At 35.2% G+C, this 288,358-nt stretch overlaps 2 protein-coding genes across 10 annotated transcripts; one reads left to right on the top strand and one right to left on the bottom strand.

Annotated features, from left to right (window-relative positions):
* Window positions 1–63,362: 63,362 nt before the first annotated feature.
* Window positions 63,363–125,848, top strand: SPATA7 (spermatogenesis associated 7). 8 transcript variants are annotated; one of them, XM_074235575.1, is made up of 14 exons: window positions 63,393–63,479; window positions 64,409–64,485; window positions 65,134–65,248; window positions 67,601–67,675; window positions 69,077–69,172; window positions 72,224–72,271; window positions 94,584–94,708; window positions 108,151–108,611; window positions 110,623–110,689; window positions 115,823–115,944; window positions 118,125–118,178; window positions 123,043–123,120; window positions 124,892–124,949; window positions 125,215–125,848. In XM_074235575.1, exons 4-14 carry the CDS (start codon window positions 67,618–67,620, stop codon window positions 125,812–125,814), a joined length of 1,767 nt encoding a protein of 588 aa, XP_074091676.1. In that variant the 5' UTR covers window positions 63,393–63,479; window positions 64,409–64,485; window positions 65,134–65,248; window positions 67,601–67,617; the 3' UTR covers window positions 125,815–125,848. The 8 variants fall into 8 exon arrangements, with proteins under 8 accessions (XP_074091675.1, XP_074091680.1, XP_074091681.1 ...); XM_074235577.1 differs by lacking the exon at window positions 65,134–65,248; XM_074235576.1 differs by lacking the exon at window positions 64,409–64,485 and having other exon boundaries at window positions 63,397–63,479.
* A 14,000-nt stretch (window positions 125,849–139,848) lies between these two features.
* On the bottom strand, window positions 139,849–264,757 carry PTPN21 (protein tyrosine phosphatase non-receptor type 21). 2 transcript variants are annotated; one of them, XM_074235572.1, is made up of 19 exons: window positions 264,475–264,756; window positions 255,815–256,193; window positions 219,859–220,028; window positions 212,733–212,830; window positions 211,051–211,118; window positions 210,038–210,108; window positions 207,701–207,788; window positions 205,907–205,995; window positions 183,084–183,171; window positions 182,226–182,305; window positions 168,784–168,844; window positions 167,378–167,462; window positions 161,633–163,098; window positions 159,152–159,289; window positions 153,191–153,412; window positions 148,415–148,543; window positions 147,994–148,228; window positions 147,385–147,545; window positions 139,851–146,495 (listed from the first exon to the last, which is right to left on the bottom strand). In XM_074235572.1, the coding sequence occupies exons 2-19, from the start codon at window positions 255,992–255,994 to the stop codon at window positions 146,367–146,369; spliced, it is 3,558 nt and encodes a 1,185-aa protein (XP_074091673.1). In that variant the 5' UTR covers window positions 255,995–256,193; window positions 264,475–264,756; the 3' UTR covers window positions 139,851–146,366. The 2 variants fall into 2 exon arrangements, with proteins under 2 accessions (XP_074091674.1, XP_074091673.1); XM_074235573.1 differs by lacking the exon at window positions 255,815–256,193 and having other exon boundaries at window positions 139,849–146,495; window positions 264,475–264,757.
* Between the last annotated feature and the right edge of the window lie 23,601 nt (window positions 264,758–288,358).

Raw genomic sequence — 288,358 nt, 5'->3', positions numbered from 1 at the left:
AAAATGATGATATAATTCATAGCTCATAATTATGTATGGTTTACAAAATCTTTTCCTTACAACTTTATAAAATATATAGTGGAAGTATTCTTACTATTCTATTTTTTTGATGAAGAAACTAAGTCATTTTCCTATGTTTATTCAGCAGATAAATAGAATAGACAGCATCATATGATCAAAAACTCATAGTTTTAGAGTTTGAAGGGACTTTGAAACCCAACTCATGCATTTTACAAATGAAGAAAACTATGGCAGGGAAGGTAAATAATTTGCCCAGGATCACCCAACTTCTAGACATTTCCTTTCAGAATTTGAATCCAGATTTTCCTGATTCCAACTTTAATGCCCTAATGATGTCTTATTACTCTTTATCATATATTCTTTTTTTTAACTATATCAAGAATTATAGATGTGAGCTGTTAATATATGTATATATATATGTATATATATATATATATATCCAAAATTCATCGACTTTCAGTGTGAAGTCAAAATACGATTATGTTTCCTTTTTCATGCAATAGCATGGAGACAGTGTGACATGACAGAAAGGATTTAGATTTGGAACCAGAACGCTTGTATTTAAATTCAGGCTCTGCTATTATTAACTGCCTGAACTTGAGCAACTAATATTACCTCTCTAGACCTTTTTCTCCTCTGTAAAATGAAAGGTATGAGCCCTCTAAGGTTCTTTCTAGCTTTAAATCTATGATGCTGTGATCATTCTAAAGAGCAAGAATAACATTTTTTCTCAATTGTATAACTTGTGCCATGATACCTAAGACAATGCTAAGCAATTCCTGATAGCCTATATGATGTTAGGAATGGAGTATTAAAATTTTTAAGCTGGAAGGGTTTTTAGAGGCTCCCTATCCCAATGAGCTCTTACATGTGATAGATGAATGAACTGAGGACCTCCAGGGGTAATTTGACTTGTCCAAAGTTACATTGTAGATAGTGCCTGAACTGGGATTAGAACTCTAATTTCTGGACTTCTAAACTGTTTTTTCCATTGCTTAATGGTGCTTCTCTTTAGATGACATGCTAAAAGTTATTATTTTAACTAAAGTACTTAATTTTGTTCACTATATTTGCTCTAGCCACTGAGTAAGCATACTCACAATTTGTAAAATTGATTTTTAGAAGCTAATGGATATTTTGCTTTTTATAAACAATAAGCAATATGAGAGTTTGGAAAAGAAAACTGATAACTTCTTAGCTGACATGCCATAAAAGAAATTCAAATCAATCCCTTCATTGATTGATTTTGATTTAAGAGAAATATATATTTTGGTGATATTTTAGAGAAATGTATTTTGATGAAAAAAATTACCCAAATTTTGCAGCAGAGCATGGAAAAGTAAAATTGGACATCAAGTTCATCCCATTTATTGTATCCTAAGTATGAATTTTTGTGTCCATTGCATTTAGAAATCTATGTTATATACTGAGTATTTATATTGATTTTTTACTATAAAATACAAGAATATGTGAAGTAGTATTTTAAATTCAATAGAATTACATTTTTACACAGATGTTTATTTGTTGTTGTTCATTCCTTTCAGTCACATCTGATATGTCATGATCCTATTTGAGGTTTTCTTGGCAAAGGTATTGGAATGGTTTGCCATTTCCTTCTCTGGCTCATTTTGCAGGTGAAGAAACTGAGGCAAGCAGGGTTAAGTGACTTATCTAGAGTCCCACAACTGGTAAATGAGTAAAATTTGGACCCAGGTGCTCTATTCACTGAGCCACATAACTTCCCAGTTGATTATACCAATTCATAAATTTCATGGATCAAATAATGTACCTCTAACCTCTCCCTTTCAATTTTTATGGTTATAAAGAGGAGACAACTAATATTGCATCTGTAAGACAGGTTATAGCCATATTTTCTAACCTTGACACTATAAGGTAATCAATTGAATAAAAAATTATTAAATGGCTTTATTTAGGGCTAAAGGTGAAGATATTTCAAAGGAAAAAATTTCTGGAAAGATGTGACTAGTAGTCTAGAGCACAAAAGATTGAAAATCACAAACTAAATAAATGTTACAATTTTATAAAAACAACTACTAGTTCATCTCATGTATGTTTGTGGCTATATGCCTATTAGGTATATATATATATATATATATATATATGACACATGTCAAAATGGCATATATGACACATGTCAAAATGGCAAGTACCAGCACCAGATCAGGCCCTCATTTCTGGGTAATACTTGAAAAACTGACTGCTCCAAGAATTATATCAGCTTTCAAACCACCTCTCCCTAATCACTAGATCCATGCGACCTAATTCTTTCTTGCCAAATTCTGCAATTCCCAGACCCTCAGTTGAGTAATTAGTTTTGTCCCCACTTGTGCTCCTTGAACTGTACTTACGTTGTTCTTCTTTTCCTGTTTCTCCTACTGAAAGGTTATTGCTTAAGCTTGATGATCATCCTATTTCTCTTTCTTCCTTTTTTTTACCTATATGTGTTGACTAATCAAGACTAACTCAATTCTGTATTTTGTATTTACTTATTTGTACATATGTCATTTACTAACAATAAAATGTATCCTTGAGGACAGAAACTGGTTTTGGTTTTGTCTTTGTATAGCTAGCAGAATATAGGGGCATATATAGGGAGTTTAATGTTTAGTAAATTCTGGTTGGATGGATGAATGGAAAAAACTGAAGGTATGAAAGAATTTGCAGTAATTTAACATAAAGAGTTGAAAGCCTAGCTCTGATACTTATAAGCTGAATAAGTTTAACCTTTCTAAGTTTCACAATTTTATCAACAAAATGGGTATAAATAATACTGTCAGGAGGAACGTACTATAAATAACTATAAATGGCCATGTAAATGTTATTTAATTACATGCAGTAACTTACATTTTTCAGTAGAACATTAATAACTGAGTTCTTCAGATGAATAATATCATTATATAGGACAGTGAATTTAGTGATTACTATATTCTTAAAACAACTCTTTCCCTGATAAAAGAGAACTAGAGATTAGGGAACAAGATAGCCATCTACAAATATATGACAGTTTGTCATATGTGAAAATTCCATTTGTTTTGTTTAAATACAGAAAGAATTAAAACTTTCTATCATTGGAAGGTTTTGAATAGAGATCGAATGAATGCATGTGAATAAACATAACCATGAGATGGGAGATCTGGTGGTAGAATAGAGATCATCAAGTCCAACCCCCTGATTTTAGAGATGAAGAACTTGTGGACAAGGGAAGTGAAGTAACTTGTTTAAGGCCACATACATTGTAAGCTCAGGAGCAGGATTTAAATCACATGGCTTGAATCCAGAGCCATTCTAGAGCCTACTAATACCATAATGCCAGCTGTGGAGAGGGATCCTGCATCAGGATAGGGTTAAACTAAATGCTCTCTAAGAGTCATTCAACATCCAAGAGCCTATGATTTGATTTTGGTTGATTTTTAATCCAGTTGAAAACATTGCTTACAATCAGCAGTAGTCCACTATCAGATTGAAAACAAGAACAATCTTCTGAGCTTGATTGCTTCTTGTTCGAGATGCTTCTTCTATATCACAATTTGTCACTAGCAATCAGATGTACAATGTCACCAGAGGGATTTGGAGTCTATATTAATGATACCAGAATTTCAGTTAAGTGAGTATAGTAACTGAAATTCTCAGGATTCTAAGATGTTTACCATTACAGGATCCATGTTTAACTATGTTGACAATGGTGGTAGGAACTGTCCAGCACAAGCAAATCATCAGTAAAGAGAACAACCTGAATAGGTCTCACAGGGCACATGCCCCCAAAAAAAGCTGAATTAGGCAAATTAAAGCAACTGTTGACCTCATATTCCATATAATTATATATCTATAGATATAAATATATAGATATATATTTCACATTAAAACTACTACATCCCTGGACAATGTCTCATCACCTTTGTATGGCTTCAGTGTTTGGACCTTATTTTGGTACTGATTCTATCTACTTCCACTCCTGAAAACTTTAGGGATTTTTTCATTCTTTGTATTTGCATCCTTAAAGTCTAGAAGAATACCTGGTATAAAGTATTTATAGAAAGCTTGTTGCTTGATTAATTCTGCTTAAACTAAGCAACTTATATTGCTGCATATGTTGCAATGAAAGATAGACAGACAAAATGGATATCAGATAGATAAATGATAGAATAGACAGATTTATTAGAGATAAATAATAAACATAGATAGATTCTATCCAGACAACACATCAGGAGAAATGCTTTTGGTTTTGGGTTCAGTACTTTATTTATTTGTTTGTTTGTTTGTTTTGGTTTTGCGTTTTAAAAATTTTTTATTGATATTTTATTTTTCCAAATACATGTTATGAAAGTTTTTTCAACATTCATCCATATGCATAGGTATATTTTCAATTTACAAAATTTCCTTCCACTCTCCCTTCCCACCACCTTCCCTTCAGCAGCGAACAATCCAGTTAACATTGTACATACATATTTTGATAAACATGTTTACAAATTAGCCATTTTTGGTATGAGGAATCAGAATTAAGGGAAAGAGATACAGAAGAGATAATTTTTATGAAGTGTTCATCAGATACCGAAGGGGTTTTTTGGGGTTTGTTTTGTTTCATTTTTCTTCCTCTGGATGGGAATAACTTGTCCAAAGCTGGTCTAATACAGTTGTCCTAGCTCTCTGTACTGCTGAGAAGAGATGCTTCCATCAAGGTTGATCATCCCACAATGTTGTTGTTAATGTGTACATTGTTCGCTTGGTTCTGCTCCCTTTGCTCATCATCAGATCCTTAACTCATTCCATGCTTCTCTAGATTCCAGGCATATATGGTTTCTTATAGAATAATAATAGAATACAGAACAATAAATATAGAACAAGTATCATAATTTGTTTAGCCATTCCCCCATTGCTAGACATCCCCTCAATTTCCAATTCTTTGCCACTACAAAAAAAGCTGTTATGAATATTTTGGAACATGTAGGACTATTCACATTTTTTATAATTTCTTCTGGATATAGGCCTAGAATTGGAATTGCTGGATCAAAGGAAATTAACACTTTATTGCTCTTTGGACATAGTTCTATATTGCTCTCAAGAATGGTTGGATTCATTCACAATTCCACCAGCAATGCATCAATGTCCCAATCCCCACACAACCTCTCCAAAATTGATCATTTTCCCTTTTTCTCATCTTAGCTAATCTGATAAGTGTGAGGTGATACCTCATAGTTGTTTTAATTTGCTTTTCCCTAAACAATAGTGATTTGGAGCATTTTTTCATATGATTGTATATGGCTTTCATTTCTTCATTTGAAAATTGTCTAGTCATATCCTTTGGCCATTTATCAATTGGGGAATGACTTATAACCTTATAAATTTGATGCAATTCTCTATACATTTTAGAAACTAGACTTTTATCAGAACTCCTAATTGAGAAGATTGTTCCTCAGCTTTCTGCTTTCCTTCTAATTTTGACAGCAATGATTTTAATAGTGCAAAAGCTTTTTAATTTAATATGGTCAAAATCATTCATTTTGCACTTTATAATGTACTCTGATTCTTGTTTGATCATAAATTTGTCCCCATTCTATGTATCTGATAGAGAATTTCTTGGCCTATGGTGTCACCATTTATGTCTAAATCCTGTTTCGATTTTGACCTTATTTTGATCCAGGGTGTGAGATGTAGGTCTATGGCTAGTTTTTGCTGTACTATTTTCCAGTTTTTCCCAACAATTTTTGTCAAATAGTGAGTCCTTATCCCAGAAACTGATGTCTTTGAGTTTGTCAAACAGTAGATTGTTGTAGTCATTTACTACAGTTTCTTTTGAATCTATCCTAATCCACTGATGCATTATTCTATTTCTTAACCAGTACCAGGGAATTTTGATGACTGCTGCTTTATAGTATAGTTTCAGGTCTGATAGAGCTAGATTACCTTCCCTTACATTTTTTTTCATCTTGCTATTCTTGACCTTTTGTTGCTCCAGATGAATTTTGTTATTATTTTTTCTACTTGGCAAAATCATTATTTGATGGTTTGATTGGCATGACACTGAATAAGAAATTTAATTTGGGTAGAATTCTCATTTTTATTATATTAGTTCAACCTGACCATAAGCAATTAACAATTTTCCAATTATTTAGATCTGACTTTATTTGGGTGAGAAGCATTATAATTGTGTTCATACAGTTTCTGGGTTTGTCTTAGGAGGTAGATTTCCAAGTATTTAATGTTGTCTATAGTTATTTTGAATGGAATTTCTCTTTCTATCTCTTGCTCTTGGGTTTTGTTGTTCATATATAAAAATGTTAATGATTTATGTGGGTTTAATTTTTAACCTGCTATTTTACTGAATGCTAATTGTTTCAAGAAGTTTATTGGGTGATTTTCTTGGGTTCTTTAATATACCACTATATCATCTGCAAAGAGTGAAAGCTTTGCTTCTCATTGCCAATTCTCATTCCTTCAATTTCTTTTTCTTCTTTCATTGCTAAAGCTAGCATTTCTAATACTGTATTAAATAGCAGTGGAGATAATGGACGTTTTTGTTTCACTCCTGATTTTCTTAGAAATGTTCCAGGTTTATACCCATTACATATATTTGTTGATGATTTTTTATAGATATTATTTATTATTTTAAGATAAATTCCATTTATTCCTAAACTTTCTAGTGTTTTTAATAGGAATAGTTGTTGTATTTTATCAAAGGCTTTTTCAGCATCTATTCTGATAATTATATGATTTCTGGTGGTTTTTCTACTAATATGTTCAATTATGCTAAGTATTTTTGTAATATTGAACCATCCCTGCCTACCTGGTATAAATCCTACCTAATCATGGTGTATTATCCCATGTTTTAATCTCAATACTAAAATTTTTTAAGATTTTTGTATCAATATTCAGTAGAGAGATTCTTCCTGGTTTAGATATTAGCACCATGTTGTTGTTATAAAAGGAGTTTGGCAGAACTCCTTCTTCTCCTATTTTTTAAATAGTTTATATAGAATAAGAATTAATTGTTCCTTAAATGTTTGGTAGAATTCACTTGTGAATCCAGCTGGTCTTGGAGACTTTTTCTTAGGGAGTTTATTGATGGTTTCTTCTATCTCTTTTTTTCTGAAATGGAGTTAAATATTTTATTTCCTCTTCTGTTAATCTGGGCAGTTTGTATTTTTGTAAATATTCATCGCTTTCACTCAGGTCATCAAATTTATTGGCATACAACTCAGTAAAGTAGCTCTGAATTATCTCTTTAATTTCCTTCTCATTGGTGGTTAGTTCACCCTTTTTATTTTTGATACTGGTAATTTGGTTATCTTCTTTCTTTTTTAAAATCAGATTGGGGGGCAGAGCCAAGATGGCCACAAGAGAGGACCCTTTCTTAGAAGCTCTCTTATAAAACTTCAAAACTAAGGACTCTAACTAAATTTTAGAGAGACAGAACCCACAGAGGGACCCAGTGAGGCAGTTCTCCTACTCAAGGTGACCTGGAAAAGAGAAGAAAGGCTCTGCTCCCCAGGCTCAAAGAGGCCGCTCGCCAGAGGGGTGGCCCGCCAGAGCGAAAGAACTTCAGCCTCCCGGAGGCAGCCCAGGGAGCTGTGAGCCTTGGCTCACAGCAACAGGGGAGTCTCCTGAGCTACGCCCCCGGAGAGCACCAGGCACAAAGTGGGGGAACAGCACGGTACCTCTGCCAGAGCGAGCACATGAAACCCAGCCCTCAAGGCACACAGCTAGCAATGTGGTCTTTCCTCAGCCCAGATCCAGGAGCATAAGCAGGGGGATCCAGTAAGCAGGAGCCCCCAGGGCATGAGCCAATTGAATCTAAGGAGGGGAGTGAAGAGAGAGATACTGCAGAGCTCTGTCCTCTGCCCCTGGAACAGGACTCTGGGGCTCTGACCACATTCAGATCCTGATCAGAGTCTAGGCCCCCCTCATAGAACAGCAGGGCCCCCCCACCTCAGCCCTGTGGCAGAGGGGGACACTTCTGGTCATTCACAGACCAGGAGAGAGGACAGAGCCTCTCACAATGAGACCCTTGTGGGAGTATCCCAAAAGCTCAGGAAGCACCACAAAAACAGGCTTAGGCTGGGAAAATGAGCAAGCAGAGAAATAAAAGGAACACCATTGAGAAATATTTTGCATATGAGCCCAAGAAGGATCAAAATACCCAGTCTGAAGATGAGGAAGCACAGGCTCCTGCATCTAAAGACTCCAAGAAAAACAGAAATTGGGCTCAGGCTATGACAGAGCTCAAATAACACTTTGAAAATTAAATGAGGGAGTTAGAAGAAAAAATGGGAAAAGAAAGCAGAGAGATTCAGGAAAAACATGAAAATGAAGCCAGCAGCTTAGTCAAGGAAATCCAAAAAAATGCTGAAGAAAATAGCATGCTAAAAAATGGCTTAGGTCAAATGGATAAAACAGTTCAAAAAGTTATTGAGGAGAAGAATGCTTTAAAAAGCAGAATTGGCCAGATGGAAAAAGAGATAAGAAAACTCTCTGAGGAGAACAAATCCTTCAGACAAAGAATAGAATTCAGGGAGATTGATGAATTTACAAGAAACCAGGATTCATTACTTCAAAACCAAAAAAAATGAAAAATTAGAAGAAAATATGAAACATCTCATGGAAAAAAACAACTGATATGGAAAACAGACTTGGGGGAAATAATTTAAAAATTATTGGAATACCTGAACATCATGATCAGAAAAAGAGCTTTTACATCATTTTCAAAGAATTACTATAGGAAAATTGCCCTGATATTCTAGAAGCAGAGGGCAAAATAGAAATGGAGAGAATCCACCGATCCCCTCAAGAAAGAGATCCCAAAAAACCAACCCCTAGGAATATTATAGCCAAGTTCCAGAACTCCCAAGTCAAAGAGAAAATATTACAAGCAGCTAGAAGGACACAATTCAAATATCGTGGAGCTGAAGTCAGGATCACACAGGACTTAGCAGCAACTACATTGGAAGCTCATAGGGCTTGGAATACAATATACCGGAAGTCAAAAGAGCTTAGAATGCAACTGAGAATCAACTACTCAGCAAGGCTGAATGTCCTCTTCCAGGGAAAAAGATGAACTTTCAATGAACCAGGGGAATTTCAAATGTTCCTGTTGGAATGGCCAGAGCTGAAGAGAAGGTTTGATCTTCAGATACAGGACTCAGGTGAAGCATGGAGATTGGAGGAGAAGGGGAAAATATGAGGGACTTAATGATGATGAACTGCATGCATTCCTATATAGAAAAATGACACTGATAATACTCATATGAACCTTCTCAGCTAATAGAGCAGGTAGAGGGAGCTTTTATAGTTGAAGCACAGGAGAAAGCTAAATTTGAAGATAAAATATAGTGTAAAAATGGAGTCGATAGAAAAAAAGGGAAATGTAATGGGAGAAAGAAAAAGGAAGGGGGGAGAATAGGCCAAGATATCTCATATAATAAGCTTTTTCTTTATTACAATGAGCTATTGCAATGATATGGAAGGGGGGAAGGCAAGGGGCAATGAGGGAATCTTCACTCTCATCAGAGGTGGCTAGGAGAGGAAACAGTATATATATATATATATATATATATATATATATATATATATATATACTCAATGGGGTCCAAACATCTGGAGTAAGAAGGAGAGAAGGGGGACAGGGGAAAGCGGGGGGGGATGTGAGTGACGGAGGAGAGGATGGACCATGGGGGGAGAGTGGTCAGATATAACACATTTTCCTTTTTACTTCTTGCCAGGGGCTGGGATTGAATGGCCTGTCTGGGACCATAGGGCCAGGTGTATGCTGGGCCTAAGGGGTGGTAGGGGGGCTCAAGGCCTCTTGGCCCCAGGACCAGGGATCTGTCTGCTGTGCCACTCAGATACTCTACAGCAGAGTCAGGGTGAAAGAGAGAGAAAATATAGTACATGGTAGTGGAGAAATAACAAAGGAGGGAGTTGTGATCAGCAATGGCAACGGTGGAAAAATATGGAAGTAACTTTTTCGATGGATTTACCATAAAGAATGTGATCAGGGTGGCTAGGTGGCATAGCAGATAAAGCACCGGCCTTGGAGTCAGGAGTACCTGGGTTCAAATCTAGTCTCACACACTTAATAATTACCTAGATGTGTGGCCTTGGGCAAGCCACTTAAACCCCTTTGCCTTGCAAAAACCTAACAAAAAAAAAAAAAAAAAGAATGTGATCTACCCACGGAAAAAAAAATAAAATAAAAATAAAAAATAAAATCAGATTGACCAAAGGTTTATCTCTTTTATTGATTTTTTTCATAAAACCAACTCTTAGTTTTATTTATGAGATCAATGGCTTTCTTGCTTTCATTTTTATTAATCTCTCCCTTGATTTTCAGAATTTCTAATTTGGTTTTTAATTGGGGATCTTTAATATGTTCTCTTTTTTTTAGCTTTTTCAGTTGCATGCCTAATTCACTGATCTCCTCTTTCTCTATTTTATTCATTTAGGCATTTAGAGATATAAAGTTTCCTTTCAAAACTGCCTTGAGTGTATTCCATAAATTTTGGTGTGATGTCTCATTTGTATCATTTTCTTAGATATAATTATTGGTTATTTCTATTATTTGCTCTTTGATCTACCCATTATTTAAGATTAAGTTATTTAGTTTCCAACTAGTTTTTGGTTTATCTTTCCATGACCCTTTATTACATATAATTTTTATTGCATCATGGTCTGAGAAGTGTGTATTTATTATTTCTGCATTTGATTATAAGGATTTTGTGCCCTAATACATGATTAAGTTCAGTATAGGTTCCATGTACTGCTGAGAAAAAAAGGATATTCTTTTCTATACCCATTAAGTTTTCTCCAGAGGTCTGTCATATCTAAGTTTTCTAAGATTTCATTCACCTTCTTAACTTCCTTCTTATTTATTTTGTGGTCAGATTTATCTAGTTCTGAGAGAGAGGGAGGTTGAGGTCCCCCATTATTAGAATTTTGTTGTCTATGTCTCCTTTGTAATTCATTCAGCTTTTCCTCTAGGAATTTGGATGCTATACTACTAGGTGCATAAATGTTATGAATGATATAGCTTCATTACCAATGGTGCCTTTTAACAAGATGTAGTTTCCTTCCTTATCCCTTTTAATGAGATTGATATTTGCTTTTACTTTATCTGAGATCAAGATCGCTACCCCTTATTTTTTTACTTCAGCTGAGTCACAATATATTTTGCTTCATCCTTTTACCTTTACCCTCTGTATATCTCTCTGCTTCAAATGTGTTTCTTGTAAACATAGGAATCTAGTTTTTAATTTATTCTGCTATCTGCTTCTGTTTTATGAGACAGTTCATCCCATTCACATATACAGTTAATATTCTTAATTCTGTCTTTCCCTCCATGCTATCTTTCTCTATTTATATTTTTCTCTTTCCTTTCCTCTTATTCCTCCTTAAAAAATTTTTACTCCTTATCCCCTTTAACTTGTCTTTTAAAATGCTCTTATTCCTTCACCTTTTCCCCTTATCTTTCCCTTTCCCCATACCCCCCCTTCCCTGTAGATTCTGATCTCTTATTCCTTCTCTGGGTCAAATCTATTGAATAGAATTTACTCAGTGTTCACACTCTCCCTCCTTTCCCTCTAAAATTATAAATCTTTGTGCTTCTTAACCTGGTGTTATTTATCCCTCAAGTACTATTAATCAAGTATTATCAATCACAGTTTATTTGATTGCTTAATAATCTCATATTGTTTTCCAAGTATCATCACAGATTGCTTAATTGTTTGATAAGCAGCATTGTCTCAAATTACATCAAATTATAATTATAATAATTTTTATTTTACCCCCTTTTCAAGTACCCTCCAAGGACACACAATCCTCCTCATGAGCCAAAATATCATCCAGAGCCAAATTATTTCTTGAACTATTTGCACCCCTCCCCTGTACCCCTCAGGCCTATTTTCACTCATACTTTACCCTCCACCCCATCCCTTGTTAAGTGAAGTAAGGATTAATTCAATTAACTACAAGAATCTTAAGGGTCTGTAGGTACTGGGAGGTTCTGAAGGTTTCACCTTGAGAACTTTAAAAATGACTGTAAGTTATGAGAGACATTGACTCAGGACCGCCAATGATACCCTCCTCAAAGTGCTAAGCTTTGTCAGCACAGCAGAATTAAAGTGAGTCAAAGGATAATGATAAACTTAAGTTTAGATTTAACACTCCTGCTTTCCATCAGAGCTTTTTGACTCAAACATAGTGATGTCATGTTGGACCTTTTCAATGGAGAGACAAAACTCAACTATACCCATATCCATAGAGACTAAGTTCAATGGATTTCTTAAATCTGAACTTAAGTTTTAAGCTGCAGTGGATTACATTGACTTGATATCCTAAATATAGTGTTTTATTTCGTAATGATGGAGGAGAGGAGAAAGAGTTGGAGAACTTATGGGATTCAAAATTACAAAAAAAATCAAGGATAAAAATTGTTTTTACATGTAATTAGGAAAAACAAAATATTCAAAATGAAAAAGAATGTAAGAAATTAAACGCTAGGTGATCAGAAGGAAACTGCTCTTAAGCAGTGTTAGCTGACGATTTTGGTTTCACAGATTCTTCCTGTTTTCTGACCCTCACCTATTCTTTAGTTAGTGATTCCAATTCCTCCCACCTAGTTTCACTAGACTCAGAATGAATATTCATTTCCTTGATTATTTGCTTATGTTCTTACTGTGCTTTCACAGTTTCTGATGAACTAATGCTATATTCCTATTTTTGCCTCCTTGGTTTGTAGATTTCCTTCCCCATAGTAACAAGAGTGTTGCTCAAAGTGGGCTACAGTAGAAAGAAGACTATCTCTGGAGAAAGAGGACCTTGACTCAAATCTCACCTTGGGGGTTTGGTAAGTCATTTAGCCTCTCTAGGCCTTTTTTCCTCATTTATAAAGTGAAGGGGATTAGGTTAGATGGCTTCAGAGATCCATTGCAGCTCTAACTCTTTTTATCCCATGATCCTTATATTTAAATGCTCTGACCATCAGGGTCACCCTCAGATGACTCTGGAATAACCTCCCAGTTTTCATCCACCTACTGTAATTTCAATTAGCTCTGTCCTGATATCACAATTCATGTCAAAATAATGTTCATGCAATGGACACATGAACATTTTAATGATAGTGACTGATGAAAACAGCAAAAACAACAAATAAGTCTTAAAATTTTAACACAGATATACAAAGGTTCTATGCAGATGGCAGTAGTTGATGAAAATGGGTAAGTATATCAAATGAAGATGCTGTAAAGGCATTATTTTTAACAAAATAAAGTATGTTTGGAGGAGAGAGAAACAGCCAGATTTTATCCTGAAATAGCTTTAGTGGGGCACTTTGCTGTAATTATACATGATCTCTTCTTTCCTATCCCTTTATAAACACATTATGGTTTTGTGGTTTGTTCATTTGTTTTAATAGTATCACTGACATGTTGATGCTACCATCTGACTTTATACTCCTTAAGTAAATTCTCAAGCACTTCATTGCTATTTGTGGTTAATGTCAGAACTCAACAATTTGAAAGGCTGAATATTTGCTTGTGCATCTGTGTGATACTAACTAACCAAGCTGTATATTGATCTAGGTCAAGTTCCATTCCTGAGAAGTATAGCCTTGCATAGTTGAACTCTCAGAGCAACTCTAATCAAGAATTATGATCTCACAGGGGCATGGTCAGAGAAGAGCAGACTGAACGTTAGTAAAGGAAGAGTTATTTGACCAAGATGGAACCTATAGTGATCCTCTTACCTAAAGTGATTTCTTGAAATTGGATTTAATATGCTTTGATGTTATGTGAAGCTATGGACAATGAGATATTCTATAGAAGCAACCCTACCATTTACACTATAGGATAATCTATTGCTAGTTGTTTCTTCAGTTGAAAGATCTAGGAATAAGAAGGAAGGGGGTTGGGAGCTTATAACAATGTTATCATGACAAAAGTTGAGATGCTATTTCCTTTATCATTCTCTAACTCCAACCTTCTTTTAGTTTTAAACCTAAGGGCACCTAAAATCCTTGTTGAATTTTTCAAATACTATGAGTCTCCTTTAAAAAATACAATCCTTTAGATACAAATTATATGCTTAAAAGTCCCTTAAAATAGTGATAATGTTATTTTAAACCCTAAAATAGCAATAATGTATATCCAGGCATAGTGTAGACATAGACTAGCTAAGTTTCAAACGAATCAGTTTATATTCCCTTTAATGTTCTTAAAAGGAATAAATAAGCTTCCCAAGCCCTATATTTCCCCCTCTGCTTTTTGGGTATTCCATTCCTCAATTTCCTTCATTGTTTTATAAGATTGCTTTGGACTGTTTAAATAGCTGCCGAATTTTAACAAGTGGTGGGTGGGTGATGTGTTTTCCCTATATTTTATAGAGTAGTTTGAGATGCACCTGGAGTGGAAAACATTATTTAAGTGTAAATCCCTGGCATTTTAGTGTATTCACAGTATTTTTCTTAGAGAAATCACATGTTTAAGGACTCACATTTAATCAGCTCATATATGTGTAAATGAAGAATATCACATATTACATATATGCCATATAATCTTGAGATACATCTCCAAAATAGAGAAGCACTAATTTTAGAAGATTATGTCACATCAGCTCCCTAAATAGATTAAGCTATTTATTGGTGCCAGTACATGAAGGCAAGAATAAAGGCATTTACATTAATGTCCTTGATTTCTGTGTAATTTTCTTTTTAAAATCTCTTTAAATAATGAATAGAATTCAAAATAACCCTATAACTTTTAAACTATTCATCAATCCTGTGTAATTAATCCATGCTGAACTTGAAGTCAGGAAGACCTGAACTATAATACAAATTCAGAAACTTATTAGCTGGGTAACCCTAGTCAAGTCACTTAACCTTTGTTTGCTTCCATTTCCTCAACTATTAATGGACATAGTAATAGAAATGACCTTAAGGAGTTGTTGGGAGGGTCAACCGAGATAATATAATCTGTAAACCACCACACACACACACACACACACACACACACACACACACACACACAAATAAATGCTAGCTGCTATTTTTAAGTCCATCAAACAAAAAGCTTTTATTAAATACTCTTTTCCAAGAACTGTGATAGTCATTAGGATAAAAGCAATACTTGACTCCAAGAGTTCACAATTTATTGGGAAGATAACATCGAAATATAGAATGTATATATATATATATACATATATGTGTGTGTGTATATATATATATAGATAGATAGATATAGATATAGATATAGATATAGATATAGATATAGATATAGATATAGATATAGATATAGATATAGATATAGATATAGATATAGATATAGATATAGATATAGATATAGATATAGATATAGATATAGATATAGATATACACATTGGGGGAAAGACATTAGCAACTGGGAAGACCAAGAAAGAATTCCAATAGAAGATAGCCCTTGAACTAAAACTTGAAGGAAGATAGGGATTCTTAGAGGCAAAGATGAGGAGACAGTTCATTTCAGGACTGGGATAGCATAGTTAATTGCCTTTCCTAAGGGTCAAAAACCAACAAAAATGTGCCATAGATGAAGACTATATATATGGTCTCCTGATTTAAGGTTCCTTGTTAATAAATGGGGGTAGCCAATGCAAAGGAAAGAAGATGTGTGAGGAATACTAAGAAAGTCAGTTTGACTGGACCATAGTAGGTAAGAAAGAGTATAATGTAAAAAAAAATGGTAGGGAGGCTGGAATTACATTGCTTCAAATACTAAACAATCAAGCAATATACATTTATTAAGGACCTAGTACATGCCAGCCTGGTAGTAAGTGCTGGGGATCCAAAGTCAAAAATAAAATAACCCCCACCCTCAAGAATTTTGCAATCTTTCAATGAAATAAAACAACTGCAGTTATTCTTTTTAAAAAAAACTCAGAAAATATTTATTGACATAAAAATAGGTTTTATCAAGAAATGCTTTTGACAGTTTAAATTTTGTCTTCATCAACATGAAAGCATAGACTTTTGCTATACTCAGGTCTATTGAGGTGTGACAAGTTCTTTATTTAGAAGAAAAAGAATTATATGTGACTAAGAAGGTAGGTCCATTATTGAGAATCAATAAGGCTAGTCATTTAAATAGCTTTCTATTATTCAGGGTAATAGAGACTCACTTGGGATGGATTACCATTATTGGAAGAAACAAAAAAATCAACAGATATGCAAATTTGGTACCAATTTTCACAAGTTATTTAATGTCTCACTTCAACAACTAGTTGAGATACATTTGCTCATTTCTAAATGGAAAAACTAAAGCATAGCAAAGTTAATTGACTTTCCTGAGGGTCAAAATGAACAAAAAAGTGCTATAGATGAAGACCATATATAGTCTCCTGATTCGGAGTTCCTTGTTAATATATCACTACATCAAAAATAAGGGAAAATATAACTATAGGTTCTCCTATCTTTTTTTGACAAAGCAAAGGGGTTAAGTGATTTGTCCATGGTCATACAGCTAGGTAATTATTAAGTGTCTGAGAACAGATTTGAACTTAGATCTTTCTTACTTCAGGGTCAGTGTTCTATCCACTGCCCCGAGGATCTCCTATCTTGAATTGTCTAAAGCAAAAATGATAATCCAAGAACTCACAATGACCCATATTTAGAAATCTCTTTCTCCTAAAATAGTCACAATTATTTTTCAAGCTAAAGCTGAATAAAATTTATTTTATGTTGAAACTTTCTAAATAATTTAGATAATTAGAAATCTCCTGAAGTATGTTCAGAATGTCTATTCTAAAACATAAAGTATTCATTTTTCCATCACTGACAAATCTATGGGTCTTTTATATTTAAGGTCATTGTAAATAATGCTTAGAACATGGTATTAAATAATATTAATAATAGAATCAGAGACAACTACTAAATGTCAAACTGCTGCTCACATCAATATGTTGTTCATAAATGGAACCAGCTGCTCAAAATATTGAATTGATAATGGTTCAGAAGACTTCACATTGAGGCTGCCATGGTAACCTAAAAGACAAATTTTACAGCTTGAAAATAAACCCTATTTCACTATATTTTCTTGCTACAAAGGATTAAAATCTTTAATCAGTCTCCCGTAAAAGCCCATAATGCTCAGTTTATTTAATTTCAATTTCCACTCCTTTGTACTTTGTACTGCAAATGTTCTCATGGTATTCAATCAATCAATAAACATTTATTGAGCATCTATGTTCAAGCATGGTAGGAAAAAAACAGTGGTCTAAGTTCAGTGTAAACCTCTAGATTTAGGGACCAAAAATAGGTTGACTGATGTCAGTCTATCAATTGACATTTATTAAGCACCTACTATGTACAGGCACTCTACTAAGCTTTGTATATACAAAGAAAGGCAAAAGACAATCCCTGCTCATGAGGAGCTCAAATAATGTTGAAGTCATGGTTCTGCCAATTGTTAGGTATGGGAACATGGACAATTTATTTCATTCCTCTAACTTTCATTCTTCAACTGAAAAATGAAGGAGGGGGTATAGTTGATAACATTTAGAGCTCAAAGGGACTTCTGAAGTTATCTCATATAAATACATCATTTTTTAAGTAAGAACAATGAGATCCAAAATATTTAAGTAACTTGCCTGGGTTCACACAGTTAACAACCCAGAAATACTCCTAGATCTTCTGACTTCCAATCTTCCATGTATCTTTTTTTACTACACAGATGAGATATAATCTATATCCATCTCATTCCAGAATTCTAAGATTATGTGAAATAAACTCCTGCCCTCAAGAATTTTACGATAAATTACAGGAGCAGTAAAATAAGTATATAAGAACATATTTCATATGTTCTCTTTTTTCTAATTAGATGGTTAAGCTCCTTGAGAGCAGAAAAAATTTCCACTTTTTAAAAATTTTCACATTATTCATGGCATCTGTATTATGCATGGAAATCCAGTAAATGTCCTTCAATTTGGGAATGGCTTAGCAAACTGTGGTATATGTATGTCATGGAACACTATTGTTCTATTAGAAACCAGGAGGGATGGGATTTCAGGGAAACCTGGAGGAATTTGCATGAACTGATGCTGAGTGAGATGAGCAGAACCAGAAAAACACTGTACACCCTAACAGCAACATGGGAGTGATGTTCAAGCTTAAAGGACTTACTCATCCCATCAGTGCAACAATCGGGAACAATTTTGGGCTGTCTGCAAAGGAGAGTGCCACCTGTATCCAGATAAGGAGCTGTGGAGTTTGAACAAAGTTCAAGGACTATTCCCTTTAATTTAGAAAAAAAACCAGATAGTTTATTGTCTGATCTTGTTACCTCTTAGACTTCTCTTTAAGGATATGATTTCTCTCTCATTACACCCAATTTGGATCAAGGTACAACATGGAAACAAAGTTAAGACTGACAGAGTGCATTCTGTGGGGGGGGGGGGAGAGGGAAACAAGATTGGGGGAAAAATGCAAAACTCAAATAATATCTTTAATAAAAATAAATTTAAATTTAAAAAATGTTCTAAAAAAAGGTTTCCTTTTTTCCAATGTTTTTAAATTAGTTCTCTTGAAGTTCTCAACCTTATGTTCCTCAGAATGAACTTCTTTTATTATTTTATCTAGTTCTATAAAATAACCCATTGGTAATATGATTAGTATGCTACTAAATTGGGCAGCTAGATGGTGCAGTGGATAGAGTGATGGGTTTGGATTCAAACCATTTCAGAATTTTTGCCAAGAAAATCCTCAAATGGGGTTATGAAGAATTAGACATGACCGGAAAAACAAATTTAAGTGGCAATGCCATATTTATTATATTAACACAAAAAAACCTGAAGTTGAGACAGTGCCTCCCAATACCCAGGTAAGCAGAGTCCAAATTCAAAGTAAAAAAAAGCTGGAAAAATGAGTAAGCAATTACAAAAAAAAAAAATAACTTAACCATACAAACTACTATGATGGCAGGGGAAATCCAGACAAAAACTCAAAAGAAGACAGCATGTAAACACACCTGCAACCAAAGCCTAAAAGATCAAGTACTAATTAAACACAAGAAAGATATGAATGGTAGAGGAAAAATTGGGAAAAGAAAGGAGAATGATACAAGAAAATTGTGAAAAAGAGAATTAACAGCTTAATAAAAGAGGAACAAAAAATAACCCATAAAACCCTTAAAAAAGAATATGTCAAATAATAAAAGCAGTACAAAAACTTTTTAAAAAAGAACTTTTTAAAAATAGATTTGGTCAAGGTGGCTAGGTGGCACAGTGGATAAAGCACCAGCCCTGGAGTCAGGAGTACCTGGGTTCAAATCTGGTCTCAGACACTTAATAATTACCTAGCTGTGTGGCCTTAGGCAAGCCACTTAACCCCATTTGCCTTGCAAAAAAAACTAAAAAAATAGATTTGGTCAAATGGGGGGAAAATGGGTATAAAATCTAACCATAGAAAATATTTTGAAAATTAGAACTGAGCAAGTGGAAGCTAAGGATTCCATGGAACATTAAGAAACAGTAAAGCAAAATTAAAAGAATGAAAAAAACGGAAGAAAATATCTCAATGGATAAAAAAACTGATCTAGAAAATAGAGCTAGGAGAGACAATTTAGTAGTTATTGGACCTCTTGAAAGTCATGATCAAAAAAAGAACTTGGGCAATAGCTTTTTTTTTAGTGGGTTTTTTTTTTTGCAAGGCAATGGGGTTAAGTGGCTTGCCCAAGGCCTCACAGCTAGGTAATTATTAAGTGTATGAGGCCAGATTTGAACTTAGGTACTCCTGACTCCAGGGCCAGTGTTCTATCCACTGTACCACCTGGCTGCCCTGGCATTATCTTTTAAGAACAAGGAAATCTACTCCGACATCCTAGAACCAGAAGACAAAATGGAAATTAAAATAATCCACCAATCTTCTAAAAGAGATACCAAAGTGAAAATCCCTAGGAATATTATGGTCAAATTCCAGAGTGCCCAGGTCAAAGAAAAATAGGTCAAGTAGATGGAAAGAGACATTTCAAATATTGTGGAGCCACAATCAGGATAACCCAGATTTAGAAGCTTCTTTATTTAAGAAGCAAATTACTTGGAATAGCATTTTCTAGAAGTCATGGTATTTAATGAAATGGAGAACTTTTAACCATTCCTGATGAAAAGACTATGGCCAAACAGAAAACTTTACTTACAAATACAAGACTCAAGAGAAGCATAAAAAGGTAAAGTATAAAGAAAAATCATTTTGGATTCAACAAGTTTAAAGTATTTATATTCCTAGATGAAAAGGTAATATTTATAACCCCCTGAGAACTTTATCATTATTAGGGAATTTGTGTACAGACCGACTACAGTGGGATGATTTCAAAAAAGAAAATTAAGTAAGAAAAAGAGATTGCACTGGGAGAAGAGAAAAAGAGGTTTTACAATGATGATGATGATGTTTTCACTTATTTCTTGAAGAAGACCATGATGCACACATGAATTGGATTTGAGTGAGGGGATGCTGTGCTAAGTTACCAGCCTCATTTTTCTCTTCCAGAGTCATCTGGTCCCATCAACCAGATATGGATCAGGTCCTGGCTGCAAGGCAATCAGGAATAAATGACTTGCCCAAAGTCACACAACTAGTGTTAAGTGTCTGAAGTGATTTGAAATAAGGTTCTCCTGACACCAGGACTGAGGTTCTATCCACTGCATCATCTAACTGTCCCTAGGGGAGGGAGGGGAGAGGTGAACAACATTTGAACTTTACTACTCTCATTAAAACAAGCTCAAAGAGGAAACAACATGAGCACTTAGTTGGCTATAGAAATATTTCATACTCTACTGGAAAGTAGAGGGGAGGGAGATGAGAGGGGGAGGAGGCTGACACAAAAGGTAGGGCAGATTGGGGAAGCAGTAATTAGAAGCAAAACATTTTTGAGGAGGGAAAGAGAAAGCAGAGAAAGAAGAAGAAACAAGAGAAAATAGAGTGGAGAGAAATACACAACTAATAGTCATAACTGGGAAAGTGAATTGGATGAAATTACCCACAAAATGGAAATTCTTAAAAGAAAAATTAAGTGAATTACAGGAAGATATAAACAGTAAAACTATTCTATTTGAGGACTCTTTCCCCTTTCAGAACCATATAGATCTAACCAAAAAATAAGCAAGCAGAAGTTAAGATGAATAGAATTTTTATAAAAGTTAAATTTGATAGACCTCTGGAGAAAACTGAAAGGAAATAGAATGGAATATATCTTTTTTCTCAGTTATGTTTAGGACTTACACAAAAACTGACTATTAAAACCTCACAACCAAAAAAGCAGAAATTTAAATGCATCCCTTTCAGATCATAATGTAATAAAAATTACATTCAATAAAGGCCCATGGAAACATAGATTCATGGCACAAATTTCACCCAGTCATAGTGTATTCTTTGTGATAGATTGCTGTAATCTATTGCTAGCTTTATTTAAATTTTCACCAATATTCATTGGGAAAATTGGTGTATACTTTCTTTCTTTAATTTCGCACTTCTCGTTTTAGATACAGGACCATTTTTGTATCATAAAAAGGAATTTGCTAGAAGTCCTTCTTTGCCTATTTTCCCAAACCATTTATTTAGTACTGGAATTAATTGTTCTTCAAATGCTTGATAGAATTCATCTATGACTTCATATTATGTTGGAGATTTTTTCCTTAAGGAGTTCATTTATGACTTGTTCAATTTCTTTTCTAGAGTTAGAATTATTCATTTCAAAGACATAATTATTTAAGTATTCCATTCTTCCCCTCTCCCATTTTATAAATATTCATCTATTTAATTTAGGTTATTAAATTTGATGGCATGTAATTGGGTAAAATAACCCCAATAGTTGTTTTAATTTCTTCTTCACTGGTGGTGAATTCACCCTTTTCATTTTTGATATTAGCAATTTGTTTTTCTTTTTTTGTGTGTATGTGGGGGATTTTTTGCAAGGCAATGGGGTTAAGTGACTTGCCCAAGGTCACACAGCTAGGTAATTATTAAGTGTCTGAGGTCAGATTTGAACTCAGGTCCTTCTGACTCCAGGATTGGTGCTCTATCCACTGCACCACCTAACTGCCCCTCTTCTTTCTTTTTAAAATCAAATGAACCAATAGTTTATCTATTTTTATTGAGTTTTTTTCATAAAATCAGCTCCTAACTTTATTACTTCAATGATTTTCTTACTTTCAATTTTATTAATCTCTCCCTTGATTTTTCAGGATTTTCAATTTGGTGATTAGTTGGAGATTTAGTTGTTCTTTTTCTAGTTTTTTTCCCTCTAGCTGATCTGCTCTTTATTTTATTAATCTAAGTATTTAGAGATATAAATTTTTCCCTAAGTATACTGCTTTGACCACATCCCATAAATTTTGGTATGTCATTGGTTGTCTTTCTCTTTAATGAAAGTATTTATAGTTCCTAGGATTTTCTTTGATTCACTCGATTTTTGTATTATAATACTTAGTTTCCACTTAATTTTCATGGACCTTTATTGGATATAAATTTTATTGCATTATGAAAAGAATGCATTTTAATATTTTGGCTTTTCTGTATTTGGTTTAAGGTTATTGTGGCTTAATGTATTACAAATTTTTGAAGAAGTACCATGTATAACTGCTTTTTTACAGTTAGTTCTGGGGTGGTTCAGGGGATGTCTATAAGTTTTCAGTTCTTCCAAGGTGGAAGATTCTAAGGAGAAATGAGGTCACATTTCTCCTGGCCTAGGTTTTGGTCATTCTGTGGGTGATGACAAGCACTCATCTCCATCCTTGAATTGGAAACAGGAACCCAACTCCCCTGTGGTCACAAGTGCTCTTACTGCTTATGATCCTGGAAATGTAATTTGAACCTCTGCAGCCACAAGCACTAGTTTTTCTTTCTGCCTTGGACCTGCAACCAGTGCCCTTGTTCTCTTGTGACTTAAGCACTGTTCTTTGTCCTGAAACTGTGATCAGTTGTCCCTGTTCCCTTACAGTGACATGTGCTAGTGGGCTAGTGTTCTTCTTTACCATAAGACTGTAACTCAGAACTTTGGCTAGGCAATGCACCCAGTTACAGCAAAAGGTCCCCTTTAATCTTCTGACCAGTTGTCTAGCTCCATTACCATCTGTGGACAGTGAGTTCTCGAAGCTGCTGCTGCTGCTTCCCAGGTCCTGATAGTTTGCTTGTGCTCAGCCTTGGAGGTAGCTACATGGACCTCCAGGCCCATCTATCTTCTGTACCATTGTTGAGAATATGATTGTAAACCTGGTTTTATTTTTTTGTTTTTGATTCATCATAATACATTCTATTCTAGTACCTTGGCTTAATTCTATATGAATATTTATGTTTTCTGTATTTAGGCTTTGTTTAGCTAAAAAAAAAATCTTGAATTCTGTTTTACAAACATTTTGTTTCATATGTTTTATGAGTGACTTTGTCCCATTCACATTCATGGCTATATTGTTTGATTTGCTTTTACTTGTATTAAATTAATTATAATGTCTCCTCCTTTGGTCCCCCAATCCCTGTCCTTTTTTTTAATCTGGAATATTTTTTAATTTTTATTAAAGATATTATTTGAGTTTTACAGTTTTCCCCCAATCTTGCTTCCTTCCCCCCACCCCCACCCCACAGATAGCACTCCAACAGTCTTTACTTTGTTTCCATGTTGTACCTCGATCCAAATTGGGTGTGATGAGAGAGAAATCATATCCTTAAAGAGAACAGAATTCTCAGAGGTAACCAGAGCAAACCATAAGACATCTGAGTTTTTTTTCCTAAATTAAAGGGAATAGTCCTTGTACTTTGTTCATACTCCACAGCTCCTTATCTGGATATAGATGGTACTCTCCTTTGCAGACAGCCCAAAATTGTTCCCAATTGTTGCGCTGATGGAATGAACAAGTCCTTCAAGGTTGAACATCACTCCCATGTTGCTGTTAGGGTGTACAGTGTTTTTCTGGTTCTGCTCATCTCACTCAGCATCAGTTCATGCAAATCCCTCCAGGTTTCCCTGAAATCCCATCCCTCCTGGTTTCTAATAGAACAATAGTGTTCCATGACATACATATACCACAGTTTGCTAAACCATTCCCCAATTGAAGGACATTTACTGGATTTCCAATTCTTTGCCATCACAAACAGGGCTGCTATAAATATTTTTGTACAAGTAATGTTTTTACCCTTTTTCCTCATCTCTTCAGGGTATAGACCCAGTAGTGGTATTGCTGGGTCAAAGGGTATGCACATTTTTTTGCCCTTTGGGCATAGTTACAAATAGCTCTCCAGAAGGGTTGGATGAGTTCACAGCTCCACCAACAGTGTAATAGTGTCCCAGATTTCCCACATCCCTTCCAACAATGATCATTATCCTTCCTGGTCATACTGGCCAATCTGAGAGGTGTGAGGTGGTACCTCAGGGAAGTTTTAATTTGCATTTCTCTAATAATTAATGATTTAGAGCATTTTTTCATATGGCTATGAATTACTTTGATCTCCTCATCTGTAAATTGCCTTTGCATATCCTTTGACCATTTGTCAATTGGGGAATGGCTTTTTGTTTTAAAAATATGACTCAGTTCTCTGTATATTTTAGAAATGAGTCCTTTGTCAGAATCATTAGTTGTAAAGATTGTTTCCCAATTTACTACTTTTCTTTTGATCTTGATTACATTGGTTTAATCTGTGCAAAAACTTTTTAATTTAATGTAATCCAAATCATCTAATTGGTTTTTAGTGATGTTCTCCAACTCTTTCTTAGTCATAAACTGCTCCCCTTTCCATAGATCTGACAGGTAGACTAGTCCTTGATATTCTAATTTGCTTATAGTATTGTTTTTTATGTCTATGTCCTGTAACCATTTGGATCTTATCTTGGTAAAGGGTGTGAGGTGTTGGTCTAATCTAAGTTTCTTCCATACTAACTTCCAATTATCCCAGCAGTTTTTATCCAAGAGGGAGTTTTTATCCCAATGGCCAGACTCTTTGGGTTTATCAAACAGCAGATTACTATAATCCTCTCCTGCTTTTACACCTAGTCTATTCCACTGGTCCACCACTCTATTTCTTAGCCAATACCAAACAGTTTTGATGACTGATGCTTTATAATATAATTTTAGATCAGGTAGTGCTAAGCCACCTTCGTTTGCATTTTTTTCATTAAGCTCCTGGTAATTCTTGACTTTTTATTTCTCCATATGAATTTACTTACAATTTTTTCTAGCTCATTAAAGTAATTTTTTGGAATTTTGATTGGTAGGGCACTAAACAGATAGTTTAGTTTTGGTAGAATTGTCATTTTTATTATATTAGCTCTACCTATCCATGAGCAGTTGATATTTGCCCAGTTATTTAAATCTGATTTAATTTGTGTGAGAAGTGTTTTATAATTGTTTTCAAAAAGATTGTGAGTCTGTCTTGGCAAATAGACTCCCAAGTATTTTACACTGTCTGAGGTTACTTTGAATGGAATTTCTCTTTCTAGCTCTTCCTGCTGTTTCTTGCTAGTCATATATAGGAAAGTTGAGGATTTATGGGGGTTTATTTTATAACCTGCAACTTTGCTAAAATTGCTAATTGTTTCCAGTAGATTTTTAGATGATTTCTTGGGATTCTCTAGGTAGACCATCATGTCATCTGTGAATAGTGAGAGTTTTGTCTCTTCCTTCCCAATTCTAATTCCTTTAATTTCTTTTTCTTCTCTAATTGCTGATGCTAACATTTCTAATACAATATTGAATAGTAGTGGTAATAATGGGCAACCTTGTTTAACCCCCGATTTTATTGGGAATGCCTCTAGCCTCTCCCCATTGAGTATAATGCTTGTTGATGGTTTCAGGTAGATACTGCTAATTATTTTAAGGAACAATCCATTTATTCCTACGCTCTCTAGTGTTTTTAATAGGAATAGATGCTGTATTTTGTCAAAAGCTTTTTTCAGCATCTATTGATATGATCATATGGTTTCTGATAGGTTTGTTATTGATATAATTGAGTATACTAACAGTTTTCCTAATATTGAACCAACCCTGCATTCCTGGAATAAATCCTACTTGATCATAACATATTATCCTAGTGATGACTTGTTGTAGTCGTTTTGCTAAGATTTTATTTAGGATTTTTGCATCTATATTCATCAGGGAAATAGGTCTATAATTTTCTTTCTCTGTTTTAACTCTTCCTGGTTTAGGTAGCAGTACCATATTGGTTTCATAGAAAGAGTTAGGCAGAGTTCCATCTTTCCCTATTTTTCCAAAGAGTTTATATAGGATTGGAACCAATTGTTCCTTAAATGTTTGGTAGAATTCACTTGTGAATCCATCAGGCCCTGGAGATTTTTGCGGGGGGAGTTTACTAATGGCTTGTTGAATTTCTTTTTCTGAGATAGGGTTGTTCAGGTATTTTGGGCAACTTATATTTTTGTAAATATTCATCCATTTTACTTAGATTATCAAATTTATTGGCATAAAGTTGGGCAAAATAATTTTGAATTATTACTTTAATTTCCTCCTCATTGGTGGTGAGTTCACCTTTTTCCATTTATAATACTAGCGATTTGGTTTTCTTCTTTCTTTTTTAATCAAATTGACCAGCGGTTTATCAATTTTATTGGTTTTTTCATAATACCAACTTTTGGTTTTATTTATTAATTCAATAGTTTTTTTGCTTTCAATTTTATTAATTTCTCCTTTGATTTTTAAAATTTCTAATTTGGTATTTGATTGGGGATTTTTGATTTGTTCTTTCTCTAATTTTTTTAGTTGCATGTTTAGTTCATTGATTTCCTCTTTCTCCAATGTATTCATATAAGCATTTAGAGCTATAATACATCCCCTGAGAGTTGCTTTGAATGAATCCCATAGGTTTTGGTATGTTGTTTCATTATTATCATTATCTAGGATAAAATGGTTAATTCTTTCTATAATTTGTTTTTTGGTCCACTCATTTTTTAAGATGAGGTTATTCAGTTTCCAATTTGCTCTGGGTCTATATCTCCTTGGCCCAGTATTGCATATGACTTTTATTGCATTGTGATCTGAGAAAGATGTATTCACTATTTCAGCCTTTCTGCAGTTGATCATTAGGTTTTTATGTCCTAGTACATGGTCAATTTTTGTATAAGTTTGCTGTCTATGTCTTCCTGTAATTCTTTCAGCTTCTCCTCTAAGAATTTGGGTGCTGTCCCACTGGGTGCATATATATATTCAATATTGAAATGACTTTATTGTCTATGTTACCTTTTAGGAGGATAAAGTTTCCTTCCTTATCTCTTTTAACGCTATCTATTTTTGCTGCTGCTTTGTCTGAGATAAGGATTGCTGCCCCTGCTTTTTTTACTTCAGCTGAAGCAAAATATATTTTGCTCCAACCTTTTACCTTTACTCTATATGTATCTCTCTGCTTCAAATGAGTTTCTTGTAAGCAGCATATTGTAGGATTCTGGTTTTTAATCCACTCTGCTATTTGCTTACGTTTTAAGGGAGAGTTCATCCCATTCACATTCAAGGTTATGGTTACTAATTCTTTATTGGCCTCTGTGCTATCTTCCCTCTGTTTGTATTTTCCCCCTTTCCTCCCCTTTTATCCATATTCCCCAGTATTTTGTTTTTGAATACCACCCCCTTCAGTGTGTTTGCCCTCCTATATCACACCCTCCCCTTTCTTTCCCCTTTCCCTGTTTCCTTCCCTTCCTTTTGTTATTTCCCCTTATTTCCTCCACTCCCCTTCCCTTTCTCTGTCTCCCGTCCCCTTTTCCCCTTTTACTTCTTGAAAGGTTAGATGTTTTATAAGTTAACTGAGTATGTGTAGGTTGACTTTAAGCCAAGCCTAATGAGAAGAAGATTCAGGTGTTTCTCCTCTACTCCCTTCTTCCCCCTCTATTACCATAGGTTTTTTTGTACCTCTTAGTGTAATGAGATTTGTCCCATTCAATCCCCTCCCACCTCCCTGTCCCCCTTTTTAGGGAGGTAGTGTATTTTTTTTAGATCATTCTATCTAAGTCATAGAAAATTCTGAGTGTCTGTCCCTTCTAGTTCAGTATATTCTGTTGAATAGAGTCCAAATTCCTGAGAGTTGTTAGAGTCTTTCTCCCCAGTGGAGTTAAAGCCAGTTACATCCCATTAGGTATCAGTCTCATGGATAGGTCATGGATGTCCATCATTTCTGGCTAAGTATATTCTCTCTGTTAAAGTTACATTTCTCAGGATTTATGAGAGTCTCTACCCCACCCCATGCTGGGATATAGCCAGTTTCAACTTGCTGGATTGCCTTTTTTTTTCCTTTTACTGCCCTCCCCCTTTTTTTTTTACCTTTTCATGTGTCTCTTGAACCTCCTGTTTGATATCCAAATTTTCTGTTTATCTCTGGTCTTTTCATCAGAAATTTTTGGAATTCTTCCATTTCGTTAAATGTCCATCTTTTTCCCTGGAAGAAAAGGCTCAGCTTTGCAGGAAAGTAGATTCTTGGCTGCATTCCAAGCTCCCATGCTCTTCGAAATATCTCGTTCCAAGCCCTTCGATCCCTTAAAGTTGATGCAGTCAGGTCCTGTGTGATCCTTACTGTGGCTCCTTGATATTTAAATTGTTTCTTTCCGGCTGCTTGCAGGATTTTCTCTTTTATCTGATAGTTCTGGAGTTTGGCCACAACATTCCTTGGTGTTTTCCTTTTAGGATCTTTTTCTGGTGGGGATTGATGTACTCTTTCAATAACTATTTTGCCCTCCGATTCCATGATGTCAGCGCAGTTTTCCATCACTAGACCCTGTAATATTAAGTCCAGGCTTTTTTTCTCTTCAATGTTTTCAGGAAGTCCTATAATTTTCAGGTTTCCCCTCCTCGATCTATTCTCGAGGTCAGTGGTTTTGTTGATGAGGTATTTCACATTTGCTTCTATTTTTTCTATTTTTTGATTTTGTTTAACTGACTCTTGCTGTCTCATGGAGTCATTAGTTTCTGTAGACTCCATTATTTTTTGGGGGTAGGAGTTTTCTTCATTAACCTTTTCCAATTGGTCAATTCTACTTTTGAAAGAGCTTTCCATTTGACCAATTGAGATTTTGAGAGAATTAATTTCTTTTTGTATTTGCTCATTTGAGGATCTGAGAGAATTGTTCTCATTTTGTAATTGTCCAATTCTACTTTCTAAGGTTTTTTCTTTTTGTTGCAAGGTATTAATTGTCTCCCCCAAATTTTCCAGTTGATTTTTAAACTCCTTCCTTATTTCTTCAAGGAAGTCTTTCTGTGCTGGAGACCAGATTGTATTCTCCTCAGATGTTCCAGGTCTTTCTGGGTTGGGGTCTTTCCCTTCCAGGAATTTTTCTATGGATCCACCTTTCCGCTGACCTTTCTTCATTATGCTAAGACCTTGAGTTGGGTGGGGCTGGTTCACCTTGGCTTGGGATCTCTAAAGGCTTTACTGAGTGCAGTTTCTCTGGCTGGCCAGTAGGAGGTGCTGGTTGCCCTCTCTGGGGTGTCTGTGACCTTGGTTGTGAGGCCTTCTCCCTTTGCTTGAGGGAGGGAATTGGAGCTATTGAATTCTTTTGCCTTCAATCAATGGTGGGCTTTACCCTGGCCTGAGGTCATTCCTCAGCTGGGCTGGTTCTTTTGCTCACACACCTGGGCCTGAGGCAGAAGTAGTTTGCATTTGTTTGGGAGGAGGCCTCAGTGCAATGGAGGCATGGGCTCAGGCTTTCTACAACAGGAGGAGCCCAGGGATGGTGTCTGCAGCTTTCCTGCACCAGACCTCTCCCCCAGCCCCAGCCCCAAGCTCCAGGGGGACAGCACCAACACCAGCGCCTCTGCTTCCCCGCAGACCCAAGCCCCCTTCGTCCAGCCCCACCACTGATCCAGCAAGTCCGGCTCTCTCAGACTCCCGGTTCTGATTCTGCTGTTGGTCTGGCTGATCTTCCCTCGGAGCTCAGACTCACCTCCCGGTACTCAGCCAAGGCTGCTGCGGGAGACAAATCCTGAGGTAGATGTTCCTTCTCCTGGCTTTTCTTTCTGGGTTTCCTGGTTCAGATTTCTTTTAAGAGGTTTGTTTCATGTGATAGATGGGGAAGAGATCAGGAGACTTTAGAACTGTGCCTGTCTTCTCTCCACCATCTTGGCTGGAAGTCCCCCCAATCCCTGTCCTTTTAGAAAAGTGGTAAACACTAGTAATCTATAATTATAGGGATATAAACCTATTCCTCTGGTCTTTTCCTCTAACAAAATGTAGGTTATTGTTTCTTGCCCTTTCTTTCTCTGCTTTATAATTCTTCCCCCTTTATAATTCATCCTCTATGGTTTATGTTTGCTTGATTATTGCCTCCTCAAGTCCAATATATTTCCTAATTTCTAATTCTTCCTTCTCCTTATCCCCATGAATTCTCCAATCTTTTCAATGTATTTCCACACTAATTTCCACACTAATAAACATCTTTGAATGTTTATGTATAGTGTGCATGCCTGTGTGCATGTGTGTGTGTGTGTGTGTGTGTGTGTGTGTGTGTGTGTGTGTGTGTGTGTGTAAATGCATGAGTATATTCAATTTTCTTTCTGCGGGTTTAAATAAAAGAGTTATGAAATGTCTACTCCCCATCCAACTCAATCCCTCCCTCCATATTTGTATGTTATTCTTCTGACATTATGAAAAATAAGTCATGCTCTCTTTTTCTCTTTTCTTTAAATCTTTAAAATCAAACATCATAAAATCCCACCAAGGACCTGAATTTGCTCCAAGTATGACTATTGAAGTCTTCAGGATTTTGAAATCACAGTGTTCTTTTTTTCCCCACTAATATGTAAACTCTTGATCATCATTTCTTCCCTTCAAAACTCTAAAATGTAACATACTTTCTAGTTTTTATTTTGGCTCTATTTCAGGATTTACTCAGTTCTGGTAAAAGTCCTCAATTATATTAAAAGTCCATTTTTCCCCTATAGAATTACATTTGGTTTTTCAAGGTATTATTCTTAGTTTAGCCTCTTTTATTTTGCTTTTTGCTCTGTCATATTTCAAAATTTCATTCATTTTTTAATAGCTGCTGCAAAATCTTGTGTAATCATAACTGTGATTTCTTAATCCTTGATCTCTGTCTTCATGAATAATTAACAGTATTTTTTTATTTGTCCTTAGATTTTTGTCTCTAGACATTTCCAGGTATATTTAATTTGCATTTTCCTTTTATTAAATGACCTGTGGACTCTTTCTATTTTTACTTTGTTTTTATCTCTAACACTTTGAAATTTATTTCTTTTATGATTATCACCTCTAATTTATATATTTGGTTATGGTTTTTAGAGAATCCAAATATTTAAATATATCCTGTAACATATTCTAACTATGGATGTTGCCTCTTCCAAGATTCTATCATCTTTTTTCAATTATTACTTTTTTAATGATTAGTTTTATCAGCTCATTACAGATTGAATCATCATCTTTAAGCAAGATATCCCCATATTTTTTATACATCTCTATTGGCTCTCCTGAGCTCAAGTTCAGGAGAACTGATCATTGAACTGATAATTATCTCAAATTCAACATGTCCAAAATTGAATTCATCTTTTCCTTAAACCCTTGTCTTTTCTAAAATTTTAAGGAAACCATCATCCTTCTAGTTACCCTGGTTTTTAATTGTTGTGCCATTATTAATTTTTCTCTTTGGTTCATCCTTCATCCAAACAGTTGACAATTTTTGTGCCATCTCATCTAAAGTAACCTTTTCTCTCTTTATTTATAAGTATGTTTTGATTTATTTATTTTGGTTCCCTCATTAGAATGTTAGCTCCTTGAGGACAATGACTGTTTTTGCTCTTTGTATCCTCAACACTCAGCATGGTGCCTGTCACGTTTAAGTACTGACTAAATATTTATTGATTATTAATAAGTCATATATTAAGTTTATTTGTAAATAAGTTGTTTGGAACTTGTCACATTTTCCATTTTAAAATGTCATAAATGTTTGTTGGTTTTCAAAGCTGACCTCTAAAAAACCTATTTATTGATTACATTGTCGAAAGGTTGTGCATTTGTAATGAAAAATTAGCAAAATCATTATTTTATTAATAAATAAAAAAGAACAAAATTGCTTTTCTATATAGAACAGACATGGGGGTATATCCTAAAATGAATATAGCTTCTAATTTCAGAAGCAACTTGAAAATTTCAATGTCCTTAGAGAAAATGGTAGAAATTCTCTGAAAGACAGAAACCAATTGATGATAAATTTGTTGAGCATTTTCAGGTGTATTTTTTGCAGGATGTCATTCAAAATTTATACCAAAATTTAATCTTTTATGATATGTAGAATTTTTATATCCCTATCTAATCTATATTTATAACCATGTAGGCCATCATTTTTATAATACAAGTGATTTGAAACAACATATATAATGTAATAAAATATATTGGTTGTTTAATATTTCATTTATCTGATTCATCTGTTTGGTACCATCTATAAAAACCATCCAACAGATGGGCAAGGGAAATATGGAGACATGATCTAAGATGATAGTATCCAAAATGGTTCATAGAAGGAGGGGATTGGGTTGAGTGAGAAAGGCTTGAATAAGGGACTTGCTCACCTGAAATTTCCTTTAAGTCTAAATAAATTAACTCTAAGTTTGTAAGAGATCCAACCAAAACCTAATTTCCCACTCTGAGGTCAGAATGTTCTTCTTGAACTCAGAAGTAATTGTGGAGAACAAGGAAGAGAAATGCGAATTTTGCTTTCTTCTTCAAAGGGTGAGCAAAGTTCTGAAAGAATTCACCTAGAGAAAAGGGGTGATTAAGTAAAACCTTTCAAGTGTCAAGCATTATGATAGCTAGAGATGCAAAGACAATAGTCCTTGACTCACATTTAACCATGAGCTTTAGATCGGAACAAGATCAGGAAGAATGGGCTCAGTTTGGAAATATTAGAGAATCACAGATTAAATCCTCGTTGCTGGTACATTTAGCACCTAAAAACAAACCTCTTCAAATTTGCAAGTTATCTTTTTGCTTATCTTAATCCCCTGAATGAAAGAGCCATAACTAGACATTTTTGTACCTGGGTCAAATAATACAACTCGTTATAATCCCTAACCCTGTCTTTCATCCTTACCTTCTATCCCTCAACTCTTTATCAAGACATCACCCTGCTCTTCCCTTCCCAATTTTGACTGTTTGATAAACATTGCCCTCTTGAGTCCTTGTTTCATTATTCTATTGCTGATATTGTCCTGCCAAGACCTAATCTTGAATTACTCCTACCATCTACTGCCTTCATTCCTATTCACATGTTGCTGAATGATGCTGGAGGAATTGAGGAAATGATGTTGACTGAGAACACTACAAATTTTATGTTATGATATCTCAACTGGGTCTTCAGAGCAGCAAGTCAATAATTGTTGGATCTTCCTAATTTAATCAATATCTTTCTCACTATAAGGGTTTTTCCTAACCTTTCTCAAATTTCCCTTGAGTCCTGCTGTCTTTCAGATGAGAACCTTGTCTTACATTTCACTGAAAAAATTTAAACCATTTATAAGAACTCCCTCTTCTCTCTTCCTCATCTCACATCTCTCAGATGTCTTCTGACACTAAATCCTCCCTCATCCCACCTTACATGAAGAAATCTTTCCTTCTTTGAAAGGCAAACTCCTCTGTACACCCAAAAGATCTCATTCTATCTTGTCTTCTCCATCAGATTTCTCCCTCTATCATATCCACTCTCTCATGAATTCTCCATTTTTCTCTTTCTGCTGGTTGCTGCCTACAAACCCACCCATATCTCTCCTATCCTCAAAGAACCCTTATTTGATCTGTCCATTCCCCCCAATAGCTCTCATTCTAAATCTCTCCTCCCTTTTGTGATTAATCACCTTGAGAAGGCCATCAGTAATTGGGACCTGCCTTTTCTTTTATTCTCATTCCCTTCTGAACTCTCTGGAGCATGATTTTCATCCTTGATAACTGAACTAAAACATCTCTCATAAAATTATCAGAAATTGATTAATTACCAAATTGATTAGTCTTTTCTCAAACTTTATACTTCATGACATTTCTACAATCTATGACATTGTCTATCATCCTCTTTTCCTTGATATTTTATTTCTAGGTTTTCATAACATTAATCTATACTGGTTTTTCTTAACTGTCTAATCACTCTTTCTTATTTTTCTTTGGTAGATTTCTATGCAGGTCATGCTTACCAATAATGATGCTCCCCAAGCTTCCATCCTGGGAACTCTTCTCCTTCTACATTATTTTATTTGATGATCTCATCATCCACAGACATCATCATTATGCTTATAATTCTAAAATATATTTGTCCATCTCTAATCTTTCTCCCAACCTCCAGTCTCTCATCTTCAACTGCCTATTGACCATTTTTGAATTAGATGTCCCATAAACAACTAAAACCATGTCCAAAGCTGAATGCATCATCTCTCTCCCCAACATCTTCCCTCTTTCTAACAAGACTACCAATATGTTGCTTATGACACAAAAAAAATGTATACCCTAAGTTTGTTTGTGTGAATTATTTATTTAAAAATCCTGAAGAAGTTTGTCACTTCACATTAGCAACAGGAAGAAAATTCAGTGATCCAAGTTTTATACTGATTTTTTTTAATCGAAAGAATATTATCTTATCAACACACTGAAATCATTTGAATTCAATTACTTTCAGGCTAACTCATTAGTGAGTGCAGTCATGAAGCCAAACCATTTTGGACTAAAAGGCTGATGAAATAATCTGTTCTCCACTGTTAGAGACCTGGTCACATGCCACTCAGCTGTCATTGCCAGAGTAGTTACTGGCACATTTGATAATTAGATAATAGGCATAAACTGAATTTTATATCACTTTGAATCCAAAATGATTAAATTAATTTATTACTTGTCACAAGCAATGAATATTAGGCTCACATTACGATAAGTCTTTGGAAAATTTAAAAATTATATCCCTATGAAGAAGGAAACAATCCTAAGTCATCAATTGATCTGACTAAAAGAAGACAATGAAGCATTGAAAAAAATTTAAATATCTTCTCAAATTAGAGCTTTATAGTTTGTACACTGTACTGGTTACACAGTTCACTTTTACTATTTTATTCAAATATTTTTATGGTTAGAAAGTATCACTATTTTCAATCTACAATTTGTTTTAATTCAGTTTAGTTCAGTGTTTAAACAGGCAATAAAAAGTAGAAAATGCAATTATCTAGAAATTGAGTAAATAAGAAAAATAGCACAAATGCTAAAGAGCCAATATGATATGTGAATAGTAAATGGAGGGTTTGGAGCTCTTAAATCAATGGAAAGGACACTAATATTTGAACACAAATATAGACTTTTCAACTGAAAAGAATGATAGTCTTAACCACTGAAAGGTCAAACAATGTTTTTCCTGAAAATTTTAATATACTACTTCTTGGCTATTTGTTTTCATTTTGTCTATAGCTGAAAATAGTACAAAATTGGGATGCTAGCATTTGGGAAGCTTAGATGGACCCCATTTTATTAACAAAACATTCATAAATCTTGTGAAAATTTGAGTGATATCTCAGGAGGAATCATATATATATTACCCACACTGATCCCTTGAAACTATATCTCTCATCTGTCTCCACCAACAATATTCTTTTAAATCTCTTTGTCTGATTAAGAGAACATTCTCTCTAAATGGAATGTAGTCATTCTATGGTTACTAGGAAACCTGTCACTATAGTTTAAAGAATATCAATTTCTCCTTTTCTACTGTTTGTCAGCTACCACAATCTATTAGAGATGGTGCTCACTAAAAGACTCGGAAGTCCCCACTGAGTGTGTCTCTTTACAAGCACCCTTAAACTTTGATTATGCCATGGGATCCTTCCTTCGTAAAAATGTTCTTTTAATTTTTATGAAGAAGCTGGGAGTCATAACTATGAACAAATTTCTGTATTTTTAATGAAGTTCTGACTAAATATACAACTGATGCATAAATACATGACACAAAAAAATAATAGTTCACATTTATATTGATTAACAAATCACTTTTTTCTACAACATCCCTTCGAGACAAATTGTACAAAACATTATATCCATTTTACTGCCAAAGAAACATGCCCAGAGGGGCCATTTGCCAAGCAAGTAAGTGTTGGAGGTGTTGCTCATATTCAGGTTCTTTGATTCCATATCCTATATTTTTTGACTTTTACTACCCTGACTCTATAGAGCAACAGAATATTGAGAATGGTTTGTGCAAACCACATGCAAAAGTCAGATTTATGATCACATCATGCTGGATACTTCTGCCACCAATGCGTATTGAAACCCATCCATATTCTCTTACTCTGTGCAATTTTTGTCTTTACATAGATTTTCCACTGAGAGGACTATCTCTCTGTCTCTGAAACTATTTCTCTGTCTCTCTCTCCCCTCTCTTCCTGTCCTCATTTCTCTCCCTCTCTGTGTGTGTATGTATGTATGTATGTATGTATATGCATATAAGTATTTATTCATATATATATATATATATATATATAGAGAGAGAGAGAGAGAGAGAGAGATAAATAAATTCAATATATATTCATTGTTGTTCAGTTGTTTCAGTTGTATCCAACTATCTGTGACTCCATTTGGAGTTTTCTTGTCAAAGATATTAGAGTGGCTTGACACTTATTTCTTGAACTAATTTTACAGATGAGGAAACTGAGGCAATCTGGGTTAAGTGATTTGCCCAGGGTCATAGAGTTAGTAAGTGTCTGAGGTGAGATTTCGACTCAGATCTTCCCGACACATACCATATGTATATATATGTATCCATAAGTATGTCCAAATACACACATGGCTAGATAGATAATGCAGTGTTTTAATTCTAAGCCATCATTTACAATTATTTTTTTAGGTTTTTTGGGGGGGCAAGGCAATGGGGTTAAGTGGCTTGCCCAAGGCCACACAGGTAGGTAATTATTAAGTGTCTGAGGTCACATTTGAACTCAGGTACTCCTGACTCCAGGGTCGGTCGGTGCTCTATCCACTGCACCACCTAGCAGCCCCCGCAATTATTTTTTAAACTTAGAAAAGATGCTACAAACTATAACATAAATTACCTGCAAAAAGTATCACTCAAATTAGTGTTTTATTCATTTATTTATTCATCTATTTATTTATTTATTACATTTTATTTTGTTTTCAGTTCCAAATTCTCTCCCTTCTCCCATACTCTCCTCCACCATTGAGAAACAAGAAAAACAAAACCCACCATAAATATGTATAGTCATGTAAAACAAATTTCAATGCTAGTCATTTCAAAAAAAAAGCAAGAAAAAGAAAAGTATGTTTGATTCTATACTCTGAGTTCTCTACCTGGAAGTGGGTAGAATGTTTCATCATGAAGCTTTTGAAGTGGTGGCTGATTATTATGTTTGATTAGAGTTACTAAATCTTTCAAAATTGAGTATCCTTTTATTATTGCTGTTATTAAATAATTTGTTCTCACTTAATTTTGAATCAGTTCATACAAGTCTTCACAGGTTTTTCTGTACCTGTACCTTTCATCATTTCTTATTGTACAATAGTACTCCCCACATTCATATTCTTTAACTTGTTCAGCTATTACAAAATTAACTGGTGTCTCATCAACTTCCAATTTTTTGCAACCACAAATCTGCTAGAAATATTTTTGTATATATGGGTCCTTTTCCTCTTCCATTGATAGGGAAGTGAGGTGCAGCCCTGGTCTAGGCAAGACTCCTTGAAAAGTCATCTTTAAGAGCACTGAAGTCCTGAGCAGAGTTCACATTTCCAATTGCAGAGGTATACAGATGATGAGCAGTGTGTCTCTATCATAGAGGCTCTCCTGAGAACATTCCAAATAGAAGAATTTCCATTAAATGGTGAAATTCCCTAGGATCTCTTGAATGCTAAAACCAAAAGATTTTAGAATTCTTTGAGGCCTCCTCAATCAAATGATTATTCAGAAGAGATTGGTTTATAAATTCACACAGAAAAGACTAAACTGTTGAAGATGCTTATTATTCCAACTATGGCATGCATTGGTTGGAAAGAATCTCAAATAAGTCCATAATTACAATAGCTGGCTTTTATGCAGCACTTTTAAGATTTGCAAAGAATTTTTCATATATTAACTCATTTGATTCTCACAACCACCCTAGGAAGTAGATACTATTTATCAAGCCTTTATAGATGAGGAAATAGGCAGACAGAAGTTAAGGGACTGATCTAGTACAGCTAGTACAAGCATCTGAGATTGGAATTGAACTCAGGTTTTTCTAACTGCAGCAGGGGTCCTTTGAAACACATAGCTGCCTCTAACGTACAGATAGAAATTATAAGTGGACAATGAATTGGTTCTAGAATACAGGAAAAAGTCAGACTGGAGTGCATTTGGTCAATTTCCAAATGATTTCAATGATTCAAGATTCCTTCTGATTCCTAATAAAAACATTTCTTTATCACTAATATTCTCCCAATGATGCCATATACAAATAAACTAGCTTGTGAATTCAATTCATTTCAACAATATTAAGTTTCTCTTTGTGTGTTTTTTTGAGAGAAACAACTTTCAGAGGAGAAATACATTTTATCAATGTGAGTCATCTCTTATTTCCTATAACATAGTTATAAGGGCAGCTAGATGCCACAGTGGGTAGAGTATCAGAACTGAAGTCAGAAGGACCTGAGTTTAAATGTGACTGAGACACTAGCTCTGTGACCTTGGGCAAGTCACTTAACCCTGATTGCCTCACAACCAGAGCTAACTCGTTATCTGGTCACTGGTTCTAAATGCCTCTGGAGGAGGAAATGAGGCTGGTGACTTAGCACATTCCCTCACTCAAATCCAATTCACTTTCTTGTCAAGGCATCACCTCCTTGATATTATGGTATTCTTTGAGAACAAAGGATAAATATTACCATCATCATCATCATCATAACAAAGTACTAGAGAGTTTCCTAGAAATACTGATATTTTAGGCAATTCGAATTCACAAGAGGTATAGCAAAATAGAGAATTGGCCTCAGAGTCAGGAAAATTTGGTTTCCATGTCCCATCTCTGTTGCAAGCTGGTTGTTTGACTCTGGGCAAATTAATTAGTATTTATTAAGTCCATGGTAGGCATTGTGCTAAGCCCTAATTGCTGGGATTCAGAGAAAGTCACTTTAGTCACTGAATTCAATTAAATTCAACAAAATGAATTTCTGTTATCTACATGTGAGGTACTGAGGGTATAAAGAAAATCTCCGTCTTCAAGCAGCTTACATTTTACTAGGGAAATATAAGCACAATGTGAGGAAAATTAAAGGAGGAATGAGCACTAACAATAAATAGTAGAAGAGGTTCAGAAAACGTTTCCCCAAGAAAATTGTTTCTGAGTTCAATCTCGAAAGAAGATCAGGTTTCTGAGAGGCAGAGATGACCCAGTGTATTCCAGACATGAGAAATAGCTTCTGAAAATTAGTGGAATCAAGAGATGAACTCTCTCTCACTCTCTTCCTTCTTCCTCCTCCTTCTTCTCCATCTTCTACTACTAACTACTCCCTACTATCTAATGAATATCTACTAGGCACTACTTCCACTACTACTACTACTTCTATTACTGCTACTGCTGCTTACTATTACTACTACTACTACTACTACTAATAATAATAATAATAATAATAATAATAGCATTTATATAGCCCTTTAAAGATTGAAAAGCATTCTACAAAAATCACCTCATTTGATCCTCACAATAACATAGCTAGCAAGTATATGAGACAAGATTTGAATTCAGGTTTCCCTGACTCCAAGTTCATCTCTCTATCCATTGTGCCACCTTGATCCCTGGGAACCAAATTCAGGGCATTTCTTGGAATCTGGTTTGGTTGGAACATATAGTTTCTGAAGGAGATGACACAAGAAAGAAAAAAAATCTCACTACAAATTAAACCTAAAGGTAAGATGACTTGCCTTGAGGGGGGGGGAGGGTATATCAAACAGAAACTCAATGACCCTTGCCAGATATGTAATGATGAGGGGATTCCTTCTTGTATGGATTGAGGTAAGTGGCCACTAATTTCTCTTCCAATTCACAGAAGGTAGAAAAGGCACTTGGCCAATTGGTGGAAATAAATGTTAAGAGTTTCTACACTTGGTTATCTGAAAATTTGTGATTTCTGGGAGCAATTTAAGAGACTGACTTTCCAAAAACAGTTTTTGTTCAAGTTGTACCCAGAAATTTCTCTCACTATTTGCCTTCTAGTGTGATCTTGCTAGTATCATTGAAAGGATTAGCCAGTATTATAGTGAAAGGACCATAGGAGTCACCTAGACTTCTGTTTTGACTGATCAATTAATTAGTTATTTAAGGATTCACAAGTTACTTAATATCCACAAGCCTCAGAAATCTGCAGATGAAAAGATAGGCAAAATTGCTTACAATTCTAGGGGGGAAGAAAGGCCATTTTTAGAAGGCAGTCTCTTCTCAATACTCTGACAAAGAAAAATGCATTTGAACTCTGACCTCTCCTCTAAAGCTGCTCTACTCAAACTGGCAAATTTAGTCTTTGTGACTTTACAGATATCTTATCTTTTGAAAATTACTAAAAAAAAGAAAAAAGAAAATTACTCCTGAACTTTAAATCATATTAATACACCATAGAGGTAGAGATTATCATTTGTTATATATAAATAAGGATAAACTGAGTGAGGACTTAGTTATTCTGCCTAGTGTTATTTTCTGGAAATAATCAGCAGAATGCTAATGAAACCTCTTATATTGACTCTTATGTTCTGGAATGCTTATTTTGGATTTTTTTGTTTGGTTTTTTGCAAGGCAATGGAGTTAAGTGACTTGCCCAAGATCACACAGCTAGGTAATTATTAAGTGTCTGAATCCAAATTTGAACTCAGGTCCTCCTGACTCTAGGGTCAGTGCTCTATCCACTATGCTAACTAGCTGCCACTGTGAAAGGCCTATTTTCACATTTTCACAGAAATTACAGAATCTATATTTTCAGTTCACCATTCAGTTCACTATTTGTTCTAACAAACTATTGACAAAAATATTAAAAGTTGTTTTTCCTAACAAGTTCATTGACAAAAAGCTTCAAACGTGACTGAAAAAATAGAATATTACTCTATTTCACTACCCTCTGAATGATAACTAGCATAAGAGGACTGGACTTGCTCCCTGAGTTCTTACATTGGATAGGAAGGAAGTTCTTCTTTCAGTGGCATCCTTGCTCTCTAATAACTGTCAGGACATGGATTGAATTTTCCAGGAGAGGAACTGTTCCTTCTCCTAGTTTAACTCCATCAGAGATTGGACTGTTCTCTGTCTACCACCCCTCATTCACTCAAATGAACTTGAATTCAAATGAATTTTAATGAATGAATGAATAAAACATTTCTCAAATGCTTATGGTGTACAAAGTACTGGGGAGACAGCAATCAATTTGGTCCAATACTCCAGCTTTACCCAACACTAATTTTTTGGGTTCAGAATTCACTCATTCTTTCATCTATGGATTCTGCCTTCATTACTCTAAAAAACTGCTTTCTCAAATCACTAAATACACCCAGTAACCATTCCTTAGGCTTTGGTGAACTTTCTGACAATTCTTCAAGTGTTGTCCTCTTTTGATTGTCTTCCATTACTCTGGTTGTAACTCTTTCCCCTTCTGACCCCTTAATATAAGTGTATTCAGGCACTTTATTTTAGAGATCTGATATTTTTTCAATTCAAAAAAACATATTAAATATCTATCATGCATGTCCAAGGCAGAATCTGAAGATATTGGGTAGGGTGGAAAGAGTCCTGGATTTGGAATGAGAACTTGAGTTTGAATCCCTCCTTTTACATTTACTGATGGTATTGTTGCTGTTTGTTGATGTTGAGTTGTGTTCAATTCTTAATGACTTCATTTGAGGTTTTCTTAGTAAAGATACTGGAGTGATTTGCCATCTCCTTCTCCAACTCAGTTTTGCAGACGAGAAAACTGAGGCAAATAGGGTTAAGTGACTCGCTCAGAGTAATAGAACTAGTAAGTATCTGAGCCTGGCTTTGAACTCAGGAAGATGAGTTTTCCTGACTTCATGCCCAGGGCTCTATCTGCTGTGCCACAGTTGTACCCATGATCCAATCATTTAACTTCTAAGTTTCAGCTTCCACTTCTGTAAATGGGGAAATAACGTTTGCAGTGGCTACTTCAAATGAGATAATGTTTGTGCAATATTTTGCAAATCATACTATATAAATGGAAATAATTAACAGAGGGGTTCCTTGTCCAAGTTTGGGTTGGACTAGAGGAATAAAGACATGGTGCCTGACTGCAAGGAATTTACAATACAATTGGGGAGGATAGGCACACAAATAGATATACTAAAAATAAAATATGACAAGCATATAGGCAAAGTACAGAGTGCTATGGAAAATCAAAAGAGAGAATAGAAACTGAAAGGATCTGGGGCGGCTAGGTGGCATAGTGGATAAAGCACCAGCCTGGAGTCAGGAGTACCTGCATTCAAATCCAGTCTCAGACACTTAATAATTACCTAGCTGTGTGGCTTTGGGCAAGCCACTTAACCCCATTTGCCTTGCAAAAACCTAAAAAAAAATTTCAAAAAACTGAAAGGATCAAGAAAAAATGGACAAGTATTTTTTCAATTACATGTAAACAAAATTTTTTTAATATTCATTTTTAAAATTTTGAGTTTCAAATTTCCTCCCTCTCTGCCCCCTCTCTCCTTGAGAAAGAAATTTGATATTGATTATAATGCAGTTATGCAAAGTACTTTTATATAATATCCATGTTATGAAAAAAGATTTAAAAAAACAAGAATAATCAAGAAAGTCTAAAAAAAAAAGTATTTTTCAATCTGCATTCAGATTCCATCAGTTCTTTCTCTGGAGATGGATAACATTTTCCATCACAAACCTTTCAAAATTGTCTTGCATCATTGTACTGCTATAGTTGATAATTTACAGTATTACTGTTACTCTCCTGATTATGTTCATTTCATTTTGTATCAGTTCATGTAAGTCATCCCAGGTTTTTCTGAAAGCATTCATATTTGATTACATCAAATTAAAAAGAGTTGCACAAACAAAACCAATGCAGCCAAGATGAAAAGGAAAACAGGAAATTGGGGGAAAATTTTTATAGCATGTTTCTTTGATAGTGACATCCTTTCTCAAATCTATAGAGAACTGAATCCAACTTATAAGAACATAGATATGGACAGATAATATTCAAAAGGAGAAATGAAAGTTGTCTATAGTCATGAAAAATACCCTAATCATTAATGATTAGAGAAATGAAAATTGAAATAACTCTGAGGTACTACCTCATACTCATAAGATTGGTTAATATGACAGAAATGGAAAATAACAAATGTTGGAGGGTATGTGAGAAAAATTGTACAGTAATATACTGTGGGTAGAGTTGTGAATTGATCTAACCATTATAGAAAGAAATTTGAAACTATGCTCAGAGAATAATACTGTGTATATACTTTGACTAGGTCTATATCTCAAACAGATTAAAGAAAATGGAAAAGGACTTAAACACATACATACACATACACACACACATAGATACATACACATGTCTAAACATAAATATTTAGAGCAACTCATTTTGTGGGGATTAAGAATTAGAAATTAAGGGGATGCCCATCAAAGTGACAAATGGCTAAACAAGTTGTAGCATTTTACTAGTAGTATATTACCATTGTGCTATAAAAAATGATGAGCAGTATGCTTTCAGAAAAACTGGGAAATACTTATATGAAATAATGAAAAGTAAAATGAGTAGAACCAAGAGAACATTGTACAGAAGAACAGCAATATTGTATGATTATCAACTGTGAATAATATAGCTATCTAAATAACTTGACAATCCAGGACAATTCTGAAGGACTTACGATAAAAAAATATTATCCATATACAGAGGAAATAACTAATTGAGTCTGAATGCAGATCAAAGTATAGTGCTTTTATTTGCTTGAAGGGTGTTTTTGACCATTTTCTTTTTTTAATATGGATATTTCTAAATATATTTCAAAATATAGAAATATAATCTATATTAAATTACTTGCCTTTTCAAAGAGGTTGGTAGGATTGAGGGAAAGGATGTGGAACGCAAAAGTTTTAAAAATGAATGCTAAAATTGTTTTTACATGTAACTGAGAAAAAAATAAATTAAAAAAGAATTTGCAGGTCAAAAACACAAAGTACAACAACAATATAGTAAAGAAACGAGGAAAACAAAAATTTTACATATATAAATGAAGCATTCATTACCAAAATACATATTTATCAATAATGAATATGAATTGCAAATAAAATAACTAAAAAACTAAATGAATATAAAAATAGAAATTCTAGACTGAAGAAAACAAGTTCTTAAAAAAATAGAATTGAGCAAATGGAAAAAATCTACTAAAGAAAACAATACTTTTAAAAGTAGAACTGGCCAAATGGAAAAAGGTAACTGAAGAAAAAATAAACAAATGGGAAAAGTAACAAAAAATAAATGAAAAAATAAATTCTTAAAAAATATAATTGTACAAGTGGAAGTTAATGAGTCTATAAAAACATGGAGAATTCATCAAACAAAATCAAAAGACTGAAAATGTAAAAGAAAATGTAAAGCAACCTATAGCAAAAACAAATGACCTGGAAAATAGATCCAGGAAAGGTAATTTAAGATTAATAAATATATGAAAGCTATAAGAGAGAGAGAGAGAGAGAGAGAGAGAGAGAGAGAGAGAGAGAGAATATCTTTCAGGAAATTACTAAGTAAAACTGCCTTAATATTCTAGAATGCAAGGGTAAAATAATCCTTGAAAAAATTCATTGATCACCTCCTGAAAAATATCTCAAAACGAAAACTCCAAGGAATATTATAGTCAAATTCCAGAATTATCACATCAAGATAAAAATACTGCAAGTAGCCAAAAAGAAACAATTCAAATACTAAGAAGCCAGAGTCAGGATCACACAGGACTTAGCAGGTTCAACATTAAAGAACTGAAGGTCCAAGAACATGACATCCAGGAAGACAAAGGAGTTTGGACTACAACCAAGAAACAACTACCCAGACAAAATGAGAATAATCTTTCAGGAGAAAAGTTGGATATTCAAAGAAATCCTAATAAAAAGACCAGAGCTGAACAGAAAATTTGATCTTCAAATACAGGATTCAAGAAATGCACAAAAAGATAAACAAGAAAGAAAAAAAATATATTATTCCATAAGTTTAAAATTTTTACATCCCTATACAGAAAGATATTTATAATGTTGAGAATTACATTTCTATTAGGATAGTTAGAAGAAGTATATTGTGGAAAATAGGTCATTTTATTTGATGATATATTATAATAGATATATATGAAGAGGTATTAATGACATATTATAATAGAGGTAAAGAAGGGAGGGAGTAAGCACTGATTGAAGCATACTCTCATTGGATTTGGCTCAAAGAGAGAGTAATATAGTCTCCCAATTGGGGGTTAGAAATTTTTCTTACCTCACAGGGAAGTAGAAGAATAAAGGGAAAGAAAAGGAAAGGAGGGGCTGATAGAAGGGAGAGCAGAAGTAGGAAGAAGAGCAGAAAAGGAAAGAAGGAAAGAAAAGAGGAGGAATAATAGAGGGGCGGATTGAAGAACGTGGTGGTCAAAAGCAAAATACTTTTGTGGAGGGATAGGGTGAAAAAAGAAAAGTATAAATGAGAAAAAACAGAATGGAAGGAAATACAGAGTTAGTAATCATAACTGTGAATGGGAATGGAATGAACTCTCCCATAAAACAGAATTAGGTAGCAGAGGAGAATTAAAAAATAGAATCCTACAATTTTTTTGTTTACAAAAAATACATTTGAAGCAAAGAGATTCACAATAGAGTAAAGATAAAAAGGTGAAACACAATATATTATGACTCAGGGGAAGTAAAAAAAATGCAGGGTTAGCAATCCTGTTCTCAGACAAAGCAAAAGCAAAATTGGACCTAATTAAAACAGAAAATCTTGCTAAAAGGTAAACAGACAATGAAGTTATACCAATATTAAGCATATATTCACCAAATGGTCTGGCATACAAATTCTTAGAGAAGTTAAATGAGTTATAGGAAGAAATAAGCAACAAAACTGTATTATTAGGAGTCTCAACCTCCCTCTCTCAAAAGTAGACAAATCAAACCACAAAATAAACAAGGAAGTGAATAGAATTTTAGTAAAGTTAGGTATGATAGACCTCTGGAGAAAGCCATATGGGAATAGAAAGCAATATACCTTTTTCTCAATGGTACTTAGCACTTATACAAAAAATAGACCATGCACTAGGGCATGAAAACCTCACAATAAAATGCAGAAAGACAGAAATATTAAATGCATATTTCTTAGATCATGAGCAATAAAAATTATATGTAATAAAGGATCATGGAAAGATAGACTAAAAATTAATTGGAAAGTAAATAACCTAATCCTAAAGAATGAGTGGGTCAAATAACAAATCAAGGAAACAATGAATAATTTTATTCAAGATAATGGTAATAATGAAACAACATATGAAAATTTATGGAATGGATTTCCAGGGTGGAGCCAAGATTGTGGTGTGAAGCTACAATGCTCCTAGAACTTTTCCCTATACAATGTTAAATGAAGCCTCCGCACAGACATTAAAGCTATAGATCATAACAAAATAAAAGAGCAAAAGAAGTTCTCAACTCTAGACAATATGAAGTGTAGAGGACCACAGGTGAGTGGAACTCTGACCCTGATGGTTGAACAGGCTGTTTCAGTGGAAGGGGCCTGCTCTCTGGCCTGGATTGATTCCCCACCCTCCTCCTAGGGAATAGGAAGCTAAGTGGTTATGATGCACATGATATGCCAAAACTAGCAACAAGGCCTGGGAACAAGGAAGTATTCCACATTCTTAGGGATCAGATAAGGAAGTAATTGTATGTTTTCTTTTTCTATATAAATTGGTGCGTGTCTCAATAAAGTAGACTCTCTTTTTTATCTCTTTAGAGTCCTGTCTCTTCATTTATTAGACAGCCTTCAGTCACATAACTCTTTCCAAGTTCCTCCGCTTTTTGGTGGGGCCCCCAACAAAGAAGGCTCTTCAGTGAAGGTCTATCTCTTTGGGGGAAAGGGGAAGTGGAGCCCAGCTAAGCAAGAGAGTAGAAAAGTCAGTGGGAGGCTTCTAGCCATAACACAGTCTAAGTTCTGGCAGCTAGATGACAGGACAGCAGGAAGGGTTCCAATCTCAGACAAAGTCTGAGCCCTGGGAACACTAAGGCAACAGATATAGAACTGAGTAGGTTACAAATCACTGCATAGGCAAGGCCCAGACATAAAGGAGGAAACATACCTCCGCATAGACAACCCCTAAACTGTACAAGCAATGCTTGGAAAGCAATAAATCAGGGACCAGATCCCAGCTCCAGCACAAAAAAACTAAGGATTATATTCCCTAGATCTCAGGAGTAGAGCTCAACTATCAAAATGATTAAAAAAAAAAAGAGCACCAACCATAGAAAGCTACGATTGAGATTGAGATGGGAAAAATGCCACCAATGAAGAAAGCAGTGACAAATTACCTAAATGAAGTCTCAAAAGAGTTTATGAATTGGACTCAAATCCAAAACTTCATAGAAGAGCTTAAAGAAGATTTTAAAAACAAAAGAAGAAAGGAAGAAGAAAAATGGAAAAGAGAAATGAGAGCCAAGAGAATTATGGAAAATTGACCAAAGAAATCAACTCCTTTAAAAGTTAAAAGTGACTAACTGGAAAGGTAAGGTAACTCATAACTAAATAAAATCAACCAACAGGAAAGGGAATGAAATTCATCAAAAAATAAAATTAACCAACTGGAAAAGGAAAACTCAAAAGATAACTGAAGAAAATAAAACCTTAAAATTTAAAATTGGACAAATAGAAACCCTTGACTCTATGAGATGCCATCAAATTAAATTAAAAAGCTGAAAAAACTGAAGAAAATATAAAGTACCTTTTATTTGTTTTTTTAGGTTTTTGCAAGGCAAATGGGGTTAAGTGACTTTCCCAAGGCCACACAGCTAGGTAATTATTAAGTGTCTGAGACCAGATTTGAACCCAGGTACTCCTGACTCCAGGGCCAGTGCTTTATCTACTATGCCACCTAGCTGCCCCAAAGTACCTTTTAAAAAAACAAACAACCTGGAAAATAGATCCAGAAGAGATAATTTATGAATTCTTTATCTACCTGAAAGCTTAGATTAAAAAAAAAAACAGGTTGGAAAATACCTTTCAGGACATTATCATGGAAAACTCTCCTAATATACTAGATCAAGATGATAAAATTGTCCCTGAAAGAATACACAGAACACCTCCAGAAAGAGACCCCAGAATAAAACCCCAGGGCATTATCATAGTCAAATTTCAGAATTCTCAACTAAAGGAAAAAATACTGCAAGCAGTCAAAAAAAAAACAATTTAAATACAAAGGAAGCACAATAAGAATTAAACAGGACTTATCAGCTTCAGCATTAAAAGATAGGAGGGCCTGGAATATTTTAGAGGACAAAGGACCTTTTAACTACCCTGTAAAATTCAGCATATTCTATCAGGGAAAAATGAATTTTAAATGAATAGAGGACATCCAAAATCATCAAATACAAGACTTAAGAGATGAATTAAAAGATAAATGGAAAGGGGGTGGAAATCACTAGTCAAGAATATTAAACTGTATACATCCCTGTAAGAGAAGTTACACTTGTAACTCTTGAGAATTATATTTCTCTTTGGATAGTTAAAGGATTGAATGTAGTTGAAGGGATTGTATTTAGAGGATATGGGTATAAATGAGACATGAAGCAATTTGATTATGAGAGTGGTATTTCATATAAAGACAGAAGGAAGGAAAATATATAAAGACTCTATACAAAATTAAATCATGAAATGACCTTATTTTATTAGATACTTTAGTTAAGGAGGGTTATAGTACAATAAAGAAAGAGAATAGGAGTGTACTTAGAAGGGTTGAACATACATGGATTAGGAAGTTATCTTGGCTTAATCTATACTTTAGTTAACAAGGGTTCTAGTACCATGGTTGGAGTGCTAAAGGGACAAAGGGAGAGAGTGTACCTGATACTTTGGTTGAAGAAGGGTTAAGGGATATGGTTGAAGTATGGGAGAGAGTGTACTTAGATGGACTGAACATGAAAAATCATGAAGTGATTTTGTTTTGCTTGATGCTTTAGCTATAATTGGAGGGAGTGTGATTGGGAGAGCAGAGAGGAGGAAAAGTTTAAATTGTCCATGAAATGATATGGCTTTACATGATGCACATGAGAATTGTGTGTGCAAGGAGGGTACTTAAAAAGAAGGGGGAGTATAAGTCAATTATAATTTGATATGATTTATGACTCTTGAGAAATGTATTTCTAATGAGATAGAAGAGGGAAGGTATTTTGTGAGGCATTTCTGCTTATCAGGAAAGCAAGCAAGCAAGCAATCAACCTTTGAGAATGGTACTTGTATCAGAACAAATAAAAGGAGTATAGTTTGACAAAGGAATTATAGGTATAAAACAAGGCAAAAACTTTAGATAAAGACATAAAAAAGAAGGACTATACTGGAAGTTTATGTATTATTAGACAAATATAGCCAGGTGAAGAGTCATAAGGATCTCTTATAGTTGAGGGAAAGAAGGGAGGGTGTGAACACTGAGTAAATCCTACTCTCAACAAATTTGTCCTATAGAAGAAATAACATACATTCTCAATTGAGTTTAAAAATATATTCTACCCCATAGGGAAGGGGGGGAAAGAGAAAGAAAGGGAAAGAAGGAATTGATAAAAAGTAAGGTAAAGGTAAAAGAAAATAAAGTTAAAATTTAAAAGAAAAGTTAAAGGGGAAAGGAAGCAAAACATTGGTGAGGAAAGGAAATAAAAAATATAAATGGGGAACAATTGCATGAAGGGAAATATAGAATTAGTAATATTCACTGTAAATGTGAATGGGATGAATTCTGTCATAAAATTTTCTCAAAAACAGATAGCAGAATGGATTGAAAACCAGAATCCTACAATATGTTATCTATAAGGGGAAAAAGATAAAAGGTTGGAACAAAATATATTATGCTTCAGTGGATAGCATCTTGACATGACTTTTTCTGATTTTTCTCATCAAAGCCTCATATCAAAATCCTATGATCCTGAGGAGACTAAGTGGTGCAGTGGATAGAGCACCGACCCTGGAGTCAGTAGTACCTGGGTTCAAATCCAACCTCAGACACTTAATAATTACCTAGCAGTGTGGCCTTTGGCAAGCCACTTAAACCCATTACCTTGAAATAAATAAATAAACAAACAAACAAATAAATAAATAAATATAATACTTGTAATAGAAAATGCCATCCACATACAGAGAAAGAACTATATGGAATCTGAATCCATACTATTTTCACTTTGAAAAAATTTTTGGTTTTTTTCTTCTTGTATTTTTCCCCTTTGTTCTGATTCTTCTTTTTCAAAATAACTAATATGGAAACATGTATAACAAAATAGTACATGTATGACCTACATCAGATTACTTGCTACCTTAGGATGGGGGAAGGAAAAGGTGGGAGGGAGAAAACTTTAAAAAAATGAATATAGAAAATTATCTTGGGACTCCAGGCCCAGTGCTCTATCCACTGTGCCACCTAGTTGCCCGCTGAAACTATTTTCTTCAGGGAGCTTATTTATCTTTGTAAGCTTATTCTGTTTTTTAAGGAGTTCTTTCAGCAAATTTTTGCTTCTCTTTTTTCATTTTTGTTTTTGTTTTTTTGCTTTTTGTAAGGCAGTGGGGTTAAGTGACTTGCCCAAGGTAACACAGTGCTCTGTCCACTGTGCCACCTCACTGCCCCCAGTTCTGTTTTTTTTAAGGTATTATTTTTTGTCAGTATTTTTGTGTCTCTTTTACCAAACTGTTCATTCTCTTTTCATAATTTTCTCATATCACTCTCATTTCTTTTCCCAATTTTTAGTCTTATATTTTATATATAACGACTTATATCTTTCTTGTGTTCAATTAGTATTTTATATTTGAGGCTTCAGTTATAGGTGTGCTTACACTGTTGTGTTCTTTTGAATTTTTGTCTGGTTTTCCCTTGCCACCAAAATAGTTTAAATATTATGTTCTTTTTTTTTTGGTGCTTTTTATTCATTTTTCCAGTCTATTTCTTGAATTTAAATTTATGTTAAAATTGGGCTCTGCTCACCTGGATGTTGGGAGGCACTAACCCAAACTTCAGGCTTTCTTGTGGCAATCAAATAAATATTAATGTTATTTAAATTAATTTATAGATTTGTTATTTATTATGTGATTATTATATTATTTATTATAGTCATGTTCCAATCTTCATGATCTCATTTTGGGGTTTTCTTGGCAAAATTCTGGAATGCTGTGAATTCAAGCCTAGAATTCTATCCACCACACCACCTAGCTGCCCAATTTAGTAACATACGAATCATATAACTAATGAATTATTTTTTAGGACTAGGCAAAATAATAAAATAAATTCATTCTGAGGAATAGAAGGTTGAGAACTTTAAGAGAACTAATGAAAAAAAGTGAGAAAGAAGGGAACCTTGTAGTAATAGATTTCAAATTATACCACAAAGCAGTAATCACCAAAACTATCTCATATTAATTGGAAACAGGAAAAATGGTGAAATGAAATGATTAAATAAGACTCAGACACAATCAAACAACATATTATAATGTTCAATAAATCTGAGAACACTAGCTACTGATATAAAGACTCTTTTTTAACACAAACTGTTGGGAAAACTGGACAGTAATCTGGCAGAAATTAGCTCTATCCTAACTATTTATACCACTATATTCTATCTATAATAAACTCCAAATCAATAAAGATCTAAATGTAAAAAGGTGATAGCATAAAAATAATTAAGGTAGAAAGGAGATATAGCTAACAACTATAGCTAGGAATGAGACTTCTTACCTAAATACTAGGAAGAGATGAGTATAAAAGTTAAAACAGACAATTTTGGTTATATAAAATTGAAAGGTTTATGCACCAGCAAAATACAATTAGAATCAGAAGGAAAACAATCAATTGGGGAAAACCTATGCAGAAAGTTGATAAAGGATTAATATGCAAGTAATGTAAATAATTTATGTGAATATGTAACAATAAGAACCATTCACCAACAGATAACTGGTTAAAGGATATGCTTAGGCAGTTCTCAAATAAGAAATATAAACTATAAGCAAATATATAAAATGCTTCAGATTACCAAAGGAAGTGAAATGGAAATTAAAATAGCTCTGAAGTTATCCATCAACTTGGTAAAGATTATCTAAGAAGAAAGCAACACTTTGCACAGGACATGTGGAAAGACAGGCACACTAATGCATTATTTGAGCTTTGTACGGTCCAATAATTTGAGGGGGGGAACGGATTTGGAACCATATCCAAAAATTCCTCAAATTATTGGTTTGTTGGTTGATTCTTGTCCTTCACTATTGAAGAGGACCAAAAAGACCTCCCTATGTTAGAGATAACTTACAATGTGTCCATCTTTGACTGATAAGATCAATAGGAGCTTAGAATGTTCTACCACAGGTTGTGCACAAATATTCCATGTGAACACCTGGGGTGGGTTCTCTAAACTTGTGCTTCTCATGTTTCCTTTGAGCTGCTTCCATTCTGCCTTGCTCATAGAGAATAGTATCCTTTCTGATGAGGGCACGCCATGCGGGGCAGTCCCGTGCCAGTGTCTCCAAGCTACACAATCAATTCCAAAGTTCTTAAGAGTGTTTTTGCTTCACTTTTTCTGACACCCCTATGAACCCTTGCCTTGTTTGAGATCTCCATAAAATTGTCTTTTAAGCAAGTGTATATATTTGTCATTCAAACCACATGTCCAGTTCATGAGTTGTGTTCTTTTGTAGTTACGTTTAAATGCTTGGCAGTTTAGCTCACTTAAAAGTCCTCGGTGTCTGTAACTTCTCCTGCCAGGTGATCTTCAGAATCTTACTAAGTCAATTTAAATGGATGTGGTTGAGTTCCTTGACATGGCTCTGGTAGACTATCCAGGTTTCAGAGGCATACAACAATGAAGTCAGCACAATGGTTCTGTAGACCAGTCTAATACCTCTTCTCTCCCATACTTTCAAAGTCTCCCAAACACTGAGCTAGCTCTGGCAATGCATGTATCAACCTCATTGTCAATGTGCACCTCCCTGTAAAGGACACTACCAAGGTAAGAGAACTTGTCCACAGTACTCAAAACTTCTCCATTTGCTCTAACTGATGCTTTCACATATGGATGATATGGTGCTGGCCAATGGAGCACCTATGTTTTGTTTTGTTTGGCCAAAATTAGCACAAGCTGCAGAGAATTGATCCATACTTTGTTGAATCTCAACTTCACAAACTGCACTGACTGCACAAGTTTTGCCTTGTAGCCTCTTCAAGTTGAATGTGCTGTGTTCATCCTCAGTGAAAGCATTTCATAACATGGCTGAAAACTTCATGCTAAAAAAAATAGGAGCAAGGACCCAGGCTTTTTTCACTCTATTGGTGACTAGGAAAGTGTGAGAGCACTATCTATTATCCAGAACCCAGGCATGCATGCCATCATGAAATTGATGTACAATACTGATGAATTTTTCCTGGCAATCAGATTTTAAGATAATTTTCCATAAGACCTCACAGCTGGACGGTATCAAAGACAATGTTTAGATCTACAAATGTTGCATACAAACTCTCTGTTCTGCTCCTAGGATTTTTCATGGAATTTTGGGGCATAAACACTATATCAATTTTTTATCTTCTTTGTTTGTTTTTGGTTTTGCAAGGAAATGGGGTCAAGTGACATACCAAAGGTCACACAGCTAGGTAATTATTGTCTGAGGACAGATTTGAACTCAGGTCCTCCTGACTCCAGGGCCAGTGTTCTATTCACTGCACCACCTAGCTGTCCCCATATCAATTTTTTAAAACACATAATTTTTTTTAAATGAAAGGGACATAAGCAGAGCTATTTTGTTACTACATATTAAACTATATATGTATATATATGTGTGTGTGTGTATACACAAATATATACATATATAAGTGTATATTTCTTTTTAAAATTATATATAGATCCAACTCATAATTGATTTTTTACTTTTTATACAATTCTTTATTTTGTTTTGTGTTATTTCTTGAAATAATTATATTTCTTGATGCTCAAGTTCATAATAAAAAGAAAAAATCACATATATTAGAATCATGTAGACCTAGGTTCAAGTCTACTACTTAGATCAATCAATAAAATGAAAATAATGATACTTGCACTATCTACATCTGAAGTTGTTTTATGAATCAAATGAAAAGTGTGTATTATAAAGTAATTTAAAAATTATAAAACATTCATAGAGGTGCTTAAAAGGGATAGAACCCTGCACCTGGTATCAAGAAAAACTGAGTTCAAATCTAGCCCCAGGCACTTACTGGTTGTACAAACCTAGGCAAGTCATTTAATTTCCATTGACCTCAGTTTCCTCAACTATAAAGTGAGGATATTAATAGCACCTACATCATCATGGTTATTGTAAAGATAAAATGAGATTATACTTGTAAATCACTTAGTACAATGCTGAGGACATAGTAGGTCCTGTATAAATGCTTCTCTTCCCTTTCTCCTATGAAAAACCTTAATTGTAACTAACTTCCTCTATTGGTCTTTGAATGAGAAACAGAAATATGATTAATAAATCATCCTCACAAGAGTAATTACATACTTCTCTGTTCAGTGAGTGATGCTGTTACATACAAAGTCAGTCAGTGAACGATCAATTAAGAATTTAGTTGAGAGGGAAGTGTGTTTGCAAGGCAATAGTGACTTGCCCAAAGTCACACAGCTAGGTAGGTAGTTATTTAGTGTCTAAGGCTGAATTTGAACTCAGGTCTCTCTTGACTACAGGGCCTATGCTCTATCCACTGAGCTACCTAGCTGCACCTCAATAAGTATTTATCATGTTCCTAACACTTGGATATAAAGAAAGGTAAAAAAGGCTTTGCTCTGAAGGACTTCACATTTTAATTGGGGAGGGGGGGAGATATGACCAATGGGATATAAATACATTATATTGCTACAAAATTAAATTAATTTAGTACAGAATGCTAATAAAATCTAATGAAAAATAGTTCTTTTGTTTTATGTCATTTGTGGAAAGGGAGGAAGAGAAGGGGGAATAGAGAGAAGAGGGACAGTATGAAGGAGGGAAAGAAGGGAAACAAAAAAGAAGTTTAGGATATATTATTCTAAAATTACATTTTCTATCTCTGATGGAGGATTTAGCCATCTATAAAAAGTATACACAGCCAATAATTATTCACACTAGTATGGAAGCAGAGAAGACAAAACCTTCCTGTCCTTCTTAGAAATATTAAGCAAGGAGTGGCTAGGTGGCTCAGCGGATAGACCACGGGCCCTAGAGTCAGGAGGACCTGAGTTCAAATTTGACCTAGACATTTAATAATTACCTAGCTGTGTGGCCTTAGGCAAGCCACTTAACCCCATTGCCTTGCAAAACTCGAAAGAAAGAAAGAAAGGAAGGAAGGAAGGAAGGAAGGAAGGAAGGAAGGAAGGAAGGAAGGAAGGAAGAAAGAAAGAAATTTTAAGCATTTTAAAAGTATCCTTGTCTGAAGCTCTTAGACAACTCTAAAATAGAAACCTTATTAACATTTTCCTTAACTATCAATTTTTGCTTGTTTGCTTTCTTCTGATAAGCCCTACAAGGATTCTCCCCTTGAAGTAATTAGGGTAGTTTCTAAAAGACAAGGACAAGGGAATTTTTGATACATCTAAGAATAATAATAATAACGTTCCAAATCCCTTGAAGGAACTAATCACCTGCCTAAGAGCAGTACACTATCTTTCCGTTTATTGTGGAGATTAGGGTATTGATCAGATGAAAAAGATTTCTGATTTCTTCAAGTCATCTATGACCAAGCTTGAGAAAATGGATCCCATAGAATTCATAGTAGAATTCACCAGAGTTTTATGATTCTTCAAGTTTAATTGACTATTATTCTAGATTAATGGAAAATATTAATTTGACCTTACTTTAATTGTGTAATTACATTTTATCAGATTGTGAATTTTTCAGTATTTAAGAACCCAACAAATGCTATTTCTAAGTTTTTTGTATTGAGTATATGTCCACAATTTGGACATTTCCCTCCATTGGAAAATGCTTTAGATTTAAAATTTTTTAAAAAGTGGGTTCTGATAGGCTTGAGTTTACAATGCAGAATACAGTGTCAATTTTTTTCTCCTTAACACTGGATTTATCTCTCAGTAGTATGCAATTTCTGCATTTGTAATCCCCAACAGTTAGTGTAAGGCATAGAGTTGTTTAGTTTGGGTGGGCGGGGTTTCAGTCATATCCAATTATTCATACTATTTGGAGTTTGCTTGACAAAATTACTTGAGTGGTTTGCCATTTCCTCTCCAGCTCATTTGACAGATTAGGAACTGAGGAAAGAGTTGAGTGAATTGCCCACAGTCATACAGTTAGAAAATGTCAATTCTTTTACCTTCAAGCTTTCCCAGCATCAGAGTCTTTTCCAATGAGTCCTATCTTCTCATTATGTAGGCAAAGGATTTAAGCTTCAGCTTCAGTATTGTTCTTTCATTAATAGAATTAATTTCTTTAAGGGTTGATTGATTACTACTTGCTGTCCAATGTCTCTCAAAAGTCTTATCCAGATTTAAAAGTCTTATCCACAAAAGCAATTTGGAGGTACTCTTGTTTCCTTATAATCCAACTCTTACAGTTGTATATTGCTACTAGAAAAACCAAAGCTTTGATTATATGGACTTCGAAGTTTCTACTTTTTAGATTTGCCCTATTTGCCATAGTTTTCCTTCCAGATGAAATGTATATGTATATTCATATATTTGTGTAGACATACATAATTCTGCAGTGCCAAAGGAAGTACCATCTGTAGTGATCTTTGAGTCCAAGAATATAAAATCTGACACTGTTTCCTTTCCTTATTGCTATTTGCCAGGAAATGGCAGCACCAGACACTATACTCTTAGTTTGTTTGCTTTTTTTAATCTATTAAGCTTCAATCTTAACTGTGCTTTTTTTAATCTATTAAACTTCAATCTTAGCTCTGCAATTTCCTAAAAGTAATCCAGCCATTCCTTTCATCCAATACTAGACCCAACTTGTGTTCTATCTTTTGGTGCTTGTTCAATAGATGAATTCTAGAGATTATCCCTTCAAATGTATATTTGTCTAATGGGACAATAGATAGCACCATGGATAGGAGGCCTTGGAGTCAGGAGGACCTGAGTTCAAATCCAGCATCAGACACTTACTAGCTGTGTGACCTTGGACAAGTCACTTAAACCTGATTGCCTCACATTTAGGGTCATCTTCAGTCATCCTGATTCATTTCTGGTCACTGAACCCAGACAGCTCCAGAGGAGAAATTGAGGCTGGTGACTTAGCATAACATCTCTTCACTCAAATCCAATTCATTTGCATGTCCCTGATGTCATGGTCTTCTTCAAGAAAAAGGGACAAACATCATCATCATCATCATCATCATCATCATCTGAGTCAGATTTAAACTCAGAAAGATGAGTTCTCCTGACTCAAAAGCTGCACTCTAATCTACTTCATCATCTAGCTGTATAATATAAGCTTCACAAATAGTAATTGATTACCTAGCCATGACAAAATTTAAAACTAGCTCAAATTTTATACAATTTCCGAAGATTAGATGGTTGGAAGAAAAGGAAGGAAGGAAGGAAGGAAGGAAGGAAGGAAGGAAGGAAGGAAGGAAGGAAATTAATATGCTTTGATATGTATTCAAATGCCATTGGTTCTTTCCTCTGAAAGCAGATAGCATTTTTCATCATGAAAAATATCCATTGTCTTACATTACTATATTTCTGAGAATGGCTAAGTCATTCAAATTTTTTCATCACTCAATATTACTATTACTATGTACATTGTTCTTCTGGTTCAACTTACTTCACTTCAAGTTTTTCTGAAAGTATCCTGCTCATCATTTCTTATATAGCACAATAATATTTCATCACAATCTTATACCACAACTTGTTCAGTCTTTCCTCAGTTTATGGGAAATTTCTCAATGCCCAATTTTTAGTCACCACAAAAAGAGCTGCTATGAATGTTTTTGTCCAAATAGATTCTTCCCCCTTTTACAAAAGTGTCTTTTGGATACAGACTTAGTAATACTATTACTGGATCACAGAGTATGCACAATTTTGTAGCCCTTTGGACATAGATCCATGTTGCTCTCCAGAATGGCTGGCTCACTTCACATCTACTTCAAGAGTACATTAGTGGGGCAGCTAGGTGGCACCGTGGATAAAGCACCGGCCCTGGAGTCAGGAGTACCTGGGTTCAAATCTGGTCTCAGACACTTAATAATTACCCAGCTGTGTGGCCTTGGGCAAGTCACTTAACCTCATTTGCCTTGCCAAAAAAAAAAAAAAGAGTACATTAGTGTCTCAGTTTTTGCACATTCCCTTCAACATTTATTAATTTCTTTTTCTGTCATATCATGCAAACTGATAGGTATGAGACATATTTCTCTAATCAATTTTGATTTAGAATATTTTTCATATGATTAGATAGCTCTGATTTGTCAGGAAACTTCCTGTTCATATCTTTTGATGATTTATCATTTGGAGAATGATTTGCATTCTTATAAATTTGACTCAGTGCTCTATATATTTGAGGAATGAGACCTTTATCAGAGACACTTGCTATAAAAAATGTTTCCCAGTTTTCTTCTTTTCTTCTAATTTTGTCTTTGTGCAAAATTTTGTAGTTTTATAATCAAAATTAACCATTTTTCATTTTGTAATGTTCTTTATATTTTGTTTGGATCTGAATTCTTATTCATAGATCTCAACGGAAAACTATTCCAAGCTTTTCTAATTTGTTTATAGTATCATTCTTTAAACCCTGATTATCTTTTTTGATCATATCTTGGTATACTATGTTGGAAACAAGGTGTCCCACTATGCCTGATCAGATCAATTCAAACTTGGAAAGCTCTATCACAGATCAGACACAAATAGTCCATATATGATTTATGCATAGTTTCTGCCCCAGTTTTCCAGTTTTCCTAGCAGCTTTTGTCAAATAGTTTTTGTACCAAAAGCTTGGATCTTGGGTTTATCCAACTCTAAATTTACTATCATCATTTACTACAATATATTGTTTACATAATCTATTCCATTGATCTACCACTCTATTTCTTAGTCAGTAGCAGATAGTTTTGATGATTACCATTTTTATAATACAGTTTGAGATATGGTACTGCTAGGTCACCTTCCTTCATATTTTGCCTTGATATTCTTGACCTTTTTAATAGAAACTAATTTTAATATTAAGCTAATTCAGGGGGGGTATCTATCAATTCAGGAATGACTGAACAAATTACATTATATAAAGATGATGGAATAGTATTGTCATAAGAAATGATGAAGGTGATGGTTTTAGAAAAATCTGGGAAAAACAAACAAATGTAAAATGAAGTGAGTAAAATTTATAAATTTTTATAATAACAATATTATAAAGATAAATAACTTTAAAAACTTAGGCATCCTGATCAACACAATGACCTATCACAAATCCTAATGATACTCATGATGAAACATGTTATCCAAATCCAGAGAACTGATGTAGTCAAGAGTACAGATTGTAGTATATTTTCTTTTTTTGGGGGGGGTGGAATGTTAAAAACAGGGATTTGTTTTGCTTGAATATGCATATTTGTAATAGTCAAAAAAACATTGACTTCTGAATGAAGAGAAGAGAGAAGAAATTAAAGAATAATACAGAACTGAAAATAAATTGAATTAAAACTATTTGCCAAGAGGGCAGTTGGTGACACAGTAGATAAAGTTACTGGAGTCAGGGGACCTGAGTTCAAATCCAACCTCAGATACTTGATACTAACCAGCTTTGTGATCTTGGGCAAGTCACTTTACCCCATTAACTCACAAAAACAACAAAAAAATTGTCAAATCATATTGTAATTAATAAATGTGTTGTGTGACATTGGACAAGTCAGTTAAAATTCTTTGAACCCTGTGAACTCATCCAACCTTTCTGGAGAGAAATTTGGAACTATGCCGAAAGGGCAATAAAAATGTGCATACCCTTTGATCCAGCAATACCACTACTGGGTCTATACCCTGAAGAGATGATGAAAAAGGGTAAAAACATCACCTGTACATCACCTGTTTGTAGTGGCAAAGAATTGGAAATTAAGTAAATGTCCTTCAATTGGGGAATGACTTAGCAAACTGTGGTATATGTATATCATGGAACACTATTGTTCCATGGAGGAAACCAGGAGGGGTGGGAATTCAGGGAAGCCTGGAGGGATTTGCATGAATTGATGCTGAGTGAGATGAGCAGAACCAGAAAAACACTGTAAACCTAGTAGCAACATGTGGGCAATGATCAACCTTGATGGACACACTTATTTCATCAGTGCAATAATTTTTGGGCTGTCTGCAATGGAGAATACCATCTGTATCCAGATAAAGAACGGTAGAGGTTGAACAAGGACTATTCCCTTTAATTTAGAAAAAAAAAACCTGCTATCTTATTGTCTGATATTGTTCTCTCTTATACTTTATGTTTCTTCTCATTATACTCAATTTGGATCAATGTATAACATGGAAACAATGTAAAGACTGACAAATTGCTTTCTGGGGGTGGGGGAGGGAAGTGAGATTGGGGAAAAATTGTAAAACTCAAAATAAAATATTTAATTAAAAAAATAAAAAAAAATTTGGATCCCCTAAAATAGACAAAATAACCCTATTTCTCTCCAACTTTAAGATCCAATGTGCATATTAATATTTGAAATATAACAATGCAATCCAAATCTATGTGTAGGATAATTTGTTGCCAGACATATATAAATTTTTGTTGTTGTTATTGAATCATTTCCAAATTTTGGTGGTGAAGGTTTGTTTGTGGGCAAAGATCCTGGAGTGGCTTACCATTTCCTTTTCCAGCTCAATTTACAGTTGAGGAAACTGAGGCAAATGGGGTTAAGTGACTTGCCCAGGGACATGCAGTCAATAAATATCTGAATCTGCTGAATTTGAATTCAGGTTTTCCTGACTCCAGGTCTAGCACTTTATCTATTACATCATATAAACATATGTGTATATATGTGAATGTATATGTATGCATTGGAGGAAGAGGGTACTACTTCCACAAAGCTGTATCTGAGAAGTTTTGTTCCTTTATTTTTCCACATTCATTCTTTCTCTTATATATTTACTTGGGAGACCAAAAGTGAGCTATCAAAATTGAGAAATAAGGATAAGAGAGTTTAGTTATCAGTGGTAGTTATCAAACTAAAGAGAAGCACTTAAAAATTATTCTGAAGGGGTACAGATTGAAAAGCAGATATTAAAGAGTTTCAAGGACTTTCTAATTTATATACAGATTTGGGACAAAAGTTTATAGCATGAGCCTCCTTATTAGAATCAAAGTTCTGAAAATAAGAGAATCCTTACTGGGGGTGAGGGGGAGAGAAAAGCAACTAGTCCAAATACGGGTTTGTGAAAAATCTACTTGCTAAACAAGCTAAAGCTTAGGACTTTGAAGGACAGATGATGGGGGCATACCTTTTCTTTTCTGAAGAAGAGGTAGCACCTCAGCTGTGGACTCCATTTGGAGGCAGATTCTGGAAGAGTAAACTCTATAATCATCTATGTCTAATATAGCAATACACCTGGCCAGTCATAGTCACAAAAGACCTACAGGGAGCAACATGTGGCAGGGACTTTGTATCACATAAGACCAGTAGTTGTTTATCCTTCATTATCAAAGATGACCATTAAAAGAGAAGATGAAAAGAATGATGGAACTTCTAGGCAAATTTCTGCTAGCTACCCTCTCTCTTTGCTTACCTGGGTAAATCCAAATAACTCTGTCTCTTGACTGGTCAAAAATAGATCCCAGGACAAGACTCACTAGGTCATAGTTTGGACCCTGATCGTCTCAGAGTGAATGTAAATAACAATTATAGTAAATATTTCTGTTTGGACCAGAAGCCCTGAAGGCCCCCTTTCCTGGATTAATTTCTTTTTTGACTATTCAAGAGAGCTCATTCCTTGCTTCCTTTCTTTTTTATCTGCTGTAATCATTGGATGGGCATTAGCTTAAAAAGGCCAAGGTCTCCCATTGCTCCAAGGGTCATCTCCAGGGATCTTGACCCATATCTGGCCATTGGACCCAAATGGTTCTGGAGGAGTGACTTAGCAAACAGCAGCCCCTCCCTTAAATCCAATTCACCTGCATGTTATGACAGCATCTCCCTGATGTCCTCTTCCAGAAGGAAGGACAAACAACAAGAAGGACCTATCAGGCCTGATGGTACAGTGATGATTTTGGCAATATTGTAATGGAAGTGAAGTTCCCCTTCATAGATGCTCTGGGAAACATATGGTCTTCTCACATGTGCCCTGGACATAGGCTCCTTTCATGAATGTTACTCCAAATCTGTGTTCCCAGGTAACTTTCCACGATGGAACAGGTATTTCTGGGAGAGTATGCCTCAGAGGTTTGGGAAGAAATATTTTATGGCTGCTTTTCTCACTATACAATTCATTAAATTTCTTTACTAAATTTGTTGCTCCCTATCTCTGAGTGGATGTACTAAGTTTAAGAACTAAGAGTAGTCTCTCCGGGGACCACTACTGTGGGATGGAGGCGACCCAGGTGCTAACTATAAGTGATTTCTTAATTATCTTTTCCATTAGCCGTGCTAATCCAAATTCCCTCTATAGGGCGCAGATCATTCATTCCAAAGTGATTATTTTCCGTTTAAATTCGGGACTTCAGTAATGAGAACATGACTAAAAAGCAAGCACGGATGTTCAAGAGGCACAATTTACATTATTGTTACAAATTTAAATTTTTTTTAAATTGCCATGATCGGCCTTTATTAGTGAGTTTTTAAATCTCCCGAGTTTTAGCTCCACGGAAGGAGAGATGCCGGAGAGGCGTTGCCGTGACTCTCCCAGGAGGCTGGGGGGGGCGGGGCTCGGCGAGACCGGGCGGCGGGACCCGCCGCCTCCCGTACTCTTTGCCCCGCCCCGCTCCGCGTGGGCCCCGCCCCCTTCCGTCTCAGTCCCGTGATCCGGCCCCTCCTAAGAGTGACAGCCCCGCCTTGGAATGGGGCCGGGCTGCGCGCAGGATGGCCCCGCCCCTTCCGCTGCGTCGTGACGTCACAATCCGGGCCGCCCAGGCACCTTGGCAACCGCGGTCGCCGGGGCGACGGAGGCTCCAGGCGGCCTGCCCCGGATCGGCTTCCATCGGCGCTGCCTCCGGCACCATCTCGGGAGGGTGGAGCAGGGCGGTGTGGGCTGTCGTGGGGGGGAGAGGGGGCCCCGCGTACTCTTGCCGCGGCAGTGAGGGGAAACTATGGGAGGAAAGAGCCAAGACTACCCCCGGAAAGGTAAAGGGGCCGCGGGGCACGCTTCTCGCGGGGCTCGGACCCCGCTCTCCCCTCCCCCCCTCGCCAGGGTGACCTCTGCCCTCCCGCGGCCGCCCCCCGCCCCTCCGAGCCTCAGTTTCCCCATCTGTTGAAAGCAAAGGCGTTGGAGAGACGATCTCCATCTGCGGCCCCCCCCTTCCTGGCCCCGAGCTGCCGTGCTGCTGCGCAGGCGCAGCTCGGGGAAGAAAGAGCCGCGGCCGCGGGCTCCGGAGGTCCGGTTTGTGATCCGGGGCCGCGGGCCGCGTTTAAATAGACTGTAGGGTTTGCAAAGTGCTTTCCTCCACCCAAACCGGCGAGGTGAGAAAAAGAGGAGAAAACCGAGCCAGAGAGAGAGAGAGGCTAGGGGGCTTCCGAGTGCAGGGTCCCAGCCAAACAAGCGTGATTTGGCCCCCTGGGCCACTCGCCTTCCTCTCTAGACTTAAGTTTCCTTCATTGTCAAAGGAGAGGGTTCAACTAGAAAAAGAGCCATTTTTGTATATCGTGGCAGTTTGCTGAAACCCATAGACCAATTTTCAGAATGTTTTTAAAATGTATAAAATGGACAGAATTACAAGGAAACAACGATATACTTTTTTTAAAAAAAAAAGTTCTTCCACCTCACTGTTAAGAATCAATAAAAGCTATTTTCCTTTAACATAGAGGAATGTGACCATACCCAAACCTCTCAGAACTATCTGCCCGTGCCCAGATAAACTGGAAAAATGCAGAACTCCAAAGTTAGGCCAGCAGATCAAAGAGGATTCTTTCCAGGACTCCAATAAGGCACTATTTAGTCCTTAAATTCAGCCTTCTGTCTTGATTTGAAAGATTATGTTTAGGTGAAAATGCTTGGTTGTACCTTGAAATCTTTTTAAAATTTTACAATGAATGATCTTTGTCCATTTTGTTAGAAAATAGCACTTAATTGGACAGTGAATTGGATGCTAAACATAGACAACCTTTCTTCTGCAACAGCCTTAAAGTGCAGGTATTTTCTTAAAAATTGTGGATACCTTTTCTTTAGGAAAAAAAGATTTTTGAGAATTTTATTCTCCCTCCCACTCTAAGAACCACGTAGGCTATTTTTATTTTGTATACTCAAGGTGTATACTGCACATAGTAGTTTTTCAGTATGTGATTACTGAATAAAAACTCATAATCTTAGATTAATGCTTTAATAATAAACAAATGAAGTTAATTTTTAATCTATTTGCAATTTGGAAAAACAGCTGATTCACTTTAACAAATATTAAGTGCATACTATGTATATTATGATAAATGCTAGGGATATGAAGGAAAAAATTAAACACACTTCCTGAATTTATAGGGATACCATAGATAACATCAGACATTGTTACTGATTTCTGAAATTTAAAATAAATTTCATAAGTATATATTCGGCATATTTGCCATGTGTCACAAATAAGCCATAAATAATAAAAGCCAAATCAACATTACTGTATAAACTAATGTATATAAATTTTTAAACTTTCCATCACAGTTTACTATGAAGGAATCTTTAAAATATTTCGGAGCATAATTAGTACTTTATCAAAATTAGTTAAAACTTTTTTTTTAAAACAATTTTGATTGCTTTTTTTTTATTCCTTTATATATGTGACCTCTCACCTTTTAGGTATTCTCTAATAGAAGAATCTTGAAGTACTAACTTGGAATACAACTTTGGCCATAAATACATTGAATAAATTTGATACTTCTCCCATTTAAGATCCTATCCTTTCCCCTGTTATGTGAGTACACATTTTCTCTCACACAATTTACAGATCTAGCATACATAATTCTACTATTCAACAATATTTCAAGAAAAAAGGAATGTGTTATTGAAATATTTCATACATACTCAACAGTTCACATTTGTCAACATACTTTGGTTGAATTTAAAGTACTAAACAAAACATCCTTTTGTTATTCCTCTTTTTTTAAGGGTTTGTTGTTTGTTTGTTTTTTTTGGCAAGGCAAAAGGGTTCTGACTTGCCCAAGATCATACAGCTAGGTAATTTTTAAATATCTAAGGCCACATTCAAACTCAGGGCCTCCTGACTCCAGGGCCTGTGCACTGTACCACCTAGCTGCCCAGTCATTCCTCTTTACTCCCTAGAATCTTCTTAGTCCTGACCAAGTTATAACTCTATTGACTTGTCTACCTCTAGTCCTAATACTAAGTCAAGCAACTGCTATTTGCAATCCTCTTTTTATTGTTTGGAGGAACCCAGGTACAAATCTTCTGGTTTTAGTAGAAACTGTGAGATTAGCATAATATTCCTAATAGCTTAGCTGGTGCTTCTTTTGTTTCCTGTCTGTAGTTTCTCTATTCTCCTTGACCTATTTCAAAGACCCTGCCCCATCTGTTAAGAGTTTTCTAGTTCTGGTCTTTTTCCCATGTTAGAATCTGATTGCCTTCAGTTTTACTCTTCTGAACTACTGTCTTGATATCAGTTTTAATTTTTTTCTCCTGTCTTTTAATTTAATATGCTTCAGATTTTCACAACTGATCCTTTGGCCTTACTGAATTAATAACATCAACATTAATACTATCATTCTATTCCCTCCCATTTCCTTTGGGACCCTGGTTTATCATTCCCTCTCATATTCATACTCTCCCTTTCTACTAGCAACATGGGGAGCATTGTGGTAAAATGGAAAGAGTGCTAGATTTGGAGTCAGTCAGAGGACCTCAGTTTAAATCTGTTCTACTTTTAACTGTGAGATCTCTTGGTTTCTTCATCCTTTCATTTAGATTTCCAAATATAATCTTTCCAGTTCTTGATTAAGTCTGTGATTCTTCCTCTGCCCTACACATATACTAAGGTAATTCATATCTTGTGATATTCCCATTCTTTTTCTCTCCTATTCCATCAGTTTTTAGGATCTTTCGGTTCTCTCTGAAATATCTTTCATACTTTATTTTCCTTTTTTAAGAATCTTCCTCAACTTTTATTCAGACTATTTGACCTCCCAGTCAGCTTTCCTTAACTCTTATCTCTCTCCCCTTCCCTACTTTACATGGCTACCAAATTAACCTTCCAAGTACACAGATCTTATCCTACTCAAAAAACCTTCCCATTTGCCTCTAGCAGAATAATTATGCAAACTCCTTAGCCTGGCTTTCAAGGTTGCTGAATCTGCCTGGTACTCACACCTCTATCTCATCACCACCCTCTGCTGCTTTGATTGGCTCCTTTGACTTTTGGGCAGGACCTCTATTTAAACAGGAGACTCACAGAGTTTTCTTTCATTTCCTACCAGCTGGGCTGCTTTTGATCTTCTTTCAAGCTCTTCATCCTCCATCCCCCACCAAGCAACTATCCTTCCCACCTAGTTATATTATTAACTCCTTGATGGCAGAAATTGCTTTTTTATTTGTATCTCTGTCATTTAATACAATTCCTAGCATCTAGTAGGATGTTTATTGATTGATTTATTGATTCAAAGATTTCTATATCTAACTCCATTATACCATTCACTGAATATATATTCCAGGCACTTTAGATTTATAGATGTTTTTCAGTCTTCATTTCCTTTCTTGAAATAAGTACCTTTAATATTTCTATTTGATGAAATCCATTTCTTTAAAATAACCTCCATGAAGATCTCCTGAACAACACTTCCCTCCACCATAGCCAGTCCCCAAACCAGAAATCTGAACATTGATCGCTTCCTCCTCCTGTTTTGTCAGTGATGTAAACTTTGATCTTAACACCTTATTCATATTGTATGCTTATTTGTGTACATAATTATATATAATGTATCTATTAGAATTCAAACTTCTTGAGAATAGGGACAATGTCAAATTTGTATATTCTCAGTACCAAGCATTGTGCTTGAAAATAAAAATTTAATAATTAAATTAAATAACATCTGTGGTAAATTTAGCATTTCACATGAAGCATATGAAGTCTTAAAATATAGTACTAAAAATAAGTGCCACAGAATTATGATTGATGATGTAATCCAAGAAAACTTATTATAGCATTAATGCAATCTTATAAAGAATACTCTATAAAACTGCAGTCTGCTATTTTAGTTAAAAATAATTTTCCATATTATATCCTTTCTTCTAATTGTCACATTTTTGTTAAAAGTCAGAACAAACCTTGCCATGCCCAGATATGGTCCATCAAGCCCATTTACAGGACACTTAAGCGTAAAAAGTAACGGTAAGTGAAAAATACTGGGTATTGAATGTTTTGTTGAAAGGTTGGACCATATTTCTGTTCATTACATGTATATTCATGTTAAACTACATGGTTTAAAAGTCATTTTATTAGTGAAGGTTACTGTGTCTACTTGGTAACTATGAAAGTAATTTTTAGATATTTACAAGAAATCTTCTGGATTTAGTGATTCAGTTTCTCAAATATTCAGTGTGTTAAAGCACAAGTTCAGCTGTATTTTGTACCTAAGGCTGGTTTGCCCCAACTTCCCTGTCTCCTGTGCTGGCTAGCTACTATTAATGCTGCCTACATATAACCTTAGTTGAGCTCATACCTTGCTTATTTAAATGGAGATTAATAGATAGCATAGAATAATTTTAATTCTGAATTAATAATTTATTAAGACCTTAACCTTGATGTAATCTGTTAGAAATATTGAAAGAAAGATTTATTTGTAAGGAAACAATGACAATAAAATAATACTCATAGATTTGTCTTGTTTATAGGATCTTTGGAACCATCCCTTTAGATGAGAAGGATATTGGGGATTTTTTTTTCCTGTAATTCTTATTTCTTGAATTACAAATGAATATGTTTGCAGTCAAATAATAGAAAATAAATTCTTTTTTACAAGCATAGGAAAGGGAAGTAGGAGGGATTGGGACTTTTCAGTTTCACCTTCAAATCTCTTGATTTTTCCTTTTTTAAGATGTATATGCCAATATAAGTTTATAATCTTTAACTTCTCTTTGGAAAGAGTCATTTTACTTAAATTCAAAATTTCAAAGGTAGACTTATATATTACATAAATATTTGCATGCATATGTTTTTATAATCATGATTATTTTTGTGCCTTTGTGAAACTTGAATGAATTTCTATTGGTATTTTTTTAAGATAGTATAGTAACTTTGGAAATAAGTCTTATTATACTGATAGATATACCAGTGGTTTTTAAATCATAGTGAGGGCAGATTCTTTGATATAGGTTGTATTAGGGTTTAATTTCTTTGTATTTTTGTTTGGGGTTCCCCCCCCCCAGACTTAAGGAATGAAGTAAAAGTCTGAAATTTTAGGGATATTATTAGTTAGAAAAATTGATATCTTTTAAGCTGATTTAGTATTGAAAATATAAAGAAAGGCAGTGTTTACAAGAAATGGAATGTGAAATGCCTGTTACCTTTTCTCAGAATTCTTCTGTACTCTCTGAAAAAGTTTGCATCTCATTGATAAACATATGAAGTCAGCCAGATTCATATCACATAGTTTACTTTCACACTATCTACTTAGAGTTCATAGTGATTTATGAGAATGATCTTGCTTATTGATAACTGTTTCTTTGCTTATCTAATCATTTTTATATTAGACTGAAATATGTAATGATCAAATGTGTTTTAATTTTATAGCTTTTTGCACTGACTCCTCCTCTCTCAGATTAAGTACCCTCTACCTGATCAAGAACCACATGGCTGTTCACTATAATAAAATCCTTTCAGCCAAAGGTAAAAATGTGCCTATATGAACCTTCTACACACAATTTTAGCGCCTTCAGTTCTCATTAGAAGAGTCCACCTGTAGCCAGAATGGATAAATTGGGTTGTAGAAAGATTCATGTGATTGGTTCAGCACTTGACTGAATATAATTTAACATATTTATGCCTTTTTCCATGAAACTGACCCTTTAATCTAAATTTAAATGGTGGTACAACCCTGATTGTCCTTTTTTCTTTCTTTTATATTTCATCTCTCTAGCATTTCATCTTTGATTTCAGTATGCCAAATATTTTCAAATTTGCTTTTTGTTTTTCATTTGGAATACTTTTTAAAATAAGTCATCAAAATTAATGTTATTTTCATTCCTCAAAATTGGAACAGTATGAATATGATGCTTTGATGACTTAGTATTATTTTCTTCAGTGTTATTTTGCTGAATGCTTGAAGTTTGCTTATTTTTTGGTCAACTGTTACACTTTTTTATTTTAAATAACCAAAATTATCCTTTGTTTTTACATCACTGACAAAAAGCTATTTTAAAAGTATTCTGTGACATTGTTAGGGCCATTGTGCATGCTTTTTTTCTGTTTCTTTTAGATAGCTGATTAGTAATTTTCTAAAATATTCTATTCTTCCACTGTTTTAATATTTCTGATGTTATACACTTTTTTATGACTTTAATGTCTATTCTCAAATGCATATTTGGAGATAAACTTCCCATAATGTGATAACTCAAAAGTCTGTCATAGTCCTGGCTTTACTAGTAGCTGATCCTGGACATGACAGAGCCTCAATTTTTCCTCATCTGCAAGATGAGGGATCTGGATTAGATCATCTCTGTTATTTGATTCATATTTCTCATGTTATTGACTTTAGGGTGAATTTTTTTCCTGACATCAAGCCATTTTCCCTTTATTTCTGGCTGATTTTCAATTTGGAATTTTGAAAATTCTAGGGCTACATTTACAAACTGTATTCTTTTAAACCCTTACCTTCTTTGCATTGTGAATACTGATCTATGGGAAATTGTTTATTTAGAAACAGCAGCAGGGAGTAGTAGAAAAAGCACTGTCTTGGACAGCAGATGCCTGATACTTACTTAGCTGCATGACCCTGGATTCTTAACTGCTCTTAACTCATCTTACTAATTTGTAAAAGGGGGATAATAATACCTATATTATCTGCCTTGCTGGTTGTTATAAGGAAAGTACTTTGTAAACTTGAAAAGTTATAGAAATTTTAATTATCAATGATATTTTCCTCTGAAATGTTAATTGTGAGATTATGAATATATCAGAAATACTTATTTTATGCACAGAATTTAAGGGGATATAAATATAGGTTTAATTTTCACTTTTTACACCAAATTTCCTTGACTTTGTTCTGTGGATTTTACATATCCCCACATTTTTGTCACCAGAATCTGGAATTCACTTAAAAGTCCCCAGATTAGTTTGGGAAACACTATTCTAGGGGTTAACAACTTCTGTGTTACTGAACATTGCCCTTTTTATTTCTTTATTAAATTTCATTCTTTGTGTCTCTTTGTTTCTTTTTATTGTACTGGAAATTGGTATAGTTGAAAAAGCTCAGGCCTCAGAATCAGGATCTAGTTTCAAATCCTATCTCTGACATTTACTATCATTGTCATCTTGGGCAAGTCACTTTTCTTCCCTGGGCTTAAATTTCTTCATCTATAGAATAAGGGAGTTGGAATAGTGGCCTTTGAGGTAACTTTCTCCTCTAGACCTCCAATTCCTGTAATGCTAATTTATTTGAAAAGGACTTAGATATTGCTGTAGGCAATCTTAAGGAATATTGAGAATGAAGATAGTCTTTTTGCCAAGGTTTATAAATTAATATTCCTGCTCTTTTGAAAGAGCATTTGTAAATAACTATATTTATTAAAAAATGACATTAAAAAATAGTACCTGAATTTGGCCTTAAGGAATGAATTGCTAGTAAAAATAATACTTATTACAATTTCTGGCCCAAAAGAGACCTTCATTGCTTATTCTATTTCTTTCCTCATTTGAAAAAATTCTCATTTTAAATTACTTGTGATGGTTCAGAAAGAAAACTCGCCTTCTTCCATAGATTAGTGTTGCATTTTAAAATATTTGAATTTTCTTCTGTCCTAACTTTATCAGAATTGATATTAATAAATCTTTGTCAAACTTCAGTTCCAGCAAAACACTTTTCTCTGGTTTATTTTCCATCCTTTCCTCTACCCAAAAGTTTTTTAGATTCAGTACTCCAAAAATTTTCATAATTCTACTTAACAGTTCTGTGTCTTTCTTTATCCTTCAAATACTGGTGTAAGGTATACTTAGTATTCTAAAGAATGGAAACCTTAGAACAGAATGTATTTTTTTCAATTCACCAACTAGGAGTTGGGAGACCTAAATTCCTGTGCCACCTGTCACTAAATAGATATGTGACCTTGTGTAAATCTCTTCCTTTCTCTGAACTACAAATGCCTCATATGTAAAATCAGAGTTGTACTAGATAATCTTAATGTCATCTAAAATTCTGTGAAATCTATATAAATTTTGAAATGTGTTGAATGTAAAACTTGAACATAAGACATTGAACCATTTAGTTGTATTATCCCCAAAGCATTAAAACATGAGTTTTTGCTTAGTTCAGTTCAGTTGTTTTTAAATCATGTCAAACTCTCCATGAACCCATTTGAGGTTAAGTGACTTGTCCAGGGACACCCAGCTAGTAAGATTCTGAGGCTGGATTTGTATTTAGGAAGCTGAGGATTAGCTTTCTTGACTCCAGGTGTAGTGCTCTATCCACTGCACTATCTAGCTACTCAAACTATAAGTTATAGGACTTTAAAAGTAAAATATGCTGAATTATAAACATTTTATGGATAAAATTCTGAGATAATTATCTGAATCCATAAAAAATTATTGATCAGAATATCTAATGAAAATATGTTATCTATAGAAAAACAATCTTTTATTTTACTAAATTTTTAAGAATATTTTTTGAGAATTTTTCTAACTTAAAGTTTAGAATTATTATCAAATCATGTTTTTCTTTTTCAGCCGTTGTAGATTGCTCAATGCCAGTAAGCATGACTTCCAGCATTAAATGTAAGTGATCTTTTTTTGCACTTCAATAAAAATACTAATAATTTTTTATATAGGACATAAATTCTATTTTTCCAATTACAAGATATGAAAGTTTTTCAACATTCATGCACTTGCATATTTAGTTTACACCTTCCTTCCCCACCTCCCTTTTCACCTCCCCTCTCCTTAGTGATGAGCAGTCTAGTAAAAGTTATACGTATACATTTGAGTTAAAAGTGTTTACATATTAGTCACTTTCTGTATGAGGAATTAGGACTAAGGGAAAAGGAAAAAATTGTGATAGGAAGGAAAAACATGAAAAGTTTTTTTTTTAAATGAATATAGTTTGAGTTTTTTGTTTGCCTCTGGATGAGGATGCCGTTCATGACAGGTATCCCAGGATTGTCCTAAATCTCTGAACTACTGAGAGGAGCTGCATCATTCATAGTTGGTCAATTCACAGTGGTGTTTTTATGCATAAGATTCTCTCATTCTCTCTCTCTCTCTCTCTCTCTCTCTCTCTCTCTCTCTCTCTCTTTTAGGTTTTTGCAAGGCAATGGGGTTAAGTAGCTTGCCCAAGGCCGCACAGCTAGGTAATTATTAAATGTCTGAGGCTAGGGCCAGTGCTCTATCCACTGCACCACCTAGCTGCCCCTAAAATACTCTTGATTTTGCTCCCTTTACTCAGCATCAGTTCCTGTAATTCTTTCTATGCTTTTCTAAAGTCCAATCGCTTAGGATTTCTTATAGAACAGTAGTACTCCATAACATTCATATACCACAACTTGTTTAGCCATTCCCCGATTGATGGGCATCCCCTTAATTTCCAACTCTTTGCCTCTGCAAAAAAGAGCTGCTATAAATATTTTTGAACATGTGGTACATTTCCCATTTTTTAAAATTTCTTTTGGATATAGGCCTAGGATATTGACCTGGGTCAAATGGTGTGATCAGTTTTATAGTTCTTTGGGCATAGTTCCATATTGCTCTCCAGAATGGTTGGATCAGTTCACAACTCCACAAATAGTGTATTAGTGTCCCAATTCTCCTACATCCCCTCCATCATTGATCATTTTCCTTTTTAGTCATTTTAGCCAATCTGACAGCCATGAGGTGGTACCTCAAAGTTGTTTTAATTTGCATTTCTCCAATCAACAATGATTTGGGCCATTTTTCATATTATATATAACTTTAATTTCTTCTGTTCATATTTTTTGACCATCTTTAATTGGGGAATCATTTGTAATTCATACATTTGATTTGGTTCTCTGTATTTTAGAAATGAGATCTTTATCAGACCCCCTAGCTGTGAAAATTGTTTCCCAGCTTTCTGTTTTCCTTCTAATCTTGCCTGCATTGGTTTTTTTTAAGTGCAAAAATCTTTTAATTTAATTGAGTTAAAATCATCCATTTTACTATTTATAATGCACTCCTATTTCTTCTTTGGTCATAAATTTCTTCCCTTTCCATAGATCTGACGGAGTATTTCTTGATCTGTTAACTGATCCCTTGATCTGTTAATTGCTCTCTGGTATCATGCTTTATTGGACATAGATTCTAAAACCAGCACTAAGTTAGAGTCAGAAGATTGGAGGCTTTGTCTTGGTCAGATTATTTTATCTCTCTGGGCTTCAATTTTATCCTGACAGTCAATATGAACATTAAACTTCTGCTGTGTGCCAAGCTGTATACTAAGCACTGGGATTACAAAAAAGAGACAAAAGAGAGTTTGTGCACACAAGGAGCTCACCATTCCACTAAAGACAAGAAGTAAACTTATATGTACAAATAAACTATATGTACATCATAAATAGGAAATAATAAAAGGAAAGGTACTAGAATCAGGGAGGGATTGGAAAAGGATTCCAGGAGTAGAAGGTAGTATTTTAGTTGGAACTTGAAAGAAGTCAGGGAAGTCAAGGGGTAGAGGAGAGAGAGCTTTCCATACTTGGAAGATAGCCAGAGAAAATGCCTGGAGCTGAGAAATGGAGTGTCTTTGTTTATGGAATAGTCAAGAGGCCAATGTCATTGGAGCCAAGAGTAAAAGGGGGGGGGATGCTCTAAGATTCCAGGTGGCCTAGGTTATGAAAGGCTTTAAACTTACAGAGGATTTGTATCTGATCCTAAAAGTGTTAGGGAGCCTCTGGAGTTTATTGAGTAGGATGGTGACATGTTCAGACCTACATTTTAGGGAAAAAATACTTTCTTGGCTGAATAGAAAATGGATTGGAGTGAGTAGACTCTTGTGGTAGGCAGATCCAGCAGCAGACTGTTGTAGTAGTCTAAGAAGTAGATAATGGTCTACACCAGGGTGGTAGCATATCAGAGGAGAGGTGTTTTATTTGAGAAATATTGCAAAGGTGAAATCAATAAGCCTTGGCCACAGATTGGATATTAAAGGGTAAGAGATAGTGAGAAGATGAGAATGTCAGCTAGGTTGCAAGCTTGAGGGAATGGGAGGGTGGTGTTAGCCTGTCAGGAATAGACAAGTTTGGAAAGGGAGAGAGTTTAGGGGAAAAGATAAATTCAGTTTTAGATAAGATGAGTTTGCTTACTAGAGGTCTAAATGGCAACTGGAGATATGAGACTGGATCTGGTTAGCTGAAAGATTAGGGCAGGTGAGGTAGATTTAAGAATCATCACAATAGAGATGATAACTAAATCTGTAGGAGCTGATTTGATTACTAAGTGAATAATATAGATTGAGAAGAGAACAGGGCCCAGGACAGAGAACTGTGGTGTACCCAAGGTTAATGGGCATGACCTGAATAAGGAGACAGAAGAAGGAGTCAGAAAGATAGGAGAAGAATCAGGAGAGAGTGGAATCCTGAAAACGTAAAGAGAAGAAAATATCAAGAATAAGATATCTATATCAAAGGCTGCAGAGAGGTTGAGAATGAGGATTGAGAAAAGATTATTGTGTTTGGCAACTAAGAGATCATTAATAACTTTGGAGACAGCAGTTTCTGTGAAGTGATGAGATCAGCAACCAGATAGAAGTTAAGGAGGGACTGAGGAGAGGAAGTGTAGGTATCTATTGTAGAAGGCCTTTTTGAGAAGTTTATCTACAAAGGGTAGAAGAAATCAAGTTAGAAGATTGATTAGTGAGGAATGGGGAGATCAAGTAAGAGTTATTTTGAGGATAAGGGAGATCTGGACTGTTTGTAGACAGTAGGGAAGGAACCAGTAGATAAGGAGAAATTGAAGATGAATAAATGAATGGAGATGACAGAGGGAACAATTTCCTGAAGGAGATAAAATGAATTGAGATTTCTGGTGCAGGTAGAGAAGTTTGCTGCGGAAGGAATAAAGACAAGATGCAAACTTCTATGTACCTCTTCAAGTGAGGTGGGAAAAATTAGCATTTTTTCCAGGTTGACTGAATTTTAACTGCCTGCATAGTTACTTTAATTTCCATTCATTCTTAATAACCTAGTTGGAAACTCAGAAGAATGTTAATAGACATGATGATTTTAAGTAATTAAAATCAGAAATTTCTACCTAATAGAATTATCTTAAGGGTGCCAGTAGATTACTATAGTTATTATGGATTCTTATAATTTAAATTTAAGCCAAGAAATTTTTTATTAAAAAAAAAAACCCAGAGGGGCAGCTAGGTGGCACAGTGGATAAAGCACCGGCCCTGGAGTCAGGAGTACCTGGGTTCAAATCCAGTCTCAGACACTTAATAAATACCTAGCTGTATGGCCTTGGGCAAGCCACTTAACCCCGTTTGCCTTGCAAAAAAACTAAAAAAAAAAAACCCCACAATTCAGGCATGTGATATGTGGTTATTTTTAATAGTGATAGTATTAAAATATTTTCCAGTTTGAAGTTCATTTTTATTGTGATCATTCTTTTTAATGTTATTTTATTTAATTTTTTTCAATTATATGAACAGATAGTTTTCAACAATCTTTTTTTCTAAGCTTTTGATTTTCACATTTTTATACCTTCCTCTGGTATAGGTTATACCTATACAATTATGATTAATATATTTCCATATTAGTCATGTTGTGAACAAAGAATCAGAACTAAAGGGAAAAAACATGATGAAAAGAAAAAAACAAAAATCAAGTTTTAAAAAGTGAAAAATAGTCTTTGATCAGCATTCAGAGTCCATAGTTTGTCTCTGGATGTGGATGGCATTTCTAACACCAAATCTTTTAGAATTGTCCTTGGTTACTGAACTGCCAATCCCATCATATCTGATCATCAGACAATGTTGCTGTTATTATCTCCTGGTTCTGCTTACTTCACTTCGCATCAGTTCATCCAAGTCTTTCCACACTTTTCTGAAGTCAGGCTGCTCATGCTTTCTTACAGAACAGTAGTACTCCATCACATTCATATACCATAATTTGTTCAACCATTCCTCAAGTGATGGGCATCCCTCATTTTCTAATTCTTTGTCACTACAAAAAGAGCCACTATAAATATTTTGTACATGTGGGTCTTTCACCCTTTTTTATGACCTCTTTGGGATATGGAACTCAGTAGTATTGCTGGATCAAAGGTATGCAGTTTTATTGTCCTTTGAGCACAGTCCAAATTGCTCTGCATGCTGGGAATCAGTTCACAAGTCTGCCAACAGTGGAGCTCTGTCTTAATTCAAGAAAGATATTCTAGGTATAGGAGATGGCCAGTGCAGAGGTTGCAGAGTGTAGAATGAGCTGGAATGGGGAGAGACTTGAGGCCATTGAATAACCCAGGTGAGAGGTGAAGAGTTCCCAATGGAAGGAGGGTGAATAGAAAGATGGGATTGGATGGTGTGGAGGTAGAAACAGCAAAATTCAAGCCTAACGTTGACTTGGTTGTGTAAAGGTTAGAAAAGCAAAACCCAGGTGAGAACAACTAAGCCAGGTAGTTATTTTAAGCACAAAAATGTATATTTTCTTAGAGATTATGCTTGCTGAGTTTTCTATTATTGGAGAATTAAATTTACTGCTTATCTTCACAGACACCTAGACATATTCAGGTAAATGCTATCTTGAATTAAAAATTAGTCTCCTAGATCTGGATTTCTCTGAGTGCATTCTACCTTTATCTAGTCTCACCTGAATATGCTGGTCTTTCAGAACTCCATTTTTACCTGTACCTTGGTCTGGGTTCCTGGGTATGCTCCTTTCCTCTTGGATAAAGGCCCCAGAGACAGACCTCTTTCCTCCCGCTTGAGCTCTAGTTCCCTTTTACCCCACGGGAAAGAAGTCTCCTGCAGGAATACTCCGTGTAATAGGACCTGATGGACTCAGCAAGCTCAGAGCCCCTCTTGTCAGTGACACTTGTCTGGTTTTTCTATCAGACATCAGCAGTTCCTTTCAACTAAGCAAACATTTATAAAGTGCTACCTGCTGAAAATAAGAAAACAAAAGTAAGGCTCTTCTTCCCTCAAGTTTACACTTTACTGGAGGGATAGAGCATGTCTGCAGATGAGGAAGACAGCACTAATGGCTGGAAGAGGGGAGGAAAGGAAGGTCAGGAGATGGTTTAGATGAGAAATCACTTATGCCCTCAAAATGGAAGTAATAAATGTCTTTACTAAGGTTGCATTATAAGATAAACCCCCCCAAAATCATCTGTATACCACAATTAAATATCAATAGATATATGTGCAGTAACTTATCAAGAAATACAAAATTAATATAAAGACAACTTAATTATTTTGACAAAAATCAAGGAATTGAATAGTTATATTCCCTCTTATTGACTAGATGGCATAAATACCTCCCAAATTAACTTTTCCCCAAAAGTTACTTTCAGATATTATAATACCAATCAGAATTCTGATAAATTATTTCATATAATTAGATAAAGCTATAAAAGATTTTATAAGGAAACTAGAACAATGGGACTGTTAACACATTATAAAACAAAAATTTTAACTTATTCAAGATTAAGAAAAAGAAAATAGAAAAGAGGAATTAGTACCATCATTTCTCAGAATTTACCATATAAATCAATATTTATAAAACTATATGGTAGAAAAATAAATAAATAAATCAAAGGACCAGAATAAATAATTCAAAATTATACCTAGTGGAGCATTTGACAAATCCACATCTAAAAAAATCCCTGGGAAAAAAATATGGTACTGAGAAATGAACAAGAGGTAACCCAACATGGCAGAAAGAAAATTAATTAGCCTGACTGGGAGTCATAAAAGCTCTTGCCTCCCCCAACCACAGGCCAGGAAACCTATGCAAACCCTTTGACTATTCCTTGTCACTGACAACTTTCTAAATCTCATGAGCTACAAATAACAATTCTGTCAGCAAGTGTTTTATTATGGGCCTGACCCTGTGCTAAGGAAATGTCCTCAGCAGAAGGGAGATGCACCAGTGAAATCATGGGTCCAGATCAAAAACAATGCAGTAAATGGTGAATATGTGAAATTCAGAGAAATACAACCAGACTCACCTAAACTAATGCAGCCCAGTGCAAGCAGAAACAGTAGAGTCACTGTGAAAGTAAACAGCCCTAAAAGATAGATTAAATGACATCACCAGGCTTGATCATAGAGAACCAAAGGCAAATCACATATGTGCTGTTAGATTGATTCTAATGATCTGTCTTATTGTACTCTTTGTTCTGAGGTATGGAGAGTAGGGGAAGTATTTGGAAAATAATAGCACAAGGGCAGCCAAGTGGTGTAGAGGATAGATCATTTGCCCTGAAGTCAGGAGGACCTAAGTTCAAATCCGGTCTTAGACATTTAATAATTACCTAGCTTTGTGACCTTGGACAAGTCATTTAACCCCATTGCTTTGCAAAAAAAGAAAAAAATTAAAAAGTAATAGCATGAAAAACAAAAAGTACTAACAGCATATTTTTTAATCTCAACATTTTATTTTTTCCAAATACATGTAAAGATATTTTCAACCTTCATTTTTGTAAAATAGACATATTCAGGTAAATGAATATTTACCCAAGATAGAAAGCAATCTTATATAAAACATTTTTAAGGAGAAAAAATACTGGGGAATTTCAATTCATTGTGACAAAATAGCTAGCATATAGCACTTTCAAGGCTTACAAATTTTTACATATATATGTATTATCTCTTTTGGTCCTCACAACTACTCTGTAAGGGTAGATATCATTATAATCCTTATTTTACATACAAAGAAACAGACTGGAAAGATGAGGTGCCTTGTCTGGAGTCACAACTATTGAGTGTCTTAGATAGGATTCAAATTGACTTTACTTCCTCTCTATTGAGCTTCATGACTAGAAAAGACGTTGAAATCCATACTTTAGACTGTATACCCCAACTGAATCAATGTTCTAAACATTTTTTAAATGAATTTGGGGGGGGAGGAATGTATTTGCCTTAATTTTGGAAAGAAAATATAATTTTAATAAAGTATTCAAATATTTGGAGGCAAAATTAATAGTTTTGATAATACAAAGATAAGATTTTATACAACAAAAATAATATCTTTAAAATTAAATGTTGGAGAAATATTTGCAATTATTTTGCCTATGAAGGTCTGTTTTATATATATATATATATATATATATATATATATATATACATATATATATATTTTACTGAACATGTACTTACAATCATTCAATCAGTAAATATTAAGTACTTGTGTAAAGACACTTGTGTAAAGCACTGGGAATACAAAGAGGCAAAAGATAGTCAGTCCTCAAGGAGCTCACAACTAACAGAAGAGATGACATAAACAAAGATATATACAAACCAGCTTTATACAAGGTAACTAGGAAATAATCAGCATAAGGAAAGTGCTAGAATTGAGAGATTGTGAAAGGCTTCCTGTAAAATAATGGAATTTTCGTTGATAAAGAAAACCAAGAAAGTCAGTTGCTGGAGATTAGGAAATTAGGAGAGTATTCCAGATCTGGAAGACAGCCAGGAACACTGCCTGAGACCTAGAGATGAATGGCTTGTTTATAGAACAACCAGGAAAGAGGCAGTGAAACTGGATCCAAAAGTACATTCTGGGAGGTAGGAAGGGACAAGGTTTTATGAAAAGTTTTGAATGCCAGAGTACTTTATATTCGATCCTAGAGGCAATGTGGAGTCATTTATTAAATAGAGTGGTGACACAGTTAGTTATGCATGTCAGAAAAATCACTGGCATCTCAGCAGAGTAGCAAAAGATTGACAAAGGCCTATGTTGGAAGGGATTTGGTTTAACAAAGACTCATCCAGTTTTGGGGAACTGAAATCTAATTAAAACATTTTGGAAAGCAATGAAAGTATATAGGAGACGTCACAAAACTAATCATTCTATTGCTAGGACTTTTTCCTAAAAAGTTCTTTACCAAAAAAGACCTATCTATACAAAATGATCATAATTTTTTGTAATAACAAAAAAAGAAACAACTTGTGTTTCTGTGAATGACTGAATAAATTATGGCATATCAGTATAAATGCAGTACTATGCCATAAAAATGATCAATTTGAAACACTTAAGGAAATAAAGTCTTGAAAAACTGAACAGAATCAGCAGAACCAGAAAGCCAATGCATACTGATTCGGTGAAGGGAAGAGAAAGGAAAAAAGACAAAATAAACTTAGAATTTAAATTTCAGACCTAAACAGACAGAGCAGTTTCTTTGCTTCTCTGTTAATTCATTCGATTCCACATAATATTTGAGGTTTTAAATATGACTGTTTCTTATTTTGTAGGTGTATTTAAGTTTTTCTTAAGTTTGGAATGAAACCTTTTTAAAAATTTGTTTTCTAAACTGATCACCTCTAGTCCATTAATTAATAACCTTTACTTGGAAGGAAGAGAGGATGATTACTAATCTGTTACTATCTAATACTATATTACTATCTGCTACCAATTTTTAGGGGCAGTTGCCAAAAAAGTAAAATCTGAATTACATAAAAACAAGATATTAATACAAATTTATATTAATAAAAAGCAAGAGCAAATTCTGAGAGAGCTCTGAGGAAAGGTGCTAAGGAAAGGAGTTAAAGAAGGCAAAACCATCTCTTAAGGAATAACTGGCTCCTGAGAAGGATTCAATTTTCCCTTGTCCCTCTTCCAGAATGCAGTGATTGGTGGGGAATTTATATTGCATTGCCTCTCCTTATTGGCAGTGGTGTCTTGCAGTGAAACAGCTTGCCCAGTAAGAGATGTTTTGCTCATAATAGAATTTATCTATTTGGAAGAGCAGGACCCCTCAGCTCAGCAGTAACTTGTCCAAGTGGAGCAGCAGTGTAAGAGCACCACAAGAAAAGGGAAGGACTCTGGGCCCCTAAAGCATGTGACATTTGAATTACCTTTACTGCTTTTATTTCCTGCCTATTGACCCTCCATTTGTTTTTGTAATATCGAAGTCTGCTCTTCCCACTGATATTGTATGGTTTTATGGAAGAATGCTCCCCAGGTTTATGGGGGAAATATAGTTTGTGTCCATGCTATATACTATTTCAGTAAATGTCTTTGCTTTAAGAAAAAAACTCTGTTCTAATTGCCTTTATTTGTCTATCCCCTATTCCTACACTAATCTATTATCTGTTTACCTATTACCTGAACAAGGAGGTATCAATTCTGAAGTTATCTGACAAAGAGGGGATAACTTCTAAGGCGTGGAAAAGTATCTCATACTTTATTAATACTCAGTAAAGGTGAAGAGAAAATCAGTAACTATAAATATATATGCCTAGATTTTACATTTACACAACATATTTGAAAATGGCCTTCACACAAATCAAGAACATCCTAAATGAGAATATTAATAGGAAACAAACAGGTTTTCACAAGTAATATTCAGTAATGGAACTTTTCTTTAACATTTCACAATTAACTGAAATATGTATAGTATGAAATCCTGCTGCTCTTATAATTTGTTTCTTATAATAAAGCATTTGATTACATGAAGCAAATGCAATCTTAAAGTTTCTTTTCCAGCAAGGTGCCTCCAACCATGTATCAAAATCATTCAAGATTCCAAGTAAAACCTTTCAAGAAAGGTATAACAACAGGAAAAAAAGACTCTTCAAAAGTCTCTTGTTTATAATTAGCAGATTATTCATAAAACATGTAGATTTAAGCATATCAAAACTAAGCACTACTGTAATGGAGATCCAGTAGAGAAAAAGAATGTCTTGTGGATTTTGAGGCCCAAGCCCCAGAAAGTTGTAGAACTTCATGAAAGAAAAGTTTGACCTAACTTCCTCTCCAAAAAGTTTGATTTATGGAGTAAGTGAATAAAAAGTTCCAGATTATGTCCATGCATTTGGATGGACAACCAGTGGAGTTTTTCCATAAGTGTATGTATTTGGGATGCAGAGTATAAATAGATAAGTGGTGAACATAATTGAACCTGGAGAGGGAGAATAGGCTGAATTACCTTTAGGAGACAGCAAAGGTCCTTTTAGTAAGGCTTATTCTGGAAACAAAGTGTCACCTTTTAAAACTAGCATTCTACTGGTATTGTACTGTATTCAGAGGACTTTGGACAAGTAATTTAATTTCCCTAGATCTTAATTTCCTCATAAGTAAAAATAAATTAATGGTGTGGGCTTGGCCTTTACCATCCCAAATTCAAATCTATAATTCTATCATTCTATGGCTTCAAAACATGGAATGCAATGGTCTCCAATGAATTGAAAATTAATGTAATATCAAAGGAGAGATACATAGTGGGTTTGAATGCTGAAATATAATTAGTGAGGAACTTAGAAGAATAGAATTGATAACATCATTGGGCAAATATCTGATAGGAGGACATGGGCTACTCATGTGATGAGGACAGAGATATATCAGTTGATGTTCTCATGTGCCGTTGCTATACTTGTGATATCAGAAAAAGTGAGTAATCCCTGCAGCATGGTTAGGAACCTGGATGAAAGCCCCCGGGATAAGCGCCTGTGAATAAGGCATAATTTGAAACTGTTGGAAGGAATTAATTGTTAAGGTCATAGATCCATTTGAATATTTGGGAATGCTCCCCAATTCTTCTAGAATTTCACTTTAGAAATAACCCAGGAGATAGAGTTGAACTTGGTTTCAGGGAGACCTGGGTTCAAATCCTACCTCACTTCTTAAGAGAGTCAAGTCAACCCCTCTTGGCTTCAATTTTTTGTCTATAAAATAGTGGCCTCTAAAGTCCCTTCCAGCTCTAAATCTATGATCCTATGAATCTCAGATTCCATTTCCTCATCTGTACAATGGGGGGGATGATAATAGCAATTAACTCATAGGATTCTGAGAATCAAATGAGACAACATATAAAAAACTTTGTAAAGGGCTGTATAAATGTTAGCTATTACTGATGCAGAGAATCATGGGTATAGGGAATATTGAAAATAATTGGAAATAAATTTTGTAAATCTTTTGTTTGCACTGTTAATATCTTGTACTCTATTGATCCTCTATCACTCTGTTAAAACATTCCACCTTGACCTCAGCTATGTTCTCATTGGTAAGGCAAGCTCGATTACCAGGTGCAGAAACATCATCTTGAGACCACCCCAGGCCAGAATCAAATTTCTCCAAAGGAGGCATTTAAGGAGATTCTGGCAAGGTGCTGAGCTATTGCCTTTTGGACTTCTGTGTTAATCTAGCAGCTGGATTGCTGAGATTAATTACCAAGCCATGTGGCACTTTAATCTCTCTCTTTAACTTCTCTATCCCTTTATCTTGTAACAACTTCTTAATAAATGTGCATTTTCTTTTTTATATCTATATTCCTGGGTCAAATCAAATAGTAATTCTTCACAGGAAACACTGAATCCCTACAACATTACTATTTATATTGTCTTTTTCTTCTCTGTACTATTTGAAAATGTTTGAACATCCCTTCTTCAAACTTTTTCCCCCTTAGTTTCCATGGCTCTACATTATTTTGGTTTTCTTTCTTCTTCTGACCTAAAAGTCCTTTCTCTTTCCTTGGTCCCTAAAATGAAAGATGATTCTTCTCAAACCTCCTCTCTTCCCTTTTTATATTCTCTGCCTTAATAGTCTCATCTAGTCTCTTAATTTTAATTAAAAATCATACCTTTGCAAATAACTGACAACATTACACTTGGATGTTTCCCCATCACATCATGCTTAACAATGTCTAAAACTAGTAATGTCATGTTTTTTCCAAAACATTTCTTCTCCTGACTTTTACAGTTCATTCAACAGCAGCTTCCAGCATTGTCAGCCAATCAGACACAAAATCTTAAATTCATGTTTTATCCTTGCCTCTTTCCTTGATGATCCATAATCAGCTTTCAAGTTCTCTTCATCTTTTGCATAATTTCTCAACCTGTCTCCTTGTCCAATCCATTGTTATTATCTAATTCAGACCATTATTGACTGATGCATAGACTCTAACAATACCTTCTACCAGGTCAGCTTACCTTCATTAGATGGGTGTAAGTAAACTTCATCCCTCTTCTATACTGCTGCCAGACTAATCCTACTTAAACCATGCTTTTATCATGTGATTTCCCTACTTAAAAACTTTCATAGTTCTCATTAATCATAAGAGTTGAAATCACAATCTGGAATTAATTTACCTTTCTAGTTCTGTCTCCCACCATTCCCCTTTAGGAAACTTAACCTCCAACCAAATTGAACTCCTTGTTACTCTAACTTTGAAAGTCTTTGTTCTCTGCCTGGAATTGTGTTTTCCTTAATCCTTATTTCTCTTTATTTAAATACTATGCTTTCTTCAAAATCCACATAAAATACTGAATAGTATTATATATGGTTATTAAGCAAGAAATTAACTTCCTATAAATTTTTTAGTATTTTTGGAACCACATTTTGGAATGTAATCTTATAGTTACATTTGTACTTTCCCTATCTCCCTTCCATGGAACTCAAAAATTTCTCTAAGTGCTTTACACCTAGCACGTGGTGAGCAAATGAATAATTTATTTATACTTATATAACACCTTTCATCTAGGGAGTTCTAAGGCTTCAGACCTGGGCAAATCACTAAACACTATTTGCCTCAACTTCCTCATTTTTAAAATGAGTTAGAGAAGGAAATGGCAAAGCATTCCAGTAGTTTACTAAGAAAACTTCAAATGGGATCATCATGAGTCAGATATGACTGAACAACAACATCTTAAAATGAGATTTTTTAACAGATAAGCTTGCTGCAAAATTGTTTCCCCCTTTTGTTTCTCTACTACTTTTAGCTATTGTTTGAAGAGAAAAAACACTTTTTAAATTGTGCATAATTAAAATTGTTGATTTTGCTTCTGTGGTCTATCTCTTTACATCTGTAGATCTAAAAAGCAATTTCTTCCTTGTTCCTCTTACTTGTTTATGATGTCATCCTTTATGGATAAATCATTTACCCATTTCCAACTTGACTTGGTACACAGTGTGAAATATCTATAAGACTGCTTTCTACAGCCATGATCTTTAGGTTTATCAAATTCTAGGGTCCTATACTCATTTATGTCTATGTGTTGTTTACACTGCTCAACCTCTCTATTTGTTACAGTACCAAATTGTTTTGATTATTTTTTTCCAGTAGGGTTTAAAAAATCTGATTCTGGTAGGCCCCCTTCTTCCCCCCTTTTTTTATATATTCATTGATATTACCATTTTGTTCTTCCAGGTAAATTTTGTTTATCTCTAGTAATCTTTTGGTTGCTTGATTGATATGGCACTGAATAAGTAAATTCATTTGCACTGTTTTTTCATTTTTTGTTATATGGACCCATGAGCAATTAATATTTTCCACTTATTTGGATCTGTCTTTACAGATTGTTAAGTGATTTTTTTTTATTGTGGTCATAAAGTTTATCCTTTCTATAGTTAATTTAAATGGAATTTCTCTTTCTCTTCCTACTGAATTTTGTCAAGAATCTAAAGAAATCCTGATTGTTTTATATCCTACTTCTTTGGTGAATCATCTTCAAAAAATGATATTTCCTTTTTGTCTATATTCCCTTATTTTCTTTTTCCTTGTCTTACTGCTTGTTAGATAGCATTTCTTTGCCCTATATTGTACACATCTTTATTTCTGATAACATATATGTGTGTGTATATATGTATATATACATATATACACACATATACATATAAAGGGGGGGAGAAAGAGAAAGGGGGGAAGGGACGGCTAGGTGGTGTAGTGGATAAAGCACTGGCCTTGGAGTCAGGAGTACCTGGGTTCAAATCCGGTCTCAAACACTTAATAATTACCTAGCTGTGTGGCCTTGGGCAAGCCACTTAACCCCATTTGCCTTGCAAAAACCTAAAAAAGGGGGGGGAAGGGGAGAAGAGAGGAGAGGAGAGATCTCTGGAAAGGCCTCAACTTTTATCCCCATTATAGATAATGTTGGTTCTTGATTTTATTATTTTTTTAATAGTTTTATTTTTAGTTTCAAATTCTCTTCCTCCCCCACCCAGAGAGGCATTAAGAAAAGTGAAACCCATTGCAAACATGTATAAATATGCAAAACAAATGTCTGAACTAGCCATGTCCACAATAAAAGAGAAAAGAAAACAGTCCATTAACTCTTTTTTAGAAGTAGGTAGTATATTTCATTATGAATCCTTTGGATATATTGTTAGACATTGTGATGATCAGAGTTACTAAGTTTTTCAAAGTTGAATAGATTATTATCATTATTCTCTGGTTCTGCTCACTTCATTTTGCATCGGTCCATTAAGGTCTTCCCAAGAGCTTTTGACACAGTCTTTTTCAGTTAAGTTGCATTCATATCCTATAACTAGTTTAGCCATTTCCTCCATCTCTTCAATTTTTTTTTTGCTATAGCAAAAAGAGTTGCTATAATTATTTTTGTACATATGGGTCGTTTTCCTCTTCCTTTGATCTTTTTGGAGTATAGACTAGTATGGGATACTACTAGTAGTATCTCTAGGTCAAAGAGCATGCACAGTTTAGTAGTTTTGGGAACATAGCTTCCAAATTGCTTTCCAGACTGGTTGGATTAGATCACAGCTCTAACTTTACATTAATGTTTAATATTTAAAATTGTTTTCTCACATCCCCCACTAACATTTGTGTTTTCTTTTTTGTCATCTTAGCCAATCTAATGGAGATGAGAGTAGTACCTCAGAGTTGTTTTAATTTTCATTTCTCTAATAAGTGAATTAGACCACTTTTTCATATTACTATTGATAGCTTCAGTTTCTTTCTCAGAAAACAGCCTTTTCATATCTTTTGACCACTTATAATTTGGGGGATGATTCTTCTTCTTCTTGTAAATGTCACTCAATTCCCTTTATGTTTTACAAATGAGACCTTAATCAGAGAAACTTCCTCCCTCCAGTGTCCTGCTTTTCTTCAAATTTCAGCTGCATTGGTTTTATTTGTGCAAAAACTTTCATTTTATACATCCATTTTACCTGAGAACTTTTTTAATCTCTCATGAACTTTTCCCTAAACAAAGATCTGACAGTTAATTTCTTTCTACTGACTTAAGATTTAGATCTAAATCTTATACCTATTTTGAGTTTATCTTGGCATATGATGTGAGTTACTGGACTGTACCTTGTTTCTAAACAATACTTTTTTCCCCAAACAGTTTTTGTCAGTTTTTTCAGCAATTTTGTCAGTTCTTGCTACAATATCTTATAATCTCTGGTTTACTGTTACAGGTTACTGTGCTCATTCATTTTTTTATTGTGTACCTATTCTTTGCCAGTGATCAATCTCTGTATTTTACCCAGTATCAAATTGTTTTACAATTAGACAATTGCAATTTGGTAGTATAAGGTTTGAGATCTGGGACTGCTAGACCCCTTCTAATTTTTTTCTTTATTTTTTAAAAATATATTTTGATTGATGTCTTTTTCTTGTTTCATCATGTTATCTCCAGTATCTTTCCCTACCACTTCCAGAAAACCCCCTTCCATATAACAAATAGTATTTTTAAGAAGAAAAAAATCAGGAAAAATCAATATATTGAAAAAGCCCTTCAATTGTGGACTTGCTCATTTCATGAATGCAACAATCAGGGACAATTTTAGTTATCTGCGATACCATCTTTATCCAAAGAAAGAATTGTGGAGTTTAAACTAAGACCAAAGACTATTACTTTTAATTTAAATTTTTTTTAAAAAAAAGTATCTTATATAATTTTTCTATATATATTTTTTCCCTTAAGGATATGATTCTCTCTCAACACATTCAATTTTGATCAATGTATAGAATAGGAAACAATGTAAAGACTATCAGATGGCCTTCTGTGGGGGGTAGTGGGGAGGGAACCTAAATTAGAGGGAAAATTGTAAAATTCAAAAGACAATAAAAAAAGAAAAAGCCCCAAAATAGATGTACTGTGTAACACTGTGGACCTTCCACCTCTAAAATAGGGTAGATTTAGAGCATCTTCTCATAGTTCTTCATTCATCTTTATGATTTTGTTAAAAAAATTTTTATTTTTACATTTTTTACCCCAGCTACATGCAAAAGCAAGTTTCAATATTTACTCCCAAAAACCTTGAGCTCCAAATTCACTTTCTTCCTCCCACCCCACTCCCCACATTGAGCAAGCCAGTTACTTGGTATGGGTTAAAAATGTGTAACAATGAAACACATTACTATAATAGTCATGTTGTAAAAGAAAACATAATTCCCCCCTCTCCCCAAAAAAAGAAACTTCAAGAAAAATAGAGTGGAAGGGGGGAAGAGTGTGCTCTAGTCTGTGTTCAGATACCATCAGTTCTTTCTTTGGGGTGGATAGCATTCTTGGTGAAAAGTCCATCAGAGAAATTACTTCAATATTTTCCCCCACAGTTGTTATATCTGGCTGATATTTCCCTCTACTGTATTCCCCCCACCTCCATTTATTCTATTCTCACTCTTTTCACTCTGTCCCTTCTTAAAAGTGTTTTATATCTGACTGTCCTCTCCCACAATCTTCCCTCTCTTCCTCCTATATCCCCCCTCCCCTACCCCTGTCCCGCTTCTCCCATCCCTTTACTCTCCTCTTTTCCTCTAGGGTAAGACATTTCTATACACAATTGAGAGTGAATGTAATTTCCTCTCAGCCATCACCTTCCATACTACTGCAAAAAATTTTTCTTGCCTCTTTTCTGTGAAATGATTTAGCCCATTCTACCTCTCCTTTCTCTTCTCCCAGTAAATTCCTTTCTTGCCCATTAATTCCATCTTTATAATATATCTTCATATTCCACTCTCTCCTGTGCCTTGTCTATAAAAGCTGCTTCTAACTGCTCAAATAAACGAGAAAGTTCATATGAGTATTATCAGTATCATATTTCCATGCAGGAATACACGCAATTCATCATCATTAAATCCCTCATAATTTACCCTTCTTATCACTCTCTCTATGCTTCACCTGAATCCTGTACTTGTAGTTCAGCTCTGATCATTTCATCAGGAAATTATGAAAGTCCCCTATTTCATCAAATGTCCATCTTTTCTCTCCTAAAAGAAGATGTTCAGTTTTACTGGGTGCTCGATTCCTCATTGCAATCCAAGCTCTTTTGTCTTCTGGAATATTAAATTCCAAGCTCCACAAGTCCTTAATTAGAAGTTATAAATGTGTGTAATCCTAACTGTAACTCCACAATATTTGAATTGTTCCTTTCTGAAACCGAATTTCAGCTAGAAATAGCAACTGTAGGGGGAAATATTGAAGCAATTTCTCTGATGAACTCCCATCAAGAATACTATCCACCCCAAAGAAAGAGCTGATAATGTCAGAATACAGACTAAAGCACACTCTTCCCTCACCCACTCTATTTTTCTTGAAATATTTTCTTCTTGATTTGTGAGTATTGGAATTTGGCTATAACATTCCTGGCAGTTTTCATTTTGGAATCTCTTTCAGGAGGTGATCAGTGGACTCTTTAAATTTCTGTTTCACTCTCTCCCAGATTTCTTGAAAAATGAAGTCTAGGCTTTTTTTTTTTGGTCATGATTTTCAGGTAGTCCAATAACTTTTAAATTATATCATCTGAATCTGTTTTCGAGTCAATTGTTTTTCCATTGAGATATTTCATATTTTCTTCTTTTGGTTTTGTTTTATTGTTTCTTCATCTCACAAAGACATCAGCTCCCCTTAGCCCCATTCTTCATTTGAAGGAATTCTTTTGTATCTTCTTTTCCATCTGGTCAATTCTGCTTTTTAAGTATTCTTCTCCTCATTGGCCTTTTGGACTGCTCTTTTCCATTAGACCCAAACTAGTTTTTAAGATATTTTCTTCAGTATTTTTTGGTAATTCCTTTACAAACTGCTGATTTGGTTTTCATAATTTTTCCACATCACTCTCATTTCTCTTCCCAATTTTTCCTTCACCTCTCTTACTTCACTTTCAAAATCTCTTTAGCTTTTCCATAGCTTGAACTCAATTCATATTTTTCTTCCATTGAGAAGCTTTGACATTGTTACATTCTAAGTGTATTTTTTGATCCTCTATAGGACCAAAGTAATTGTCTATGGTCAGATTTTTTTTTTTCCATTGTTTCTCATTTCCTAAACTCATTGTTAAGATGGGACTCTGCTTTCAGGGTGGAGGATGCACTTCCCAAGATTTTGAGGGGTTTTACAACTGTTTTTAAGGACACGACCTAGGGACCTCAATTCCTTCAACATCTTATAAGAGTCTCTGACTGCTCTCCTGCTTGTGCTCTGGTCTGTGGATGATCACAAGTATACCCCTCTGCCCTGGATCTGTGATGAGGGTCCCTGCTCCACTATGGCAGTAAAGCTCCTTTTCCTGAGACTGGGGCCTAGACTGCAACTTGAATCTGAGTATGGGCAAAGCAACACATCCTGCCTTGGGGATAGTGGAGAGACCTCTGAAATCTCCCCCAACCCCCTCTCCATCCATGACCTGAGCACTCTGGAAGCATTTGCCAGGTAGCTCCTTGCTAGGTGGTTCCTGAGGCTTACTCCTGGTTCTGGGGGCTGGATCTGAACTAAGGTCTGCACTAGAATGGACTCCCCTTTCACTTTGGTGTGGTAAAGGCTTCCTGTGAGCTTCCAAGTTGTTCTTGGTAATCCCTGGACTAAGAGGTCTGGAAACTGCTGCTACTGCCACATACTCAGGCATGCCCAGGGGCCCAGGGACCCCATGGACTGTTTCTGGATGGCTAGAGCTGGTTCTCTCTGTTGTGACTAGGGCCGTGCTGTGGGTCCTCTCTAACCCCAATGTAACAGACCTTCCCTGCAGATCTTTGAAGTTGTTTTAGGCTAGAAGTTTCTATTTGATCCTTTAGAAGAACCTCTGGATCTTAATAAGCACAGGATTGACAGAAAACCAAAAATTACTTTGTGATTTGTATGGATGATGATTTTGTGTGGAGAGGGGCCTTCATCTGAGAGACTCAGTAGGAGTCTGCTGCAATATAGACAGTTCTCTCTTTATATAAATTTGCATTTGACTTTGAGGTAGAGATGCAGGGGAAAGGGGCCATATAAAGGAGAAGGGGGGAAACAGTTCAGGTGTTTAATTCCATAAGGGAATTAGACAGTTGTTTAAGAAAAAAAAAAGATGTAACAGATATAACAAAAAAACATGAGAGTTTGGAAAAAAAATGTGTCCTTAGTTGTTTTCCAGTTTTCATGGATAAACCAAAAGTGAAACATTCAAACAAGTGAGTTATGAGATCATAAAATTAGCATAGAATTTGGAGATGGATGAGAGGGATGTGAAGGAATTGATTGAGTCTCATGGAGAATTGTTAAATGAGGATCAAATTGAGCTGCCAGCTGCAAAGATTACAAAAGAAGAAAGGGAAGTTTCAGAACCAAAAAGGTTCAAAAATAAAACCAACATTTTATCATTAGAGTGAATTTTTTTCTTGTATTGAAGATGGATCCAAATACTTTAAGATTTTTAAAAGTTCAAAGATAAGTTGAGGATATTTCTCCTCATCAGATAGATGAGGAGAAAAACAAAGTTCCTGCCCATAAAGTCATAAAAATGTTGTGCATTGATAAAGACTAGATTAGGGAATGGGGAATGAGCAACATATTGCAAATCTATGTTAACTGTGCTCTATTATTAACTTTCATAATTATGTATATTATCATGGTACAGTATTTAATATGTCTGAATTTTGTTCAATTTATATATGCCTTTGTTATGTAGGCCAAGTGAAATGGGGAGGGAGGGAAATTTTTTTGCAGAATGGTCAATAGGCAAACTCTTTAGTCTATTTGAGAGATATGATTCTTTGAGGTGGTTTGTTGAATAATTATCAAATTGATGAGAAAGAAAGATTGTATAGCTATTCTTAATTTTTTATTTTGACCCTTGATTCTTTTGTTGGGTTATTTTTTTTAGGATTTTGCAAGGCAAATTGGGTTAAGTGGCTTGCCCAAAGCCACACAGCTAGGTAATTATTAAGTGTCTGAGACCGGATTTGAACCCAGGTGCTCCTGACTCCAGGGCCGGTGCTTTATCCACTGTGCCACCTAGCCGCCCCAGACCCTTGATTCTTTATTCTTCTTTGTAAACATAAATAATTTTCTTCGGTATTCTTATGCTCTTATAGTTTTTTGTTATATCATATGAAGATAGTAAAAAAGACAGATATTTCCTCAAAATAGTTCATCTTTTTGTAGCTTCCCATAAATTATTTATGGTCACAGTTTCTGATTCAATAACCTTAGCTTATGTATTAACATGGTTCCATTTGCATGGACATGTCAAAAATGTATAGATTTTTAATGTCATTATAGAGGATTAAGTGAAAAATGTTTTTAATGATATTTTAGAAAGAACAGGGACAGGAACAGGGCCTTTGATTTCATTGGTATAGGAAAGCTCCCTATCCAAATGTAGGTCATCACCTTTTCTTCAGTTTAAAGTCTAAGTTGCTTAAAGCACTGAGAAGGTAAGTGATTTGTTCCAGGGTCATTGTTAATATATATCAAAGGTGAAACTTGAACCCAATCTTCCTGGTGTTATTTCCAGGTTATAAAATTTACCAGAATGCAGATTTATTAAATACTGTACTATGGCTCTTGCCGCGCGGCCCTGGGACCGGCTGGTCGTGCTTCTGGAAAAGACGCTGAGGCTCAGAGGGTTAAAGTGATGTAGCCAAACACAGCCATTAAGTAGTCCCCAACCCTACCTGCAGTCGAGTAAACTTTCTGCTTTATCCCAGATTTAGTGTAGCCATGGCTCATGGTCCCAATAAAAATCTGAAACGTGTAGCAGCTCCAAAGCACTGGATGCTGGATAAGTTAACAGAAGTATTTGCTCCAAGACCATCTACAGGTCCCCACAAGTTGAGAGAATGTCTCCCCCTCATCATCTTCCTGAGAAACAGGCTCAAGTATGCCCTTACTGGAGATGAAGTAAAGAAGATCTGCATGCAGGATTCATCAAGATGGATGGCAAGGTCCGCACTGATATCACATATCCTGCTGGTTTTATGGATGTCATTAGCATTGAGAAGACAGGGGAACATTTCCGTTGGGTATATGACACAAAAGGACGCTTTGCTGTTCATCGTATCACAGCTGAGGAGGCTAAATATAAGTTATGCAAAGTGAGAAAAATCTTTGTGGGTACAAAGGGTATTCCCCATCTGGTGACCATGATGCCCGTACTATCCGTTATCCAGATCCCCTCATCAAAGTGAATGATACAGTTCAGATTGATTTAGAAACTGGCAAAATCACTGATTTCATTAAGTTTGATACTGGAAACCTATGTATGGTGACCAGTGGAGCCAACTTGGGTCGAATTGGTGTGTTTACAAATAGGGAGAAACATCCTGGCTCTTTTGATGTTGTTCATGTAAAAGATGCCAGTGGCAATAGTTTTGCCACTAGGCTTTCAAACATTTTTGTTATTGCAAAGGTAATAAGCCTTGGATCTCTCTTCCCAGAGGAAAGGGTATCCGGCAGCTAAGCAGAGCAGTGGCTAAATGATTGTAAATCATGAGAGAATTTGTAGGTTTTCAATCAAATTAAGATTTTAAATTCAGTTTTTAAAATGATTATCCTACAAATACACAAATTACACCAAAAAAATAAGAATCTTAAACAGCTCATTTTTATAAAGCAATATTGAACAAGCCATAATGCTTTTCTCTTCTTTCCTTGAATTAGAGTACTTTGTGTATGACTGTTGCATAAAATGGCATGGGAGATGTACCTCTATTGGTTTTGCTTAACTTGTTACATGGGAAGTCTCAGTGATTGGAGGATGGGGAGAGGAATATTGCAAAATGGCTGATGTTAAAACAAAAGATATTAATAAAACTTAAAGAAAAAAATAAAAAATAAATAAATACTGTACTATGATAATAAACAGAATTATGAAATAAAAGTTTTTACTTGCTGCCTCACTTATATTTCAGTACTTCTCCCCCCATCCCCACAATGCAACTCTTCTGCTTTGTGCTAGTCATTTAAAAAAATTTTTATTATTCTCTTAAGATTCAGATCAACAGCGAAGAGAGAAACTTAAGAAGGAATTGGCACAGTGTGAAAAAGACTTGAAATTAGCTAGAATCACTTCACAAACAAGTAAAATGAGTACACTTTCATCTTCAAGTGTAAAGGTAAGATAACATCCTTTAAAATACCATTTGAAATATTAATATATTGTTAGCTTTTATAATAAATTACTAATATGACATTTGCCTTGTTTGTCCACAAGAATGCTACATTTAAGGGTATATTTCAGGAAGGAACCCAATTCTGGCTTGAGGGATGGAGAAAATACCAGAACTGAGTGTCACAAGCAGAACCAAACTAGTGCCAGTGACACAATGGGAGCTTATTAGAGCCAAATAGTTTTTAATCTGACGTGATAGTAGCAGAATGATGGAGGTGAACAGAGCTTAATCTTATGTGCCAGGCCCTGAGCTAAGTTCTAAGAATACAAGAAAAAAGCAACTACAATTCCCACCCTCAAGTTTTAATGCTCTGTTAGAGCATTGGGATGGGAGAACAGAAATCTAAGAGATGCACTGTCCCCTGGAGGAGACAATGTGCAGGGACTGTTACTGAGAGAGACTGACTAGGCTTAGTAGAGGCCAAATGGACAAAGATTAGGATTGAAATGAAGTATAGCTAGTTATGAAAATAATCTGCAGAGAGATGATAATTAAACCCATGGGAGCTGATGAGATCACCAGCAAGATACTATAGGACACATCCTTCAGAGAACACCCAGTAGGGAAAGAGTCTGAGAAGGCCCAGTCAGACAAGTGAGAGAGAACCAGGAGAGATCAATCAATGGTTGAAAACTTAAGAGAGAAAAGAGTTTCCAGGAGAAAGGGTATAATTAATAGTTTTGGAGAGTTCAGAGAGTATAAGTATATGAATTGAGAAAGACTATTACATTTCTCAAATAAGAGATCATTGGTTGATCATTGGTTATGGAAGCCAGATTGTAGAATTTTAGAATTGCACTGGAGGAATGAAAATGTAGACCCTGATTTTAGACATCTTAAGTTCAGTTGCAAAGGGAAGGAGAGATATGGGATGAATGACTAGCAAGGAAGATAGGATCAAGTAAAGATTTTTTTAATCATGAGGAGACATGAATATATTTATATGCAGGATAGAAGCAACCTACAAAGAAGCAGGCAGGAAGAGATTGAAAATTAAGAGTGGAGATAATGGAAGGGATAGTCTGCTAGAGAGGGAGGCAGGGTTATGGATCAAATATACATGTGGGTGATATTTGCCTTATCAGGAAAAGGGCCATCTTTTCTTAATATTTATTTTTCCAACTACATGAAAAGATAGTTTGTAGCAATTATTTTTGGTAAGGTTTTGAGTTCACATTTCTTCATAAGAGACAAGGTTAAGAAGCAGATAAAGGGGGGACAATACTGTGTAATGTATGATAAGGAGAAAGGGGAAAGTGGGAATACTCAGTGAATGATCTCATTTTTCCATTGAAGTATGTTGTGAGAATAGGGAGAAGATGAGGAAAAGGTATAAAAGATTATGATAGGGGGAAAAACCAAATTAACTTTCATGACTGAATAAGAATGGGATGAACTCACCAATAAAATGCAAAAGGATAGCAGTGCTTTAAAACAGAATCCAACAATAGGTTGTTTATAAGATTTAAGCTTGAAACATTTACACAGGGTTAAAATTAGGGGTTGAAGTAGAATTTATCATGCCACAGATTAATTCAGAAACCTTTAGCAGCAATTATGATCTCTCACAAGGCAACAGTAAAAATGATATCATTAAAAAGGACAGCAAGTGGGGTGGCTAGGTGGCACAGTGGATGGAGCAACGGCCCTGGAATCAGGAGTACCTGAGTTCAAATCCAGCCTCAGACATTTAATAATTACCTAGCTGTGTGACCTTGAGCAAGCCATTTAACCCCATTGCCTTGCAAAAACCTAAAAAGAAAAAAGGATAGCAAGAAAACCAGGTAATGTTTAATGACCAATAGATAATGAAATAATAACATTACATTGAAACTTTACCAAAATGTCATTAAACAATTCGTGATCCAGGTATAACTTACGTGAGGCATAAGATACCCCCAAAATGTCAAAGGCAGGGAGAAGAGCAAACCAAATTTACAAGAATTCTTACAGCAGCAGAGTGGATGCCCATTATTTAGTGTATGGTTGAATAAATTATGGCATATGAATAAAATGGAATATTCTTGGAACATAGAAATGAGGAAAGGAATGGATTCAGGGAAATCTGGGAAGATTATGAATTGAAGTAAAGTGAGCAGAAACAGGATAATGTGCAATGATTACAATAATGTAAAAACATTTTGAAAGACTTGATACTGGTTCAGTATAGTGGCCAGTTATGCTTCCAGACGACTAATGATGAAACATGCTTCCCACCTCTTAGCTGAGTTAATGAACTCTCAGAATGAAGCATGAATTTTCAGATACTATTTTCATGTGTGAATTTGTTTTGCTTAATTAGACTTAATTATGACAAAAGAAGGTTTATTTTTCAGAGGAATATGAGAAAGAGAGCATGTAGTGTTAACAGAAAAAAAAAGATTTTCTACTTGATCCTCACTTGTACTTAAGATAAATCACTTTGACAGGTATAGAACTTGAGTGAGGAGAATTTCGAGACAGGCAGACCAACTAGTAAACCATTACAGTAGTCCAGGCATAAGGTTTTGAGGGCCTGAACCTAAGTGGTATCAGTCAAAGAAAAGATATAGATATGTAGAGGAAGGAGCTAAAGTGACAATCTTATGAAGGTATATTTTTCAAATGATTGAACCTCTCAGGTTCCTTCCAATAATTCTATATCTACTCTCTAATTCATAATTTTGTGCTTGACTGTTAATCCACTTCACTCAGGGTCTCATTCTTAGCTCTCTGTTTTAGTTCTGCTTTAAAGAAATAAAAAACTACAATGTCATATACTGTGCTGGGTATGTCCTAAGAAAGAATCGTGGAGTATGAACAAAGACCACAAACTATTACCTTTAATTTAAAAGAAAAATGTTATCTTATTGTGTAATTCTGCTATATCTCATACTTTGTTTCTTCCTTAAGAATATGATTCCTCTCTCATCAGATTTCAGCTTAGATCAATGCATACCATGGAAGCAATGTAAAGACTTAACAAACTGCCTTCTGTGTGGGGGTGGGGGAAGGGAAGTAAGATTAGGGGAAACATTGTAAATTCAAAATAAATAAAATCTTTTAAAAAATAAAATAAGGGGGCAGCTAGGTGGTGCAGTGGATAGAGCACCGGCCTTGGAGTCAGGAGTACCTGAGTTCAAATCTGGCCTCAGATATTTAATAATTACCTAGCTGTGTGGCCTTGGGCAAACCACTTAACCCCATTGCCTTGCAAAAACTAAAATAAATAAATGAATGAATTAATAAAATGAAATGAAATGAGGGAATAAAAAAAAATAAACTAAGGTAGAAAAGCCTTGTAAGAAAGTTATTAGAGAATTCTAAATAGGTAATAATGAGGTCCTAAGATAGCAGTAGGAATAGAGAAAAAGGGATGAATTTAAGGGATGTTATTAAGTCTAAATTAAGAGGACCTAGCAAATGATTGAATACAATGCAGAGAAAAGTGTCAAAGATAACACCAAAGTTAGGAATGTAGGCATCTGGGTAAATGATAGCTCTATAAACAAAAATAGTGACATTAGAAAGAAAAGATAGTTTATTAGGCAATATAATGAACTCATTTTTGGAAATACATCATTTGCTATTTTTGTTAGACATTCAGGTGGTGATATACTGAAAATGTGAGGATTTGCTGGGGAAGGGTGAAGCAGGAAAGAAGAGACAATATTGCCAAATAAAAGAAAAAAGAAAAATATTTAAAAGATAATTGAAGGGTTTTTTAAAAAAACAAATCACAGAGGATCCTTTTGAAAATAATATGCTAAATTCATTACATGCTTTTATTTAAAAAAACACAAAATGTACTATTAGAAATTTGCATTTTTGCATATCTTTTTTGTATATGGAACTTCTTTATTGGTATTAGTGAAAACCAGAATAATTTTAAAAAATTTTTTCTCAGAAAAGGTGCTACAGCTAACTATTATGTAACTTATTAACACAGTCCTTTGGCTTTTTATATTTGAGAAGTTTTATCTGCCAAAAATCTAATCTGTATTAAAAAATGCCAACACTTCCTGCTAAGAAAAATAAGCATAATTTATAATGTGACTTTGATTTGTATTTCATTAACTAAAGTGTTGCAAACATGGACATACTATATAAATAGTTGTATATGCTCCATATGTTTTGTAGTTTAAAACAGCATGAAAATTTTGCATGTTTATACACTACTTTAGGGTTTTCCCTAAGCCACCATCAAATAAATAGTCCAAGTATTATTAATCTCTCAACAAATAAAAAACTGATATGTTAAGCAAACAGGTTAAATGAAATATAATTTTAATGACAAATTCAAGACTAGAACCAGATCTCATGTCTCTTAAGTTATTTCTTTTTCCATTATATTCTAGAATAAGGACTAATAATTAAAGAACACTAAAAGATTTGCAAAACACTTCTATTACATTATCTCATTTGATCCTCACAGCCCTGTGAGATGGGTGCTCTTGCCCAAGATCATATAGCTGTTCTATATGGGGGCATGTTTCATATTTACTTGCACCTGACTCCAATTCCAACCCTCTGTTATTCAACTTCACTAAATCTCAATAAGTTGAAAGAAAAATTTAAGAGAAAAGTATAAAGTATCAAAACCCAAAGCTATCATCTTTGCTTTACAGGTAGATTTAAATTAAGCAACAATATAGATTGTTTAAAAATATATTGCCATTAATAATATAGTTGAATGGCTCCCCTATTATTTTTAATTCAGACATTGTATATCATTTCTGAAAGTTAATTGTTCAGTAGTTAATTATGCTATGGTTCTAAAGTTAAGTTGATCATGGCTGCAGTGATATTTGAGCCCACAAATATAAAATCTGATACTGCTTCCATTTTTTTTCTTCCTCTATTTGTGAGGAAATAATGGGACCAGTTGCTATGATCTTAAGTTGTGTTGTTTTTTTTTTTAATGTTAAGCTTCAAGCAAGTTTTTACATTCTCTTCCAACCTTAACTCCAACATTTAAGTCATCCAGCCTGGCATTTTGTATGGTATTCTCTGCATATAAGTTAAATAAGATGACATTATATAACCTAACTTAGACATTATTGGTGAGTAGTACATAAGAAAACAAAGTTCATTGGAAAAGATAAAGATTACAAAGTGGAGAGACAATAGAGGAATTAATCCGGTTTGAGAAATGAAGAAAGGAAGGGATCAGAAATACTGTAGAAGGGATGACCTTGGAGCGAAGAAGAGTCACTTCATTATAAGAGACTGGAATCAGGAAATGGAAAATGAAGAAAATTCAAAAGTGGGCAGAAAAGTAGACAAGGAAATAAAATTAATTGCTTCAGTTTTCTCAGGAAAGCATAAACCCAAGCTCCTCATACAGGAATCAAGAGGAAGGCTATCCAAACTCTGCTCAAAGACTCCCCATAAAGGGAAGCCACTATAGAGAACTCATTCCATTTCTAAATAGCTCTAATTAATAGAAATTTTTTTCCGTATGTCAAATCCCAAATCTACCTCTTTTCTACTTCTTCCCTTGTTTCATTCACCCTCTAATGTCAAGAAGAACAAGTCTAATCACTTTTCCACAAGGCATGCCTTTAAATAATTGAACATTGCTATCATGTCCTTGGTAAGCATTTTGTTTTTCTAGGTTAACCATCCCTCTTTTTTCAACTGAAACTCATATACCAAGTTCTCCAGGCCTCTCATCATGATAGTTACCTTTTTTTGGGACACACTTTCCAAACTGAGGCTTGAGGCTAGAAGAACTAAGCATAGTACTCCAGAAGGGGCAGATGATAGTGGAACCACTCTCTTGGTTCTGTACAACTTCGTGACAGTGTTGACATACTAAGTTATGTGATCCATTGAAACCTAGATCAGTTACCTCAGGAACTGTTATTTAGTCCTGTTACCACTATCTGATATTGATAAAATCCCTTTTTGAACTCAGGCATAGAACTTTATTTTTATGCCTGTAAACTTCCATCTTGATAGATTTTTCCTGTCATTCCAGTTTGTCAAAACCTTTTTGGATCTGAACTGTATCCTTTGTCATATTTGTTATCATATCATCTGCAGATCTGACAAGCTTATCATTTAATCATTTTTAAAAAAAAAGACCAAAACATTGAAAAGTACAAAAGTCATAGATAGATCCCTGGGACATTTTGAGCCTTCCCTCTGTAACATTACACATTGATTATAACTCTTCATTAAGTCGACATATTCTAAATATTCTTTTGTTTTAGCCCATATCTCTCCATCTTATGCAATAAGAATAGCAAGACACTATTGAATCTTTGCTAAAATCTAAGCATATAATGTCGACAGGTATTCCTCTAACCACTCAGTTCTGTTGTCAAAATAAGCAGTTGGTTTTTTTTTTAATGAAACCATGCTGAGTCTTTGTGATGACTACTTTTTTAAGATATTTACTAACTAACCTAAGTAATTCTAGAATTTTGCTGTGAATTGATACTAAACTATCTGGTCTGTTGTTTACTGTTTCAGTTTTCATCCCTTGGGGGAATCACATCTCCCAGTCCAGTAGACCAGTAGTACTTCACTCATTCTGCAAAGTCTGTCAGAAATGGTTCAGCAGTCACATCTGCCAATTTTTCTCAGTTCCCTAGGATGTAGTCCATCTGGACCTGAAGACATTAACTCACTGAGGACAACTAGCTTTGTTGATTGTCTCCGTCACTGATCCTGGGTTTTTATTCCCACCTAATCATTTTTGTTCTCTACTTCCCAATCAAAAAAGATCTTTCTCTTTGGAAAAGAAAACAAATAATCTGTATTCCCCACAATCAAGTCTTTTTATTGTTCTTAACATTCATAACTAACTGCAACTCTTTTTTTAAGATTTAGTCCTCATATTATTCTTATAGGACCAGTCTATTCTGTTATATCCATTCTATACTTGCCCTTGTTTATATCTTTTAAACATGTCTTTTAAAAATTCAAGTTTATAAAATAAGTTCCATATGTATCACATTGTTCTCTTTACTTCTACCTCCTCCCCACCTCCACCTTTATTCTTATTTACTGGAAAAATTTCTGCTTCTGTCTTTGAAATTTTATTCTAAAGAGGTCATGTCTCTTTTCACTTGACTTCACTTTCAAAATATTAGAGCTTTGGCTTCTCCAAACCCATTCCTTATGTTCTCCAAAATTTAGGTTGCATGTATATGGTTTTCTTTAGTCTAAACTTTAGAATGGAGAAGTAATTTATCAAAGGTTCCTGTTATGTACACTTTTACAACCAATTCTTTGTGTCATAATCAATTGAATATCTTTCATCTTAATCTGATTTTAAGTATTTTTCTAATAGCAAGTCTGCTCAATAGCAACCTGCATTTCTGTTTATCCACAGGAAAATGATGGGATATATAAAAACTTTAAATGTATTTAACTATTTCTATCAGTGCATAAATATACTAGTACTTCTGTATCAGATTTTGAATCATAGGATACCATTTAGTAAGACTGGAAAATTTTAGGGGCAGCTAGGTGGTGCAGTAGATAGAGCACCAGCCCTAAAGTCAGGAGGACCTGAGTACGACAAATCTGGCCTCAAACATTTAATAATTGCCTGGCTGTGTGACCTTGGACAAGTCACTTAACCCCATTACCTTGTTTAAAAAAACCAAAAAAAGCTGGAAAATTTTAATAATTTACAAATATAAATTTGAAAGTCCCACATGTTGCTAAATGGCATTAAAGGATTATTCAGTAATACAGATGCAGTCTCTTCATTATATCAGGGCTGGACACCCTTACTTTTAAAAGTTTTATTGAAACATTAGACAGTATATTTTGATTTGACATTTTAGTGAGAACTCTGGTAGCTCAGCTTCATTTACTAAAACATTTAGCTAACCCACAGATAGGCCACATAAAACCACCATGCGGGTCACATTTTGGACAGCCATGATCTATATGAAGGGTACAGAAAAGAAATGAGCTTAAGGGGGCGGCTAGGTGGCACAGTGGATAGAGCACCGGCCCTGGAGTCAGGAGTACCTGGGTTCAAATCCAGGCTCAGACACTTCATAATTACCTAGCTGTGTGGCCTTGGGGAAGCCACTTAACCCCATTTGCCTTGCAAAAAACCTAAAAAAAAAATGAGCTTAAAATATGAAAGATTAATGTAAGGTAAGACTTTTAAATGGCTATGAGGGTTTTATAATAAAATACACAAAAGAACTTTTTTTTCAAAAAGAAATTTTAATCTGGAGTAAACTGAACTAATTGTTTTTATATTTTATATGTACATATTTTATATGATGTCTTTTCCATTAGAATATATGCTGCTTGAGAGCACAGAATGTTCTTACCTTTCTATTTCCTGGGAAGAGAAGTTAGAGAAACCACAGACTTTTTTTTTTTTTTTTTAGTTTTTGCAAGGCAGTGGGGTTAAGTGGCTTGCCCAAGGCCACACAGCTAAGTAATTATGAAGTGTCTGAGGCCAGATTTGAACCCAGGTACTCCTGACTCCAGGGCCGGTGCTCTATCCACTGCGCCACCTAGCCACCCCCCCCCCTTTTTTTTTCTTAGATATCACGTTTACACATTTTCCAAATATAACGGAAATGGAAAAAATATCAGAACAATCAATTAATTCCACAATTTGTGTTCCTTCTGTGTGCAGTATTGCTTTAATTATTAAAATAAACGTCTTAATAATTTTATTCCCTACCAAAAGAAAATCTAAAGTGGGATTCATTTATAAAGTGTGAAAGAATATAAATTTTATAATACTTTCCAAGTGTTAATTATGCCACATTATAAGAAACTACCTTCACAAACTCAGGAGACCAAAATAGGAATAAACATTGCTTGTAGAACAATTTGATCACCAAAACTCCCTCAAAATGATGAACTACTTATGATTGAGTCTTGGTAGGTCCTCTTTCACAGTAAGTGCATAATAGATGCCTATCAACTGACTTCTTCAACAGTTGATGGACTTCCCTTTTGAACCATATATTTATTCTCTAGAGTGGGTTTTTTTTTATCACAAGTTGTGGCAACAAATCAGGGAAGATTGATGGGATAGCCAGGGCTTTAATCCCTCCCCCAAGGAATTCAAGGAAAACTGATGGCAATCCTTTTCCAAAGAGTGGGACATAAGAAGTGTCACTAGAGGGCCATATTGTTATTTTTGTTTCCAAAAAGAAATTTATAATTTTTATCAATATTAAGAATAAAATTCATTATTATAATACATATTATATAGTATTTAATAGAATATATATTATATGTTTTCTATTCTATACTATTATTTTTAAAGTATCTTTTTTAGAACTATATAACTAAAAACAATTTAATGTATTATGAGCTAGTCAAATATTGGTAACCAATATTTGGATTTCTGATCATTTGAATTTTGTGATTCCGAATTTGGTATGATACATAAGTAATTCAAGTATTTGAGTGGTTGCAATGTATGCCATTACTGTTCTAGGCATATCAAATTCTTATTCTGAGAAGGTTGACCAGCCCCTGATGAAACTGATGGTCATTAGGTGCCCATAGTTTCAGGCTTGGTTTTTGGGAGTACATAGAGAAGTGTCTTGCGGGTGGAGCCAAGATGGCAGCATGAAGGCAGCATTTCCTTGGAACCCCTTCCTCTCCACAAACTCCAAAAGCCAACAAATTATGACCAGCCAAAATTTAGAGGGGCAGAACCCACAAAAAGACTGAGTGATACATTTTCCCAGTCAAATATAACTTAGAGGTTCCATGGGAAAAGTGTGTTTCACCAGGACAGGGGGTTGGAAAAAAGCTGCAACCACAGCGTGGCCCAGCCCAGAGATCACCAGCAACAGCTTGAAGGAGCAGTGAGAGAACTGTGCTACACCAAAATGAGTGTGGAGTAAGGAGCACCGGCCACAGAATCTACAGTGCGAATCTAGAGAACGCAGCCTGCACCCCAGAGACAGGGAAGTCTACAGAGATTTCTCTGCTCTCCCTCCAGGTAGGACTCTGCTGCTAGCCTACACGCATATGTTGCAGTTTGGGCTTCCATATTAAGTAACCAAGCTGGATCCCTCCTTATAGCCCCAGGGCAGAGGGAAGTAAGGGGGCCATCTACATGTCAAAGCACAGGTTAGAGAGCATTAAGACCTTGGAGGAATAAAGGTCCCAGTGGGTTCTCCCTCCCCCACCAAAAAAAGACCCAAAGCCTTGGAAGTGCTGTCTTGGGCTGAGGAAATGAGTAAACAACAGAAAAAGAATCTGACCATAGAGAATTACTTTAGTCCCATGGAAGATCAAAACACATACTCAGATGATGACAAAATCCAAGGTTTTATATCCAAAACCTCCAAGAGAAAAAGAAAATGGGTTCAAACTATGGATGAGCTCAAGAAAGACTTTGAAAAGCAATTAAGGGAGATGGAGGAAAAATTGGGAGGAGAAATGAAAGCGATGCAGAAAAATCATGAAAACCAAATCAACAGCATAGTGAAAGATATACAAAAAAATACTGAAGAAAATATGTTAAAAATCAGTTTAGGCCTAATGGAAAAAGCAAAACAAAAGGTAAATGAGAATAATGCCTTAAAAAGCAGAATTGGCCAGCTGGAAAAGGAGAAATAAAAGCTCTCTGAAGAAAAATAACTCCTTAAAATACAGAATGGAACTAAAGGAAGCTGATGACTTTGCAAGAAATCAGGAAGAAATAAAACTTTTACAAAAAAAGCCAAAAATTAGAAGAAAATGTACAATATCTCATTGGAAAAACAACCAACCTTGAAAACAGATCCAGGACAAATAATTTAAAAATTATTGGACTATCTGAAATCCATGATCAGGAGGAGTTCATTTTTCAAGAAATAATACAGCAAAATTGCCCTGGAGATCCAAGAAGCAGAAGGTAAAATAGAAATTGAGAGAATTCATCAGTCACCTCCTGAAAGATATCCCAAAAGAACAACTTGCAGGAATATTATAGCCAAATTCCAAAACTCCCAAATCAAAGAGAAAATTCTAAAAGCTGACAGAAACAATTCAAATACCGAGGCTCAATAGTCAGGATTACACAGGATCTGGCAGCATCTACATTAAGGGCTTGTAGGGATTGGAATATGATGTTCCAGAAAGCAAAAGATCGTGGTTTACAACCAAGCATCAACTACCCAGCAAAACTGAACATCCTCTTTCAGGGGACAAAATGGACTTTCAGTGAAACAGGGGACTTTTAAACTTTCCTATTGAAACAGCCAGAGCTGAACAGAAAGTTTGGTCTCCAATTACAAAGCTCTGGTGAACCATGGGGGGTGTGGGGGTGTGGAAGAGAGGGACTAACTATGAGGATTTTAATGATTGAACTGTTTGTATTCCTGTTTGGGAAGAAGATATAACTCATGAACTTTCTCATTTATAAGAGCTGTTAGAAGGAGCATAAATAGACAGGACATAGGAAGGAGCAGAATATAATGGTATAATATAGTAAAAAGATGAAATCATTGTGTGATTAAAGGAAAGTACTGGGGGAAGGGAAAGGAGAGGGAGAAGGAGCTAAGAAATTTCACCTAAGAGTCAAGAAAAAGCTTTTCTCAATGTAGTGAAAAGGGGGAAGGCAAGGCGGTATGAGTAAGCCTTCATTCTCATCAGAAATGGCTCAGAGAGGAAACAGCATACACACTTACAGTTAATAGGGTGAGGAAATCTATCTTACCCTAGAGAAAAATGAGAGGAAAGGGATGAGATAAGGGGGAATGGGGGGAATAGGTGATAGAAGAGAGGGAATTTCAAGGGAGAGGGTACTCAGATATAACACACTTTTGGACAGGACCAGAATGAAAGAGAGAGAATAGAATAAAAGAGTGGGGAGGAATGCAGTGGAGGAAAATACAGCTATTAATAGCAACTGTGGGAAAATATTGAAGCAACTTCTCTGGTGGATTTATGATAAAGAAAGCAATTCACCCCAGAGACAGAGCCATTGGAATCTGAACACAGACTGAAGTACATTTTTTTTTCTCTCTCTATTCTTGAAGTTTTTTTATCTTGGGGAGAGGTGGGGGGTTATGTTTACTCTTATAACACATTCAGTTTCGATCAATGTATAGTATGGAAACAATGTAAAGACTATCAGACAACCTTCTGTGGGGGGGGGAAGGGGGAGAATTGTAAAATTCAAAACCTTATAAAAAATGATAGGTAGATACTACTATTGTTTAAAATTGGAAAACAAAATGTTAATAAAAAAGAGAGGTGTCTTAAAGATCAGCCCTAAACCTTATGTGACATTTTATCTTGCTAAAATAATCACACAAACACAATTTATGTACCATATTTATTCAAATGTAAGCCACACTTGCTTTATCCAACCCTCTACCTACCACTTGAATAATCCCAACAATTGGTTTGATGGGGGTTTTTTTTAGATATATACTTTTATATTTTTTCTTTTCAAATTATATTTCCTTTTAGACTATGTAACCTATTTTCAGAGATATTCTGTACTTTGGCTAGCTGGCTCTCTATAATGATAAGTAATGATATAGTACATCTTAGATCCCAATAATGATCCTAATAATTTAGTGAATGTATTCCAGATTGTTATACAGGAAAGCATGATTTTATTTAACATTTCCTTCAGCTAGATTCTTTGACTCTGGACTCATGATTAGAATTGTTACTATAATTCAGAACTTTATAATTGATGGCATAGGGTTTATTTTCAATAGAACCAGTAATAAATACATTTAGATTTCATAATATCAATCTTTGTCTAATGATGTCCTAACTCCAGTTGCTTATCATCCTGTGTTCATGAATTTCCAAAGCCTATAAAGAGAACATAAACTGATATCTCCTTCACAAATTACACAAAGGGAATAAAGGCAATCATGGTGCAATAGCAGGAGTATTGGCTTTGAAGTCAGAGATCCTGGATTCAAATCTTAGCTCTGTCACTCACTACCTATGTGACTTTGGACAAGTCACAATCTCAGCATCCTCATCTAAATTTGAATTAGATTCCAAAGTTACTTGTCTGTTGGTTGAAGTCCACCCTAGCAAAGTTTGGAGAGACTCAACTCTAGAATTCTGGCCAACAGGTAATGAATTTTTTTAGCTATAGCAACTCATGAAAATCATTTTCTATGACCTTATAGGTATTGTTATATATACTGGTGGAGGAAGTGAACAAATTAATGAAATTGTACTAGAACAAGAATATTTTCCACTGTTTACTCTAGGTATGTTTATAATTCCACTGGACTCAAGTTCATAACATGGTATCTCACATCCCACATTGTGGTGAAATCAAAGCCTCCAACAAACTTACAAATGACTGTCTGCAATTTGAACAACAAATTGAAGTATCTGGAGATATAATTTTAGCCAGGCACCTTAGAGTAAGTGATGACAATATATTTTTGTGATTACAATTGCATTTTCTGAAAACTTTTTGTTTTTAGCTTTCAGAGGAATCACAAGACAAGGATGAAGAAACTGAGGAAGAAATTGGTTTTTCAGCTTTTTCAAAATTATTGAGACAAGCATCAGACAGACAATTTTCAGATTTTTCTAGTCTTGATAAAACTTTCAGAAATGAAACTCAAAGGACTTTTAGTGCTCCAAGTGGATCAAGTCCCCGAAGACAATTCTCTGCACCCGTATATAATACCTCTAGGGGTGGTGGTAAGAATATCAAAAATCCACGGAGGTTTCAGTTATTTACTTCAAAAGCACCTAGTGGAGATCTTCTAGAAAAGCATTCTGCACTCTTTACTAACAAGCACCTGCCATTCACTCCTCGCACTTTAAAAACAGAAGCAAAGTCTTTCCTTTCTCAATATCGATATTATACACCAGCTAAAAGAAAAAAGAATTCTCAGGATCAATTGATTGAGGCAGAAACCCAGACTGATTTAAGCAGGTATTAAACATGCGTAGTAGTAATTTATTTAGCTTAGGCTAAATAAAGATGATGATATTTTAATTTTTTTTAGACTGGGCATTTTTAATAGCATAAGTGTCTAAGTAGTCTTGGTTTGGGTGGGGATGATATTAGAACTTGTATATGCATCATTGAAATCTAATTAGTGTTTGACTAAATGAGAAGTGTTTATAACCAGTTGACTAGTAACTACATCACATCCTTTATAAACATTAATTGTTTAGACCATTATTTCAGGTCTAACTAGATGTAACAAAAATTCATGCATCGAAAATTTTTATGTATTTTTTTCCAAGACATTTTCTGTTGTCCTATTAATTCATTAGTTGTGAGAGCAGTAAGATGGGATGATTAAAATTTAAAGAGAACCCTAGATAATATTTTCTATCCTTCCATGATTAGTCATTTGATGAATACTTAAATTTCTCTCTACAAATCTCACTTATTCCAGCAAATTCTTGCTACATAGGGGGAAAAAACCCTTCAAGCTACATTGGATGATCAGTGACCTAAATTGTGACATTGATTTCCTAAATGATAATCTTGTTATTTAAGACAGTTGTGTACTTCTCCAGAAGTCCTTTTGAATATTCTAGAGTTAGTAAAGGATATTGAAAAGAGACCTGGAACAAGAAGTATAAGACTTGAATTCAAATCCTTGTTCTGCCAGTTACCAATGGAGGACTTTGGGTCAACTCACTCATCCTTTGTACTTCTATTTACTTATATGTAAAATGTGAGTTTAAAATAACATGACCTCAAAAAGGGTCCCATCCAACTCTTAAGTACAATACTTTGAGTTTATACAATGAAGAAATATAATTCTTTCTGTGTTTTCTTACAATTCTATTATCATCAAATAGAGTGGTACCCCTTATTCTGTTACAGAGAGTAGAATTGTTACTGTCCTAATTATAACTACATATCATGCATTTTATGTTTAAGAAAGTGAGATTGTTTTGATAAGGGATTTGTAAGAAAACTGTTGTTGAATTCAAAAAAGAAACATAGCATAAATTTAGAACTAAAAGGACCCCATAGGCAATCAAGTCCAACCCTATCATTTTTACAGAAACATAGAGCTTAAGTGACTTGCACAGGATCGCACATGAAAGAAGTGACAAGGGGGTGACTAAGTGGTACAGTGGATAGAGCATTGGCCTTGGAGTCAGGAGTACCTGGGTTCAAATCCAACCTCAGACACTTAATGGTTACCTAGCCTTGTGGCCTTGGGCAAGCCACTTAACCCCAATGCCTTGCAAAATCTAAAACAAAAAAACAAAAAAAAAAAGAAAGAAGTGACAAGCAGGATTGGATCACAGATTCTTTCTACAAAACTAGTGCTCTTTTTCCTATACCATGCTGAATTTTCTTCTGCTAAGTTTACTTGTAATCGAGGTTTTGGGGGGTTTCTTTTTTAATTAAAAGAAATTTAGAAATTTTTTAACCTTTCTATTCAGTGGTCATCTTATGTAGTACAAATAAATTTACATGAAAATTCTATTTTAAATGTATAGAAATATCATTCACATAAAATAAATGAATTATGGATTTCATGTCAGGATGAGTCTAGGAGGATAAAGATATCTTCCATTTGTATAATGCTTTCAACAATATTCACTAACTAGTGTGCCAGTCTTATTAATCTTATGAGAAGCTGGAGAAAGGAAAAGAAAAATTCTAACTATGTCTTTTCTGGAGTTTTTGATTTTCAGTAATATTGAGATTCAGAAACAGATAAAGCAAAAATGCTCAGATTAAAAATCTTAAATTCATCTGTCAGCAGTGATAGTCATGAGAAGTGAAATCTGAATCAATCTGACCAGGGATTTATTTAAACCTCAGACTAGCTATTATTCCCAAATAATATTTCATTTAAATGTACTGTCATTCATATCTTTATACTTACATGTACTATTGCTACAAAATTTTGTCTCATAATTTCTACTTTTTGACACTTCTAACAAATTTATCCTTTGAAATGTTGCAGTTTTAAATCTCATTTTGTGTCATCTGAGTTGAACAATATACTTTCAGAAGATGTTATCCTGAATGAGGTAAGTAAAAAAAGATCTTTTTAGTCTTATATTTTAGTTTTAGACACATTGCAGGAACTTGGTAAAATAGAAACTTGAAAATGTAGAGCAGTTTATAATCTGTACTTTTTTAGTAGAACCTTGAAGATTGTAATACATGTACCAATACTTATGAATCCAGTTTGCAGTAATGGAGGAATCACCTATTTTGGAAATCACAAATTCTCTCAAGTATTAACAAAGTGATGCCTAAGAGTGCATGTTATGGCCAAAATACTGAACTATTTAGGGGCGGATAGGTGGTGCAGTGGATAAAGCACCGGCCCTGGAGTCAGAAGTACCTGGGTTCAAATCCGGTCTCAGACACTTAATAATTACCTAGCTGTGTGGCCATGGGCAAGCCACTTAACCCCATTTGCCTTGAAAAAACCTAAAAAAAAAAAAATACTTGAAGGAAACTAAGGATTCTAAAGCACAAGAGGAATACTGAACTATTTGCAAATAGATGTTCCTGTGACTAGCCAATGAATACTGCAAAGTTCAGATGATAAGTAAATTAAGGCTAATCATTTAAAAACTTTTTTCTGATTTGTGGTTATGGAATATTTGTCATGTATTACATTTTATTGATATCAGTGTTTAAAATTATGTTTGCAAAGAAACCAAGTAGAATTAAGTTTATAGAGTAGCTAAGAATTTTGCCCTTAAACCATTTCATATCTTCATTGCTTTTATCACAGAATCTGAATTGGAAGGAACTCTTTATCCTAAACCATATCTGAAGGAGAATCCCTTCTCCAATACCTCCAACAAGGGATCATTCAGTCTTTGCTAGAAGACCTTTAGGTAGCAAGAATCCACAACTTCACAGCAGCCTAGTCCAGTTTTGGATAGCTGAAATCTACCTTTCTCCACTTCCATCCAATCTTCCTAATTTTTAACTCTGGCCAAATCTAATCCCTGTTCTATTATACATCCCTTCAGATACTTGAAAACACTAGATTACCTCTTAAGTTTTTTAATTCATGTTGAACATCATCAGTTCCTTCACTTGATCCTTATATGGCATTACATTACACTCCTCTTTAGCAAATTTGATAATTTTTCAATGCCTTCCTAAAGTGTGGTACCTAGAACCAAACCAAACTGGAGATGTGATCTCATCAGGAAATATTAGAACAAGACTGTCCACCTGTATTATTTGGATATTGTCCTTCTTTTAATACAGCCTAAGGTTGAATTAGTATTTTTTCTCATTTGGCATATAGGTTGTTGATTCATATTGAGCTGAAGATCAACAAAAATTTCCAATCATTTTCACAGAAACTAATCTATCCATATTTTCCCCATGCTCTATTTAATGAAATTATTTATTTTTACCCAAGTATGATTACATTTACTTCCCTGTTTCATCCTACTAGATCCAGGCAAGACTTCAAAGTTTTTGGATTTAGTTTGGAACCTGATTTGATCATCCAGTATATTAGCTAAAATTGATAAATGTTTTCCAAATTATTGATAAAAATTTAAATATCACAGAGCCAGGGTTACGTCCTTGAGAATGAAAGCACTCCTCTAGAGCTGCCTCTTTCTAAGTTGACAGTTGCATCATTATCTGCTCTTTGAATTTCACCATTCAACTAGTTCCAAATCCTTTTCCTTTTGAATAAGACACACTTCCCTTGCACTACTCAGTTCTATTTTATTGAGTCTAATTCCACCAAGTTTAAGTGCTACCTTTGAAGAAAAATTACCTCCTTTGAGGGATCTCTAGTTTATCCTGATGCATTGTGTCTTTGGCCATAGGTCTTATTGCTTTATTAGATTTTGGCATCTGAATTTCTAAACAACTCTACTTTTGTTCTATACTTTGCTTACTTTTTTTTTTAAGATTTTTCAAGGCAATGGAGTTAAGTGGCTTGCCCAATGCCACACGGCTAGGTAATTATTAAGTGTCTGAGGTTGGATTTGAATCCAAGTACTCCTGACTCCAAGGCCAGTGCTCTATTCACTGCGCCACCTAGCCACCCCCCTTTGCTTACTTTCTATGGAATCTAACTGTAGTTTTAACTCTTTTAATTTTTTAAATAATATTTAATTTTTCCCAATTATATGTCAAGACTAATTTTAGCATTCACTTTTACAAGATTTTGAGTTCCAAATTTTTCTCCCTTCCTCTTTGCCCTCCCCTCTTTTTAACATGGTAGGCAATTTGATATAATTTATATATATATGCCATTATGTGAAACATATTTCCATATTAGTCACAGTTGTGAAAGAAGAAATAGACCAGAAGGAAAGTAAAGTGAAAAGGTATGCTTTGGAACAGCTAGGTGACATAACAGACCCTGGAGCCAGGAGGCCCTAAGTTCAAATGCAGCATCAGACGCTAAATAATTACCTGTGTGACCCTGAGCAAGTCACTTAACCCCAATACCTTGCAAAAAAACAAAATAAAATAATATTTTTTTAAAATATGCTTTGATTTGAATTCAACATGCATCAATTCTTTATCTGGATGGGAATAACATTTTACATTGTGAGTCCTTTATTGGGTTATTCTTAGTTAATTATCCCACAGTGTTGCTGATAACTGTATACTGTGGTTTCCTAGTACTTTTCATTTCACTTTGCAGCCATTTGTACAAGTCTTTCCAAGTTTTTCTGAATTCTTCCTGCTCATTATTTCTTACTGTATAGTAGTATTCTATTATATTAATATACCACAGCTTGTTTAGTCATTCCCCAATTTATGGGCATCCCCTCAATTTCCAATATTTTTCCACCACAAAAAAGACTGCTATAAATATTTTTGCACATGTGAGCCTTTCCCTTTTTTTATGAGCTGTTTGGGTTATAGATCTGTTGGTATTGCTGGATCAAAGATATGCATAGTTTGGTTGCCCTTTGTCTGCCTTTCAATTTAACTTGAACAAATATTTATTAGGTTTTTGCTGCTTTCTATATTCTAGAAGCCCCTGCCCTTAAGGAGCTTATATTATAAAAGGGGAAAACAATGTGTACAAAGCTCAATATATAAATTTTTAATACCGGGTAAATGCAAATTTATTTTTAGAGAGAATACTAACAGCTTGAGATTTCAGAAGGTAGTGATAAGAAAGAAAAGCAAAAGGAAATGTCATATATAGCCTGTGCTTCAAGAGTATCCTGTTTGCAGCTATAATGGTCATGTGAGTGGAGAGAAAAGATTACCTAGGAAAGTAAAGGAGTATATTGCACCCAGATTTTGCAGGGAGAAAACATCTATATCCTTAACACCCTCAATTTCTTTTTTTTAGAAAGATTTTATTTATTTTGAGTTTTATAATTTTCCCCCATTCTTTCTTCACTTCCCCCATCCCCCACAGAAGGCATTCTGTTAGTCTTTACATTGTTTCCATGGTATACATTGATCTCAGCTGAATGTGATGAGAGAGAAATCATATCCTTAAGGAAGAAAAATAAAGTATAAGAGATAGCAAATTTATATAATAAGATAACAGGGTGTTTTTTCCTAAATTGAAGGTAATAGTCTTTGGTCTTTGTTCAAACTCCACAATTCTTTCACTGGATACAGATGGTATTCTCCATCGCAGATATCCCAAAATTGTGCCTGATTGTTGCACTGAAGGAAATTAGCAAGTCCATGAAGGTTGATCATCACCCCCATGTTGCTGTTAGGATGTATAGTGCTTTTCTGGTTCTATTCATCTCAATTCATGCAAATCCTTCTAGGCCTCCCTGAATTTCCATCCTTCCTGGTTTCTAATAGAACAACAGTGTTCCATGACCACAGTTTGTTAATCCATTCCCCAGTTGAAGGACATTCATTTAATTTCCAATTCTTTGCCACTGCAAACAGGGATGCTATGAATATTTTTGTACAAGTGATGTTTTCACCTTTTTTCATAATCTCTTCAGAGTATAGACCCAGTAGTGGTATTGCTGAATCAAAGGTTATGCACATTTTTGTTGCCCTTTGGGCATAATTCCAAATTGCTCTCCAGAAAGGTTGTATTGAATTCACAGCTACACCAGCAATGTATTAGTGTCCCAGATTTCCCACATACCTTCCAACATTGATCATTGTCCTCTCTGGTCATATTGGCCAGTCTGAGAGGTGTGAGGTGGTATTTCAGAGATGTTTTAATTTTCATTTTTCTAATAATTAGTGATTTAGACCAATATTTCATATGACTATGGATTGCTTTGATTTCCTCATCTGTAAATTGTCTTTGTATATCCTTTGACCATTTGTCAATTGGGGAATGGCTTGTTTTTTTGAAAATTTGACTCGGGTCTCTGTATATTTTAGAAATGAGTAACACCCTCAATTTCTAATATAGAATTCCATTATCTTTAGCAATGCTCTCTAATTTCTTTTGTCAATATAAATAATGCTCACACAGATCCCCCAAAATGTGTAGTAGTCATCAAGTTTGACAGGTCCTGAGTGTTTGCCATATTATGTATATTTTATGTTTTATTGCAGGTTTATTACCACTATGAATTTTCCATTTTTTCCTATCTTTATTTTCCTTATTGCCTGCTATTTTAAATTCAAACTTAAGAAAATTGATCAACTCATTAAATGAATTTAGAATTGGACAATGAATTTAGACATCCAACTACTCCCTTCTACTCACTTGGTAGCCTAAGAGGATTAGCTGTGTCATGTCTTCATTTCGTCTGGTATTTGCCTAAAAATAGTGAAGGCAAGAGGGCCAGTTTCTTTCAGTGATATCTAATAGAAAGCCCTAATATAATTGAATTGCCATAATGGTTATGTAAATGATTTCTATACTCTCATTTCAAAAGAAGAACTATTCTTTTAACTGACCTGGCCTGGTCCCCAAAGTTTTTCTGGGTTTAGGGAACAAAGAAATCCTTTCAAGTTCAAATCTGATTCTCTGCCTGTTTGAGACCTTTTCTTAATATTATTTAAAATCTTAGCTGAGCTTTCATTAAGATTGTATAATAAGAAAAAAACATCAGTCTGATTAAATTAATAATTGACATCCATCTTAATTTGTTGGAAGATGGTATTTTGAATAACCTTTATCCATTGCAAATTTCTATTAGTCTTCTTTGAGTTTTTGTGATTTTTTTATTATAAATTATTAAAACATTAAAGACTTATTCTTTTTATTATAGCCCAAGACTTCCAGTTTTAAAACATATGAAATGAAGGAAAAAATTATTCCTTCCCAGAATTATAAGAATAACTTTGCCTGGGAGAAAGTGAAAGATGATGCTCTTCAGTACCCAGTATCAAGGTAAAGTTTTCAAAATAATTTCAATTATTCTAATTTCATATTTTACCTTCTCTTAAGCTTTAAGGTGAATTAAAGATTGTCATCACATGTCATGATAAATTCCCTTGTCTAGAAGCACATTTTGACACAGTAAAATTTCATTTTAATGTACTATTTTAGTGAAAATGGTCATTTTACAGAAGTAAAATGATTGGAAAAACTTATCAGACCTCTTCATCTCTCAGTCCTTTGATGGATCCTCATCAGGTTACACCTGGATAATCCTTAGCTTTATATAAATGAAATATTTTATATAAATGAATGATAGCTTTATATTAATGAAGTATTTTATATAACCTAATTAATTAATGAAGGAAAAATTCAGCTCAACAAATATTTGTGGGAGCAAAGACTGTCTTAAATAAGGGGAACATTAGCACAATCTATTATTAAGATAGGAAAGGGATTGGATCTTTGATTTCATTGATATAGGAAACTCAGATGAGGAAATTTCATCTCCCAGTGCAGATTGACTTCTTCCCTTCAATTTATAGTCATAGAGAGATACCTAAAACCCTGAAATAAAGAGGCTTGTACTTAGATGATATCAGCAGAGTATGTAAGAAGCAAGACTTGAACCCAGGCTTGATGGCCAGCTCCTTGTTCACTATGCCATTCTATCTCTCATTCCATTATTATTCTAATAAAATAAACTCTTGGTCTATAACATTTTAGAGTCTACCAGTTTTCAGTTGCCTAAGATACACATCTTTGAAACAAATGATCTAAACACAATTTGTAAAAGTGATATTCTCCATATGATGGATTCCCCATTTCAGAAGTCATATTTATGGTTTCAAATGTAATATATATCGAGATACCCATGACTCTTTCCTCATAGAGCTTGATGACTTTTTGTTGTTATTCTCATTCTCTCTGCTTCTACCATTAATTAGTTTTAAATTAATCATATATTTCTATGTGGTCCTTAGTTACAGCATCTAAAAGAATAGCAAGTCAGGAGTTAAACTCAAAAGAAGAAAATTACATATTCCTTCAATTGCTCCCTTTCAGAATTCTGATTTTTTTTTCCTTACAAATGATAGCTCTCACTGTCACTTACCAAAATGTTCTGGCATGGAATATAAGTGACTCTGCATTCTCAAGATGCCTACTAGAATAAAGAGCACATTAAGCTAGAAAGACTTCAGGTATCCATCCAGTAATTATATAGTTGTCCATAAATTTTCACCACAAGATTGACTACCACTTGGTGTTGAGTTTTTCACATCATTTAAAACTGATGCATTTGAAGCTTCAAATGGTGTGTTCAGGGCCAGTGGTAGTATATCATATCCCACTGATTTCTCAGGTTCATGACAATACAATATTTACAGAATACTGTACTGAGATAGTCAATAATCACTTATTAAGTACTATGCCAGACACTTCCTAGATGCTGGAAATAAAAAGAAAAAACCAAAATAGTACCTGCCCTCAAAAAGCTTACTCTGTGTTAAGTGAAAAAGTGTACATGTATGAGTACACAATACATATGATAGAAATGCTAATTTATGTCATAAATACAAGGGGATGTAAAGGATATATGAGGGAGTGCTTAATTCAAGCTTTGAAGAAAGCTAGAATTTCTAAGAACTAGAAGTGAAGAAAAAGTTTATTTCAGATATGGGACATAGCCAATGCAAAAGCATGGAGATTAGATTTTTTTGTATAAATATAGGGGAAGTTTATATTCTACCTCTAATGCAAAATTTCAAAAATTAGATGTTATTTCTATATATTCTTAAAAGCATAAACATTAGATAATATTGACATAACTGAATAATCTTAATATTTTACCAGAATGACTAGCCAAAAATTCAGAATTGTACAATGAACTGAGACCATCCAACTACTCTACTCCCTTTTACTCACATTCAGGAATGTTAGAAACATTAGTTGTTTCACAGTTTCATTACTTGTGCTATTTCCTTGAAAGAAGTTAAGGCACAAAACCCCATAAGAAAAGAAAATAGCTTTTTTTATACCAATCTACTACAGTAATGACATGTTAGTGATCACTAAATATATATATTAAAATGAGTGTTGATTGGGTTTATCATAAGGAAACTTTACTGTTTATTACTATAAAAAGAATTGTATTTGTTTAAATATTTTCCATTTTTTTTGTGTGTTTACAGAGCATCCATTCCATATTACCTGCGGACTGCTCCAGTGAAAAAGATCCAGTCCGAGTATGTTCCTTTTATCCAATTATTTTGTAAGAGAAAAACTATCTTTAAATAACCTAATCATAATATGAATAACATTTTAATTAATTAAATATTAAGTAAAGAGTAAAAATTAAGTTCATTTGTAAATGAACTTCTGTAGTTCAGCCTAGAACTCATACCAAATGCAAGAAAATTTTTCAAAATATTCTGAAACAATTACCTATTTCCTAACTTTTTTCCAAAAGCTGAATTTCTATTATTGAAGATTTAGTAGCTTTGTCCACAATTCTTGGTTTGGTGATTTTAGTCCTTCTCTGAAGAAACCAAGCTTTTTTCCTGAACAGAAGTTATACTGCTATTGTGTATAATATTATACTTATTCTAATTATTATCACAGTAATGAGGAAGAGCCATAGATAAATACAGTGTTTGTGTTAATGTTAAATATATATGAAAAATTCTTATAAGAAAACTTACAGAGTGAGGAGAGGGAAGAGATGAAAAGTTCAAGGGTTTAAAAAAAAACTTGAACCAAAAAAAAATATAATTTTAATGTAAATGAAGCCCCAGTAGTTTTTAAAGTTAGTAGTTCTTTGTAGATACTGTTTTATAATTTATTAAGAGCCCTCATTTTATCAGGAAAAAAATCAGATTTCTTATTTGTGTCAGACTTATTATCTAGACTATAGTTGTTTTTTCTGTCTCTACTTTCTATAAGATAAAGGTATTACTATCTCACAAAAGGACTGCTTGTCAGTTCACTCATTCAGGTGAGATGATAAAGTACTTTGAAATGATTGAATAACATTAATGTATATGTCTGACTATTGAACTGGTAATTTTTATGAATCATGAGTTACCATTTGTATAGCAAAAGTTGCTTGTTAACAATATCTTCTTGCACTTTAGTGGAAAAAACACTGACCCAGGGACACTGTTTAACCTTGGATAAATCATTTTACATCTTTGAGCTTCAAACAATTAATAAACATTTATTAAGCACCTACCAAGGACTAGTCACTATGCTAAATACTGGGAATACAACAAGAGGCAAATAACTGTCTCTACCTTCAAGGAACTTACAATTTATTGGGGGAGACAGTTTGCAAACAAACATATACAGATGCTATGTACAAGATAAATAGGAAATAATTAACATATGGAAGACATTAGAATTGAAGGGGAAACTTCTTATAGGAAATGGGTTTTTAATTGAAATTTAAAAGAAACCAGGGAGGTCAGTAGTTGGAGCAGAGAAGGGAAAAGTATTCCGGGTAAGGGGGGAGAGATGGAGGGTTTTGTTCATGTAACAGTAAGGAGTCCAGTGTCCTTGGATCTAAGAGTACGTGTTGCAGAATAAGGTGTAAAAAGATTGCAAGGGTGGAAGTGGACTAGGTTATGAAGCTTTAAATTTGAAACAGCATTTTATATTTGTTCCTGGAGGTAATAGGGAATCATTGCAATTTATTTAGTGGATATTGGGGGATTGGTTGGGGGGATTGGTGGAGCTAAGTGTTGAGGTTTGAGGTGGCTGGACCTATACTTTAAGATAATTAATTTAGTGGATAATTGGAGGATAAATTGGAGTGAGGAGAAACTTGAGGCAGGCAGACCCATCATCAGACTAATCCAATAATCCAGGAATGCTGACAGTGTCAGGAAAGAAGGGGACATATTTGAGAGATACTGTAAAAGTGATATTGAAAGTTTGTTTCTTCATAAGTAAAATGAAGTAGTTAGACTACTGAGGTCTCTTCCAGCTCTTAACATTTTATGGATCTACTTGTTCAGTGGATTGTTTAATCAGTATTTTTGTGTTGATTCAAACTTGTTTTTTCTGCAAATTAAAGTTACATTTGCCATACTTTCCTTAAAATTTCTCCATTTGAGGCATTGATGGTTTATAAAATATAATAGTTTATAAAATACTTTCCTCATAATAACTCTGAGACATAGATAGTACAAGAATCTTTATTTTCATAGTAAAAAAACCAAGGATAAGAGACTTTCAGTGACTTGCCCATGGCCATTTCATAAATGCTTAAGCTCAGCAATGTTTTATTATTTTTGATCAATTGCTTTTTTTCCTGCTACTCTTCACTATGTCTTGACAAATTAAACCACACACACACACACACACACACACACACACACATAATACCCTAATGTATTTTATCTGTATACACTTTTCCTTATCATGATTTGCCCTCCATATGGATTTTATCTCATTTTTTTCCTTTAGTTTTTTGGGGTTTTTTTGTTTTTGCAAGGCAATGGGATTAAGTGGCTTGCCCAAGGCCACACAGCTAGGTAATTATTAAGTGTCTGAGACCAGATTTGAACTCAGGTACTCCTGACTCCAGAGCTGGTGCTGTATCCACTGTGCCACCTAGCCACCCCTATCTCATTTTTTAATAAAAGAAAGGGAATCACAGGAAAAAGAGGAATCTCCCTATTTAGCTATTTATTCTTCACTGTATTTTCCTATTAAATGCCACAAATCATTTCTTGCACATAAGTCCTGGGCATAGTCAGGATCTAGGATAAGTTTTGAGAACTGATTAAAGACCTTTACACCAAAAAGTTTAGATGTTCATTTCCTAGAATTTATGTCATGTCCTTGAACTCTGCTTGAACAAGCAATCTCATTCCATCCTGTTTCCTATAACATATTGTCCCTCCTGTAATCTTTACTTTTACTCTTATCTTGAACTTCTCCTTGTCTATTGACTCCATTCCTCCCATCTTCAAACATACCCATGTCTTCTTTGACCTTTCCATTCCCTCTAACATATCACCTTTTATCTCTTCTACCTTTTGTGGCTAAATTCTAGACAACATTCTCTACAGTAAATTCCTTCACTTCTCTATCCCCTAACTTCATCATTCCACTGAAACTCTCTTCAAAGTTACTGGTGGTCTCCTGATTGTCAAATCCAATAACTTTTTCTCAACCTTCTGTCTACTTGAATTTTCACTGCAATCTTCAGTACTGTTAATCACCCTCTTTTTGAAGCTTTCTTCTTTCTGTTTTCAGGATACCACTTTTTCCTGGTTCTCTCTTACCTATCAGACCTCTCCTCTCAGTCCTTTGATATGGATCCTCATCCAGATTAAACCTATTAATCTTTGGTGTCTCACAGGGTTCTATCCTGAGCTCCTCATTTGTTCCCTATCTGTTCTACTTCAACTGGTGATCTCATCAACTCCCATGGATTTAATTATCTGATCTACTCTAAATCTAAATCTACTCTAAATAGCCTAATCTCTCTGCTGACCTCAGTCTCACATCTCCAACTACCTTTTCAGACAGCTCAAATTTTTTAAAATTCTTACTTAGTTTTTTCAATTGTATTTAAAGATAGTTTTCATCATTTATTCTTGTAAACTTTTCTCCTTCCACCCTTCTCTCCCCCCCACCCTATGTTTACATATACAATAGTGTTACACATATTTCCATATTAGTCACATCAAGAAATCATCTTAAACTCAGTATTTCCAAACTGAACTCATTATTTTTCCCTTAAAATCTTGCATCATCCCAAACTTCCCAACAGGAAACTCTCAAGAGCACCATCATCCTCTAGTTATCATCTCTGACTCCATACTATCATTCCTTACCATCTCTTATCCCTTAATATCCAATCTGTTGCCAAGGCCTATTGATTTACCTTTGTGGTATTTCTCAACTATACTCTCTTCTCTCCTCTGATACTAACCTTCATTACCTAAGGCTTGAACTATTGCAGTAGCCACTGGTGTGTCTGCCTGCCTCCAGCCTCCACTCCAGTCTTCCTCTGTTTTGCTCACAATCATATCTTCCTACTCAGTGCATTTCAATGACTCTAGATGACCTACAATATCAAATGTAAAATCTTCTGTTTGGAATTAAAAGTCCTTCATAACCTTACCTCTTCCTCCTTTTCCAGTTAGACCCCACTCCCCACCATGTATTTTCAGGCTGATGACCCAGGTCTCCTGACTGCCAACAAGACACTCCATCTCTTGGCATATTCTCTAATTGATCCTTATGCTCTTGCTCCCTGACATTGCCTCCAGACTTCCAATCCTCTCTCAAATTCCACCTCCTACTATAAACCTTTCCCAACCCTTCTTAATTATTTTCTAGTTTTTTGCATATATGTGCATGGCTTATTTGCACATATTTGTTTGCACAAAATTGTTGTTTCTCCTATTTGATTGTGAACTCCTTGAAGGCAGATACTCTTGGTATCCCCAACTCTAAGCACCTCCCTGGTGCAGTGTAGGCACCTGATACATGTTTGATAATCAATTTCAAGCAAAAGGAAACAAATGTAAGCCATGGAACCAAAAACCTGGTGTTGGAAGAGACCTGAAGAGATTTTGTATTAGCTCAGAAAGGTGACTTTCTCAGGGTCTAACACAAAGTAAGAGTCAAGGTTTTTAACCCATATCCTCTTAGTGTCCCATTCCAGCATATTTTCCACTATTCCTGATGTTGAAATTCACATCAGATTCTTTATCTTTATGAATATCTCTCTCTGACCCAAAACATCCCCTTGACTTTTTTTTATAAGCATTTTGAACTCTAAAAACAGACATGAAAAATTAGAAAATAGTCACCAATGGTTAAGGATTCCAAAAGTGAAACTGCTACTTGAAAAGATAATCACAGAAGTAGACTATATGGTGGGACAGATAGAGCCAGTCAGTCAGTTTGCTAAATCTAAGTAATACAAAGGCAAGAAGAACATATTCTAGTAGGGGAGATTATTGTACATGTATATAAAAGTTATGTACAGTGTAAATAATTGGAAATAGAAATTTTTCTCCTCTGTAATCTTTAAAATAATCAAGGATAAACTGTTTACCTTTGATTTTTTTTTTTATATTTCCTCTACAGAGAAGAGGAGCTTCTATATCTCAGCTTCATTGAAGATGTAACAGATGAAATCCTGAAACTTGGCTTATTTTCTAACAGGTTAGATTTTTATTATGGTAATAAATGTATAAATAAATAGTGATAGTATTTTTGAAGCATTTCAAAAATACATTGACTTAATGTTAGAACCATACTGCTCAAATTAACAATGCACCCTGCTTTTCTGTGCATAATTCATAATCTACTGTGTACTTTATAAATTAGTTTGTTTTTAGGAAGAGATCTATTGTGTCATGAAGAGATATATCAATTAAGATACATAAAAATCTGTTTAGTAGCCTGGCAAAATTGGAATTTGTGAAAATTATCATTTGAACAAAAAAGAAGCATCATCTTTTTACCAAGTGAAGTTTTCTAGCCTTTCTCTATTAAAATAATGAAATGATAATGTAAGTGGCATAGAGAAACCTTCTAGGAAGGCTTCATTAGGGACATGGTATTTGAGTTAAGTTTTAAAGACTTTAAACCTGGTAGTTGGCTAGGTAATTTTAGGCACAAGGAATTATGAAGGAGTTATGGGGAACAGTGAATATTCCAGTTTTACAAAGTTTAAAGTATAAAAAGAACTACTAGTTTTAGATAAAACTGGAAAAGTAGATTGGACCTAGATTGTGGAAGGCCTTGAATACCAAGCAAGAAATTTTGTCTTTTTTTTAAATAGGGTAGCAAAAAGTTTATTAGAAATCAGAGTGAAATGATCAGGAAATGATCAGTACTGTGCATTAGAAATATTAATCTAGCACTATACAAAGTAACTTGGAGGAAAGAGAAATTAGAGGAACGTTGTCTAGATGGGAAGACTTTTACAAAAACTAAAATAATAAGGATAACATCTTTAGAAATGAAAGGTATTCTGGTCCCTGCCTAGGCACACGCAGAAGTGAAGATGGTGGTAAATGACTTGGTATATCCTACCCCTAACTAAATTCCATTCACTGCTCTGTCATAATGGACTTTTAGTATTCTTCTTGATCTTTTGTTGACAGTTCATTTTTATCTTGACCTCTGTCTTATTTTCATTGTAATAATGAACACAGTTAAAAGCAACATTATCAGGAAGGGAACATACTTAGGTGCTAAGATGTTTAAGGGGTTTGTTTTGTTTTTGCTTTTGCTTTTTTTATGGATTATTTATGAAAAGGAAGAGGAAGTGGAAGAAGGAGAAATTTATTGTGACCACAAAGTTTTGTGCCTGGGTAACTTGGAAAATGGTATTACTTTTAGGGGAAATGAAATAGTCAGAAAAAAGATATTGAATCTGATTTTGGAAATAGTCTATTTAATATAATTAATTTAATTAATTTCTTGAATATATATTTTTTTGCTTTACAATTTGAAGTAAACTTGTAAAATCCATGAGTACTTAGATCTCCAAGTTGGGAGAAATGTGAAACATGAATGAACAATTTTATTAATTAGTAAAATACTAGAAGCTATTTTAAAATATTACTTAAAAGGGTGTGGGGTGGCTAGGTGGTGCAGTGGATCAAGCACTGGCCCTGGAGTCAGGAGTACCTGAGTTCAGATCCGGCCTCAGACACTTAATAATTACCTAGCTGTGTGGCCTTAGGCAAGCCACTTAACCCCATTGCCTTGCAAAAAAACCCTATAAATAAATAAATAGATAGATAAATAAATAAAAATAAGATTACTAAAATAGTTATAAACCAAGGTGTCTCAGTAGTTCTTTCCAACCCTCTTTTTTTAGTTAATAAATGTATGTAAAATACATACCTTTTGGATTTTGCCTTGTGTTTTTTTTTAAGCTAATTTGTTTTGAGACCATAACTTTTCTCTTTGTCATTTATAGGATTTTAGAAAGATTGTTTGAGCGTCACATAGAACAAAATAAACATCATTTGGAGGAGGTTTGTTTTTATAATATTACTTTATAAAAAATCTGAATAAATTATTTTAAAGGTTTTTCCCCCCTCACCCCAACCCCCAGCACTCCCATGATCTTTTATAAAATAGACTTGGGGAAGATTTCAGAGGTACTTTATATTTTTGTACCTGTTACCCTATTCAGATGATTATGCTTTTTTATAAGTGCTGCATGTTTCAAGCTTTCACTTAGATTCTGTAGTTGAAGAGAATAAGTTAATAAAATTCTTTTGTCCTTCTCAATTCTAGAAGAAGATGCGCCATATGCTTCATGTCTTAAAGCTTGATTTAGGCTTTTCTCCTGAGGAAAAATCCGAAAAACTAAATGGTACCCTTAATATGTTGAATTTGTTGGATTTTGAAAAGCTTGAAACTCCAGCAGAAATACAATTAACGAGTGAAAATAAAATACCAGTGTCTTCTTCCAAAAGCGAAGAACACCAAAAATCTCTAGATTTACAAGATAAAATTCTGGAATCAGATTTGACCCATAAGGAAATGACATCCACTTCCCCAAGTGATATTTCACATCTCATCCTTAAAGACAAGGACAACTCAGAAGACAAAGTTAGTGGGCAGGTGATTAGTGAAACAAATCCTGAACCATCAGCACAAACTGAAGAACCAAGTGTATCCTACACCACCTCAGACCCAGTATCCCTTACAGAGTCCTTTGAAAAATCTGATAATGACGTTGAAAAGACAGATTCTTTAAGTGTTTCAGGTAAAATACACTTGGAAGAATGTGTTCAAGATTCCATTACAGAAGATAACGATCATGCCACAGAAGAATCAACTTCCAAACTCCCTGAAATAATAATCAATGAGCAATATCCCTTGGATAACTGATGGATGTTAATAAATACTCCAAATGGCTAGTGAATCATTCTTTGTCTCTCCCTCTCCCCCCACCTCTCATATTGTGAAACTGATGAAATTTTTCATGCAGAAGTCTTCATAAGTAATATAGATTCCAGTGTACCACAGTGTTCTAAGTAGTTGGAGAACTATTGTTTGAAATCAAGAGGCAGCATTATCTACAAGAAAGTGCCACAGATGGGACACAGGAGATCTATATTCTAATCTCAGTACTGCCACCAGCTTCACTTTGTAGCCATAAGCAAGTCACGACCTTGGGCTCAATTCTCTCATCTGTCAAGTAGGGATAGTGATACTTAAATATACCTCAGTGTTGTTGCATGGAAGGCTCAATACCATGACATCTGAAATTGCTTTTAAAATTTAAGTGTTAAGTGAATATGTTAGTATTATGCTGATAATGAATCATTGCAATAACTAAGGATAAAATATTTTAAATGTAGAAAATAAAAATGTAAATTTGATCAATTATGTGAGTTTATGACAAGGAACCCCATTCCTACAAACAGTACTTATTTGAATGAAAATATCTTTCCATTGGGGAAATGTTTTTCTTTAAATAATTGAGTTGGTAAACAAATAAAGGGGAAACTTCATTTCATTCAATTGAATGTACATGTATTATGCTATGTAGAAAGAACCTTTTGTGATGAACATGGGGAAATAGAAAGTTCTATTTTCTATTGACAATCTATTTCTATTTATAATCCCCACACTCTAATGAGAGTTTCATCTTGGGTGGAGTTTGATAATAGGGCAGCTAGATGACTTAATGGATGGATTATTTAAGTTGAAGTTTGGAAGACCTGAATTTGAATCCTCTCTAATACCAGTCCTAGGCAAATCATTTAACTCCCATGAACTGCAGTTTCTCTTATCTATAAAAATGAGGATAATAATTGTACCTAGCTAAAAGGGCTATAGTGAGGACCAAATGAGAATAATGTATATAAAGTGCTTTGAAAACTTTAATGTGCTATTCAATGTTATTATTATTATTATGTCTGCTACTTCTGATAATAAAGTTAATGTATAACCCATAAAATTATTTGTTAGTTTGTTATTATTAGAAGAATGACACAAACACATCTATAATGAAAAACATAAATGTTTTAGAAAGGCACAGAATGAAGTACTTTGTATGAGGGGTTAAGAAAGGAAGGAAGGAAAGGAGATAGGATATCAGAGGTGGCTTCCTGGCATAAATAATATTCGTCTTGGAATTTAAAGGATTAGTAGGGATTAAACAAGAAAAGAAAGAGAAATATATTCCAGATAAATGGAACATTATGGTAGAAAAATGCAGGGCATGTTTGTATATTGAGAGTAGTTCTATTTGGTTGGTTTACAGAGTACATGGAAGAGTTATAGGCATGTTAGAAAGATAGAATGATACTTACCAAAGTGAAAGTCCATGAATGCCAGACAAAGAAATTCAAACTGTCCTCAGTAGGGAATGGGGAGATATTAATGACTTTTGTGATGAAGTAACTAGATGATTGAGGCAGCTAGATGGATGGCTCAGAGGTTAACTGAAACCTGACTTCAAATATGACCTTATAAACTTAATAACTGCATGATCCTGGACAAGTCACTTCACTTTTTTGCCTCAATCCACTTTAGAAAGAAATGACAAATCACTCCACTATCTTTGTCAAGAAGTGGACTCCATGAATGGTATGCTATGGTCCATGGGGTTACAAAGAGTTGGACGTGACTGAATGAACAGCTGCAATTAACTTTTGAGCACATCTGTATAAAAAAAATATGTAAGACTAGTTCACTAAATCTGTGTAGGGTTAACTTATTAGCTGTTGGACCCTGGTCAAGTCTCATAACCCTGTTGTCTCAGTTTCCTCATTTATAAAATGAGCTGGAGAAGGAAATGGCAAACCATTCTAGTAACTTTGACAAGAAAACCCCAAATGGGATCACAAAGAGTCAAACACAATTAAAACAACTGAACAACAGTTCCATATAGAAATAAAACATTCTATATAGACAACTATAATTTATTTCTCCTTAATGAGATTACCTCCATCTCTAAAATTCTTTACTATACTATTATACATTAGGTTTTTTTAGCCTCTTATCAGTTCCTAAAAAAACTAGTAGTAGAAATTTAATGAGAATCAAAAATAAAAGAGGACATAGACACTCGGAGAAGTTGTATAGGACAAAATGGAGCATTCTATCCCCTCAAAACATTTGTGGAGTTTAGCCAAATGGCACCACCCACCTGAATAGGGATCTTCTGGTAAGAGTGCAGGGATTTAAATTAGGACTAACTGGGCAAAATAAAATTGTGAAGTATGGCACTGTCTCTTGAGTCAGAAAATATGAGTTCAAATACTAGTTCTCTGACCTTTACTATCTGAATCTAATTAGACATTACTTAATCTGTCTCAATTGTTTAATCTGTAAGATGTGTATATTATTTGTAATTCTTATCACAAGATTACAAGAATCAAATAAAAGTATTCAAAATTCTTTGTTAACCACAAAGGTATTACACGAATTTACTATCAGTTACTAATAACAACAAAACAATTATCTGTGAAGCACAGCCATTCCACTTCTGTTCCATGATCACCAAAGGCACTATGCACCCTCAGAAATTCTTTGGGGAATACAGAAATGACTCATGGTATATCCCCATATATGTATGTATGTATGTATATATGCATATATATATATATATATATATATATATGAATTTAGCTACTCAGCACAATACCTATAGAATGAATAAATTAGTGTTGAAGTGGATAGCTCCATGGAAGAGTAAAGAAATCTTTTTTTTACACTCATAAAGTGTAATATTCCTATATAGAAAAACTCAAGAATAAGTTTTTTATATCTCATTTTAAATGCTTAATATTAAATTTGTTATCAAATTAATTGAATATTAAAAGACTTCTTTATTAGAGACAGACTTTAATAGAGATGCTCATCAGGACCTGAGTTCAAGGCCTGATTGGGCCTCTGATACATATTCACCAAAGATTATATAGGTTTTAGAACAAGTGATAATCTGCCTTAGTAAAAAAGAAATTTTTTCGTTACTTATGAGTTCTCTAATTCAGTGAAATCACAAATCTTCTATTCCCATCCCTACTTTGATTACTCTGGATGTTTATGTAAAATTAATACCTGGGAAGCCTAAGTTCCTAGCTGCTTCTCTACTTAGAAATATTCTTTATATTTATATAGTTTATATTTAATATTTATAAATGTTCTTCCCAGAAAGCAATCAAAACTATGGGGGTAAATGGAACATAACTGGAAAAAGCTTTCTAAATTGTTCACCAAGTAGATAGGTTAATGTATTTGAGAATATAATGCTATAGAAATACTTAACGTTTAGAACTGAGAAGAGTGTTGCTTTTCTAAGACTGGAATAATTTTCTGATAAACTAATTCACACTAAGTGTTAATATCTAGTGATAGATAACCATTGAATTTTTTTTGCATCTGTATTTTAAAAAGAGAGCAGCATATTATCCTAGAAGAATGATGGCTAATATTAGAATTTTAGGCTAGTTAAGAAATGACAAGGGTATAAGGGCTTTTCTCTGTGTCTTTTAAATCAATGGACCTGCCTGTTCAAGCTATTCATCAAGCCAAAAATAGCTACAGAATTGCTTCTGAATTCTTGTTTATACCTGAGCTGCTTTTTGAGCTTTGAATTATTAGATATTTTCTTACTACCCATGTTTCCTTGAGAAATTCACTTAATCTTCCCAAACCCTTAATTTCCCCACTTATAAAATGAGGGTGCTAGATTAGAGCACTTCTGAAATTGCTTCAAGCTACAAATATATGATCCTAAGAACACCTACTGGACCAACCTAACAGTATTTACGTCCTCAGCTGGTATTTGCTGAATCCTCCATTCCACCTGTGACAGTCATCCAGGCCTTGACTCCAGCCTCTCTCCCAACCTCAGAATCATCATGCTAAATCCTAACTTTTCCATCAAACTAGAAACCTGTCCATTTCCCCACTGCTGTCACTCCAGTTCAGACCTTCAGTTCTTGTCTTTTGGGATGTTTCAATAGTCTCTTCATCTGTCTGCATCTGGTCTTTTCTTTCTAACACTTTCATACATACCATAGTCAAATTTTCCTAAAGTGCTCTGATCATGCTAAACTTAATTAAAAGTTTTAAATGATTCCTCAATACCCTACTACAGGATCAGGGACCAGAATGGACCTTGAGATGAAGTAGCCCAACTCATTTTATAGATGTAGGATCTAAAACCTGAAGGGATTAAATGACTTACCTGTGGACATATAGCATTTAAAGGATTTAAGTTCCCTTTTCCCAATCTAGCATACTTGCTACAGTACCATGTGCCTCTCAAAGATATAAGCTTCACCTATTAGTTAAAGCCATCCAGAGTCTGACCTTAACCTAATCTAAGACTTACCTGTCACTACCCTCCTCATCTGCCACTTATCTTAAGCTACATTCAATGTGGATGGCTTATGTGCCAAGCAGACCTCAGGCTATTTTCTTACCTCAATTTAAAATACTTCTTTCCAGCCAACATCCCTCACAGATTTGTCTAATTCTTATTCATCCTTAAAAATGCAATGCAAACAATATTTTCTCCATGAGGACTTTCCTAATTGGGGTTACCAAAAATAATTTCTCCTAGAGATGATCAGCATTTACAACTCTTCCCCCTCCACTCCTTTTTTACTTTTTACTTATTCTGCAATTATTTTCTATTTGTGTCATTTACCCAAAATGATGTAATTTCTTGAGGATAAACTTTTTGAGCATAGTACCTGGTGCTTACTAAATGTTACACATACACATATTCAACCATATGTTTATAAAATCTCCCCTTCTATATTGTAGCCTCTACCAAGTCTGGTATCATGGCTCATTCATTTTTATATCCTCCTTGCAATTTCTTTCACTTAGGAGACATTCTGTATTGGTTGAATTAATGAATTCAGATATCCTCAGGCTCCTTTAAGAAAAAGGAAAATGGGGCTAAACCCAGACAGCTGTAAATATACTTAAGTATCAGTTGAAAGAGTACCTACCAATCAGGACAGAAATCTAAGTAGCCACAAAACCATCAGTAAATCACTCAAGAAACATTTTTTTGAGTGCCTAGTATGCAAGTCATTATAAATGGTTTCTACTTGGCAATGTTAAGTCATTAAGGATAGTTTGTCTCTTCTCTCTCCACTGAATCTTAAATTAAAATCTATGATGAAAAATGTTTTTTAAATCAGTAAAGGATCCTTTTTTAATGAAATGCAATTTTTACTTTGATTTGTTGGGTTTTATATCTAGTTAAAATCTTTAAAGTTATAAAATAATCTTCCCAAATATGGTTCTTGTCTGTTCTAAAAAATCCCAACTAAAAACAAAAGTATTTAACAGTCCTGTGGCAAATACAGATATGATCTTTCTGAAAATAAAATGTTCCACTCTCTGTAATCCAGAATTTAACATACTCATCTGAAATTAATACAGTATAATATCAGGAGCCTCATTCCCAGCTCCAACACACTTTCCACACTGGCATCATCCTTCACAAAAGACCTACTTGGGAGAATCTTCTCATGCTGAAATAACCCTCAGTTCTCAAAGGCTTTGCCCAGAGCTCCACCTTGTCAGTTCCTTATTTGTGACAATTCATTAAAAAGTACAAAATGATCCCAGGGCTATGGAGCCCACTTTGTGCTTCTACAGAGGGACGGAATGGCTGATAAAGAAGAAAGTGGTAAGAATGACATGTAAATTTGAGATCCCTGTCCAATAATACTGAATTAATATACTATAAAAAAAAACTAAATCATATCCATATTGATGTATTGTTAGTGGTCAGTTTTTTCAGTTGTATCTGACCCTTCATATTCCCATATCGGGGGCGGGGCAGTTCTTGGCAAAAATACAGGAGTCGTTTGCCATTTCCTTTTCTACCTCATTTTTCAGATGAGGAAATTTGAGTTAAATAACTTGACTAGGGTCCAGGCCCAGGACTGTATCCACTATACCAGTTAGCCACCTGCAGTATTGAAATTTGTTGCTGAAAATGAAACTAGAAGGCATGAAGTTAAAGGGAAATGGAAATATGGCTCATGTGACCTCCCTGGAGAGCCAAAACTTACTTTCACCATGCAATCAATGAGAATTCATCAACTCTATTTTCTAGGCACAGTGAAAAGGGGAGGGGGAAGTAGGAGAGATAATGCAAGGTAGAACTGTTTCCTCAAGGACTTCATGTTCCACCAGGGGAATCCATGTTCACAAATAATTACAGGACCTATACAAATAATACAGGAGTGGAGGATGCAAAACAAATTGAGTCAAGCAAGGCAACAAAACAGAGATGATAATGGATAACACACAGGAATGGGAGGCTATGAGTAAAAGAACAGAGGCCAATGTCAGAAAATCATGGGGAAGAACCAGAGGGCCAGGCTAGCTGGAGAACAGATTGTTAAGGAGAAATGTGTGTTTAACCTGGAAATAGAACTGGAGTCATATTGTAAATGACTTTTTTGGGGAAGTTTTATTTATCCTGAAAGTGATAGGAACTGCTGAAGCACCTTAGATTTGTTTTATATCTATAATTTTTAGGGAAATTGGTCTATAATTTTCTGTTTTGACTCTTCCTAGTGTCGGTATCAGCACCATATTGGTGTCATAGAAGTAAGAGTTTATATAGAATTGGGACCAATTGTTCCTTAAATATTTGATAGAATTCATTTGTGAACCCATCTGAGCCTGGAGTTTTTTTATTAGGGAGTTTTAAAAAATGGCTTGTTGAATTTCCTTTTCTGAGATAGGGTTATTTAAGTATTTAATTTCCTCTTCATTTAACCTGGGCAATTTATATTTTTGTACATATCCATTTCACTTAGATTATCAAATTTATTGGCATACATTTGGGCAAAGTAATTCTAAATTATTACTTTAATTTCCTCTTAATTGGTGTTGAATTCACCTTTTCATTTATGATGCTAGCAATTTGGTTTTCTTCTTTCTTTTTTTAATCAAATTAACCAAAGGTTTATCAGTTTTATTGTTCTTTTTTTCATAAAACCAACTCTTGGTCTATTAGTTCAATAGTTTTCTTGCTTTCAATTTTATTAATTTCTCCTTTAATTTTTAGAATTTCTAATTTGGTATTTAATTGGAGGGATTACTTTTTTCTTTCTCTAACTTTTTTTAGTTGCATGTTTAGTTCATTGATTTCCTTTCTCAAATTTATTCATGTAAGCATTTAAAGATATAATATATCCCCTGACAGCCACATAGGTTTTGTTATGTTGTCTCATTATTGTCATCATCTAGGATGAAATAATTCTTTCTATAATTTGTTGTTTGATCCACTTATTCTTTAAAATGAGGTTAATTTCCAATTAGTTTTGGTTCTGTCCCTCCCTGGCCCATTAACTGTTATGTGATTTTTATTGCATTGTAACCTGAGGAAGATGTATTCAGTATTTCTGCATTTCTGTAATTGATTAGGTATTATGCCCTAGTACATGGTCAATTTTTGTGTAAATGCCATGTACTGTAGAAAAAAAGTATATTCCTTTTCCTCCGTAAGTCTATCATGTCTAGGTTTTCTAACAATCTACTTATCTCCTTAACTTCATTCTTGTTTATTTTATGATTAGATTTATCTAAATCTGAGAGAAGTTGAGGTCTCCCACTAGTAGATTTGTGCTATGTCTTGCTATAACTCCTTCAACTTCTCTAAGAATTTGGATGTTATACCATTGGGTGCATACATATTTAGTATGGAAATTACTTTATTGTCTATGGTACCTTTTAAGAGGATATAGCTTCCTTCCTTATCTCTTTTAAAATCTGTTTTTGCAGCCACTTTGTCTAAGGATTGCTACCCCTGCTTTGTTTTCACTTCAGCTGAAGCAAAATATATTTTGCTTCAATCTTTTACCTTTACTCTATATGTATCTCTGCTTCAAATGAGTTTCTTGTAAGCACCATATTGTAGGATTCTGGTTTTTAATCCACTCTATTCGCTTATATTTTGTGGGAGAGTTCATCCCATTCACATTCAAAGTTATAATTACCGATCTTTATTGCCCTCTATGGTATCTTCCCTTGTTTTGTATTTTTCCTTTTTTTTCACTTTATTCATATTCCCCAATATTTTGCTTCTGAATACCACTTCCTTTAGTGTTTGCCCCCTCATATCCAAACCCCTCCTCTTTCTTTCCCCTTCTCCCTTTGCCCCTTCTTCCTTCCCTTCCTTCTATGAGTTCCTCTTTTCCCCACCCTCCCCTTTTCTCCTTTTAATACTTGAAAGGTAAGATAAGTTTCTTTTTTTATATTTTATTTGAGTTTTACAATTTTTCCCTTGATCTTACTTCCCTCCCCCTCCCCCTCCCCCCACGGAAGGCAATTTGTCAATCTTTACATTGTTTCCATGGTATACATTGATCCAAATTGAATGTGATGAGAGAAAAATCATATTTTTAAGGATGAAACAAAGTATAAGAGAGAGCAAGATCAGACAATAAAACATCAGGTTTTTTTCTCTAAATTAAAGATAATAGCCCTTGGTCTTTGTTCAAACTCCACAATTCTTTCTCTGGATACAGATGGTATTCTCCATTGCAGAGAGCCCCAAATTGTCCCTGATTGTTGCACTGATTGAATGAGCAAGTCCATCAAGGTTGATCACCACCCCCATGTTGCTGTTAGAGTGTATAGTGTTTTTCTGGTTCTGCTCATAAGATAATTATCTTAACTTACATAACTGTGTATGTTAATCTTCCTTTGAGCCAAATCTAATGAGAGTAAGATTCAGGCGATTCTCACCTCCTCCCTTCTTCCCCTCTATTACAATAGGTCCTTTGAACCTCTTCATGTAATGTGATTTACCCTTCAATCTCCTCCATCCTCCATCTCTTTATTGTCCCCCCTCCCCCCATTTTTAGGGAGATACTGTTTTTAAATCATTCTATCAGAGTCATGGACACATCATGAGTGTCCATTGCTTCTGGCTAAGAATATTCTCTTTAATAGAGTGACAATTCTCAAGAGTTATGAGAATCTTTCTCCTAGGTGGGTATATAATCACTGGATAGCAGGTTTTTCCCCCTTTTTACCTTTTCATGTGTCTCTTGAGTCTCCTTTTTGATGTTCAAATTTTCTATTTTGCTCTGGGCTTTTCATCAGGAAAAGTTGGAAGTCTCCTTTTTTACTAAATGTCCATCTTTTCCCCTGGAAAAGAAGGCTCAGTTTTGCCAGACAGTGGATTCTTGGCTGTATTCCAAGCTTCCTTGCTCTTCGGAATATCGCATTCCAGGTCCTTTGATCCCTTAATATTGATGCAGCCAGGTCCTGTTTACTCCTTCCTGTGGCTCCTTGGCATTTAAATTGTTTCTTTCCACTACTTGCAGGAATTTCTCTTTTGTCTGATAGTTCTAGAATTTGCCACAATATTCCTTGGTGGTTTCATTTTGATATCCCTTTCAGGAGAACAGTGCAGTCTTTCAATAACTATATTGCCCTCTGGTTCCATAATATCAGGGCAATTTTCCATCACTAAATCCTGTAATATTGAGTACAGGCTTCTTTTCTCTTCAATATTTTCAGGGAGCCCAGTGATTCTTAAGGTGTCTCTCCTGGATCTATTCTCGAGAGCAGTGGTTTTGCCAGTGAGATATTTTTCAATTTTCTTCTAGTTTTTTGATTTGTTGGTTTTGTTCAACAGATTCTTATTGTCTCATGAAAGGCATTAGTTTCCACATATTCCATTCTTTTTTGTTATATTTTAAGACAATGGGGATAAGTGACTTGCCCAAGACCATACAGCTAGGAATTAAGTGTCTGAGGCCGCATTTGAACTCAGGTCCTCCTGACTCCTAGACCAGTGCTCTATCCACTGTGCCACCCAGCTGGCCTCCCATTCTTTTGTTAGAGAATAATTTTCTTCATTTACCTTTAGCAACTCCTTTTCCAATTGGTCAATTCCATTTTTGTAGTTTTCCAACTTCCCAATTATGGTTTTGAGATAATAATTTTTTTTTCCACTTGTCCAATTGTATTTTTCTAAGGATTTGTTTTCTAGTTGCAAGGTGTTAAATTTTCTCTTGAACTTCTTTTCCCAATTCTTCCAATTGATTTTTAACTCCTTCCTGATATTTTCTAAGAAGTCTTCCTGGCCTGGAGACCAATTCATATTCTCCTCACAAGTTCTAGCTCTCTTTGAGTTAGGATTTTTGTCTTCAAGGTAGCTTTTGATGAACCCCCGACCCTTTACAATGGCCTTTCTTCATTTTCCTAGGATCTTGTGTTGGGGGAAGGGGGGCTGGTTCACAAAACTTTGGTGTGGAGATCTCTAAAGACTTTACTCACTGGACATAGTAACTCCAAGTGAGCCAGCCAGTAGGGTGTGCTGGTTGTTTTCTCTGGGGTATCTGTGACTTTGATTTGTGGCCCACTCCCTAGCACTAATCCAATGTGGACTAGACTCTTGGGTTAAATAATTAAATTGCTTTATTCTACTGAGAGAGATCTGCTGCCCGCATGGGGGGTGGGGGGGGGGAGTTTGGGCTCTGTTACTGGGCTTATTCTGGGAAGAGTCACTTTCTCCCACAGAGATGGGGGGTGGGGGCTCAACTGGAAACCTGGGGTCTTCACTGAAAATACAGGGCTCATGACCCTTATAGACCAGCCAAGCTGAGTGGATTGATACAACTCTCCTGCCTACTGTGCTGGAACTCCCCCTCTAGTTCTTCTGCTGGCCACTCACAAAACCAAAGCCTCTTCAGCTTTTCTGAGGTTAGTCCTGGGTCTCACCCCACCACCCCTGCACTGGTTCTCTGCTCTCTGTCCCTGGCTCACCCACACTCCCCTGAAACAGACCCTATTGGGAGATGTTCTTCTCCTCGCTTCTTTTTCAGGGTTATGTTAGTCAAAATTCTGTTAAGAGGCTTGATTCTTATTAGTTCCAAGGAAAACCCAGAAAACCTTAGGACAGTGACTGGCTTCTCTCTGCCATCTTGGCCAGAAATCTCTCAAGTTTTTAAAATTACTTTAACAACTATACAAGGTTTTTCAAAAGTCTCACTGTCTTTTGGAAGACTGTTTCAAAATAATTGATTTCCTTTGTAATTCCACACATTTTGTTGTATGCACTTAAAAACTTTCTAAAAAGGGGTTCATAGACTTCACCACCAGATAGGTTCATCCTACTCACATTTGAAGAATACTTGAGTCTAAACAAAACTAATATATAGCTCCATTCAAAACTGGGCACAGGGTCATCTTAAAATGTGCTGGATGATACAAGTAAAATTAAATAAGAAGTTAATGACTACTCAAAAGGTTGGGGAAAGATAAGCACTAAATGTCACCCCCCCAAAATAAAACTGACTACATCTTAATAGATCACAAACAATAGGTGGACATATCAAATCTGAGAGACAAGGAAAAGAAAGAATAAACTTTTATGTCAACAAATATTTGTCCCTTGAATCTAAGTGAGCAGAGGGGAAGAGATACAAAAGGAAGCTGGGGGCTGCGAAAGGGTACCAAAAAGGGAGGAATAATAACCATAGAGTCAAAGTCTAGCAGAACAACTTGATGGTTCTGGGTACTGAGTACCAAAGGCAGATCACCCTCAGTGCTGATAACTGAAGGTGTTGAGCTTATCCTGGGGGAGGCAAGATGTTTCTGAAGTGGAAATGAAGGAGAGGAGAGAAAAAGTCCATGGAATTATACTTCACAAGCTTCACAAGCTAATTCAGTAAACCATCTGACTGAGATCAAAGCAATCCAGTCATATGAAAAATTGCTCTAATCATTACTTATTAGAGAAATGCAAATTAAAGCTTTTCTGAGGTACCACCTCACACCTCTCAGACTGACCAATATGACCAGAAAGGACAATAATCATTGTTGGAAGGGTTGTGGGAAATCTGGGACACAATTACATTGTTGGTGGAGCTGTGAACTCAACCAACCTTTCTGGAGAGAAATTTGGAACTACACCCAAAGGGAAACAAAAATGTGCATACCCTTTGATCCAGCAATACCACTACTGAGACTATACCCTGAAGAGATGATGAAAAAGGGTAAGAACATCACTTGTACAAAAACATTCATAGCAGCACTGTTTATGGTGGCAAAGAATTGGAGATTATCCTTCAAATGGGGAATGGCTTAGCAAACTGTGGTATATGTATGTCATGGAATACTATTGTTCTATTAGAAACCAGGAGGGATGGGAATTCAGGGAAGCCTAGAAGGATTTTCATGAACTGATGCTGAGCGAGATGATCAGAACCAGAAAAAAAAACACTGTACATCCTAACAGCAACATGGGGGGGGGGGGTCAACCTTGATGGACTCACTCATTCCATCAGTACAACAATCAGGGACAATTGGGGCTGTCTGTGATGCAGAATACCATCTGTATCCAGAGAAAAAACTGTGGAGTTTGAACAAAGACCAAGGACTATTACCTTAAATTTAGAAAAAAAAAAAACTGATATCTTATTGTCTGATCTTGCTATCTGACATACCTTATGTTTCTTCCTTAAGGATATGATTTCTCTCTCATCACACTTAATTTGGATCAGTGTATACAATGGAAACAATGTAAAGCCTGATAAATTGACTTCTGTGGGGGTGGGGGCAGGGAAGTAAGATTAGGGGAAAAATTGTAAAACTCAAAATTCAAAAATAAAATCTTTAATTAAAAAAATAAACCATCTGACCAGCTTCAAATATGAATTATAAAATGAATATACATAAACAGCAAACCCAGCCCAGAATAGGGTACTTAACATCTGGGATATACTATTGCTTTCAATGATACCAACAACCTCACAAAAATGCCTAACTTTATATGAATATTCTCCTGATAATGCTTGGCTGCAAATCATTTGCTATATTCTCTGAAGAATCAAAATTAAGATAATTCAAAATGACTAAGGTAGGAAAAATGGCAAATAACTAAGTACCTAAAAATATCTCATATTTGCAACAGATTTTAAGATTTGTAAAGTGCTTTCCTCACAATAACAATTATTCCCATTTTTAGAGATGTAGAAATTTACACAATATCACACAGGTGGTTAAAGACAGACTCAGGAGTCAAACCTATGTGTCCAACTCCAAATGTACTGCTGTCTCTGCAACATTAATTAAATACCACTCCCTTTGGCATCCAGGAAAAGAAATTTTAACCAACTCCCTTTCAATTTCAGTGTATTTATTCCTCTAGTTTATTGTAAACTCTTTGAAAGCTATCACCATATTGTCTGACTCTCAAGATGTGTTTACTATCATTCTAATATGTAGTCAGTATACTTTCCAGTGTGTGTGTGTGGCAGGGGGAGTCTGTTGAAATACTTTGTTACTGTGGTAGACTAAAAACTGCTCATTTTATATTTATGATCAACTGGTTGATAAATAGAAGATTCAATAAGTATTTAACCTCTACAGGGATAAATATTAGAAGAGTATATATGCTTTGCTCAATAAATATTGCTTGACTAAACTGTAAACTTCTCGAGAAGAGATTAGTTTTTTTAAAAAATGTATTGTAATATGTCAGCATTATTATATACTGCAGATACATAGTATATATAGATCACTAAATATAGTACATTACATATGCAGTATTTGAATTGAACTGAATCTGAAATAAGTAAGATTTTTGAATTGATATTTGAATTGAATTAAATGACAGATGCTAAGTGCTACATCATTATCAAATGTTTTGAAAAGAATCTAGTGGAGGGACAGCTAGGTAGCACAGTGGATAAAGCACCGGCCCTGAGTCAGGAGTACCTGGGTTCAAATCCAAATCCAGGCTCAGACACTTAATAATTACCTAGCTGTGTGGCCTTGGGCAAACCATTTAACCCCATTTGGGTTGCAAAAAAAAAAAAAAGAATCTAGTGGAATCAATCAGTCCTGAATATTATTCTATCTAAAATTTGATACCCAGAGTGAAAAAAAGTGTGCAAATGGCTTTTAAATGTATTTAAATGTTATTCACACATTAAATGCTGTTTCAAATATTTATTTCATGGCAAAAATAGACTATAATATATTCATTTCACATATATTACATTTTGTCATTCAAGCTTTTCTGCCCATCAAATGCAATTTACACATTGCTTTACAAACCAAATTCAGTTTTACAAGAATTAAAGCTGTTCTGATTATACATTTTTACAGTATAATGACCATACAATGAAACATACAGAATTATATTTTAAAGTGGAAAATAATACTTGACAACTCATTTGTGCTATCTTTGCAAAAGAAAACTGGTACACTAGCCTAAATGATCTGGAAGCATTTCTAAAGGCTGCTATACATCCTACCAACTTTCTCCAAATTTCAAGTTTCCATTAATTAGATTTAACAAATTATGTTATTATTTATAGAAAACTTGTTTTCCTTTCTGAAAACTCTGCTTCACTGAGTCTACTATTTGGTAGGATTTGAATGGTTTCCTTTTTCAAAAATTATGTAACAGAATATATACAAAGTAACTTTCTGGCCTCTATAAGGCATCTATTTTATTTCACTTGAATTTATTAACATCTTTGCACATCAAATTATTTTCTCCCCATGTGATGACTAGTTCATGACATTAATCTTTTTTAAAAAAATTGTCATTATTAAAGAATAGCATTTTGAAACTAAATTTCTTAACTACTTTACTGAATCAAAGGGATTGAACACAAGCAAAGTCAACCAAGTTGCCAGGCTGCTGCCAAAGTTTGAGTATACACTCATCTGTTTAAAAATTACAGGGTGGCTAGGTGGCACAGTGGATAAAGCACCGGCCCTGGAGTCAGGAATACCTGGGTTCAAATCCAGTCTCAGACACTTAATAATTACCTAGTTGTGTGGCCTTGGGAAATAAACTTGAACAACTTACACCTGCAAAGACAGAAACTGAGCAAGTGAACTTTTAAGTTGGATACTATTAACCTAAATAAGTTCATTTCCAAAAAAATTCAAGATGACCATTAGCAAAATCTATATTACTTGTTCTATATCATGAAAAATGTACTTTGTAAATAAAACCCAGTGACTATGCTAACATTAAAAAAATGTTCCATGTTTCACAATTTCTTTCTTTAATTAAATTCTCTCCAATTCCTATGGGCCATCTCCATTATTTTATGGTGTAAAAATTTATATTAGTGTTCATAATATTTAGTAATAGAATCCTAATACAAATGCACATTCCAAATCAGTATATAAAAATCTTATTTTTATTCACTTAGTAATTCATATTATATTTTTACCTGGAATAGTATGTCTTTTACAGCTTACACATGATAAACAGTTTAAAAATGCTAAAGGTTAAATGTCCTATCCCCAAAACTAGCTACATACTACGACTCCATTTCCATAAGATGAAATTAGAACTGTTCAAAGACATGTACTCTGTCGGAGTCAAATATGAACCAAATTATAATTTAGCAACTCCAAATATCAACTGCTATTTCTAAATGAAAGGTATAAATTCCCATCTATGTCAGATCAGCTACATATCCACAACGGTTAATTTGATAGTCTTCAATCCATATTTTTGGTTTCATGAATACAGGCTCGAATTCAAGCTAGAAAGTAATTCATGGAGTACCTAATTCAACTCCTTCATAGTACAAGTGAGGAAACTAATATTAAGATCAAATTATATAAACAAATATTTGTGGAATGAAGCAACTTGCCCATGGCCATCTAGTCGGCTAGTGGCAGAGCCAGGATTGGAACTCAAGTCTCCAGCCCCCTTTAATAATCTTTAATACTCTAATGCCACTTAAGAAAAAAAAAAACTCACTCCTTTTTAAATCTGACCCAAAGTTTGGATAAACTAATAAACAAACTTGGCAAATTTTAAAATCACAATTTATAAAAGGGTTTATGTAAAAGGTTTCTCAACTTCAAATCAAAGTGAGTTTTTTAGATATTTTAAAAATTTTATATGGAAAAACAGTCTACCAAAGAAGATAAATTGGCTGTTTTCATGATAGTCTGTGAAGTATATCTTAATGGGGCCCCAAGACCATATTGTAGAGACAGGGGTTCCCTAGTAATTTTTGCTCAGCATAATCTGCTGTAATCCTCTAGAAATAAAGTGCTGACTCAAGAAATAAAGTGAAAGAAACAAAATAAAACCATTTGATTTTGTAGATTTATAATGTCAGACTCTATCATTACAGGATAAATCTTATTACCACAAATACCCTTACTGTAAAATTATATCCATATTGAGAATTTCAAATACTCAGCCAAATGAATTCTTTTTTCCCAAGTGAAATACTAAAACAAAAAAGCTCTAATAAAAACAGCATAGTTGGACAGTCCCCTAGAATGTGTAGTAATGTTTTGACTTTTCCTATGTGCATCTACTCTTAAGAAACCTGAGTAGATCATCATCATACAACCCCAGCAGAACAGAAAGTTGTACATTTAATCATGAAATCTGTCTCAATTTTAGCAGTCAATTCATATATCTGAGGCAAAAACATATTGCTTTCCTTAACTGTCTAGGTAATTATAAAATCCTTTATTTTATTTTGACTTAGTGTGGACCATCTCTTAAAGGGGCATAAAATCTTGACAATCACATGCCAAGAGGGAATTTCACTTCCATATGCAGACATACACACACAATTTCAGTAGTATCCATACATAACATTTAGCAATTCATCTAAGCTAGAGTTTCTTTTATATAGAGTGCTTTCTCAATCTGCCATGGGTATGAATTTGATATAAACTTATAAATTAATTCTACTTGAGAATGGTACTATAATATAGTACAAAATAATAATGTACAGATAAAGCTAGAAATAAATGTAAAACTAAGAGCTAATATATTTTCATAGTAGTCTTCTATATGATGAAAAAATTTATTAAAACTACTTAAGAGTGATCAATAATATCTAGCTGTTTATCTACTGATTACTTCTTCAGAATTTGGGAACATTTTATTAGTATCAGAGATTAAACTCGAGAGATTAAAATGCAAATATTTCTAACTTGCCATTAATCTGAATTTAGAGATCAATAACCAAAATGACATTAAAAAAAAGAAACTAAGGTGACCATTTCTTTCTTATTATGTAGAACTACCTAACAGCTCACCAAAGTTATAGAATACGTAAAGGAGTTTCTTTGAACTTTTAAAACCGAACACTATTTTAAATGTCTTGTGAAATAAATCATCAGATTAAACGTTCCATAATTTTATCAGCAACCTGGAAATCCTGTCAATTGAATTTTTGAAATCACTATATATTTTTAAAAATCTAGAAATCACCAACCCCTTCTGATGAGTTAATGAGAGCTAAATGTCTTAATGAATTCATTTATCAATCTAAACAATCATATTTCTTATCTGAGTAACTTTTTCCTCCAAATTACTCCTTGTAACCTGATCTTTTTAAAATCTTTATATCAAACATCACTTTTAATTTTTAATTTATATTAAATTCTCATACTAATAATAATTCCAATAAATATCTTTCCCTAATTTAACTTTTTTAAAAAATTTCTGTGCAAAAGAAAATAACTGAGCTCCATTCTTTGTTGCAAATTGTCCCAAATGAAGTCTGCTTTTAATAAATTAATCAAAACACATCCTCATAAAAAAAACACATCAACCTATGAATTTAGTTATAAAAGGTTGAAAGAAAATTTGTTCCATTTTAAACTCAAATAAAAAGAAATATGCAGTGAAAAATCTTGAAGTCCCAAAGCCCTGTAATTTAGCAGAGAGGGGAAGAATACTGCTGAATGTGTTCTTGGCTTTCTGGAAGTTTGTACTAGCAGTTTTCCCTCATTTATTCCTATCAAAACATTCTAAAAACTTAGAACTAAACTCTAAGGGCTCACTTTCATGCTTCACAGTAGATGTTCCAGAAGAATATCATCAAATTTTCCATAAATATCTGTATGATATTCTAAAATAAGACGTTCATTTCTGTTTAAAACTATGCTCTAGAATATTCAAAATGTTCAAATCAGATAAAAAAGAGGGGTGATGTCAGCAGTGACAATAATTGATCACTGGCAGATACTGCATTTTAGCCCTTTTTTTTGAAAGTATACATTTCAATATAAACTTACTGTAAATCTTTAACTTGGAACTTAAAAATAACCAAAACTTTTTAAAGAGTATGTAATTTTTGACAGGCTGTAACACAATCAATTGCTAGTTAACAGTCATGGTAAAGTCACAAGCTTTTGCTATGTACTCTGTGAAATCACATTATTGTTTGAAAGATAAATTTGGAGAAAAATGAGTATAATAATTTTCCACTAATCTTTTTTTACAACCACCACAAAATGTTCAAATATTCAAAAGAGCACAAAAAGCATTACATGGGTCCTATGATATACTAAAAGTAATTAATTTATCCATTTGTAATCAATTTACTAAAATAAGAAAATGGATATCACATATATAAGCCTTTAATTCAGTTTTCATAGTGTAATATATAATCAATAAGAGCACTCCTTTCAAAAAGGTTTAAACCTGATTCAAACTGGAGGGAGAAGTGTAGTAGAAAAGACAGCACCACTGAAAAGATGTACAAAAAACTCACTCAACACAATTCAAATATGTGGAGAAAGGAAAAACTGCCATGAGACATAACATGTGAAGTGTCTTGTAACCATTATAGTACTATATAAAGATTAACCATTGTTAATATTATTGTAAATCCATTCTTTCAAGCAACTAGCTATCACTGAATATCATCAATGAGTCTACTGAATTTTAAGTAGAATTCTTTAAAAACCGATGGAGAAATTAATACTATGTTCTGCTTCCAAATGGTTTACATTCATAGATTCTAAATTTTGCTTTCATCACTTAAGTAACTCAGATTTTAGGCTGGCAAAATATATCACCCAGAAAATGCCCCAAGGAAATCCTCTACCATGGTTGACAATATATATTTATTGATTATTGATAAATTAAGCTGCATCTCTGATTTATCTTGGAGTTCAAAGTCATTTACTATTGGCCAAAAGCATGATGATGGCCTTAGAAGAGAATAGATAGGCTGGTTGTGCCACAGGGAGACAACTTTGGAATGGAAGTTGGGAAAAGAATATAGTAGAGGTTCATATGCATATAATTAGCCCATAATCCTCATAACATAAAGTGTAGAATCACTTTTTCTCCTTATGGCATTTCACTTGTCCCCCAAGTTGCCCTTTTGTGATTGCTCTTGATGATCATAATGATTTCACCTATAAATAAAGCATGGCAGGAGGGAAAGGCAACAATATGATGTGATTATCCCAGAACCTGAATCCCCCTAAGGAAGACCCTATCTCCTGTCAATCTTTCAACCATTTCCTATCACCCCCAGTACTCTCAGGGGTTGTGTAAATATAGGAAAACAAAATTAGTAATACTGTACCTCTGTAATGACAACAAAAAATAAAACTTTCCCATATTCACAACCATGTTGCACTTACTCACATCTTACTTATCCTACATATTCAAAATCCTTATTTCTTACATTCAAATAATGAAACATTTCTTTCAGAACATGATCTTCATTACTGTTGTTAATGTTTCAATTCAAAAAAACAATACATGAATGAAATTGAAATGTATTGATTTTTAATTTTTCTAAAAAGTGCTTTAAAACCATCTTATTCATTGACTAAAATTTCAACCAAAAAATCAAAGGGTTATCTAAGGTTATGAATAATACTGAAAATATATCGAATGCTGGTGACTCTGTTACTTAAAATATTTGACATAACCATACATTCAATTCCAACTCTTCCTTTAACCCTGAAAATAACTTGAGAATCTTTTCATTTTCAAATGTAATTTGGAAAATTTAAAAGTTGAAAATAAAAAATTAATTTTTTGAATACAAAGAAGCTTCTTGTCTCCTAAAAAATGCTGTTTGTGCTTTGATAGTTAAACCCTAAGTTACTAAGAATAAAAAAAAAACAAGAAAATGAACAGAAAAGATATTAACATTTTAAAAAATATATAAAGTTGATATGTCCAGAAACCAGTTTTAATTGTGGACAAGTCCCAATGGAAAGTTTGGTTTTTCTTATTAAAGAAACCCCTAGATATTTTAGTCACAAAATAAAATTCTCTTATCAAAAAGTAGTTTTGAGATAGAAATCTATACATTGTCTTTACAATTGCCAGTACTTCCCAGCATAGTTTTAGTAAAGTAGAGAATTATTTTATCTAGAAAACACAAGCTCAAGAATGTGTGCAAGTACCGCAAATCAGCATAGACAGGAGCTGAGCTCAGTGACTCCAAGTCCTGATCCTCCAGCCTTCCCCAATGCAGAAATCACCTCTTGGGCCTTGGGATTTCCAAAGCTCCATGCAGCACACTGTGTGAGCCAATGTTAGTGCCCTGCACCATGTGTAAGAAGACTGGGGGAGAGCCCAAGAACAAATGGGTTTGCTGATGGAACCCACTTTTTTTCCCTTGTAAACTCTTTATAGGTAATTGGGTCCCAGGAGAAGCAGGTGGAGGTTATATAAGTCTTGAGTTTCTCAGGAACTGGATGAGAACTCCATAGACAAAAGTGTACTGACAGAGCGTCTGCACCATCATCATTCTTTGTTGCCTCAGCATGTCCAACACTCGTGGGATGTCCAGCATCTAAGGCAAGAAGAACAGGACATCAGAGAAGAAAGACCAGGCATGATGGGATCCAGGAGAGGAGAAAATGGGAGAAGCAGAACTGAGGAAAAAGGAAGTCACGGATGCCCACATCAGGCGAGCTTTAATTGGGGACCTAGGGCTACTGCACCAGGTGTTCAAACTTTGCTGTTGTGTTAACCATAGTCTAGGTTTGAAGCCAGAAAACAGTAATTTTGTTATGCTCTTCAAAAACTAAGGAATTTACTGTTTATATCAAAGATGAAAAACAACATGAAAATGGGTCACAGTGAATGTGGTGAGAGCCCAGAGAGCAAATGATTTCTAGAAGGAGAGATACTTGTCAGGACAGCTGTCAGATTCCTGCCTGGGGATGCTATTGCTTCTCCCATGGTAACATTTCTCATTGCACCACTCGTCAGTAAAGATTAAAAAAGTCAAGACTGAAGAAAAAAATTTTTAAAAAGCAATCAAGTGATTTCATAGAATAAGTCATCCCTGGCCCAACTCACTAAGAATATATATCTAGTTAATTTATTATCAAAGAGAATTTGTACAGAGCAGACAAGACTTCTAAAGAACAAACCCTGCCTTATACGCCTACTAATCATTTGCCTGCTCTATGCCTCAGTTTTCTCCCTTGAAAATTAGGGGATTGATCTACTAAGGTCCTTTCCAATTTTAAATCCTATTATCTCAAGTCCCCATATTTAGAAAGAAAAGTATAAAAGTAGGGGCAGCTAGGTGGTTCAGTGGATAGAGCACTGGCGCTGGAATCAGGAAGACCTGAGTTCATATATTACCTCAGACACTTAATTGCCTAGCTGTGTGACCTTGGGCAAGTCATTTAACCCCATTGCCTTGGAAAAACTAAAAAAAAAAAAGTAACCTCATTGTGTTCCAAACAGGCAATCATGATCTCTGACAAAATGATCACTCCAGTTCTTCCTACACCAGCACTGCAATGGACCAGCAAAGGAGGATTGGGACCTTTAGGTTCAGTTGTGCTGTTTGTATGGCGACGAACTGACTGGATCTCCTCCAGGTATGCTGTCAAAATCAATAAGAGAGGGAAATTGAAATATAAAAATAGAGAAATAGAGAGATAGGGGGAGGTAGGGATGGAGAAAGAGAAGAGAAATGAAAAAGTGCAGGGGGAGAGAGAAGGAAAGTATGGGGGGAGGGGGGAGAGAGAGAGATAAGAATTCATACGAAATCATTTAATTTGTTATTCAGTTGGAGGCAGTATATATGTGTAAAGTATGCTAAATTTTAACAAAAGAGATGATTTCTAAATCACCTACATGGTTCATTCTAAATCTAGAACAATGGGTACACCTTTATTTGCTGTCCTATCTTCCCAATAGCACTTGAAATTCTTATTTTAAAAGTCAAACTATTCTGGATGTTACCAAGTTGTGTATATAATGAGTACCCTATGAGGGCATATCTTGCTTTTTTCTTCATAGCCTTCAAACATGAAGTTGATGTCACTTACACAAAAACCCTTTTAAATCCTCTGGACAACCATGCTCAGGCCAATCAGTATACTGAAGATGCCAAATTGTTCTTTCTTGCCCAGTGAGAAGATGTTTGATCTTCAAGCCGGTTGTGGCATAGCAACCAGAGTCAGTACGAAACCGTGTTGTGATTTTAAATCTTCCATATGTCACAGTGTTGTGCCTTGAGCCAAGCCGTGGCCAATACCTAAAGCTCTTCTCTCGTCCACCCTCCTTTAAAAAGAAAGGAAGAAAGTCATTTTAAAAAACAAAATAGCATAAATACTACATTTGGCAGAGATATAATGAGATAACTGTCCCCTCACAATTTCCCTCCATATCCTCCTTAAGGTCAAAATTCAACAGAAAAGCAGCCTTCTTCTATGAATAAGGAATCAAATTAAAATAACTAGTACTCACTTCTTCTGCTGTCACCATTGCTATGATAGCAATCCCTTGTTCCCATACCATCTGCCAAAAATCCTGACATGTGTTTTGCAAAGGTCCTTGGGTGGCAATATAATCCCATTCGATGCCACCAACAGAGATCTAAAGGAGGGAGAGTTTAAAAGAAAATCTTAAGCCAAAGGCTAAAGGACTTATGAAGCAATACCAACCTGTTCAATCACTCATATTCCTCTGAGAAAAGTCATCTAAGAAACCTAGAAAACAGTCTATCATTTCTTTTCTTTTGTTCTTGTATCCTTTGTTTTACTTCATTGGTGGTATTTTTTTTTAATTACACATAAAGATAGTTTTCAGCATTCATTTTTTGTAAGATTTGGAATTCCAAATTTTTCTCCCTCTTTTCCTTCCTCCCTCTCTCCCCAAGACAGCAAACCAGATATAGGCTATACAATCACAATCATAATAAATATATTTCCATATTAGTCATGCTGTAAAACAAGAATCTGAACAAAAGGGAAAAATCACAAGAAAGAAAAAACAGAAAACAAAGTTTTAAAAAAAGTAAAATAGTATACTTCAATCTGTATTTGGAATTCATAGGTTCTTTCTCTGGATATGGATGGCATTTTCCAACACAAGTCTTTTGTAATTGTCTTGGATCACTGAATTGCTGAGAAGAGCTAAGTCTACAATAATGGATCATCACATCATGTTACTGGGTACAATGTTCTCCTGGTTCTGCTCACTTCCCTCAGGATCAATTCATGTAAGTCTTTCCAGGTTTTTTCTGAAATCCTCCCACTTATCATTTCTTATAACACAACAATATTACAGATATTACATTCATAAACTATAACTTGTTACATCATTCCTCAAGTGATGGGCATCCTCTCAATTCCCACAAACATTTTTGTACAAATGGTTCCTTTACAATCTCTTTGGGAAAACAGCATATCTTGTTTGGATTTTTTTTTTTTTTTAGGTTTTTGCAAGGCAATAGGGTTAAGTGGCTTGTCCAAGGCCACACAGCAATTATTAAGTGCCTGAGACTGGATTTGAACTCAGGTACTCCTGACTCCAGGGCTGGTGCTCTATCCACTATGCCACCTAGCCTAAATAATTACTTGAACATTTACTGGATTGAGTTGGTTACCATTCAAAAGAACTATAAAATTCTGAATTCCACATTTAAAAATAAACATATCCAAACTCCACATATATAGCTAGTCAAAATATTCTCGTATTTGAAATAAGCAAAACAGGAACTGTTGTCATGATAATCATCTGTGAAAGACTTAGCTTCTCTCATTAAAACAGTGATAAATGGCAATTCCATAGGACTCATGATGAGAGAGGAAATGAAGTATATGTTTTTTACTTTTTTTTGCTTCCCCTCCACAATATGGCTAATTTGGAAATATGTTTTGATATGGGTATCATAATGTATAATGGGCATTGTATTTACCTTCTCAACAGATGGTAAATGGGGTTGAGAGAGGGAGAAAATTTGGAACAAAAATAAAAATTATATTAAAAAGAATATTCTCACATATATAAAATATTTTAATGCCCACAATAGTGTATTTTTCATTACAATAAAAATTGTTTTTTACAATTTCCTTTTCAAAATACAAGCCAGAGAGGAAGGCAATGCAAGCATAATTATTCTTATTTTATAAATGATAACAGCATCCTTTACTACAGTGCCCCTGCAATCCTCATCATCACTAGTATATATTAGCTTAGACTGTAAATGGTATTTTGTAGTTTACACAGTACTTCATTCATTATCAAATGAGAAAATGTATTAATGCTCTTTGTAAACTCAGAGCACAAATAAAATGTTTATTATTATTATTTCATTTTCATTATTTTCTATTATCAGTCTCATAAAATAGGTAATGCAACTGTTATTATCTTAGTTTTACAGCTCATCACGTTATTAGGTTAAATGATGCAAATAACAAAGGGGAAGAGCTAGAATGCACTGTGTTCAAAACTTCCTGAAAAGATAGGGAGCTCTGATTTTCAAGTTGGGAAATTAGCCAGTATTTTTATTGATGCCAATACTCCCCGCCTCAGCTGCTCCCATACACACACACCTTAAGTAATGTTGAATTGGCAAAAAATTGTGGACAAGCTTCAACAGTGTTTGGGAATCTTGGAAAATGTTTCTTGTCATTCCTGCACTTTCTTTATCATCTTTCATAAACATTTGTATATTAACCAGTTATCTTCACAGTTGGTATCTTTTTTGTTTCCTTTTGAAAGATTTTATTTATTTTGAGTTTTATAATTTTTCCCCTAATCTTGCTTCCCTCCCCCATCCCCCACAGAAGGCAATTTGCCAGTCTTTACATTGTTTCCATGGTATACACTGATCCAAATTGAATGTGATCTTTTTTGTTTCCACTCATCATGAGTACTATAAGGTTTCACGCTAATCCTACAAAATTACATTTCTTGGGGGCAGCTGGGTGGGGCAGAGGATAGAGCACCAGCCCTAGAGTCGGGAGTACCTGAGTTCAACTCTGGCCTCAGACACTTAATAATTACCCAGCTGTGTGGCCTTGGGCAAGTCACTTAACCCCATTGCCTTGCAAAGGGCTGGTGCTCTATCTACTTCTCCACCTAGCTGCCCCTATAATGAAAATATTCAAAACACATGTAGTTTGCTTCAGTCCTCCAACAGTATGTTAATTCATTTATTGTTGAACAATAGGTAAGAAGCACATCAACAATTTAAATATGTGATTCTTAGCATCTTTTCCCTACATTTTTAGTCATACCCATATCATATCTTCAAAGGTGGAAGGAGTTCACACTAGACAGAACCATTTTGTATTTGTTTCATATGTTAATAAGGGCAAAAATGTATCACTTAATGGCCAACCCATTTATCATATTTAGTTAAATTAGTTTTTATACAGCAAATGTTGTCTCTTGCTAGAACTAGATTTGTAGCCGTTCCAGGATGGTAGAACCTGCCAGAGTTAGAATTCAGTGGAATAGCATTTGAGAACCCAAAGTCAATCTAAGCCCCAATGAAGAAGGGAACTGAATTTCTAAAGAGGAAAGTGCTGTCAACCTCCTTTAACAAGATGGTATAAATAAAAGAATGCATGGGAATGGAGATTTTAAAAAAATAGAGATTTTAAAAAATTCTTCCATAAGTTCTCTTTTCATTCAATACCCAAAAAGAATTATCTCCTGAATATAGTGACCTCAATATGAGCCAAGAATAAGAGAGGAAGGAGGAAAGAGAACCATCCGGCTTTTTGTTCTCCCACTCATTATGAGTCATATTTTTTTTTTCCCCCTTAATGGCTCTAATATTACTGTGGTTGGGTAGCATAACACTGTTGTCTCCAGGAAAGAGGTAGCATTGCTGCTTCTTCAAAGAGCCAAATGATATTCTGAAATTATCATGGGCAGTGTATGAAGGTATGCCAACACAGAACAGTTCGTACCTTCTGAGAGAATGGCTTTCATGATTATCAAGACTAACTCTGGGGTGGCTATGTGGTGCAGTGGATAAAGCACTGGCGCTTGAGTCAGGAGTACCTGAGTTCAAATCCGGCCTCAGACACTTAATAATTACCTAGCTGTGTGGCCTTGGGAAAGCCACTTAACCCCATTTGCCTTGCAAAAAAAAAAAAAAGTATGAAAATACATGCATGGATGTTATGAGACAAACTCCACTTTGGATAAAGGTTTTTAAATTACTAGGAGGATAGAAACATGGATTAAAAGATCAAGATTTTAAGGGGCGGCTATGTAATGCAGTGGATAGAGCACCGGCCCTGAAGTCAGGAATACCTGAGTTCAAATCCAACCTCAGACATTTAATATTACCTAGCTGTGTGGCCTTGGGCAAGCCACTCAGCCCCATTTGTCTTTAAAAAAAAAATCAAGATTTTACTCCTGGATATAGGACAAAAATCCAAGTATCCCCTGAGTTCACAATTCTGGGAAGCAAACTACTTTGCCACATAGCAAACTGACATAACTTTACTTAAAATAGTTTCTTAAAACAAGTCTTAATTTTCATTTAAGGATTTACTCATTTATAAATCAGAGTTCATAATAATAGCCACTTACTTTAGAAAGATTTTTTGGGGGTGGAGGGGTTTGCAAGGCCATAATGGAGTTAAATGACTTGCCCAAGGTCAAACGGTTAGTAAATATTAAGTGTCTGAGTTCGTATTTGAACCTAGGTCCCCCTGACTCCAGGACCAGTGTTTTATCCACTGTGCCACCTAACTGTCCTAAAGATATTTTTAATACTAAAAAATCAATACCTGTAATACATTTTGAGACTTTTGACTAAATATACACAGGCCATCTGGCCAATGGCTACTCATTTAAATACTCTGTGTCTCAGTTTTCTCCTTTGTACAATGAAGACAATAATGTATGACACTTATTTTCATCAACTTTCGTGAAGAATGGGTTTTGCAAATTTAACAGGCTAGATTAAAAACATATTATTAAAATTGCCATAAGGTACCAGAGAGATGCAGTGGCTAGTGTTAATGGATAGCTAACCTCAAAACTAGGAAGACCTAAGTTCAAGTGCCAGCTCAGAAACATACTAGCTATGAAACTTTGAACAAATCACCTAAACTCTCACTGCTTTAGGCAACTATCTATGAATATAAATTACACAGAAGGTGCACACATGCACTGTTGGAAAAAGGGTCTTCAATCAGTTATTTCTTATAAGTTAATGCCAGATCCAGTCTCTATATCTTATCCCTATCTATTTAGCATTAATTTTCATCTCACCTTGACATGTGATGCATTTATATAACCAGTGTTGTTTTCTTTAGTTGGTACCAGTTCCACTCTGGTATCATCATAGGGAAGCACATCTTGGAATCTGTTTCTCTCTGCATTGTCAGGGAGTCGTGCTATTGCGCATTCCCCATCTATCCGCCGTTTTTTTAGAATGCGTTCATATTCTGTGAATACCATTCCCTGTTCTAACCGCTGTTCCAGAATTTTACACTGGGGGAAAAAAAAGATTATAAATGATGTGATAATATCCACCTTTAAATTCAATTTCAATTCTTTATTAAAAAGGAATTAACTGAATAGAGGAAAACTTTCAGCTGTTTTCTATTAGGTTTATGCCCATATATCTAGCATTATGTAATGTAAAAATAATTCTAGATAAAATACAAAGAAAAATGTTCAATATAATTTTGAGGGAACTGAAGAGTATGATATACAATATAAGATTGGATGAACGGGATATGTTTAACCTGGAAAAGGCTTAGGAGAACTATGCTTGTAATTGTCATGAGAGAAAGATTTGAATTTGTTCTTCTTAGGCCTGAGAGTGGAGTTAACATCAATAGGAAGGAGGAACAAAGCGTAAATTTCAGTTCTGTATAATAGAAAACTCTGTAAGAGCTACCCCAAAATGGAATTAGCTGCCTCAACAGCCCCATTCCAAGCAGATTTAGAGTGACCTATTGTTGGGATGTTACAGGAGGTATGTGTGCTTTACAATGGACAAAGTGGGTCAGAAAACCTCTGAAAGATATTCTAGCTTTTAGATTCTATGACTCATGAGGAAGATTCTGGGGAGATGGAAGAATAAAATAGGAATCTACCCACTCTCCCAAATAATTTAAAATAATTTCTCAAAATGAAGATTAGAGTAGCAAAAACAGTTAAAAGTCAGAGTAAAGCAGTTGTCCACCCAATAGGAAAGACCCGACCTTCCAGGGTGGTAATTTTCCAGAATGTAATGCAGATGTCCCTTGGAAGATACTCCTGAATCCACAAGCTCTGAGGTAGCTATACTGGCAGCAGCCTCAGTTTCAGGAACTTCCTCCTCAAGGACAGTGTGGGGATTGGACAGCTGAGTAGGAGACAGACAGACAGACAGACAGACACACACACACACACACACACACACACACACACACACACCAGTGGCAGAGGGTAAAGATCTGCTAGCTGTAGTCACTCACAGGAGATCAGAGACTTTAGATTCAGCTTCAGGACAGAGGGATAAACTGAAACTTGCCATTAAGGAAACAACCCAAGGGAATAAGAGTTTATATGGTGACAACTGTTGGGAGCCATGGACAAATCTCAGGGGCTAAGAAAAGCTTTAAAAAACTTTCAGAATTGGGGTGGCTAGGTGGCGCAGTGGCAGACACTTAATAATGACCTAGCTGTGTGGCCTTGGGCAAGCCACTTAACCCCATTTGCCTTGCAAAAACAAAAAAAACAAAAAAAACCTTTCAAAATCAAATAAGAGTGGTTGAGGAAAAATTAAAGGAAAAAAGTAAGAATAATACTAGAAAATCAAGAAAATAAAGAAAATAAAGTCAACCAAGTAAAAAAGAGATTAAAAAAAAACTTTATGAAAGAAAGTTAAGTAACTCCTTAAAAATTAGAATTGGGTAGGTTGAAGTTAATGACTTTATAAGAAACTAAGAAATAATAAAACAAAATTAAAAGAATGAAAAAATGGAAGAGAATGTAAAGCATTTCATTAGAAAAACAAATGACCTGGAAAACCGATCAGGGAAAGATTATATGTGAATTGCTGGATTACTTGAAAGTTATAATTTTTAAAAGAGTTTAGATATCATACTTCAAGAAATTACTAACAAAAATTGCTCTGAAGTTTTAGAATTAATGGTAAAGTAGATGAAAAAAATCTACTGATCATAGCCTGAAAGAGATCTTATAGAAATATTAAAGCTAGTCCATTAATGAGAAAATATCACAAGCAACTAGGAATAAACAGTTTAAATGAAATGGAGCTATTTCAGGATAATATGAAATTGAGCACCTTCTACATTAAAAGACCAATGGGATAAGACAGTCAGAAGATCAAAGAAGCTTTGCAACTCAAAATATTGTACCTAGCAAAGCTGAGTGTAATTCTACAGAGAGAAAAATATTCATATTCAATGAATTAAAAGACTTTCAGGTATTTGTGAGAAAAAGACAAGAACAGAGAATGTGACCTATGAGAATCAAGAGAACTATATGAAGGTAAGTATGAAAGACAAATTATAAGAATTTAATGAGGTCAAACTTCCTATATGGGAAAACATTATAACTCTTAAGAATGTTATTACTAGGAGGTTAAAAGAGCATACACAGAAGGTTTGGGTTGATGATCCTAAAAAGAGTAAAAAGTAAATTGAAGTGCTAGAACCTTATTTGAACCTAAACTGTGTTAAAGAAGGAATAGTATATACATCTAGAAAGGCATAAAAGTCTTCTTAATTTACAAAACAATAGGATGGGGAGGAGACAAAATAAGGGAAAGACTCAGAAGGATTGCTAGATTAAAAGATGGGAGAGGGTAAAGGAGGGATTTTTGGAAGTGGTGCAGATTAGAGAAGCTATGGTTGACAGTAAATTAGACATTTGAGGAAGATAAGGTAAAAAAGTAAGAGAGAAGGATAAACAGTAAGGAAAAATAGAATGAAGGGAAATATGCACCTAAAAATTATAACTTTTAACTATTAATGGATGAATTCATCCATAAAACAGAAACAAGATGGCAGGATGGATTGAAAGCCAGAAACCTACAATGTTTTTTACAATAAATAATCTAAACATAGAGATATACAAGAGTAAAAATAAAAGGCTAAGAGTAGAATTTATTACTCTTTAGCTGATGCAAAAAAAAAAACAAGGGTAGCAATCACACTCAGACAAAATTAAAAATTGATTTAATTAAAAGAGATAAAGAAAGTACATTATGATAAGAGGAACCATAAATAGATAATTAAATAATATCAATATGAAACATAAGCACCACATGCCATGGCATCCACATTTTTAAAGGAAAAGCTAAATGAATTACTGGAGGAAAGAGAGAAACGTCAACCTTCCCTTCTTAGAACTGAAAAAACTAGCCCAAAAGTAAATAAGAAAGAAATAAAGAAAAAAATTGAATCTTAAATAATCTAGAAATGTTAACTATCTTGAGAGAATTGAATGGAAATGGAAAGTAATATATCTTTATCTTTATATATGGTACTTTTACCAAAAAAAATGACCATATGTTAGAGCATAAAAACTTTATAGGATAATGCAGAAAAACAAATACTAAATGTATGCTTTTCAGGTCATGAATCAATTAAAATTATATTTAATTGGGGACCATGGAAACACAGATTAAAAATTAACTGGAGACTAAATAACCTGATCTTATAGAATGAGTGAGTTAAAAAAACAAGTCATAAAAACATTAAGTAATTTTATTAAAAAGAATGATGACAGGGGGGGCTAGGTGGCGTAGTGGATAAAGCACCGGCCCTGGAGTCAGGAATACCTGGGCTCAAATCCGGTTTCAGACACTTAATAATTACCTAGCTGTGTGGCCTTGGGCAAGCCACTTAACCCCATTTGCCTTGCAAAAAAAAAACACCCTAAAAAAAAAAAAATGATGAGAATAAGACAACATAGCAAACCTATAGGATACAGCAAAAGGGGTAATCGGAAGAAAATTTATAACTCTAAATGCTTACATCACTCAAAGAAAAAGAAGACTAATATAGGATGCCATTAAAAAAAACTAGAAAAAGAACAAATTAAAAATTCACAATAAAACACCAAATTGTAAATCCAGAAACTAAAGGTGAGATTAGTAAAACTTCATGTAAGAAAATCATTGACTAATAAATTAGGAGTTGATGTTTATTTTAAAAAACCCCAACAAAATACATAATTCATTGATTAATATTTTTTCTTTTTTTTAAGTTTTTGCAAGGCAATGGGGTTAAGTGACTTGTCCAAGGCCACACAGCTAGGTAATTATTAAGTATCTGAGGTCAGATTTGAACTCAGGTACTCCTGACTCCAGGGCTGGTGCTCTATCCACTGCGCCACCTAGCCACCCCTTGATTACTATGTTTTAAAAAAGAGAACACCAAATCACTAGTATCAAAAAGGATGAGCACAACCACTAATGAAAATGAAATTAAAGCAATTATTAGGCCTTATTTTACCAAATTTTATGTTAATAAATTCACTGAGATATAAAATTGATAGTTTTGATTACATTAAATTAAGAGTTTTGTGCAAATAAAACCAATATAGCCAAGATTAGAAGAAAAGAAGAAAATTGAGGGGGTGGAAAGAATTTTAGACAGTATCTCAGATAGAGGTCTCATATCCCAAATACATAGAGTGAGTTATTCCCCAACTGATAAATGGTCAAAGCATATGAACAAGCTGTTTTTGGATGAAGATAACAAAGCTATGTATAAATATATATTATCATATAAAAATACTCTAGATCATTATTGATTAGAGAAATGCAAATAAAAAAAAACTTTTAAGATATTTTCTACCTACCAGATTGGCTAAAATGATAGAATGCGAAAATAACAAATTGTTGAAGGGAATGTAGAAAAATTAGGACACTAATATACTGTTAATGGAACTGTGAGCTGATCCAACCATTTTGAAAAAAAAATCTGGAATGATGCCCAAGGAGTTATTAAACTGCCTATACCCTTTAAGACCTAGCAATTCTACTTATTAGGTCAGTTTCCCAAGCTGATCAGGCAAAAAACCAAAAGAGCCCATATTTTCTAAAATATTTATAGATGCTTTCTTTGTGATAGCAAAGAACTGGAAATTGCCAGGATGCCTGTCAATTGAGGAATGGCTGAAAAAGTTGTGGTGTATGATTATGAGGGAATACTATTGTACTATATAAAATAATGAGAAGTTTAATTTTAGAAAAATATGGAAAAACTTCCATGAAATTATGAAGAGTGAAATGAGCAGATCCAAAAGAACTTTGTATAAAGTAACAACAAAATTGATTGAAAAATAACTCTGAACAACCAAGTCATTATGAGTATTATAAAAATTCAAATAAACTACAAAGGGCCTATGAAGGAAGTTATTATACACTTCCAGAGGAAAAAACTGATATAAAAATAGGCCTAGTATGATATTTTATATACATATATGCATATATGTATCTATAAAACATTAAAAGCAGCAGAAAATAAGTCATTGAATGCTAGGGAGATAAAGAATATTTGCTGGTTTAGAGTTACCTCTATGAGTAAGGAAAAAGAAACATACTTTCCAATAAAAGAGCAAACTGAAGAAGATGTGATTAATTCAGTCATTATAAATTAATGCTTTTATTTGATGATATGAAAAACAATGAAGATAAAATATAATAGCACATATCTAGAACAACCTTATTATATAAATTCTTTCTTATTAGACCAACTCATGACTGATATTTATTCAATAAAGAATCACCAAAAAATTATCTGTCTTGAAAGAAATCATACAATTAAAATAAAAAATGAGATTTCAAAAATGGTATTTAATGAAAAAAATTAGTGCAATGGAACTGCAAAAGTAAACAATTTAAATGGTTTCATTTTTGTTGTATAGTTTTTTTCCCTACAGTCCCTTATACACATTTGTTACCAGTCCTTCAAATTCTTAATATATATATATGTATATATATGATAAAGACTGCCCTAGGTGACTGGTACAGAATAAAAAGCAGAAGCAAAATCTTGAAAGACAGTCTCACTTTTAAGTGATCCAGGATTTTTATGCATTACCTCTATGCTTATCCAAATCATGACAGAATTCCAAAATCCTAGACTGTTGCTTTCAGATCTGTGAAAGCCACGGCATTTAAAAAAAAAAACTTTACATCATTTTTAATATCATTTTATTATCATACAAATAGAAGTTATAATATCCAATCTGGTTTTTACATACCCTCTCATCATTGGTTGCTCGGGTAGGCACTTCCTTTCCTTCATCAGGCAAGGGCATTCTCGATAAGGATAATCCATTTAAAGCAGCCAGTTTAAGAGGACCACATTTTTTTGCATCTGCACGATTTTTTTTCATTCCCTATAGAAAATTTACATATATTTAACATTCATATAATACAATATGACATATAAAAATAACATAACACATACATCTATATATGTTTGCATATGTACATACCTCTCCAAAGAGAAAAAGGAAATTTCAAAGGACTTAATACTAGACAGAAGAGACTCAGTGTTTCTCTTCAGATTTACAACCAAAGGGAATGTTCGACTGTTTCTGTCTATATGATTGTGCTTCGTGTCTTGAATTGGTGTCATTAGGTGGATACTACATTCTTCCCAAGGTCAAAGCCCTGACCCAGCTTCATTCCACATATCAGATTTTGAAATGCACCTGATTACATTGCTATGCTGCAATGAAAGGTTAGGCTCTAAGCCAGTAGCATTCCTCCCCAAGACAAATAGATAATATAACTACATCTCATTGAAAGAGTTTTAATTTTGTAAAAATCTTATTTAAAACAAAAAGCAACTTCATGCTGAAAGTATTGTCAGGATGGGAGGAAGGAGGAAATAGGAATGGAGAGGGGAAAAAGAGTCACTATTTCTACTCACTTTCATTCTTTGTACTGAAGATGTTGTTAGGCATCCTACACTCTAGTCTTAAAGTCAACCACAGATTTGTTGTATGACCAAAATATGTTATTTTGCCTTTTCATGCCTCCAGTGTTTCCTCTCCAAAATGGGAAAATAAAGTATGACTGTAATTTCAAATGGGAATGGAGATAATATCTTAAACTGTGTTTGATTTCCTGAAAAAAATGCACCAAGTGGGGAGGGGGAAGGGTATATAAATATATATATATATGTATATATATATATATATATATATATATATATATATATATATATATTAGAAAGAATGCTACTTGGAATCAGTAGACATGAATTCTGGTTCAAGCTTTGCCACAAATTTTGCCTAGCTGACCTCAGAAAATAAAAATAACCTCTCCTCAACTGTAAACTAGCCAGATAGAGCAGTTCCCTAAGGTCCCTTTTAAAAATAAGTTTTTATTAAAAGTTTCTGTTTCTTGCACCATCACAGTTATCCAAAGTATCCTTCACCCTCTCCCTCCCAGAGAGACATCTTTATATGACCTATATGACCAATAGTAGTTTTAGAGAGAAAAATAGAATCAGCACAATTGATTGATACCTTTAAAAAATCCAAAAATATGTGCAATATGTAACATTTGTGGACATCCCACCTCCCTGATGGGGTAGGTTTGAGGAATCTTCTCATATCTCTTCATTTGAGACTGTTTGATCTTTATAATTTCATTACATCCACTTATGACTTTTTGGTGTATGATGGTTCTTTCCATTAACCTTGTTGCAGTGAATGTGTATATTGTTTTCTTGGCTCTTACTTCACTATGCATTCATTAATTCATATAGCTCTTTCCAGGCTTCTCTATATTCAATATACATATCATTTCTTATAGAATGATAATATTCCATTTCATTCACATAACACAATTTGTTTAGCTTTTTCTGAATTTATGAGTATCTACTCATAGAAATCACAAAAAAATGTGCTGCTATAAGTATTTGAGTATAAGGAAACTTTCTTCTTATCAATAGCTTTGTAAGGGTTAAAATTCTATCAGTTTCTTTATCTGAAAAATTATGGTATATGAATGTAAAGGTATATTGTTGCACCATAAGAAATGACAAAAAAAGACAGATGCAGAAAAATCTAGAAAAACTTATAGAATGAAACAAGTAGAATCAGAGGGGAAATTATAAAAAATGATTAAGCCATTGTAAAAGAAAACAACTTTGAAAAACTTGAGAAATATAAGCATTGTCAGACTCCAGAAGACTGATGATCATAGCAAAAAAAAAAAAAACAAACAACTGAACATTTAGAAAATATACAAAAGAAATCACAAGTACCCTTGACATACTTTAAATTTCAACGGTTTACAAACACATAGTTACAAGTGGGTCATGAATTATACCTACAGGGCAATTTTCAGAGGTATCTAGTAACATTCCCCACCTCCCCAAAATTACTGGTTAAAGCCATGCCATTTAAATTTTTTTCTCTATGAAATTCCATGAACAAAATACTTGATTCTAAAGGTACTAACTAATATATCTTCTCTCTTCATCCAATTTATTCACTTTCATGAAGCTTCAAAAGGATAAACTAGGAGATTCATCAATTTTAATTTCCTGACGCAACCAAAACTAGTGAGCTAAAAGCAACATAGAAATAAGAATAAATGAAGGGAAAGTTTTTTTTAAAAAAATACAGTAAAAAGAAAGAAAAGAATAAAGGGCATTTTAAAAAATATATAGTTCTTTTTGTTTACAAAAGACTACAAAGAAAGAAAAACACTATATAGCTTACCCCTAATGGAGGAAGACCCTCAACAACATTCTTCTTTCCTGACAGAATATCCAACACAGGCCTCTTTTTAAGAGAATCCCTTTTCACTCTATAGCGTCCTGATGTTGTGAGGTCAGACTCTGACATTGATGGAGTTAATAACCCTTCTCTTCTAGCCACCTGGGCTTCAACTATCACATGAACTGGACTGATGGCTCTTACTGGCTTCTCAGTCTCGAGAATATGTGACTTTGGCTCAAGAATATGCAAAGGATTGGGTCCAGGAGTAACAGAACCATACGAGTAACCAAGTAAAGATTCTTTAGAGTAACCACCTATCCCAGATGAATGCTGTGTTGTCTCATCAGAATGAGGAGAGAGTGTGGTACATGCTTTACTTTCTTCTTCAAAATCTTCTTCTTCTTCTTCTTCACTGCTATGAATCAGCATGGTAGCATCTGAAAGAGATTTCTTATGACCATATCTAACATTTTCCTGCTCTTCATTTTCTCCTTGTTTTGTCCTTTCTATGAAAACATTTGGCTGGGAGCTAGCTGCTAGGACTCGGGGCACTGCTACATCAGCTGCAGAGGCAGACATAGTCCTCTCTTTAAGCCTTATTCCTTCAAAACCATGGGTTAATCCAGCTATTTCGATGCTATTCCTCTTCTGTAACTGAGCGTGCCGGGCCGAAGTCAAGGGTTCGCTGACCTCCTGCAGAGAATGGGCAACTGGGAGACTGTCTTCTTGGAACGTCTGCACTGCATGGTGGACTCGCCTGGTGATGAGATCTGGGTTGCTACTGCTGATGTAGAGATGTCGGGATAAGTCTGGGGTGCTATTAGCAGGTCGTGGATATGGGTAAGGTGGGGGTGGCCTATAAACCTGTGTTTTCATAATATTAGGAGCTGGATAATCCTGAGCCTGAAGTTGTACGTTAGTCAACTCAGGCACACTCACAGCTCCAACAACAGGTCGCCTCTCAGCAGGATAGGGATAAGGAGACTGACTATGAAAGCTGTAATTTAAGTTGAATGGATAATGCACTGATTGCGGAGAGGTAAATTGAGCACGTTCTCTGATTTCAGGCTGACTGTAGACCAAAGCATCAGGTCTACTATAAGCATATGAATTGCCTATATTGAGGTTTCTAAGAGAGTGGCTTTGCCTATCAGCATGGCTCACTCCTCTGTTAAGCTGCCTCATCACAGTTTCATAATCTGGGGTAGGACGATAGGATGGTGGTATCAGGGCACTATGTCTATGTGATGGAACATAGTCAGGTCTCATAACATCACTTCCAGTAATGCTTGGGTTAGAAGACATAGGTGAGGGTTGCAAAAAGGGTTGTGGATTATTTAAAGAGTTCGTGCTGTGGGCGCTGTAGACGCTCCCATTGCGAATTCTTCCATTGTAGTCAAGTGCTCTATCTAGACTTGTCTGAGAATGGCAATAATATCCATTCTGGTTGTTTACAAAGAGGTTATCTGAAAAGAAAATATTTAAGATTTATTTCAAGCTAGATAGTTGAAATGTAATCAATGTTAATGCTCAACATTGAGATTCAAGAATCAAAAATACTGAAACAAACTGCAATTATTACCTTACCCCTCCCTCCCAAAAAAAGAGACATAATTTCTACAAATGTTACAAACTTTCTGCTAAAACCTTAGGGCAACTACTTCAGAAACCATCTTCATTTTTTTGGAATTCATAAACTTATGTCTGACTTTCTATTAATTAATTCATAAACTTATGTCTGATTTTCTAATTAATTAGCACTTGGCAAGGGCCTCAATGGAAATGGATTTTACTCAAAGAAGGACTGTTTGAAAAGCATTCTTTTTGGGCATGAGTGATCCACAAACATCAAAGTAAATATCTACTGATTTGTGGGTTTTTATTCTAGAATAACTGTGCTGTTCTTAAGAAAAACAGCTGCAATGCATAAGAATAACTAAGGGTCTTCAATATTTATTTATCCTTGTTATTTCATCTGCTCATTACTATCTTCCTCTATATTTGTGGGATATGAATAAAATCTTCCTTAAGACAGGCAGGATGAAGGAAATTATTCAGAATCTATTAGGCAGTACTGCAGTAAGAAAAAGTATTACATCTGGAGTCAGAGAGGTTGAGTTTGAATTCTGGCTGTGGTCAAATTCATAACTACCAAAAGAAATAACAAGAAAATGCGAACAAGTCAATTGTTCTGGAATACATATATCCAGTCCTCATTAATTCAGACTAAATGGGAAAAAATACTATCTGAACTAAAAGGTCAAAATAAAATCTATAAAATATTCTTAGAGAAGAACATATTTTAAAAATTTTTTTTAAAAAGAACATATTTAAAATTTTTTGAGCATGTATAGGAAGGAGGCACCAATGTAGCCCAATGGATGTTATGTTTTGAAAAAAATTTGAGATGATTTTAGCATCTAAAAGTGTCAACCTCCTTATTATCAGGCTCTCCTTATACTTTGGCTACACCATTTTCTTGGAAACTGAGGCTTTTAAAGTTCTTAAGAACAGCTTGTACCCTTAAAAAGTTTCCCTGGAGTTCAACTGAACTAAAATTAACAAGGATTTATTGTTTAATTTAAGCCATTTCAACCTCAACTAAAAGGCAAGTAGGTACTAAGGTACCTTACTGCTGATCCTGGAAGCAGACACTCTCTAAGCTAAGTGACCCTGGGTAAGTCACTCAACCTGAGGTTGCCTCTTCTGTAAAATAAGGATAAGAATAGCACCTACCTCCCAGGGTTGTTATGAGGATCAAATAAGATAATAACTGTAAAGTGCTTAGTATAGTGCCTAGCACATAGTAAAGACTGTAAATGGTAGTGGTGGTGGTGGTGATGGGTGGTAGTAATAGTAGTATTTGTTCTCAGCCAATCAAGAGTCAGCTGTGCTTCTCTAAAACAAAAATACAGGTGAAAGAAAGTTTGGCAAAAGCATGTTTGTAAAATAGAGGAAAAAATAAGTGATTTATAGATTAGATAGTTTAAAAACATGTATTGCATAAAAAGAAGGTATCAGAAGAGAATACAGAAGATATATATAGAAAAAGACAGCAATCATGTAGGATTCACAAATATTGTCACATGTCTGACAAGTGTTCAATGAATCAAAGTAATAAATTCTCATGACTTGAATTGATAGACAATATCTTGAAACCAATTCCTTATACTCATCACTTAAAAACTAGTCCAAATTTTAGAATTAAAATATATGGACTCTGAAAGAGAAACTATTATCTATAGCTTTTTGTGAACTATCTCTGAAAAATACTACTTGAATCAAACTCAGAAGCATCATCTTTTTGTACTTAGCAGTTCCTGAAATTTGCAGAGGTGAAAAGCCCCCAAAATTGTGATAACATCTAAATACAAACATATGTGCACACAGGTATAATCTCACTTGAAAAGCATTTGACTTATTGTACATATGAACAGTTTGATTTTTTAAAGTATTATGGTCAATTATAATAATAGCATTTATCTAGTTTTAAAATTTGCAAAACACATTGCCTATATTCTCTCATTTGATCCTCACAATAACTCTGTGGAGTAATATTATTTTACAGATAAGGAAACTGAGGCTGACAGCATTAACTGCCTTGCCCAAAGTCATACAATTAGTAAAGTGTCAGGCAAGATTTGCTCTCACACCGTCCTAATTTCTACTATATCATAAAATTAAAACAGTAATCATATGCAAATACATCAGAAGTATTTACTTTTTTCATAGACAGACAAATGAGAAATCCCCATACTAAATACACAGACCTAAAAAAATCCTTGAAACTTTAAAAAACTATGAACTATTCTGGAACCAAAGCATTATCAAAGACTGAAGTACTGCCTATATTCTGCCAAACACTGATCCATTAAAAACTTAATTACAATATTTTGTTTTAAAATAGATTTTGCCTTACAAAATACTCAGTATCTACAATATATTTAATAAAAAGCTCAAAAGAATACAGAAATCAAGTGGAAGAAATCAAAAATCACGTGAGAAACCATATAACATGGGGGAAAAGGACTTGAGGGATAGTATTCACTATAAGGAAGGGTTGTATTTTTTTATTGGCACAGAGAAAATTTAAGAGGGAAATGACTAGTAGTAGCAATACTAAAAAGAAGAAAGAAGAGGGTCACTGGAGATTTTTTAATGCACAAAAGAAAACAAAGTTGAGAAGGAGATATAAACAAGCAGGTCAGCTTTGAAACAGAATTCATTTATTATATTATTTTTTTAAATAAAAATTCATTTCTATTAATAGATTGAATAGTTGAATTAATAGGTTAATCCTTTTGTCCTATGTATTCACAATATTCAGAGTTTTAATATTTGTCAAATTTAGAATAAAAAAAATCACAAAGTAACAAGTGATATATCATTTTCATCTCTGTCTACTAGTCATATTGAGGATATATTTCGTAAAAAATGTTTCTTGTTCTTCATTTTTGAAGAAGACCATGACATCAAGGAGGTGGTGCCATGACAAGCACATGAATTACATTTGAGTTAGGGGTGCTGCACTAAGTCACCAACCTCATTTTCTCCTCCAGAACCACTGGGGTCCAGTGGCCGGATATGAATCAGGACAAACAGAGATTAGCCCTGGATGTGAGGCAATCAGGATTAAGTGACCTGCCCAAGGTCACAGAGCTAGTAAGTGTCTGAGGTCAAATTTGAACTCAGGTTCTCCTAACTTCAGGGCTGGCACTCTACCCACTGCACCATCTAGCTGTCCTTTTGGTAAGATGATGATGGGCATAAGTTCCAATCCTTCTATTCAGCTACATAAAGCATTATCCACCCATGTAGTTATCCACAAAACATTAATAATAAATCAGTAATAAATGAATAAAAAATTATAAATAAAAAGAATAAGATCAAGGCAATGATCTGGACTAGAGTATTTCCATCTAAACTCCCCTGAAGAAGATGAAAAGAGTGATTTTTCAATAATAATGAGATTAGGATAATCATGATAATCATATCACTTTTCATTTAGAGAATATTTTCATGTGCAATACCAATTGCATTTGATCCCTACAACAATACTATGATATAGGAAATACAAATACAGCTATTCCTGGTGATGAAGCTGTTAAGTGTTGGGGCCCAATAACACAGGTCTGACCTTTAGTTTGGTTCTCTTTCCATATAATCAAATTTCCTCTTTATTGTACTGAATATACAATATTCAATGTATGTAAACCATTTAACTTACAGGTCAGTAAACTGAAATGGATGACCTCTAAAACCAAAGAACAACATTTTTCAGCTGGGAGAGAACTTTTATTTTCTTCAACTCTGTCCTTTTCCTCATTTTCCAGAGGCAAAATCCAAGGCCCAGAAAGTTAAGATAACTTGCTAAAGGTCATAAAGGCAAAAAACAGCAAAGCAAACATAAGAACTGACTCCAAATCCTATACCCTTTCCACTATACCATGAAACCATAATAATTATTTTGACGGAGTTCTTTATATTGTGTTAAAAAATAAGAAATGGGGATATATTTTAACACACATTTCATACTATATTGTGTTCCTATGAGTTTCTAACAAACTACATATGATTTGGGTAGGATAGAGAGAAAAGAACATGAGTATAATTCTTTCAGTTCTCTGATTTGGAAATGCTTATAGCCATAGTGGCTAATGAGAACCCTGACTGGTAATTATCTAAGGCTTCTTTTTCTTAGTAACATTTATTAGATGCGGGCTCTTGGAAATCATGCAGACTTACCTTGGGAAGAAGTATATGGTTCTGTATAATGTCCATTATAATGTAACTGAGGTGGTGGAGGCATCACATAAGGTTGTGGCTTAGGCTAAAAAATGAAAAATTTATAACAATGAAACAAAATATTAAATATTCCATGTTTTACTAAATATTGTTGTAACTTACTGAAGTTTCTGCCTAGGAACTACATATTTCCCAAAGCTTTTCCACTTAGAAATATTAAAGGAGCTGTTTACTTTTTACACATTTGAAAAATAAATAAAAGGCAATCCTTTTCATAAATCAACCCTGGATCTTTTTACTATCAATTATGTTCCACAGGTTAACAACTAGTTGAAAATGAGTATGTTGTTTGGCATTATACAGTAACCTATTCTTAATTAAGTATGGGATTATATGAATGGCTCAGAAGAATTTTTTGGTTTTTTTTTTTCCATTTCTGGTTGTTCAAACAAAATTTAGGTGTTAAATGACCTTTTAATGTAGAGAATTACGAATGGAGCTTTTAATGCTGTTAATCTTGTTAACTTTGGAAGGCTATTTGCTCCTAAGATATAAATTGAACTTGATTGAATCCTGTCTCCCCATGATACTGTTGTTTGTATCTTGTCCCCCATTTTCTCCTTCACCTAACCTTGGCTGTAGATGCTGGCATGACAGGAAATGACATGTTGAACTTGGGGTCTAGCACCTTGGGACAGGAAGATCAGTGCATAGCTTACCATAGTCCAAGGTGTAAGACCACTCCCCAAGTACCACCCCTTGCCCAACCTACCATAGAAGAGTATTTAACAGGAAGCGCCACCACTTCTTTTCTCTTTCCTTCTTCCTTGACTCTAGCTGGATGGGTTTTTCTCATGCTCTTTCTTAGGCCCTGGAGAGCCCCATGCCCCCACCCCCATGCTATGTGGCCAGACTAAGTCAAGCATCATGGTTGCCTCTCCTTTTCTCTCTTTATCTCTTTTTTTCTCTCTCTCACTTTCATTCAAACTCCACCTAGCCTATTCTTAAAGTGGTTACTGTTTTTCTAGGAATTTTTAACCTGTATATTTGTAAAAATTTGCTGTAATAAATCCTGGGCAATTTTAACATCCCAGAGAGCTCGAATTCTTTCGTCCTTTCAGTGGCCCTTGAATTCTCGCTACCCCAAATTCTGTCTTTAATTAGTGACTCCAAATATCCCAGTGGCAACACTCTCAATCACATATTTCTAGAAAAATTTCCTTCTTAGCCAAAAACCTCTATTTAAAAAATTTGTCCATTAATGCTAACTAATCAATCAAAAAAATCTGACAAATAGAAATAAATGGAACATAAATTCATTTTACTAAGGAAGCAGGCTTTTAAAACTCGATCACAGTAAAAAGATTTTTAAAAAAATCAAATTTAAGATGACTTCATCTTCTTACCAGAGACATCCTTGATGAAGACCTCCTCCTAACAGGATTCACTGTAAGAGTCTGAGTTTGCCTAGAATTTAAAAAAAAATGCATATTGACGAGGAGAGATAGGAATTTAGGGAAGCATGGAAGGATGTAAATGAACTGATGAGCGAGATGAGCAGAACCAGAGAAACACTGTACAATCTGACAGTGGCATGGGGGTGATGATCAGCCTTGATGGATTGCTCATTCCATCAGTGCAACAATCAGGGACAATTTTGAGCTGTCTGTGATGGAGAATACCATCTGTATCCAGAGAAAGTATTGTAGAGTTTGAGCAAAGACCAAAGACTATTACCTTTAATTTAGAAAAAAAAAACCCATTATCTTATGCAATTTGACTACCTCTTAACTTTATTTTTCTTCCTTAAGGATATGATTTCTCTCTTATCACATTCAACTTAGATCAATGTATACTATGGAAACAATGTAAAGACCAACAGACTGCCTTCTGTGGGGGGGGTGGGAGGAGGGAAACAAGATTAGGGGAAAAATTGTAAAACTCAAAATAAATAAAATCTTTAAAATAAAAAATACATATTTTAAGAACAGTCTCATACAAAATTCTACAAAAATAAGTAAAATAAATAGAGATTTTTAAAAAGTACATAATCTTCTGTGCTGGTAGGGGTAAACTGGGAGAAAAATATAGCACTTCCTTTGTCTATTCATCATCATTTTCTATGCATCAGGCACTGTGCTATGTGCTAATCTCTTGGAATAGAAAGAAGCAAAAGACAGTCCCTTCCCTCAAGGAGTTATCCATCAAGGTTTGTACTTGTGTCACCCCTGCTCTTAAAGCCAAGGAACAACATTAGTTTCTTTTAAGTTATTAGCATTTTGAACATTCCTACAAAGGAATGTCAAAGACAGAAAATGGAGTGGTGGGAAACTTTAAAAATGCCAGGAAAATGGGGTGGCTAGGTGGCATAGTGGATAAAACACCAGCCCTAGAGTCAGGAGTACCTGGACTCAAATCCGGTCTCAGACACTTAATAATTACCTAGCTGTGTGGCCTTTGAAGCCACTTAACTCCATAGCCTAGCAAAAACCTTAAAAAAAATGCCAGGAAAGCAAGGACAAAATTAGTCACCTCTATTCTAGGTCTGATCCTCCCTACCTTGTCTCTCCCCATTCTAGGTCTTTCGCTCTATTCATCTATAAAAGTGATCTTCTTAAAGCATAGCTCCAATCATGCCCACTTCTTATTCAATCAATCCTAATGGTTCCTTTAGTGCCTCCAGGATCAAATTTAAATGCTCATTTACATTTAAAGGCTGTCAGAACTCAACCCCTTTTTACCTTTTCAAAATTCTTTTGCCTTACTTCTTCCATATCCTCCCCAGTCCAATGACATTGGCTTTCTTTTTTTCTGTTTTTGGGGGGTTTTTTGTCAAGGCAATGGGGTTAAGTGACTTGCCCATGGTCACACAACTAGGTAATTATTAAGTAGTCAGAGGCTGGAACTGATCTCAGGTCCTCCTGACTCCAGGGTCCATGCTCTAGCCACTGGGCCACCTAGTTGCTCAGCATTGGCTTTCTTAAACAAGACACTTTATCTTCAAGCTATATGAATTTTCTCTGGTTAAACCCTATACCTGTAATATTTTTCCCTCCTCATTCTTGCCTTCTGACTTCCTTCAAGCCTCAGGTAAAGTTTCATCTTACATGAAAAGTTTTTCCCAGTCTTTCTTAATCTTAATGCCCCTTCCAAGATTATCTCCAATTTGTATAGGCCACTTGTCCAGAGTTGCTTATATTTTGTCTTGCCCAATAAGACCCAAAGGTTCTTAAGAGCAGGGACCATTTTTTTTTTTGCATTTTCCCCATTAGTTTCCCTAGCCCGAGACATATAGTAAGTAGTTTCTTGATAAATGCTTCTTGACATTTTGACTTAACCTATCCAGAAGATTGTTGTCTCAGTATATTTAATATTACTTTAAGAAACAGTAATCAAAGGATTAGAACATGCATAATTTTATTTGAAAATCTGACAACAGCTAATCTCTAAGAAGATATCTATTAGATATTTTCAAGATTAAAAAAATTATTAGACTTGGGATTTCTACACTAGAGGGAACTCACAGCTGAGGTAACTGTAGTCATAATGCAACAACTGCTATTCTATAGGTATTTTTAAAAGCATAAAAAAATGCACAACTCTTTTGTTTGGGTTTTTAAAAAACTCAGAGTAGCAAAAAAAATTGCAAATTTGTTATTTTCTGTTTTTTGCTTTTTTTTTTGGAATGTTTTATTTGGAGGCATAACTCTAGTACTCTTAAAACTTTTAGATACTAACAAACATATAAAATGACCATATGGGGTCCCAAGGAATCTATTTTCATTTGTACTTAAAAGCTTGACACATATGCCAACCAAATAGTCCATTCTCTGTTCTTTTGTAATTTAAGATTTGTCTTTTCCCCAATTACTTATAAGAAAGAATTTTTAAATATTCATTTTTTAAAATTCTGAGTTCTAAATTCTCTCCCTCTCATCCTTTCATTGAGAAGGCAAGCAATTTGATATAGGTTATACATATGCAATCAGTAAAGTATATATTTTGGAAGAAAGGTACCAAGAACAAAACTTCATTATTCTTGACTTCAATGACATTTTTTTTTACCCTATCAAATCATACTTTTTAACCTCCATCTTTTTTTGCTCCAATATGATCCCACCACAAAAGCTCATAAAACATATTTTATCCTTCATAAAAGTATTCTGGGATGCTCAATGTGGTTTTCTAGAGCATATAACCAGAGTAGTAGCAAAATTGCAGAGGGAATAGGTGATTAAATTAAATCACAAAGTATGCTCTTTAAACATACTTTTTGTTTCCTCATAATTTAATGCTGTCCTCAGAAATCAAACCAGAAAAGATCAGGTCCTATAGTTAAATCTTATAGTCAAATGTATTAGTTAGTATTTTGAACAGTACATTTGAAATGAAGGAAATAAAGACTTATTAAGAACTTAAAGATATTAAATGACTGAAATCAGAGGTGGTAGTTAAAAGTGATGGAACTGAATATCTTAAAGTCTGACATAATCCTTTAATAATCTCCTTCAAGTTTATTTTAGAAGATGAGGCAATCCAATCCAACAAGAATTTATTTCTTGGATTGTTGGACCCTGTAGAATTCAAAACATTCCACAACTGACATCCAATCTACCTTTTGAGCCTCTAGTACTATTCTCTCTTCATATAGTACAAACTTGGCACAAACTTTAACCTAACTGGGCTATTCTCCATTCCCATATTCATCCCAATACTTGTAGGCTTTGCTCAGAATATTCCCTATGGCTAAAATGGATTATCCCACCAGCATGTACTGAACTCCTCCTTCCATTTAAAGACCTAACTTCAGATGCCATCTTCTCCATGAGGCCTTCTTTCTCCCTCCTATTTTCCCCTCCACTCTTAACTTCACTGCTCTGTTAAAGTAGTCTCTCTAAATTTCTCATTGTACTTAACCTGGAATTAATTGTGCACTTCTCACACTATCCCTTGTAGCAAATATTTCTATGGTTGTATTTTCCCTCAATAATCAATACACTTCTAATATGCTTAGCACCTAATATGGTTCTTTTTTTTCAGTAGGCATTTAATAAATTTTCATTAAATAATATCCATTAAAGTTGGTGTTTTAGACATTTAATATCTTCAGGTTTAAATGTTCTTAATACATATGAAAATGCTTTGGAATCTTAGAATACTACACCCACAGAAGAAGCTATCATCATCATAGATATTATGAGGACATATTAAAGTTACAAAGAATAATTCAAATTGGTTCTTTTTTGAAGGTTGATTCGATTCTCCAATTACTTACCTAGTTTTTAAGGAATAAACTAGTATTTCAAGCTACATTCACTATTTTAGTCCACAAAAGTTGACTTGGGACAATATACAGAGCCTTGATTTTTTTTTATTTTTCATTTCTTAAGTGGACACCAACATTTAGAGCTATATTAACAAAATCATAGCTAGAACTGGAAGATCTCAGAAATCATCTAGACCAACCCTCTCATTCTACAGACTTACAAGGAAACTAAGGTCCAAATACTCTAAGCAATGACATGAATAGCAAATGGCAGAGGCAAAGTTTGAATCTAAATCCTCTAAACTAAACTGAAGCCACCATATACTACTGTTTGAAAATATTCCTCCTGATGCCCATCAGTTGGGGAATGATGGAACAAATTGTGGTACATGAATGTGAGAGTACTACTGTTCTGTAAGAAGCCATGAGCAGGCTGACTTCAGAAAAACCTGGAAAGACTTGCATGAATTGATGTTGCAAGAAGTGAACAGAACTAGGACAATAACACATTCATAGCAATGTTGTGAGAAAATCAACAATGATATTCTTAGCTTTTATCAGCAGTACAATGATCAAAGACAATTTTAAAGGACTTGTCATGGAAAATACTATCCACATCCAAAGAACCATGGAGCATGAATGCAGATCAAAACATACTATTTTCCATTTTTAAAACTTGTTTTATAGTTTAGGGTTTTTTTTTTACCTCTCATGATTTTTTTCCCCTTCTGTCCTGATTCTTCTTTTATAAGATGCCTAATATGGAAATATATTTAACATAAATTATTATGCTTGTATAACCTATATCAGATTACTCATCATCAAGGAGAAGAGGAAAGGAAGGAAGGAAGGGAGAAAAATATAGAACTCAAAATCTTGCAAAAAAAATGAATATTGAAAACTGTCGTTGGATGTAGTTAAAAAAAAAGTTTTTAATTTAATTATTAAAAAAAAAGAAAAGAGGAGTGGCTAGGTGGCGCAGTGGATAAAGCACCGGCCCTGGAGTCAGGAGTACCTGGGTTCAAATGTGGTCTCAGACACTTAATTACCTAGCTGTGTGGCCTTGGGCAAGCCACTTAACCCCATTTGCCTTACAAAAAAAAAAAAACCTAAAAAAAAATTCCCTCTCCCTCTTTAACAGAGGCCAGGCTTATTGAAAGTTGTGCTCAGTGTTCCTCTTTGGTTCAGTGAGAGGTTTACTTCAGCCACTGAAGTTGCCAAAAACATGTGGGTGAGGGGGAAAGGCAGAAAGTATTGAAAGAAACCTCTGCCAACAAACTCCCACAGCATATCTGCAATGTTGTTGTAGCCCAACCTGGACGGAAATGAAACTCTGGGTATGCTAAATACAAAATTTATAGACACAGAAAAGTACCAGCACCCACACAGTGTCTATTTTGGCACTCCAATTCCAAAGCACCCTGTATGGAAGTTTACCTACACCCATCCTAAATGCCATTACTATGTAATTTTTTTAAGACAAATTTCCTGGCAAAAAAAAAAAAAATTAACTTAAATCATTCCTGATAATCTTTTCCTTCATGTCATTGTGCTTAGAATTTACTTTGATTATATTATAAAGTATCAGTCATCAAAACTGGTATTGGCTAAGAAATAGAGTGGTGGACCAGTGGAATAGACTAGGTGCAATAGCAGGAAATGATTATAGAAATCTGCTGTTTGATTAAACCCAAAGAGTCTAACTATTGAGATAAAAACTTGCTCTTTGATAAAAACTGCTGGGAGAATTGGAAGTTAGTATGGAAGAAACTTAGATTAGACCAACACCTCACACCCTTTACCAAGATAAGATCCAAATGGTTACAGGATTTAGACATAAAAAACAATACTATAAGCAAATTAGAAGATCAAGGACTAGCTTACCTGTCAGATCTATGGAAAGGGGAGCAGTTTATGACTAAGGAAGAGATGGAGAACATTACCCAAAACCAACTAGATGATTTCGATTACATTAAATTAAAAAGCTTTTGCACAGATAAAACCACTGTAACCAAGATCAAAAGAAATGTAGTAAACTGGGAAACAATCGTTACAACTAATGATTCTGACAAGGACTCATTTCTAAAATATACACAGAACTGAGTCATATTAAAAAAAAAAAAAGCCATTCCCCAATTGACAAATGGTCAAAGGATATGCAAAGCCAATTTACAGATGAGATCAAAGCAATCCATAGCCATAAGAAAAATTACTCTAAATCATTAATTATTAGAGAAATGCAAATTAAAGCTTCTCTGAGGTACCACCTCACACCTCTCAGACTGGCCAATATGACCAGAAAGAACAATGATCAATGCTGGAAGGGTTATGGGAAATCTGGGACACTATTACACTGTTGGTGGAGCTGTGAACTCATCCAACCTTTCTGGAGAACAATTTGGAATTATTCCCAAAAGGCAACAAAAATGAGCATACCAGAAAACTGGGTCTATACCCTGAAGAGATGATGAAAAAGGGTAAAAACATCTTGTACAAAAATATTCATAACATCCCTGTTTGTGGTGGCAAAAAATTGGAAATCAAGTAAATGTTCTTCAATTGGGGAATGGCTTAGCAAACTGTGGTATATGTATGTCATGGAACACTATTGTTCTATTAGAAACCAGAAGGGAGGGGCAGCTAGGTGATGCAGTGGATAGAGTACCGACCCTGAAGTCAGGAGTACCTGAGTTCAAATCCAGCCTCAGACACTTAATAATTACCTAGCTATGTGGCCTTGGGCAAGCCACTTAACCCCATTGCCTAGCAAAAACTAAAAAAACAAAAAAAAAAAAAAAACAGAAGGGAAGGGAATTCAGGGAAGCCTGGATGGATTTGCATGAACTGATGCTGAGTGAGATAAGCAGAACCAGAAAAACACTGTATACCCTAACAGAAACATGGGGGTGATATTCAACCTTGATGGACTTGCTCGTTCCATCAGTGCAACAATCAGGGACAATTTGGGGCTGTCTGCAAAGGAGAATACCATCTGTATCCAGATAAAGAACCGTGGAGTTTGAACAAAGTTCAATTTAATTTAGGAAAAAAATTTAATTTAGAAAAAAAACAGATATCTTATTGTCTGATTTTGTTATCTCTTACACTTTTTGTTTCTTCCTTAAGGATATGATTTCTCGCTCATCACACTCAATTTGGATCAATGTACAACATGGAAACAAAATAAAGACTGACAGATTGCTTTCTGTGCGGGGGGGGAGTAAGACTGGGGGAAAATTGTAAAATTCAAATAAAATCTTTTAAAAAAAAGATTTTACTCTGGGATTGGCCATTCTAAATTTTGTACATAGGCAAACAATTAGTTTAACAGTCAAGTTTTGAAAATTTTATAAGGAATTTATGGGAGACTAGAAAAAAATCACTGATTTGAAAAGCATAGAAAGGGAATTAAGTGATATTGAATGCATCAGGACAGAACACACAGGAAATGATTAAAGATTGAATTTCACAGCAGAAGACAGAAATTATTCCCCCTAGAACATTATGTTTTGTTTTGAGTTTGGTTTGGTTTTTTAAGAACCTGTGATTCCCTGTGAGGAATTCAGTGGAGTGCCTTTTTTAGCAACTTAAGGTATTAGAGATTTACTTATGTAATAAACTTTCCTAAGGTCACCTAGTTAGGAAGAGTCAGAGGCTTGATAAGTGTAGGTAATCCTAACTCTGAAGTCAGCTCAATCTCACCAGAGTACTCATATGTACTCTGAGATTATATTAAAAAGAGATGCCCTTTCAGGATATTCAAAGAATTTGTTAAGAAAAATTTTAATTTCATTTGACCTTTATTGAGTGTACTAAAAGTCATAAAGGTAAAAGGGAAAAAAGTCTAATGGGGAAGGGAAATTCAGTGTTTCTAAATATATTTTTAAAAAGGTAATGGTACCAGAGAAAAGTTAAGGTAGATAAAAATAGTCCAGGAAATTATATCACAGATAACATCTCCTGATTTTTTTTTATCACATTACAGAGTACTTCCTTTTTTATCCATTACCTCATTTGATTTTTATTACAAACCAAGGGAGATATTTATCAATTTTATTTTACATATTTTTTTAAAATGAGATCCAAAAAGTTTAAATCATCAATATAATTCTGGAAAGGTTAAGAAACTATAATTGGTTGCTAAAATGACTTTTCTTTAAATTTACATAAACAAAAAGTACACAAAGTCATAATGCCATTTCACTAATTAAATCTTAGAAGCCCTTTGGTCATTTGTTGAACAATTAGAAAAAGGACTCTGATTTTAAATGGTTAGAAAAAAAAATTTTTTATACAGCTTCTTTGTGTAAAGTAAGTTGATGTATTAAGCTAAAAGATTGCCCAAAAAAACAATTAACTTAAATGAGATCCAAACTTGAACTCAGGAGATCTAATCCAGTACTTTAACTTCCACAACCCATCTGTAAGGGAGAGGGGCAGGACCTGGACCTATCATTTCACTGATACAGGTTACACCCAGATAGGGAAATTCTACCAAAGTAGATTATATACCTTCCCTACAATTTACAGTCCTGGAGAGCTGCTAGAGCACTAAGAGGTTAAGTGATTTATTCAGAGTCATAAAGAACATGTCAGAAGCAAAACTTGATCTTGGTTCTCCTAAGTCTGCAGGGAGGGATCTCAGTATTGTTTTGACATGATATTGAATGACTTCAATATAACAATTACTTGAGCTCTTCAAAATAAATAGTTTATGTGAATTCAATTTTTTTCCAGGTTTTATGATTTCTCCCAGGAAAAAATGTCCAAAACAAAGAGTTCATTTGTTTCATATGAAAAAGCATATTACTGAGTCAAATCATTAGAAAATCAAGTCCAAGGGAAAAAAAGTCAAAAGGAATTATGTGAGGCCACTTTGTGAAAACAGTTATTTACAATTTGGAAACCTGCCCACTAAATGTAACTGTTCTACTTAAACTGGAATACTTTCTCATCTATGGTTGTAATAGTTTATAAATGTCCATTTGTTTATATTCAGCATAAAACATGTATGGAAAAAATTATATTTCACATGCTGTTGTCATTTTTCCATAAGGTAAACAACTATTTGTTTCTTTTTTTCATATGGCAATCTGCCACAGTACATAAAGTAACATTGATACATATTTTCAAGCCATTTCTTTTCTTGACATTCTTCAAAATGAGCCATTCTCAAGTACTTCTGTCATATGAATAACATCTTACATTATAAAAATTCCCCAGTAGAAGTTAATCTCTGTAAGGATCAGTTTTATCATAACTTCAGGGCCTAGCACTTAAAGGGTGTTTGAAAAAGTTTTATTGCATAGAATAAAGAGTTATGATTTTAAACATTCGTGTTGTGTACATAAGCATTATGTTAACAGGACATTAGTTTGAGATAATACTAACTTCATATTTGTCATCTTTCTATGTTATTTTCCCAATCAAAATGTCTTAAATATTTTTAAAATAAAAAAAATACTTCTACTTTTCCTTCTTGGGATTGTTTCTCTTGTCTTTATGTTCTTTGAAGGCTTTCTTGAAGCTTTTCTATCTTTAAATACACAATCTCTTAAATGATTCATTACTTTCCTCCCTTTTGATTTTCTCAACTTTACTAACATAAATTAATTATATCTCATGCTGGAAAAAGAGAAAGAAGCCTATAACTTTAATTTAATGCTAGTAAGATTGCTGAACATAGCACTGTATCTAGTCAGAAGAGCTGAGTTCAAATCTGGTCTTAGATACTCACTATCTGTGTGCCCTGGTCAATTCACTTAATCTCTATTTGCCTTAATCAGAGAAGAAAGAAATAGAAAACTCCATGGAAAGTTTTTTGCTGTTTGTCCTTTGTTCTTGAAGAAGACCATGGATGCCATGACAAGCATATTAACTGGATCTGAGTGAGGAGTGGGGGCGTAGGAGGTTGTGCAAAGACACCAGTCTTACTTTCTCTAGAGTCTAGAGTAAATGTCAGTAACTACCAGTAAGCTAGTAAATGTCAAGTGTCTGGGATCAGATTTGAACTTGGGTTATCCTGATTCCAGTACTAGTGCTCTATACACTATGCTACTGGTCCAGGGAGTCACAAACAGTCAGACATGACTTAACAACAATAATAATAACGGTGCTGAGCATAGAATCAAGAAGAGCTGAGTTCAAATTTGGTCTCAGACAATTACTACCTGTGTGATATTGGGCAAATCATTTTTCCTGTTTGTCCCAGTTTCTTCAATTGTAAAATAGTAATAATAATAATAATAATAATAATAATAATAATAATAATAATAATAATAATAATACCTTCTATAATGCTTGTTTTATTTTTAATGAAATATTGTAGAATAAAATACAAGAAAAGGAGAATTCTAAAAAAAATCCTATTCTACATCAAGCTATCTTTGGCAAATTATTCAGTTGGTCAATAAGTGCTTACAAGTTCCTATTATGTGGCAAGCCTTGCACTAAAAGCTGGACTTAGGTATTATGAATGGATAGACTGTAGGCTTCTACATAATCTACTTATAGTTTGTTCTCCTTTAAACAGGTGGGAAAGAAGAACATGATCAGAAAAAACTTGCACACATCTGAGAAAGTACCAAATAGGTCTACCCACAAATGAGCTACAATTCAATAAATCTGTGTCCATACAAAACCAACTCTATGGAAAAGAGGCAATTATTTTCTATTCTTAACCTTCGAGTAGGAAAAAGAGAATATTATATTTGTGCAACAAAAATACCAATAAGGACCTGTAAAATATGTTTTCAAAGTTAGTAACTAAATTCACATGGAAGAATAAAGGATCAAGAATATCAAGGAATTAATGAAAAAAATTCAAAGAAAGGAGGTTTAACTATAACAGATTTAAAATTATATCACAAAGCATCAGTCATTAAAATTTGGTTTGGGACTGGTTAAGAAATAAGAATGGTAACCGATCAGTGGAATAAACTAGGTACAAAAGAAAGAGTAGTAAATGACTATTATAAAGTAATCTGCTGCTTGATAAACCCAGATTCTAGCTCCTGGAACTTTCAATAAAAACTTCTGGGAAAACTGGAAGGTAGTATGAAACTAGGCATAGACTAACATCTCATACCATACACCAAAATAAGGTTGAAATGAGTACAGGATTTAGACATAAAAGGGGATATCACAAGCCAATTAGAACAAGGAATAGTTTATCTGTCAGATTTATAGAAAGGGAAGCTGTTTATGACCAAATAAGAGATGGAGGACATTATAAAAAACAAAATGGATACTTTTGATTACATTAAATTGAAAAGATTTTGCATAAACCAAACCAATGCAACAAAGATTAAAAGAAATATGTTAAACTGGGAAACAATTTTTACAACTAGCATTTGTAACAAAGGGCTAATTTCTAAAATATATAGATAACTGACTCAAATTTATAAGCAAACAAGTCATTCCCCAATTGATAAATGGTTAAAGGATATGGAAAGGCATTTATCAGATGAAGAAATTAAAGCAATCTACAGTCATAAGAAAAATTCTTCTAAATCATTATTGCTTAGGGAAATGCAAATTAAAACAACTCAGAGGTACCACTCAAACTTTTCAGATTAGCCAATATGATTAAAAGAAAATGATCAATATTGGGGATGTGGGAAAACTGGAACACTAAGGCATGGTTAGTGGCGTTGTGAACTGATCCAACCTTTCTTTTTTAGGTTTTTGGGTTTTTTTGGCAAGGCAATGGGGTTAAGTGGCTTGCCCAAGGCCACACAGCTAGGTAATTATTAAGTGTCTGAGGCCGGATTTGAACTCAGGGCCTCCTGACTTCAGGACTGGTCTATCCACTGAGCTCTATTCACTGAGCAACCTAGCCACCCCTGATCCAACATTTCTTGAGAGCAATATGGAATTATACCCAAAGAGCAATAAAACTGCATATACCAATGAGATCAGTATCCCAAAGAGATCACAAAAAAAGGTAAAAACTCACAGGTACAAAAATGTTCATTGCAGCTCTTTTCATGGTGGCAAAGAATTGGAAATTGAGGGAATGCTCATCAATTGGGAAATGGATGAACAAATTGTGGTATATGAATGTTATGGAACACTATTATTCTTGAAGAAATTATGAGAGAAAAGTATTATACATACTAACAATAACATGGGGTGATGATCAACTATGATGGACTTGTTCATTTCAGCAGTATAATAATCAAAGAAAATTCTTAAAAACTAGTCATGGGGGGCGGCTAGGTGGCATAGTGGATAAAGCACCGGCCCTGGAGTCAGGAGTACCTGGGTTCAAATCCGGTCTCAGACACTTAATAATTACCTAGCTGTGTGGCCTTGGGCAAGCCACTTAACGCCGTCTCCCTTGCAAAAAAAAAAAACTAGTTATGGAAAATGCCATCCATATCCAGAAAAGGAACTATGGAGTTTAAATGCAAACCAAAGCTTACTTCCTTCAATTTTTAAAAGTTGTCTTTTGTATTAGATTGTTATTTACTCTCTGATTTTTTTTTTCTGTTGGGATTTGATTCATCTTTCACAAGATGTTTAACATGCATCTATGTTTAGCATAATTACACAGGTAGAGCTTACATTAGATTGCTTTCTGCTAAGGGATGGGAGGGAAGGGAGAGAGAAAAATGTAAAACTCAAGACCTTGTCAAAGAATGACTGATGAAAACTACTGTTGCATGTTGTTGGAAAAACAAATAAATTAAAAAAATTAAATAAAAATAAAAATGCATTTCAAATACTTAGTCAGGAGTTTAAAATAATCCTGAAGATGGGTGGCTAGATGGTGCAGTGGATAAAGCACCGGCCCTGGAATCAGGAGTACCTGGGTTCAAATCCGGTCTCAGACACCTAATAATTACCTAGCTGTGTGGTCTTGGGCAAGCCACTTAACCCCGTTTGCCTTGCAAAAACCTAAAAATAAATAAATAAATAAATAAATAATGATCCTGAAGAGAGACAGCATGCCACTCTGGAAGGATTATTGAATTTATTTAATTTTTTTTTACAACTTTTTTTTTTAGGTTTTTGCAAGGCAAATGGGATTAAGTGGCTTGCCCAAGGCCACACAGCTAGGTAATTATTAAGTGTCTGAGACCGGAATTGAACCCAGGTACTCCTGACTCCAAGGCCGGTGCTTTATCCACTACGCCACCTAGCCGCCCCCGGGATTATTGAATTTAGAGAGAGAAGATTGGAGTTTAAATCCTGGCTCTCAAACAGTCTACCTCAGTAATTCTGGACAAGACATCTTACTTTTCTGGAACTCAATTTCTTTCTCTATAATATGAAGTTATTGAACTAGATGATCACTAAGATGATCATTTCTGGCTCTAAATCTTTGAATCAGGTCATTCTATATGGGCTACAATGATACAGTCATGAAGAGTTGTCCCATAGGAAAAATTGAAATAAATTAGTATAACATCTTGATACATAAACATAATAGAGAGAAAAAAAATTATAGAAGGGGAATTAAAATATAGACTCTCCTCTTTGGAAGCCAATTAAGTTTCTAGCTTATAAAAACAAAATATAAAGTGGGAGTATCTAAAATCATTATTTTCTAGAATTCTACAAGGAAATGATACTTACAGGTTGCATTTGTTTAGTCTGTAAAACTTGTGTCTAGCAACACACAGCCTCCATACATATTTTGCAGTTTCCATGTCTTCCTAGCAAACGAAATGATCATAAATTAAGATGAATGTGTTAATATACATATAAAACATATGTTAATATATATAACATATTTAAGATCACTCATATTATGCAACATTGTATCAATGAGTCAACTGTATTATATTTCTATGATTTTTTTTCTGGTTATTCAGTTGAAAATTTATAAATCATGTAAAAGGAATCCTGTGGGATGAAAACTGGCAAAATTACACATTACTGATAGCCTAAGAGATTTCTTATTGGGTAGTAGGTATCTACTTGGCAACCCAAAACTGTTAATGAAATGGAAAAATGGTAGATTGACAGCTTCTGGTAAAGGTATCACTTTAGACCCTTTGTGCAATAATAACTCTGCAAAAAAAAGAGTTGTTTTTTTTAATAAGAGGACTACAGAAATGCAATTTAAGTAACATGCTCAAGGGAACTATGTTCACTCCCTCACTCCACTTCTGACTCACCAGATGTCTCTCTCTGTTTTCTTTATTTCCCATTAGAAGGTTAAACTACCTGAGGGTAAATTGTCTTCTTATTCCTTATATTTGTTATCCCAGCCCTTAAATTTTGTTGACTTAACTTTATTCAAGAAAAACCTAAAAGCTATTTGAAAAATATTGCTGATAAAACATTCAACCAAAGCATTCAACTACTCTTTTCTATTTTACCCCGAGTGTTCGGTTAAAATCAACATTGATTTATCAAGGTATAATTTTTAAACCACAAAAACTCCAAATGCATGGGGGAAAACAGTGACCTGAGATCATTAATACTCACAGTTTGAAATTGAATGGTTTCCTCTTTATTCGCCAGTTCCAATGCAAAGAAGGACTTATTGTGTGACATATTAGCAATATCATGCCACCTAAAGAAAGAGAATAACATTGTAAACTTATAACTTCATAAAATCTTAAAGGAGAAATTTTGAGTTTATATTTTTTTCCTTTTTTTAAAATTTTTTTTCATCTATTTGCACATGTATATTTTTAAGTTACAAAATTTCCTTCCACCCTCCCTTTCTACCCCAACTCCCCCAGGTTAGCATTGGATATACATATTTTTGATAAACATATTTACAGACTAGTCATTTTCAGTATGATGAATTAGGATTAAGGGACAAAGATACATAGGAGATAATTTTTATATCAGATTCTGAAGGATTTTTTTGTTTTTATTTTGTTTTGTTTTCTTCCAGATGGGGATAATATTGTCCATAGTTGGTCTAATACAATTGTCCTAGCTTTCTGAATTGCTGAGAGGAGCTGCTTCCATCAAGGTTGATCATCTCAGAATGTTGTTAATGTGTACATTGTTCTCTTGGTTATACTCCCGTTGCTCATCAACAGATACTGTAATTCATTCCATGCTTCTCTAAAGTTCAATCATTTATGGTTTCTTATAGAACAATAATATTTCACAGTATTCAGGTACCATAACTTATTTAGCCATTCCCCAAATGATGGGCATTACCTCAATTTTGGAACATGAGGAACTTTTCCTATTTTTTATGATTTTTTCTGGATCCAGGCCTAGAATTGGAATTGCTTGGTCAAAGGAATGAACATTTTCATTGCTCTTTTGGCATAGTTTCACCTTGTTCTTCAGAATGGTTGGGTCCATTCACAACTCCAGCAGCAATGTATTAATGTCCCAATCCTCCCACAACTTCCCCAACTTTGATCATTTTTCTCATCTTTGCCAATCTGATAGGTGTGAGGAAATACCTCATGGTTGTTTAATTTGAATTTTTCTAATCAATAAGGATTTGGAGCATTTTTTCCATATGATTATATATAGCTTTACTTGCTTCATTTAAAAACTATCTATTCAAAACCTTTGACTATCAATTGGGGAATGAAGTATAATCTTATAAATTTGATACAATTCTCTCTAAATTTTAGAAATGAGACCTTTATCAGAACTCCTAGCTGTGAAGATTGTTTCCCACTTTTCTGCTTTCCTTCTAAATTTTAGCAGCACTGAATTGATCTGTACAAAAAGTTTTTAATTTAATATAGTCAAAATCATTTATTTTGCAGTTGTACTCTAATTTTTGTTTGGTCATAAATTTGTCCCCTTTCCATAGATCTGATAAGAGTATTTCTTGATCTATTAATTTATCTATGGTGTCATCCTTTATGTCTAAATCCTGTCACATTTTGACCTTATTTTGGTATAGGATGTGAGATGTGGGTCTATGCCTAGTTTTTACTATACTCTTTTCCAGTTTTCCCCAACAATTTTTTATCTAATAGTGAGTTCTTATCCCAGAAGCTGATGTCTTTGGGTTTGTCAAATCGTAGATTGCTGTAGTCATTTACTGTGACTTCTTTAGAATCTATCCTAATCCACTGTTTCATTACTCTATTTATTAACCAGTACTAGGCAGTTTTGATGACTGCCACTTTATAGTATAGTTTTAGATCTGGTAGGATCTAACACCTTCTTTTACATTTTTTTCATCAGTTATCTTGCTATTCTTTCCCTTTTGTTGCTCCAGATGAATTTTGTTACTATTTTTTCTCAGTAAAATATTTATTTGATAATTTGATTGGTATGGCACTGAATAACTAATTTATTTTGGGTAGAATTGTAATATTTGTATATTAGTTCAACCTAACCATGAACAACTGACATTTTGTCCAGTTATTTAGATCTGACTTTATTTAGGTTGATAAATGCTTTATAATCATGTTCATACAGTTTCTGGGTTTGTCATGGGAGGTAGATTCCTAAGTAGTTAATGCTTTCTAGTTATTTAAATGGAATTTCTCTTTCTATCTCTTGCTCTTGAGCTTTGTTTTTCACATATAGAAATGCTAATGATTTAATTTTATATCCTGCTGTTTTGCTGAATTTGTTATTTGTTTCAAGGAGTTTTTTTAGATGATTATCTCAGATTCTCTAAGAATATGTTCATATCATCTGCAAAGAATGAAAGTTTGGCTTCCTCATTCCCAATTCTGATTCCTTCAATTTCTTTTTTCTTCTCTTAGTGTTATAATTAGTATTTCTAATACTATATTGAATAGTAATGGTGATAACGGGCAACCTTGTTTCACCCCTGATTTTACTGGAAATGCTCTGAGTTTATTCCCATTACTATAATATTTGTTGATGATTTTAGATAGATACTATTATTTTAAGAATACTCCATTTATTCCTAAATTTTCTAGTGTTTATAAAAGGAATTGATGTTATATTTTATCAAAAACTTTTTCAGCATTTATTGAGATAATCATATAATTTCTGTTGGTTTTGGTATTGATATGTTCAATTATGTTGAGTGTTTTCCTAATATTAAACCATCCCTGCCTACCTGGCATAAATACTACCTGATCATGGTGTATTCTCCTAGTAATAACTTGATATAGTCTTATTGCTAAAAGTTCATTTAAGATTTTTACATCAATCATTGGATGCCTGGCCTGGGTTCTGGGGAGTACTGGCTCCTGGCAGCAGAAGCAACTTCCTGACCTGCAATCCAAGCACAACTTGGAAGATCAGTGGGGAAACTTCTGCCAGAGTGAGCACAAAGCCCAGGCCAGTGTGGCTCTTCTCAGTGAGACCACAGTCATCAGCACGGCCCAGATCCCAGGAAACAGAAGCAGGCCCACAGAGTCACCCAGCAGGGAGTCGCTCGGTAGCTGCTCCCAAAGTTCTCAGGTTATGGAAGGTAAGGGAGTGGGGGGAGACTGTTGAGGTCTCTCCTCTGGCCCTGGGACACGATTCTTGTGCTTTGTCCATATTCAGACCCTGGTAGCAGTCTGGGACTACCCATTGCCATAGAGGAGGAACCCTTCTCACAGTCCCAGGGCAGAGGGGTGTGTTTGTGGTCATCCACAGACCAGAGCACAAGCAGGAGAGTATTTAAAGCCTCACAAAAGACTTTGAAGGAATTTAGGTCCTTACAGGGGTGTCCCAATAATACTCAAAAGCTCCAGAAGTACCCCCAAAACAGGCACAGGCTGAGTGAAATGAGTAAACAGAAAAAAAAAAAAGAATCTGACCATATAGACAATTACTTTGGTCTCATGGAGGACCAATACACATACTCAGAAGATGAGAAAGTTCCAGCTTCTGCATCTAAATCCTCCAAGAAATATAGAAGTTGGTGTCAAGCTAAAGATTTTTGAAAATCAAGTAAGGCAGGTAGAGGAAAAAAATAGGAAGAGAAATGATGGAGATGCAGAAAAAAAAACAAGAAAACCAAGTCAACAGCTTAGTCAAGGAGATCCAAAAAAAAAAAAAATGCTGAAGAAAATAACATACTAAAAACCAGTTTAGGTCAAATGGAAAAAATAGTTCAAAAAGTTAATGAGGAGAAAAATACCTTAAATACAGAATTGGCCAGATGGAAAAGGAGATAAGAAAACTCTGAAAGAAAACAAGTCCTTCAAATGTAGAATGGAGCTAAAGGAAGCTGATGACTTTGCAAGGAATCAAGATACAATAAAACAATATCAAAAAAATGAAAAACTAGAAGAAAACATGAAATGTCTCACTGAATAAACAATGGATCTGGAAAACAAAACCAGGGGAGATAATTTAAAAATTATTGGGCTACCTGAAAGTCTTGATCAGGAAAAGAGCCTTGACTTCATTTTTAAAGAATTTCTACAGGAAAATTGTCCTGATATCCTAAAAGCAGAGGGCAAAATGGAAATTGAGAGAATCCACCAATCTCCTACTAAAAGAGATCCAAAAAAATACCCCCCCCCAGAATATTACTGCCAAGTTCCATAACTCCTAAGTCAAAGAAAAAATATTACAAGAGGTCAGAACAAAACAATTCAAATATTGTGGAGCTGCAGTCAGGAATACACAGGACTTATCAGCATCCACATTAAGGGCTTGTAGGGCTTGGAATATATTCCAGAAGGCAAAAGAGCTTGTAATGCAACTGAGAATCAACCACCCAGCAAAACTGAACATTCTCTTCCAGGGAAAAAGATGAACTTTCAAAGAAACAGATTAATTTCAAATGTTCCTGGGGAAATGGACAGAGTTTAACAGAAAGTTTGATCTTCAAGTACATGACTCAGGTGAAGCATATAGAAGGTGGATGAGAAAGGTAAATTATGAGGGATTTAATGATGATGAATTGCGTGTATTCGTGCGTGAGATGATATAGATAATATTCATATGCACCTTCTCATTTAATAGAGCAGTCAGAAGAAGCTTATATAGACAAGGAACAGGAAGGAGCTGAATATGAAGGTATATATTTTTTAAAATAGAGTCAATGAGTGAAAAGGAAATGTACTAGGAGAAAGGAAAGGCAAGGTAGAATAGACTAAGATATTTCATGTAAAAGAGTCAAGAAATAGCTTCTGAAATGTTATGGAATGGGAGGAAGGTGAGGGGGATTGAAGGAGCCTTCATTCTCATCAGAAATGGCTCAGAAAGGGAACAACATAAATACTTAATCTAGAAGAAAAAGGAGAGAAAGGGGATGGAAGAAAGGAAAATGGAAGGAGGAAGGAGGTAGGGGATAAAGGAAAGGGTAGATCATGGGAGAGAATAGTCAGATAGAATACATTTTCTTTACTTTTTGCAAGGTGGTGGGATTGGATGGCCTGTCCAGGACCACAGGGCTGGGTGGTTACTGGATCTCTGGAGGCAGAATGCAAGCTTGAGGCCTCTTGGCTCCAGAGCGAGTGCTCTGTCCACTGGAACACTCAGCTGACCCACAGCACACTTTTAAAGAGGGACAAAGTGAAAGAAGAAGAGAAAAATATAATAATTGGTAGTGGGGAGAAATAGATGGAGGGAATTACAAACAGTAACAGCAACTGTGGAAAAGATTTTTGCATCAATATTCATTAGGGAGATCGGTCTATAATTTTGTCTGTTCTGGATATTCTTGATTTAGGTAACAGCACTATGTTGATGTCATAAAGGGAGTTTGGCAGAACTCCTTCTTCTCCTATTTTTAAAATACTTTATGTAGAATAGGAACTAATTGTTCCTTACATGTTTGGTAGAATTTACTTGTTAATCCATTTGAACTTGGAGCCTTTTTCTTAGGAAGTTTATTAATGATTTCTTCCATTTCTTTTTCTGAAATTGGGTCATTTCAGTAATTTATTTATTCTTTTGATAATCTGGGCAGTTTGTGTTTTTGTAAATATTCATCCATTTCATTCAGGTTATCCAATTTATTGGCATTCAGTTCAGTAAAGTAGGATACTGGTAATTTAGTTATCTTGTTTCTTTTTTTTTTAATTAGATTAACCAAAGGTTTGTCTATTTTATTAGCTTTTTCATAAAGCCAGCTCTTAGTTTTAGATTAATAGTTTTCTTGCTTTCCACTTTATTACTCTCTCCCTTGATTTCAGAATTTCTAATTTGGTATTTAATTAGGAATCTTTAATTTGTTTTTTTCCTAGTTTTTTAGTTGCATACCCAATTCATTGCTTTCCCCTTTCTCTAGCTTATTCACAAAAGCATTTAGAGATATAAAGTTTCCCCTCAAAACTGCCTTGGCTTGGGGCAGCTAGGTGGCACAATGGATAGAGCACTGACCCTGGAGTCTGGAGGACCTGAGTTCGAATGCGGCCTCAGACACGTAATAATTACCTGGTCTTGGGCAAGCCACTTAATTCCAGTTGCCTTGCAAAAAAAAAAAAAACCTGCCTTGACTGCATCCCATAAATTTTGATACTATGTCTCATTAGTATCATTTTCTTGGATGTAATTTTTGATTATTTCTATTATTTGCTGTTTGATTCCCCTATTATTTAAGATAGTTATTTAATTTCCAGTTAATTTTTGGTTTATCTTTCCATGACCCTTTATTATGTAATTTTTATTGCATCATAGTCTGAGAAGTGTGTATTTATTATTTCTGCCTTTCTCCATTTGATTGTAAGGTAAAAGGTTGTAAAGCTTTACTACCAATGGTGCCTTTTAAGGTTTTTTTTTTCTTCCCAAGGCAAAGTGGCTTGCCCAAGGCCACACAGCTAGGTAATTATTAAGTGTCTGAGGCCATATTTGAACTCAGGTACTCCTGACTCCAGGGCCGGTGCTCTATCCACTGCACCACCTAGCCACCCCAATGGTGCCTTTTAAGAAGACGCAGTTTCCTTCCTTATACCTTTTAATAAGATTGATTTTTGCTTTTACTTTGCCTGAGATTAGGATCACTACCCCAGATTTTTTTTTACTTTAGCTGAGGCATAATATATTTTGTTACAACCTTTTACCTTTACCCTGTGTGTATCTCTCTGTTTCAAATGTGTTTCTTGTGAACAAGAGATTGTGGGATTCTGATTTTTAATCCATTCTGCTATCTGCTTCCTTTTATGGGACAGTTCATCCCATTCATATTTACAGTTAAGATTACTAATTCTGTATTTCCCTCCATGCTACCTTTCTCCATTTAAATTTTTCTCTTTCCGGGGCGGCTAGGTGACACAGTGGATAGAGCACTGGCCCTGGAGTCAGGAGTACCTGAATTCAAATCCGGCCTCAGATACTTAATAATTCTGTGTGGCACTGGGCAAGTCACTTAACCCCATTTGCCTTGCCAAAAAAATTTTAAAAAAACCTTATATTTTTCTCTTTCCTTTCTTCTTATTCCTCCTCACCAAAATTTTAACTTTCAGTTTATTTTCACTTATAATTTTGCCTTCCCTTTAATCAGTCCCATCTTCCCCCATTCTCCCCCCTCCCACCTTCCCTGAGATTAGGATAAATTTTTAAACCCAAGTAGGAATATATCTTATTCCCTCTTGGAACCAAATCTATTGAATAGCATTTACTCTCCCTTCTTTCCCTCTAAAATTATAAATCTTTGTGCCTTTTTACCTGGTGTTATTTATTGCTCTAGTATTATTAATCAAGTATCATCACTCACACTTTAATTGTTTGATGAGCTCATATTGTTCTAAAAGTATCACAGATTGCCTGATAAACAGCATTTGTCTTAAATTATATCAAATCATAATTATAGTCATTTTTTGCCTTATCCCCTTTTCAAGTACACTCCAAAGACATACAATCCTTCTCATGAGCCAAAGTATCATGCAAAGCTAAATAATTTCTTGAATTATTTGCGAACCCCGCCACCCCAATTCACACCCAGGGTACTTAAAACCTTGTTAAGTGAAGAAGGATTAAGTCAAACCTTGATCTAAGCACTAGGAGGCTGTGGAGGTCTCACCTGAGAACTTTAGGAATGACCGCAAGTTACAGGAGACACTGACTCAGGACCTGACCCAGTTTATGATACCCCCATCAGACAAAGTACTAAGTAGAATTAAAGTAGGTCAAAGGATAATGAGACACTTAAATTTAAAGTTAATACCCCTGTTTTTCAGCAGGGCTGTTTTGTCTCAAACATAGTGATGTCATCTTGGACCTCTTCAATGGAGAGATTAAGACCCAGATAACCATATCCTTTAAATCCAATCTCTTCAATCATATTGGACCCTTTAATAATCCTGAGAGAAGTAAATTTCTCAAGAATTCAAATTGTTATAGCTTCCCTTTAGAGCTACATACAATTTGATGGTCTTGACCACCATTTGTTTTCTTTTGTTTCATTTTTTCCTTCCCCTTTTCACTTACATTTTTATGCGAATCTTGAGTAGTATATTTGGCCATTGAATTCCCCATTCAGTTCTGGTCTTTATGTCAGGAAATTCTGGAAGTCCTCTATTTTGTTGAACATATCATTTTCCATGATAGTATATGCTAAATTTTGCAGAGTAGTACATTCTGGGTTGTAATCCCAGATCCTTTGCTCTCTGATATATGGAATTCCAGGTCTTGGAATCCTTCGTTTTTGAGGCTGATGGGTCATATGTCTGATTGTGTTTTCTTTGTATTTGAATTGTTTTCTTATTGCTGCTTGCAATATTCTCTCCTTTATTTGACAGTTCTGGAATTTGGCTACAACAGCCCTTGGAATTTTTATCCTGGGGTCTTTTTCTAGAGGGGTTCTGTGTATTCTTTTTTTTTTTAAGTTTTTTTTGTTTTGTTTTACTTTTTAGTTTTTGCAAAGCAAATGGGGTTAAGTGGCTTACCCAAGGCCACACAGCTAGGTAATTATTAAGTGTCTGAGGACAGATTTGAACTCAGGTACTCCTGACTCCAGGGCCAGTGCTCTATCCACTGCACCACCTAGCCACCCCTGTATAATCTTTCAATGGTTATATTGTTTTCTTGTTCTAGCAGATTTGGACAATTTTCCCCCTTATAATTTCCTGCATGATGTTTTCCAGGTTCTTTTTTTTTTTTTGATCTAGGCTTTCTATTATTAGTCCAATGACTCATAGATTGTCTCTCCTGGATCTATTTTCCAGGTCATTTGTTTTCCCTAAAAGATACTTTACATTTTCTTCAATTTTTTCCAGCCTTTTTATTTTTTTTTTTGATGGAATCTTGTAATCTCATAGATTCAATGGATTCTATTTGTTCAATTGTAATTTTTAGGATTTTATTTTTTTCAATTACCTTTTGTGTTTCCTTTTTAAAGGTTGAATTATCTGGTCAATTTTTTCATAATTTTTCTGCATGACTCTCATTTCTTTTCTCTGTTTTTCTTCTTCCTCTCTTTGGTTTTTAAATTCTTTTTAAGCTCTTTGATGAGCCTTTGTATTTGAGTCCAATTTATAGACTGTTTTGAAACTTCCCCTGTGAGTGATTTTTCACTGATTTCTACTTCAGACATAACATTGTTATAATCATTGTCTCTGAAGTAGTTTCCTATAGTGGGCACTCTTTTAGGATTTTTTCTTCTCTTTGTTGTTTTAGCTCTGCTCCTGGGGTATAGGGAGTATAATATAGTATCTGGGGATGGGGTATGATCCTTGGCTTGTCATTGGCCAAGATGCTGCTTATGCAGTCCAGACCTTGACTTTGCAGGTTTGTTTCCTCCTTTATGTCCAGGTCCACACTTAGCAGTAGTTTGCTCCTGACCCAGTCCTGTCTTTTGCCCTGGTGTTCCCAGGGTTCAAACTTTGTTTTGTTTTCTAGCTGCCGGGACCTCTGCTATTGTCAAGCTGTCAGGACCTGGATTGCACTGTGGCTAAAATCCTCCAGCTGGTTTTCTCCCACCTCCTGGACTTTACTTCCCCCTTTCCCCCAAAGAGACAGACCTTCACTGAAGATCCTCCACAATATCTACCACCAAAAACTTCTTTGAATCTTTTCTTTTTCTTGTTGGGATCTGTAGCTTGAATGTCAGAATAGAGGTTTCATTTATCTTTGGTAGGGAAAAGCTCTGAGAGCATGTTAGCCTCACATCATCATCATGGTTCCACCCCAGAAGTCCTACACTTTTTTTCTTTATCAAACATCTTATTTCATTGATGCAGGAAATTTCAAGTAAGAAAGTTGTTTGTTTTTTTACCAATATTGACCAACACTTGCTCCACAATTTAAGAGTCTCTGCAATTTCCCAGAGGACCCTGGGATCAAATCACTGGTTCAGGTTCACTTGCAAACAATATTTGTCAAGAATGGACTTGGAATGAGAAAAACTTGGTTCAAAAGTTCAGAAAACTTACATGAAATGATGCAGGGTGAATCAAGAAGAACAAAGAAAATAATTCATACAATAACAACAAAGTCATAAAAACAATCAACCTTAAAAGTCTTAAGAACTCTGATCAATACAATGAGTATGATTGCAGAATACTCAATGCTCCTCACTTTCTGCCAGAGGGGTGTAGAATGAGATACTTGTGTGTGTAGACACGCATGTGCACATATGACTATGTGGTATTTCTTTTTATGTGTGTGGGGGAAGGACAGAAAAATCAATTTTTCTTCATTAAGTAAAACTTAATTTTTAAAAATGTAAGTAGCTATGTGCTATATAATAATCATATAGACCCAAGAGTGCTATCAAATATTCAATCATTAAAGGTCCGAATAAGAGAAAAGTAATGGCAAATGTCTCCCTACTAATTGTTACTGAGGGCAGTTATTTGTAGATGGATGTGATGACCATAGAGAGGTCTTTTCTCATAATAGCATAAGACTTGTTAACCAGATGACTACTAACTACATTTGGTGATTCAAGTGGGCATCAATGATACTGCCTTGAGTAAATTCCTGTGAGGCATTGCCCATAATTAGAAAGTCTTGGGCAAAAACCAAAGACTTGGAGCAGCTAGGTAGCACAGTGAATAGAGCACGAGCTGGGGAGTCAGGAGTACCGGAGTTCAAATCCAGCTTCAGACACTTAATAAATACCTAGTTGTGTGGCCTTGGGCAAGCCACTTAACCCCATTTGCCTTGCAAAACCTAAAAAAAAAAAAAAACCCAAAGACTTTAGTGGCACAGGTGGTATTTTCATTGGTACTATCTATTGAAGGTAAGGGCTTCAGAAAATATAAGTAGATGTAGAAAATTAACAATTGCTTAAGATAAAAGTGTCTGACAAGCAAGACAGTTTAGAAATTAAGGTGTTGAATTTATTTCATGTATTTATGTATACACATATTCACATATATGTAAAAGCATAAATTGCATGCCATAGTGTCAATATGCTTTTATACATGCTTACTCTAGGTAAGACATACTAATTCTGGGGATCCAAAAAAGGTACATAAAACCACAGACTCTTGCTCTCAAGGAACATAGATTCTAATGGGGGGGTAAAACAATAAGTAAATATTGAGGTATATATAAAATATATACAGATTATGAGAAAGTAATTTGAAAGGGGAAAGTATCAACAGTTTAGAGGAGGGAAGGTTGATTTTTTTAAAATACTTTGTTCTACTACTGCCTCTCTTTAAAAAAATGATAATTTAATTCAAAAATGCAATTTGGATTAATAGATAACTTAAAATACATAAATGACAAGCATGAGGCTTGGAGAGAGGGAGTACAATGGCAAATGTTGGCAAAAATATTTTTTCACAACCACTGGCAGAGGGAGAATTATTACCTAAACAATGTTTAGAAGAAATTTTTAAAAATACTTGATTTACATGAAACAAAATGTTTTTGTGTGAGTAAAATTTAAACCATTAGGAAATAAGTAAAACTATTACTTGGGGGGCAGCTAGGTGGCACAGTGAATAGAGCACTGGCCTTGCAGTTAGGAGTACCTGGGTTCAAATCCTACCTCAGACATTTAATAATTACCTAGCCGTGTGGCCTTGGGCAAGCCACTTAACCCCACTGCCTTGAAAAATAAAAAAAAAAAACATCACTTGGGAAGAATGGAGGGACTTAGTTTTTATATTAAAGATTCTTGATAAGGCCTGTAATTCAAGATACCTAGAGAAATAATGCAAATATTTTACATCAAGAGTCATTCTCTAAGTGAATAAATGATAAAAGAATATATACAAACAGTCCTCAAAGAAGAATTATGAACAACCAAATAAAAGATTGTTTCAAATCACTAAGGAAAAAATGCAAAATCAAAACAACCAAGCCTTGATTTTATTTTTAGCAAATAAGTTGACAAAAATACAAATTATCAATATTGGAGATTTTGAGGAAAGAAAGAAAAATTAATACAATGTTTGTGGAACAGCAGAATGATCCAATCTTTCTTAAGTATAATTTGGAATTATACCAAAAATTTTAAAAAGGGACTATACAGTGTTGGAGAAGCTATGGAAAGGTATGCTAATATATCATTGGTACAACTGTGGATTAGGATGGCAGTTGTAGAAATCAATTTAGAATTATGTAAATAAAGTAACTAAAGTATGCATATTCTTTGACCTAGATATTTTATTGATGGGCATGTACTACAATGAGACCCATTTCAAAAAAATGCTCCATATACACAAATTTCTATGAAAGTACTTTTGTGGTAGAAAAGTCAAAACAAAGGAATTGCCCAAAAGATAGGCAAATGGCTAAACAAATTATAGCACAAGAATGTAATGAAAAATTACTATGCTATTAGAAAAAATGAAAATAAATAACAAATATAAAGAAACATGGAAAAGCACAAACTGATGCAAATTGAATTAACAAAGCCAAGAAAATAATATGCTCAATGATAATAATAATAATGTAAATGGAAAGAACAACCACCATAAAATAAAAAAAATAATGAATGCTGCAGCATTAAAAAGAACAAATTTGGTCCCAAAAAAGAGATATGAGAAAATAACCTCTCTTCTCCCCATCCCTTTCCCTTTACAGACTCGTATAACTATTCTCTGCAGAAGTCAAGTGTCCAGGGGTGTGCAACATTACTTATAATGTTAGTATTTTGTGGTGTGGTTTTTTTGGCTGAACTTTTTTTTTCTTCTTTCTCTTTTGCTTTTTTTTAAAATTCTTTGTTATAAAACATGACTCTTTGTGAAAGGGAAAGGGAAACTATATGGGGAAATCTAGGTGCTGTGAAAACAGAAATTATTAATGAAGATCTTTTTTCATAAAACAACAAAAAAGTTAAAAAAAATCCATGCCCTTTGATCCAGAGTTTCAACTATTAGGCATATATTCCTGAAGAGGTCAAAGATAGAAATATGTACACCAAAATATTCATAGCAGGACTTTATGTGATAACAAAGAACTGAAAATAAAGGAGCTGTTCAGTAAATGGGGATGAAAAAATATTTGTGATAAATAACTTTAAAGGAATATCACTGTACCATAAGAAATTACAAAAACAGAATAAAGTCCTATATACACTGAAATATCCATAGCAGAACTTTTTGTGGTACCAAAGTAGTGAAAATGAAAGGGATAGTCACTAACTGGGGATTATCAAATATCTGTGGTATGTAATTGTAAAGGAATATCACTGTACCATAAAAAATTACAAAAACAGAATTAAGTAAACAAAACCAAGGAGAAAAATATATAAACAATGATAATAAAAAATTGAACAATGTGTAATAATAATAATAATAATAATAATAATAATAATAATAGTCAAGTTTGACCCTAAGGAAGAGTTGGAAAATGCATGTACCATTAGATATAATGAGTGGGTCAGTTTTGCTGAACTCCTTTGTTGTTTTCATAATCTTTCTCATAAAAAAACAATTTGCAAGATAAAGGAACAGAGAAGTATTTCAAGAATGAATGAGTTGTAAAAACCAAACCAAAAAAATTTTGAAAAATTTATTTGACAAGTCAAGTATTGCCCGTGTATTTGTCTACCAAACCAGGTGTAAGAGAATAACTATAACATAGTAAAAAGAATAGCATTCAAACACTTATAAGATGTCCATATATATATATATTTAAAATCAAGATGAAATCCTAAAAACAGGATTCTGTAACATTAGGTAAAACAAGGACCAAGAAATGACCACTAAGGAAAAAAATTAGATAAAAGAAAAGTTTATAGTCATACTATATGTTAAGAAGATAAGAGTCTTTAGAGGAAATCTAGGAAATAGAATAGAGAAGCACTGTAAAGAACATTTGAGTAAAGAATAATATAAAGATTAAAATGCAGACCATTTAGATAGAAAGAAAAAAAGGAGGAACTAGGTATAGAGAACTCTGAGGAAAATGAAATACCTTATTGAAAGAATTCACAGATTTATGAAAGAGGGCAGAGCCAAGATGGCAACAAAAGAAGATCCTGTCTGAGGTGCTCTCTCATAAAACTTATAAACTAAGGACTCCAAATTTTCGAGAGACAGAACCCACAGAGGGACCCAGTGAGGCAGTTCTCCTACTCAAGGTAACCTGGAAAAGAGCAGAAAGACTCTGCTCCCCGGAGTTGGAGGAGTGGCCCGCCAGAGCCAAAGAACTTCAGCCTCCCGGAAGGAGCCACTGCGGAGTTTCCTGACCTACTCCCCAGGGAGTACTGGGCACAACTGAGGGAACAGCGGGGGGGAGGGGAACCTCTGCCAGAGCAAGCACTCAGGGTACACAGCCAGCAGCTTAGCCCTGGCAGTCCAGATCCAGGAAACAGAAGGAGGCGGGGCAGTAAGCAGAAGCCCCCAGGGCATGAGCCCATTGAACCTAGGGAGGGGAGTGAAGAGAGAGACAGCAGAGCTCAGTCCTCTGCCCCTGGAACAGGACTCTGGGGCTCTGACCACATTCAGATCCTGATCCCAGTCTAGGCCCCGCCACAGAACAGCAGGGCACCCCCCCACCTCAGCCCCGTGGCAGAGGGGGGCACATACGGTCATTCACAGACCAGGAGGGAGGACAGAGCCTCACACACTGAGACCCTTGTGGGAGTGTCCCAAAAGTTCAGGGAGCACCCCAAAAACAGGCTTAGGCTGGGAAAAATAAGCCAGCAGAGAAACAAGAGGAACACCATTGAGAAATATTTTGCATATGAGCCCAAGAAGGATCAAAATACTCAGTCTGAAGATGAGGAAGCACAAGCTCCTGCATCTAAAGACTCCAAGAAAAACAGAAATTGGGCTCAGGCTATGACAGAGCTCAAAAAAGACTGAAAATCAAATGAGGGAGTTGGAAGAAAAACTGGGAAAAGAAATGACAGAGATACAAGAAAAACATGAAAATGAAGTCAGCAGCTTAGTCAAGGAAATCCAAAAAAATGCTGAAAAAAATAGCATGCTAAAAAACAGCTTAGGTCAAATGGATAAAACAGTTCAAAAAGTTATTGAGGAGAAGAATGCTTTAAAAAGCAGAATTGGCCAGATGGAAAAAGAGATAAGAAAACTCTCTGAGGAAAACAAATCCTCCAGACAAAGAACAGAACTCAGGGAGATTGATGAATTTACAAGAAACCAGGATTCATTACTTCAAAACCAAAAAAAAATGAAAAAATAGAAGAAAATGTGAAACATCTCATTGAAAAAACAACTGATATGGAAAACAGACTTAGGAAAGATAATTTAAAAATTATTGGAATACCTGAAAAGTCATGATCAGGAAAAGAGCCTTAACATCATTTTCAAAGAATTACTACAGGAAAATTGCCCTGATATTCTAGAAGAGGGCAAAATAGAAATGGAGAGAATCCACTGATCCCCCCGAGAAAGAGATCCCAAAAAAACCAACCCCTAGGAATATTATAGCCAAATTCCAGAACTCCCAAGTCAAAGAGAAAATATTACAAGCAGCCAGAAGGACACAGTTCAAATATCGTGGAGCTGCAGTCAGGATCACACAGGACTTAGCAGCAATTACATTGGAAGCTCGTAGGGCTTGGAATATAATATACCGGAAGGCAAAAGAGCTTAGAATGCAACCGAGAATCAACTACCCAGCAAGTCTGAATGTCCTCTTCCAGGGAAAAAGATGGACTTTCAATGAACCAGGGGAATTTCAAATGTTCCTATTGGAATGGCCAGAGCTGAACAGAAGGTTTGATCTTCAGATACAGGACTCAGGTGAAGCATATAGATTGGAGGAGAAGGGGAAAATATGAAGGACTTAATGATGATGAACTGCATATATTCCTGTATAGAAAAATGACACTGATAATACTCAAATGAACCTGCTCAATTAACAGAGCAGGTAGAAGGAGATTTTATAGAGGAAGAACAGGAGGAAGATGAATTTGAAGATAAAATATAGTGTAAAAATGGAGTCAATAGAAAAAAAGGAAATGTAATGGGAAAAAGAAAAAGGAGAGGGGGAATAGCCCAAGATATTTCATATAATAAGATTTTTCTTTATTACAATGAGCTATTGCTCATTATATGGATAGGGGGAAGGCAAGGGGGAATGAGGGAATCTTCACTGTCATCAGAGGTGGCTAGGAAAGGAAACAGCATATATACTCAATGGGGTATAGGCATCTGGAGTAAGGAGAGGGGGAAGCAGGGGGAAGTGGGGGGAATGTGAGTGATGGAGGAGAGGATGGACCATGGGGGGAGAGTGGTCAGATATAACACATTTTATTTTTTACTTCTTGCAGGGGGCTGGGATTGGATGGCCTGTCTGGGACCATAGGGCCAGGTGGAAGCTGGGCCTAAGGGGTGGTATGGGGGCTCGGGGCCTCTTAGCCCCAGGGGCGGGGATCTGTCTGCTGCACCACTCAGCGACCCTACAGCAGAGTCAGAGTGAAAGGAGAGATAAAATATAGTACATGGTAGTGGAGAAATACGAAAGGAGGGAGTTGCAATCAGCAGTGGCAACGGTGGAAAAATATGGAAATAATTTTTGTGATGGCCTATCATAAAGAATGTGATCCACCTGTGACAGAGTTGGTGGTGTTGGAACACAGACTGAAGCACATTTTTCATTATAATTATTATTTGGGGGGGGGGTGCAGGGCAAACAGGGCTGGGTGGCCTGCCTGGGGCCCCATAGCAGGGTGATTGTTAGGTGTCTGAGGCCAGATTTGGACCCAGGTATTCCTGGCTCAAGGGCCACTGCTCTGTCGGCCACCCAGCCACCCCTACTATTATTACTATTTTATTTTATTTTGGGTCATTTTTTTCTTTTTTTTTTTTTTTGGTTTTTGCAGGGCAGTGGGGTTGAGGTGGCTCACATGTCACACGGCTGGGTGATTGTTGGGTGTATGGGGCCGGATATGGGCTCGGGTGCTCCTGGTTCCAGGGCTGATGCCCCATCCACTGAGCCACCTGGCCATACCTACAATTATTACTATTTTTTTTTAGGTTTTTGCAAGGCAAATGGGGTTAAGTGGCTCGCCCAAGGCCACACAGCTAGGTAATTATTAAGTGTCTGAGACCAGATTTGAAGCCAGGTACTCCTGACTCCAGGGCTAGTGCTCTATCCACTGTGCCACCTAGCCGCCTCTATTATCTTTTTTTTAATTTTAATTTTTTTCTCTCCCCTTTACTTTATTGCTCAAGTGAGTCTATATCTTTTTGGGGGAGGGGGTATTATGTTTACTCTTAAACAAGAATATTTTATTAACGTATAAAAAACTTTATTTGTACAAAATGAGAATAAATAAATATTAAATAAAAAAAAAAGAATTCACAGATCATAACCAGAAAAAAATCAAAGCTATAACCTCCAAGACATAGTAGCTAAGTTGAACAATTCATTTCAGAAATAAGTGATCAAAAGAAAGACCTTCAAACATGAAGGAAAGAAAATTTGAATAATGCAAGACTATTCTGAACCCATCAGAAAAAGTATGAAGGAATGGAATATCTTGTTCCAAGGAGCAGTGCAACCCAGGATGTAGCTCATAGTCACCTATCGTACAAATCTAAGCTTAATTATATATGGGAAAAAAGGGACATTAGAAGTTCTCTAAATTCTCATTTTACTGAGTAAGAAACTGAGGTTCAGAAATGAGAAATAATTTTCTCCAAATCTCACAATGGAGCCATGAATTTAGATACTTTGACTGTAAATTGTTTTTGTTTTTTTTTAATTTTCACTATATTACTATTCAATTAAACACACTTATTTACTACCTGTTATGAACAAAGTCTTGTGCCATGCACTAAGGAAGCAAATAAAAGTGCCTATCATAAAAGAGTTTATAATCTAGTAGAGGAAAGAGAACACATACCTAAATCATTAAACTCTGGGATAAAATGTGATTAAAAGGACTGGAAATATTAGCACTGTTATTAACACATTCTCCCCCATCTCCTTTCCAAATTAAAGAAAGGGGAAAAATATCCTTAAAACAAATATGCATAGTGAAGCAAAACAGATCCACTATCTCCAAAAATATGTCTCTTTCTCCATGTCTTTATCAGGAGGTAGGTAACATGTTTCATTGTAGGTCTCCTACAAACAGGTTTTTCATAGCATTGACTAGATTCAAGTCTTTCAAAGTTATTTTTCTAAATAGGTGAAGGAGTTCTGCCAAATCCCTTCTATGACACCAATATCATGCTACTACCTAATCCAGGAAGAGTCAAAACAGAGAAAGAAAATTATGACCAATTTCTCCAATGAATAGGGATTCAAAAATTTTAAATAAAATATTAGCAAAGTGACTACAGCAAGTTATCACTAGGAAAACAACCTATATGATCAAGTAGGAATTATTCCAGGAATTCAGGGTTGATTCAATATTAGGAAAACTATATGCATTAATTGACCTAATGACAAACCTTCAATAGATGATAGAAATGTTTTTGACAAAATACTGCACCCATTCCTATTAAAAACAGTAGAGGACATAGGAATAAATGGTGTTCCTTTAAACAATTAGCAGTATCTATCTAAAACCATCAATAAGCATTATATGTAATAGAGATAAACTAGAAGTATTTCCAAGGGGGTGGCTAGGTGGCGCAGTGGATAGAGCACTGGCCCTGGAGTCAGGAGTACCTGGGTTCAAATCCGGTCTCAGACACTTAATAATTACCTAGCTGTGTGGCCTTGGGCAAGCCACTTAACCCCATCTGCCTTGGGAAAAAAACCTAAAAAAAAAAAAAAATAGAAGTATTTCCAAAAAGATCAGGAGTGAAAAGGAAGCCAACACCACTACTATCCAATATTTTATTAGAAATGTTAGTTTTAGCAATAAGAGAAAAATAAGAAGTTGAAGGAATCAAAGTTATTTTTCTTTACAGTGTTGTTGTTCTTGTAGATAATGGTCTATTGGTTCTGCTCATTTCATTCTGACAGTTCATACTTCCTGGGATTTCCTGAAATTACCTTTCATCATTTCTGATGGTTCAATAACATTCCACTGAATTCACACACTACATTTTGTTCAACTATTCAGTGATCTAGGGGTGCTCCCACATCTCTCAGCGTTTATTTCTTTGCTTTTCTTTTTTCCCTTCAGAAGTTTGTTGTACTTGTGACTTCCTTCCCTATCTTGCTCCCCAGTATTATTCTCCCTCTTAATCTCTACTTCCTTATTCCCACCTGTTGGTCTGATGAGTTGATGTATTTCTATTGCTCTTTTGATGTGGGTGTGTATATTAGCATGCTATGCATTTAAACCTTTATCTGATTCAGATAAGTGTGTTTCAACTACTGCCTGCTCCCCCAATCTTTCCATCCGTGTTCATATACTCCTCTCATACAATGCAATTATAATAGGAGCCACTCCACTTTTTCCTTCCTATACTAAAAACAATTTTTATATTTTTTTTCTCTTTAAAATTCTCAATATGAGGGCCATTGTTTCTCCCCTGTAAGAATATTAGCACTTCAACAATGTACAATCCCTTCCAAAAGTTAAAATAAATTTGCCCCTTTAGGTTCCTCTTGATTCTTGTTTTTGAATATCAAATTTCCTTCTAAATTCTGATCTTTTCATATGGAATGCATGAAAGTCCTCTATTCCATTTAAGGTCACTTTTAATTTTTACCTATTTACTTACTTTTCCTTGTGTTTACCTTTATATAATGTTATTTTGACTTGTGAAATACTGAATTCTAAGATATTTTTTTTTCATCGTTAGTAGAAATGGCCAGGTTTTATTTGGCCCTGACTAATTTCTTGGTATTTGAACTCTTTCCAGATTGTAGCATTTTTTCCCTGAAAACTCTGGATTTAGACTATGACATTCCTTGGATTTTTGGGGTCTCTTTCAGGAGGTGGTCTGTGGATTCCTTCTGTTTTCACATTGCCCTATGGTTCTAATAAATTTTGACAGTTTTCACTAATAGGTTCTTAAAATAGTATCCAGGTTTTGTTTTAATCATGGTTATGATTCTTAAATTAGTTCTACTTGACCTTAAGTGGCTTGCCCAAGGCCACAGAGCCAAACAATTATTAAATGTTTGAGGCCAGATTTGAACTCAGGTACTCCTGACTCCAGGGCCGGTGCTCTATTCACCGTGCAACCTAGCCGCCCCCTAGATAAATTATTTTTAATAGTTGATCATGGGGGCAGCTAGGTGGCACAGTGGATAGAGCACTGGCCCTGGAGTCAGGAGTACCTGAGTTCAAATCTGGCCTCAGACACTTAATAATTACCTAGCTGTGTGGCCTTGGGCAAGCCACTTAACCCCATTAACTTGAAAAAAAAAAAACCTATAACAGTTGATCATTACTTTTTTCCCAATCTTTTGATTTTGCTCTAATAGTGTTTATTTTCTCATGGGAGTCTGTCTATTCTATTTTAATGTTCAGGGAATTTGTTTCTTCGGTAAGGTCTACTGCTTTTTATTCCACGTTATTTATTCTCCTTCCAATTCTTTTCTCCAGAGTTCTTATTTCATCATTTTATTTCTTGCTTCATTTCTTCTACTTGTTTAGGTAATGCTTGTGGAAAACTCGATGTTTCTTTTAAGTGTTTGTAGTTGTTATAGTTCCTCTCTTCTTCTAGGTTGACTTTTAGGCTATGTCTGAAACTGTTATCGTTCTTTATCATTGTCTTTGTCTTCCTCAATTTATTCATCTTTCCAGTCCCAGCTCCTTAATACAGATCTTTTACGAGCGTCAAGCTCTACCCCCTCGCAGAACTTTTGGGTAGGCTCTTTTAGCCCTGGTTAGTTCCAACTAAAGTGATATAAGTTTCTCTGTTAATCTTCACTCACACCTGCACACCCCATTCCCCTGCCAAATATGTGTGGTTAAAGCACTGGGTCCTTCAGGGCTTTCAAGCATCTCAGGACAGCGCACTAGGATCTAGGAATCCTTAGGCCTGAAAGAAGGGAGGGTACCAACCTGAGCACTGCCACATACAGCCTCATGTTGCTGTCCCATTTAGTTACTTCTCAAGGTGCCAGCTACAGGTTTCTGACAACCCTAAGATTTCTCAAGGAAACCTGTCACTCTTATTGCTTCAGGATATAGTTTGGCAAGCCAATCATATCTCTGTCTACTTTCTAGTCATTCTTGGGAGCTATTTGGCACTGGCTTTTCTGACAATCCCCTTTCCTATTATCTGTAGGCTAACTTTTTGGGCCATTCAGGGGTGCATTAAATCATTTGCTGAGGTTTCTCCTTGGATTTCTTGATCATTTTTCAGTCTGGTTACAATGTATAGATTTTTTTTTTCTAGAATAGGGAACCAAGTTGCCAGCTTATGTTGAGGCAGTCTTCTTAAGTTCACTTGCCTCCTTAATAGTTTTCCAAAGGTTATTTCCCATGTTGAGATTGTACTTGACTAGAGTATTAAAGGTGTAGAAGGAATACACAAACAGAGACATGAAAGGCTTCATTCAGTCATGGGGATTCCCCATGTAGAAATACAGAGGTGGAAGAAGGCAGAATGAAATCAGGGAATGATAAGGGGAGAGCCTTAGGAGAATTGACTCTACAGAGGCTTATGGAAAAAAGGAACCAATAAAAGTGAGAGGAAAAGTCAAAGAAAGAAGAGGGAGGATTCAGGAAGAGATCAATGTCACAAAAAAAAAAAAAGAAGAAAGAACCTCAAAAAGGGTGGGAGGAATACATTGGGAAATATAAGTGATGTAAAGTATATTCAATAAAATGTGTTTTTTTTAAAAGGAAAGTTGGTCAACAGTACCAAAAACTACAGAAGTCAAGGTGAATGAGAACTACAATATATATATAAATAACAATCATAAAATTAATATATTTAGTGCCAAATTTTCCAAAAGTCTAAAGTTAAGAGAATTGAGATGAGGCTAACTGGATTTAGAAACAAAGAACTCACTAGTGAATCTAGATAAAGCAATTTCAGTAGAGAAATAAGGTTCTAGAAAACCAGAGTGAGAAATTTAATGAATGAGAGACTTTTGAGAAATACAAGTAGCCAATGTACTCTTTCTAATCAAAGTTTTGCAATAAAGAGAGAATAGGGATTGATGGAGCAAGGTTCTGGAGGAGACAGAAAGAGATGAGATAGTGATCATAGGTTTAACAGGATTAGGTTTAACAAGGCAAAAGACCACTTTACTTTCTGAGAATGGAGGAAAGGAGCATGGAATACATTAAGCAACACCATAAAGGTTTTGGAAGTATACAAAATGAGAGATGATGATCACTTCACATGACCTTTCTTGTTCTTCAGTAAAGTTGCTGAATTGCAATTAATTAAGTGCCTACTATGTACAAGGCACTACAGTGGTCTCTAGGGAATAGAAAAATAAAAGTTCTCTGTTCTCAAAAATCTAATATTCTATTTAAGGGAAATCATATGTAAACACATCTATATAACATCACATGAGGTAGGAAGAGAGCATGAACACTATGGGGGATCTGGAAACAATAGACAAGAGGACAGAGGAAGGAGGAGGAAGTTTAGAAGAAATACTATGAGTAATATGTTAGAGAATCAAAAAGAGATGAATAAAATGTTTGCAATACATGGAATTTCTGTTGAAATCAGGGAGCATAAACTGTAGTAGATGCAATTAGTCTGATATTATAACTTATTCCAGCAGCTGTGGTGACTCCAAATTAGATAAAGAGAAGCGGATTAATATGAGTTGAAATTTAGCAGGGTCAGGATAGACAAAAGGTCAAAGGGTTGAAGGATTCCAGAGTGGAGAAGGTGAAATCACTGAAATAGTTGGCCATTATATCAAGAGTGTGGAGAAAGAGGTCTTATCCTTCCCCCTTCTCTTCTATTCTGGAGCCAACAAGAGCTGGTGAAACAGAGCAGGAATTTAAAGTGTCATCAAATTATTAATACTAAAGACTATTTCCTACACATTTATTTTGGAAGTATACACTTCACATAGTTCATCAAAGGAATAAATACAATCAGAAACATTTCATTTTAGAAAACACATGATTTCCTCTTACCTTCATAATGCTTTGCCAAGAAATATAGATATGCAGAAATCACCAGAAACATAGAAAACACAAATCTGAAAATTGTTGTAAAATTTTAAAGAAAAAGATTTAGGCATAATACCTAAATATAACAGGAGGCCTTCCATTTTTGTGTTTCACAAAGATGCCATCAAGACAGGCTCCAATACAAATGTCACTTCCCTGGCTATCCTGAAATAACAAAGGAGAAATAATACTAGAATCAAAAGTAAAAATACTCTCACAATAAGTAAATATGTCAGAAAAGCAGCAATTACCTTAATAACTTGCTAATAAAACACTGTTTGGAAAGAAATATATATGTATGTGTATGTGTGTGTATATGTATATGTATATACATTTAATCACATATATATACATATTTCATGTACATAGGTATAGTTTTTTAAGTCCTGAAGGCTAATTTTATTTCTGTGTTAAAGAACATGTATAAAGTTATCAAGTTAAAAGGTATGACTATCCCAATTTTAATGTGATAATTTTCCTGTCACTAATATTTTTAAGTGGTATATAAAATCAGTATTATTTAATAAAATATTTTAGTGAGTTTCTTGATTAAGTTTTCATATATCATCACTATTTATTTTTAAAACAAGGAACAGGGACAGCTAGGTGACACAGTGGATAGAGCAAAGGCCCTGGAGTCAGGAGTACCTGAGTTCAAATCTGACCTCAGACACTTAATAATTACCTAGCTGTGTGGCCTTGGGCAAGCCACTTAACCCCATTTGCCTTGCAAAAACCTAAAAATCAAAAAAAAAAAAAAGAAAAAAAAAAAACAAGGAACATAAACTCAGTATGTGACATAAGAGTAGTAATATTAGAATTAGAAGATCTACATTTGAGTTTCAACTTTCTGATTCTTACATTAACTAATCACCTAATCCTGGGCAAATCACTATTTACGCCTCATCTAGAAATAGAGATAACAAGACATTTTATATATCTCACAGGGTTATTGAGAAGAATGTTTTATTTCCAAATCAGCAAAATAAGAATGATAAGGAAATTTTTCTTCATTTATTTCATGAAGCAACACAGAAAGCAAGAAATAATAAATTAGGAGTTTCAATGGATCTTGAATTAGCAATACAAAACCAAAACAGTACTGATGGTCAAGAAACTTCTCTTCTACTATATGACATCAGTGACTAATCCAGTAAGCATATTATATTCGCTAAATGTCAGGTCAAATAGTCCCTGACCTCAAGGATTTTAGATACACATGTAACAAGAACAAAAATAAGGCCTTTTTTTGGTGTTTTGGACCTTCAAAACTCACTGGCCTGAGGAATGCCAACAAGGAAATCTCTTCTTCCAATGTGGTTGTTCTGAGAAAGGTATCTAAGACTATATAAGACAAACTAAATCTGACTATCTTCGAGAAAGTTGCCAGGGGAATTGAGAGTCTAAATGACTTGACCAGGATATGAGACAGAATTTGAGCCAAGGTCTGCCTTATTTTAAGGTCAGCTCTCTGCCTGCTAGAATACAAAAATTAGGTGGCAATGAAAAGAAAAAATACTGACAACTTGCAGGAAAGGTTAACGATTAGGGAAGACTATAAAGGAGGAGACTGAGGCAGTCTTTAAGGAAGAAAAGGGGTAAGAATTCTTAGAGATGAGAAAATATTACAGTCCAGGCCTGAGGGATGGTCTGTTCCCATGTAGAGGAGGAAGGTGGTTTGGTGGGCTCAGAGGGTAACTAGGAGTGCACTCTGGCTGAAATGAGTTCATAAAATGGAGCTAAATGAAATAAACCTGTAAAGGAAGTTTTGAGTCACATTATCAGAGGTCTTAAATGCTAAATAAAGAAGTTTATAATTTATCCCAAAGCCAATACCATTTTTTTATGAAACAGTAAAAATCCAGAATACCTTAGCAGGATAGCTCTCTTCTCCATAACCATCCATCCTCTCTACCTCTTGCATATAAAGCATTTCAGCATCAGGAGGGGTAAGTCCTCTACAATCAAAAGAGAAAATAAAAAGGTCAGTTTAGAAGATTATTCATTAAACTGAAATCATTACAAAATGTCCAAGTCCCTAAAAGTGCACGTTCTCAAGTCACTCAATAAATCAAATACTTCTTGATATATTTCTAGATATGTTATTTGTTTCTAGTGACTTTGAAGGAAAGAAAGAAATATGACATAAGACAGTTGCTCTCAATGAGTTTATAATTTAGTAGAGGGAAAAGATTTATGCACATGAAAATAGCTAAAAGTACCAGACAGTCTATAATTAGTATTATGGATTAAAGAATTGTATAGGAGTAAAGGAGGAGAGGGTCAGAAACATAAAGGGCAAAGATAGACACAGAGACAGAAAGAGGGAGGGAATAAAAGAGGAAGAGAGTGTGTGTGAGAGAGGAGAAAGAGAGACAAGAGTAAAAGACAGAAAGGGAAGGAAGGAGAGACAGAGAAAAAGGCACATATATACATATATGGTGGGGGGGAGAGAGAGAGAGGAAGAGGAAAAAAATGGGGGGGAGGCAAAGGCAAAAGATTTAGATCAAAAGAGGCAGAGAGAGAGAGAGAAAGAGAGAGAGAGAGAGAGAGAGAGAGAGAGAGAGAGAGAGAGAGAGAGAGAGAGAGAGAGAGAGAGAGGAAAATAATCCTAGTTTGGATAGTCTTAGAGGAAGTTGTATTTGAGTTGGACTTTAAAGGAGAGTGAGAATGAACAGAGAAAGGGTGACACCACCCTAGGTAGGGAAGGCAAAAACTGAAACAAGTGAATATATAATACGTCTGCAGATGAATACCAATTTGCTGGATTAGCAGGACATAAACCTGTAACAGTGCACTGGGACCCACCTTAAGTAGGAGAAAGAAAGCAGAGTTAGAAGGCAGGAAATGAGAAATATAGAAAAGGTCCATCCAGGAAAGTGATTTGGGGGAGCCGCCAGTTAGATGGCATGTAGGTAGAGCTTGTAACAAGGAACTTCCACTGCAATGGAAGGAATTACCCTTGACAGCCATGTCTTAAAAGTTAAGAAACACATGTGCTGAATGGTCTACTGGGCCTTTAGCATGAGGACAGAAGATGTCAAAGGTTTCTATATAAGTAAAGCACTCTGAAAAGTAAAGCTATAATGTAAACTTTTATATTGCATACCCTGCACACAGTGTATTAGGCACACAGTGGCTATTTGAAAGGACATGAAGCTACTTAATTGTTTAGAAAAGTCCCTGACTTTGACTCAGTGGGAATATTTAAGGCAACTTGTAGTGCTATAGAAAACTGGATTAGGAATCAGGACACCAGAGTTCAAGATCCATCTTGGGCACATATTTAATTTCATTTAATTTTCCTCTGCTTCAATCTCATCTATAAAAGAGATAATATAGGATCCCTAAGTCTTAGTGTAGTCTATTAAATGTCACTAAGCTTTAAGTTATTAAAACTTAAAACTGCAATAAAACTAAAATGCCCACACTTTTTGAATCAGAAACTCCATTACTGGACTTAAATTCCAAGGAAGCCATCAATAAGAAGAAAGTCCCCAGACACTCCAAAATATTTAAAGGAGCACTTTTGTGATAGCTAAACATTGGAAGCAAAGTAGAAGCCAACAATTAAGGAATGGTCAAACAAATTGTGATATATGAATGATAACAATACCACTGTGCTATAAAAAATAATGTGTAGTATGAATAGAAAAGCCTGAAAAGATCTATATAAACTGGCACAGAGTAGATTAAGCAGAGTCAAAAAAAAAACCCAATATACACAATGACTACAAAAATTTAAATGGAAAGAATGACCACATACTGGAAAAACAAAAAGTAAATATAAAAAAATTATGAAATTCAAAAAGGACTTAAAATGAAAAAATATGAGGAGATTCCTTCAACTGACCGCTAATGGAGATGAGAGGTCTATAGGCATTACATTTTATTCGTTTTAGGACTTTCCCCCCCCCAACTTTAAGAAAAAAAAAAACCAACTATTTGACATATGGGACAAATCTCTGGAAAGAGTAGTTACATAGATAATATAGTGATATAATCAAGAAAAATGTCAGTAAAAACATTTTTTAAAACTACATTAAGACTTGAAATACCAAATACTTGTAAAGAGATATGTAACTTTTATGTTGGAAATGGTGGATTTTTCTAATAACAATCAACCAGCATATTCTTATGTCAATGTATGTGTAAAATTATTAAAGTTCATAACTATTTAAAAATCATTGCATTCTATGCTACTCACCTGTATTTTTGGTGTAACAAAGCCACTTTTTGTGTTGCTTCTTCCAACACTTTTTCATCCTGTAACCATCCCTATACACAAAACAAAGTAGTAAGTATTTAAACAAGCCAGTTGAAAGTCTAAGAATAATCACCAGTACCTGCAGTCTTTACTACTGAACAGTTGACAATAGAACTTATCAAAGGAAACTTGTAATAAGGATTATAATATTTTTACTAAGAATAAAAAAAAAAAACCTGCTAAGATGATAAACAGAGAAGCCTGGAAAGATCTATATGAACTGCTGCAGAGTGGAGTAAGCAGAATCAAAAAACAATAGACACAATCACTACAGAAATGTAAATGGAAAAAGAAAAGGAAATAAAACAAAATTATGAAAATCTAACAGGATTCAAAATTTAAAAGATATGAAAAGACTCCTTCAACCAATCCCTCGTGAAGGTGGGAGGTCTTTACTAAGAATTTAAAAAAAACTTTTTCATTTCATCATTTCAAAGCAAGATAAACATATTTACTAAGGGGTCCATTAGTGTAAGATCAGGTACATTTAAGGAAACAAAAAAGAACAGAATTTGTTTCAGTACTGAGGACAGGACAATATTCCTCAGTTACGGAGGTATTCAAAACCCATGTTATATTGATCTTATAAGCATGTGATATTATTTTTCTTCCAGGCATCCAAATCAAACTTAAATAGGTCATTATGACTAAGAAACCAAAGTAGGGTTCCAGACTTCACTAGAGAAATACTATTCAGATCATAAACATATAGCATATCATTTCACAGTCCAGGCAATAAATTTTTTTAGTGATTAATCTTAGTCTACTACATGTGGCAAGTCATATCCTTCAGTGAACCTCTACTGCCTGAACTATAAAATAAAAAATTTAGGCTGTAGCCTCTAAGTCCTCTTCTAACTACATGAATCCATGTCTTATTTCAAGGATTAAGATATGGGAAACATATTCATCATTTTAGCTTATTTATTTTTAAGGCATAACAAAGTTCTTACCACAGGAAACAAGGCAAATCTTTGTAGGAAATCCTGGGATTCATACTGATCAAAGTCACCAAAATCAGCTATAAAGGAAAAAGAAATGGCAAGATTTACTTAATTTATTTTCATTTGTGTGATGGAAAGAACATTGAATTTGGAGTCAGATAAATTAAAAAAAATTTTAAATGATATGGGGCAGAGGTCAAATTTCTCATAAAAAGAATGGTTTAATTTTTCTAAATTAATGGTAATTCAAAAATAAGTTGGTTTTTTTTTTATTTAAGGCAATGGAGTTAGCTGACTTGCCCAAAGTCACACAGTTAGGCAATTATTAAGTGTCTGAGTTCACATTTGAACTCAGATCCTTCTGACTCCAGGCACAGTGCTCTATCCACTGCACCACCTAGCTGCCCTAACAATAAGTTTTTGATAGATTAGTTTTAAGAGTAATTTCACCTAGGCTCCTTCATTCTTAAGATCCCAACTAAACTTAAAAGCAATCTATCATACCATCATTTTCAAAGTAATTGCAAGTATGACAACATGCATAACATATATAATCATGTGGATAAAATGTTACTAGGTCTGTACAAGTGTAAAAGAAATTTTGTCAATTATCCAACTGCTTTGCAGTTCCAAAAGTTAAAAAAAAAAACCACTAACTTAAAACTAAACCAGCATTCTTTGATCAAAATCCACTATTAGAAAATAACTATGGGGAAGCTAGGTGGCGTAGTGGATAAAGCACCGGCCCTGGAGTCAGGAGTACCTGGGTTCAAATCCGGTCTCAGACACTTAATAATTACCTAGCTGTGTGGCCTTGAGCAAGCTACTTAACCCCATTTGCCTTGTAAAAACCTAAAAAAATAATAATAATAATAATAATAACTAGGCTAAAAATGGAAAGCACATTTATGAAGGCTGAGTTCCATTTAATGGTCACGGGCAGCTTGTAAGTGTAGATTCAGATTAGAGGCTTGAAACATAAAGAAGTGTAATTCATGTTGACTGAGATATAAAAAAAAGAGTAATTCACAGATTTCCTAGTTAGATTTCCTTACCATGAATTTATTGGGAAAATTATTAACACATTCACATAGGATCCTTATCAATACCTCTATTCTCAAAACTACTTATTTAGAATTAATAATAATAAAAATATATTTATTTATATAAAATATAAATATATGTTTTACAAAGCATTTTATAAGTATTATGTCATTTCCTTTTCACAACAACCCTATGAGATAGATGTGATTATCATCTCCATTTTACAGGTGAAGAATCTGGGGCAGAAACTGGAAAAGGTGATAGTTAAATAATTTCCCCAGGGTCCCCATGTTGAGTCTGAATAAGAGTCTGAATATGGATTTGAACTTGGGTGTTGCTGATTCCTAGTCCAGGTCTCCATCCACTTCATCATCTAGATATCTCATTTATTCCAGATTTCCTTAGAGTCTTCAGTATTTATCAATAAACAATGACTGTTGAATATTCATAATCTTTTGCATTTGAAATAATCATTTTCAAATGAAGGTTCTTATGATCTTGGAAAAAAGCTTAGTTAACATTTGGCTACTGACATTCAAATAAAAACAGAAAGAGAATAGGTTGATTAGGTCTAAGTTTCTTTCCAGTGAACTGTTAGTTGTAACACATCTTCAAAACATTTCTATTAATGAATTTTTCTGACTTACCTTGTACTGCTAAACCTGCAAGCTGAATTGCCTGTTCTAATGTGCAAGGAATATTTCCTTCCAATATATCTTTCTTCAGTTGCAGATAATACTGATACCTATTTTAAAAAGAAGGAACAAAAGACAATTTCTCATTATTTCAACTATTGGTTGAACTCATAAATTCCACATATTCAAGTAAAGAATTTCCTAAATATGGCACACATAATGATTATTCTTTGAAAGGTAAAATATACACAAAACTGAAATATGTTATTCATGTTTTATTCATTTTTAATTATCACTATACCCGTATTTGTTGTCCTCTCTTCTTAATAGTTCAACAATATATTATCTGTTTGAAAGGTACTATTTTTTTTTAGCATTTTCTTTCTTTTTTTCAGCTACATGCAATATTAGTGTCAACAATCTTTTTTTTGCAAGATTTTGAGTTTCACATTTTTTTCCTCTCCATCCCGTCCTAGACCTTCCACCTGACAGAAAACAATCTAATATACGTTATACATGTATAACTATGTTAAACATAAATCTATCTTAATCATATTGTGATTAATCAAATCAAAATGGGGAAAACTTTAGAGAGAATAAAACATACTACAATTTTTAAAAATTGAAGCTAGTAAGCTTTGATCTGTTCAGTTCCTTCTCTGAATATGGATGGTATTTTCCATTTCACAAGTTTTTTAGAAATGCCTTTGATTATTGAACTGCTGAAATGAAAGGGTATGCCAGTTGTATGGCTTAAAGTTAGTATTCTTAAAAGGCAGCACTTTAAAATGCCTCCTTCACATATATCTTACATATTGTTTTAAAATATTAATTTATCAAATAATAAAATAAATTTTAGGGCATCTAAGTGGCACAGTGGATAGAATATTGGACCTGAAATCAGAAAAATTCATCTTCCTGAGTTCAAATCTGGCCTCAGACACTTAATAGATGTGGAATCCTAGACAAGTCACTTAATCCTCCTCTCAGTTCCTTATTTGCAGAATGAACTGGAGAAGGAAATGGAAAACTACTCCAGTGTCTTTGTCAAGAAAACTTCAAAGAGTCAAAAAGTTAGATACAACTGAAAAATGACTGAATAACAACAAAAATATATATTTTATTTTGGCATCTGGGGAAAAATACAGAGTACTGAAATACATGGGGAAAAGTGCATTAAGCTAAAGCCTAATAAAAAATTAATATAAAAACATTAAGCCTCTAACTTCCATTATTTAACAATTATGAATCCTTCATATATTAACGTTCAACACAATTTATCATGTATATTACTGGAACAGCTAAGGTGGCCCAGTGGACAGAACACTAACACTGGAATCAGGAATACCTGAGTTCAAATCTGGTCTCAGACACTTAACACTTTCTTAACTCTGGGACCTTGGGCAAGTCACTTAATTCCACTGCCTTGCAAAAAACACAAAAATAAAGAAACAAATAAATAAATAAAATGTATATTACTGATGAAAATTGAGACCCACAAAGATTACAAGGCTCACTCAGGGTCACAAAGAAAGTATCTGAAATAGGAGTAAAACCTATGTCTTCTTGACTCTAAACCCAACACTCCCCCCCCCAGCCATACTGACTCTCTTATTTCTGTGTGTGTGTGTGTGTGTGTGTGTGTGTGTGTGTGTGTGTGTGTACACACAGAGAGGATTTTATATATATATATATATATATAGATAGATAGATAGATAGATAGATAGATGATCATTACCATGTTTTAAGATTTGAAAAGGTTTTACAAATATTATCTCATGTGATCCTCTCAACAACTCTTCCAGGTAGATGCTATTATCATCCCATTTTACAGATGAGGAAACTGAGGCAGATATAGTTGAATTTTAATTCAGGTCTCCCTGTCTCCAAGTCCAGCACTCTATCCTCTATGCCAAAATATGGGTGGATAAATATATGTGAACATATGTATATGTATGCATCTACATGTACATATGGTTATATTTACATTATATGTATAAAAATAACCTCACCATACACCCTTCCCCTGGACTCCTTGAGAGCAAAGTCAGTTTTGTTACTGTCTTTGTGAGCCCAGCAACTAGTACTCTATCTTGAACACTAGTGTTGGAAGAAACGAAGAAACAAATAAGAATCTGAACGTGTAATTTCATTATTTTAGAGAACTATCAGTGAGAAAAACTTCCTCAACAATATAGATCAGCAACTGTTCAGAGTTTCCTAGTGTTTTTTCTTTCTCCAACTAAAAAATGCAAAATACAGAGCTAGATCAACCAGCAATGCCCAATTGAGTTCAAAGATTACCTCATCAGACCCTTACTAGCTTGGAGAAGACATATAACTCCCCTGGAGTCTCATTTCCTGAATGGTAAAATGGGGTTCAGAACAGCACTTGTCTCACAGGATTGTCATAAGAATGAATCAAGATAATACCTTTCTCTAAAGCACTTTGTACATCTATTAGCTATTTCCATCTGTTTGCCTCACAGTTTCCTCAAAATCAGCACATCCAAAACCAAACTTATTATCTGATAAACTAAATTTGTCCTATTCCTAACTTCCCTACTTTTGTGAATCAGGATCAAAATCGAGGAATCATCCCCATCCTATTAATAGCCAAGTCTTACTGATTCTTCTTCCTTGACATCTCTCACATTCATTCATCTCTGTGGTCACACTGCAGCCTCTTAAGTTAAAGCACCAATCACCTCGGGCAACAATTGTCTCCCTAGGGGCGGCTAGATGGCACAGCAGTGGATAGAGCCCCGGCCCTGGAGTCAGGAGTATCTGAGTTCAAATGTGGCCTCAAACACTTAATAATTACCTAGCTGTGTGGCCTTGGGCAAGCCACCTAACCCCATTGTCTTGTAAAAACCTAAAAAACAAACAAACAAAAAATTGTCTCCCCAAATATATTTTCTCTTCTCTGCAATGCATCCTCTATGCAGCTGCAAACTGAGACTCCTAAAGCACAGATCTAAATAATTCATTTCTCAACTCAAGAAACTCTGCCAAATACTGTTTCTAGGGGAAAAAAATATTAAACACATCCATGTGTCCTGTGAAGCTCTTAGTTGCAACCATCCTTCCAGACTCATCGATTTCCTCCTATTATTTCCCCTCAAGCATTCAATGATATCAAACTCAAATAGAACTGAGGCCACTAAGCCATAAGTATCTCTGGGGTCATGGGCTGACTTAGAACATGATATAGTAACATCATCTATTCTGTTGTATTGTTATGTATATTGTTAAATATTTCCCAAATGTGTCATTCATTTTGTAGCTCTATCCCCAGGACCTAGCACAGTCTCTGATACACCATAGGTATCTAATATATATTAGTTGGTAAGAGAAAAAACATCAATGCATAAGGAAAGAAAAATAAATAAAACTCATATGGGTTTCAAATGTATTCAAAATAGTGTAAGAGAAAAGGAAATGTATAAAAGACAAGGGATAGCACCTACCTAATGGTATAAGTAAATAGCTATCTTGGAGGCATCTAGATCTCATAATGACTCAGAGTCAGAAAAGGCCAAATTCCCATCTTGCCTCAGTCATTTAATCGTAGTGTAATCTATGACCCTGGGAAAAGCATTTTAACACTGTTTTCCTCAATTTTGTTATCTGTAAAATGAGCTGAAAAAGGAAGTGGCAAACCACTCCAGGATCTGTCACCAAAACCCCAAATGGGGTTCCAAAGACAGTACTGAACAACAAACCCTGGGCAAGATACTTAACCTCTCTGGGTTTCAGTTATCTGATTTGTAAAATGAAGATAATAATGCCTGTCTCACAGGGTTGATGTGAATAAAAAGTCAAGAATTGCCAGGAGCTTAATGAAAAAAAGTGCAAAAGAAGGTGGCTTAGCCCTCCCTGATCTAAAATTATATTATAAAGCATCAGTCATCAAAACTGTTTGGTATTGGCTAAGAAATAGAGTGGTGGACCAGTGGAATAGACTAGGTGTAAAAGCAGGAGAGGATTATAGTAATCTGCTGTTTGATAAATCCAAAGAGTCTGGTCATTGGGATAAAAACTCCCTCTTTGATAAAAATTGCTGGGAAAATTGGAAGTTAGTATGGAAGAAACTTAGATTAGACCAGGGTTGATGTGAGAATCAAATGACATACAAGACATGAAGTACTTGCAAACCTTAAAGGACTATATAAATGCTAACTAGTATTATTAGGAAAGTTCAAAAGTGCACATGCATAAACTATATCAAATTGCTTGCCTTCTTAATGGGGGGGCAGGAGAAGATGGGAAGAAGAGAACTGGGAACTCAAAATACTGAAAAAAACTAATGTTAATGTTAATTAAATGTTTACATTTAATTGGTTAGAGTCCTTAGTTTCGAAGATTTATGAGAGAGCGCCTAAGACACCATTCGGTTCTTGTCACCATCTTGGCTCCACCCCGCCCCAAATGTTTACATTTAATTGGGAAAAATAAAAGATTTTTTTAAAAGGAAAATTCAAATGGATGATGAATGATAAAACAGTTATAATTAGAAAAGATACATAGTATAGTATTTGAAAGGGAGCTCATGATTTCCAGGGTTTTGCCAATTACAAACTAACGATAACACGTAGTAGCATATATTTTGTTGTGTCAATAATTATCCATTCATCAGACAGAATGATACTCTAGAAAAAGTAATTAGGAAAATTTAGGAGGATAAGAAGCATATGGGAAGAAGAAGCCTTAGGGTTTTTTGTCATTTTATAGGAAAAAAATGAACAAAGTGGTTCATTGTCTATATGCCACAAGTTCCAGGAATGTCTCATAGGGCATCCAGATAGCTTTTGTAGAGAATCTACAACTCATCTAGAAACACAGGCCTGCAGAAACAAGTTACTAGTACATAATGTTGGGAATCCTCAGGGAAATTCTACAGTACTCGATCATAGATGCAGCCAGGGATCTTTGTAGCCTAATCCTCTTCCCTTGCCTTATTATTCAGAAAGCTGCCTTGTCCTTATCTCCATCTGTTCATCCAGTATTCTCAGAGTAAAATTTCTTTACAGGACCTTTTCATTTGTCCTTAACTAAATTCTGGTTTTTGATTAACAAACCAGCCTTAAATGGAAAATTCCACTCTACAGAAAATATTGTTATAATGAGGTCCTGGTGTATTAGCATGATAAAAATCATATTACTCTCTGAATTACCTCTCCTTGTTAGTAATCCTTTTTTTTAAGAGAAGGGACATCATTGTTTATTTTAGATAAACAGTACTTTTCTTTAAGAAAAAAAAAAACCACTATATTGTCAGGTGATATCTTTTATGCTGACCACATGCATAACTAACTAATTTTTTTCCTGAGTTACTTTTATCAGTGAGCAGGTCATTTCATGACCACTAAACTCAGAAAGAAATGACTATTGAATGTGCTACTTTCTGTTCAAAACTATTTATCAGCCAAGAAACAGGAGATTGAATATGCCAAGTCGACTGCAATCATTCTATTTACATGACAGACACATTCCCTTCCAACCCAAAGAGCTAATAAATAACTGCTTCATATAAAGTAATCTGCAGAATTAATCATCAGACCAATTTATATCATTAAGCCAAAGATATGTGTTTTCTTCCCTATGGAAATTCTTGGTGTGGGAAGCTGTTCCACCTGTAACTTATAATCATATGGAGCTAAATAAGGCTTAAAGCTGACCCTATACTCACATAGACAGGTGTCAGAGGAAGACTATGAAGATAGTTCTTAAAAGACTCCAAGTCCTGGAATTTAATAGTTTAAAAATGAACTAAACCTTTAGAATACCCTATATCTCATGCAGCCTCCCCCAGATCAAAACTGCTGATGAAAATTATCTTTGCAAATTAAAAAATATTATCCTGATGATATTACACAATGAATGCCTATCTGTGTGTGTATATATATATATACATATATATGTTTTGGAGACACCGGCACAGGACTGCCTAGCATTTCATGACCACATCAAAGAAGGCACCCTGTGCTCCATAAGCAAAACAAAAAAGTCATAGATCAAAAGAAACATAAGATGAACAAATTTATAGACACCTCCACTTCAAACGTTTGATATGGACTATTTGTAAGCTGTGTTAGAGCTTTCTGAGCTCATATTGGTCTGCATAGTTGTAGTGGGACATACTGTACCTTAATCCCACCAACATGATGTTACTTTGGTCCTTTTCAAGAACAAAGAACAACAACCAATATATTCACTTGTACATCCAAAAGGGTAATATTATCTTTAACATATGCATGGTATATATGGGTTTGTAATCACATATATATACATGCATTTATATGTGTTTTTATGTTGCCCTGCAATCCATACCATGAAACTGTAGTAACAGAAACTGTCCTTGGAAAAAAAATGTATTTTTCTAAACAAAGAGTGGGGATATAATTTAAACAAAGAAGCTTAAATTCTGCTGTACCAGGGAAGCTGTATTTTCTTTTATTATTCTGACAATTTTTTCACTCCATTTTTCAATCTCATGCTGCAATTTTATTTTAAACTTGATAATCACTAAGACCTATACCATTCAATATAATGTCCTTGCTCTTCTTTTTTCTCCACAGTAAAAAACTGATAATTGTTGTTGAAATTTTTTTACAAGTCCCTCTATTCTCCCTTGTATCTCTCCCTCTAAGTTTCCTTTATCTATTCTAGCTTTTTGCAAAATTTTCCTTAACCTTAAAACTCCTACAAGGCCTAGAGGAATACCATGGAAACCAGAGCTATAAGAAGTCTTTTCATGCTTTACCCTGAGGAATGAACAGTAAGCAGTGCTTAACCGATTTTGTGACAAAATTTGTGGATTTTGAAAAACCTCCCCCATTTTCATACCATTATTAAAGTACACACAGAAAAATTTCTGTTTAGTGAAAAAATTATGACTAGTATCCATCCAACAAAAAGATATATCTAGAACAAAAACACAATTTCTCTTTAATTCATCCTTTTATGCCTAGGAAAAGTTAATAATTCATGCAGCATTGAGATAACCTCAGAATAGAATTTGCCCGTAATGTGTAGGGATGGAATTTTGGTCTTTTAAAGTCCTGGTTCAATCTTAATTTTTTTTATCTTGTCAGCTCACTAAAAAGAAAAAAGAAAAAATCAAATATGTTCTCACCTGGTAATTTCCTGTTGAAGTTGGGAAACCATGGGCACATAAAACACCACCCCAAAATAGACAGTAGGTTCCAATGCATACTTGTCTAACTGCTTTTTCAAAGGCTTATCCAAATCTACCCACCGCCGCTGATTTTGCTTGTTGTAATACCACAGGCTGAAGTAAGTAATCTGAAAAAAGGAAAGAAACAAAAGTGATCAAAGTAAATACGTATAAGAACATTCATTCATTTAATATAGTAAGAGCATAAACTATTCATATATATATATATATATATATATATATATATATATATCAACCATTCAAGCTGACAATGCAAAAGCAATTTCATGTTGTCTTTCTTCTCAGTCATAACATAAAAAAGGAATTTTTAAAAATTTTTAAATGTAATGCTAATATCTTAGATTCTGAAATTAATGACCTAAATCAATTTTGTTTATGTGCTCTTTTAAAAACTGTGTATAGATACTGACTTGTTTTATTTATTTATAATTGGTCTTGATATGAGAATGCAATGTCCAAAAAAACATTTGCTTGACAGGCAATATAGCATAATCGATAGGAGGTTGAGCTTAGAATCAGGAAGACGAGATGGTTCACACCCAGTCTGACACTGATTAGCTAGACGAACGAACGTGGACAATTCATTTAACTCCTTAATATTCCAGGCAACAAAGCCTATAAATTTGCGCCTAAGTTGCATCTGTGACTAAAGTTCTCACACTTTCAGAGTTCTCTACACCTGTGAAATAACAGACCCTCTATTTTCTCATTTCTGTAGGCTGGGCGCTAAAGCTAATAGTGCTGGATCTGGAGCCAGGAAGACCTGAATTCAAATCTAGATTCAAACACATTAGCTGTGTGACCTTGGACATATCAATTAATCTCTGCCACAGTTTCCTCATCTGTAAAATGGAGATAATAATAGCTCCTGCCTCCAAAAGTAGTTGTGAAGAAGAAATAAGACAATATTTACAAACTTTAAAATGCTATAAAAGAAGGGAGGTAATATTAAAATATCTACAATACTGACACTACCTAATTGATGAGAGTCTCAATTGGGAATGTGTAGAAAATATTTTATTAATGGTTTTTATTTTAAAAGGTTTAACATAAATCAGAACACTGGAAATTATTACAGCTAATATTAAAACCACAAATTATTATTTTTAAAACAGTAATTATAAATATTTATTTCTACACAATATCATTGTTTTATCAAGTATAAGTGTGTCAAAATGAATGATGCAGGATCAAATAACTACTCTTCTACAGCACCACTTAATAGAATCATAAAACTTCAGAACTGGAAGAAGTCCTTAGAAATTATCCAATCCAATGTCCTTATTTTGCAGATGAAAAATTGAAATCCAGAAATGTCAAATTATTTGATTAAGTCAACAAAAGTATTAGTTGATAGGAATATAAAACAAGATTAACAGTAACAATAACAAGTAAATATAAATACTGGGATGCAGATGATGATGATGATTTTTGCCCTTCATTCTCAAAGACCATGATATCAGGGAGGTGATGCCATGACAAACACATGTATTGCATTTGGGTGAGGGGGACTGTTCTAAGTCACCAACCTCACTGTCTCCTCCAAAACCATCTGAGACCAGTAGTCAGATATATATCAGGATGACTGGAGATGGTCTTGGATGGGAAGCATTCAGGGTTAAGTGACTTGCCCCAGGTCACACAGCTAGTATCAAGTATCTGAGTTCAAATTCAAACCCAGCTCCTTCTAACTCCAAGGCCAGTGCTCTCTTCATTGTGCCACCTAGTTGCCCAGATACAGGTTCAATTCATCTTAAAACATGCCTTAATTTCCTCATCTATAAAAATGACACCATTATTCCTAGGAGATAACATTTGTCAAACTTACTAAAAGCACTGGATAAATGTTGGCTACTATCATCAATGCAAAAACAGTACATTAGTAATTTAACAAAAATAACTGTGTAATAATTTCTATGCAGAACTTAAAAAGAACAAATAAGGGAAAAGCCAGCTATATATAAAACATTAAAAGAGTAGAGCTAGCTCAATGAACTATGATCAACTGAAATTTTTTAGATTCCAGTATTTGCCCCTGGTTTTCATAAGGCTGAAGAACAACAATACTTACAACAGTTGAAACCCTAGCCTTGGACCACTGCTAATCTTTTAAATCTCAGTTCCCATGGTATGGGCAACTGGAAATTGCTGCCATAAAATTCAAAGATGCTTTGTTTTACTCAAATAATAATAATAAAAGAGGGTAATAATATGTCAGTAATGACAATAAAGCAACTCCCAGGACTTGTGAGCTGCCTTGCAATGAGGAAAAACAATGAATGTGTTAATTGACAAGAAGAAAGATGAGATAGTATTGCTAGAATTAAAACATCCATTTTTAAAAAATATAATAGAATTAACAACTTTTAAGTGTTTTATAAAGAAAAGGAAGAACTATCTTTCTAAACCAACCTGATCATATTCTCCTGAACAAACCATCCCATATATATAAACTTTACTTAGTCAATATAAAGGTGCAGGTCATTTTATGTAATTGATTTGGCTGTGAAGATAAGCAGATAAATCTTAAAAAAAAAAAAGTACATGAAGGCAGTTTGAATATTAATGAATTACCATATAAATTTTATTTAATGGAAGAAGGGTGGTCAGAACTTATGGTTTTGGGGGACTCACAGTAGAAAACCACCTTAGACGGTGGCCTGGAACACCAAGTAACTTAGCAAGGGTCAAGCAGTCAGTATGAAGCATGGTGGCTAATTCTGGAAAAACCATGGAAAGCTAATCTGGGACTATTCTCCAATCAAAGTTCCAACTCACTAAGTGAAAAGGGGCCAACAAGCATGCTACATACTGGTATCTTATTACTGCAAGAATTACTCTACTCCTCACGTGAAGCCTCTTAATCAGTGGGAATGAAGGTGTGGTAAAGGGTGTGTATTTGTTGACAGCAAAGTTTGTCTAAGGGAGACAGGTGTGACTGTTGACAGGAACTATGAGATTGGTATGAAAGGAGGAATGTTTGTAATGAATTCCTTTGAGAAAGTAACAAGTGGGGGGGGCAGTTAGGGGGCACAATGGAATGCCCATACTGGAATCAGGAAGATTCTTCTTCCGGTGTTCAAATCCAGCCTCAAATACTTCCTATCTGTGTGACTGAGGCCTGATTGCCTTAGTTTCCTCCTCCGTAAAATGAGCTAGAGAAGAAAATGGCAAATCATTCCAGTATCTTTGCCAAGAAAAGCCCAAGTGGGGTCACAGAGAATTGGACACAATTGAATAACAACCAAAAGAGGAGTGGAGGGAAGAGGCAGGAGTCATCAGCATTCCTATCCTTTCAACTTTCGATCAAATTGCCCTTCCTTCTAGAAATGCCCATGAACACAAGGAAAGAAGTATCCCAGTCACTTCTGACATGTTAGCTTCCTCTGTCTCCCCACCCCATTAGAATGTGAGTTTCTTAAAGTAAGGGCAGTGTTTCTACCTTTCTGCGTATGACCAGTGCTGTATGACCAAGCCTAACTTTCACATAATAACAGCTTCATAAATTTTGGTTAATTTTGTCCTATTCCTCTGGTTGATGGCATTTGGAATACTAAAGGTTATAGTTCCAACTCCCTGGGGTCCTCTCTAGTGGATATCCTAAGCTACACAGGGTAGATGTTCTAACATGACACCATTCTCCTTCCCACTGGGGATCTCTAATACATTTTGTATGGCCAAGGTGGATCATGGGATTTAAAGCTGGAAGGGACCTTAGAAAATGTCCTAGGCCATGCCTTTCATTTTCTAAATGAGAAAACTAAGACCCAAAAAAGAGTTAAATGACTTATCCAAGTTCAGATTGCTACTATAAATCCTGTGATATTTCCACTGGCTCATGCATTTGTGGATTCTAAACTGTATGGACTCTTTTATTTGAAATATGTTTGAGGTCGAACATTCATTCACCACAAGCATTTAGAATGTGCCTACCATGTTCAAAGTATTGAGGAAGGTGATGAGAAACTCACAATCTAGTAAGAAAATTATCTAACCATAGAAACTGAGCTGAAAGGGACCTAAGAGTTCATCTGGGTCACCCTCTCATTTTATAGATGAGGGAAAGTGAACTAAAGTAAAGACTATCACTTCTTCAAGTTCACACAGTGACAGAGGTGGGACTGGTTCACTAATTCTATATTCATTGTCTTGCAGATACCTTTCAGTATTGACATATATGAAATAAACCAACATTGCAAAATATTGAGGGAAAAATGTCAGTCTAAAAATCCTTTGACAATTCCAAGGCAAGAAAAAATATACATATATATGTATATACATATACATACATATATATATATATATATGTATATATATTTGCTTTGGTGAAACAGGTGCAAATTAGGTGCAAATTGTCAATTAAACATTGAGCAAAGAGACAGGAGAATGTAGAATGTGTTCTCTAGAACTTAAGAGTGATGCAGTTTGGCTGCAGCATAGAGTTGTTTTTTTTAGTTGTTTTTTTTAAGTTTTTGCTAGGCTGTAGGGTTAAGTGGCTTGCCCAAGGCCACACAGCTAGGTCATTATTAATTGTCTGAGACCGGATTTGAACCCAGGTACTCCTGACTCCAGAGTTGGTGCTTTATCCACTGTGCCACCTAGCCACCCCCCAGTATAGAGTTCTTAAAAGAGAATAGAGGTGCTAAGATATGACATATTACTGAATTCTTCTGAGTATCAAAACAAGAATTTGAACTTTATAGGCAATATCAAATAGGGCAACTAGGTGGCGCTTTGGATAGAATGGTAAGACAAGTCAGGAAGATCTGAGTTCAAATTTTACCTCAGACCCTTTACATAGCTGTGTGACCCTAGGCAAGTCACTTCACTTTGTCTGGGTTTCCTCATCTGTAAAATGAACAAGAGAATAATGGCAAACTACTCCAAAGACCCAACTGAACAACTGAACAACAACAACAAATATCAAAGAGTCAGTAAAGAATTCTGAGCAATGGAGTGGATTAGGGAACATCATCTGAGACAAGACTTAAGTAATCCTGAAAATATCCCTTTTTCCCTATGAGTTTTTCCTTCAAATATAACTATAAATGGTTTGAATTAAAAGTATTTAAAGTGGTAAAATCTGGTCTATTTTATGATGCTTTAAAATTTAGATAGCTAATAATCACAAGAAAACCTCTTGGCTAGTTTGTTAGCATTATAAAAGGTGGTGTAATTTAAAAGAGATGATCTAATTCTTAAGGTATTCTACACTTCTAAGATTAACTAGGACTTGAGATTTATTTATTGAAGTCATATATTTATTACTCATAGTACATGTGGGCAGAAAATCAAACAGAAACACAGATAAATAGATTTGTGAAACTGCACCATAGTTTCCAACAAATTGCATAATATATCATGGGAAATAGACAAGAATATATAAAACTGTGCAATAGCAAAGAATAGTAAGCTTATCAAGAAAAGGCATTCAGCTAGGGGTTGATTTTATCCTAGACACAGGGTTTTATACACTGACATATAATGCAGGAAAAATACCTGCTCAGGTAACTTCTCTTCTGCATTCATTCAAACTTAAGTAATAAAGTAGTATTTCTAGGGATACCAAAGTCAAGTCTATATTTATATCTCCAAGAAGATTCTGTGATTGCAAAAGATTAATTCTGGAAATATCTACATTTTGGAAAATAAGTTGGGAATATATGGCACCTTTGAATACCCAAGGAACCTTTTTGCTTCTGAAACTGAAATGCAGACATGGATTTGCTTCTAAAAATGTCACATATTTGACTCCAATTTTATTCAAACAGATACAAGTTTTCTTATCAAATGGAATTTTTATATTTTATCCACATTATCTCATTCCAACTTCTTTTAGTGGAGTTCCCCATTTATATTACTTTATGTAGTCATCTGGAGGATTAATTTCATAAATAATGTAAGCCTCGGTTTCCTCATCTGTAAAATGAACTGTAGAGGAGAATGACAAACTACTCCAAAGACCCAGCTGAAACAACTGAACAACAACAACAAATATCAAAAGAACCAGTAAGGAATTCCGAGCAATGGAGAAGATCAGGGAACATTACTTGAGACAAGACCTAAGTAATCCTGAAAGTATCCCTTTTTCTTATGAGTTTTTCCTACAAATATGACCATACATGCTATGAAATATGTGAATTTGAATTAAATGTGTTTATAGTGATATAATTTGTTTATTTTGTGATGTTCATTTAGCTAGCCAATAACCACAAGAAAACCTCTTGGTCTGAAACAGGAATCCCTCCCCTAAACTGAAACTGATGCCTCTCTCTGTGAAGAGGTGACTTCGGAATGCCATAGGCAAGGAGACTAGAAAGGATTCCAAGGAAATGTTTACAAATAAGAAAGCATTTGTCTCTCTGTCTGAATTCAAGGACCGGCTTGGCAAGTTTCAAGACGTTCCTCACCACAACAATCAGGTGATGATTTTTTGACCTCAGGAAGTCATCAACCAAGGGCTGGTGATTTATCAGTCTACATTAGTGGAAGGAGCCCTTAACTAAACAGATGAAATTTAATTCAACAAGCCCTTAAGTTCTTAGTAAGGTACAAGTCAGTATATTAGGCACTAGTAAAACAAACAAATTAAAAACAGTCCCTTTCCTAAAATAAATGCATGCAGAAATAATTAAAATCTAAGTTATATATGGCATGCAAAGCTTGTCCACAAATGTCGAAGATATGAATCTCATTTTAACATGCCAAAAGCTGCAAACTAAAGAGGACAGAGAAAAGTACCCAAAACTGCAAACTAAAGAGGACAGAGAAAAGTGCCAAAAATTTAATAGCATATCAGAGAACTAAACAACTTATATTTCCTAATGTAAAAGTTTTAGTATAGTACATTAAGTCAACATTTTTATTCTCTGACTTTCAAAAACATCACAAGTCAACATTTTTAAAATGTACAAATTTCAAGGAGGTAATCTTAAAGTCTATCACTGCTTTACAAATAAGGCTAAAACCCTTTCCAATTTTGAAATCATTATATTTAGAGTTATTTCCAACTGGAATTAATAGTCTGTTAAATGGTTTCATATTATATATTCTCCTGCAGAGTCTAGCACATTGGTATCACTTTATAAATGTTTATTGATTGTTTGACCTAATTAAGACAAAAGGATAAAGGGGGAAAATGTTCTTAATAAAATTTGCTTATCCTTAAATATACACAACTTTGAGGGTGTGGGAGTATCTATTCCTAAGCTATTTGAAATGGGGGAAGATAACTGGAAAAAAAAAATCAAAGGTATCAGTACCTCCCCACAAAAAAAGACACTGGAAAGGCTAACAATGACTACTAATCCACATGCCTAATCTCTCATAGCTTCAAAATCTTTTGTGGTAGTTTTAGGGTACTATCAAAGTATTTATCAAGGGTACTGTTGTATAACAAGCAAATGATATTCTGTAATAGATGATTTTGTTACATAATTGAAAGATGCAGTAAATTACAAGATCCCATTGCACTAATTATTTGCCAGCTTTAAAAAGAGGGGGGAAAAAAGGTGCTAGATACCATAGAACCAAAATAGAATCTTGAAGGCTAGCAACCTAACAAAGCTCTTTCAAGTCACCAAAGTATTTTATCCACATTATCTCATTTGAATCTCCCAAAGACATATGGTGGAAAGTATGATTTCAGTTATCAACTATGTTATGCAGGCAAGAATATATAGATTATAATTCAAGAAATAAAATCACAGAAAAAGAAGTGGGATATATATATACAAATCCCAGAGTAAAGACTTAGATTATATGACTTGTCCACAATCACACAACTGGCAAGTATTAGAGATGAGATTTTATGTCTTCTATAATAGAATGAAAAATAATACATGGAATAATGATTTTTATATTTAATAGGAGGAACTTTATTAAAACAATATAAATTAACAGCTAAGATATCATTTGCTGATTAATTTCTAGTCAAATAACAATGTAAAACAAATGTTAAAGAATCATTCTTTTAAAGAATTTGTCTTTTTTAACTTTAAAATGTCAGAGTTTCATACATTACATGACACTATTTCTAGAATATCAAATCTCAGAATATTATAGCATGTCCTAAATAAGACCCATAATCATTCCAGAGTACAGTCTAATTCCCAAAGGGGAAAAGCCACCAGGATGAAGAATTCCTGTCATCTAGACCAGGATAAGCAATTGCTTAAATAGTCCATGAAGTTGATCTCTCAATATACATCCTGAATCAAGACTAGAGGCAGACAATGAACTAATCCTAAAGTCATGCAGGACATAAAGTAGAGAGGATCACATTAAGAAAACTGCATAATGTTTTTAATGATTCCAAACTTCTCTCTGAAACTGAAATCCATTTTTTTAACACCAATGTTTCTCTGATAAAATTCTATTCCTGGAAATCAGGAAATAAAGCAATCTTAGAAGAATCAAAATTGCAAGTCTCCCAAAGGATGATGAAGGGAGACATAGGGTGGGTATAAATAAGACTGCAGCATTTTACCCATATTGAATTACACACAAACAATCCAAAATATAGCATCAAAGAAATAAATAGAGAAGCATGTGGGTTGGCCATATTGTAAGTAAGAAATAGCAAATGGAAAGACAGTTCAAATGTTATGATGGTATTCACTTAATATCAGGAAATATTAATGTTGAATTTACTGGAGGTACATAAACAGTCAAATGGTACAGGCAGAATAAAGAATTTGCAGTTCTATACTGCCATTCAAATCAGTTGGGAATGAGAAACACCCTCAGTAATGAAATCATAGATCCACTAAATTGGACTATTAATAAATCTGCACCTAAAATGGTTGCTTCTTTCCTACATCTTGCAGCCTTCTATTATGGCTGCAAATCTGTTAGCTGCACAGAGAGTACGGTTCTGATTGCTGGTTCTTGTCCTTCATTATTGAAGAAGACCAAAATGACAGAACTATGTTTGAGACAAATCACAGTGTCCTACTGTGGCTGATAAGACCAATACTCTACCACAGGTTAGGCACAAATAGTCCTTGTGAACACCTGGGGTGGGTACTCTAAACTTAAAAAGCTGCTTCAATTCTGCCTTCCTCATAGAGTGCAGCACCCTCACTGATAAGGGCATGTCATGCTGGGCAGTCCTGTGCTAGTATATCCCATGCTGTACAATCACTTCTAAAGTTCTTTAATGAGACCTTCAGGATGTCCTGGTATCACTTCCTCTGACCCCCTTGTGAGCACTTGCCCTGTGTGAGTTCTCCATAAAATAGTGTTTTTAAAGGCAAGCATACTTCTGGCATTCTAAGAACATGCCCAGTCCATCATAGTTGTACTCTCTGTAGTAATGCTGGAATGCTAGGCAGTTTAGCTCTAGAAAGGTTCTCAGTGTCTGGTATCTTCTCCTGCCAGGTGATCTTCAGAATCTTCCCAAGACAATTTAAATGGAAGCGATTTGGTTTCCTGGCAAGGGTCTGGTAGACTGTCCAGGTTTCACAGGCATACAGCAATGAGGTCAACACAATGGCTCTGTAGACCTTCAGTAGTCAGTCTAAAGTTTCTTCTCTCCCAAACTTTCTTTTGGAGCCTCTCAAAGACTGAGCTACCTCTAGCAATCTGAGTGTCAACCTCATTGTCAATGTATACCTCCCTAGAAAGGACACTGCCAAGGTAAGTGAACTTATCCACAGTACTCAAAACTCCATTTACTATAATCAATGGTACCACATATGGATGGTGTGGTGCTGGCTGATAGAGCACCTGTGTTTTCTTGGTGTTAATTGTTAGACCAAAATTAGCATAAGCAGCAGAGAACCAATCCATACTTTGTTGCATCTCGGCTTCAGAGGTTGCATTGAGTGTACAATCATCTGCAAACAGAAGATTCTGCAACAACACTCCTTCCACTTTGGTCTTGGCTTGTAGCCTTTTCAAGTTGAAGAATCTGCCATCAGTGCAACAGATGACCTTGAGACCATGTTCATACTTAGTGAAGGTGTTTGATACCATGGCTGAAAACATCATGCTAAAAAAGTATAGGAGCAAGAATACAACCATGTTTTACTCCATTGATGACTGGGAAATCTTGAGAGCATCATCCACTATCCAGAACCCAGGCAGGCAGGCTGTCATGGAACAGATGCACAACACCAACGAACTTCTCCAGGCAACCAAATTTTGACATAATTTTCCATAAACCCTTGCTACTGATGGTAACAAAGGCCTTGGTCAGATCTACAAATGTTGTATAAAGATCTCAGTTCTGTTCCTGGCAATTTTCCTGGAGTTTTCGGGCAGCAAACACCATGTCGACTGTTCCTCAACCCTTTCTGAAGTCACACTGGCTCTCAGAGAGGATGACCATCTTCCAGGTGAAGGATCAACCTATTAAGAATTCTCTGGTGGGAATCTTACCAGCAATGATTAAAAGACTACAGTTTTTTGTTTGTTTTTTGCAAGGCAATGGGATTAAAGTGACTTGCCCAAGATCACACAGCTAGGTGTTATTAAGTACCTGAGGCTGGATTTGAACTCAGGTCCTTCTGACTCCAGGGACAATGCTCCATCCACTGCGCCACCTAGCTGCCCCAACAATGACTAAAAGAGAAATACCCCTGTTATTGTCGTAGTACAATCTATTCCCTTTACCTTTACTTTTACCTTTATAGAGATGGTCAATCGAAGCATCCTTGAATTCTTGGGGGACCTCTTCATGCATATAACCTCGAAATTTTCAGTTTTGAGATGGGCAATGGACCCCTCACCTTGTAGATCTCAGCTGGAATAGAATCAGCACCAGGTGCTTTGCCACTTGAAAGGAGCCTAGTAGCATTCAAAGCCTCTTTTTCAGTTGGAACTTCAATTTGAGATAAATGATCACTGGCTTCTGCATTGATTGAAGATGGCCTGTTAAGAATACTATGGAAGTGTTCAACCCATCTCTTTAGGATCATGTACCTATTGTTAATGAATGTGGATCCATCAGCACTGAGTAGTTGAGATGCACCATATGTCTTTGGCCCATTCAACAGCCTTCAGGGCATCAAAAAACATTTTGGTTTGTTACTATCTACATAAAATTGAATTTCATCTGCCTTCTTACTGAACCAAGAGTCCAGCATCTCTCTAAGCTTTGCTTGGACTTTACTTTTGATGGAATTAGATGCTGCCTTCTTAGAAATGTATGAACTCTTCTGCTGGTAAACCCTGTGGAGTTCTTGTTTTTCATTTAGCAGCTTCTGTATTTCCCAATCATTTTCATCAAACCAGTCTTGGTGTTTGTGAGTGTTCTGGCCCAGCTGAGCTAGTGCAGTGCTGCTCACCAGATATCTGAAAGCTGCCTACTCATTTAATGCTTCACTGTTGCCAACTATGTGTTGGCTCAGTTTTCCCTCCAGATTAGCAAACTGCTCCAGCTCTGAGATACTCAAACCTCTTGACATTAATTCTTCTAGCATTCATTTTGCCTTGGGGTTATCTCTTTGGTTGAATATGAATATTTAGCTTAGAGAGGATGAGTCTGTGATCAGTCTAGCACTCTGTAAAACACATTGCCTTTGTCACTCTCACATCCTGTCTTTCTTTTCTCCTTACAATCACATAGTCTAATAGATGCCAATGTTTGCTATGAGCATGCATTGTGTTTAGGAAGACAGAAGTTGTGATGAGGTCATGAGATGCACAAGACTTCAGTAATAGAAAATGTAAAACTCAATTAATATCTTTAATAAAAAAAAGTTTAATTAAAAAAAAACTTCAGTAATAGGTGACCACTGCTGATGCTGTATCCAACTCTACTCATCCCAAGGACCCTGCCATGTCTGATAAATCTGAGCCTACTCTAGAATTAAAGTCACCCAGAATTATAAGTATACCCTCTTTTGATACACTGATAAGGGTCTCTCCAGGTCTTCATAAACTTCACCAGTGTTCGTCATGGTGGGAACATAGGCACTGATGATGGTGGCATGGCATTTTCCTGGAAGTGACAATCTTATTGACATGAGCTGGTCATTCACTCCTTTCGGTAGGCATTCAAGAATGCTGACTAGATTAGTTTTGATTGTGAAACCTAACCCAGCTTCATTGCATTTCCATTCACTGCAACCACTCCAGAAAAAGGTGTATCCAGCAAAATTTTGCCTAGTGGCTGCTAGCCACTGCAAAGATCTGAACTGCCAAAGCCAAGGTAAAGAACAGACAGAATGGGGGCAGCTAGGTGAAGTAGTGGATAAAGCACCAGCCTTGGAGTCAGGAGTACCTGGGTTCAAATCCGGTCTCAGACACTTAATAATTACCTAGCTGTGTGGCCTTGGGCAAGCCACTTAACCCCATTTGCCTTACAAAAAAAAAAAAAAAGAACAGATGGAATGGAACAAGTCCCCATAACAGGATATCATTTGTAGGAGGAGCTATGCAGCAGTCCACAAGCCTGAGGGGGAAAGCATAGAACTCAGCTGGGGCCAGCTCTGATCATGCAAAAGACAGTTAAGTCAGAGATCTAAAATGATGAACTATGAATTGTCCATTGTGCAAAGGGGTCAAGATGCTTTGAGATTCATGCATTGTCCACTGTGGAAGGAAGTTGAGATGTTTTAAGATCCAGCCCTCAAGAAAAATAAAAACAGAGGGAGACAGAGTAAGGAAATGAGTGATAAGGAAAATAAGTAAGGTGGGGACTGAATGTATCAAGCATTTCAGGAAGAAGAAACTCAAAGATCTTGAACATATCTAGAAAAATCTACCAGAAAAAGAGTAACAGAAGAAAATATGGCCTCCAGATCTAATACACTAGATGTGTAATTCAGGTATCTATGAATAAATAATGCAAAATAACAAAAAATGACATTTGATGAGACAGAGGACCATGTGGAATTTGAGCAGCATGATTCTACTATGATTTGTCTGTTTAAAAGAGGACCCATTAGAAATATAATAGTATATATAAATAACACTAACAGATATTAACAAATTAATTTTAAGTTGAGGCACCAAAGTACAACAAATTTTAAAATGCAAATATCTAAGCACGGGATTTACCTTATAGTTCAATTATTCTAATAATATAAGTATTATACTAATATACCTATCCAATTATTCTAACTGGTATTTGCCCAAGCTTGAACTGAAGTCAGATTTTCTTGTCAGAACTACTATAATCATGCCAACAGTACTTGGCATAACTTTCTTAAAAGGTTCTTGCAGGTAAATCATTACCCCTATGGTTCTCAGAGATCCACAATTCCTGAACTTTCCCATCAGCGAATGCATATATTGTCCAACAAAGTCAAAGTCAGTTTCTAGGAATGGGACACTGGAGAGAATGTTGGACTTGAAGTGAGGAAGACCTGAATTCAAATCTAGTCTCAAATCGTTATTTTGTGACCATGGCCACACTCTCTGGGTCACAGTTAACACGTATATAAAATGGGGATGTAGATAGCAATTATCTCATAAGTTATTGTGAAGGACAACTGAGATAACATCTGAAAAGTACTCTGTAAATCTTTAAGGCACTATATAAATGCTACTTATTACTAATACTACTATAATATGTTCCTTTGTTTTGCCTAATTACACTTGATTATTACAAGGGAAAGTTATTTGAAGAGTGGGAAGTGATTAAGAGAAGATAACTGAAAAGCCAAGGTCTATTTTCTACCTCCATTCCCCAAGAAGACTAAAGTAGTCCTTTTCCTATAAGTCCTGGAGGCTTCCCCAAGACATAACTGGCCCATGGGCTAAGCCTCAAGCAGCCTAGTTATTAATTCAGCTTCCTGGTGGCCTTAAGGCAGTAAGGACAAGACTTCCTGTTCACCTAAGGGCATAAAAAGGCTAGTAGTCCACACCCCCACAAAGAAGGAGGAGAGGGTTTTAGACTAGGTTGATGTCCAGTCTGCAGGAGTCCCCAAATGTGCCCTGTTGACCAGAAGGGAAGCTAGGTGGCAGAGCAGACAGAGCACTGGCCTTGGAGTCAGGAGGTTAGTAGTTCAAATCCAGACACCTAACAATTAGTATGTGCAAGTACAAGTCACTTAGCCAAGATTGCCTGTATCCATGGCATCTACAATTATCCTGATTCATATCTGGTCATTGGACCCAGATGGCTCTGGAGGAGAAAGTGAGGCTGGTGACTTAGCATAGCATTCCCCTAACTCCAATCCAATTCATGAGCTTGTGATGGCATCACTTCTCTGATGTCATGATGCTCTTTGAGAATGAAGGATTTATTATTATTATTATTGTTGTTGTTGTTGTTGTTGTTGTTGTTGTTGTTGTTATTGTTATTACCAGAATTTTCATTTAGAGATGAAGGGCTTACTCAAGCTAAGTGCCATATCCTCTATATTTTAGCTAAGTAAAACTTTTTTTTTTAACTGTTAAATAACTTATTAGTGTCTTATTTTCTCCTTATATCACACATAAACTATTAGGAGGCTGGTTGTAAGAGAGGTTCAGTCCGCTATTAAGGGCTAATTAAAACACACACACACACACACACACACACACACACACACACACACACACACACAAGACCCTAATAAAACTTTGTGTAAATTTTTGTTCCTATTAGTTGACTTTTTTTGGTGTTTTATGTTTAATTATTTTGGCACTACAATGGGGTGTTTTGATAGTTATGTATCTTGTTTACAGAGGTCACCATAGATATATATATGCCCATTCTTTATACATTAATTATAATTTGGAGCACGATTAAAAAAAACAAAAGTCACATAAAAGAGAAACCAGCTATTATACCAGACTCAAATCCTGTCAGAATATAAGCCTTTTCCTTATCACCATTTGATTTTTCTCCACTCAAGAGCCCTTTTTCTTTCTGTTTTTTCTTTTATTTTTTTAAAACACATAGCAGAAATTCACTAAGTACAGAAGACAGAGTGGCTAAAAGATACATGTTTGCTGATATTATGTTTTTTTCTGGCATTAGAGTTTGTTTTATATCAAGCCTTAAAATTCAACAAATATTTACGATCTATTTAATTAGAGAAGCATTAAGAAAACGTAAATGAACTCATTCAGAGTAAAAGAAAAAAACCATGAAACAATATGCCCAATGATTACCATTGATAGGTGGAAAGATCATTTTAAAAACATGAAAACTGAGCAATTAGAATGTCAAAGGCCAAAATTTGGCTCAAAGAGATGAGATAAAAAATGCATTTTATTGCCTTCTTTGTAGAAGTGAGAATTTATGGTTTAGAATATTGCATATAATAAGTGATTGGGCTAGTAATTTTTGCTAAACATCTTTTTTTTCTTTTCCTTCTTTTTTTTTAGCCTTTGTTAGAAGGAATTACATACTGAAGAAGGCTAGAAAAGGGAAGAAGAAGGGAAAAGAATAAGCCAGACACTATACTAAGTGCTTTACAAATATTCCACATGATCCTCACTTGGGAAATAGGTCCTATAATTATTTCTATTTTGCAGATGAAAAATTGATTTTCAAGGGTCACACAACTAGCAAGTACCTAAGACTGTATTTAATTCAGGTCTTTCTGATTCCAGGACTGGTATTCTATCCAATGTCAGGGGACAGAAATATTTGGAAATAAAAATGATGTAAAGATAAAAGGTATGCATAAAAATTTAGAAAAGGAAACACAGGGAAAAGAGATCTACCCAACTAAGAGGTAGTATGCAAAGAATGGAAATATAAAAATCCAAATAAATTCACAACCTATCAAAAGCTCTCTCATGAAGGAGTTTATATTCAAAAGTCAGAGATGTAATATATAACTCCTCCCAAAAAGGAAATATAATTTCAATTAAGGGAGAGGATATGAGAAAAGCTTCTATAGGAAATGATACTTAAGAATTCTGAGAAGCAGGGTTGAGAAGTTCATTTCTAGCACCAGGAATTCCCTGTGAGAAGAATAAAAATGGGAAATGGAATGCAAAGTTCTCAGAAAAACTAGCTGCAGTTCGGTCTGCCAAGAATGGAGAATATGTGAAGGGGAACAATAGGAAACAATAATAAAAAAGTAAACTCCAATCAGAATGAGGAGTAAGGCAGAGGAACAGATGGATGGACAAAAAATTTGGAGAATAGAAAGTTCAGAAGTCATTTCTTTTGCATTAAAGATATACTGCCTTTTTATTTTCTTGCTACTCTATATTGTCTTGTGCTATTTTTTTTGTTTTGTTTTCCTTCCACAATACATGATAGTTTCTTAATTGAAACACTATTACAAAAATCTCCTATTTGGAAGAGACTTCAGAGACCATCTCAATTCAACCAGTACTGGAAAAAAGAGTGATTTTTACAATATTCCAAGACTATTGGGATATAGTCTTACAAATCTGACCATGTGACTCCCTTCCTCAATAAACTCCTTACCTGTAGAATTCAATCTGAACTTTTTTTTGGCATTTAAAGCTCTTTACAACCTGCCCCAATCTTATCTTTTCAGTCTTCCTATACTTTACTCCCCTACATATATAGACTATGAGCCTGCTACATTGGATTACAAATGTCCGTTTTTCATACTAAACACTTCATATTCCCTTTGTCTCTCATATGTGACACCATCTTCCATTTCTGAGCTTTAGCATTGGCAATCCCCTGCCGAGAATGCTCTCTCCTTAACCCTGCTTCTTGGAATCTGTGACTTCCTTCAAGACTCAGTTCATTTCCTAATCATTACAATTAGTTGTTAATGTCTTCCCCTTCATCTTTAGAATGGCACATAGTTCTTAATCAATGCTTCATTGATTGTCCTGTGACATGATTAAGCCTCTATTGAGGAGAAATCCACTGTTCCTTATCTCTCCCATAGCTCATAATTTAAAGTAGATATTGCTTTATATTGTTATTATATCACAAGCATATATTTTATATAATTCAATGATATAATCAGCTTCTTGGGGATAAGAACTTTTTTTCTATTCAAGAAGCAGTTTAGGGGCAGCTAGGTGGTGCAGTGGATAGAGCACTGGCCTTGGAGTCAGGAGTACCTGAGTTCAAATCCAGCTTCAGACACTTAATAATTACCTAGCTGTGTGGCCTTGGGCAAGCCACTTAACGCCATTTGCCTTGCAAAACCTTAAAAAACAACAACAACAACCTTTAATTTAGAAAAAACAGATATCTTATTGTCTGATCTTGTTACCTCTTAGACTTCTTGTCTCTTCTTTAAGGATATGATTTCTCTCTCATCATACTCAATTTGGATCAAGGTACAACATGGAAATAAAATAAAGACTGACAGATTGCTTTCCATGGGGGGGGGGGAGAAGTAAGACTGGGGGAATATTGTAAAACTCAAATAATATCTTTAATAAAGATAAATTAAAAAAACAACAAAAAAGAAGCAGTTTACTAGAAATATGGCTTTAAATGACACCACTTTTTGGATCAGTGGAATAGACTAGGTGCAATAGTAGGAAATGATTATAGTAATCTGCTGTTTGATAAATCCAAGGAGTCCAGCTTTTGGGATAAAAATTCTCTCTTCAATAAAAAACTGTTGGGAAAATTGGAAGTTAGTATGGCAGAAACTTGGATTAGACCAACACCTCACACCAATATAAGATCAGAATGGGTAAAGGATTTAGACATAAAAGACAATATTATAAGCAAACTAGGAGATCAAGGAATAGTTTACCTGTCACATCTATGGAAACGGAAGCAGTTTATGACCAAGGAAGAGATGGAGAACATCATTAAAAACAAACTAGATGATTTTGATTTCATTTTGCACATACAAAACTACTGTAACCAAGATCAAAAGAAACGTAGTAAATTGGGAAACAATATTTACGACCAGCATTTCTGAGAAAGGACTCATTTTTAAAGTGTATAGAGAAATGAGTCAAATTTATAAAAAAAAAAGCCATTCCCCAATTGACAAATAGTCAAGGATATGCAGAGGCAATTTACAGATGATGAAATCAATGCAATCCATAGTCATATGAAATATTGCTCTAAATCATTACTTATTAGAGAAATTCAAATTAAAGCTTCTCTGAGGTACCACCTCACACCTCTCAGACTGACCAATATTAACCAGTAAAGTCAATGATCAATGTTGGAAGGGATGTGGGAAATCTGGGATACTAATGCATTGTTGGTGGAGCTGTAAACTCATCCAACCTTTCTAGAGAGCAATTTGGAATTATGCCCAAAGGGCAACAAAAATGTGCATGTCCTTTGATCCAGCAATACCTTTACTGGGTCTATACTTTGAAGAGATTATGAAAAAGGGTGAAAACATCACTTGTACAAAAATATTCATAGCAGCCCTACTTGTGGTGGCAAAAAATTGGAAATCAAGTAAATTTCCTTCAATTGGGGAATGGCTTAGCAGACTGTGGTATATGCACTTTATGGAACACTATTGTTCTATTAGAAACCAGGAGGGATGAGAATTCAAGGAAGCCTGGAAGGATTTGTGTGAACTGATGCTGAGCTCAATGAGCAGAACCAGAAGAACACTGTACACCCTAACAACAACATGGGGATGATGGGCAATCTTAATAGACTTGCTCATTCCATTGGTGCAATAATCAGGGACAGCTTTGGGGTTATCTGTGATGGAGAATACCATCTGTATCCTGAGAAAGAATTGTGGAATTTGAAAAGACAAAAAACTATTACCTTTAATTTTTAAAAAAATGGTTATCTTATTATGTAATCTTGCGATCTCTTTTATTATTTTTCCTTAAGGATAAAACTCTCAACACATTCAATTCAGATCAATGTATAGCATGGAAACAATGTAAAGGCTAATAGATATGTTCTGTGGGGGATGGGGATAGGGAAGCGAGATTTGGGGAGAAATTGTAAAATTCAAAAATAAATAAATAAACTTGTTTTGACCGTTAAAAAATAAATAAATGATATCACTTTTAAGTTAACCATACCATTTACACATAGTCGAAATGTGAAGTATCTCTTTAGTCAAAAATGTTGAGAGCACTAGGAATTAAGGACAGATGAAACAAAGAAAATGTATGCCTAAAAAATGTAATCTATGTAAACAAAGGTGATTAAGAAGAATTTGGAGAAACTTCAGAAAATATTTACAAATTGATACAAAATGAAGCAAAACCAGGAAAATAATATATATCATTTCAACAATATAAATAAGAACAATGAACAAAAATCCAAAACTAGATAATTGATGATCATAATGATTTAGAAAAAGTTTAGAAAATTTACCTCTCTACCAATCAAAATTCCAAAAAATTACTTTAATGAGTTAGAAAAAGTTGTAAGTAAATTCATATGGAGAAATAAAAAGTCAAGAATTTCCAGGAGCTTAATGAAAAAAAGTGCAAAAGAAGGGGGCTTAGTACTACCTGATCTAAAATTATATTATAAAGCATCAGTCATCAAAACTGTTTGGTATTGGCTAAGAAATAGAGGGGTGGACCAGTGGAATAGACTAGGTGCAAGAGCAAGAAATGATTATAGTAATCTGCTGTTAGATAAACCCAAAGAGTCCAGCTATTGGGATAAAAACTCACTCTTTGATAAAAACTGCTGGAAAAATTGAAAGTTAGTATGGAAGAAACTTAGATTAGCCCAACACCTCACACCCTTTACCAAGATAAGATCCAAATCTATACAGGATTTGGACATAAAAAAACAATACTACAAGCAAATTAGAAGATCAAGGACTAGCTTACCTGTCAGATCTATGGAAAGGGGAGCAATTTAGGACTAAGGAAAAGATGGAGAACATCACCAAAAACCACCTAGATGATTTCGATTACATTAAATTGAAAAGCTTTTGCACAGAAAAAACTACTGTAACCAAGATCAAAAGAAATGTAGTAAACTGGGAAACAATCTTTACAACTAATGATTCTGACAAAGAACTCATTTCTAAAATATACAGAGAACTGAGTCATATTTTTAAAACAAAAAGCCATTCGCCAATTGACAAATGGTCAAAGAATATGCAAAGGCAATTTACAGATGAGGAGATCAAAGAAATCCATAGCCATATGAAAAATTTTTCTAAATCATTAATTATTAGAGAAATGCAAAGTAAAGCTTCTCTGAGGTACCACCTCACACCTCTCAGACTGGCCAATATGACCAGAAAGAATAATGATCATTGTTGGAAGGGTTGTGGGAAATCTGGGACACTATTACATTGATGGTGGAGCTGTGAACTCATCCAACCTTTCTGGAGAGAAATTTGTAACTACACCCAAAGGGCAACAAAAATGAGCATACCCTTTCACCCAGCAATACCACTACTGGGTCTATACCCTGAAGAGATGATGAAAAAGGGTAAAAACATCACTTGTACAAAAATATTCATAGCAATCCTGTTTGTGGTGGCAAAGAATTGGAAATCAAGTAAATGTCTTTCAATTGGGGTATGGCTCAGCAAGCTGTGGTATATGTATGTCATGTTGCTCTATTAGAAACCAGGAGGGATAGGAATTCAGGGAAGCCTGGAGGGATTTGCATGAGCTGATGCTGAGTGAGATGAGCAGAACCAGAAAAACACTGTACACCCTAACAGCAACATGGGAGTGATGTTCAACCTTGAAGGACTTGCTCATTACATCAGTGCAACAATCAGGGACAATTTGGGGCTGTCTGCAATGGAGAATACTATCTGTATCCAGATAAAAAATCATGGAGTTCAAGGACTATTCCCTTTAATTTGGGGGGGGGACGATATCTTATTGTCTGATCTTGTTATCTCTTAGACTTTTTGTCTCTTCCTTAAGGATATGATTTCTCTCTCATCACACTCAATTTGGAACAATGTACAACATGGAAACAAAGTAAAGACTGACAGAGTGCTTTCTGTGGGGAGGGTAGGGGGAGGAAAGTAAGACTGGGGGAAAAATTGTAAAACTCAAATATCTTTAACAAAAAAAGAAAAGGAAAAAAAGAAAATTCACCTCTCTCTTCTTTTTGGAAGGAAAAGGCTACAAATTTGAAATATTTTATGCATAGTCAGACTTACTTAACTAATGTGTTATTTATTCTGAACAGTCCTTTCTTGGTTTTAAAAAATTCTTTGTTACAAAAGATAAATGCATGAGAGAATGTATTTAGAGATTAAAATTAGATTAAAAACTATCAAAAATGAAAGGAATACAATGAAATACAAAAATACATATTTGTCATTTGGAAAATGGACTAATTTGCTATATAATTGTATTAATATAAATGAAAGTATAATAGAAAATATTTTCATTCATTTCTTATTTAAGTCTGAACCTGAAAGATGTGTAGCTATTACACTAGGATGGGGGCAGCTAGATGGCACAGTGGATAGAGTACCAGCCCTGGAGTCAAGAGGATCTGAATTTGAATCCAGCCTTAAACACTTAATAATTAACCTAGCTGTGTGACCTTGGGAATGTCACTTAACCCTATTACCTTAAATATATAATTTAAAAAAAAAAAAGATTGGGGTGGCTATCTGGCACAGTGGATTGAGCATGGGCCCTGGAGTCAGGAGTACCTGAGTTCAAATCCGGTCTCAGACACTTAATAATTACCTAGCTGTGTGTTCTTGGGCAAGCCACTTAACCCCATTTGACTTGCAAAAACATTTAAAAGAGAGAGAGATTACATTAGGATAGAGTCCTAATAACCTGTCAATCTTAAGAAAAACGAAAAAATAAATCTTTATAGTGGATCAATGATATTCTCTTAGGAGCAAAGAATTCCATAAAGGATTACACAGCCTTGTCTATGAGACTAAGATAAAGAGATTGTAAAAAAATGATCCAGACAATGTGATTTGCCAGGACCATCTACTTAATTTTACTGCATTAGTATTGTGCAATGTAATAAGTCCAAACAGTCATTAGAGCAGCTGCCATTTAATGACCCTAACAGGTTTTACCCTTGGTAGCTGTTTGGCAGCATAGAGATAAAGCTTCAGTTCTCCTCTCTTCCTCCTCCCTACCAAATATTCACTCAGTGTTGTATCAACTATTATTTTAGAAAGTATCACAACAGAGAAAACCTTTCCCCACCCACCCAGGATGCCTTTCTTCAATGGGATGCTTGTGTAACTAAACAGACTCAAATGAAGGCTTCCTATTTGAACAGCTCTGTTGTAAACATATTAAGATTCCCAATGGGTGTCCTTTTTGCTTAATTGTTATTCGTTTCTCTTCTTGTTCATTCTTCTTTACCAAATGTGGTCTCAAAAATACACTTTAGAACAAAGTAATAAATTATGGCGATTATAGTAAATGACATGAACTATCCCATGGGTATTAATAACATTACCATCTGGTCATCTCATCTTTTATGACCTCACTAATATAATATTTATGCCTTTCTTCCCCTCCCCCACCCTTATCTGACTGATAAGGTTGAGTCATTTGTTTTCACTGATTTCCGAAAATATTTCAAAGTTTGAAACAGTTGGAGACTGAATTTATATCCTCCATCTATAGAAATGATATATATATTTTAGCGGGGTTTTTTTTGAAAGGCAAATGGGGTTAAGTGGCTTGTCCAAGGCCACACAGCTAGGTAATTATTAAGTGTCTGAGGCAGGATTTGAACTCAGGCACTCCTGACTCCAGGGTCGGTGCTCTATCCACTGCACCACCTAGCCACCCCACAGATAATATTAACTCAGTTTAAGACTAGTTGTATAGCTTAAGGAAGGAAAAATCACACCTTCCAGCTTCAGTTTTTTCATCTGTACAGTGAGAGAACAGTAGATCTCTAAATTACTATTCAGGTTTCAAATTCATAGAATGACAGAATTAGGTCTGAAAAGACTTCAGAAATCATTCCTCCACTCTCCTCATTTTACAGCAGAAGGATCCGAGGTCCAGAAAGCTCAAATGATTTGCCCAAAATCATACAAAGTATCAGAACAGGGATTTTAAACAGGGTCCCCTGGCTCCAGAATTAGAGTCTTTCCATTATATTTTATTGTCCTTCAATTCTATAATCTCGAAATCAACCCTTCCCCCAACACATATACAAGGAAGGGATCTAATAGTTGGCATGTCATTATTCTCATTTTATTAATGGAACCCTTCACACTGAATGGTTAAACAATTTCATTATGATGGAAAAACTGTAGTTAGAACTATTATCTTTTGAGCTAGTTCTTTGAGTAGTGTAATTATGCATAACTAAGTTTATATTTATAGCAAAATTACATCTTACAGTAAAAGTTATAATCTTTTTGAATAATGAACACCTTTGACAGTCTGGTGGAGGCCTACAGATACCTAGGAATGCTTTTTTTTAAACTGAAAGAAATGTTAAATTTAGTTGGATTAGTCCTATCCAAGTTCATGAAGTTCCTTAAATTCTTATATATGAATTCTAAACTTTGGGTCAAAAACCACTTTAGAGCCTCTTCAACAAAGCTTTTTCTCTCATGTATATATTACAATCATAACATTAAAAGAGCTCTTGAAAGCTACATCAAGAGAAACACCTCTCCATGAAATCATTATGATCATTCACATTGAGCAAAGCAAAAAATAGAGATATTTATTTATTTAAGAAGTATATATTAATATATTAATTAATTAATTTAAATAAATTAAATAAATCTCCCTGCTAGAGATGCATGTTACTGTCATGAAAATATCCAACTAAGGGCCCATATTAACAGGAGATTCTCTAGAAAAGTGAAATTTGCCAAAAGTTCCTGTTTGTAGATAAATTAAAATGACTGCCTCATAATTTTACACAATCTCCAAATTCACAATCACTTTAAAAATAAGTGAAACTTTGTACCTTAAGATTTACATATATATATATTTGATATACTAATTATTTCATTTGAACTTCACCATAACTCTGCCATATTAATATTTTAGATATTATCACCATTTTACAAATAAGGAAACAGATTCAGAGAGAATAACTGATTTAGCATGGTTGTAAAGAGGATAGGCATGGGAAACAAGTATTGAACAAAAGACTTCCAGAAATTAAATTCAGTACTTTATCTACTTCTATGGCATAACTCTCTGAAGAAAAGAAAAGGAAGGACAGACAAACAGAAGGAAGAAGGAAGGAAGAAGGCAGGAAGGCAGGCAAGGAGGAAGACAGGCAGGCAGGCAGGCAGGCAGGAAGGAAGGAAGGAAGAAAATGACCAAGAATGGCTATAATATGGAGTTAAATGGGGAGCTTACATCTTTTAAAGGTACCAAACATAAACAAAGAACTGGACTCAAAATAAACTTAGTGAAAGAAGGACTTAGTTGCAGTTTGAAAAATCAAAACATGTTTTCAATGATTGAAACTTCTCTCTGAAATAATAACTCTCTTTTTTAGCATCAGCATTTTTCTAGTCTTACTAGACAAAGTTGCAAGTCATGGAGTGCCACAATCACCAAAGAAGCAAAATTGCAGTTGACCCAAAGGTCAGGTGAACAGTAGATTATAAAAGGTTACAACATTAACAATTAAGACATGCACAAATAGTAAATAAAGGATACTATTTTTACTAGGGGCAGCTGGGTGTCACAGTGGATAGAGTACCAGCCCTGAGTACAAATCCAGCCTCAGACACTTAATAATTACCTAGCTGTGTGACCTTAGGCAAATCACTTAACCCCATTGCCTTGCGAAAACAAGAATGAAAGTATGACTAAAGGAAATCAATCTTGAGTCAAAAGGGAAAGACTAAGTTGAATAGCCCATATATTGTTCCACTGGTTGCCCATAATTTAAAAGAACTCAATGAAAGTCTCCAGCAGGTTGAATGAATCCACATGGAGAACTAGAGAAGGACATAGATAAGAATTACAAAGGTTAAGAAAGAGATGAGTTATAATCCATCTGTGGAGAAAGTACATAAATCAGTGAGATCACAGATCAACTTGAGCATCAAAGTAACTCCACTTTTTCCTTTATACAAGGAATCATCTTCACCTACTCTCTCTTCTCCCATGATTTCTTCTTCACCCTGGCTTATGAAAATATAGGAGCTAGCTAAAAATACCAATAATAATAATAATAATAATAATAACAATAATATATTTGTTTATGGAAAGTGTACTAATAAACATAAAAAAATTAAGAGAGAATATTTTCCAAATGATATTATTTCAGGTTCAGAAAGCTACTGAAGGTTTAAACAAATTTTGATCCCTTTAAAAATAATTTGAAAGCCCACCCATATTTTAGAAAACACTTGTATCTATGAATAACATCAAGCATTCCTCAGACACATCTGGCTCATGTTTAGATTCCTCAGAGAGCTGTAAAAAATATCATATGTATGATTTCATACTCTCAAACAGATAAGTTCTGGAATGAAAATTCAAAGTAGTCTATAACAAAAATAAATTAGATCAACTGCAGCCTTTTGGGAAAGTAAGTTTCTAAGATGCATGAGATACATACACCATAGCTGGTAGAATCATTCAGCAACTGAGAAACATCTGGAATTTCAAAAAAATCATTACATGTCAACACTACAATGTATCTGGGAAGCAGAAATAAGTTTCTGATAAATTCTTGGCTTCCCTACAAAATTAGTAATTTGGATTAAAATTATTTTTCCTAAGTACCAAAAAAGTGTGCATGTAAATTTTTAAAAGAAATGTTATATTGCTCCTGATTTTCCTTTCTCATTAAGAAAATACAAATTTTCCAAATTCTTTTCTTTACCTAAGCTTAACTTATAACTTAAATTCAATATAAACTTAGTAAAATGCTTATAATGTTGACAATCTAAATGAAATGGATGAATATTTACAAAAATATAAGTTGCCCAGGTTAAATGAAGAGGAAATTAAATACATAAATAATCCTATCTCAGAAAAAGAAATTCAGCAAGTCATTATTGAACTCCCTAAGAAAAAAATCTCCAGGGCCAGATGGATTCACAAGTGAATTCTATCAAACATTTAAGGAACAACTAGTTCCAATTCTATATAAACTCTCTGGAAAAATAGGTAAAGACAGAACTCTGCCTAACTCTTTCTATGACACCAATATGGTGCTGATACCTAAACCAGAAAGATTTAAAAGAAGAGAAGAAAATTATAGACCTATCTCTTTGATGAACATAGACGCAAAAATCTTAAATAAAATCTTAGCAAAACGACTACAACAAGTTATCACTAGGATAATACATTATGACCAAGTAGGATTTATCCCAGTAATGCAGGGTTGGTTCAATATTCAGAAAACTGTCAATATAATTAATTGTATCAATAGCAAACCTATCAGAAATCATATGATTATATCAATAGATTCTGAATAAGCTTTTGACAAAATACAGCACCCATTCCTACTAAAAAAGCTAGAGAGCTAGGATCATCACCCTCATTGCTGTTGCTGTTAGGGTGTACAATGTTTTTCTGGCTCTGCTCATCTAACTCAGCATCAGTCCATGCAAATCCCTCCAGGCTTCCTGTCCTTCCTGGTTTCTAATAGAACAATAGTGTTCCATGACATACATATACTACAGTTTGCTAAGCCTTTCCACAATTGAAGGACATTTACTTGATTTCCAATTCTTTGCCACCACAAACAGGGCTGCTATGAATATTTTTGTACATGTGATGTTTTTACCCTTTTTCATCATCTCTTCAGGGTACAGACCTAGTAGTGGTAATTGCTGGATCAAAGGGTAATTTAGCATTCATTTTTATAAGATTTTGAGTTCCACATCTTTCTCCCTTCTTCCCCTCTCCTCTTCTTAAAATGGTAGGTAATTCGATATGGGTGTGTGTGTATGTCTGTGTTTGTGTGTGTGTGTGTGTGTGTGTGTGTATGTAGTATCATGTAAAACATTATTTCCATATTAGTTACAGTTAAGAAAGAAAAACAGATCAAAAGGGAAAAAATCATGAGAAAGAATAAAGTAAGTGAAAAGAGTATGCTTCATTCAGCATTCAAAGTCCATAAATTCTTTATCTGAATTTGAATAGTATTGACCTTTATAAGTCATTTGTACTTGTCTTGGATCACTGTGTTGCTGAGAAGACATCACAAAAATTTGCTGATACTGTATATAATGTTTTCCTGGTTTTGTTTCTTTTCATTTGCATTAGTTAGTACAAGTCTTTCCAGGTTTTTCTGAGATCTGTCATCATTTCTTATTGCACAATAGTGTTCCATTATATTCAGATATCACAGCTTGGTTGGTCATTCCCTAATTGACGGGCATTCCCTCAATTTCCAATATTTTGGCACCATGAAAAGAGCCAATTTAAATGCATAAAATAAATAAAAATGCAAAGTAAATCAAATGAAATATACTTGTCAAAATATTATTTAAAATAAATTCAGATTGCAGGTTATGATTCCTGCTCTAAAGTCATCATCAATTGCTACTGACATATGTATGGCCCTTTAGAGTTTGTGAAGATCCTTACCAAAGCCCTGAGAAGTAGAAATACATATTATTAATTTCATTTTATAGATGAAAAACCGAGGTTGAAAAAAAAAGTAAAGAGATTTTTCCCATGCTCACTCAACAAAACTAATACTAAAACTAAGAGGTGACTCTTTTTGACTGTACCCAGCACTCTGTCAATTATACCACACTGTCTGACAACTGGGGTAGCTAAGTGGTGCAGTGGACAGAGTGTACAGGCTGAAGTCAGGAAGTCCTGAGTTCAAATTCAACCACAGATACTAGCTGTGTGACCCTGAGTCAATCACCTAACCCTGCTTTGCCTCAGAGTTCATCACAAGCAAAAATAATCTGGAAAAGGAAATAGTCAACCACCCCAATAACTTTGCTAAGAAAACTTCAAATGGGCACAGGACTGAAAGGACAGAACAACCTAAGTCTGACAATCAACCCTATGAGTAAGTAGCAGAAGCATGTTCTTGGCACTAGGGATCCAAAGGCTACGCTCTATAATGATGCTATGAATAACAAACAAACAGATTTGAAAGAATTTACAATCTGGGCTGGGTGATTTGCTATAACCATGGGTGTGGCTAATCTGAGACCAGAATTCAGATAATCAGCTTCTAATGCAATCAATCAATCAATATTTATTTATTAAGTGTCTATGATGTGTCAAGCCCTATGCTAAGCACTGGATACAAAAAGAGACAAAAGACAGTCCCTGGCTTTAAGGAGTTTCCAATCTAAGGGGGGGGGGGGGGGGGAACTAACAAGCAAATAAATATAGATAAAGTAAGCCTAATACCAGATAAATAGGAGAGATTCTAATTCTATTGCTTTTCTCAGCATGATGAGGAAATCTTTGGGGATGTGGGGAAGGTGTGATAATAGGGAAAACAGATTGTCAATTAAAAAATTTTAAGAGACCTTGTCTAAATAATAACAGAAATAGCTAGCAATTATTTAGCAATTTAGCAGTTTGCTATACTTATTTGATCCTTACAACCACCCTATGATGTGTGTTATTATTAGTCCTATTTTACAGATGAAGAAACAGAGGCATAAAGAAATTAAGTAATGATAATAATAATAACTACCATTTATATAGTATTTACTATGTGCTAAGCACTGTGTTAAATACTTTACAATTATCATCTCATCTGGTCCTTACAAAAACTCTGAGAAGGAATTGCTACTATTATTCTACAAACAAAAGTTAAGTGACTTGGCAGGATTACAAAACCAGTAAGTATCTGAAGCACAATTTGAACTCAGATATTCCTGATCCCAAGTCCTAAACTCTTTCTACCACACCACCTAGCCATCTCAAATCACATCTTCACTGGGACTTGTTTTTACATCTGTAAAATGAGATAATTAAACTAGATGATCTCTCTAAGGTCTCTTTGAGCTCTTAATAATTGTATTATCTCCTACTTAAGAATTCATTAAGACCCACTAGGATGGTCTCCCCTAGAATAGTTGAATGCTGGACTTGAAGTAAGATCAAAATTATATAAATTAAGTGGGTGATATTTATGCAAAAATTAGGACAACTAGGTGGACAAAGTTCTGGGCCTGGATTTAGGAAGACTCATCATTCTGAGCTAAAATCTGGCCTCAGCTATGTGACCCTAAGCAAGTCACTTAACTCTATTTGTCTCAGCTTCCTCAGCTGTAAAATGAGTTAAAGAAGAAAAGGGAAAACCACTCCAAGAAAATCCAAAATGGACTCACAAAGTCATACATGACTAAAAAGTGAATGAACAACAAAAAAAGTGAGTAAAACTATTTATAAAACTTGATATTTACAAAATACTTTCTTCAGAAAAATACTTACAATATTATATAAATACAAGTTATAAATACAAGTTATTATTGCTAATGTTACTAAAGAGAGAGACCCAGAGTAGTTAAATGCCCAAGTGATCCAAGCTTGATTCTCCTTGACTTCCTTTTAGATTAAGCTGAACCATAATGATTACTTTCACTGCTCGCTTGCAATAATTGCCAACTCTGAAACAGGGATAAAGACATGTTCCAAACCTGAACCTGGTCAGAATTAAACTGCTCAGGAAGATATGTGAATAAATGTGAGCATCCAGGGTATTAACTAGTAATTCTGATGCCTTTAACAAGAGGAAATCAATATGCCTCCAGCTGGAGTGGAGTGAGGGACTCGAACCCCAGGATACCAGAATGAGGAGCAGAGGAAGAGGAAGAATTTGCCTGGGAGAGATCACCTACTTCCTTCCAACGAAATCCAACTAGCATTTGTTGAGATGTATTAAGTGCATGAGAGACTATGAACCTAAGAAGTTAGGGGTTTTAAGAGGCAGAGATGAAGGGAAAAGTGCACTCTAGGCTCCTTGAGGCACAACCTATACAAAGGCATAGATGGTTTGCTGAGTTTAGGCAACAGAATAATATGAACTAAACTAAGGATAGAAAGGGCTTTCAAGATTAACTGGAGCATGCAGAGAGAAGGTCCAGAATAGAATCTTGGGAGACCATTAAAAACTGGATAAGGCTAAGGAACAGTAGTGATCATGGGAAAGAGTGAGACCACAGAGAAGCAGATGGTCACAGTTCTATCAATAGGGTCAGGTTCCCTAAATAAAGCCAGGGCATAAGTAACTGATAATTTCATTTTATACCTAGGTCCTCTGCCTCTAAATGTCATTTTCTTTGTTCTCTACTCCACCCACTGCCTCTTCTATATAATGGATCAAAACAAACCACAAAATGTTTATGAAATTAACTGTCTTGGTTAATATAAATTAGATTGTTACTTAATAAATATTCAACTAATGACTGATATTCTATTATTTATTAATTAATAACACCCAAAGATGGAAAAAGAATATTCTTTCATTATTAGATGTAGACTATAAATAATCCAACTCTAATTACACTTCACACATCCATGGACCAAAGCTATTTTTAAGAGCCCAAATTATAATAGATATTACAGAAGCAATTTTGTCTAAATTCCTGTTATACTTAGATAACAGTTAAGGTAAAATTAACAGATGCTTGAAATACCTGAAACAATTTAACTTAAAATAATTTAATAGTTAAGACTAGGGCATAGGTGAGATAAGGTTGAGGGAAATGGGACAAAGAGATGTTCAAAAGTCAGTTAAAATAATTTTGCTCTTCATCATACAATTCCTAGAACTATCATTACTTTCTGTGTTAAGAATATAAATAAAAGTTTGTAGGAAAGAAAGTTAAAAGGTAAATATATTATTGTACAAAGCTCAGAACTTTGTAATTTGTTTAATTACCTACAATGAGGACAACTACACCATTATATAAGGTTAATATGGACAGAGAGTAGTTCAGATAAGGTTTAAGTCAATCATTTTCAAGTAGGTACCATACATTTCACTTGCTACAACTTAGTAGACTTAATAGAATGAAATTAATTTCAAAATATAATTTGAGATATGCAAAAACTGTAATAACATCAGGATAAAAAAATAGCCAAAGTTCAAAGTTCAATATAATCAAGGGATTAACAGTGATTTTCCTGGACCACTAAACAATGTTATTCTTCTTACTTTAATTAATAAAATGCTTTTAGGGGCGGCTACATGGCGCAGTGGATAGAGCACCAGCCCTGGAGTCAGGAGTACCTGAGTTCAAATCCAACCTCAAACATATAATAATTACCTAGCTGTGTGGCCTTGGGCAAACCACTTTAACACCATTTGCCTTTCAAAAAACTAAAAAAAAAAAAATGTTTTAAATTGATGATCAACATAGAGGCAATCTTTTGAAAAGATAAAAGTAATCAGCAGTCTACAGTGAATAATAAGATGATTTCAAAAGAACTGGACATAATTTTGAAATCACAAAATTACTTTTGAAAAATTAGAAAACATGTAAATTGTAGATTCAACTTCAGAATTACTAAGAACTTCAAAAATGTAACTTCCACCCCCAAAAATCTCAACAATGTATGCCAAGAAATCAATTTGCATAAGACTGATAGGCATAAAGAATGATCCATGATAAATGTGAACATGAAGGAGAAAGCTGTTTCTGGGAGGAAAAGCTTATAGAGGAAAATTTCTTATTGCTTCTGAATCCCAGAGAAAATACTCAGGGTGTCTGTAGGAATGACTTTAGGAAGAAGTCAGCACGTAAAAGAGCTATTGCCTGGATCATATCTCTGTTCCCTGGTCTTTGGTAAATTTCTCCTTTATAACACTGGGAACTCTCAATGTTGGAAGTCAGATGAAAGGATGATTTCTTCCTCCATTTGGGAAAATGGTAGAGGAGAGTAGAAAAATAAAGATAACTTCTCACTAAATAAGACCAAGCAAGCAAGGAAAATATAAGTCCTTTTTTTCCCCCCCTTCATTCCATGGTTTTGGCTGACAAACAAACATCTGCCTGGGTTTCCACTGAAAATTCCAAATTTCAACAACAGGCAGAACTCCTAGCCAAATTGTATTTCAAAACAGCTCTGAATCCTAAAACAAAGCCAAATCAGTTGCTATCGTATTCACTATAGTGGCAAAATCACCATTTTTATCATTTTAGAAGGATTTTTAAGATACTTCAAAGTAAACATAAAGGAGCAGAAAAGGAAAAAAAAGCAGCCCTTTCTGGATTCTAGGTAATAACTAAAATTATTACATTAGATTCTAATAAAGATAATCATAGATTCTAGTTAAGAATAATAGTAGTTGGGTAGTAATTACCTAGCTGTGTGGCCCTGGGCAAGCCACTTAACCCTAACCCTATTGCCTTGCAAAAAAAAAAAAAAAAAAAAGCTAAAAAAGACAAAACAAGACAAAAAAATAATAGTAGTAGTTATACTATTAATTATAATAATCATAATCATAATCTGGGCAGTTAGGTGATACAGAGGATAGGGTGCTGGTCCTAGAGTCCAGAAGAGTCTTCTCCCTGAGCTCAAATTATGACCTTGTGATGGGGGCATCCCAATTAATGAACTCCCTCCCCAACATTCAGATCTGCTCTGAAAGTTCTTCCTGGGACCTTGTTAGAACTGGGAATTCTAGTTATAATTTAATTACTGGATCTGTTGCCTCTTCCTTTACCCAAGGTCTTTTTGTCTTCTGGTTGCTGTTATTAGTGCCCACTGTTCTTAGCCTGCTTGGTGCCATCTGAAAAATTACTGAACAAGAAGGAAAAAATAATAAGAGTAACAAAACAGAAGCCAATTAGGACTTGTAAATTTGCAAATTGCCTTGCGGATATCATTTCATCTGATCATTAAAATTCAGGTCTTTCCAACATCAAATCCAGTCCCCCTCAACTAAATCATAATACCTCAAAACTCTTTTGTTCTTTATTACAAAGGATGGTTATTTGGTGTGAAGGTCTCTATCAGTATAAGACTGTAGTATAAAAAAACAAAAGAGATCAAAAATGACCAGTATACTGACAAAGAAGTTCTCAAACAAAAATATATGGTCTACCTAATGAATGTAAATGAAAAAATCTTAAATGAAATTTTAGCAGTGAGATTACAGCAAGTTATTACTGGGATAATACATCATGATCAGTTTGGATTTATACCAGGCAGGCAGGGATGGTTCAACATTAGGAAAACACTCAACATAATTAAACATATCAATAGCAAAACCAACAGAAATCATATGATTATTTCAATAGATGCTGAAAATCCCTTAATAAAATAAAACATCCATTCCTATTACAAACAATTGAAAGTTTATGAATAAATGAAGTTTTCCTTAAAATAATAAACAGCAGCTATCTAAAACCAACAGCAAATATTATAGGTAATGGAATTAAACTTGGAGCATTTCCAATAAAATCAGGGGTGAAACAAGGATGCCCATTATCACCATTACTATCCAATATAGTACTAGAAATACTAGCTGTAGTGAATAGAGAAAAGGAAATTGAAGGAATAAGAATTGGCAATGAGGAAGGAAAACTTTCACTCTTTGCAGATGATGGTATGCCTAGAGAACCCAAGAAAATCATCTTAAAAACTCGAAACAATTAACAAATTCAGCAAAGTTGGTTTAGAAGGAAATATTCTAGTTATAAGGAGGAAAAAAGGAGAGAATACATTTCCTTACTCTTAAAGCAATTAAACACTTGAAAAAAAGGTGAAGGTGAGTAGTGGACTGTTCTTCCAAGTATAAAGGACCATTTATATTCCATGCTTTTCTATTTTCAAAGCATCCTTCTATTACAATAAAAGGCAGGCTCATCACAAACCAGGTAAAAAATGTCCTCCTTTTTTAAGATCATCAGAGGTAAGCAATCTCTTAATACAGGGATACTAAGCAAAGTCAGTGAATAGGTAGGCATAGATGAGATAAGGAAGAAAAAGGGAGAGGAGAAAGGAGATGTAAGTCAGAAAGAAAAAGAAAAGATTAGACAAAAATAGAGCAATAGGACAATGAGGTGGTACAGTTGATTGAATGTGCTGAGCCTGGAGTCAGAAAGACTTGTCTTCCTAAATTTAAACCTGATTCAGGCTATGTGTCCCTGGGCAAGTCACATAGCCCCGTTTGTCTCAGTTTCCTAATCTATAAAATGAACTGGAGAAGGAAATGGCAAATCATATCTTTGCCAAGAAAATTAGGGAAAGGGTCACAAAGAGTCAGATGACTGAAAAACAAACAAACAGCAAAAAATAGAGAAATAGTTGAATGAATCAGTCAGTTGTTCTAAAGACACATTATCTATTAGAGTATTACTTCTGGTGTGAGGACTACCGAGCCCTTTTCAGAGCTGCTTTACTCCTTTGATGTCCACCTGAGTCACCTAACTCTCACCTGGGGCTCCAACAGTTATAGTGTGCACAGTGGTCATACCCTAGAAAATTTTGTTTTGGCAGGAGGGCTAAACCAGGTTGAGGTTAACCAAAGGAATCTCAAACTCATCGTTAAGTTGTCAGGGGTGTCTACCCCAAGGAAGTGAAGTCTACACTTGGTGGAATGGGCAGATGAGAACACTTCATTCCAATGGCCATAAAGGCAACTGAAGCAGGTGCTGTGGAGAGCTTAGAGCTTGGTTAGACATCAAGAATGTCAAGGTCATCCACTACATCTAGGGCCATTATCAATTGTCTTAACTCTGTCTTGTCACAGGGTCATGATGACTTTGGAAGAAATAGCAAAGCTGTTGACTTCATGTAACCCTACCTTAAATCCAATTTATGCAAACATCAAAAGACATCACCCATACCAAAAGTATGAGAGAGAAGAGGTATTAGACTAACTACCAAACTGAAAGGTGTAGAGTGCCATTGTGTTGAACTCATTACTTTATGCCAGTGAAACCTGGACAGTCTACCAGACCCAAGCCAGGAAACCAAATCGCTTCCATTTAAATTGTCTTAGGAAGATTCTGAAGATCACCTGGCAGAAGGAGATACCAGACACTGAGAACCTTTCTCGAGCTAAACTGCCTAGCATTCCAATATTACTACAGAGAGTGCAACTATGATGGACTGGGCACGCTCTTAGAAAGCCAGAAGTATGCTTGCCTTTAAAAACACTATTTTATGGAGAATTCACACAGGGCAAGTGCTCACAAAGGAGCCATAAGTAATACCGAGATAACCTGAAAGTCTCTCTGAAGAACTTTGGAATTAATAGTACAGCACGGGAGATACTGGCACAGGACCACCCAGTATGGCAGGCAGCACTCTATGAGGAAGGCAGAACTGAAGCAGCTCAAAGGAAATGTGACATCCATAACTTTAGAGTAAGCACCCCAGGTGTTAATATGGACTATTTGTGCCCGACCTGTGGTAGAGCATTCTGAGCTCAGCCAGAGTTGGACACACCATAATTTATCTCATAGTGATGTCATTTCGGTCTTCTTCGAAAATGAAGCGATATTAATAACAACCCAGGCAGGAATACTATTTGAAACATTGAAGTAGAATATGAAAAGTAATACATTCAGTTCCACATTCAAGACAGTGTGTTAAATTCTGGTGATACAAATACAAAAATAAAATTGGAGGAGGCTATAAAAATCAACATGAAATAAGGAAGGGGCTGACTTATAGTCAAGGGTCCTGGATTGGAATCCTGGCACGTCACTTAATCTCTCTTCTCTCAGCTGCAAAGCAGTACTAAATGACTAAACATTGTTTTCCAGACATGCTTGTAATGATAATAATCATAAGGAAAAGAATTCTGATTATCTAATTATCAACCAGTCTATAGAATTATAAGGTTTACAACCTTACATAGCCACTCTTCCTTATGAATGAAAGACCATGACTGGAATAATCCAAAATTTGTTCATATTTGACTTTGGAACATATTTGAAGGTAGGAGCTTTACATTTTAGATTATATTTAACATACTTTTCAATTACAGAGAGATTAAGCTTGACTAGGACAAAAAAAAAGTTCACCACAGTCAATTGAAAAAGTAGATAATCAGGAACTAAAGAATCATGATGACCCTAAAGCTCAAATCAAATTTGATCCTTTATAAATTCAGAGAGTCCATTTTAGGCAAATGGCTCTAAAGATTCCCATCTATTATATCAGTCATTGAATAAGCATTTATTAAGTACCTACTTAATACAAAAACAAGTAGCAGTATAGTAAAAAGGGAAGCCCTATTGGCTTATTTGCCTACCTCACGAAGCTCTAGTCTTTGGGCAACGGCTTCCAGGCTTTCCTGACCAGTGCTCTCCACAGAAAGTGTGAACTCCACAAACTCATTGTCTAGCAGTTGGATTCGGGCAACCAAACAGCTCTTGCTGGACACTGTATATCGACGAGTACGTTTCAGTTTCAACCCAAATGGAAGTGGCATTTTAACTCCCTTTTATTGTAAGGTGGCAGTGAGGGAAAAGCACCACCACTGACCCAGAGAAAGGTAATGGAGAAAGAATGCTGGTCTTCTGAAGAGATGAGAGTTGTAAAGTCTCCAGCTGCTCACCCAGCAGCATCTGCAGCCATTAAAAAACATCTGATTCTCCAAAATCCAGGTGAAGGGATCATCCACCAAAGTACTGTGAAAAGAGAAGATTAATTTATGGAAGGATATCCTGGTAACTGAGGACTTAAGATTTAAAACAAAACAATCTATAAGCCTTCATATGCAAATTAGACTTCTCTGACCTCTAGAGAAAAGTTTAGAATTAGGGAAATAGACGTTAAACTGAGCACCAGGATTTTATTCCTTAATCTCAACCATATTTGAAAGACTTCACCTTCAACTAAAATATTTATAAAGTGCAAGGCATGTGCTAGGTATTGGGGATTCAAGGACGAAAAATATGGTATCAGTCCCAAATGAATTTACATTCTACTAAGGGATTAAGGAGGGGCAGGAATGATAAATACCTATATAAGGTAGAATGTTATGAAGGTAGGACAGAAATCCAGATAAAGTGTTCAAGAAATATTTGAGAAAAATAAATAACACATTCAGATGAAGCTGAGGGTGAGACAAAGCTTCACCGACAAAAACGGCACCTGAGTTGAGTCTTAAAAGGCACTGAGATAAAGAGGGAGTATTTTATCAGGATGGTTAGATACCAACTGTGAGAATGAAGTAAGGCTGGAAAGATCTAGTGGTTCCAGGAACTGAGTAATCACATTTGACTGGAATGTAGAGTGTGCAAAAGGAAGGAATGTTAAATAAAGCTTAAAAGGTAGGTTAGAGCCCAGATTGTAATGGGTTTTAAATGCCAGGCTATGACATTTGTATTTAAAACAACTGAAAGTCACTACAAGTTTTTAAATAGTAGAGTGACATGGGCAGATCTATGGTTCAGAGAAATTATTTTGACAGCCATGTGCTAAGGATGGATTAGAAGAGAAAGAGACCAGTTGGAAAACTATTACGGTGGATTTACTCAGAAGAGGTCTTGAACTCAGGTGTGGTAAGGGAATTAAGATGGTTTAAAGGTAGAATCAACAGAAATTAACAAGTGATTTGATATGAGGGGAAAAAAGGATAAGAAAAAGAAGTATAACAAATGACCTCAACATTTGGGGCCTGGGCAGATAGCAGTGCCATGTACAGAAATAGGGCAGTTGAGTTTCCTATAGCACTTTATCCAGACCTCTCCTTTACATTACCACATTCATGCATGTCAATCTCATACCATAAATTTCTTACATACAGAAACTTTTATTTTCATCTCTGTGTCCCTAGAAACTATAGCAATGTCTCACTGAAGATGCTTGGAAAATGTTCATTTAAGTTGGATATCGTTGAAAGGAGAAAATTAATTCTGATAAAATATTCATTAAAATGAATGTCAAATTAATGCATTGTTGGTGGAGCTGTGAACTCATCCAACGTTTCTGGAGAGCAATTTGGAATTATGCCCAAAGGGCAACAAAAACGTGCATACCCTTTGCCGTGGTGATACCACTACTGGGTCTGAAGAGATGATGAAAAAGGGTAAAAACATCACGTGTACAAAAATATTCATAACACCCACTGTTTGTGGTGGCAAAGAGTTGGAAATTAAGTAAATGTCCTTCAGTTGGGGAATGGCTTAACAAACTGTGGTATATGTAAGTCACGGAACACTACTGTTCTATTAGAAACCAGGAAGGACAGGAAGCCTGGAGGGATGTGCATGGACTGATGCTGAGTGAGATGAGCAGAGCCAGAAAAACATTGTACACCCTAACAGCAACATGGAGGCGATGATCAACCTTGATGGACTCGCTCACATCTCATCAGTGCAACAATCAGGGACAATTTTGGGCTATCTGTAATGAGAGTACCATCTGTATCTAGAGAAAGAATTGTGGAGTTTGAACAAAGACTAAAGACCTTTAATTTAGGGGAAAAAACCCATATCTTATATAATTTTGCTATCTCATACCTTATTTTTGTTCCTTAAGGATATGATTTCTCTTATGACATTCAACTTAGATCAGTGTATACCGTGGAAACAATGTAAAGACTTAACAGACTGCCTTCTGTGGGGGGTGGGGGGGAGGAAAGCAAGATTAGGGGGAAAAATTGTAAAACTCAAAATAAATAAAATCTTTCTAAGGAAAAAAAAAAAGAATGTCAATTCAGGCATCACTTCCTAGAAATTTTCAATCTCCCCTGCCTCCAGAAGCAGGGAATGGGACTCTAGACCTTGGGACACCTTAGTGTTCAATAAACCAGATTTCAGCCTTATCCTGCTCCAGTCCTACGCCTCGGTTCCACTGCATTTCATTGCCATTTCCAACCCCTCCCTTGAGGAAACAGGTTTGCCTCTAAGTGTATCTCCGCCCAAGAATTTACTCTATCATGGGACGGCTAGTTGTGAGAAAAGGCTGGAATGAGAAATCCAGAAGACGTAAAAAACAAAAGATAACAATAAAATTTTGTTTCTTAAGAAAACGATTTCCTTCTTGTATCGGGAGAAGTGCAGAACGTCCAAGGCCTCTTCCCTCCCCACAGGCCTCTCCACTGGCCGTATCTGAGATCCTGCGGTGCGCCGGGAGGCTTGGGTGGCATTCCAGCTACTTGGCAGCTTTGGCCCTGCCTAGCCTCCTCATTTTTATTTTCATTTTTTATTTTTTCATGTTTTTGCAAGGCCGCCGGGTCATTATTAAGTATCTGGGGCCGGGTTTGAAGCCAGGCACTCCGGACCCCGGGCCGGTGCTTCATCCCCTGTGCCACCTAGCCCCCCGGCCCCCTCCTTTTTGCAGGGTGTTAAGGCGGTGCCGCGGCTGGGGCGGGCCTGGCACCCGATGGCCGCCTGGTCCGGAGCCGGCGCCCAGCCTGGGAAGCTTCCAGAAGTCCCTGGAGGCGCTCAGGAGGGGACACGGCGGGGGTGGGGTCCTCCCTTCCTTCCCACTTGGGTCCGGAGAACGGGATACCCCCCTACGCGGCACCCAGCCCCGAAGGCCGAGGGCGCCGCCGCGGACGCGCACGACGTCGGGGTCACGTACGAGCTCGGGCGCTTCCGGGGCCGACGCTAAGGCGTACGCCGGTGGGGCCAAGAGGGCGGGCGTGGCAAACGCTCCCGCCGAGGGGCCGCGCGCCCGGAAGGGCGTCCCCCAATCAGAAGCCGGGGGCGGGGCCGGGGTGTCGCAGCGTTAAGGTCCCGCCCCCGCGTCTCCCGGCTCCCCGGAACGCGGCTTGTTTCGGGTGCGTTTCCGGGGCGGGGGACGGGTTTCGGGTCCGGACCGCTCCTCGGAGCCCAGCAAACCGGAGGGAAGGGGTGCAGAAGCGGAGGGGGCGTTTCAAGGGACCGCGGCCTGGGGGGAGGGGGAGCAGGGGCTCCTGGGGAGCGTCTCCCGGGTTGCCTTAGCAGGGGCAGCACGCGCCCAGCATTATCGGGGTCCCGCCCTTTCCAAGAGGCGCCCCTCGGATTTCCAGGGCTCTGACTGTAAAAACCGGGCGTCCAAAGGTCATCTGCCCCCCCCCCCCCGTGCCTTCTGTCACGTGGCCAAGAGAAGGCGAATCGCCCAAAGGATACGTTAACTCAGAAGCTGAGTGCGGATTCGAACCCATGACTGCTGCCCGAGCAGCCAAGCCACTTCCCCAAACATTAAATCTTTAAAAAAAAGCAATTTAGGGGCGGCTAGGTGGCACAGTAGATAGAACACCCGCCTTGGAGTCTGGAGTACCTGAGTTTAAATCCGGCCTCAGACACTTAATAATTACCTAGCTGTGTGGCCTTGAGCAAGTCACTTAACCCTAGTAAAAAACCTTAAAAAAAAGTTGAATTCCAATTCCAACTTAAGATACTCGTTGTGGAACCCTGAACAATTCACTTTATCTCCCTCAGACTCGGTTTCCTCATCTATAAAACGGCAATGATGATAGCCCCCTAACTCACAAATCTAAAAAAAAAAATTTAAAAAGCAATTTAGATTGGAGGCGGGGGAGTTTCCTCTCTCTCCAGCTCCTAAGTTCTACTTTCTTCCCCATCCTAAGGCAAGTAACCACGGTGGAGAGGCGAGTCCCCCCGCCAGACTTAGGTTATCTAGAAACTCAGTTATCCGGGTTGAAGGAGTTGAATTCCTTGGGGGGCGGCTAGAGAGCGCCGGCCCTGGAGTCAGGAGGACCCGAGTTCAAGTTCGACCTCAGACACTTAATAATACCTAGCCGTGTGGCCTTGGGCAAGCCACTTAACCCTTGCAAAAACCTTAAAAAAAAAGTTGAATTCCGATTCCAACTTAAGATACTAATTGTGGAATCCTGAACAATTCATTTTATCTCCCTCAGACTCGGTTTCCTCATCTATAAAACGGCAATGATAATAGCCCCCTAACTCACAGGGTTCCTTGAGTTCAATAATAACCCATTTTTCAGAGATGCTACAGTTCAATACAATAAACATTTATTAAGCACCTGCTATGTGCCTGATACTGGTCTAATTGGAGGGTGGTACAAAAAAGAGACAAAAGACAATCCCTGGGGTGGCTAGGCAGAGCAGTGGATAAAGCACCAGCCCTGGAGTCAGGAGTACCTGGGTTCAAATCCGATCTCAGACACTTAATAATTACCTAGCTGTGTGGCCTAGGGCAAGCCACTTAACCCCATTTGTCTTGCAAAAAACCCCTAAAAAAACAAAAGACAATCCCTGAACTCAAGGATCTTACTCTCTAATGGGGGAGAAACAAAGCAAACTATATCTCTCTATATATCTATTTATCTATATAGATAAATAGATATATAGATAGATACAAATAGATATATAAATAGATATAGGATAAATAGGAAATAATTAACAAAGGGAAGGGGGTGGCTAGGTGGCACAGTGGACAGAACACCCACCTTGGAGTCAGGAGGACCTGAGTTCAAATTTGACCTAAGACACTTGATGCCTAGCTGTGTGACTTTGGGCAAGTCACCCATTGCCTTAAATAAATATTTTTTTTAAAGGGAAGACACTGAAACTAAAAAGGGCCGGGAAAGGATTCCTGTAAAAATTGGGAATTTATTTTCGACATAAAGGAAGCCAGGGAGGGCAGTAGGGAGTGTAGAGAAGAAAGAGCATTCCTGACATGAAGAATCCCCAGAGAGAATGTCCAATATGGAGAGAAACAGAGTTGGTGGAAAAATCAAATGAGAATTTATGTAAAGCAGTTTCTTTCAGAACCTTAAAGTATTATATAAAGCTAAATATTATTATTGGTCTATGGACGGGATGAGGAGAGGAGGAAAGAGGGAAAGAGCAGACAAGGCTTGTCTTGGATTTAATAGTTATAAAGGATTTTGCAAACATTAAGGGGCAATATAAATGTCAGTTTACATAATCCTTTAGGAGGTAAGCCAGTCTGGTTCCCTACTGTTTGAAGACTGAGCAAATTACTTTCCCCTCTAGGTCTTTGTTTCCCCTAAATGAAAATGGTGCTAATACTATATTTGTACTCCATCTCTCACTGGATGGTTTTAAGGAATAAATGGAGGATAATATGTGTTAAAACACACACACACACACACACACACACAGTGGGTAAATAACTATAGATTTCTTTAACTTACAACACAACCAAAACTTTGATATAATTTTGAATGCATACTCTAGTACACCATCCCTCAGAAGCTCTGTCCCTAGGCTGATCCCAAAAGGATGGATGGGGATGGGGATGAGGAAAAGAAGAGGATTAAAGAAGAGAAAGGCAAGAGATATACAGAGAATACTGTAGGCTCCCATTCATTGCCAAATGTTTACAATATTTAAGAAAAGACAAGTACAAGACACTATTCAATGAAGAAAAATTTTTAACAGGTTAAAATGCACAGACCCAAACCTGGAGAGATTTACAATGTAGTTCAGCCTACTATGTAGAAGAACTGTATCAAAGGGAAAATAGTTCTTAAGTAGATACTCCCCACCACAACCACCACCTGTCAAGCTATAATAGGCAACAATAAACTTTTAACTTGAAAACTACCAGGAAAATAGATGCTAAGGTCTATATAAATGGGTAAGTTGCATAATAACTAAATACAGGTATATTTATAAGCCATAAAAATATGGATTTCTAATATTGTATGTACTTAAGAGAGTAATGCTGTATTGTCGGGATTTGGGGGGGCAAGGTGGGGGGGCGGTGAGGAAAGATGCCAGTTCCTTTGAAAAGCAGAAAAGAAAAAGGCTGTCATAATATTAAAAAGATAAGATCTATTGAAAGGATGGGGATTTGTCAGTCTAAAGCAAAAATCTTTAACAAAGTCTTATTAGGTATTCTTGTTAAATTCCTGGTTACTTTTTGGATCACCCTAGGGACAGAACTTCTGGATCTCTAGTTCTAAGAGATGGTGTACAAATTACATCAAAAAAAGTTTCCACGACATCATCGAGTAATAAATTTAAATTTCAATATGAGAACTATGGAACAGTCCTTAAAAACAAATGAAACTAGGACAGGTAAGTAGCAAAAGACAAAAGCAGGACACTTGTCTATATGAAGAGGGAATACAAATATTTGTATTCTGGGAGGTTCCAGATATTGTGATCTCTTCACTACAAAGAAACAAATTGCCTAAGCCTTGAAGACAAGAGATACTATACTATATAGTTTAATTATTAACTTGAGCATCAGATTAAGTAAATGGAACAAAAATCTTGGGGGAAGAGGGTAGTTGCAAGAGGAATTTTTTGGGACTTTTTTTAACAAACTCACTGATGACAGAAATAGATTTTTTCCCTAATGTATTTTTTGTTAGCAACAATAATTTCTTAAACCAGGTGTAATGTCCCTACAGGTAGAAATGGCTTAGGGATGGGGGATGGGAAGAGTGAGGAAACTTTGCTGGAAGGAAATCTTTTTTAAGAAAAGAACAGACTCTGATGTGTTAAAAGTAATGCCCTACTTAACCCAAAACAAAGTTAGCACAATTAAACTCTTCTTAGCCCAATTCTTGATGCCCTTGTTTTGTAAGGCATCTTGTATGCAGGATTTAAGAAACTGTTTATTTGGTTAATAGCTCTAATAAGACAAAGTAGAGGAGAAGCTAAGGAGTAACTTTTGTCTATTTTAGGGACAACTTAAAAGGTTATTTTTCTCAAAATGTCATAAGTGAATTTTTAAAAGACATTTCATATTTGTTGATCCAGTTTAACTCTCTACTGATCAGTGTTTTCATATTTTGCAGACAGTTGCTTTGGGATGACTGACAAGATTTCTAGGAGGGGTATTTACTTCTACACTACAACCTTAAAACGGAAAGGTTTGAGTATTAAAGAAAATAGAATGCATAGAAGACATAGAAGTTAAATGTTTCATTTCATCAGACACTCTTAAACAAGTCAGGGAGATCTGTTTCTTCAAGCAAAGATGTTATTTCTTTGAGTATTCCAATAATCAAAAACTTTCTTAATGAAATAACTGAATATTTTGTGAAGCTTTTCCTTACCAAGGCTTCATCTAATTTAAAATTTGCACTAGCTACCTGAAAATAAAGCAACAAATAAAGTGTTAGCATGTCAGTAAGAAAGAATTTAATAACTCCATTTTTTGAAACAACCTATTTCTTATAAGACAAAAATATCCCCTACAAACAAATGTAAAAACTGAAGAATAAATTCCTTTAATCGCACTATGTTTAGTTGTCCAAAAGCAACTGCTATATCTGAAATTAAAAGCTTCTTTAAAAAAAAAATCTAGCAGCTGTCATTTAGTGTTAGGCTAACAGCTGGTGGTCATCTTGATCACCAGGAATTTTTTAAAAATGTGCACACACATGCACACGCAGACACACACACACACACACAGTCACTCACAATTACAAGGCTTTATCAGCAAACAGAAAATGTGACCAGCGTGCCAAGAGAATCTAATCAGTATCCACCGAAATCACAAGCCTGAATTCAGCAGACCTAGGAATTTCTCTCCCCTCGGTAGCTACTCTGCTCTTAAGCAAAAACAAAACAAAACAACGCCTCCTCTTCTCTCTCCCCAACCAAAAGTTTTTATTTGCCAAGCTCCACAAGTATGCACCATTTTAGCAGAATGAAATGTATCTAGAATTAGCCACTCGGTTTGGCATTGAATCCTAAAAGGATAAATTGAATCAAAATATAAGTGAAAGTACTCTCTTAACAAGTCCGTGGTGCGGAACACGAAAAGGAAGAATTTCTTTGAGGAATGTTATCTTTTCGAGAGCAGCTCAGCATTGCTGATTCCCAGGACTAGCCAGCTGGACACAGAAGAAACCTACTTAGGAGAGAAAATGCCACTCAATTGCACGTTCTGCCTGCCTCTCGGAGCAGAGGTACTAAGTTTCCAAAGAAAAGCATGAAACTGTATCAAACAAAGAGAGCCGGGGCGGCCCCCAGGGTCTAGTCCAGCCCAAATACTCCCTTCGCCTACCTGTTGCAGGGATCCAGCTAGAGAGGTTCTGAAGTCACTCATCCTCAGGACAGAATGCAAGCCGTTGTCCTGGAAGACATCTCTCACCGGCCTTCCCTCGCCACCAGGGTCTCCTTGCGTCCCCTAGGTCGGGCAGGGCATGCCAGGCTCCCCTCCGAGTCAGTCATAGTGAAAACATCCCTCACTTCCTGTCTCAGAAAACTTGGTCTGTGTAGCATTCCACTTAGGTAAGGACTGGCAGGGGGGCGGCGAGCCGAGGAGCGCTCGAGCGAACTCCCCGCGAGCGAGGGCTCGGGGCAAGCGCGCCGGGGCCCGGGGCCGCGAGCCGGGCTGCAACAAAGGCAGGCGCGTCCCGGGCGGCCGGCTCCGGCCAGCGCAGAAGCGGGCCGCTTAGGGGGCAGAAGCGGCGCTCCGAGACCGCGGGGGCTGCCTCGCCTGGCTGCTGGGGCTCCGGCGCGCCCGGGCTCTCCCTGGGTAGTGGAGGTGCGAGTGCCCGGGGAGGCGTTACTTGTCCCATCCACGCGGACGGATACGGGGAGAAGGAGCGAAGAGCCCGTATGCTTGCAGCCCATGACCTCAGAGAGCTGGAATGTCAGGGCCGGGGAATGTCAGCAGCAGCAGGACAGCTGCCGCGCCTGCTTTGGGGGCATTACAGAAATAGGGGGTTACAAGGAATCGTTTCCTTTTTTAATCAGATGACCATTTATTTTAAGGCTTCCCAAATGAAACCGGGCTTTTTATAAAATACAGTGGGGATATTGGCAGATCTATTAGATCTTTTGGACGGTATTAAAGACTATTACTAACTTACTGTTAGACTATTTCTTTTTCTAGAGGGCTACTTTTATGCCTACTACTTGAGAGAGTTATGACCTCTTGAAATAAGATACTGAATTCCTTTTCTTTCTTTTTTTTTTAACCAGTACTGGCCAAAAAAGACATTATTCAGATCAAGAATTTATAAATATTTAAAGGAAATATTTCATATGGACGCAAATGTAGTCTATAGAAAGAAAACTCGGTTGTTTGTTTTACAGGCTATCACGGTAACATGGGATACTAGTTTTTAAACTTTAAAGAGGGAATGGTCCTGGAAAATGAAATAATTAATAGCTTAACGTAAACTAATTTTGACTCAAATTATTTCAAAACCCGTATCAATTCTGAAATTTTTTTTAAAGTAAAATTAGCCTTAAACTCCTTCTTTCCACATGACATCAAGATTAATATGTATGTTTAGAAGGAGAATAGAGGAGTCCTTTGGAGTTGTTCTCTTGATCTCCCATATGTCTTTAGAACCTCAAAGGGTTTTTTCAAACCTTAAGAGTACTGCATTAACTATCATCATTGTCATCACTATTATCTTTAATTCTTCCTTTTCTTTGCCTACATCTGACCGATTTTCATACCCTGACATTTCTTCCTTTGACTTGTTTACTCATTTAAGTTCCAGCCATCCTCTCCATTCCCACCACCAAGATCCTCGCATCACTTCAACTGCACCATGTTTACTAAATTATTGAAATTCTCCTAGTAAATTCCCTTTCCTTAAGTTTCCCCTCTCTCTATTCCCTCCTCCATTCAACTTAATGCTGTATCCTGGTGCCTGGGTAATCTTCCTAAAATATTGTTTTAATAATGTTACTCCTTTGAGCCCTTGTTCCTTCAAGAGTTATCAAATCAGTACCACAATTCCTGGAAAATTCAAGTCTGTCAATTGCCCTTTTGCTCTACTTTAAGTTTTAAGTGACTTCTCAATACAAAACTCTCTCTCCCTCTCTCTCTCCCTCTCTCTCTCTCTCTCTCTCTCTCTCTCTCTCTCTCTCTCTCTCTCTAACTACCTCCAGGCTATTTGTACTGCCTTTCTTTACCAGAATATAAACTCCTTAAGGGCAAGCATTCTTTCCTTTGTATTCTTATCTCAAGGTTACTACACCCTGCCAGAACAAAATAAGCCCTTAATAAATACTTTTTTATTCATTCATTCTTTCTTTCATTGTTAAAGAACCTGAAACTCTTGGGTTCTTGATGTCTTTTTGTGTCTTGGACTGCTTTGGCAATTGAAACTTCTGAATGCTTTCTGGAAATAATGGGTTTTAAATATTTTTTTTGTTTTGTTGTTGTTGTTGTTTTTAGTTTTGGCAAGGCCATGGGGTTAAGTGACTTGCCCAAGGCCACAGGGCTAGGTAATTATTGAGTGTCTGAGGTTGGATTTGGACTCAGGTACTCCTGACTCCAAGGCCGGTGCTGTATCCACTGCGCCACCTAGCCGCCCCTAAATATATATTTTTTTAAAATATTTATGATCGGGGGCGGCTAGGTAGCTCAGTGGATAAAGCACCGGCCCTAGAGTCAGGAGTACCCTGGGTTCAAATCCGGCCTCAAATCCTAGCCGTGTGGCCTTGGGTAAGCCACTTAACCCCATTTGCCTTGCAAAAACCACAAAAAAGAATATTTATGATCACGAAGAAAGCAAATTTATTGACATAGCAATGCAATTTTTTTCCCAATAGAAGCTCACCATTTTCCCTAAAAATCTAAACACCCTTACTATAATAGCTTCTCTAGTCCATTCTCTCTTACCTAACATTCTCTTTTTTCTGCTTAAAGATTTTTTTCATTTATTTTGAGTTTTACAATTTTTTCCCAGCCTTACTTCCCTCCCTCCCACCCCTCCCAAGGCAATTTGTCAGTCTTTACATTGTTTCCATGGTATAAATTGATCCAAATTGAATGTGATGAGAGAGAAATCATATGCTTAAGGAAGAAGCATAAAGTATAAGAGATAGCAAGATCAGACAATAAGATATCAGGGTTTTTTCCCCTAAATTAAAGTTAATAGTGCTTGGTCTTTGTTCAAACTCCAAAGTTCTTTCTTTGGATACAGATGAAGTATTCTCCATTGCAGACAGACACAAATTGTCCCTGATTGTTTCACTGATGGAATGAGTCAGTCCATCAAGACTGATCATTACCCCCATGTTGCTGTTAAGGGTGTTCAGTGTTTTTCTGGTTCTGCTCATCTCACTCAGCATCAGTTCATGCAAATCCCTCCAGGCTTCCCTGAATTCCCATCCCTCCTGGTTTCTAATAGAACAATAGTGTTCCATGACATACATATACCACAGTTTGCTAAGCCATTCTCCAATTGAAGGACATTTACTTAATTTCCAATTTTTTGCCACCACAAACAGGACTGCTATGAAGTTTTGTACAAGGAGGGTCTAGACCCGGTAGTTCTTACTTAATTTTCAAGGCATTCTATTATCTGACCCAAATCTACCTAATCAATATTATTTTTAACTACTTATGATACAGAGATCAGATTTTGAGTCAGAGGGTTTGAGTTCAAATTATGACTCACTGTGACCTGTATAAAAATCAACTTTTCTGGACCTCAATTTTCCTTATTTATATCATGAAGATTTCCATGTTTTGCTTCCAAAACATTTTTTGCTCTAATAGAAGGTCTCTTATGATATACCATTCTTAGTTACACTTCTTTGAATTTTTTCACCTTGCTTTCTCTACTAAAATTATTCACTCATATGGAAAACTTCAGAGCAGTCATTAGCCTTATACATCTGATGAAATAAACTAAGGCGGTTACTTTTGGAGAAATAATATAACACATAATGGAAATGCTTGCTTCCAAATTGGGGCATGTACAAATATTTTGTAACTGGTTCTAGACTGACAACCACATGTTGAAAAGAAAGGTTTTGATGGCTATGTAACCAGAAGTAGGGTGGCCTAATAGTATGGGCCTCAAGACTTTGCCTATTTTTCCTACTTCTAGATTAAGGAGACTGAAGATAGCTACTACCTACTGAGCTTCAAAAAATCAGGAGCATGAAATAGTAGGAAGGAGGTCTTAGAATGGAGTTCAGATGCATTCAGACAGTTCATCACCAAGGCTCCCCTGGTTGAGTAGCTAAAACAAAGAATTAATGCTTCATTGTATTATAAACTTGGTGGGACCAATACTATTAAAAAATTACATTCTCATTTTACATGATTACATATGTATAAACCATATCCCATTGCTTTCTGCCTCATGGAGGGGGTGAGGGAGAGATAGAAATTGGAATTCAAAGAATTCAAATATTTTGAATTCAAATATTTTTTAACATATAATTGGGGAAAATAAAAACTACATAAAAATGCTTGTTGACAGGTTAAAATAAAATAAAATAAAATTTGCTATCAAAAAAATTGCATTGTCTAAGTTCACTCTCCTCAGGACAAAAGGTTTGACCCCTCCCACTACCAGAGGTTGGAAAGGGTAGATTTGTACTTCTGTTCTTACTAAATCTACAAAATAAATGTCACTTAAAAAACAATTGATTTTCATTTATTAAATACAAATTGATGTTAATGGCTGGCAACTTACAATGGAATGAAGAATGGAGAGGGTGAGCTTAATAACATTAGAGAAAAGATACCTTCAACCTTCCAGGAGACCCCTAGAGGAACCTAACTTGTCTTAGAGGAAATTGGAATGATTTTCCTCAAAGCTTAAATGGGCTATATACATATATAGCACTAAAACTCAATCTATAAAGGAGGTTGTGTAAATATTATTTACCTTTTGTAGATGAGAAAATTGATCATTAGAGAGAAGACACCATTTTCCTATGTTAACCCAGTTAATAAATGTTTAAACCTTAAGTCTTTTGAGTCTGAATTGAACTTTCCACTCTACCAGGCTGTGATCCTTCCATTATTCTAAATCCACTCTTTTTCCAAGGTCTGACTTTTCTTGAATCTATAGTCAATACAATATTTTGTTCAGTCATTTCAGTCATCACCCCATTTGAGGCTTTGTTGGCAAAGATACTGAAGTGGTTTGCCATTTCCTTCTCTAGTCCATTCTACTGATGAGGAAACTGAGGCAAACAAGATTAAGTGACTTTCCCAGGATAACACAGTATCTGAAGCAGATCTGTATTCAGGAAGATGAGTCTTCTTGACTCCAGGCTGGGTATTTCTCTATCCACTGTGCCATTCTGCCCCCAATACAACATAGTTTCACATTTAATCGGTCTCTAATCTATACTATTTTTATCTCTCAAGCTAGATTGTAAACTGCTTAAGTACTTATTTCATTTACAGTTTTAGTTAGTATAGCAAAGTAGAAAGACTCTCAGAAAAAAAAAACACAAAACACAAGTCCAGAAGTCAAGAGGTGAGTTTTATTTTACAATTAAATGTACCTGTGATTGTGGAGAAATTATTTAATGTCCCTGAAATTCAATTTGCCCATCTCTAAAATAAGAGAAATTAAATTTGGTTATATCAAAAATTCCTCCCAGTCCTAAAATTTTCTGTCTCCTGTAGCACCTACCTTTTTGATGACTTAGGCATACCAAAAATGAGTGAAAACATAAATGAAAAACAGTGTGTTGGAGACAGAAAACCCAGTTCTAGTATATACAACCTGAATCATCTTGAGCCAGTTTCTTAAAACCTCTGGATTATATTCAATTATGGATCTCTAAGATTCCTTGTATCTCTAAATCTTTAATCCTAATTATGGTCATAAGTGCAAAATATGACAGGTGTGCCCAATTAAAAAAGATGCTAGAATCTTGTTTCATTTAAAATTTCATTTTTTCCTAAAAGAATGTCAATTGATGAATTTTTTTTAAGTTGTTAGGTTTGGGGGTTTTGTTTGAGGAATAAAAATAATATCCTTTATGACTGGATATTCAAAAAATCAATTATTAAAATAAAGTTCTTTGGGTACATATATTAATGTGCTGCGTATGTCTATAACCCTAATATACACTTGACAATAGAATTTTAATAAGAACAATATTCTCACCCCCTCCTCCACACAGGTTAGATTCATTTTTCCTTAAAAAGTATTGAGACTTCCTCAAGACTTGTTTGATTCAAGGTCCTAAAGGCTCCAATTGTTGACCTAAGTACAAAGAAATCATGAGGAACTCCAAGGGTTCTCTTATACTTGGCTGGTGGAACACAATAGGCAACTCAGAATACAGCAATTGGTTCAGATGAATCAAGTAAAGATGTCCTCAATTCCTACTTCTGGTAAATACTCTTCATTTGCTGTGGCTAAGTAAATCTTTTGTTAATTGCTGAAGAACCTGTGGATGCCTCATTTTGTTCTAATATCAAACCTAAACTAGGTAGGTAGGGGCTAACCTGAATGAAGTTCAGCCCACAACAGCAACTGAACACTTTCCTTCTTTGAAGTAACTTCCAGACAGATCATTTTATCCTTAACTTCCTGAACTATATTGATTTAGTCAATTATACCTTAATAAAATCCCTGAGGTAGCTAGATGTCTTTCTTTTTTTAAAATTTATTTTTTCCCAGTTACATGCAAAGATAGTCTTCAACATTAATCCTTTTGCAAGTTTTTGCACATTTTTCTGCCACCCTCCCTTCCCTTTCCCTTCCCCATGACAGTGAACAATCTGATATAAATTGTACATGTACCATCATGTTTAACATATTTCCATATAAGTCATGTTCCTTGTACAGTTTTTCCAAAGCATTAATTGATAAATTTCCAATGATTTCCCTTCTTGGCCTTAAGAAAATTTAAAAAAAAACCCATCATTTTCTTATGAACTGGCAAATCATAAAATCTACAACATTCTTAGCAAGTGGTCATTCATGCTCTATTTAAAGATATCTAAGGAAGAAACCACAATCTCCTAAAGCCTCCTGTTCCACATTTGGATAACTGTGATCACTAGGAATTTTTGCCCCTTACATCAAACCAAAAATTTATTTTTCTACTAGCTTCAACCATTACTCTTAATTGTGTCCTCTGGGTCCAAACAGAACAAATCTAAGCTTCTTGATAATCCTGCAAATATTTGAATCTACCTATTGAAAGTCTTCTCTAAGTTAGTTTCGTTTTTAACTGATTTCAGATTGCCTGGTGTGAAAGGTAGTTTCCCTGACATCTCTGACGCAACTGTCTGGTCTGTGAACATAAAAGCTCCCTGTCATGTGAAGTCAGGGTCTCTCAGAATTGGCAAGTTCCTGAGACCATGTTTCCTGATGTTTTACTAACCAGATGCATTTCAAGATTGTGAAGGAGGCCACATCTATGAAAGCTAAGTGACCTTTCATCCGTGTTGCATGTTCTTGCTTTTTTGGGCAAAGTAAGTTTCTACCTTCTGGGAAATGTTCAGTGACTTGCCCAACATAGAACCTAAGCTAAGAGGGTGCTAACTTTAAAGCTACACCTACAATTCATGTCTCCAATTCTTTAAACATCTTGGTTACCTTCCTCAGGATGCAATCCAGTTGTCAGTGTCCTTACAAAAAGGGTTACCTAGATCTGATCACAATACTCCAAATTTTGCTAAGACAAAATATAGTGAGATTGTTGACTCCTTTATTCTGCATAACATATTCCTCAATGTAATCTAATATTGTATTAGCATTTTTAATCCACTGGAGGTTTTCTCCAGATCTTGTTCATGAAAAAGGTTGCTCACCATCATTCCCTGTCTTGACATAGTTGGGATTTTTATTTTTTTAAGTATATGTATCTTTATTATATTCTTTTATATTAAGTTCAGCTCAATGTGGGATAAGACCTTCAAATAACAAGAAAAGGAAATTCAAAGAAGGTGATTATTCTTCACTCACCAGAAATTGCAGGAGAGAGAGAATAGAAAAATGTATCCCAACAAACAAAGGAGTTCAAGATGCAACAAAAAGTGATATGCAATGTAAAATTGAACTTAATTAATGGAAAAAATGGATGTTTAATAAAAGACATTTGAATTATTCTTAAATAGAAAATCATCCCCTGACAAGTTGTTTTCTAAGTACTCTCAAACAACACATATAGAAGAAAAATAAATAACTGTAGCAGTCAGGAACAACAAAAGCAACACAGAAACATTGACATTTCTTTCTTAAAATATATAAAGAAATAACGATAAAGACAGAAATCATATTGAAATGATGGTAGGAAAAATAGGTGTGAAATATAAATGGACCAAATCTAAAAACACTCCACCTACAGGTGGGACTGCAATTACAGAATAGGAGGGTGCATAAAAGAAGAGAAAGGAGGAAAAGGATGGAAAGGAAAATGTGATATGCTTTAATCAAATCAAAGGTTAATAATGAAAGGGAAATTGCTCCTATAGTCTATCAAGAAAAAGAATATTTCAAAGGATTATCAAGAAAGCAAAGGGAATAACAACAACATGGGGGCGATGATCAACCTTGACAGACTTGCTCATTCCATCAGTGCAACAATCAGGGACAATTTGGGACTGTCTGCAATGGAGAATACCATCTGTATCCAGAGAAAGAACTGAGGAGTTTGAACAAAGTCCAAGGACTATTACCTTTAATTTAGAAAAAAAAACCTGATATCTTATTGTCTGATCTTGCTATCTCTTACTTTATGTTTCTTCCCTAAAGATATGATTTCTCTCTCATCACATTCAATTTGGATCAATGTATACCATGGAAACAATGTAGAGACCGGCAAATTGCCTTCTGTGGGGGGTGTGGGGAGGGAAGTAAGATTAGGGGGGAAAAATTGTAAAACTCAAAATAAATAAAATCTTTATATTAAAAAAAAGCAAAGGGGAAGAAAGAGAGAAAGAAATAGACAACTCTTGTTTCAGTGATGGGAGGAGATATCACTAATGAATGGTTCCATAAGAGGAGGAAGATATTTTATAAATGTATTTGAAAAGGTATAATGGAGAAAATAAATTGGATTTATTTGATTTAGGATTACAGTAAGGATACAGTGAAGGAATTTAGTGCTTAGAAATACCACTTATTCTCCCTCAGGAGAAGGAATCAGAAGTCCTATGGAAACTGATAACCACAAGAGTGGGAGGATATGAACTCCAAAGAAGAGATTTCAAGGCAAATGGGAAATGGGTGATTGTATCTATGGAGATGACTAAAGTCAATAATGAACTGCACAATCAGGGAAATAGGGAAATTCCTACCTTATCCACTTTATTGCCCTCAGGAATTAATGTTCCTTAGAGAGAGGGGGCAACAGGAAAAAGGTAGTTGTAAAGAAGATACAAAAGGCAATAACACAGAAACTGTTTAGAAAAGGAAATACAAATTAGGAAGCTTTGAATCTTTGATTTTATTAAAAATTAAAGAAAGACTAAGTATAAGGGACATAAATCAAAGAATAAAAGTCTAAAACACAAAAGGATGAAAAATACTGAAAAGAATTAAGGAAAGATTCTATTTTTTTAAAAAAAGGTACAGAAAGTCAAAGAAAACAATGAAAAAAAATTAATGGGGAGGGGAAAATGTATTTTAGTTAACAGGAAAAAAGAAGAGAAGAATTAAATAACCAGATAATAGGAAGGAAGAACAGGAACTAATAAACAAACTCCAAAACTAGGGAAAGAGGTAACAAATTGAAGAAAGAAAATTTTGTATCAGAGGAAAAGAGCCAGTGGGAATGACATTTCCTTAAACTAGATTAAGCTAAAATAACTAAAGAGACAAAATACTGTGTTTCCAAAGGAAGAAGGAATAAAATCCTAAATATAAACCTAGCTCTCATAACTTGAAATGCAAATAGATTCAACAATTAAATAAAATTAAAAAAATAAAAATAAGACAAAAATAATATCACAATTGATTAAATATAAGAAACAAAGATTAAAAATGAAATGCTGTAAAAAATGTTTTTTACATGTATCAGGTGAATCAATAAAAAGCAGAAGTTGCACTCATATCATCAGACCAAGCAGAAACAAACCTCCACAAAATGAAAAAGGATAAAAATAAAACTGCATTATGCTGAAAGCAGCAAACCAATATCAATATTAAAAATTATATGATCCAAGGTATATATCACAGAGATCACAAAAAAGAGAAACAGAATAATATATACAAAAACATTTACAGCCACCCTTTTTGTGGTAGCAAAGAATTGGAAATTAAAAAGATGCCCATCAATTGAAGAATGGCTGAACAAGTTGTGGCGTATGAATGTGATGGAATATTGTTCTTCTGGAAGCAATCATGAGCAGGCAAATTTCAGAAAAACCTGGAAAGACTTACAAGAAGAGATGAAAAATCAGAACAGAACCAGGAGAACATTGCTTACAGGAATAGCAACATTGTGTGATGATCAACTATGACAGATTTCACTCTTCTCAGCAATACAGTGACCAAAGATAATTCTACAAAATATGATAGGAAAAAAAGAAAGAACTACAGAGTCTGAATACAGACCAATGCATACTATTTTCACTTTTTAAAAATTTGTTCTTTGTGTTTTCTTTCTCAAGGTTTTTTCCTTTTGTTCTGATTCTTCTTTTATAACAACTCTGTAAATATGCTTAACATGTCCTGGGGAGGGGAGAGGAAAGAGAGAAAAATGTGGAGTTCAAAATCTTACAAAATGAATGTTGAAAAGTATCTTCACATGTAAATGGAAAAAATAGCAATAATATAAAAATTATAGGATCCAAATGCTTCTATCTAAATTCATAAAGGAAAAATTGACTGAACCACAAAAACATATAGACAGTAATATAATAATGGCAGGAGACTTCAATATTACTTTCTCAGTTCTGAATAAGTCTAACAGATAAGCAAAAGGGACAATATAAAATTGAACAAATTACTAGAGAAAATAGAGCTAAATGAGTTGTAGTATCTTCTAAATAGGACTGCTAAAGAATCTATCTTTAGGATAGCATGGCACTTTTTAAAAAAATTGACCATGTAGTAGGGTACAGATATATGCAATCAAATGTAACCAAAAAAGCAGAAATAGTAAGTATATCCTTTCCTGTCATAAAATAATAAACATGGTAATCAATTCAGGAAGCACAAGCAAAAGACACAGATCTATATTAAGCATTAATGAAATCATATGTAATTATGAGAAAGAAAATGATAATGATGAAAGAGTCTATAATAATAAAGCTGCACCTGGGATGCAGCTTAAAAATCTTCAGTGGGAAAATCACATCCCTACAAACATACATTAAAAATAGATTGATAAATTGTTTGCACATTTAAAAATTTTAAACATAAAAGAAAATAGTTTAAAAACTAGAGGAGAAATAGATAAACTAAAACCAAAAAACATAGAAATGATAATACTAAAAACTAGTTCTTTTAAAAGTCTAATGAAATCTATAAACCTTTATCCAATCTAATTAAAAAGAAGAGGGGGTAGAATCAACTCAACAAAATAGAAAATGAACATGATGAAATCACAAGAAAACCAGAAGAAATATAAAGAATTATCAGAAATTTCTATGCTCAGTTAAACACTATCAAAACACACACAAAAAAGAGGAATACCTTAAAAAATACTCAAATTAACAAAAGACCAAAGATTCTAAATCATCTAAACTCAAAAAAAAAAAAGTAGAATCAACTGTAAAGGAACTACCATGGTTATAAAAAAAAATCCCCTAATCTTTATTAATTCAAAGATGAATTCCACAGAAATCTTTAAAGAAAAGTTAGTAGCAATACTATTTCTCTTATGAGACAAATAGAATTTTAATACCTAAAGTAAGGAAGGATGAAGTATAGGAGAACAATAACAATATAATTAATAAATACTGATTCAAATATTTTAAATAAAATCCTGTCAAAGTGATTACAGAGTTTCATTCAACACAGTATTCATCAAGATCAAGTTGGATTTCTACTAGGAAGGCAAGGATGGTTCAACATTAGGAAAATAAACAATATTATCATATTAAAGACTTCCTAAACCAGATGATTATCTCAATAGATATGGAGAAGGCCTTTGACAAAGTACAATATTCCTTTATGCTAAAAGCCCTATGAAAAACATATACTTTTAAAAATATCAGAAAAAGTATCTGTGTAAAATAAAGCAAGCATCATAGACAAGAGGATATATATTAGAACCTTTCCCAGTAAATATAAAGTGCAACGCAAGTATGCCTTCTTTCCCTACTATCATTTGATTTAGTTCTGGAGAGGCTAGCAATAAGCTAAATTAATTAATTAATTAAAGACATAAAGATAGGTAAAGAGGAGCTCAAATCACCAGTGATTGTACTTGGGGTGCATCATTATGATAAAAATAATGACCAAAGTTAATTTATCAAATTGCTACAAAAGCTAATTTATCATTTTAATGATCCAACAATGAAATTAAAAAAGACAAATTTTAAAGAGCTTGATAAAAATAACAGTTGTTTGAAAAAATAAAGATTTATTATATCAAGAAAAATAATTTTTAAAGGCAAGGAGAAAAGAAGAATAGCATTTCCATATCTCAAACAATATCTTAAAGAACAATTATCTAAAACATCTGGTATTTGTTACAAAATAAAGAGATAAGTCATTAGAATAATCTAGACAAAGAATAATCAGAAACAAGGGATAGCATTCAGTGTTGAATAATATAGGAAAGAACTCCCTATTTATAATAACAACTACTGAGAAGACTGGAAACCAGACTGACAGAAATTAGATTAACTGCCTCATACCATATTCTACACTATATAAATGGATATTTAGTCTTAACATTGAATAATATACTATTTTAAAAGTTTGTAAAGAATCATATCATTACTTTTCAAAGGTAAGGATAGATGTACTCTTTTTGTTTGTCTTTTTAGGCTTTTGGAAGGTAAATGGGGTTAAGTAGCTTGCCCAAGGCCACACAGCTAGGTAATTATTAAGTGTCTGAGTAGGGATTTGAACTTAGGGACTCCTGACTCCAGGGCCAGTGCTCTATCCACTGCACCACCTAGCCACCCCAGATAGATGTATTCTTAATCAAACAAAAGATAGTGTCAATTACATTAAAGAAAATAGATAAATTCAAGTATATATATGAAGCTGTATAAATTCTGTACAAGTTGAGGGAAGGAAAGGATAAGGAAATGGGCATTCATATAGTACCTACTTGTGCTAGTCACTGTGGTAAATGCTTTTTACAAATATTATTTCCTTTGATGGTCATAACAATCCTGTGAGTTAGATACTATTATCATAATACCCATTTTACATTTGAGGAAACTGAGACAAATGGAGATCAATTGATTGACAGGGTCACACAGTTAGTAGATGTCTATCTAAATCAGATATGAATTCTGATCTTCCTAAATCCAGGACCACCACTCTATCTATACTACTAACTGCCTCAATGACAAGGAAGCAATAAGGGGGGGGAATCTTTATATCTAATTTCTCTGACAAAAGTTTGGTATCCAAAATATATAAACAATTAGCATATATCTATAGAGCTAAAAGTCATTCTTTGATATATGCACCAAAATATTTATAGTAGCTGATTTTATGATAGCAATGAATTGGAAAGAAAATAGATGCCCATTAGTGAGGGAATGGCTAAACCAATTGCAAACAATTGCAGTAAGCAGAAGTAATGAATACCATGATACTAGAAAAAATTTCAAAAGTGATGAATAGAGAGACGCATGGAAAGATCTAAATGAATTGATGCAGGGTGAAGTAAACAGAACCAAGAAAACACTATAAACAGTAACTAAAACAATGTAATTGGAAAGAATAACAAAAAAAGTAAATCTAAAGTCATTTCAAAATTATAAGAAAAAAAGCTATGAAGAAATATGAGAAGACAATTCCACTCATCCATTGGCAGAGGTCTACAATTGTCCATATTTGCAGGCTTTTTTGATGTATTTATAGATTTTGCTGATTTTTCTCTTCTTTTTCTTCTTTCAAAATGCTTATTTTTTGGAGGGGGGGGGTTAATTAGGTGGTGCAGTGGATCCTGGCCCTGGAATCAGGAGAACCTGAGTTCAAATTTGACCTCAGACAATTAATGATTACCTAGTTATGTGACTTCAGGCAAGTTACTTAACCCCATTGCCTTAAATAAATAAATTTTTTTTTAAAAAGAAACACTTTTTTTTGCTACATGGAATGTTTTATTGAGAGGGGAAAGGGGAGGTATATTGAGGAAAATTATGGTGAGATCAAAATACAAAAGAGACCAATAAAAGCTCAACAACAAAAGGTAGGCAAAGTTTAGTGATCTTTTGGGCACAGTTTCAAATTTCTTTCAAGAATTATCTGAATCAATCCATAGCTTAACCAATATTGTATTAATGTCTCTTTTCTCACATCCCTCCAACATTTTTCTTTTCATCATCTTTGACAATTTTTATAGATATGAGATATAAGCTTTTTTCCTTTTTTTTTGCTTTCTGTAATTATCAGTGAATTTGATAATTCTTCTTATGATTGTTGATAACTTGGATTTTTTTTAAGGTTTTTTTGCAAGGCAAATGGGGTTAAGTGGCTTGCCCAAGGCCACACAGCTAGGTAATTATTAAGTGTCTGAGACTGGATTTGAACCCAGGTACTCCTGACTCCAAGGCCGGTGGTTTATCCACTGCACCACCTAGCCGCTGATAACTTGGATTTAAAAGTTAGTTTTGAAGTTTTTGTCAATCACCAGGGTTACATAATATTTCATCAAGCGAGTAAGTACTAAACCTGAAAAAATAGAAGGGCTCATTACTTGACCAAAGAAATTTTGAGAGCTATAGACTCTAATAGGATTTAGCCACTACTAAATTTATTGTTATGTTGTCATCATTAAAAATCTTATTTGGGGGACGGCTAGGTGGCAAAGTGGATAGAGCACTGACCCTGGAGTCAGAAGGACCATAGTTCAAATCTGAACTCGGACACTTAATAATTACTTAGTTGTGTGACCTTGGTTAAGTCAATTAACCACATTGCCTTGCAAAAAACAAAAAAAAATCTTACTTGGAAGTATATGATCATGAAAGACCAACAGTTGAAAAGAACAATCTTGTCTGTCATTTTGAGATCAATGGAATAACAAATATGATCTATCCTTCAAGGACTTTGTCAGTTTCCTCACACATGTTATGGATCAATATCAGCTCTTATAAATACAAGAGTTTTATGTTACCCATTTTAACAGGAGCCTAGAAGTCTTGGATAGTTATATAATTCTCATGTTCAGAAAGCAAATTCTGGACAATTGGATTACATTTGGCGATGGGTGGGTCATCTTAGAGTTGTTTTTAAACTTTTTAAATTCTGATACATAGGCTACAGTTGATATTTTCTTTTTGAGTCTAGGCTACCCTCATTAGAAGTGAACTATTCAGACAGATACCTGAATGTATCAAGTCTGTCCTTCACGTCTGGGATGAATTCTTTCCCTCACAGATTAAGTTGAAATTAACCTGGCATAATTTTCAGGAACTTCAAATTTTGTTAACTAGGGAGAAGTATCATAGGACTGAGAATTGTCTTTTTTTAAAAACTAATTAATTAATTAATTAATTCTTATTTTTGTACAAGTGATTTTTTTATACATTACTAAAATATTCTTGTTTAAGAGTAAACATAAAAAAAGAAAAAGAAAAAAGTAAACATGATACCCCTTCCCACCAAAAAATATAGACCCACATGTGCGATAATGTAAAGAGAAAAAAATTAAAATTAAAATTAAAAATTATAATGATGATGATGATGATGATAATAATAATAGGTGCAGTCAGGTGGCACAGTGAACAGAGCACTGGCCTTGGAGCCAGGAGCATCTGAGCCCAAATCCGGCCCCAGACACCCAACAATCACCCAACTGTGTGACCCCCGGCAAGTCACCCAACCCCATTGCCCTGCAAAAAAAAAAAGACCCCAAATAAAATAATAATAATAATAATAATAATGATGATGATGATGGTCAGGTGGTGCAGCAGGCAGAGCACTGTCCCTGGAGCCAGGATCCGGCCTCAGATAAACAACAATCACCCAGCTGTCCGGCCCTAGGCAGGCCAACCAGCCCCATTTGCCCTGCAACCCCCCCCAAAAAATAATAATAATAAAAAATGTGGTTCAGTCTGTGTTCCAACACCTCCAGCTCTGTCGCAGGTGGACCACATTCTTTATGATAAGTCCATCACAAAAGCTACTTCCATATCTTTCCACCTTTGCCACTGCTGATCGCAACTCCCTCCTTTCGTACTTCCCCCACTACCATACACTATATTTTTCATTCTCCTTTCACTCTGTCCCTCTTCTTAAATGTGCTGTAGGGTAGCTGAGTGCCACAGCAGACAGATCCCCGGCCCTGGCGCGAAGGGGCCCCGGAGCCCACAGACCACCCCTTAGACCCAGTATCTACCTAGCCCTGTGGTCCTGGACAAGCCATCCAATCCCAGCCCCTTGCAAGAAGTAAAAAAGAAAATGTGTTATATCTGACCACTCTCCCCCCATGGTCCATCCTCTTCTCCATCACTCATATTCCCCCACTTCTCTCCTTCTTACTCCAGATGTCTATACCCCATTGAGTAAATGTATATGCTGTTTCCTCTCCTAGCCACCTCTGATGAGAGCGAAGGTTCCCTCATTCCCCCTTGCCTTCCCTCCTTCCATATCATTGTAATAGCTCATTGTAATAAAAAAAATCTTGTTATATGAAATATCTTAGCCTATTCCACCTCTCCTTTTTCTTTCTCCCATTACATTTCCCTTTTAGCCATTGACTCCATTTTTATACTATATCTTCAAATTTAGCTCTCTCCTGTGCTTCATCTATAAAAGCTCCTTCTACCTGCTCTATTAAATGAGAAGGTTCATATGAGTATTATCAGTATCAGAGAATTGTCTTTTGTTTTTTGTAAGTGAAAGGTTGCTTGGGGGGGCAGCTAGGTGGCGTAGTGGATAAAGCACCAGCCTTGGAGTCAGGAGTATCTGGGTTCAAATCTGGTCTCAGACACTTAATAATTACCTAGCTGTGTGGCCTTGGGCAAGCCAGTTAACCCCATTGGCCTTGCAAAAAAAAAAAAAAAAAAAGACTGGGGAAAGGTTGCTTGGAAGATAGCAATGACTTCCTAGGAGCTGTGCTTTGGAATTGTTTTCTATGCTGTATATAATAATAATAAATTTGTTCTTAATTCCATGCTTTTTTTTATCTTGGTACTTACAAAAAGAATTACAGAACCTAGATAAGAGTTAGAAACCAGGGTAGGGGTGTAATTAATAATAAAAAAAACACACATGGGGCAGCTAGGTGGCATAGTGGATAAAGCACTGGCCTTGGAGTCAGAAGTACCTGGGTTCAAATCCGGTCTCAGATACTTAATAATTACCTAGCTGTGTGGCCTTAGGCAAGCCACTTAACCCCATTTGCCTTGCAAAAAAAAAACCCTAAAATAAAAACACATGAAAACCCAAGATTTAAACTTTTGGTCTATGAAAGAATAGAGCTGCTTGGGGTCACCAGTTATATTTATATGTAAATGAACAAAGTATGGGTAAAAAACTAGTGATCCTAACTTAATCATTTATTTAGTTCCTATTATTAGCAAAGCACTGTGCTAAATGCTAGAGATACAAAAGGAAAAAAAAGGACAAAATTATGGCCCCTATCCTCAAAAACATCACAATTCTGGTAGAGGCAGCATACAAACAATAATGTACGAGCAATATAAATACCGTATAAAAGGTCAGCCAGCCCTGAAGTTAGGAAGACCTTCTTGAGTTCAAATCTGACCTCAGATACTTACTGTGTGACCTGGGCAAGTTACTCCACCCTTTGTGCCTCAGTTTCCTCAGCTGTAAAATGAGTTGAAGAAAGAAATGGCAAACCATTCCAGGTGTCTTTGCAAACTAAAGTCCAAACAGGGTCACAAAAGGTTGGACATGCAGCAACAATAACAACAACAAATGAGAGATTAGGCATTAACAATTGTGGGTTCACAGAAAGATCTCATGCAGAAGATGGAACTTAGGATGAGTCTTATCCATAAAAGATGAGAGAGAGAGAGAGACAGAGAGAGAGAGAGAGAGAGAGAAGAAGAAGAAGAAGAAGAAGAAGAAGAAGAGGAGGAGGAGGAGGAGGAGGAGGAGGAGGAGGAGGAGGAGGAGGAGGAGGAGGAGGAAGAGCATTCTAGGCATGTTTGGGGGTGGAAGACAACCAATAAAAAAAGCACAGCTTTAGGAAATAGAGGAACAACATGTGGAACTATGTCTCTGGCTCATTGAGCATTTTTAGAGGACAGGAATCCTGGGAACAAGTGACCACTCCATCTTAGAACTGCTGACAGAAAAAGAGAGTAAACCTAGACATAAAAGTATGCTTATATTTTAGCAAAGCATTTTACAAAGATTCTCAAGTTATGCTTTACAATAAAATGAAGAGACTTGTGCTAGATGATTGTAAATTAGGTGCCCCTGGGATATTTCAGCATTTTTATAAATCACGTAGATAAACATATAATGACTGCCAAGCTTATAAAACTTTCAGATTGTATGAAATGTGGAGAAAGTAATATATTATGTAACAGAGTTAGATTCCCTGAATATTTTGACAAGATAATACAAGGTACTGAATTGAATAGAATGATATTTATTTAATGGAGATAAATCAAACATTCTACATTTGGTTTCTAAAATCAACTTATCAAATAAAGAATAGTGAAGGCATGATTAGACATTTCTCATGAAAATGATCTGGGTGAGGAAGAACTTAGAGCACCTCAATAGTAATATGATTCAAAGTTTTTACATGACAGCCAAAAAAGGCTAATGTTTTTCTGATTGTCTTTTAGGAGGCATGGCATTCAGTGTCCATGTTTTTTGGGGTTTTTTTTTTTTTAGGTTTTTGCAAGGCAAATAGAGTTAAGTGGCTTGTCCAAGGCCACACGGCTAGGTAATTATTAAGTGTTTGAGACTGGATTTGAACCCAGGTACTCCTGACTCCAGGGCCAGTGCTTTATCCACTGTGCCCCAGTGTCCACATTTTCTATGAGAAAAAGATTTGAGGATTTTATGAAGTATGATAATAATATCTAACTTTTAGTATAGTGCTTTAAAATTGACAAAGCTTATATTACATAAACTTATTTCATTTGATTCTCAGATAAAATGCCCATTTTATAGATTTTATAGGAAGAAATCTGAGAGAGGTTAAAAGACTTTTCCAGGGTCTGTATCTGAAGCAGGATTCAAACTCAGGTCTTCCTGACTCCAACTCTCTGCCTTCTTTACCACTTTCCAGAACTGCAGGCTCAATAGGAGTCAACAGAGTGACAGAGCAACCTTTAAAAAAATTGTAACTGTCTATCCAAGATTGTATTGAGAGGTCTAATGACTAGAATGAAAGGGATAAATAGTGCCACTTTACTCTTCCCTGGTGAGAACACATCTGGAATCTTGTACTTAGTTCTGAGCACCATATTTTAAGACAAAATGGACATCTGGAACATTTCTAGAAAAGGGTAACTAGGACAAGAGAAGAACTTCTTTTAGAGGCTCTCTCATAAAACTAATAAGCTAAGGACTCTAAATTTTTCAGAGAAAGAACCCACAGAGGGACCCAGTGAGGCAGTAACCTGGAAAAGAGCAGAAAGGCTCTGCTCCCCGGGGTCGGAGGGGCGGCCCACCAGAGGGGTGGACCACCAGAGCCAAAGAACTTCAACCTCGAAAGTACTTCAGCCTCCTGGAGGCAGCCCCAGGGAGCTGGGAGCCACAGCTCACAGCATGGGGGGAGTCTCCTGAGCTATGCCCCTGGGGAGCACCAGGCACAGCAGGGGACCTCTGCCAGAGCGAGCACGTGGAGCCCAGCCCTCAGGGCACACAGCCAGCATCATGGCCACCACAGCCAAGTACCAGGAACAGAAGCAGGTGGAGCTGGTAAGCAGGAGCCCCCAGGGCATGAGCCCATTGAACCTGGGGAGGGGAGTGAAGAGAGAGACAGCAGAGCTCTGTCCTCTGCCTCTGGAACAGGACTCTGGGGCTCTGACCACATTCAGATCCTGATCGCAGTCTAGGTCCCCCCATAGAACAACAGGCCCCCCCCACCTCGGCCCTGTGGCAGAGTGGGGCGCTTATGGTTATTCACAGACCAGGAGGGAAGACAGAGCCTCACACACTGAGACCCTTGTGGGAATATCCTAAAAGCTCAAGGAGCACCCCAAAACCAGGCTTAGACTGGGAAAATGAGTAAGAAAAGAAACAAGAGGAAGACCATTGAGAAATATTTTGCATATGAGCCCAAGAAAGATCAAAATACTCAGTCTGAAGATGAGGAAGCACAAACTCCTGCATCTAAAGACTCCAAGAAAAACAGAAATTGGGCTCAGGCTATGACAGAGCTCAAAAAAGACTTTGAAAATCAAATGAGGGAGTTAGAAGGAAAAATTGGGAAAAGAAAGCAGAGAGATGCAGGAAAAACATGAAAATGAAGTCAGCAGCTTAGTCAAGGAAATCCAAAAAAATGCTGAAGAAAATAGCATGCTAAAAACCAGCTTAGGTCAAATGGATAAAACAGTTCAAAAAGTTATTGAGGAGAAGAATGCTTTAAAAAGCAAAATTGACCAGGTGGAAAAAGAGATAAGAAAACTCTTTGAGGAAAACAAATCCTTCAGATAAAGAATAAAACTCAGGGAGATTGATGAATTTACAAGAAACCAGGATTCATTACTTCAAAACCAAAAAAATGAAAAATTAGAAGAAAATGTGAAATATCTCATTGAAAAAACAACTGATATGGAAAACAGACTTAGGAAAGATAATTTAAAAATTATTGGAATACCTGAAAAGTCATGATCAGGAAAAGAGCCTTGACATCATTTTCAAAGAATTACTACAGGAAAATTGCCCTGATATTCTAGAAGCAGAGGGCAAAATAGAAATGGAGAGAATCCACCGATCCCCCCGAGAAAGAAATCCCAAAAAATCAACCCCTAGGAATATTATAGCCAAATTCCAGAACTCTCAAGTCAAAGAGAAAATATTACAAGCAGCTAGAAGGACACAATTCAAATATCGTGGAGATGCAGTCAGGATCACACAGGACTTAGCAGCAACTACACTGGAAGCTCGTAGGGCTTGGAATACAATATACAGGAAGGCAAAAGAGCTTAGAATGCAACTGAGAATCAACTACCCAGCAAGTCTGAATGTACTCTTCCAGGGAAAAAGATGGACTTTCAATGAACCAGGGGAATTTCAAATGTTCCTGTTGGAATGGCCAGAGCTGAACAAAAAAGGTTTGATCTTCAGATACAGGAGTCAGGTGAAGCATGTAGATTGAAGGAAAGGGGGGAAATATGAGGGACATGATGATGATGAACTGCATGTATACCTGCATAGAAAAATGACACTGATAATACTCATATGAACCTTTTCAGTTAATAGAGCAGGGAGAGGGAGCTTTTATAGTTGAAGCACAGGAGAAAGCTGAATTTGAAGATAAAACGTGTAAAAATGGAGTCAATAGAAAAAAAGGGAAATGTAATGGTAGAAAGAAAAAGGAGAGGGGGAATAGGCCAAGATATCTCATATAGTAAGTTTTTTTCTTTATTACAGTGAGCTATTGCAATGATATGGAAGGTGGGAAGGCAAGGGGGAATAAAGGAATCTTTGTTCTCATCAGAGGTGGCTAGGAGAGGAAACAGCATATACATATATACATATATATATATATATATATATATATATATATATATATACACTCAATGGGGTATATATATACATATGTATATATATATATATATATATATATGTATATACATACACTCAATGGGGTATAGAGATCTGGAGTAAGGGGGGGGGACATGGTGGGGGGGGGGTGAGTAATGGAGGAGAGGATGGACCATGGGGTCACATTTTCTTTTTTACTTCTTGCAAGGGGCTGGGATTGGAAGGCCTGCCCAGGACCATAGGGCCAGGTGGATTCTGGGCCTAAGGGGTGGTATGGGGACTCAGGGCTTCTTGGCCCCAGGACCAGGGATCTGTCTGTTGTGCCACTCAGCGACCCTACAGCAGAGTCAGAGTGAAAGGAGAGAGAAAATATAGTACATGGTAGTGGAGAAATATGAAAGGAGGGAGCTGCGATCAGCAATGGCAATGGTGGAAAAATATGGAAGTAACTTTTGCGATAGACTTACCATAAAGAATGTGATCCACCTGTGACAGAGTTGGTGGTGTTGGAACAAAGACTGAAGCACATTTTTTATTATTATTATTTGGGGGGGGTGTAGGGCAAATGGGCCTGGTTGGCCTGCCTGGAGCTGAATAGCAGGGTGATCTCTGGGTGTCTGAGGCCGGATTTGGACCCAGGTGCTCCAGGCTCAAGGGTCAATGCTCTGTCCACCACTCAGCCACCCCTACTATTATTACTATTCTATTTTATTTTGGGTCTTTTTTTTCTTTTTTTTGGTTTTTGCAGGGCAGTGGGGTTGAGGTGGCTTGCATGTCACACGGCTGGGTGATTGTTGGGTGTATGGGGCCGGATATGGGCTCGGGTGCTCCTGGCTTCAGGGTTGGGGCTCCGTCCATTGCGCCACCTGGCCATACCTACAATTATTACTATTATTTTTTTATTTTAATTTTTTCTCTCCCCTTTACTTTATTGCTCAAGCGAGTCTATATTTTGTGGGGGGAGGGGGTATTCTGTTTACTCTTAAACAAGAATATTTTATTAATGTATAAAAACATTATTTGTACAAAAAGAAAATAAATAAATAAATATATATATATATATATATATAAAAGAAAAGGGTAACTAGAATAGTAAGAACATTAGAGAGCATATTACACAGTAACTGATGGAAGGAACTTTGAATATTTAGTTAGCCAGTCCATCAACAACTATTTAAGAATCGCGTATTCTGGGTCAGGCCCTGAAAAGTGCTGGAACTACAAATATAAGGAGAAAGACAGTCCCTGCCCTAAAGGAACTTAAATTCTAATTTTGTTATTATTGCTCAGTGTATCTAACTTTTCATGAATCCCATGGACCCTGTATAAAGCACAATAGTCCCTTCCTTTCTCCGCTACCTCTCAAAGTCTGTTCGTGTTGCCATCACACTATCTATTCATCCCATCCTCCACCTTACACTTTTACCTTCAATCTTTCATCAGTGTCTTTTCCAATGAGACCTCTCTTCTCATTGTATGGTCAAAGTACTTAGGCTTTAGTTTCAGGAATTTGACCTTCCAGTGAATAGCCAGAGTTAATTTCTTTAAATATTGATTGATTTTTATCTCCTTGCTGTCCAAGGAACCTCAAAAGTCTTCTATAGTGCCATAATGAGAAAGCATCGATTCTGTGGTACTTAGCTTTCATTATAGTCCAACTCTCAGAACTACATAGAGCTAATGGAAAAATTATAGCTTTTACTTTATGGATCTTTGTTGACAAGGGAATGTCTGATTTTTTTAGTATACTGTACAGATCTACCAGAGCTTTTCTTCCAAGGACCAAGTCCTTTTAATTTCAAGACTGAAGTCACCATCTGTAGGGATCTTTGAACCCAAGATTATAATATTTGACATTGTTTCCCTTTTTCTCCCTTTAATTGCCAGGAAGCCTTCCATGTCCATCTCCAGTTGTCCTGATCCATATCTGGTCACTTGACTCAGACGGCTCCAGAGGAGAAAGTAAGGCTGGTCACTTTGCACAGCCTAATCCCCACCTCCTCAAATCCATTTCACTTGCATGGCATGGCACTGCATCCCTGATATCAAGGTCCTCTTTGAGAATGAAGGACAAACAACAACAACAACAACCACCAAAAAAACACAATTTGCCAGGAAGTGATGGGACCAGTTGCCAAGTTCTTAAATAGTTTTGATATTAAGCTTCAAAAATTACAACTTCCTCTTCCACCCTCATCAAAGAGGCTTCTTTTTTATTTTATTTTTAAAATTTTATTAATTTATTTATTTTGAATTTTACAATTTTTCCCCTAATCTCACTTCCTTCTCCCCACCCCTCCACAGAAGGCAGTTTATTAGTCTTTACATTGTTCCCATGGTATCTATTGATCTAAGTTGAATGTGATGAGAGAGAAATCATATCCTTAAGGAAGAAAAATAAATTATAAGAGATAGCAAAATTACATAATA

Source organism: Macrotis lagotis, chromosome 4 (genome assembly GCF_037893015.1).
Source record: "Macrotis lagotis isolate mMagLag1 chromosome 4, bilby.v1.9.chrom.fasta, whole genome shotgun sequence".
In the NCBI taxonomy this organism is placed as follows: Eukaryota; Metazoa; Chordata; class Mammalia; order Peramelemorphia; family Peramelidae; genus Macrotis; species Macrotis lagotis.
Note: the sequence above shows the minus strand (reverse complement) of the source record. Positions and strands in the feature narration are given on the sequence as shown.

Coding starts and splice junctions, on each gene's coding strand:
- PTPN21 (XM_074235572.1), bottom strand. CDS start 255,994: ATGCCACTTCCATTTGGGTTGAAACTGAAACGTACTCGTCGATATACA. Junction 182,306..183,083: donor AAACCATTCAATTTCAAACT/GTGAGTATTAAT, acceptor TTCGTTTGCTAG/GAAGACATGGAAACTGCAAA. Junction 147,546..147,993: donor GGATTTAAAAGGGTTTTTGT/GTAAGTGACATC, acceptor TGATTTTGACAG/CATACCTGGAGGAGATCCAG.
- SPATA7 (XM_074235574.1), top strand. CDS start 63,446: ATGGGAGGAAAGAGCCAAGACTACCCCCGGAAAG. Junction 67,676..69,076: donor CTTAAGCGTAAAAAGTAACG/GTAAGTGAAAAA, acceptor TTAATTTTATAG/CTTTTTGCACTGACTCCTCC. Junction 108,612..110,622: donor ACCCAGACTGATTTAAGCAG/GTATTAAACATG, acceptor GAAATGTTGCAG/TTTTAAATCTCATTTTGTGT.